The 288,358-nt window shown below is 43.8% G+C and overlaps 2 protein-coding genes, 1 long non-coding RNA gene and 1 other non-coding gene across 12 annotated transcripts; 2 read left to right on the forward strand and 2 right to left on the reverse strand.

Annotated features, from left to right (window-relative positions):
- Positions 1-2,740: 2,740 nt before the first annotated feature.
- Positions 2,741-27,892, forward strand: LOC127487262 (uncharacterized). 2 transcript variants are annotated; one of them, XR_007913936.2, is made up of 3 exons: positions 2,741-3,447; positions 8,123-8,260; positions 26,472-27,892. It is a non-coding gene; the product is annotated as an uncharacterized lncRNA (long non-coding RNA). The 2 variants fall into 2 exon arrangements; XR_007913935.2 differs by lacking the exons at positions 2,741-3,447; positions 8,123-8,260 and adding exons at positions 20,253-24,436; positions 25,882-26,094.
- LOC108175444 (phosphatidylinositol 3,4,5-trisphosphate 3-phosphatase TPTE2) lies at positions 12,361-112,632 on the reverse strand. 6 transcript variants are annotated; one of them, XM_051832285.2, is made up of 30 exons: positions 112,025-112,632; positions 97,666-97,757; positions 93,909-93,965; positions 91,276-91,326; positions 84,982-85,035; positions 82,687-82,740; positions 79,619-79,672; positions 76,160-76,213; positions 75,465-75,518; positions 73,580-73,627; positions 70,336-70,383; positions 68,290-68,340; positions 66,783-66,836; positions 63,512-63,562; positions 62,149-62,304; positions 54,956-55,075; positions 53,513-53,612; positions 53,325-53,388; positions 52,195-52,259; positions 51,405-51,465; positions 49,628-49,709; positions 49,435-49,523; positions 35,925-35,986; positions 33,328-33,408; positions 30,108-30,213; positions 28,111-28,202; positions 26,584-26,676; positions 15,719-15,789; positions 13,520-13,623; positions 12,361-12,500 (listed from the first exon to the last, which is right to left on the reverse strand). In XM_051832285.2, exons 2-29 carry the CDS (start codon positions 97,725-97,727, stop codon positions 13,521-13,523), a joined length of 2,037 nt encoding a protein of 678 aa, XP_051688245.1. In that variant the 5' UTR covers positions 97,728-97,757; positions 112,025-112,632; the 3' UTR covers positions 12,361-12,500; position 13,520. The 6 variants fall into 6 exon arrangements, with proteins under 6 accessions (XP_051688245.1, XP_051688243.1, XP_051688247.1 ...); XM_051832283.2 differs by lacking the exon at positions 112,025-112,632 and adding an exon at positions 99,516-99,579; XM_051832287.2 differs by lacking the exons at positions 84,982-85,035; positions 112,025-112,632 and adding an exon at positions 99,516-99,580.
- Positions 112,633-171,820: 59,188 nt separating this feature from the next.
- CYSLTR2 (cysteinyl leukotriene receptor 2) lies at positions 171,821-208,157 on the forward strand. 3 transcript variants are annotated; one of them, XM_051832246.2, is made up of 5 exons: positions 171,821-171,951; positions 176,727-176,803; positions 191,557-191,623; positions 195,688-195,841; positions 205,021-208,157. In XM_051832246.2, the coding sequence occupies exon 5, from the start codon at positions 205,022-205,024 to the stop codon at positions 206,063-206,065; it is 1,044 nt and encodes a 347-aa protein (XP_051688206.2). In that variant the 5' UTR covers positions 171,821-171,951; positions 176,727-176,803; positions 191,557-191,623; positions 195,688-195,841; position 205,021; the 3' UTR covers positions 206,066-208,157. The 3 variants fall into 3 exon arrangements, with proteins under 3 accessions (XP_051688206.2, XP_051688207.2, XP_051688204.2); XM_051832247.2 differs by lacking the exon at positions 191,557-191,623; XM_051832244.2 differs by lacking the exons at positions 171,821-171,951; positions 191,557-191,623; positions 195,688-195,841 and having other exon boundaries at positions 176,732-176,803; positions 205,021-207,946.
- A 46,725-nt stretch (positions 208,158-254,882) lies between these two features.
- On the reverse strand, positions 254,883-255,014 carry LOC127487267 (small nucleolar RNA SNORA68). The gene has a single exon (XR_007913942.1). It is a non-coding gene; the product is annotated as a small nucleolar RNA SNORA68 (small nucleolar RNA).
- Between the last annotated feature and the right edge of the window lie 33,344 nt (positions 255,015-288,358).

A 288,358-nucleotide genomic window follows, 5' to 3' on the forward strand; every position in this document is an offset into this window, starting at 1 on the left:
AGCCATTTTCTCTTCTTTTTCCTTAACTAAATGTACACTTGAATCAGAGATGTTCTATGGTTTTGACTTAATTTCAATTCCAAGAAATATTCTTTGTGAAACATACCTACCTGCCCTCTGCCACCACTCACTACAGAGCCAGTGGTATAGATGTCCCTAGCTTGTGCAGTCCAAGTACAGCAAGCAGCTACCTGGAGCAGAGATGCCAGTGTCTTGCCTTGTTTGCTGCTTTCAACCCAAGACTGAAATACTATTGGTCTGACCTACAAACAGCAGTGATTTGTCTCTAAAATGCTGTTCTCAAGAGGCCAAAGATTCCTAGATAATTTCCCCAGGACAAAGGTTGTGTGGACACTTTCTTTTTTTATTCCTTATTTTTTTTAAAGATTTATTTATTTATTTGAAAAGCAGAGTTACACAGAAAGGGAGAGGCAGAGAGAGAGAGAGAGAGAGAGAGAGAGAGAGAGAGGTCTTCCATCTGATGGTTCACCCCCCCAATTGGCTACAATAGCCAGAGCTGCACTGATCTGAAGCCAGGAGCCAGGAGCTTCTTCCGGGTGTCCCACGTGGGTGCAGGGGGCCAAGCATGGACTATCTTCTACTGCTTTCCCAGGCCATAGCAGAGAGCTGGATTGGAAGTGCAGCAGCCGGGTCTCAAACTGGCTCCCATAGGGGGTGCTGCTTCTTCAGGTAAGAGCATTAACCCATGCACCACGGAACCAACCTCTTTATTCTTTATTTTTATGGTTTTTAAAGATTTATTTGAAAGGCAGAGATACAGAGAGGCTGAGGCACAGAGAGGTCTTCCATCTGCTGTTCACTCCTCAAATGGCCACAATGACCACAGCAGAGCCGATCCAAACCCAGGAGCCTGGAGCTTCTTCCAGGTCTCTCACATGGGTGCAGGGTCCAAGGAGCTGGTCCATCTTCCTCTGCTTTACCAGGCACATTATCAGGGAGCTGGATTGGAAGTGGAGTAGCCTGGACTAGAATTGGTGCCCATATGGGATTCTAGCTCTTCAGTGGTGGCTTTACCTGCTGTGCCACAGAGCTGGCCCCTCTTTTATTTTTAAAGATTTATTTATTTATTTTAAAGGCATAGTTACAGAGAGAGAGACAGAGAGACAGAGAGACACAGAGAGAGATCTTCCATCCACTGTTTCACTCCCCAAATAACCAGACTGTGGCTGAGGATAGGCCAAATGGAAGCCAAGAACCAGGAGATTCCTCCAGATCCCCCATATTGGTGCAGGGATCCAAGTACTTGGGCTATTCTCTGCTGCTTTCTGAGGCATGTTAGCAGTTAGCAGGGAGCTGGATCAGAAGTGGAGCAGCCAGCACTCAAACTGGCATCCCCATGGGTTGCTGGTGCTGTATGTTTTACTTACTATGCCACAACATCAGCCTCCATACTGTCTCCTTTATTTTATTTTTTATTGATTAATTTTACAGACAGAAAGTAAGATACAGAGAAAGAGATCTTTCATCTGCTGATTCAACCCCTAAAAGACCTCAAAGGCCAGAGCTGGGGCAGGCTGAAGCCAGGAGCTCAGAACTCCATCTGAGTCTCTCACGTGGGAGACAGGGGGGTCAAGTACTTGGACTATCTCCAGCTGCCTTCCTAGGTGCATTAGCAAGGAGCTGGCTCATAAGCAGAGCAGCCAACCCTCAAACTGAGGCTCCACTATGCTGGTGTTGCAGATGCTGCTACAGCAGCCTTGTGGAGCAAAGTCATTCAAAGAGGTCCTTGATGTTGTTATTCTATGATGGGGATGTACAAAAGGTTAAGGGATTCACTAAAGGTCACAGGGACTTTTACACAAGCATCTGGGCTTGTGTTATAACCTATAATAGGAGAACTGGGGCCGTCCTCAGTTATATTTTGAGTCTCATTTTTCCTAGCCTGCAAAAGCCACGGCCCCAGGGCACAGGGCCAGGCCCTCAGCCCTCCAGGTTGCTATTAACTGCAGGTTCTACTGCAAGACCTCTTCCCTGCCTCTTAAGTTTGTCACATGTCACTCTGGGCAAGGCATCTAAAATCCCTGGTTTATTTCTGTGATTCAACCACTGTCCAGAAGCATATGTTCTGAAGCATTGGTTCTGATAAGGGCCACATTATCAGGCCCTGACTCCTTCATAGCATCACTTTGGACTAGGTCTTTTCAGTTGTGCAATAACTCAAGTCTGATATTTAAGTCATCAGTCTGGGCCAACATCATTTAAATTACATTGGCATCAACACAATGCTATATGCAAACAAGGCTGAAAGTTGTATAAGAAAATGACACCAGGTTTTAAGAAAGAAAACAGTTTATAGAATAAAATAAAAACAGGGCTTGCGCTACAGTGTAGTGGGTTAAGCTGCTGCCATATGGACTCAGGTTTGAGTCCTGGCTGCCGCACTTCTGATCTGGCTCCCTGCTAATGTGCCTGAGAAAGCAGGGGATGGCCCAAGTCTTTGGGCTCCTGAACGGATGTGAGAGACCCAGAGGAAGCACCTGGCTCCTGGCTTCAGGCTGGCCCAGCTTCAGCTGTCACAGCCACGGGGGGAGTGAACCAGAGGATGAATGATTTCTCTCTCTCTCCCTCTGCCTCTCTGTAACTCTGCCTTTCAAGTAAAATAAATAAAATACAAAATAAAAAATAAATAAAAAAATAAAAAAAATAATTAAAAACACAAAGGCCTAAGCAAAGCAATCGGAAGCCTGAGTATGAATGTGCATTGAGCAGCCCTCTCAAGTAGACTAGCCAATGTTAACTTTGTCTTAGGGCACTGAAGAAAATTAGTTTATTCCTGGTGTATAATAGCGTACTTGAATATTTTCAGTCATTTAATAAAAATACCAAAGAATTGTAGCTACCACCTATAGAATTCATGGTGAGGGGCCAGCGTTATGGCACAGTGAGTCAAGCCCCTGCCTGTGACACAGGCATCCCATATGGACATGGGTTTGAGTCCCAGATGCTCCAGTTCTGATCCAGCACCCTGATAATGTGCCTGGGAAAGCACTGGAGAATGGCCCAAGTGCTTGGGTCCCTGTAGCCATGTAGGAGACCCAGAAGAGGCTCCTGGCTTCCTAACCATTTGGGGAGTGAACCAGTAGATTGAATATCTCTCTTTCACTCTGCCTTTTAAATAAATAAATAAATCTTTTAAAAAATCAGTAACTAAAGCCGACTTGCAGTTAAAAGTTTTCAACAGAGTACTTTCTGGAATGTCAATGGTGTGTCAAGATTTCCTTTGGGGAGGGAATTTGGGAGTTACTATTAATTGCTGCAATAAGTGCATTTCTTTCTTTTTTTAAAAGATTTATTTATTTATTTGAAAGGCAGAATTACAGAAGCAGAAGCAGAGAGCTGACCTTCCACCTGCTGGTTCACACCGCAGATGGCTGCATGGCTGGAGCTGCAACAACCCGAATCCAGAAGCCAGGAGCTTCCTCCCAGGTGGGTGCAGGGGACCAAGGACTTGGGCCATCTTCCGCTTTCCTGGCGCGCGTGGGCATGGTGGGGCTCGCGTGTGGTGGCGGCCCAGGCGGCGGCAGTGGTGGCTGCAGGGGCCCTGGCCCTGCGGAGGCCTGCTCCCCCCAACTTCCCGGCTGTGGGGGCGCTCCAGCGGCTTGACTGTGCAGGAGGGCCTGAGGGAGGGCCGGCCACGAAGAAAGCGAGTGTTAGCGACCGCCCCAACTGTGGAGGGGAAGCCTAGCGCTGGAGGTGGAGCCAGAGCAGGATGGGGCCAAGAAGGCGCGGCTGCGGGGAGTCCGCTGTGAGGAGGGTGCGGAGCGCTAGGCGGGCCTGGGCGCCGGGCCACTTTAAGTTCCCGGGCGGCGGGGAGGCGGCCAGTCCTCTGCACACGTGCCGCGGGACCCGTGCGCTGGCGCCGGCGTGGCCGGTCGGACTCGGCGGAGGCGCTGGGCTCCTGGCGCTCTTCCCTCAGCGGCCAACTGGCTGGGGAGCGTCGTCCTCTTCTGCCCCCAGGAGGTGCAGCTGGGGTGCCCCGTGGCGCTTCTGAATGGAGATTCTCGCCTGCGGAGTGGGCTGCCAGGCACCGCTTTGCTTCCTCGACCTATTCCTCGCCAGTCCTCATAGGACACGCGCCTCGCTGGGCTCCATAGCGGCCAAACTGGTTTGCATCCCAGTGCTCGGGCGCCCAGCTTTGGCCTGAAGCTGGAATCTTCTCGCAGCACTCCGTGCCCCGTGGTGGGAAACTTCGACCTGATTGGGTTCTCCCATTGGATCAGTTCATTTCCCCATGGACCAGAGATACGCGTGGTCGCCAGCGCCTCTTACTGTCTCTCCAGAAGTCAGACAATGGAGAAGATTGCAAGCGGAGCAAAGGATGTTGAAAGGGTTGTTTTTCTATCAAGGGCTTGAGCCAACTCATTAGCAGTTGTAATACATGCTGCTCAATCTTGATGCCGCCACGCCCTGACTTGTCCAAGTCCTAGCTTCGCAGAATCTGAAGTTTTGCTCCCTTCATCTGGGTTGGTTAGCACCCATTGATGTCCTTTATAATTCTGTGATAATTATTGAAGGGTTGACCGTGTTTACCTGTGGCTTAAGGAAAGGGGTTGGAGTCACAAGGAACGTGTGGGTGGGTCTGATGTGCCTTTCCTTCCAAATTAAGAAGCGTCCAACCCACAAGATGTGAGCACATTGAGATTTATCTGAAGGCCCAGTGGCTGTCTGTGCGCGCACGTGGCAACCCAATTGCTTGCATTCTTTTTTTCTAAAATGAGGGCTGACTGCAGGACAGCACAAAGCACATGCAGCTTCAGTTTGAACAAGAGAAGTAGTGAAGCCATTAGTAGGGTGTGGAATGATGAGCATGGGACACTGTCCGTGTACTGGGAAGCTGCGTGCAGGTGCGCCTGTGTGCCTGGCTGGCTCCTGCCTCTTCCTGGTCTTAGGTTTAATTCTCTAAAGTGAAAAGGAAGTCCGTGTTGCAAGCAGTGTCTTTCTCCTGCAGGAAAGCTCCCCCGCAAGCCAGCTCTTCTAAGAAACCCATGTGTGTGAGAGTCTGCCTCAGCCCCTGGACAGCCCCCAGACAGCCCTCCTCACATCTTTCAGTGGCACAGAGCCTAGACCACCAGGGAGTAGGAAACCAGGACCAAGAGTGGAGGCCACCCTGATTTCCTGCTGATATTCAACACTGGTGAACCTTTAGGACCCTGGAATGTGGGAGGTCCCTTTGTGGTTTTGCTCGTAGTTTGGAGAAAGGTGGTAGGGGGCCTCTGCATAGGGCAGACAGGGGGCTTTTGGAAATCTGGAAGGGTGGTCCAGGAGGAACAGCAGGAAGCTGGCATTTAAAGGGTCAGGGAATCAGCTCAGGTCTTCCTGCTTGGGGAAGGATTGGCCACCTGAAGTGCAGACAGTGCTCTGTGAAGAGGAAACACTGTCAGGGCTGGGGTGGGGGTTGTGTCTTCTGAGTGTCCTGAACTCTCAGGCAAGTCTTCCTGGCTTTTTCTTACTCTTGAGCCTTCATCGGGCTGCAGGTTCAGAGTCTGCGGTGACCCACATGAGGTAGGATAACTACTTCTTTGATGTGTGTGCAACCCCCCGTGGTCTGGTCTGGGTTTGCAGCTTAGTCATTCCACCCAAAACACTTGAGTGTGCACATTTGCACTGCTTCACCTGCCCCTGGGGCCCTCACACCCTCTTCTTGCCCCTGTGTTGCTGAGGTCAAGGAGGTCATTGGCTGAACTAGCGAATCTTTACAATGCCATGACTTTCTGGTTAAAAATTTACCCTGAAAGTTCTGTGATGTGTATGGTTGCTCCAGGTTGGGTTTAGGGCATGGAGGAATGGCTTCAGAACCTATTTTATTTATTTTTTTGCAAGCATTTTTTTTACCTATTTGAAAGAGTGGCAGGGGAAGAGAGAGATGAGAGCGAGAGCAAGAGCAAGAGAGAAAGAGGTCTTCTATTTGTTAGTTCACTCTCCCAAATCTGCATCAAGCAGGGCTGGGCCAGGCCAAAAACCAGGAGCTCGTGCTGGGTCTCCCAGGTGGGTGACAGAGACTTGAGCACTTAGGCTCTCACCTGCTGCCTCCCAGGGTGCCATGAGCAGGAAGCTGGATGGGAAGCAGAGGTGAGACTCAATCCCAGACACCCCAGTATGGAATGTGGAGGTCCCAAGTTGTTGTTTGAACCTCTGTGCCACGATGCCTGCTCCAGAACCTGGTTTTACTTAAATCTTACCTGGCCGCTACACAGAAGTACGAACAATGTGTATTTTAGGGCAGTGTTTGTAGGACTCCGGGAAAATCTGTCAGTATTTTTGGCTTTATTTTATTTGCCACTGTGTGTGTCTTATCCTGAGCTGCTGTAACAAGACACTGTAGACTGGTGGCTTAAACAACAAGCATCTCTTAGCTCTGGAAGCTAGGAAGTGTTAAGATCAAGGCAGCAGCCAGCACCATGGTTCACTTGGCTAATCCTCTGCCTGTGGCGCCAGCACCCTGGGTTCTAGTCCTGGTTGGGGTGCCGGGTACTAGTCCCGGTTGCTCCTCTTCCAGTCAAGCTCTCTGCTGTGGCCCGGGAGGGCAGTGGAGGATGGCCTAAGTGCTTGGGTCCCTGCACCCACATGGGAGACTGGGACGAAGCACCCAGCTCCTGGCTTCGGATCGGTGCAGTGTCGGCCGTAGCAGCCATTAGGGGAGTGAACCAACAGGAGGAAGATCTTTCTCTCTGTCTCTCTCACTGTCTATAACTCTACCTGTCAAATAAAAAAAAATCAAGGCAGCAGCAGACCCTACTCCTGGTGAAGGCCCAGGTCCTGGTTCACAGACAGTGCCTTCTCTGTCTTTATGCAGCAGAGACTGAGCCAACTGTCTGCTTTCTCTGTTTTCTGTAAAGGTGAATCGTGTTGATGTGGGCAATGTATGTATTCATTTTTGACCAGGGCCTTGTCTCACACAGAGGGAGAAAACAAAGCAGAGACTGGTCTCATGTGCAAATGGGAATGGAGTTTATTCATAAGGGAGTAACGTACATCCACGTACGAGTGTGGGCTTCCCCACATTGAGAAATGCCCAGCAGGAGTGGGCCAAAGAATTGCCCATAAACTGCAGTAAAGAACAAGCAGAAATGGTGCCTATCACTGGGAAGTCCTGCCCAAGAGTACGGCCTGCCGAGGTGCACAGGAGAGCAGTACCATGCATTCCAGTGTATTCTGCGGTGGGAAGAGAGGAAAGGAGACAGTACCTCTGAGCAGGGTCCATGGCAGAAAGGGCTCTCTCCCCCTTCCACCTCTTTTTAGAAGAAAAGGGTGGTACCCCAATTAGATAGCAGACGAGGTGGGGTCTTGGCACGCGACCTGGTTGGGTTGGGACAGGGGCATCCTGGAGAGGTGGGTGTATCAAATGGACAATGAAAGAGACAGCATGGTTTTTCAGGGATCAGGAGTTCCAGCTCTTCACACCTAGATAGCCCCTTGCATTTACCCACAGCACCATGGTGAGGGCCCCACCCTCACAACCTCAGCTAGGCAGCCTTCCCTTGCTGTCACCTGGGGACTGGTTCCAGAACCCCTGTGGATACCAAACTCCATGGATGCCCATGTCCCTTGTAGAAAATGGTTTAGCACCCACACATAGCCTCCTGTGGACTCTTGAGTGAGCTCCAGATTACTTACAGTAAACTAATACAATATAAATATTATGTGAATAGTTGTCAACACTCTTAGGGAGTGATGACAAGAAAAAAAGTCAACATGCTCAGTAGCCATGATGTTCCCCCCACCCCCGGATATTTTCTGTGTGTGGTTGGCTGAATCGTGGATGAGAGGCCCCAGATGCAGGGGCCGTTGCACCTGATCGCTGCTCTAAAGCCATCGCCCTGTGCCATCACTCTGTGGGGTGGGCTTCACCACGGGAGTGTGCTGGGGGACAAGGACATTATCCTGTGTTGAACTCGGAGTCTGGACTTGGCAGTTGGGCAGACTCATGTAGGGATTCAAGCGCCGCCTCATGGTTGCTGTGGGACTTTAAACGCTGCAACTATCATCCACCATGTCCCCAGGTGGTGATAGGAGCCACAGCACACACCAGTGATCCTGGGTGTGCAGTAGAGCGTGAGGCGGTGAATAATGGGTAACAGGCCTCCTGTGCTTGCGCTTGCAGCGACCTGCGGAACGAGGCCGCTGACTCTTTCGCCTCCGCCTTTGCCGCGCTGGTGCTCTACTTTGTGGAGCTGGTGAAGTGCAGCCTCCAGGCCATGCAGGAGATGGAGACTTAGGGGAAGATTGTCAACAGCCAGAAGTAAGTGCCGCTCCCAGGAACCAGCTCCGGCTCTGTTGCCTTGGGGTAGCCAGTGTGGCTTTCACTGTGTTGTGCTAAAATGAAATCACACATGCGGAAGCAGATTGATCTGCTGTGAATCTAGATGCTGCCGCCCCAGTCCCAGTTGATGGCTTTCTGAGAGCTTGTCTCAGGGCCGTCCCAGCCCCTAGAATGTCTGAGGCCCATGTTTAACACCCCGGCAGTGGGGATTCACGAGCTCAGTTCCCCTTTGGGCCCCTGCGGTGCCTAAGGCACCATCCTGAACCAGAGACGAGCTGAGCCTTCCCAAGTGCCAGTTTAGAATCTGAGCCGGATATTCCATGCCCTCTCCCAAGTTTCACAGAGGGGTTCAGCCTGAGCACCCCAGATCCCATAGCTTTATCTCCCTCCCTCCCCAAGCCTTCCAGCCTACCTGCAAAGGGTCCGAGCTCTGAACACAGTCAGCAAAACCTTGGAAGTCTAGCAGCTCACTGGTGTTCAGATTGCTGCCCAACTCAAGTAGAGTGGGCCCTCATCACTTGCGAGGGTGCATGTGCCAGATGCAGCAGGACATCTGAATTAGAAAGTAGTTATTATCATTCCTAATCATAATCTTGACATCCGGCTGGCCAAAGTTCTGGTCAAGAACATTGCTGTGGCTAACTCGAAGCCTGCTGGGGAAAAGCAGTAGACAGAATGACAGACTGACAGCTGTCTATCTTCACCCAGCAGGAATGGGATTTGTGACGGTGCCCTGTTTTCTGCACCCTTGACATTCATTACATCCTCTTTGAATCTGTCCGTCATTGCTTGGAAGCCCAAGAGTGAAAGTCTTTTAAACAGTGCAGTACAGCATGCGGGCAGTGTCACAGACAGCCGTCACAGTGTGCAGTGCTAGCAATGTGACTTTTTAAGTGGTGCACAGAATAAGAGAGAGCACATTAACAGCACGCGGGTCCTGCTCTCAGGTTCCATGGCAGTGATTTGCAGATGAGGCAGTCGGCCCTAGGTATCTGTGGGGAAGTGGTTCCAGGACCCCCTCATAACACCAAAATCTGTGGGTGCTCTCGAGCCCTTACATACATGGCAGACTGTTTGCATAGTGCCTACACGTACCCTCTCAGTTGCTCTAAATCAGCTCTGGGTGGCACAATACCTAACACTATGGCAATGCTCCAGTACTTGCCATCTCACGATCTTGCATAGGGAGCAATGATGAGACCAAGAGTCTGTATGGCTGCCGCGGCCAGCGTGCTGCGGCCGGCGCACCACGCTGATCCGATGGCAGGAGCCAGGTAATTCTCTGGTCTCCCATGGGGTGCAGGGCCCAAGCACTTGGGCCATCCTCCACTGCACTCCCTGGCCACAGCAGAGAGCTGGCCTGGAAGAGGGACAACCGGGACAGAATCCGGCGCCCAGACCTGGACTAGAACCCGGTGTGCTGGCGCCACAGGTGGAGGATTAGCCTATGAGCTGCGGCGCCGGCCTCTATTTTTTATTTTTATTATTTTTTTATTTTTTTTTTATTTTTATTTTTTGACAGGCAGAGTGGACATTGAGAGAGAGAGACAGAGAGAAAGGTCTTCCCTTGCCGTTGGTTCACCCTCAAATGGCCGCCGCGGCCAGCGTGCTACGGCCGGCGCACCACGCTGATCCGATGGCAGGAGCCAGGTACTTATCCTGGTCTCCCATGGAGTGCAGGGCCCAAGTACTTGGGCCATCCTCCACTGCACTCCCTGGCCACAGCAGAAAGCTGGCCTGGAAGAGGGGCAAACAGGACAGAATCCAGTACCCCGACCGGGACTAGAACCCGGTGTGCCGGCGCCGCAAGGCGGAGGATTAGCCTAGTGAGCCGCGGTGCCGGCCCCCCACATTTTTTTTAAAGTTCTTACATTATTAGTGCAATTTCAGCATCCATGGCCCTTCCTGAAAGTAATAGTGTATTTCCACCAAGAAAGCTAATGTGGCAGACTGAAGTTGCTCTGATGCCCACTTTCATCACCCTTGTTTAATATAGTGTTGGAAGTTTGAGGCACAATTTGGGAAGAGAAATTGAACTTTGAAATTGCAAAGGAGGAAGTCAAAACAGCCATGTTGACATGGATGACATGTTGTTGTACATGGAAAAGCCTAAACACTCTAGCGAAAAGCATTTGAACTGATAAATAATACAGTCTAAGATTAGAAAACCAACATAAAAAAAGTAAATTTTTGTACATCAGTAATGAACTGGGCAAGAGGAATCAAGAAAAAGTCTCATTCACAATGGCCATCAAAAAATCAAATATTTAGGTATAAATTTACCAAAGAAGTGAAAAATCTCTACCATGAACATTATAAAATGAAAGAAATCATGAACACATACACACACACACACAAGTTCCTTGCTCATGGATAGAAAGAATCTTATTAAGATATCTGTACTACTCAAAGCAGTCTACAGAATGAACACAATTCCTATCAAAATACCAATGACATCATTTAAAGAAAAAATCTTAAAAATTCACTTGGAATTTTACAAAAGTCCCAGAATAGACAAAGCAATTGTGGGAAAAAAATGAAGTTGCAGGCATCACAGTGTCTCACTTCAAAGCATACTACAAAGCTATAGTAATAAAAGCAGCATGCTACTGGCATAAAAACAGGCACATAGATCACTGAAATGTAATAGAGAGACCAGAATTTAATCCCTATGAATACAGCCAGCTGATTTTTGACAAAAGTGCCCAGACCAGAACATAACATTAGAGAAAGGATAGTCTTTTCAATAAATGGTAATGGCAAAATTGGATATAGAATGAAGTTAGGTTCTTGTCTGTTGCCAGATACAAAACTCAACTCAGTTGGATTGAAGACTTAAATTTAAGACCTAAGACTATGAAATTGTTACAAGAAAACAAGGGAAATGCTTCAAGGTAATGGAGTAGTTGACAACTTCTTGAGTAAGACCTGAAATGCAGGCAACAAAAGCAAAAGTAAACAAAATGGGCTTGTATCAAACTCAGAAGCTTCTGCCCAGCAAAGGAAACAACAGAGTTAAGAGACATCCAACAGACTGGGAGGAAATATTTCTAAGCTACTTATCCAACAAGGGCTAGTATCTAAAATAGATCAGCAACTCTAAAAACTCAACAATAAGAAAACAACCAATTCATTGAAGAAATGGGCAGAGGATTTGAATAAACAGTTTTTAAAAAGTACAAATGGCCAACAAATAAATGAAAAAGTGCTCAGCATTACTAGCCATTAGGGAAATGCAAATCAGCACCACAATGAGACATCACCTCAGCTCTTTCATAATGGTTGTTATCCAAAAGAAAGAAAACAACAATGCTGGTGATGTTGACAGAGGGGCATTTTTTACACTGTTGGAGAGAATGTGATTAGTGCAGCCACTGTGGAAAATGTATGAAATTTTCCTTAGAAACTAGAAATAGACTTGCCGTAGGAACCAGCAATCCCACTCCTGGATATATACCTCAAAAACATTAATAACATTTTATCAGAGATACATGTTCCACCATATTTACGGCAGCACTGTTCACAGTAGCCATAATATGCAGTCAATCAAGGTTCCCAGTATTAGGGGACTGGATATAGAAAATGTGATAAACACACGCATATACCCAAATAGAATATTATTCAGCTATAAAAAATGAAATTGTATCATTTGCAGCAAAATGGTTTGAACTGAAAGACATCGTGTTGATCAAAATCAGCTGTATATAGAAAGATATATATCACGTTTGCCCTTATACGTGGGAGCTAAAGTTAAAAAAAGAAAAGGATGGAGGAGGAAGGAAAGGAAAGGGAAATGGAAAGGATTAAAAGAAAAATATACCTGTGTGCATCAGTTCTGTTGCAAATACAGTGTTTTGTTAAAGTTCGTATTAAATGTGACCAAAAGATTGATAAGAATTATGTGCTCCGATAGTATTAATGCTTCTGTGACTTTTTAAATTTGCTTTATATGAGTGACGTTGGACATCTTTTCACTTGGTTATTGATTATAGACCTTGCCTAATTTTCGGTTGCACTATGGTCTTTCTATTTTTTTTGAACTTTTTATTCAATAGAACATTAAACCTTTGACTGTAATATAAATTAAAAATGTCATCTCAAAAACTTTTAATAAAAGTACTTAAAGAAACAGTAGTCAAGAAAACGTGATTCCCTGTGGCCACAGGGCTGTCTTCTTTACAGAATTCTTCAGGCATGGATGAAGCTGGTCTGCGCAGGGCTGATGGATTTTAAAACAATACAGATTATTCAGTATTTCTTTTGTCTTTTGTATGCAAAAAGAAGTTACTGATAATTCTTTATTTGCTGTGTTTACCAAGATTCTGTTACCCTCCTGCTGTGTGTGTGTGTGTGTGTGTAACTGAAGTTTGTCACATAATCTACCTGTGCAGTGCTTTGAACAAGAGAATAGAGTGTCAGTGCTGGGGACTGGTGTGTGAAACATTTCTCTTCCCTGGGTTTAAATTTTAGTCTTTGCTGCTGAGCTGATGTTTGGTAACAGAGAGTTTGCAAATCAAGTAGAGGAAGAAAATAGAAATTAGCTTTCTGAAAAATCTAAATACTTCCCCAAAAATATGTAAGTAAATACATATTAATGAGACAATAAAATCAATCATTTGATATAAGAGTTTGGTATCTCAAAATTATCCAGAATGATAACCTAATGCTCCTTTGCCCTCTGTTCCACATTTATCTCATCATGAGGTGGAAACTTCTCATGAAGTATATTACTTGAAAAGGAAAGAAATATACGTCAGCATTGTGGTGTGGCAGGTTAAGCCATTGCTTGTAACTAGTGTCACCTATTGGAGTGCTGATTAAGTCCCAGCTGCTTCACTTCTGAATGAAGATAGCCTAAGGGAGTGAAGATAGCCCAAGTGCCTGGACCCCTGCCATCCATATAGGAGCCCTGGAAGGAGTACTGGGCTCCTGGCCTTGGCCCTGTGGCCATTTGAGCAGTGAACCAGTGGATGGAAGGTATGCTCTCTCACTCTCTCTTTTGCATACTCACTCTTTCTCTTGCTCTGTGTTTCAAATAAATAAATTTTTAAAAAATCACTATTGGCACTTTAATGTTTCATTTCTCAACTATATATAATTATATACATACACATAAGTTGGTCTATGTGCCTACAAATTGATAGCTTAGGAAAACATGTGTGGCACCAATTAGGAAGCATATGATGTGTGTTATAAGAGGAGGTACACTTAAAAGGGTACCAGCTACAGGATAATTACCTCATGTAGTATTGAAATAAATCTCAACTGCGAAACATGGACCATAGATTTTCCAGGCTTTTCGTTTGTGTGGGTTGTCCAATTCATTTCGTCTTAGATATAGCCTTGGGGGGAAAAGCAAGCACACATTACATTTTATTTTAGGGCTAATAGTCAAGCCCTGCAGTAGGGCCCCTTGGCCTTCATGAAAAGCCTTGCTCACCACATTTGGAACCTCAGCCTTTTTTTGTGTCTTCCTTGGCTTCCTCCACATCTCTCACAGAATACCTTCATCTTCACTAACAAGTACCTCAGTGACAACATACTACCAAATCTTTTAGCATCTCCTTGTATGGAATTAATGACATCCAAGATTGATAAAGCATCTGGTTGCATAGAAGACAAGTCCACCAGAGGCTGGACGTGTAATAATACCGAGTAACAGTGCCAGCATTGTGGTGTAGTGGATTAAGTTGCCACTTGCAATGCTGGCATCCCATATTAGAGTGCTGATTTGAGTCCTGGCTGCTTTGCTTTTGCTTCAACTCCCTGTTGATGGCCTGGGAAGGCAGCAGAAGATGGCCCAATGGCTTGGGCATCTGTTGCCTACATCATGCCTCTCCCTCTCCTTCTCTGTCTCTCTCTCCCTCTCCCTATCCCTCTCCCTCTCACTTTCCCTCTATGTCACCATTTCCCTCTCCATTCTCTCCCACCCTCTCCCTTGCCCCCTCTCCCTCTCTCCCTCTCCCTCTTCTCCCTATCTCCCCTCTCCCTGCTCTCCCTCTCCCTCTCCTTGGCAGAGGCTTTAACACACTGCCACAGAGCTATCTCTCACCTTTCAAAGAAATTAATCTTTAAACAATAATAAAACCCAATAATACAGTGTTTTTTTAAGAATGACATTGGTGTTTCTGATTAAACAACATCCTGATAGCTATAAAAACTGCTTTGCCAAGTAGTATGTACATGTAAAGCTTACAGAAATATTTAGAAACTTACATAAAAATGATCTAATGTTGCTTCTCCAGTATGAACACATTGTTTCAAAGGACAAAACTGTACACTGTAGTAACAGCCATTTTTTAGGAGTAGCACCAGGTTTCTCTATTTGAGGGACTTTGCTCATGTACTGAATCAAAGTTTATTGTTTGTTTATATCAGATATGAATGGATAAAAATTTGCCATGAAATCCAACATTTGCCCTCAAAATGCATTAAATGTGCATGCACACAGGAGTGTGTGTCTGATGTTCCCTCTGCTGTCTTCTTGTAGGGCTTGGGATGCCACTAGAGCCAGTTCAGATTTCCAGCAGAGTAGGGTTGGATGTGATGAATATCAAATAAAGCCACGTGCAATTGCAACCACCTTAACTCTAACCTGAAGAAGTTTCAAAATCTTTTTTCCTTTGGGTTGTAGGGTATGTTGATATCATCTTTTCACTCCCACAGAACAAAACCCCAAAGTAGAGCACTTCTAGATTCAGGAATGAATTTCCATATATGGGTAAAATGTTCTTTGGAGTAATAACCTTCAAATCCATTTAATAAATGCTTTTTAATAAAGTTTTCTGATTGAGTTGTTAGAGAAATGTGTAATTGGGAGACTATTAAATTATTTCTTGTCTCTCTTGATCCCTCTCTCTCTTATGCTCTCCTCCTCTCTTACCCTCTTGTGCTGTCTCCCCAGCCCATCTGGCTTCCCCCACCCAATAATAAACCTTTCCTCTAACTCTGGTGTCTGGTGTGTTTTGTGGCAGCCTTACATCAGTGCCATGACTCAGATCCAGGCTCCCCCATTGATCTTGCTCTCCCTTTGGGAGAGCCTCCAGAAATTGTGCCTTAGATTAGCACAGGTTGATGATTGCTCCTATGTGGATCAGCACTTATTGAGGACCTGCCATATCTTGAATTCAAGGTACTGAGCATAATCATATTGAATTTCACTGGGAGTACATTATTACCACACTCAGCATCTGATTTTAATCCTTTGTAACTTAGAACGTAGTCCTCTGGCATGGCCCATGAGGATCCTACAACAGTTGAGTCTCACATAGTTTTTAAATAATCACATTGAGCAAATGCAATGAAGAATGGTGGCTTAGGATTTTCTGGTTTATTATATATCGAGATTATAACAGTTGGCAAAAGAATTGCCATTATACCTTACACACAGGCATTGAAGGTTAAGCTATTTCTATTGGATTTATATTATATCCATACCTGTTGTTTTGTATGAAAGCTGTATTGAACCAGAAGAAGAATGCACATTTGTCATAATATTTGGGGAGATTCTAAAAAGACATGGTTAAAGAAAAAATGGTTATTTTCACAGTAAAATTGATACCAAGAACTAGTTCCAGAGGATAATCCCTTTGGATTCTTTCCTTTATTCTTCTATATATTGCTCTAACAACTGTACCCATTAAGTAGGCAGCACTCTACCCCTGATAATACACCTAGAGACACAAGGAGGAGACTAATAGAATGCTCTTGCTTTGTCTTTTTGTTTCTATCAGGAATTTCAAGGATGGCATGGGCTTTGGGCATAGCAGTTAATATGCCCCTTGGGACACCCACATCCTATATAAGAGTGCCTGGATTCAAGTCTAGCTCAGCTCCTGATTCTAGCCTCCTGTTAGTGCACAGCCTGGAGGCAGCAGGTGATGGGTCCCTGCAACCCATGTGGGAGATCAGATTTGAATTCCTGGCTCCCAGCTTCACCTTTCTCCAGCCATGGCTCTTGTGGGGAGTTGAGGCATAACCTAGAAGATGGGAAGTCTCTTCTCTCTGCCTTTCTTTTTTTTTACTTATTTGACAGGTAGAGTTAGACAGTGAGAGAGAAAGAGACAGAGGGAAAGGTCTTCCTTCTGTTGCTTCACCCCCCAAATGGCCGCTATGGCCAGCACTGTGCTGATCCAAAGCCAGGAGCCAGGTGCTTCCTTCTGGTCTCCCACGCAGGTGCATGTGCCCAATCACCTGGGCCATCCTCCACTGCCTTTCCTGGCCACAACAGAGAGCTGGACTGGAAGGGGAGGAGCCAGGACTAGAAACTCGTGCCCATATGGGATGCTGGCACCACAGGCGGAGGATTAACCAAGTGAGCCACGGCACTGGCCCCTTTTTTTGTTGTTTAATTTATTTGTTGAGGAATATAAATTTCATAAGCACTATGTTAGAAATATAGTTATTCTTCCCACCATACCCACCCTTCAACCCATACTCCCACACCACCACCACCTCCCTCTCCCCTTGCCAGTCTCATTCTCCATTAAGATTCATGTTCATTTAACTTTGTACACAGACCCACCATATGACCTATACTAAGTAGATTTCAACAATTTGCACACACACACAAACTGAGAACTAATATTATAGTTAACTCATAATGAAACTCATTGAGGCAGAAGTCCTACATGGGGTGTTAGTGTACAGTGACTCCTGTTGTTAATTTAACTACTAACACTCTTATGTATGATATCAGTCACCACCTGAAGCTCTTGACATGAACCGCCTAGGCTTTGGAAACCTTTTAAGTGCACTAATTGTCAGCATTTGGACAAGGGTGTAAGCAAAGTGGAAGTTTTCTCCATCCTTTAGAGAAAAGTATATCCTTCTTTGATGGCCACTTCTTTCTGCTGGAGTCTCACTCACAGAGTTCCTTCATGTAGAACATTTTTTGCCACAGTGTCTTAGTTTTCCATACCTGAAATGCTCTCATGTGCTTTTCAGCCAGACCAGGAACCTTAAGGGCTGAATCTGATGTCAGAGTGTTATTAAAGCATTGTCATTCTGTTAGTCTACTGTGTGGATTGCTTCCCATGTTGGAACACCCTCTCTTTTTTAATTCTATCTATTATTATTACCAGGCACTTGAACTTGATCCTATATATATATATATATATATAGAGAGAGAGAGAGAGAGAGAGAGTTACTTTAACACTTACTATGATCACTTTAACAACTAAGATGGCATTTTTACCATCAAGCTTAATGGGATTTGGAGTCCCTTGACAAGTTTTTAAACTGTACCCTTACAATTAAGTCCACAGGAATGTATGTAGAATTATACAGCTTTACAGTTACAAACTTCCTCTTCCCTCTCTTATTCCCACTCTTATTTTTTACTGAGATCTATTTTCAATTGACTTTATATATATATACATATATAAAAATATATATTGTTAACTGTTAAGAGTTCAAAAAATAGTATGAAGGAAAAAAACAACAACAAAAAACTGTTTCTCGACAGTCAAGATTAGGGGAGCTCAAGTCATCTTCTCTTGAAGTGAATGTTGATTTCACTTGTACAGATTTTGTTTTAGGTGCTCTATTAGTTCTCACAGATCAGAGAGAACATATGATATTTGCCCTTTTGGGACTGGCTTATTTCACTAAGTATGATTTTTTCAAGATTCATCCACTTAGTTGCAATTGACCTGATTTCATTTTTTCTTTATTGCTGTGTAGTATTCCATAGTGTATGTATCAAATTATTTCTTCTTTTTAATTTATTTGACAGATAAAGTTAAACAGAGTGATAGAGAGACATAGAGAAAGGTCTTCCTTCTTTTGGCTCACCCCCAAAATTGCCACTATGGCTGGAGCTACACTGATCAGAAGCCAGGAGTCAGGTGCTTCCTCCTGGACTCCCATGCAGGTGCAGGGACCCAAGCTTTTGGGCCATCCTCCGCTGCCTTCCTGGGCCACAGCAGAGATCTGGACTAGAAGAGGAGCAACTGGGACTAGAACTTGGTGCTCATATGTGATGCCAGTGCTGCAGGTGGAGGATTAACCAAGTGAGCCACAGTGCTGGCCTCCCATTATTTCTTTATCCAGTCTTTGGTTGATGGGTATTTATTGTGATTGCATGCCTTAGCATTGTGAATTAAGCTGCAATAAACATGGAGGTGCAGATAACTTTTGTTTACTGACTTCATTTCCCTTGGGTAATTCCCAAGAGTCAGATGGCTGGGTCATATGTTAGGTCTATATTCAGATTTTTGAGGAATCTCCATACTGTCTTCCAGAGTGGCTTTACCAGTTTACATTCCCACCAACAAGGGAATAGGGTACATTTTCCCCCACATCCTTGACAGCATTTGTAGTTTGTTGATTTTTACAAAAGCCATTTGGGGCTGAGGTTAAAGCTCATGGATTTGATTTTCTATTTCACTAACAGCCTGATCCTTAACAATTTTTCATGTGTATGTTGGCCATTTTAAATTTCCTGTTTTGCAAAATGACTGTTTAAGTCCTTTTCCCATCTCTTAAATGGGTTGTGTGTTTTATTGTTGTGGAGTTTCTTGATCACTTTTTAGTTTCTGGTTATTATTCCTTTATCAGTTGCATAGTCTGCAAATAATTTCTCCCATTCTGTCAGTTGCCTCTTCACTTTGCTGAGTGATTCCTTTGCCATACAGAAACTTTTCAATTTGGTGTAATTATATTTGTTAATTTTGACTTTGACCGCCTGTGCCTCTGGGGTCTTTTCCAAGAAGTCTTTGCCTGTGCTGTTGTGAATGGGTTTGATCTTAGACGTTGAATATCAGCTGTGGCATTTTCTGTGTCTGCAAAATCTGTTGATTTTTGTGTATTGACTTTATATCCTGATACTCTCTATGACTTCCAATAGTCTCTTAGTGTTTTGGATCCTCTATATGTAGAATCATGTCACCTGCAAATAGGGATTCTTTTATTCCTGCTTCCCAATTTGTATCACTTTGATTTCTTTTTCTTGCCTGATTGTTCTGGCTTAACCTTTTAGGGCTATGTTGAATAATATTGGTGACAGTGGGCATCCTTGTCTGGTACCTGATCTCAGTAGGAATGCTTCCAACTTTTCCCTATTCATTTGGACACTGGTCATGGTTTATTCATAAATTGACTCAATTGTGTTGGGAAATGTTTCTTCTGTTTCCAGTTTCTTAAGTGCTGTCAGAAATTGCCTTGATTGTATTGAGGAATGTTACCTCTAAACCAACTTGCTTAGAGTTTTCACCATAAAAGGATATTGTATATCATCAAATGCTTTTTCTGCATCTATTGAGATAACATATGGTTTCTGTTCATCCTTTTGTTGATGTGATGTGTCACATTAATTGATTTGTGAATGTTGAACCATCCCTGCATACCAGGGATGAATCCAACCTAGTCTGGGTGGATGATCTTTCTAATGTGCTGTTAGATTCTATTGGCAAGAATTTTATTGAGGACTTTTGCATCTATGTTCATTAGTGAAATTGATCTGTAATTCTCTGTTGCATCTTTTTCAGGTTTAGGAATTAAGGTGATGCTGGCTTCATAGAAATAATGTGGAAGGATTCCCTCCCTTTCAATTGTTTTGAATACCTTGAGAAGAATTGGAGTTAGTTCTTCTTTAAATGTCTGGTAGAATTTGATATTGAAGCCATCTGGTTCTGGGCTTTTCTCTATTGAGTGGGCCTTTATTACTGATTCAATTTCCATCTTGGTTATGAGTCTGCAGTTATTCTGTGTTTTCATGGCTCAATTTAGGTAGCTTGTACGTGTCCAGGAATGTATCCATTTCTTCCAGGTTTCCCAGTTTGTTGGCATATAGCTCTTTGTAATAATTTCTGATGATTCTTTTTATTTCTGTGGTGTCTTTTGTTGCATTTCCTTTTTGATCTCTAACTTTGTTGATTTGGGTCTACTCTATCCTCTTTTTTTTTTTTTTGGTAAGCTGGGACAATCGTGGGTCAATTTTGTTTATTTTTTCAAAAGTAGTTCTTCCATTTGCTGATGTTTTGTATTGTTTTTTTGAATTCAATTTTGTTGATTTCTTCTCTAATTTTAATTAATTTTTCCTACTAGTTTTGAGTTTGGTTTACTGTAGTTTTCTAGATCCTTGAGATGCATTAATAGCTCATTTATTTGGTGCCTTTCCAATTTCTTGATGTAGGCACCTATTGCTATAAACTTTCCTCTCAACACTGCTTTGGCTGTTTCCCATAGGTTTTGATATGTTGTTTTGTCATCTTCATTTGTTTCCAGAAATTTTTTTATATCTCTGTTGATTATTCTATGACTCATTATTCATTCAGGAGCATGTTGTTCAGTCTCTATGAGTTTGCATATGTTCTAGAGATGCCTGGGTTGCTGAATTCCAGTTTCATTGTATTGTTGTCTGAGAAGATGCATGGTATGATTTCTATTTTTTTGTATCTGCTGAGACTTGCGTTATAGCTTGTATATTGTGAATCCTAGAGAAAGTTCCATGCACTGCTGAGAGGAATGTGTGTTCTGCAACTGTAGGATGAAAAAGTCCGTTGATATCTGTTAGGTACAGTTGGTCTATGGTGTCCAATAAATCTGCTTTTTCCTTGCTGAGTTTCTGTCTGGTTGATCTGTCCAATGCTGAAAGTGGAGTATTGAATTCCTCCAATACTACTGTACTGGAGTCTAAGTCTCTGTTTAGATCTCATAGCATTTCTTTTCCATAGCCAGGTGCCCTGTAATTAGGTGCATATACATGCTTTTATTTTTTATTTTTGACAGGCAGAGTGGACAGTGAGAGAGAGAGACAGAGAGAAAGGTCTTCCTTTGCCGTTGGTTCACCCTCCAATGGCTGCCGCGGCCAGCGCGCTGCAGCCGGCACACCACACTGATCCAAATGCAGGAGCCAGGTGCTTCTCCCGGTCTCCCATGGAGTGCAGGGCCCAAGCACTTGGGCCATCCTCCACTGTACTCCCTGGCCACAGCAGAGAGCTGTCCTGGAGGAGGGGCAACCGGGACAGAATCCGGCACCCCGATCAGGACTGGAACCCGGTGTTCCAGGGCCACTAGGTGGAGGATTAGCCTATGGAGCAGCGGCGCCAGCCCAGGTACATATACATTTATAATAATCACAGCTTCCTGTTGAATTGATCCCTTAATCATTACATAGTGACCTTCTTTGTCTCTTTTAAAAGTTTTTGTGTTAAAGTCTATTTTGTCTGATATTGGGATGTCTTACACCATCAGTTTTTTGGTTTCTTTTAGCATGGAATATCTTTTTCCATCCTTTCAATTTCAGTCTGCATGCATCTTGTTTGGTGAGATGTGTTTCTTATATGCGGTAAATAGATAGGTTTTGTTTTTAAATGGTTCAGCCAGTCAGCGTTTCTTATCTGGAGAGTTGAGACCATTTACATTCAAGGGGACTATTGATAAGTAACAACTTTGCCCTGCCATTTTTCCAAAAATATTCCTATTTTTTACTTTTAATTTCCAATGAACGTTTACTGAGAGATTTTCTTTCTTTACCTTCTTTCGTAGTGATGAGCGTGTTTCTGTGTTTCTGTGTGCAGCACATCTTATGCATCTTTTATAGGGCTGGAAGGGTGGTGACAAATTCTTTCAATTTCTGATTGTTATGAAAGGTCTTTATTTCACCTTCATTCATAAATGAGCACTTTGGAGGGTATAGTCTTCTGAGTTGTCAGTTGTTTTCTCTAATACTTGGAATATATCTCACCATTCTTTCCTAGCCTGTAGGGTTTCGGATGAGAAGTCTGCTGTGAGTTTAATTGGAGAAACTCTGAAAGTAATCTGGTTTTTCTCTCATGCACATTTTAGAATCTTTTATGTTTTACTGTGGTGAGTTTGATTTAAAATATGTTGTCGTGAAGATCTTTTCTGATCATTCTATTAGGTGTTCCTTGTATTTCTTGTACTTGAATGTCCCTTTTTTTCTCCAAATTAGGGAAGTCTTCTGTTATTATTTTACTAATCCTTTCTCTATTTCCACACCTTCATGAACTCCTAGAACCCATATGTTCAGTCATTTGATAGTATTGTATAGATTCCCAATGGTGTTTTTTTTTTAGTTTTTTTTTTTTTTATTTCCTCATCTTGTTTTTGGTTTCACTGTATAATTTCTTGTGCTTTGTCTTCTTCTTCTTCTTCTTTTTTTTGACAGGCAGAGTGGACAGTGAGAGAGAGAGACAGAGAGAAAGGTCTTTCTTTTGCCATTGGTTCACCCTCCAATGGCTGCTGTGGCCGGCACACCGTGCTGATCCAAAGCCAGGAGCCAGGTGCTTCTCCTGGTCTCCCATGCGGGTGCAGTGCCCAAGGACATGGGCCATCCTCCACTGCACTCCCGGGCCATAGCAGAGGGCTGGCCTGGAAGAGGGGCAACTGGGACAGAATCTGGTGCCCGTACCGGGACAAGAACCCGATGTGCCAGTGCCACAAGGCAGAGGATTAGCCTATTGAGCCGTGGCGCCGGCCGTGCTTTGTCTTTTAAGTTCGATATTCATTCTTCTGCTTTACTGAATCTGTTGTTTCAGGCTTTCCACTGCATTTTTATTCATTGTATTGAAGTCTGCATTTCATTTTATTTTTCTTTAAGATCTCAACTTTATGGGAGCAATTTTTTTCATGTCCTGTATGGATTTCAATAGTTCGTGCATTTGCTTCTGATTACTTCTATGTAATCTTATCATCATTTTTAATTCCATTTCTTGCATTTCTTCCATATCATTATCTTCACAATATTGTATTGAAGTGTTGTGTTCTTTTAGGTGTGTCACGTTATCTTCCTTATTCTTGTTTCTTCAATTAGTGCTTTTTTTTTTTTTTTTTTTTTTTTTTTTTGCTGTGATGGCCTTTATCTTTGTACTATGACTCTTTAGATAAGTGGAGTGTCTGCTTTCAGTGACTCTCTAGAGCCTTGTAGTGGGTGTGGTCAGGGAGCTCTTTTAAGTTCTCCAGGTAAAAGGACACATCTACGGTACATACCCAGGTATTGCCTGGTAAATCTCTCCCAATTATTTAATAGGGGAGGTTTATTCTGTTCAGATGAGATCCTCTCCTCAAAGGAGACCAGTGCCTGAGTTCTAGCCCCAGTGGGTATAATATTCATCTGCTCTACCCCTAAGAACACAAAGGATCTATGCAGTCCTCAGTGTAATTTCAGATACCACTGCATTGTACACCAGGTAACCATGGAGCCCTGAGCTTGTGGAGTCTCCTACTATAATTCCTAACCACACTGTAATTCCTCCCACACATCCTCAGTTTTTTTCCATAGTCCTTGCACAGAGGCTTCCCACAGTCACAAGCTCCTAGTCCCCATTAGTTCTCCCCACCAGAGTCAGGAGTCTCTAGTTTGCTGGTTGCTGGAGGTGGACACAAACTGGTGCATCTGTATGTATGTCCAAATTGGTGCCAGATCTATCTGCTTGTTACAGGATGGCATTCTAAAGTGATTGGGAAAAATGTGTCCCTCCTTTTTCTTTTTTCTCCTCTAGTTTGGCAGGTACACTATCACCCATGGGGCTCCAAGCCAGTTTCCTTCTAGGCTCTTCCTGAAACTTTATCACCAGCAGATTGGTTTGCTGTAGTCTGGTATCACCTCACTTTCTAAGACTGGTGCATAGGCTCTCAGCTTCTGGAGTCCTGAGTTGTGGGCATCCACGCCCTCCATGTCAGTCTACCATGTCCCTCTAATTTGTGTTTCCTCTGCCCTTTTTTTCTCTAACTCTTCCGTGAGGCTGAACTCTCTCCACTTTTTGTAAACTTTCTTCTCCTGGACTAGATCAGTAAGCTCCTTCCCTGCTACACCATCTTAGGACTCTTCCCTCTCTGCCTTTAAATATATAACTTTTAAAAATTTTAGGGGAATGGTGTTGTGGTGCAGCAGATTAAACACTGCTTGCAGTGCCACCACACCATGTTGGAGTGTTGCTTCAAGTTCTTGCTGCTCCTCCTCCTATCCAGCTTCCTACTAATGTGCCTAGGAAGGCAGCAGAAGATGGTCCAAGGATCTGCGGTCCTGCCATCCATGTTGTTGACCCAGAGGGAATTCCTGGCTTTTATTTGTATCATGTCCCTGACCTGGCTGTTAAGGCCATTACTGCCTCTCTCTGAGGCTCTGCCACCGGCTGGATGACTGAACATCTCCTGGATGCCCAACCCCTTTCATGTTGAAACTGCAAGGTATGCTGCTCTCTTCTCAATGGATCTGTGAATAATCAAAATGACTTTTGGGGTGGGCATTTAGTTTAATGGTTAAAATAGCTTCATCCCATACTGGAGTTTGATATCCATCTCTAGCTCCTGATTACACCTAGGGTAGACCCTTGAAACCAAAGTCATTCTGTTCCTGTCAAAGAATAGGAGACCTGGACTGACTTCCAGGTTCCAGGCTTCCACTCAGCCTCGTCATAGCCATTGTGGGCACTGGGAGCGTGAACCGCAAATGGGGCCTATCTGTCTTTCATATGTCTCTGCTTCTCAAATAGTTTTTTTTAAAAAACCTACTTCGTGTGTGTGTGTGCTTCCTCTGTTCTCTCCTGATCAACAGCCCTGGACTTTACTTTCAGTTGGTGTTCTCCTAGGGGGTTTCTATCTTGGTAGGACAAATTGGACAAAGTCCAACAAGAGCCACAAGGGCACTTGTCAGTGTGCTACTCAAGAGTTTTTAAAAAATGAATTCCTGTTGTATGCAAAAAAAATGGATGAAACTTGAAAACATCATACTTAATGAAATAAGCCCAGTCCCCAAAATACAAATGCCTTATGTTCTCCCTGATGTGTGATAACTAACAGAGTTCCTAAAGGTAATCTATAATAGTGAAATTGACACTTTGAGATGCAATGACTTTGAACAGCCCTTGTCTTGACTGTTGAGGAACACTTTTATTTTCCATACTAAATGTTGAACATTTAATTTAGTGTAGAGTTAATCAGATGAGTATAAAGTTAATTGAAAACAGATCTTAGTAAAAATTAGGAATGGGACTGAGAGGGAAGAGGAAGAGTGGTAGGAGTGTGGGTGGCCAAGCGCGTGTGGTGGCATAAATCACTGTGTTCCTGAAGTTGGAATTATGAAATGCATGAAGTTTGTATCCTTTAAATAAAAGATTCTGGGAAGAAAACAGGTTTCCTGGGAGAGCCACAGCTGCTGCTCACAGGCAGGCACTTAAGCATCAGGCATCTGCCAGGATAATGAAGCATCCTGTGAAAAGCACAGTGTAAACCTCCATGACCACCTCACCTGCAGACCTGTCAGGGCGGGCTACAGTTTACAGCCACCCTCCAGAGAGCCCTCAAGACCAAATTACTGGCATATTCAACAAATATCCCATTTCTATAAGGAACAGCTGCACTGAATAGTTAGCCCTACTTATTGAAGATGATACAGTGTTGATGATGATAGAAATATCTGACATTTTGAGTGCTTTCATAATCAAAGGCTGGATGTTACCCAAGTGCCCTGGGCCAATGACCTTTACACCATTGCTTCTACTTAGAAACCACTGTTTGAGTGAGAATTTAGAGCAGCTCCATTAGGTAGGAGGCCACCAGCCAGTGTGGTAACTACCCAGGTGACTTGTTTCAACTCAGTGACCACCTAAATACTTACAAATTTTTTCCAACAGGCAGCAATCAGGGGATGAAGGAAGGCACAAGAAATACATTTTAAGTGGCCCAACATACTTACCTGTTGGCAGTTCTGGTTGATGATTTCATAGGAAATTGAACTGAAACTATTGAGGATTATAAATTTGTTATGCAGAATAATATGCAAACACAACAATTTATGGCTGGTCAGTAGAAGTTATGCAGATATGTTCAAGTAAAGAAAATGAAAGGTATTCTTATTTCTTATAAGTTAAATATAGGCTTAATGTATACTATTTGTAATAAGCATCAATTTAGAGGAAAGCGAAGTCCCATTCACTTTATGGCAATGTATTTTAAAGGTATAAAACAAAGAAGTTGTCACTGCTATGTAGTAAAAACATATCTTTTTTTTAACACTTTGGTTTTTGGTTTTTGAATAGTAATATATATATATATATATGTACATATATATATATAAAGTAGAATTTAAAAACACAAATGAGCTTAATACATGTGAATTATATAGAATGTTTTTTTTAAAAGGGAAAAAAATCTGATTACATATGTTTTTCTTTTTTGAAAGTATGTTAATGATATGATGCTTTCTTCTCATTCATGGTTATAGATTGACATCTCTCATCTCTTCTCTTGGGATTTGTAGCAACAAACATCCTAAACCAAAATCAATCAAAAGAACAAACAAGTACAACAGCAGAAGTAATTTCTTGATTACTCACCCGAGAGAGAAATCTGACTTTAACGTCGTCATATAAGATGGGACAGTTCAACAATTCAAAAATGACTCTGTCAGTTTCGATATCATGAAATATCTGTGAATGCACACATGAAATTCAGAGCTAAAAAACTACCTGCTGATGGGATCTCTAAAACTGAAGTGTTTTCACTTATCCAGCCTTTCTGTATTTATCAAGTACTCTTAGCCTCATAGCAAACTCACTATATATATTAATAAATATAAACTGTTGGGGGCTGACACTGTGGCATAGCCAGTAAAGCCACCACCTGTGGTGCCAGCATCCCATATGGGTGCCGGTTGGAGTCCTGGTTCTCCACTTCTGAGCCAGCTCTCTGCAATGGTCTAGGAAAGCAGTGGACGATGGCCCAAGTCTTTGGGTGCATGGTTTCTGGGGAGACCCAGAGGAAACTCTTGGCTCCTGTCTTCGGATTAGCACAGATTGGCATTTACAGTTCCTAGGCTCATGAAAGAAGCTTTCTTATTGTTCCACAAAAGTCCTTATATAGTCTTAGGCATCACTTAAACATTTTACAAACCATTGACTACTAGGGTCCCATTGCTTTGGGTAAAAAGACTCCTCTTTCATCCATATGCTTGCATAGTTTCTCATAGTGCTAATCCACAGAACCGTTGAGTTAGAATCATCTGGAGCATTGCTAAAACTACAGATAGCTGAGACCTATACCAGATTTCCTGAATCATACCTTGGAGGCTCAGATGATGAATTTACATCTTTACAAACTCCTGGGAGATTTTCTGGTACACTACAATTTGAAATTTCAGTGCTGGACAGTAAAAGGTAAAATTACCAAGAGGAAAAAATATGGCTAAAAATAATTATAATCTGAAATGTTTTTTGACAGGCAGAGTGGGCAGTGAGAGGGAAGACAGAGAGAATGATCTTCCATTTTTCCACTGGTTCACCCCACAATGGCCGCTGTGGCCAGTGTGCTGCGGCCAGCACACCGTGCTGATCCAAAGCTAGGAGCCAGGTGCTTCTCCTGGTCTCCCATGCTGATTCAGGGCCCAAGTACTTGGGCCATCCTTCACTGCCCTCCCGGGCTACAGCAGAGAGCTGGAATGGAAAAGGGGCAACCGGGACAGAATCTGGTGCCCCAACCAGGACTAGAACCCGGTGTGCTGGCGCCACAGGCAGAGGATTAGCCTATTGAGCTGCAGCACCTGCCATAATCTGAAATTAAAATCTTGATAGATTGCTGGTTATATGCTCAACATTTTTGGGAACCTGAATGGCAAAGCCACAATTTAAAATGATATATATTTTAGAAAATACCCTGAACAAACCTTTTTTTTTTTTTTTTAAAGCAATTTGGTTATTTTAGCTCTGGTTTACATCCAAACTCTTGGTTTCCATGTTGGGTAGTAACTACAAAGCAACATAACATCTCCTTTGTGGTGAGTGATGGTTTGGGAAGGCCAACATGCTGATTTAAACATGAGCTTTAAAACAAACTTCAGAATTTTTACTTCATATGCTTTCTCTTACCTTACAGTTCTTAGAAGATGAGCATGAAAAGACTGTCTGTTGCATTGTTATGATTTGAATTTTTAGGTCACTTCCATCACCTTTCCCAACACCTTTATAAAATTAAAAAGATAGGCACACTAATGAGGAAACAGTAAAATATTCTAGCTGGTTCAAAGTACCACACACTGACAGGCAGATAGTAAATGATGCAGTGAACCTACAGCTAGATGCAAATGGGTCAGTAACCAATTGCAATCCACTGAGCATATCCAGGTTTCATTTCTTTGTACAAAAGTTGTTTGCATTATCACTTTTCTACAACTTACAAAGTAGTTGAAGAGCTCAAAGACAATGAAAGATGAAGATAATCCTAGAAAGCATGTAGTAACAGATAAGACATCACCCATTTCAAAGCCTCTCATTCTTTCTCCTCTCACTCTCCCCAGCTCCTCTCTCTTGTTGTCACAACCATTTGAAAGACTATTTTTATTCCAAAATCAGGCTGATCCCAGTAGGTCTGGCCTGGTTATCTACATGGGTGCAGGACAATTTTAACGTGCCCAACTGGCCTCTCTGAGTCATTCTAAAAGCTAAGACACATGGAAAGCTGAAACCTAGGGTCATGAAACCTCATATTCCTTTTTTTTAAAAAAATTATCTATTTATTTATTGTAAATGCAGAGTTACAAAGAGAGAGCGAGAGACAGAGAAAGATCTTCCATCTACTGGTCCACTTCTTCAAAATGGCCGCAATATCCATGGGTAGGCCATGCTAAGGCTGCACCCAGATCTCCATCTGAGTCTCCCACTTAGCTGCCAGGGACCCAAGCACTCAGGCCAACCTCTGCTGTCCTCCCAGGTGCTCCCACAGGGAGCTGGATTTGGACAAGCACTTACATGGATTGCTGACATTGTTGGCAATAGCTTAACCTTCTGTGCCACAATGCTGGCCCCTGAGATTGAGGTTTTTAAATCCTCTATTTTATGTTAGTCTGAAAGAAGGAAATCATGCCCATAAAATTCCACATGATTCACATCCACTAACTACTATTATAAATCTGGGCTAGTTCTTCTGTTTTCCAGATCTCTACCTTACACTTGTAAGCAAATCCAAAATAGTATTTTTGAAAGCTTTTATTTAATACATATAAATTTCATAGCTACAACTTTTTTTGTATAGCAGTTCTTCCCCCCACCTGCCCTCTTACCCTTACTCCCATCCCAGCTCCTACTCCCTCTCCCATCTCATTCTTCATTAAGATTCATTTTTAATTCTCTTTATATACAGAAGATCAACTCTATACTAAGTAAAGATTTCAACAGTTTGCACCCACACAGACACATAAGGTATAAAGTACTGTTTGAAGACCAGTCTTCATATTAATTCTCACAGTACAACTCATTAAGTACAGAGGTTCTACATGGGGAGCAAGTGTGCAGTGACTCCTGTGGTTGATTTAACAACTGACACTTTTATTTATGATATCAGTGATCACCCAAGGCTCTTGTCATGAGCTGCCAAGGCTATGGAAGCCTTTTGAGTCCACAAACTCTGAGATTATTTAGACAAGGCCATAATCAAAGTGGAAGTTCTCTCCTCTCTTCAGAGAAAGGTAACTCCTTCTTTGATGGTCCCTTCTTTCCACTAGGATCTATCACAGAGATCTTTCATGTGGGCCATTTTTTGCCACAGTGTCTTGGCTTTCCATGCCTGAAATGCTCTCATGGGATTTTTAGCCAGATCTGAATGCCTAAAGGTATGATTCTGAGGCCAGAGTGCTGTTTAGGCTTTGAGTTTTGAGAAACTATTCTCATTGTTCCTATGAGAGATAGGTGTTAAAACTTCATTAGGCTAAAATGCCCATTGACTTCCCTGAAATTGTTTAATACTCACCAGGATTTCTTTAGATACCCTAGAGTAAAGCTCATCTGTATACAGCCACCAGAAAATCTTCCCAAAGAATGGGAACATTGTCACTTCTGCCCAGTTTTTCAATTATACATAAAACACTTACTATGAATTGAATGAATGATGATTTTGTTTGGCTGGAGGATTTTTCTGGGTGGGAGAGTCCAGTGGTGGAGACGCTTCACCTTTTCAAAGTAGCCTACATATCTATGCTGCAAAGCAACAGAAGCTTCAAGTTAGATGGAGATGAAAAGCTGAAAGTCAGAAATTCCTATTGTGAGGGCAGGTCATAGAGCTTTGTAAGGGCAGCAAGATATTAAGGAAACACTTGCTGGATTCTGTTATAAAACAGGGTATTTTTATGTGTGTGGCATTACAACTGCATTAGGAAGCAATATTGAACTAAGTGCTATGGGAGGAAACCAGAAAGGAGTCAGGTCTGGCTTATAGGTTGATTATAATTATTATTGTACAACATATTGATGTGTGGATAGAAGCAAGGTTGTGACTGAGTTACAGGAAGCTTTGTGATTGGTGAAGAATTATCACTTGACATAAAGGAACCTCTGCCCCGGGGCCTTGCCAACAGAGTTCTCAGATCTGAAGTCTGCAAGTGAGTCCTTCTATTGCTACCCCAGTGAATCAGAAGATATTCAGGTGTAGCATATGGTATGCTAGTTCTGGACTAAAGTCTGGGAGACTGTGCATGACTACAGGAGAAATGGAAAAAAGGAGATGTATGGAGAGAGTCAGTGAAGGAGCTACATTTCACATGCCCTTGAATCCTGCTGCCAGATTCATGGCATGAGGACATAGTGTTGAAAAGCTGGGAAATGCAAAGGGTCTAACTGTGTTAGAGTATGGGATATGTGACAGCACTTAGTGGAGGAGAACATTTGAAAAATCCAATTGTAGAAGATCTTGAGAACCAGATTAGAACATAAATTTGCCAGGGAAACAGGGAGCCACCATGGATTTTGGGCATGGAAATGGTGTGATTAAAGATGGACTTCAGTAAGTTGGTATATTACTTTCAGCCTATGGTATGTGTGTATCTTGTTTTTTTTTTTTTTTTCAGCGTAGGTATGGGAGAAAAGTATTAGTGGGTAAGGCTGAATTCTTTTATCCTAACCAAAAACCTAGGGCAGGCAGTTACCATGTGCTGCTTTCAAAGCCCAGAGTAGCTATTCAGTTGCCATCACTTCAGTCAAAGAAAATCTCTCATTCACAGCTACATTCACATCTCCCTAAGAATTCTCAACCAGCTCTCATTTTGGTTTTAGGGGAACAATACAGAAGAGAAGCTGTCCACAGAATGGACTAAACTGGGCTTCAGAGTTTGAAAGATCCAGACTTCAGTACTTGGTTCCAGTGGTTAATTTCTCTGAACTTCAATTTCATAATCTAAAACAGGATTCATAATCACACCTACTCATGGAGTTATTGAGAATATTAAATGAGGAAATGAATATAAGGTTCTTAGCGTGTCTCAACAAAATCTAGACTGTTGTAAACTCCATCAGATAAATGCTTTGATTTCTGCAATAAACAAATCACAAGGAATAAAAATGAGATGGGAAACAGAAATGGAAAGAGACCTAAGAAAAGTGGTGTTCAAATGAAATGTCTGGGCCCTCTTTTATCCTAACTGAAACAGAGTTTTCTAAGACACTTAGGCAATTATGAAAATTTAAAAATAAGCTAGAAATTTGAAATTGTTAACTAAGATTTTTTAAGGCATGCCATTTTTAGATATGATAAATGGTAGTAAGAGTTTTGGATTCTTCTTGAGACCTTATGTTAGATGTCATACCAAAATACTTGTGAGATAAAAATGATCTGATGTCTGTAATTTGCTTCAGAATAACCCAGGTTTTGGGAAAGACAGCGTGGAGTAGGGTTGAGGAGTTTGAGTAGAGAGGGGAGGGAATGAATGAAACATGATTGGTTGGTTATGGGATAAAGTGATCATTGAAGTTGCATAATGAGTATAAAGGGATTTATTGTATAATTCTTTTTTGTATATGTTTGAAAATTTTCATAATCTTTTTAAAGCAAAAATATTACCAATCTCCACATGACTGTTAGGATTATTAAATGAGATACTTGTAAGTAGAGAATTGTTTGGTAGTTTTTTTTTTTTAATTTATGTATTATTTATTTGAAAGGAAGTGTCACAAGGAGGCAAAGGAAGAGAAAGAGAGGTCTTCCTTCAGCTCCTCCTCTCCAAATGGTTGGAGCTGGGCCATTGGGTGACCAGGAGCCAGGATCCTCTTTCCAGTCTCCCATGGGAGTGCAGGGGCCCAAACACTTGGGCCAAGTTCTGCTGCTTTCCCAGGCCACAGCAGAGAGCCAGATCAGAAGAAGAAATGTAAGGACCCAAACTGGTGCCCATAAGGGATGAGGTCACCACAGGCGGCGGCACCACCTGCTAGGCCACAGCACCAGTCCCAAAATAGAGGTTTTGAAAAGTGTTTATTTTCCTTTTTCTTTCACCTTCAAAATACAGTTTCTCCCTTTCCCTCCCCCTACACTCCCACATGGAAATCATCCAGAAGTAGTTCTTTCTTTCTTTTTTTTTTTTTTTGACAGGCAGAATGGACAGTAAGAGAGAGAGACAGAGAGAAAGGTCTCCCTTTTGCTGTTCGTTCACCCTCCAATGGCCACCGAGGCCGGCATGCTGTGGCCGGCGCACCGCGCTGATCTGATGGCAGGAGCCAGGTGCTTATCCTGGTCTCCCATGGAGTGCAGGGCCCAAGCACTTGGGCCATCCTCCACTGCACTCCCTGGCCACAGCAGAGAGCTGGCCTGGAAGAGGGGCAACCGGGACAGAATCCGGCACGCCGACTGGAACTAGAACCCGGTGTGCCAGCGCTGCAAGGCAGAGGATTAGCCTAGTGAGCTGCGGGGCCGGCCAGAAGTAGTTCTTGTGATGTGCTATGAGGGCTGAATTCCCCTGAGAGGGCTTGTGGAAAAACTCAGTTCTTCCTCAACAGTGAAATCAAAGGCAACTGACTTTTAGATAACCTTTAGGAGTCTGGAATCTTAGGTATTAGACTTGTCTATTACAGGAAAGTAATCAACTCCTGAACTCTGTGAAAAACAACAAATATCAAATGCTTTAGAGAGGACCCACTGCTCCTCAAGCCTGGGCAGCAACTGAGGTGCAGCTTTTGGTCCTGAGGAGGAGTTAAAGCCTGCTGCAGGACACCCAAGGGCCACTGCCTGATATCCAGCAGAGAAGAGTCTAAAGTGAAACCATGTGTCAAGGGCTAATCTTAACCCACTCCTCCCAAAGAAGTGCCCCCTTTAAAATGAAAACTTACTTGAGAGGGAGTTTCCACTCCTTGATATTTGGTGCTGGTGGTTTGATCTGTTCGTCGATGTCCAAAGAATGAAAGACTATCCTATAGAAAAAGGAACAATATAACAATGATTCATCTGCCACCTTCCCTTTCCCATAGTAGATGTTTTTTAAGTTTCTAAGGACAAATTATTTCCTTAAGGGAGCATTCTTTGAGGAGAGGTTGCTCAAAATAACAGTATTAAAAAGGCCACATCAGGCCGGCGCCCCGGCTCACTAGGCTAATCCTCTGCCTTGCGGCGCCGGCATACCGGGTTCTAGTCCTGGTCGGGGCGCCGGATTCTGTCCCGGTTGCCCCTCTTCCAGGCCAGCTCTCTGCTGTGGCCAGGGAGTGCAGTGGAGGATGGCCCAAGTGCTTGGGCCCTGCACTCCATGGGAGACCAGGAGAAGCACCTGGCTCCTGGCTTTGGATCAGTGCGGTGCGCCAGCCTCGGCGGCCATTGGAGGGTGAACCAATGGCAAAAGGAAGACCTTTCTCTCTGTCTCTCTCTCTCTCACTGTCCACTCTGCCTGTCAAAAAATAAATAAATAAATAAAAAGGTCACATCAAAGATATGTCTTCTTTGATTATTCCTACATGCATGGAATTTTAGAACTGGAAAACCCTTGGAAATTTGGTCCAACTCTTCTTCCTACACTTCCAATATACAAATGAGAAGACTGAGACCAAAAGAAAAACAAACAACCTGCTCTGGAGACAATGTGGCCAGTTGGATGCAGCACTAGTCCATGGCCCTCAGTCTAGGGCCCTGGACTATAATATTAATTTTTTAAAAAAATTTGAAACTCTGTGAGATCCCAGCAGAAAGAATGGGCCATCAAAGAAGGATGTACTTTTCTCTGAGGAGAGGAGAGAATTTCCACTTTGATTATAGCCTTGTCTAAATAAGGTCAGAGTTTGCGAACTCAAGAGGCTTCCATAGCCTTAGCAGCTCATGACAAGAGCCTTGGGTGATTACTGACATCATAAATAAGAGTGTCAATTGTTAAAACAACAATGGGAGTCACTGTGCACTTACTCCCCATGTAGGATCTCTGTCCTTAATGTGTTGTACAATGCGAATTAATGGTAACACTAATACTCAAACAGTACTTTATACTTTGTGTTTCTGTGTGGTGCCAACTGTTGAAATTTTTACTTAGTATATACTAAGTTGATCTTATGTATATAAAGATAATTGAAAATGAATCTTTTTTTAGGCTTTTATTTAATAAATATAATTTTCCAAAGTACAGTTTATGGATTACAATGGCCTTCCTCCCCATAACTTCCCTCCCACCTGTACCCCTCCCATCTCCAGCTTCCTCTCCCATCCATTTACATCAAGATGAAAATGAATCTTGATAAAGAATGGTATGGGAGAGGGAGTGGGAGATGGGATGGTTGCAGTTGGGAAGGAGGTTATGGGGGAAAAAGCCTCTATAACCCAAAAGCTGTAGTTTTAAAATTTATATTTATTAAATAAAAGTTTCAAAAATTATTAAAATAAAGGAAAATAGTTTGTCAGATGGAAAAACAAATTGAAACTATAATCCACATTAATAAACCCAGGAGACAGACAAGCACACACATAGACACACACACACACAGACACACACATCAAACATTGATATTTTCTATCTCCATTTTAGTAAGGAAACGTTACACACTAAGTTGCTTTTACAACTCACTGAAAAATAATGATGTTTGACTTAAACAGTGTCCTCGAAAACTTACTTTAAAACGTGTGTATCTTAAGTTATAAAGACAGAAGTGGCTAGATTAGAGGGCTGGCTGTTGTGCATAACCCTCAACTTGTCTTCTCTCTACTGCAGACCAGCAGACCAGAGCTGCTGGAAGTATGTGCGTAAGTGGCAGCTTCCCAACAATATCATGGCAGAAAATTAACGCTGCTTAAGACATGGGAGCAACTCACCTTGTTTTCTCAAGAGTTTCTATGTGTTACAGGTATTATGTCTATTGACTATGCAAAAATAATAACTAACCATTAGAGACTCAGTGGGAAAGCAAGATATTTTATCTATTTTTAGCATATTCAAGGGTAGCCAAGGTCCTCTGGAAAACTCATCTAATTAATCTTGATATTATCCCCATGAGGAAGGAAGAAGTCTCCCTAGTGGCAAGGATGCATCTCTTTTCCTGCAGTGCTCTGCATTTGTATAGTATGGCTTTTCTTACCTCACTAATCCTGCCCCTATTGGGACCCACCTGTATTTAAAAAGTTAATAGTATATACATCATGGCTTTTTAAAAAATTATTCTTATTTTTAAAATATTGCATTACAATTACCTTAACTACTGAGATTTTTGATATTCCCTTAAATTTTGTGCCTCACAAATTTCCCCCTAGTCCTGGTCCAGAGTAAGAAGTAGTCATTTATTAATTTCATAGTGGATATGAAACAAAGGAGCCAAAAAATACTTTCTAATGACAACCTCCCAATTACAGTTTCACTTAACCATAGGACTCAGAGAGTCACTGTAACATCCTAGCAGTGATGTTTCAGAACTAGCAATATCAGGCAGTACAAGACAGAGTGTGGCAACATCCTTCATACCTCTGCAGTACCAAAGAGCTGATTAGCAATGAGGCAAACACAGACCATGGTCCCAGTTCTCCCTAAAAAAGAAAAGAAGTTAAAGAAGCCAGTTCATGGTAGAACTTAGTATGAAAATACACTCAGAAGTATCCAGAGTGTGTTTTGCATTGACTTTTATACACCCTGAATGTGCTTGTTTAACCAAAATATTTAAGTTCAGTAATAGCCAAGATATTTCACTGTTTTGTGGCTGTATCTGGAATCTGATGCTGTAACTAGCCATGATACACATGAGCTCATGTGCACTTTTCTTTTTTCATGGATGATGGGAATCACTCTGGAGGCAATCAGTTCTGCCTAGGACTCCAGGGCTAAAGCCCCGCTTGCTAATTAGGAACTAATTCAACATTCTATGAACTATATGACATAAATGAAAGCACCTGTAAAAGTTAAAACAAGGGTCAGAGTTGTGGCGCAGCAGGTTAAACTTCTCCATTTCAGATCCAGCTCTTTCCTAATGAGTCTGGGGAAGCAGGAGCAGATGACCAAAGTACTTGGGCCCCTGCCACCCATGGCGGAGACCCAGAAAGTGTTCCAGGCTCCTGGCTTCAGCCATCCCCAGCCCCGGTCGTTGTGGTAATTTAGAGAATGAGCCAGTTGATAAACGATTTCTCTGCCTCTCCCTCTCTTTGTGTACCACTTCCTTTCAAATAAACATTCTTTTAGAAAAAGATTAAAATGAGGATCACAACTCAAAATGGCTTCTAGCATTTGCAATACTCATTGTTCCTTCCATAGAGTATTTCATTGTAGTACAAAAGTTTTCAAACATATGAAAGTACACAGAGCAGTATACTGAATCCTCATGTACTTTTCCTGATTCTGTAATTACTGGTATTTTGCTCTACTAGGTTAATTTTCCTCTCCTATTTCCTCCCTTTTCACCTACCCATCTCTTTTCTTCTTTTTTTAAAATAGATTTATTTATTTATTTGAAAGAAAAAGTTACACAGAGAGAGGAGAGGCAGAGAGAGAGAGAGAGGCCTCCCACCCGATGGTTCACTCCCCAGATGGCAGTAACGGCCGGAGCTGTGCCAATCCAAAGCCAGGAGCCAGGAGCTTCTTCTGGGTTTCCCATGTGGGTGCAGGGGCCCAAGAACTTGGGCCATCTTCTACTGCTATCCTGGGCCATAGCAGAGAGCTGAATCAGAAGTGGAGCAGCCAAGTCAGGAACCAGCACCCATGTGGGATGCTGGCACTTCAGGCCAGGCTGTTAACCTGCTGTGCCACAGCTCTGCCCCCAAAAGTTGAATTAAAAAATATGTTGCTTCTTTTATTACTGTAGCTTTTAACTTAGCCAACTAACACTGAACTGAATTATTTTATGTAATTCCAAACTTACTCATTTTACCTGAGATGCACAAAATTTTCTCTCATTTTAAAAATGTTTAATGAACTACTAAACTGCTTTCCCAATCTGTTATTGCAAACACTATTCTAAACCAGGTACTTCCAAAGAGGAGTTTTTCCACCTCTTGCAGGAAGTTTCCTGAAAAGGAGGTTACTGATCAACAGCTTGGCTGGCCCCTGACTCCAGCTTCCTCCTAATGCAGACTTTGGGAAGCAGTGGTGATGGCTCAAGTAATTTGATTACTGCCACCCACATGGAGAGACCAGCACTGTATTCCTGGCTCCTGGCTCCTGCTCCTGGCTCCTACAGGGGCTGATGTTGTGAGCATTTGGGGCATGAACCAGCAGATGCGAGTGCTAGTGCTCTCTTTTTCTCCTCTCACGTAATAATGTTAAAAAAGAGAGATCATGAATAAGCCAATAATTCGGTACTTTGAAAGGATTGATAAAATTGAAAAAAAAAAAAAAAACCTTGTGAAACTAATCAGAGGAAATAGAGACAAGGCATCAAGACAGTAACATCGGGAATAAGAATGGGAGCACACTATAGATATGAGAATGGTAAGATTATACTTTGAACAATTTGATGCCAAGATATTTTAAATTGTAGATAAAATGGACAAGTGCTTGGGAAAATACAATTCACTAAAATAGATATAAGAAATTGGTTTAAACAATCGTATATCTAATAAAATCTGATTTACAACTTGAAAGCTTCCATAGAGAAAACTGTAGGTCAATATGGCTTCACTGGGGAGTTCTAGTTTACATTTAAGGAAAAAATAATAACCAAGTTACATATACTCACTGTAATTTCATCACAAAACACACCAAACACTGGAGTAAGGGAAAGGGTTTTTTTGGGGAAAAACCAGCAGGCTGGAGGGAAGGGGTGAAGAAGGAAAAAGAGAAAATAAAAGAGAGAGAGAGAGAAGAGAGAGCGAGTGAGAGAGCTAGAGAGGAGGAACTGAGAGGGGAGAACAGAGTCAGAAGAGAGAGAAGAGAAGAGGAGAGAGAAGAAAGGATGAGCGCCCTGTGTTCAGGAACAGGTCCTTTTAAAATGTTGCCAGAGTGTGGGCAGGGAAGCAGGAACAGCGAATCCCATTAGGTTGGGGGTGGAGCTTGGCACCAGTGCTTGGGCCATGTGGCTACCTGGCTTTCAGTAATAGCGGTGGGGCCTAGGGCCTAGGATGTAGATCAGGGTGTAGATCGTGCCATAGATAAGACTGTGCCATTTTCCTAACACTCAGAGAATAAAAAACAAAGAAACACAACCTCACTCATTTTGTGAAGCCAACAGTTGAAATTAATATTATGAGAAAGAAAAAGAATAGCCAGTCACATCCATCCCAGAGGCAAAGACAGTCAAAGCCAGAATTTACAAATGGGATTACTTCAAATTGAGAAATTTCTGTTCTGTAAAAGAAGCAGAAAAGTGAAGAGGCAACTGACAGAATCAGAGAAATTACTTGCAAACTATGCAATGGATAAAAAATAACTAGAATATACAAAGAGATCAAGAAACTCCATAACAACAAAACAAACAGCTCAGTTAAGAAATGGGTAAAGGATTTAAACAGATTTTTCAAAACAGGAAATATAAATGGCCAATAGACATGAAAAAATGCTCAGGAACACTAGCCGTCAGGGAAATGCAAATCAAAACCACAATGAAGTTTCACTTTCCCCGTTAGAATGGCTTTCCTACAGAAATCAACAAAGAACAAATGCTGGTGAGGATGTGGAGAAAAAGGTACCCTAATCCACTCTTTATGGGAATGAAAACTGGTAAAACCACTAAGGAAGACAGTTTACAGATACCTTAGAAATCTGAATAGAGTCCTATCATATGACCTAGAGATCCCATGCCTGGGAATTTACCCAAAGGAAATTAAATCAGCAAATAAAAGAGCTATCTGCACCCCCATGTTTACTTCAGCTCAATTCACAATAGCTAAGACATGGAATCAACCTAAATGTCCATCAACTGAAGACTGGATAAAGAAATTATGGGATATGTACTCCAAGGAATACTACACAGTGGGAAAAAATAAAAAGGTGAAATCCAGTTATTTTTTGCAACAAAATGGGTGAATCTAGAAAATATCATGCTTAATGAAATAAGCCAGTCCCAAAGGGACAAATCACATATGTTCCCCCTGATATGTGATAACTAACAGAGCACCTAAAAGGAAACATGTAAAAGTGAAATTGACACTTTGAAAAGCAATCCCAGGAACATCCCTTGTCCTGTCTGTTGAGGACCAGTTTTATTATTATTATTTTGTTTTCTTTCTTAATACCATTAGTTGAACTCTTTACCTAACACAGAATTAATCATACGTGTATAAAGTCAAATGTAAAAATAGATCTTGGTTAAAAATAAGAGTGGAAATAACAGAGGGAGGAGGAAGCCTGTAGCTATAAAATTGCATAATTCTGCATATAATTCTACAGACTTGCTACTAAGTGTACCATTTAAAAACTTCCCATGGGACCCCAATTCCATTAACCTGGTGGTAAAAATGCCACCTTAAGTGTTAAAGTAATCATATTAACTGTTAAAATGATCAAATAGATAGGATTAAGTGTTAAAGGGATCAAAGAAATAAGATCATGTGTCTGGTAATAATAACAGATAGAATCAAAAAGGAGACAATGTCCCAACATGGGAAGCAGTCCACAAAGCAGACTGATAGAATGACAATCACTTTAAAAGCACCGTGGGGGGCGGAGCCAAGATGGCGGAATAGTCAGGGCGCGCACCGATAGTCCGGGAAAATTTAGTTTAATAAAAGGGGAGTTACGGTAGCCTCAGAAAAAAGAACCAGGAAAATATTGCAGACAAAACTCTTCTGGATCCAGTGGGCATGAATCGGAGGACCTACTGGGAGAACAAGGTCGCCCACCGCGCGCGAAAGCCGAACCGCAGGACCGAGCCGCGGGACTGAGCCGCGGAAGCCGAGCCGCGGGACTGAGCTGCGCAAGCTGCAGGGTCTGCGCGCAAGTGCTCGAAGGGGAGTGCAACAGCAGGGAGACTTGGGAAGTCCAGGGCTCCGAGTCCACACATCGGCGCTGGAAGGGGAGCAGACCTGCGTGGAGAGCGTGGGAGCCCACAGTTCGGGACACCAGCGGCAGACTCAACACACCAGCGCTGGAACGCGAGGTGAGCTGAACCTCAATAACCCGAGACACCGGCAGGCAAGCGGAGAGAGGAGACTAGAGGGAACGACCCCCGGGGCGGGGGGGACTTCACCAAGCTAACTGGAAGAGAGAGAGAGGGAAAAAAAAAAAAAGGTGACTGGTATGGACACGGGTTTCTCTCTCTCCGCTCACCTCTCAAGGGCGAGCAAGACAAAGAGCAGGCGCCATCTTGGACATACGTCATAAGCAGAGCGCCCTCAGGTCTGCACCGGCCCTGAGCCTAGCAGTAAAACCTGACTCTGGGTGGGGCGAATTAACAGGAGATTAGGACTTAGTAAATTTATGGTGCTACTGAACTGAGACTGTGAAAAAAGAGACGGTGGGGGAGAGAACTCACGGAATTCACGTGAGCACTCTCCAGAGACGCTACAATTCCGTAACTTTGGCAACCCAGTGGGAGACTGAAGGAGAATTTGAGCCCACTCTAAGGGCCGAACAGATTCCCTGTGTGGTCCTTGGGAAAGAGCTTCTGATCTCTGGCTCCTGTGGGTATATCATTTGCCTGCTAACTACCTCCAACTTTGTTCAGCTGTGCAGAATAACTTCCCTGTTGAATCAAAAAAAAGAGAGAGAGAGAGAGAGAGAGAGGTTTACCACGCCTAACCTGGGAGTGTCACCTTTGGCACACCAAACAGAGCTCTCAGGCCACACCCATCTCAAGCCCTAAGGCTCCATCAAAAACAGATAGTCCACTTAATCTAGAGTCATAGTATAACAAGAAAAAGCACCACAGTGAAGAAACCAAATATCTCCAATATGACAAATAACAAACGCAAAAACCAAGGTAATAAAAACAAGGAAGTCATCATGAAGCCCTCAAATGAAAAAGACACCCCAATTCAAGATTATGAGGATGATGACATAGAAGAAATGCAAGAAGCAGATCTCAAAAAATTGATAAGAACATTAAGAAGTTCTCAAAAACAAATTCTTGAACTACAGAAATCCTTAATGGACAAGATAGAAAATCTCTCTCGTGAAAATGAAATATTAAGGAGGAATCAAAATGAAACGAAACAACTAGTACAACAGGAAACTGGGATAGTGACTGAAGTGAAGAATTCAATAGATCAAATGAAAAACACAATAGAGAGCCTTACAAACAGAATGGGTGAAGCAGAAGAGAGAATATCGGACTTAGAAGACAGAGAACAGGAAAGGATACAGTCAGACCAAAGAAAAGAAGAGGAAATTAGGAATCTAAAACATATTGTCGGGAATCTTCAGGATACTATTAAAAAACCCAACATTCGGGTTCTAGGAGTTCCTGAAGGCATGGAGAGGGAGAAAGGATTAGAAGGCCTTTTTAGTGAGATATTAGCAGAAAATTTCCCAGGTTTGGAGAAGGACAGAGAAATCCTAGTACAGGAAGCTCACAGAACCCCTAATAAACACGACCAAAAGAGACCCTCACCACGGCACGTTGTAATTAAACTCTCCACAGTGAAACATAAAGAAAAGATCCTAAAATGTGCAAGAGAGAAACGTCAGATTACTCTCAGAGGATCTCCAATCAGACTCACAGCTGACTTCTCATCAGAAACTCTACAAGCTAGGAGGGAATGGCAAGATATAGCCCAGGTACTAAGAGAGAACAACTGCCAGCCCAGAATATTATATCCTGCAAAGCTATCATTTGTGAATGAAGGTGAAATAAAGACTTTTCATAACAAACAGAAATTGAAAGAATTTGTTGCCACTCGTCCAGCCCTGCAAAAGATGCTTAAAGATGTGTTACACACAGAAACAAAGAAACACGGTCATCAATATGAAAGAAGGTAAAGGAAGGAAACCAAGGAAGGAAAGCTCACAGCAAAAGATCACAGGGAATTCAAAGCATATATTAGAACTTATCTTTGGCAAATGGCAGGGCAAAGTTACCACTTATCATTAGTCACATTGAACGTGAATGGCCTGAACTGTCCAGTTAAAAGACACCGTTTGGCTGATTGGGTTAAAAAACAAAATCCATCTATTTGCTGCTTACAAGAAACACATCTTTCCAACAAAGATCCATACAGACTGAAAGTGAAAGGCTGGAAAAAGATATACCATGCCAACAGAAATGAAAAAAGAGCAGGCGTAGCCATCTTAATATCAGACACCATAAACTTTACCACAAAAACCATTAAGAGAGACAAAGAGGGACACTACATAATGATTAAGGGATCAATTCAACAGGAAGATATAACAATTATCAATGTATATGCACCTAACTACAGGGCACCGGTTTATCTAAAAGATTTGTTAACGGACTTAAAGGGAGACTTAGACCCCAATACAATAGTACTGGGGGACTTCAATACTCCACTCTCAGAAATAGACAGATCAATAGGACAGAAGATCAACAAGGATACAGTAGATTTAAACGACACTATAGCCCAAATGGATCTAACAGATATATACAGAACTTTCAATCCTACAGCTAAAGATTATACATTCTTCTCAGCAGTACATGGAACCTTCTCTAGGATTGACCACATACTAGGCCATAAAGCAAGTCTCAGCAAATTCAAAAGAATTAGAATCATACCATGCAGCTTCTCAGACCATAAAGGAATGAAGTTGGAAATGAACAACTCAGGAATCCCTAGAGCATACGCAAACACATGGAGATTGAACAACATGCTCCTGAATGAACAATGGGTCATAGAAGAAATCAAAAGAGAAATCAAAAACTTTCTGGAAGTAAATGAGGATAACAGCACAACATACCAAAACTTATGGGACGCAGGAAAAGCAGTGTTAAGAGGAAAGTTTATATCAATAGGTGCCTACATCAAGAAATTGGAAAGGCACCAAATAGATGAGCTTTCTATTCACCTCAAGGATCTAGAAAACCTACAGCAAACCAGACCCAAATCTAGTAGGAGAAGAAAAATAATTAAAATCAGAGAAGAAATCAACAGGATTGAATCAAGAAAAACATTACAAAAAATCAGCCAAACGAGGAGCTGGTTTTTTGAAAAAATAAACAAAATTGACACCCCATTCGCCCAACTAACTAAAAAAAGAAAAGACCCAAATCAATAAAATCAGAGATGAAAAAGGAAATGTAACAACAGACACCACAGAAATAAAAAGAATCATTAGAAATTACTACAAGGACTTGTATGCCAGCAAACAGGGAAACCTATCAGAAATGGATAGATTCCTGGACACATGCAACCTACCTAAATTGAACCAGGAAGACATCGAAAACCTAAACAGACCCATAACTGAGACAGAAATTGAAACAGTAATAAAGGCCCTCCCAACAAAGAAAAGCCCAGGACCAGATGGATTCACTGCTGAATTCTACCAGACATTTAAAGAACTAACTCCAATTCTTCTCAAACTATTCAGAACAATTGAAGAAGAGGGAATCCTCCCAAATTCTTTCTATGAAGCCAGCATCACCTTAATTCCTAAGCCGGGAAAAGATGCAGCACTGAAAGAGAATTACAGACCAATATCCCTGATGAACATAGATGCAAAAATCCTCAATAAAATTCTCGCCAATAGAATGCAACAACACATCAGAAAGATCATCCACCCAGACCAAGTGGGATTTATCCCTGGTATGCAGGGATGGTTTAATGTGCGCAAGACAATCAATGTGATACACCACATTAACAGACTGCAGAAGAAAAACCATATGATTCTCTCAATAGATGCCGAGAAAGCATTTGATAAAATACAACACCCGTTCATGATGAAAACTCTAAGCAAACTGGGTTTGGAAGGAACATTCCTCAATACAATCAAAGCAATCTATGAAAAACCCACAGCCAACATCCTATTGAATGGGGAAAAGTTGGAAGCATTTCCACTGAGATCTGGGACCAGACAGGGATGTCCACTCTCACCACTGCTATTCAATATAGTTCTGGAGGTTCTAGCCAGAGCTATTAGGCAAGAAAAAGAAATTAAAGGGATACAAATTGGGAAGGAAGAACTCAAACTATCCCTCTTTGCAGATGACATGATTCTTTATTTAGGGGACCCAAAGAACTCTACCAAGAGACTATTGGAACTCATAGAAGAGTTTGGCAAAGTAGCAGGGTATAAAATCAATGCACAAAAATCAACAGCCTTTGTATACACAGACAATGCCATGGCTGAGGAAGAAATTCTAAGATCAATCCCATTCACAATAGCTACAAAAACAATCAAATACCTTGGAATAAACTTAACCAAGGACGTTAAAGATCTCTACGATGAAAATTACAAAACCTTAAAGAAAGAAATAGAAGAGGATACCAAGAAATGGAAAAATCTTCCATGCTCATGGATTGGAAGAATCAATATCATCAAAATGTCCATTCTCCCAAAAGCAATTTATAGATTCAATGCAATACCAATCAAGATACCGAAGACCTTCTTCTCAGATCTGGAAAAATTGGTGCTGAAATTTATATGGAGGCACAAGAGACCTCGAATAGCTAAAGCAATCTTGTACAACAAAAACAAAGCCGGAGGCATCACAATACCAGATTTCAGGACATACTACAGGGCAGTTGTAATCAAAACAGCATGGTACTGGTACAGAAACAGATGGATAGACCAATGGAACAGAATTGAAATACCAGAAATCAACCCAAACATCTACAGCCAACTTATATTTGATCAAGGATCTAAAACTAATTCCTTGAGCAAGGACAGTCTATTCAATAAATGGTGCTGGGAAAATTGGATTTCCACGTGCAGAATCATGAAGCAAGACCCCTACCTTACACCTTACACAAAAATCCACTCAACATGGATTAAAGACCTAAATCTACGACCTGACACCATCAAGTTACTAGAGAACATTGGAGAAACCCTTCAAGATATTGGCACAGGCAAAGAGTTTCTGGAAAAGACCCGGGAGGCACAGGCAGTCAAAGCCAAAATTAACTATTGGGATTGCATCAAATTGAGAAGTTTCTGTACTGCAAAAGAAACAGTCAGGAGAGTGAAGAGACAACCGTCAGAATGGGAAAAAATATTTGCAAACTATGCAACAGATAAAGGGTTAATAACCAGAATCTACAAAGAGATCAAGAAACTCCACAAAAACAAAACCAACAACCCAATTAAGAGATGGGCCAAGGACCTCAATAGACATTTTTCAAAAGAGGAAATCCAAATGGCCAACAGGCACATGAAAAAATGTTCAAGGTCATTAGCAATCAGAGAAATGCAAATCAAAACCACAATTAGGTTCCACCTCACCCCGGTTAGAATGGCTCACATTCAGAAATCTACCAACAACAGATGCTGGCGAGGATGTGGGGAAAAAGGGACACTAACCCACTGTTGGTGGGAATGCAAACTGGTCAAGCCACTATGGAAGTCAGTCTGGAGATTCCTCAGAAACCTGAAGATAACCCTACCGTTCGACCCAGTCATCCCACTCCTTGGAATTTACCCAAAGGAATTTAAATTGGCAAACAAAAAAGCGGTCTGCAGCCTAATGTTTATTGCAGCACAATTCACAATAGCTAAGACCTGGAACCAACCTAAATGCCCATCAACGGTAGACTGGATAAAGAAATTATGGGATATGTACTCTTTAGAATACTATACTGCAGTAAGAAACAACGAAATCCAGTCATTTGCAACAAAATGGAGGAATCTGGAACACATCATGCTGAGTGAAATAAGCCAGTCCCAAAGGGACAAATACCATATGTTCTCCCTGATCGGTGACAACTGACTGAACACCAAAAAGGAAACTTGTTGAAGTGAAAGGGACACTATGGGAAACGGTGACTTGATCAGCATAGCCCTGACTGTTAATGAACAACTTAATACATTATCCCTCTTAGTAGTTTTTTTGTCTGTTCTACTTAATATGACTGATTTAATTCTGTAATTAATACACAGTTATTCTTAAGTGTTGAAATTTAACTGAAATGTGATCCCTGTTAAACATAAGAGTAGGAATAAGAGAGGGAAGAGATATATAATTTGGGACATGCTCAAGCTGACTTGCCCCAAATGGTAGAGTTAGAAACATACCAGGGGACTCCAATTTAATCCCATCAAGGTGGCATGTACCAATGCCATCTCACTAGTCCAAGTGATCAATTTCAGTTTGCAATTGATCATAATGAAAGGACTAAGAGTCAAAGGGAGCACATAAGCAAGTCTAGTACCTGCTAACACTAACCGATAGAATAAATAAAGGGGAGAGTGATCCAACATGGGAAGTGAGATACTCAGCAGACTCATAGAATGGCAGATGCCCTAAATAGCACTCTGGCCTCAGAATCAGCCCTAAAGGCATTCAGATCTGGCTGAAAAGCCCATGAGAGTATTTCAGGCATGGAAAGCCAAGACACTCTGGCAAAAGATCTCTGTGAGTGAGATCTCAGTGGAAAGAACAGGTCTTCAAAGAAGGAGGTACCTTTCTCTGAAGGGAGGAGAGAACCTCCACTTTGACTATGACCTTGTCTAAACAAGATAAGAGTCGGAGAACTCAAGGGGCTTCCATAGCCTTGGAAACTCATGACTGGAGCATAGGGAGATTACTGATGCCATAGACAGGAGTGTCAATTGGTAAAGTCAACAACAGGAGTCACTGTGCACTTACTCCTCATGTAGGATCTCTGTCCTTAATGTGCTGTGCATTGAGATTTAATGCTATAACGAGTACTCAAATAATATATTTCACTTTGTGTTTCTATGGGGGTGCAAACTGTTGAAATCTTTACTTAATGCATACTAAACTGATCCTCTGTAAAAAAAAAAAAAAAAAAAAAAAAAAAAAAAAAAAAAGAAAGAAAAGAAAAGAAAAGAAAAGAAACTATCAACTCCCAACTTGACTCTCACTGGGATTAAACATGACAATAGGTCTGATCTGATTGCATCATCATTAAAAAAATCATCTATTATTTTTCACTTTATGTTTCTGTGTGGGAGCAAACTGTTGAAATCCTTACTTAATGTATACTAAGCTGATCTTCTGTATATTAAGATAATCGAAAATGAATCTTGATGTGAATGGAAGGGGAGAGGGAGTGGGAAAGGGGAGGGTTGTGGGTGGGAGGGACGGTATGGGGGGGAAGCCATAGTAATCCATTATTCGTACTTTGGAAACGTATATTCATTAAATAAAAGTTAAAAAAAAAAATAAAAGCACCGTGGACCTCAGAATCAGCCTTTAAGGCAGTCTGGTCTGGCTGAAAAACCTATGATAGCATTTCAGGCATAGAATGCCAAGACATTGTGGGGGAAAAAAGTGTCCTACATGAAGGATCTCCATAAGTGAGACCCCCAGTGGAAAGAAGAGGCAATCAAGGGTCCGGTGCTGTGGCATAAGGGCTAAAGCCAATGCCTGCGGTGCTGGGATCCCATATGGGCAACAATTGGAGTCTCAATTGCTCCACTTCCCATCAGCTCTCTGCTATGGACTGGGAAGGCAATAGAGGATGACCCAAGTACTTGGGCCCATGCACCCGCGTAGATCATTTAGATTGTGAATTTGCTTCTGATATCTTCTAAGTAATCTGACAATTTTCAGAATTCTATCTCTGCCATATGCTCGATCTCTTCATCTTTACCTTCTGTTATTGAGGAGTTGTAGTGCTCCTTTGGGATGCTCACAGTTTATTCCTTATTCCTATTTAGGATTTGTCCTTGCTTTTTGGGATTTGTATGTGTGTGTGTATATATATATACATATATAATATATATATATATATAATTTCTTTTTGGGGGGGAATTCTCTTGTGAGGCTTTTGTCGGTTATGAGCTGCTGCGTGTGTTTCACGTGGAAGCACAGAGCGCCATCTACTGGAACCCTGTTTACTTGTCAATCATGATGGAAACTGTAGGAGCTCCAGTTTACTTAGCCCCGCCTACAGGGGGGTCAGGCTCACTTCTCAATAGTTGATGGAACGGGCTCTAGTTTTCGATATTCAGGGCTTTTACTTACTGTTCGGCTTGCGTGGTGGAGAAAAAATTCTTCTGAAATATTGTGGACCTCATTCCTGGGTGGGGGATGTAGTGGGGTGGCCCCCGCTATTGATGGGTGTGTGCTCCGGAGGCTAAGGCTTACATTTGGATATGTATACATTCAAAATGTCTTCTCTCAACCAGCTACAGGTCCGGGGGGGGGGGGTGGAGTGGCCAAGGGAGATGGTCCACGGAGTGCCCGACCTCTCTGCTTTTCTGTACACCTCCCACCCCTTCCCCCACGAGGAACTTGAAAAGCAGTTTACCAATATCCCCCTCCCACTACTATTCGCTGCTCTGTGGGCTCCCAATTTCCCAACTAACCTGGACCACTGAGGGCTGAGGCCAGCTGCCCGGAACCACACTTCCTCTATACCATCGCTGTTTCCCTTTCTTATTTGGTCTTTCAGCATGGACCTGCCCAATCCATGTTGGTCTCCTGGGCTTTGTGTCTTGAATTTCCTGTAGCTCTATGTCCGCATGTATCTTCTCTCCTTGTTTAACTATCTCTTTTTACCCCAGGTGACTTGGATCACCCTGTGGCTATGCCACCATCTTTAAGTTCCTCCATTTCATTTTTTAAACTTCCAATATATAAGGGGCTGGTGCTGTGGTGCAGCCGGTAAAGCCACTGCGTGCTGGTGTTGACATGTCATACGGGTTCGGGTCCCAGCTGCTCTACTTTGATCTAGCTCTCTGATAATGAGCCTGGGCCCTTGCATCCATGTGGGAAATCCAGAAGAAGCCCTGCCTCCTGGCTTTCGAACTGCCCAGCTCTGGCCATTTCAACTAAATGGAGAGTGAACCAGTGGATAGAAGACCTCTCTTTCTGTCTCTCCCTCTATCTGTAACTCTGCCTCTCAAATAAATAAAACTTTAAAAAATTCTAAATTTTAAAACTTACTCATATTGTTTGATAGTAAGATGAATCTGTTTTATACTTTTATATACCTTTTGAGTTTATTTAGAAAAAAAGAAAAAGTGCTATTACCTTTGCCGCCTTTGCAGTGAATCACTACGACATTTTCCTTGTCTTGAGCCAGCCACATATTTACTTCTTTGGCAAACACCACCATCTCACTGATTTTAAAAGTAAGACTTTTAGCTGAATTAAAATATTCCCCATAGAATAAAGCCCAATGCGTTTAACCCTCTTCTGACAGCCAGTGTGGCATAAAACTTACCTGAGAGTAGGGACGTTATGATCATCAATCATGATTCTTTGGACTCTGTTATGAAAATATTCAGGATCGTAAGCTTTTTCACCTAAAATAAATCATACAGATGTCATACCTTCATACCTAATAACAATAAATGATGAAGTTACAAATAAGTTAAAGTTTTCTTTTGGAAGTTCCTTATCCACTCTCAAAAGGAGCTATCTGAGTGGCTCTAGCTGCTCTAAAACAAACTTAAGGGTCTCCAAAACATAAGAATATTAATGAATTATCCATTTCAGGTTATCTAAATCCAGTTTTGTTCAACAGGCTTTACTTTAGCTTTATAGCAGACTATTCATTATACTATTGTAGGATATTTGGGAACAATGGGGCAAAGGGAATGTAACTGGCCAAAATTCTTTCCCTCTGAAAATATCCATTTAATAAACAAATAGAGGAAAATATCAGGAGAGACAAGAATGGTAACCTAAGGATATAACTTGTTAATTTTATTTAAAGGTATTAGTTTCCTTTTTTTATAATTTTATCCACTCTAACCACAGGAGTAATTCACTACTAACCACAATATACAACAAGTAAAAAGTGAGAAGACCACAGTTCCACAGGAGTATAAACAAAGGCTAAAAATGACAATCTTCCTCACCCCCACCTTGAGCTCTGCTCCCATCACAACTCATTTCTAGTTGTTTTTAGAGAATTCTTCCTTCCTTCCTTCCTTCCTTCCTTCCTTCCTTCCTTCCTTCCTTCCTTTCTTCCTTCCTTCCTTTCTTTCTTCCTTCCTTCCTTCCTTCCTTTCTTCCTTCCTTCTTTCCTTCCTTCCTTTCTTCCTTCCTTTCTTCCTTCCCTCCTTTCTTTCTTTCTTCCTTTCTTCCTTTCTTCCTTCCTTCCCTCCTTTCTTTCTTTCTTCCTTCCTTCCTTTCTTCCTTTCTTTCTTTCTGCCTTTCAAATAAATGAATTTTTCCCTTCCTTCCTTCCTTCCTTCCTTCCTTCCTTCCTTCCTTCCTTCCTTCCTTCCTTTCTTCCTTCCCTCCTTTCTTCCTTCCTTCCTTTCTTCCTTCCCTCCTTTCTTCCTTCCTTCCTTCCTTTCTTCCTTCCTTCCTTTCTTCCTTCCCTCCTTTCTTTCTTCGTTCGTTCCTTCCTTCCTTTCTTCCTTCCCTCCTTTCTTTCTTCCTTCCTTCCTTCCTTCCTTTCTTCCTTCCTTCCTTCCTTCCTTTGTTTCTTTCTTTCTGCCTTTCAAATAAATGAATTTTTCTCTTTCTTCCTTCTCTCCTTCCTTTCTTCCTTCCTTCCTTCCTTTCTTCCTTCCTTCCCTCCTTTCTTCCTTCCTTCCCTCCTTTCTTCCTTCCTTCCTTCCTTTCTTTCTTTCTTTCTGCCTTTCAAATAAATGAATTTTTCCCTTCCTTCCTTCCTTCCTTCCTTCCTTCCTTCCTTCCTTCCTTCCTTCCTTTCTTTCTTTCTTTTCTTTCCTCTATGCAATCTGCCAGAGGAAAATAGAAAGTCTTCTTAACCCTGAAACCACTGGAGTGGACCATCCCTAAAATGGTTCACCTCAACTTCTGCCTCCTAGGTTCTAACAGGCCTGCTTCTGTTGAAGGGCACTCTGTGCTGCTGAGCTCAATCTTCCTATTAAATGAACCTAAGAAAGATCAATAATTTTGAACTCACTCTCCTCACTGCCACCAAATGCTTATGATTTAATCACATGTAGAAATGAAATTTTCGTCCAATATACAGAATTGCTTTCTATCTATAGTAGCAAAATATCAAGTCATGTACATACTGCATAGATTGTAGACTCGGTAGTGGTTTGGATGTTTGGTATCCAGGAACCTCACAACTTCCTAAAAGAGACAGACACATATCTTACTATCCAGCATAACCTAGGAATGACCTAGGAGTTAGTTGCAGGAACACAATGTCTGTTACTTCTGTTTGTCTCTCACTCATGCTTTCTAGGGGATATTCATAGAATATGAAGGTACATGCAGTCCAAGTCATGTCTAAGCCATGGATGGTTTTCAGACAGTTCACCAAATGTGCCTGGCTACTCAAATTATTCTCTACTCTAAATGTGCATTGTTTACTGCCACCAGAGGAGGAAATTAGCTGATTAGCCAGCTTTATTTTATGTATTGTCCAAATAATTAATTTCCAGTTGACATATAGTTCTTATTTAATTCTGATTCTGAATAGATATCTTTTAGATAACATTCTGATTATTATGGAATAACTAAGAATTACATAAAAATGCAAAAGTACATAGTATTATTGTGTGTATACATGAAAGAAAAAGATAAATTCTATCAAATTTTAGATAAGTCATGGCAATATGGAGATATTTGATTCATTTCTTTTAAAAATGAATATATATTTGTGTATATGTAATTTTAAAAATAAATAATAGCTGTTACTTAAAATACAGCGAAAATACATGATATCAATCCATTATGATATTTTACCTTAGAGAGTAAGATTTCAGAGGAATACTAACAAACCTGGGTCAACAGTAAACTGTGACTCCACATCTGTGTACGCAGAGAAATGAGTATTTACTAGATAAATACTCTTACCTTAATTGGATTCCTGTAGAAAGACTGTTTACCAGAAGATGGAAATGACATGGCGATTATGCGATCTGAAAGTCAAAATAGTCATTGTTATGAATGTGATTAAGGATGTGAAATAATACATGAAAATTCATTTTAAGTATATTTAGATACTTTTTTAATAGAAAAGAACTTTCAATGGGTTAGCCTAGTGGTATATTGGGGTAAGCGGCTTCCTGTGAGGCTGACATCGTATATGAGTGTCAGTTTGAATCCCAGCTGCCCCACTGCTGATCCAGCCCCCTACTAATGCATCTGGGAAAGCAGCAGAAGATAGCACAAATACATGATCTTTTGCCATCCATGTGGGAGACCCAGATGTAGCTCCTGGCTCCTGGCCTGGCCCAGCCCCAGCCAATGCAGCCAACTTGGGAGTGAACCAGTGAATGGAAGATATTTCTCTTTCTCTCCCTCTTTCTCCTCCTCTCTCTTTTCCTCTCCCTCTCTCTGTAACTCTACCTTTCAAATACAATAATGGAAACTTTGAAAAAACAATTCAAGATTGAGGTTCACAGAAAAAAGCTAACCCAGACTCAGGATAATCAAGAGAATATACTAAATCATCCAAGGTAATGACCAATAAACTGTCATGGCGAGCTAAGACTCAGTTGATTCTAATAATATGCCAGAGCACCCTGTGAAGCACCAGAGGAAAACTGAGAGGTCTGGGTTCCAGTGATGGTGGGAATTTCCAGGGTTTCAACACTCCTGACTCAAAAGACTTAAGACCTACAAAGCAGTGGCCTCCATCTCTGGGGTTCTAGGAAGAAAAGAGGACTCTCTGGAATCTGTAAGACCCAAGAGAACTATCAGAACTCAATAAATTCTCAAGAAACTCAAATGGCATCAGAAGAAATCATTCAACTTTCTGTACAGCAGTCAAGTATCCCTGATTTGGTATGATATGGTGATCTTCTATTGTGAGAATTAAACTACGGATATGTCATACCACACAACTGGCATATGTGTTTGTGGGGAAAAGAAAAACTGGGAAGAAAATGGCTTAGAAAGGGTAAAAGAAAAAGAAAAATTTAATTGCACACAAGAAAAATAGGACATTAATGTAAGTAAATTGACAGCTAAGCTTCACAAACCAGTTACGTAAGTGAGATCCAGGTCAAATCCATCTCTGTTGTATCTCCTTTTGTTTCCTGAAACCTGAGAGTTCAAAACAGTCATTAACTTATTTGTAAAACACAAATCAACTTAGAGGTAGAGAACATTATGCAGGTATCTACAACCCTTGCCATTATGTCCCCAAACTCATGTTTTGCCCACTCACCAATCTTCTGGTCAGCTTTTCAAGTTGTCTTTTTTGGTAAGCCAGATGGAAAACTCTTACCAAAATTAAGAGGCGTAGAGGTCGAAGCAGAACAGCCAGCCTAACAAACATTTAAAAGATCAATGTTTTGTTTCAGAAACAGGATTTTATCAGGATGGACAAAGTCTGGAGCAGTGGTTCTTAACCAGGGGAACGTATGCCACCTACTCCTGGCCACCCACCTAGGGGAACCTCGCATTGGCTGGAGACATTTTGGATTGTCACAGCTGCTGGTATGGGGTGCTACTCACATCTAGTGGATAAAAGCCAGGATTGCTACCAAATACCATACAATGAATAAAATTGTCCTCTTCCCCATAACAAAGAATTATCTGACTTAAAATGCCCATAATGATAAGTTGAGAAATTCAGCCTAGAAAAATAGTAATAAGTTCTTAGAATTTGTTTATTCAACATTTACAGTTTAAGAAATATTCAAGTTTTCCCCATCAAAACAAACTTACTATTCAACAGTGTTATTCTCCTCAGTAACATAGGTTCACTACCACTGCTAATGAACGTCAGGCAGATAGCAGATTGACACCCTTCCCAAGTGCGCTAGCTGGGAACTGATCTTCTGGACTAGTACTTCTCTAACTTGGGCACACATAAATGCATCATCTGGAAGAGCTTGTTTAAAGATAGACTGCTTGGGTGCCAGAGCCACAGATTTAGTAGGTGTGGAATGGGGATCAAGGTGTTTTTCTCCTAGCATTTCTAGTAAGCCCTCAAGTAATGCTCAGGTTGCTTATAGAGGACCACATTCGCTCATGCTATTTTCTTCTATTAAATTCTATTTAAGCTGTAAAATGTTCATATGTTTCAAATATACAGATTTAGGAATATGGTGGCACTTTCCTCCCACCCCTCCCTCCACAGCTTGTTATTTTCAAACAACTCCAAAGCCTAACACATAACACAGTTAATTGGGTCTGAACTGAAGCCTTATCAAAGCTGGAGTATAGAAGAAAGCCAGCTATTTGACTAATGGATAAGCCTGGTGAGCTCCCGCCTACTATATGTGCATCCCAAATCATATTTGCTTCTTTTCCTCATTGCTCCAGTAAAAAAGAAAAATTCCTAATCCTGAACGGTTCTAACTTTGCCTCAACTTTCCTCATTTCTATGATAACTGTGCTGCAAAACCACCTCTGCATTGCTATCCATATCACTTCTGGGTTTTCTGTTTTGTTTGCTGTTGTTTAAGACTCATGATTAAAGTCATTTGAATTTTGCCTATGCTAAAATCAAAGGTTTGAAGTATGTGGAAATTTATCTAAGATTTCATTTTTAAGTAGCTTATTTAGTACAGAATCAGAATATTCCAAGTTAAAAAGACTATATGGAATAAATGCTACAGAAAATACAAAAAAATTTAAAAACTGAGAGATATATGTTTCATACCTTGGTATGTCTTTCAGAATTCTTAGGTCAAAAAAGAAGTAAATGGTATCAATCACGAGAGTTATTGCAATAATGACAGTATCTAAGGTGTTAAATAGATCAGAAAAATATTGCTTCCTCCTGCAATATAAAAAAATAGTTTGTCCCTCACAAGGGAAGATAGGAATATATTTAAAGTGCATATTATTTGACTCATTCCAATTAAGCAATCTACTTTCAATAATTATTTAAAATGTAAGTTCTAGTTTCAATTTCGATAAAAATGAAATGTGAATGGCAATTTTACATACAGAAAATTTATATTCATTATGAGATTTGTATATATAACTAAAGCTTTAATATGGCAGTTTCAGTGTAGTAACAGATGGAGGAGAACCACAGAATAAGAGGCAAGCATTGATTTCATGTAGGTGACAGAAGAAATGTGGGGTGTTGGGCAATGGAAGGTGAATATTTCACAGCATTAGAGCACCTGGAGCTGTGAGGAGTTATAACAGAGAAGCTTATGAGAGAAAGAAGCATCACTATTTAGACCAGCAAACTCATGGTCTGGCTCTGAACCGACACTGGAATACCTGCAGGCTTGTGTAGCCTCCTTTAGGCAAAGATGAACTCCATCCACCACAACTTCTTTCTCAAAGTGGCTCCTTCAGACATGGTCACTTGTTCTCCAGGGAATGCTTCTTCTGAGTCAAGGAGGCCCCTTTCAGGGACTGAGAAACCTGACTTTGGGCAACTATGCTTAGTTCAATGGCATGAGGATGGGGAGTCAACAGAGAGGAGACATACTGCCTTCTGAGATCCTCTGGATGAAAGGAGGCTGGAGAACTTAGTCCTTGACTCCCCTATTGGTCATGTCCAAGGCTTGCCTCATACCACACACTTTCTCAGAAAGCTGGCAGAGAAAAAGTGACCGCTGCTTCACTGCCCTCTAATGGGAAGAGCATGCTTCATGTCTCCGCTTCACCTCACTAAAATTATTTTTTTAGAGATTATTTACATGAAGGGCAGATATATATATATATATATATATATATATAGAGAGAGAGAGAGAGAGAGAGAGAGAGAATCTGCTGATTCACTCCCCAAATGGCCCAACCTGCTACGGCTCTGACAGGCCAGAGCCAGGAGCTTCATTCAGGTCTCCCTCATGAGTGCAGTGGCCTACGGACTTGGGCCATCTTCCACTGCTGTCCCAGGTGCATTAGCATGGAACTGTATTGGAAGTAGAGCAGCAGGAACTCTAACTGCTTGCCATATGGGATGCTGGTACTGCACTTGGCAGCTTAACCCACTGCACCACAGTACCGACTCCAAAAATTTCATTCTGAGATAAGACACAGAGTTATTTATTATTTATTATATAGTACTTAGTATACTGTTAAATGTCGATTATAATTCAATTATTTTTTAAAAATATTCATTTTTTTGAATGGCAGAATGACAAAGACACAGTGACAGAGAAACAGGGACATTAACAGAGAGACAGAGAGAGAATGTCTCATCTTCTGGTTCACTCCCCAAATGACGGCAATGGCTAGGGGTGGGCCAGGCCAAAGACAGTAGCCAGGAACTCTATCCAAGTCTTTCATGTAAGGGCAGGGTCCAAATACTTGGGCCATCTTCCACTGCTTTCATAGAAGTATAAGCCGAGAGCTGGATAAGAAGTGGAACAGCTGGGACTTGAACTGTTGCTCTGAAATGGGATGCTGGCATTGTAATGTGGCAATCTAGCTCACTCAGTCACAGTGCCAGCAACATGAGTCAACTCTTTTTTTTACATTTATTCATTTATTTTAAAAGCAGGGTTACAGAGAAGCAGAGAGAGAGAGGGAGAGAGAGAGAGAGAGAGAGAGGGAGAGAGGTCTTCTATCCACTGGCTCACTTCCCAGTTGGCCACAATAGCCAGAGCTACGCCAATCTGAAGTCAGAGGTCAGGAGCTTCTTGTTGGTCTCCAACACAGGTCTTCCACTGTTTGCCCAGGCCATAGCAGAGAGCTGGATCGGAAGTGGAGTAGCCAGGACAAGAACCGGTACCCATATGGGATCAGCACTGAAGGAGGCAGATTTACCCACTACACCACAGTGCTGGTCCCATGACTCAACTCTTAATAAAAGTATCAATATTTGTACTCATATATGTATTCTTATTTCTTTTTGAATATTTTGTTATTTTAATTGTACATATTTATATTTACTTTGATAAGTTGATACATGTTTTTAATGTGTGATTATAAAATCAGCTTAGGTAGAATTTTACCTCCTTAAACATCTTTTCCAAATCTTTATTATTATCATTATTATTATTTATTTGACAGATAGAGTTAGACAGTGAGAGACAGAGAGACAGAGAGAAAGGTCTTCCTTCCATTGGTTCACCCCCCAAGTGGCCGCTACTGCTGGAGCTACAATAATCTGAAGCCAGGAGCCATGTATTTCTTCCTGGTCTTCCATGTGGGTGCAGGTGCAGAAGCACTCTCTCTCTCCCTCTTTCTCTCTCTCCCTCTCTCTCCCTCTCTCTCTTGCTCTCTCTCTCTCTTCACTGCCTCTCCTTCTCTCTCTGTTTAACTCTGAATTTCAAATAAATAAATAAATCTTTAAAGAAAGAAATTGATAGGGGGGCCGGTGCCACGGCTCAATAGGCTAATCCTCTACCTTGCGGTGCCGGCACACCGGGTTCTAGTTCCGGTCGGGGCACCGGATTCTGTCCCGGTTGCCCCTCTTCCAGGCCAGCTCTCTGCTGTGGCCAGGGAGTGCAGTGGAGGATGGCCCAAGTGCTTGGGCCCTGCACTCCATGGGAGACCAGGATAAGTACCTGGCTCCTGCCATCGGATCAGCGCGGTGCGCCGGCCGCGGAGGCCATTGGAGGGTGAACCAACAGCAAAAGGAAGACCTTTCTCTCTGCCTCTCTCTCACTGTCCACTCTGCCTGTCAAAACAAGAAAGAAAGAAAGAAAGAAAGAAAGAAAGAAAGAAAGAAAGAAAGAAAGAAGGAAGGAAGGAAGGAAGGAAGGAAGGAAGGAAGGAAGGAAGGAAGGAAGGAAAGAAAGAAAGAAAGAAAGAAAGAAAGAAAGAAAGAAAGAAAGAAAGAAAGAAAGAAAGAAAGAAAGAAAGAAATTGATAGGATATCATTCTTTCTTATGGCTGAATAATTTGCCATTGTGTATATATGTCACATTTTCTTTTTTTATGCATACATTTATGGGCACCTAGGTTGATTTCACATCTTGGTATTGTGAATAATGCAGCAATAAACATGAGATTGCAGGTGTTTTTATGACATGCTGAATTACTTTTCTTTGAATTTGTGAAGTGAGATAACTGGATCATATGGTGTGGTACATATATTATTTTAAATATCTATTTATTCACTTATTTATTTTAAAGACAGAAATAGAGAGAGGGAGAGGGAGAGATCTCCCATCTGCTGATTCACTCACTCCCAAAATGCCTACAACAACTGGGATTGGGCCAGCTCAATGCTAGGAGTCAGGAATTCAATCCAGGTCTCTTCTGTGGATGGCAGGGACTCACGTGCTTGAGTAATCACTTACTTCCTCCCAGGAAGCACATTAGTGGGAAGCTGGTTTGAAGTGTGGAGCTGGGACTTGAACACAGGCACTCTGGTGTGGATGTAGGTGTGTGAAGCAGTGGCTTAACCCACTGTGCCAGGACTTGCCCCCAGGTATATCTGTTTTATTTTCTTGAGGAGCCTCCACACCTGCTGTACTAATTTACATTCCCTTCAACAGGGTATATGAATTGCTTTTTCCCACATCCTGACCAGCCTTTATGGGTTTTTTGTCTTTTTGGTAATAGCCTTTCTAACTGGGATGAGATAATATCTCATAGTTTTAATTTGTATTAACTGATGAGATTGAGAAATTTTTCATAAATTTAGCCATTTGAATTTCTTCTTTTGAGAAATGTCTAAATGTATCATTTTCACATTTTAAAATTAGATTTTTTGAGGCCAGCATTGTGGCATAATGGGTTAAACCACTGCCTACAATGCTGGCATCCCATATGGTCACCAGTTCGCATTTGGGCTGCTCCACTTCCAATCTAGCTCCCTGTTAATGTGAAGTGGAGAATGATCCAACTGCTTTGGCCCCTGAACCCATGTGGGAGACAGATCAAGCTCCTGGCTCCTGGCTTTGGCTTGGTCCAGACTTGGCCATTATGGCCACTTGAGGAATGAACCAGTAAATGGAAGATCTCTCTCTCACACTCTCTCTCTCTCTCTCTGACTCTCACTTTATCTCTCCACAACTCTTTCAAACATATAAATTTTTTTGGAAATGTGAATTTTTCTATAGACATCTTTTAGTTCTTTACATATTCTGTATATGAATCCTCTGTCAGATATATAGTTTACGAATATTTCTCCTATTTTGTAGTTTGTCTATTCACTGTGTTTATTGTTTCTTTGGCCATGCAGATGCCTTTTAGTTCAATGAAATCCCATTTGTCTATTTTTGCTTTTTGTTCATTGTACTTTTGTGGTCTTATCCAAAAACCCATTGCTTATATTGATGCCTTTATGTGTTTCTCCTATGTTTTCTTCTAGATGTTTCACAGTATCAGGCCTTATATTTAGGTTGATCTATATTGAGTTGATATATGTATAGGGTGAGAGGTAGGGAAGGGTGATGTTTTAATCTTCTGTCTATGGATATTCAGCTTTCCCACCATCATTATAGAGGACATTGTCCTTTTTCCATGGTATATTTTTCGTGACTAAGTTGAGAATCTGTTGGTTATGGATGTGTGGATTTATTTCTGGGATCTCTACTCTGTTTCATTGTTCTATGTGTCCTTATGCCAATACCATGATATTTTGGTTACTATCACTTGATAACATGTTTGTGTTGCTTCAAGCTTCGTTCTTTTTGTTCAGGATTACTTTGGCTATTTGGGGTCTTTCGTGCTTTTGTGTGAATTTTAGGATTTTTTTCTAGTTATGTAAAGAATAATTGTATTGAATCTGTAAATTGCATTGAGTAATGTGGACATTTTAACAATCCTAATTCTTCCAATCCACAAACATGGGACCTCATTCCATCTGTATGTGTATGTATTCTTCAATTTCTTTTATCAATGTTTTGTGATTTTCATTGTAGAGGTTTTTCTAATCTTTGTTTAAATTTATTCCATGATGCTTTTTAAAAATTGGATATTGTGAATGAGACTGCTTTTATGATTTCCTTCTCAGCAAGATCCTTACAGGTATGTAACAAGGCTGCCAGTGCCATTGTGGTGCAGCAGGTTAAGCCACCACTTGGGACACCCACATTCCATATTGGAGTGCCTGGTTTGAATCCCAGCTACTCTGCTTCTGATGCAGCTTCCTAATAATGTGTCTGGGAAGGCAGCAGATGATAGCTCAAATACTTAGGCCCCTATCACCCATGTGGGAGACCAAGATGGAGTTCCTGGATTCTGGCTTCAGCCTGGCCTAGACCTGGCCTAGACCTGGCCTAGACATGGCCTAGACATGGCTGTTGGGGTAGTGAACCAGCAGGTGGAAGATCTTTCTCTCTGTCTCTGCTTTTTGCTCTTTCACTCTGCTTTTTAGATAAATAAAACTTTTTAAATGCTATTCATTTTTCTAGGTTGATTTGGTGTACTCCAACATTACTGAATTTATTATTTCTTTTTTTAAAAAGATTTATTTATTTATTTGAAAGTTAGAGTTACACAGAGAGAGAAGGAGGGACAGAGAGAGAGAGAGAGAGGTCTTCCATCTGCTGGTTTACTTCCCAATTGGCCGTGACAGCTAGAGCTATGCCAATCCAAAGCCAAGATCCAGGAGCTTCTTCCAGGTCTCTACATGGGTGCAGGGGCCCAAGGACTTGGGCCATCTACTACTGCTTTCCCAGGCCATAGCAGAGAGCTGGATCAGAAATGAAGCAGCCAGAACTCAAACCAGCACCCATATGGGATGCCAGCATTGCAAGCGGTGGTTTTAACCACTATGCCACAGCGCCAGCCCCATCTGTTTATTATTTCTAACATTCTTTTGGTGGGATATTTAGGTGTTTCTGTACATTGAATTATATCATCTATAAATATGTATAATTTGACTTCCCCTTCCTATATGCCTTTTTTTTTTTTTGACAGGCAGAGTGGACAGTGAGAGAGAGACAGAGAGAAAGGTCTTCCTTTGCCATTGGTTCACCCTCCAATGGCCACCGCGGCTGGCACGCTGCGACCGGTGCACCGCACTGATCCAATGGCAGGAGCCAGGTACGTCTCCCATGGGGTGCAGGGCCCAAGCACTTGGGCCATCCTCCACTGCACTCCCGGGCCACAGCAGAGAGCTGGCCTGGAAGAGGGGCAACCAGGACAGAATCTGGCGCCCCAACCGGGACTAGAACCCGGTGTGCCGGCGCCGCAAGGCGGAGGATTAGCCTAGTGAGCCGCGGCACCGGCTCCCTATATGCCTTTTAGTTTTTTCTCTTGCCTAATAAATCTGGCCAAAGCTTCCAGTGTGGTAGTGAATATAAGTACTGAGAGAGGACATTACATTGTGTCATTCTGGATCTTAGAGGAATGGCTTTCAGCTTTTCCCCATTCAGTGCAATATTGGCTATCAGTTTTTCATCTATAGCCTTTATTACTGAGGTACATTCTTCATATACCTAATTTGTTCAGAGTTTTCATTATGAATTGGTTGGATTTTACTGAGTGTTTTTTCTGTATCTATTAAGATCATCAGGATTTTATCCATTACTTTGATGTGGTATATAATTGATTGACGTTGTTTCCATCATCCTTGCATCCCCAGGATAAATCCCATTTGATCATGATGAATGATCCTTTTGATGTGCTGCTGGATTCAACTTATTCATATTTTGTTGGGAATTTTTGTTATCTATATTCAGCACATGTTCCCCCTGTTAATGTGCATATTGACACATCAGCTGCCCGGTCCTATTTTGCATTCTCTTTAAGCTTTATCTGCCATAGAAGCTTCTAGAATGCACTGTTGGAGAATATATATTATTAACATGCAATCAATGAAAAACTGGGATTAGAATTATTATTTCTGTATGGGCTGTGCCTTCCAGGAGAATGATTCTGATAAAGAGGGACAAATTTGTTTGGACTAACCTACTAATTATTTTGGGATATGTCTTACGATAATATAAAATTATTTTGTGTGCTAAGAAAAAAAGGAATCAAACTTACCCCTCAACATATATTCTGAGTAGAACATCAAAGAGAAAAAAGAATGCAATAGCCAAAGAAGTTGAACGAAATTCCAAAACCATTGTGTTATCATTGAAAAGTACATCTGACACAATGAGAAATATGTCCACAAATATGAGTAGAATTCCAAATATTCTATAATAAACAAAATGTAAATAATGATTATGCAGATAAAGATATTTTTGTTCTACAGTTAGACTATATTTAGTTTAACAATATGTAATTATTTAGGATTAAGCTGTCAGATTAAAAGGAGGACTATGCTGCCTCAGAATCTCAAAAATATTACTCGGTTTTCACCCAACCAAAGCAGTAGCTGGTGAATAAAATTCTCACCAGCCCATTTTACAACATGTTATTTTGTCTTTTTATAGGATGCATATCAGACTAACTCCTCAAGACACAGCAGGAAAACAATATTAGAATTATATGTCTCTGTTTGTAAATTATGCTTGTAATTTGAGAATTTCATAAGGAGTAGCTATGAAGTTCCCATAAAATTTAAACCTTATTAATCTGGAGAATATTTAAGAATTTGGTAATAAAAACTAATTTCTGGGCATACTTAACATTAATGTCTTCAAAGATGAACTTTGACTAGTAAGATTATTTTATCAGTATTTTTTTCAACAAGTACATGATTACATATTCATGGGTACTTCTGACCCAGTAATTCTCACATAAGAAATAATTCAATTCTATCAGTATTTTGATTGTTGAACTTTAAAGTGCCTCCTATGTCTTTTTCTTATAAATTCTAAACACATTCTTTAGAAATTGATTATGTTTTAGTAGTATGTGAAGTTGAATTAATCTTCAATGTACTTTGTGATAATTCCAACTTAAATGAGAATATTAATTTAAAAGGAATTATATTGTATTAATCTGTATGAAGTCTTCCTCTCCTCTTTGTACAGAAGAGGAACTAGTAAAATGGTTCCAAAATTAAAAAGTAATTCTAGTGTGTATGGTATTTAACAAAATGCTCTATGGAATTTTATCTTGTATGCTTCATTATTTTCACTTTTACAGAAAGAAAAACTTACCAGTATATTACTGTTAGATTTAGGCAAATACTAGTTCTTTGCAAGTCCTGATGTCTAGCTTAAGCCAGAATTCCAAGACAAATTAGATTGCATAAAAGCAAAGCACATGGTATATTTAACAACATTTTTTTAAAAAAACACATATAGTTTATGAGTGCTTTAATGCGGCAATAGCATAGTTATTTAACAACTTATTAATGGTAAAATATTTTTGTTTTGTTTACATATAATTTTCCATTAGAATAATGATATTAAATGTCATACATATTTAATTACATTCTTTTTAAAAGTATCACCTGAATGCAAAGGATGATACAATTAAGCGAGCAATGTTCTTTATCCTGCTGCTGCAAAAAAGAAGGAAATACACAATCAATCACAGATTTCCATTAAAATACATTATGATTTTAATTCAGGAAGGCACTTCGAACAATTTTACAAGAAAAATTTTCAGAAGTTGTAAAACAAAGTCCATTTTGCTAATAACTGAAATGTGTTTAGCTTTCTGCAGCATCAGGTTTTGTGTGTGAGTAGAACACCAAGCTTTGGATATTTAGTAACATTGCCCTTAGGTATAAAGCCCTGACTCTAACTAAATGGTAATATTAAATGTGGGGACATCAACTAATGCACATAGTATGGACAAGAAAAGAGTGGTAAGATAGAACTATTTTCTTACATCAACTCTTCCATGAATGAGCTAGGGCATTGTGGGCAGGTCACCAGATTCAGGATAGACCTCAGGATCCACAGCAGTAAGAGATTTCAGGGATGGGCATCAGGAATAAATGGTATTCTTATCCCATAATGTTCATTTGTTGCTACTGGATTTCCAGTGAACAGATAATCATTAATGAGAGCTACAGTTGGAGTTGCAAATGTACTTTGGAGGTAAGGAAGTTAGGCACGTATTTCCAAGGAAAAATGTCCTAAAGACTGAGCACCTTCCATTCATGACAGGAACAAAAGCCTGGTTGATGTAGTCTCTAGTGATGCTTCATTTTACCACATGGCTACAGACAAGGTAACTACTGGGGACCGATTTCCTACCCTGCTGAAACCTCCAATGCAAGACTCAAATTCCATCCCAAGTGGAATCAATCACAACACAGCTCTGACAGCCTGTGCCCAAAACTGGAGAATGGAGACAACAGATACCGAGTAGACCTTAGGACATGGATGAATGTTGTTAGGGTAACCTTAATTATAAGAAAGCTCCAATACTTTTAATATCCCCTTAATCTACCTGCACCCACCTTTTCCACTCAGGCTTAAAAAGCTAAGACTTAGGTAGATGGGCAACTGAATGATTAAAGAAGTAAAATTTACCTTGAGGTAGGCATCCTCTTATTACAAGCCCTTTCTGACTCCTGCAGTGCACTGGATCTCCAGGAAGCAAAGAATTGTTACAACCCTGAAATTGCTTAACAGTGTGGCCACAGAGAACCATGCTTGACAGAAACATGGAGGCACAAAGGAGTAGCTTGGAATGACACTAGCCTCTCTATTCTTTTTCTGCATCTTTTCAAAACTATCCAGAGTAAATATACAATTCAGACTATTTTGTTCTTATCAAAATATGCAATTTAAGTGCAGCTTCAAACAGTGTTGGAGGGAATGCAAATCGGATGCAAAATATGATGAATATTCCTCAAGAAACTAAAAATAGACCTGCCATATGATCTTGCTATCACACCCCTGGGAATATATGCAAGGCAAATGAAATCAGTATATGAAAGAGGTAGCTGGACTCCCATGTTTATAGCAGCTCAATAATTGACAATAGCAAAAACATGGAAGCAACTCAGATATCCATCAAATGGTGACAGATAATGAAACTGTGATGCCATTGTCTTTTAGTAAAATGTTCAGAAAAAGAAAATGTGGGCCGGCACCGTGGTTCACTAGGCAAATCTTCTGCCTTGTGGCGCCGGCACACCGGGTTCTAGTCCCGGTCAGGGCACCGGATTCTGTCCCTGTTGCCCCTCTTCCAGGCCAGCTCTCTGCTGTGGCCCGGGAGTGCAGTGGAGGATGGCCCAAGTGCTTGGGCCCTGCACTCCATGGGAGACCAGGATAAGCACCTGGCTCCTGCCATTGGATCAGCGCGGTGCGCTGGCTGCAGCGCGCCGCCGGCCATTGGAGGGTGAACCAACGGCAAAAGAAAGACCTTTCTCTCTGTCTCTCTCTCTCTCACTGTCCACTCTGCCTGTCAAAAAAAAAAAAAAAAAGAAAGAAAAAAAAAAGAAAAAGAAAATGTGGCATATATGCCTAATGGAGTATCACACAGTCATAACAAAGAATGAAATCCTGACATTTGGAACAAGTGGATAGGACTGGAGATCATTAGATTATGTGAAATAAAGCAGACCAAGAAAAACAAATATCACATATTTTCTGTTGTTTGTGGAAGTTAATATACAGGGAGAGTATAAAAATTGTATGGCTGTCATCATTTGGCATATAGTTATTAAATATTGCTTCTCTCATTCATACCATGTACATGACACTATCTCCTTCTTTCTTCACATTTTGATCATGATCATAAATACCTCACTTTGTCATATTAATCTGTTTTCAAGAAAAAATAGTAGGAGCTGGGCTTTGGCACAGCAGGTTAAAGCCCCTGCCTGTAGCACCAGGATCCCATATGGGGGCCAGTTAAAGGCCTGGCTGCTTGAATTCCGATCTGGCTCACTGCCAATGTGCCTAGGATAGCAGTTGAGGATGCCTGCAACCACCTGGAAAACCCAGAGGAAGCTCCGGGCTCCTAGCTTCAGATCTCCTCAATGCTGGCCGATGTGATCATTTGGGAAGTGAACTAGTGAATGAAAGGCCTCTCTCTCTGTTTCTACCTCTCTCTGTGACTCTGTCTCTGAAAGAAATAAAATAAAACTTTTAAAAGAAGAACAAATAGTATATATGTATGTGTATATAATCTCCACATATGAAGTGAATGTGGCAAAATGTTAACAATTAATAAATTTTCAAGCTGAAAAAATAATAAACTTATAAAATAGAAAGGTACCTACAGATAAAAGGAGACTTTAGAAAACAATGTCGGCCGGCGCCGCGGCTCACTAGGCTAATCCTCCGCCTAGCGGCGCTGGCACACCAGGTTCTAGTCCCGGTCGGGGCCCCGGATTCTGTCCCTGTTGCCCCTCTTCCAGGCCAGCTCTCTGCTGTGGCCAGGGAGTGCAGTGGAGGATGGCCCAGGTGCTTGGGCCCTGCACCCGATGGGAGACCAGGAAAAGCACCTGGCTCCTGGCTCCTGCCACCGGATCAGCGCGGTGCGCCGGCCGCAGCACGCTGGCTGCGGCGGCCATTGGAGGTTGAACCAACGGCAAAGGAAGACCTTTCTCTCTGTCTCTCTCTCTCACTGTCCACTCTGCCTGTCAAAAAAAAAAAAAACTATGTCAAAGACATACTGTATTGTCACTGATGCTGCTAATCAGAACTTCTCAAATCTCCATCTCTCTGTGTATGTCTGTGTGTGAGTGTGTGTGTGTGTCTATTTACATGTGTGTTGGTTTACATATACAAATAAGGATTCATTTATAGAGAGCTCACGTTTCATCGATGCCTTCATCAACAGATATTGCTGTTGACTCACTGAAGGTGGTGCTGGAGGATTAAAAATGTGTATATCAGATACAACATAATTTCCTAGATTTTATCTTAGTTCAAGTATTTATAATTACTCATTAACTTATAAACTGGTTTATCTTTAAAAAAACAATTTAAAAAGTTAAACTGTAGACATGTCAAAAAGTTAACAACTACAGATTTAAGTATAGTTGTTTACAGTTGAACCTAACCACAATTTGTAACAGTATTTATTTCAAAATTCACCCTGAGTTTGCAGGTACCTATTTCTCTTGCTCCATCCAATTTCATGATTCTCAAGTACAGTCACCATCTCAATCTCCATGATCATAACATCTCTACAGCCCCTCAGGTAAGGTCAAGCAGACCTGAAGTGGCAGCTCCTTTTAACGTGATGGTGTGTTTGTGGGTAGGCACCAGCCTCACATGGTGGCACAGCTCTGGAGAGTGAAGGATACATCCAGGATGCATTAGCTTTATTCTTTTCTGCTGAGGGCACCTCAGCTGCTGTCATTGCCACTTCCTTGTTCCATCCCGATGGCTTTCTCTGCAGCCTTGGCCTGCTCTAGTAAAGTGTCATACTTTCTGATACTTTCCTAAAGGTTTTGGCTGCTACAAACTAAGGGTGAAGTAAGCAGTAACAAGAGAAGTAGGTGAAGTAAGAAGCAAGAACAAGAGAAGTAGGTGAAGTAAGAAGCAAGAAGACTCCCTTCTCAAACTATCATTATTGTTTTTATATGAAGATTAAAAACAAAGAGTATTACATACTGAAGAAAAGAACATACATACATACATACATACATGAAAAGTATATTAGGAATGGCATGGAAGGAACTCTGTATTCCCATGGATGCTCCTGACAGTGACTATCCCAAATTCTCTCTCTCTCTCTCTCTCTCTCTCTCTCTCTCTCACACACACACACACACACACCAGTTCACTTTGTGGGGAGCAACTGGGAGCAACTCGGACTAGACTAAGTTACTGGAATTAAGACTTATTCTATGCATCTGCTCTCCCACAATATGGTGCTGGGAGAGGAGTAAACTTCTACACAGCTGCCTCTCGCCAATTTGATTGACTGAGCTGCAGGAGCTGATCCTGCTCCTGATTGGAGGAGAGCAGTGTACTCGGCGTGTGGGTAGCAGAGTTGGGATTGGTGGAAGAGGACTATAAAGGAGGAGAGAGACAACATGCACCAGGAACATCTAGAGGAACATCTATCTGAAGGAACATCTGAGGGAACATCTGAGCAGCCCCCGAGAGAGCTGGCCGGCGGTGTGCCGCTCCCCCGCGGAAGTGGGGAAAGTGGCTAGGGGGAACTGCCCTTCCACGGAGGTGGAAGGGACGGTAGCCAACCCGGGAAGAACCAGCAGCAAACCCGGGGAGGGCCGAGAAGACAAAAGAACAGCTCAGGATCCTGTGTCGTTCCTCCGCGAAGACGGGGAGCGACACACTTATATTTTATTACCTTGTATTGGTGCATTCACTTGGGGATGTTTTCAAGTCTGACTGGACAGTACTAGAGGATTAAAAAGGTACATAGTAAGATGCCATGTGACTTGCATAATTTGCTGTTTTACTTCAAAATGGTTACAATAACTCTTCAACTTATAAACTGGCTGACCCTTAAAAACTTCATATATAATTTTGGAATAGAATATACCATGTTCCTTAAAAATGATAATTTATATCACTGTATTAAGTACTTTAGTCCTGTCAAAAATGTAATGGTTCAGTATTAAAGTGCAGTTTCTTACTACTGAATCTGAAGCAATGTGTAAAAACCTTCTGTGATGGAATTTATTTGAAATTCAACTTTAGGATGCTTATTGCACCTAAAGCCCTGCTTCCTAAGCCCCTCCTTCACTTTCTTTAATTCATCAGGGTGATCTTGCTTCCCTTTAGACAGGGTCTAGTAGCTGGTAGCATGAGTCAGGGTTCCCTCCAATATGCTGTTATTTTTAGCCTCAGGGTACCTGCCTTACTAGGATGAGGGACACATCCAGGCACCATTACCACCTCCCCTTTCTGCTGAAGATTTATCTGCTCCCTCCCCATTTCTCCAAATATGACCTTTTCCTACTTTCAGCCAGTCCAATAAGGTCTCATACAGAGGATTCTGAAGATATCCTGATAGTTTGGCCAGTGATGCCCAGGGTATGAATAACATGGGGAAGAGGAAGCATTCAACTTGTAACATTTTTCTCTCTTATCCAATCCACCCCAAAAGAAAGGTGCCTACATAGGCTCCTTTTAATTTGGGATTTGGTTTGCTCTTATTTTTATAAGTCCTTAAGATTTCACATTAGATTCTTTATTTGATATCCTTCTTTTTTGAAATATAAGCATTTAAGCACTGATGCCAGATGAAAAGATGGTAGACATGCAACCAGCCATAACATGTTTTCAGAGCACTCAAGAGGTGACTTTTCCAGGGCTGTTAGCTTTTTGTTCCTCTTTTTTGCTTAAAGTTCCTTTGCTCCCTCTTCACTACTCTTTGTTCCAAATAATACTGAGTGCCCCAACCCCCTATGCTTGGCCCACTTTACTAAAATCTCATACACAAAACATTTGAGTTTCCTAAGTGTTTTCCTGTAACTAATGGTGATAATACACTAACAGGAAGAAGCATCTTCCATGATCTATTTTTCTTTTATCCAGTACAATCTTTGAAAGATGGAAATTTACCTACAGATGGTCTAGTGTGAAGGTCTCACTCTCCATTGCTGTGGCTTCTCCTGACTGTGAAGTTCCTATATCTCTTTTTTTAAAGATTTATTTATTTATTTGAAAGTCACAGTTACACAGAGAGAGGAGAGGCAGAAAGAGAAAGGTCCTCCATCCAATGGTTCACTCCCCAGATGGCTGCAACGGCCAGAGCTGTGCAAATCAGAAGCCAGGAGCCAGGAGCCTCTTCCTGGTCTCTCACTTGGGTGCAGGGGCCCAAAGACTCAGGCAACCCTCTACTGCTATCCCAGGCCATAGCAGAGAGCTGGACAGGAAGTGGAGCAGCTGGGTCTCGAACTGGCACCCATATGGGATGCCAGTGCTCAGGCCAGGACGTTAACCCACTGCACTGCAGTACCATCCCCAGTTCCTATATCTCAATCTCCACCTATGTGTGTGTATGTGTGAGTCCATAATCAATGGATGTGTGTGTGTGTGTGTGTGTGTGTGAGATAGAGAGAGTGTGTATGTATGTAGAAGTTATATATCTTATCCATCTATTTGTATTTATTTTTTTCTCAGAAACCTTTTATTTAAGAAATACTAACCATATATTTCATAATTACAGCTTCATAGATAAGGTAATTCTTCCCACTGTACCCACCCTCCTACCCAGTCTCCCACCCCTCTTTCTCCTCCCTCTCTTATTTTTTTAACTAAAATGTATTCAATTAGCTTTACACACATATGATTAACTCTATGTTAAGAGTTCAAAAAATAGTTGAAAAAACCCGTTCCTTCTGTAATTATTTGTTAATGTATCTTTATGTATTCATTTATGTCTCACATTTCATTGATAACTTCACCAAAAGGTGCTGGTCCATGTGAAGGAGAGCTAAAGAATTTAAAATACATATAATCAGATGCCACTTAACTTCCTAGGCTTAACTTTTTGGCTCAAATTAGATATAATTTATATACAATTCATAATCCTTCTGCTTATTGCAGGACAAGAGTCAATATACAGAATCAAACTAAATATCTATCAATAAATGAATAAAGTAAATGTGGTATATCGATATATACACAAAAGATGGCTACTTAGCAATTAAAAAGATAAATCTTGTCATTTGCAATGACATTAATGGAACTAGAAATATATTAAATGAAAAAGCTGGTCCATAAAGACAAATACAGTAAAACCTCATTAATACATAGAATCTAAAGACGTCTAGTTCATAGAGGTAAAGAGTAGAATAGTGCTTATCTGAGAACTGAGAAGGTAGGTGGGAATGGGGAAGAGCATTTCAGCAAGTTAAAAGTTACAGTCAGAGGGTGTGGTATTATGGCACAGTGAGGTTAAGCCACTGCTTGTGACACCCACGTGGCATATTGGAGCACAGTTGAGTCCAGCTTCCTGCTAATGTGCATATGAAAGCAACGTAAGATGACTGAAGTGTTTGGGCTCCTGCCAACTATGTAGGAGTGAAAGGGTTCCTGGTTTTTTACCTCAACCTGGCCCAGACCTGGCTTTTGTGGACGTTTGGAGAGTGAACATGGATGGAAGATTTTCTATCTCTCTCTCTCTCTTTCTCTCTCTGTCTCTCTCATGCTCTTTCATATGAATAAATAAATCATTTTTTAAAAAGGTTACAATCAGCAGTAATAAGTATTTTGGTTTTTTTTTTTTTTGACAGGCAAAGTTAGTGAGAGAGAAAGACAGAGAGAAAGGTCTTCCTTCCATTGGTCACCCCCTAAATGGCCGCCACAGCCAGTGCACTGCGCCAATCTGAAGCCAGGAGGCAGATGCTTCCTCCTGGTCTCCCATGCGGATGCAAGGCCCAAGCACTTGGGCCATCCTCCACTGCCTTCCTGGGCCTCAGCAGAGAGCTAGACTGGAAGAGGAGCAACTGGGACAGAACCAGCACCCCAACTAGGGCTAGAACCCAGGAATAAGCTTTAATATTCTATTGCAAGTAGGCTTATTACTGTCAATGATAATACATCATATATTTCAAGATAGTTAGAGGAGAGAACTTTAAATGGTTCAGCATAAGGAAATAATGCGTATATTAATGAATGTTATTGGCTCTGATGTGCTGATTATATGAAATATAATGCATTGAAGCATCGTATTGTACCCTGTGAATCTATACAATTTAAAAATGTGTTAAAGGCCTTCGTTGTGGCATAATATGTTCAGCCATCATCTGCAACACTAGCAACACATACAAGTACTGGTTCTCACTCTCTCTCTGTAATTCTTTTCAACTAACTAAATAAATTTTTTAATTTAAAAATATAAAAATATATAAGCATTTAAAATGCATTTGTATTTCTGAGGGAGGGAAGGAGAAAAAGAGAGAGAGAGAGAGAGAGATCTTTCATTTGCTTGTTTAATCCTCACATGTTTGCAACAGCCAAGGTTGGGACCCGCTAAACCCAGAAGCTCAGAACTTATTCTAGTTCTCTCACATGGGCTGCAGGGACTTAAATACTTGAGCCATCACCTGCTGCCACTCAGGGTGTACATTAGCAGGAAGCTAGAATTGGGAGCAGAGCAAGGACTGAAGCCCAAGCACCTTGATTTGGGATGCAAGCATCTCAATTAGCATCCTAACTGCTCCACCAATTGTCAGTCTCTGTGCATTAAAAAAATACTCTACTTGTCATAGAAGCTCCTGAAAGTGAGACTCGGAAATCTCAGTCTCCCTGTGTCATTGCCTTATGTTTTTTAGTGTGTGAGTATATGTGCATGTGTCTTTGTGTATATAGATAAATACATCTACTCACATTTCATTGGTTACTCTGTCATGGGTTACTTTTGTTGCTTCACTCAGATTTGGGATAAAGGATTAAAATGGTACATGTTTCTTTTTGGGTCTATGAGATTTGATCTAATGTATCTTTAAATATTCATGTGCATATCACCAATTTGGATTGGCATGTCAGTTCTAAAATTAGATTGAGTTTTTATAGAACAGTACTGAATATCCTAGATTTGTGAAATAGTAATACATCCAGACTAAGTAACTAGACCTTTTACATTTTTTAAAATTTATTTTCATTTCATTTGAAAGGCAGAGAGAATGTGAACTTCCATCCACTGGTTCACTTGCCCAAAAGGCCACAATAGCCAGAGCTGGACCAGGCTGAAGCCAGGAGCCTGAAAGTCCATCTGGATTTCTCATGTGGGTTCCAGGGACTCAAGTATTTGAGCCATCACCTGCCACCTCTCAGGATGCAGATTTTCAGGAAGCTGGATTGGAAACAGAGGGTCTTTGACTCTAACTAGGCACTCCAATATGCAATGTGAGCTCCCCACTATGAGATGAGAGTGTCTCAATTGATTACTTAGCTGTGACAAATGCCCACCTCATGTAAGTAGGTCTTCATGCTAAAATATAATCCTCATTTGCCATGAAACCTACTTGAAGTTCAATTTCTGTTTTTAGGTCCCTATACTTTTGCTTCCTCAAAATTCTTGATTCTCCATTCCCTCCATTACATCTTTAATTTCACCTATCATGGTTGTATTTCTTGCCCAACGGATAGGTTTGAGAAGCTGCAGCCCTGAAGCAGGGACTCTATCCAGTGTGAGGATGTGTGTGGGTTTGGAGCATCAGCTTTGTATGGAGGCAGAGCTGTAGAGGAGGAGGGATAGACAAGCTTTCATTAGCTGAGGATTCCTCTGCTTTCTGCTCACTGCTACCTCCACCTTGCTTCAAACAGGATTCGCTCCTTCCTTTCACTCCAGTACAGTCTCTGCCTGGTAACCAAAGGTAATAAACAGTAGGAATAAGAAGTTCCCCTCTGTAAGTTGTTCTTTTTTCTACCTTAATCCAAAAGACAAAAATATTCCACGCTGAAGCTTACCATGAGAGGAGGGTAGAAGCGACCCTATTACAAGGAAACCCCATTACATGGATGTTCCTGACAATGAATAATCAAAATCCCAGATTTCTGTGTGCTCTTTGTGTGAATGCATGGATTTGCATGCATGTATGTATGTCTATAGAAAGAAAGAAACAGAGAAATGCAGACAGACAGACAGACAGACATAAATGTTTATTTATTCATTTATATCTTACATTGCTTTGGTTTTTCTCCCTGAGGATTCTGACTCATACAGGACATTGCTAAAGGATTAAAAAGGTACACAGTGAGATACCATATAACATCTTAGACTTACTTTTTAAGCTTAAAATATTTACAGTTACTTTTTAATTTATCAACTAGTTGTCCCCTGAACAAGTCACCTGTAAATCAGTTATTAGTTCTTCCCTCCATCACCTCTCCTTACTTTCACCCATCAACAGTTGTTTTTCTTCCTGTGAGGTATAATCAAGTATCTGCATGCCTTCCATCCAATGTAATGGTGAGTTTGGATTTTGGCACCAGCCTTAGATGGTTGCAGAGATTCGGAGGGTGAGGACTCCCCCAGGTTCCATTAGTTCTGTTCTTTTATGCTGAGGGCTCTGCTGCTTGCTGTCCACTGCTACCTCCAACTTATTTCAAAAAGTAGTCTCTCTTCTCTTCTCCCACTCTAGTAGCATCTCATACGCAATGAATCTGACAGTTTCTCAAGAGGTTGGCTGCAACTAAGAATGACAAATATGCCAACAAAGAGAAGCACCCCTCTTATGACAGATTCCTCTTTAACCAACTCAACCTAAGAAACACTGGAAAGCTACCAACAAATGTTACAGTGAAAAAATTTCAAGAGTATCAAGAGGTACCCTGTATTGCCAAGGAGGCACCTAAGAGTAATTTCACAAATGTTTATCTCTTTTTTTTGTTCACCTTTTCTATAGTGTGTTTTTGTATATGTGGGTTTCCAGAAGGATGTGTTGATACATATTTATTTTTCTGTGTGTGTGTGTTTTGTGTTTATGTGTGAGCTAAGGGATTTTAAGAGTGTATAGTTGAAAATTAATTAATTAATTAAAAAAGAAAAATTTAAAAGAAAAAAGAGTATGCAGTTGAACCTGAGGTGTAATTCTAAATTTATTTTTATTTGGTCAGAAACCTATTATTACTCTACATAAACTGGTTGATCCTTAAATTTCATGTGTACATCACGGTTTGAACTCAGCCTGTCATTTTTGTGAGAAAGAGGCTTTCTATGACGGTAATCAGTACCTTAGTCCTGAAAATATCTGCTTCAAGATTTATGTAAAGCTCTTTTTTATTACTCTAGTCCCAGTGAGGGTCAGCCTTTTGTGGTAGAATTTATTTCAAATTCCACTTCACTTTGAGGCACTATCATCTCACCAAATTTCTGATTCTCAAATCCCTCCATTGCCTCCCTACTTTCAAATCTGTGTTTTTCTTATCCATGAGATATGGACATGGTAAAGTAACTCTAGGCCTAAGTCAAAATCATAATGCGTTTCAGAATGGGTTTGGGTCACCAGTCCCACGTGGTAGAAGACTTTCCTGCAGGATTCGCTGTTACTAAGAATGACAAATATACAGACTGCAAGAATCATGCCACTCACAACTGTCCTCTCGTCCAGTGTGATCTAAAAAAATAGAAAATTCACTACATTTCTGACAGTGAGAACAGATGATGCCAAAGTTATCATCAGTTGTCAAGGATACTCCCAAGAGTAGACTTACAAATTTCAACCTAATTTTCTTTTTTTGTGGTCTTATTTGTGTGTGTTTTGAAAGAAATACATTTGTGTATAAACATACATAGGGTACTGCTAATAGTTTTTCAGAAAACAATTAAAATTAGCTATAAATTTTGGAAATGAATTCATAGTTTTATAATAGTAGTCATATTCTAAGAACTTTTAAAGATCTCTCTCTGCTTGAATTTCAGCATAAGCCTTGATTTTAATTCCTTTTCATGAAATTTCTAAAGTTCTCTCCTATATCTAGTCATGAATGTGTATACATGGGCTTGGTATTACACACACACACACACACACACACATATATATCTTTTAACATTTATTTATAACTCACATGGTATTGGGTACCTCCTCATGAGTGTCTGATGCCCATTCTTCTGTATTTAGTCTAAAGAATTGAAAAGTAAATAGTGATATACCTACGTTATGAGATCTTATCTTTTTGTGTCAACTAATTACATTCATTCTAAAAACTGATATATATATATATATAATATATACACACACACATATATATATGTCACTGTTTTTGAATTGGATTTTTAAAAATTAGAAATGAAGTTCTTTGTGGTGAAAATGAATGTATTAGGTTTGTGAAGGCTGTAATATATACAGATTTAAGAACCTATTGTCTTAGCACCAACTTGTAAGAGTCTTTTGAAGGGGCATTTATTTCAATCTCAACTCACTTACCATGTCTAGATTCCTCTCTCTTATGTCCCACTTTCCCCTCTTTATTTTCGCCAATCATAGTTATCTTCCTTGAGTATCAAATAGAATCAAGTGACTATGCATTTGGAGTGTAAAAGAGTTCTGCCATACTCCTCACTAGAAAGTTCCCAAATCTCAATTTCCTCCCTTTCTCTATGTGGATATGTGAGTATGAGTGTTTGTGTGTATATGTGTGTGTGTGTGTGTGCACGTGTTTATATACATATATTGCACCTATTTTCTATATATAATTAACATATATTATTTTGCACTTGTGTGTATTTATACATATACCTTATTGTTGTATTTATATCTTACATTTCACTGATAGCTCCTTCCCAGGAAGTTGACGTGAATTCATATACCGTGGTGCTAAAGAATATAAAATTCAAGTAGTTAGATACCAATGTGACTTCCTAGACTTCACTTTCAGTTCAATCTACTCTATAATTTGTATACTAATTGACATCAATTTACATGTAAGTTGGTTATTTGGAAACTTACATATCACTCTTCCAAGGAAATGAACGTTATTTGTGTAAAATGAGTATCATCAAATGACTCAAGATTCTTGTTCAGGTCTGGTGCTGTATTGTAGTGGGTTAAGTTACCACCTGCAGTGCCAGCATCTCATATGTGTGCCAGTTCGAGTCTCAACTGCTCCACTTCCAATCTAGCTCTCCACTAATGTGCCTGGGAAAGCAGCATAAACGGTGGACCAAGTCCATGATGGAAACCCAGATGAAGCTCCAGGTTCCTGGCTTTGGATCTGCCCAGCTCTGGCCCATTGTGGCCATTTGGAGAGTGAACTGTCTTTCCATCCCTCTCTCTCTCTCCACACTCTATCTTTCAAATAAATATAATAAATTGGGGCCAGCACTGTGGTGTTGTGGGCTAAACCTCTGCCTGTGGTGCTGGCATCCCATATGGGCACCAGTTCTTGTCCTTCTTGCTCCACATCTGATCCAGCTCTCTGCTATGGATTGGGAGAGCAGTAGAAGATGGCACAAGTGCTTTGGACCCTACATTCACATGGGACACCTGGAAGAAACTCTTAGCTCCTGGTTTCACATTGGCTCAGTTCAGGCCATTGCATCCATTTGGGGAATGGACCAGCAAATAGAAGACTTTTCTCGCTGTCTCCCCCTCTCTCTGTGTGTAACTCTACCTCTCAAATAAATAAATAAATAAATAATTCAATATTTTTGAAAAATAAATATAATAAGTAAATAAAATAAATCATTTTTAAAAAAGATTCCTGTTCAATTTTTAGTGTTGAAACTAACAGAGCTCTGGAGACTAAGGGACTCTTCCAGGGTTGTTAGCTCTACTTTTGGTCCATCCTGCCCCCCAAAATTTCTCTGCTCCCTGTCCACTGCTGCCTTCTTCTGGCACCAAAAAGGATTCTCTCCTCCTTCTGCCAATCCAGTAAGGTTTTTTTTTCCAGTATGATGGGTTTTTTTTAAGATTAATTTATTTGAAAGTCAGAGATACATACAGAGAGAAGGAGAAGCAGAGAGAGAGAGAAAGAGAGAGAAAGCCTTCCATCCACTGGTTCGCTCCCCAGATTGCTGCAATAGTTGAGCTAGGCCAACCCAAAGCCAGGAGCCAGGAGATTCTTCGGCATCTCTCAATGGATGCAGGGGCCCAAGGACTCGGGCCATCTTCTACTGCTTCCCCATTCCCCAGGTCATCAGCAGAGAGCTGGATTGGAAGTGGAGCAATCAGGACTCAAACTGGTGCCCATATGGGGATACCGGCATTGCAGGAGGTGGCTTTATTTGCTATGCCACAGCGCCAGCCTTGCAGTAGTCTTTTTTTTTTTTTTTTTTGGACAGGAAGAGTGGACAGTGAGAGAGAGAGACAGAGAGAAAGGTCTTCCTTTGCCGTTGGTTCACCCTCCAATGCCCGCCGTGGCCGGCACGCTGCAGCTGGCGCACCACGCGCTGATCCGAAGGCAGGAGCCAGGTACTTATCTGGTCTCCCATGGGGTGCAGGACCCAAGCACTTGGGCCATCCTCCACTGCATTCCCTGGCCACAGCAGAGAGCTGGCCTGGAAGAGGGGCAACCAGGACAGAATCCGGCACCCTGACTGGGACTAGAACACGGTGTGCCGGCAGAGGATTAGCCTAGTGAGCCACGGCACCGGCTTGCTGTATAGTATTCTATAGAGTACATGTCCCATAATTTCTTTATCCAGTCTACTGTTGATGGGCATTTGGGTTGATTCCAGGTCTTGGCTATTGTGAAATGAGCTGCAGTAAACATTAAGGTGCAGACTGCTTTTTTGTTTGCCAATTTAATTTCCTTTGGGTTAATTCCGAGGAGTGGGATGGCTGGGTTGAATGGTAGGGTTATATTCAGGTTTCTGAGGAATCTCCACACTGACTTCCATAGTGGCTTGACCAGTTTGCATTCCCACCAACAGTGGGTTAGTGTCCCTTTTTCCCCACATCCTCGCCAGCATCTGTTGTTGGTAGATTTCTGAATGTGAGCCATTCTAACCGGGGTGAGGTGAAACCTCATTGTGGTTTTGATTTGCATTTCCCTGATTGCTAGTGATCTTGAACATTTTTTCATGTGCCTGTTGGCCATTTGGATTACATCTTTTGAAAAATGTCTCTTGAGGTCCTTGGCCCATCTCTTAAGTGGGTTGTGTGTTTTGATGTTGTAGAGTTTCTTGATTTCTTTGTAGATTCTGGTTATCAACCCTTTATCTGTTGCATCGTTTGCAAATATATTTTCCCATTCTGTTGGTTGCCTCTTCACTCTCCTGACTGTTTCTTTTGAAGTACAGAAACTTCTCAATTTGATGCAATCCCAAATGTTAATTTTGGCTTTGACTGCCTGTGCTTCTGATATGATTCTTTATTTAGGGGACCCAAAGAGAGACTACTAAGAGACTATTGGAACTCGTAGAAAAGTTTGGCAAAGTAGCAGGATATAAAATCAATGCACAAAAATTAACAGCCTTTGTATACACAGGCAATGCCACGGCTGAGGAAGAACTTCTAAGATCAATCCCATTCACAATAGCTACAAAAACAATCAAATACCTTGGAATAAACTTAACCAAGGATGTTAAGGATCTCTACAATGAAAATTACAAAACTTTAAGGAAAGAAATAGAAGAGGATACCAAAAACTGGAAAAATCTTCCATGCTCATGGATTGGAAGAACCAATATCATCAAAATGTCCATTCTCCCAAAAGCAATTTATACATTCAATGCAATACCAATCAAGATACCAAAGACCTTCTTTTCAGATCTGGAAAAAATGATGCTGAAATTCATATGGAGACACAGGAGAACTCGAATAGCTAAAGCAATCTTGTACAACAAAAACAAAGCTGGAGGCATCACAATATCAGATTTCAGGACATACTACAGGGCAGTTGTTATCAAAACAGCATGGTACTGGTACAGAAACAGATAGATAGACCAATGGAACAGAATAGAAACACCAGAAATGAATCCAAACATCAATGGCCAACTTATATTTGATCAAGGATCCAAAACCAATCCCTGGAGTAAGGACAATCTATTCAATAAATGGTGCTGGGAAAATTGGATTTCCACGTGCAGAGTCATGAAGCAAGACCCCTACCTTTTACCTTACACAAAAATTCACTCAACATGGATTAAAGACTTAAATCTATGACCCTACACCATCAAATTATTAGAAAGCATTGGAAAACCCCTGCAAGATATAAGTACTGGCAAAGACTTCTTGGAAAATACATATACATCTTTAAGTGTTTATTTTATAACTCACGTTTCATTGGTGGCTCCATCAGAGGCAACTGGCATCAACTCATTAGAGGGTGGCCTAAAGAAACAACACATAATTCTAAATTATTTTGAGGGTCACATAGTTAAAACTATGGTACTACCCATGAACTGATTGACATTTAAATGCACTTGTACAAATCACTGATCACCAAAGGGGAAACTTGTTGAAATGAAATGGACACTATGAGAAACAGTGACTTGATCAGCTCTTGTCCTAACGGTTGATGTACCAGCCTTATGTGGTGGCAGAGTTTGGAAGATGAGGCACAAATCCAGGTTCCATTAGCCCTGGTCACTTCTGCTGAGGGCACCAGAGTTTCCTGACGACTACTTCCTCCTCTTTCTCCAAATGGAAATCTCTCCTTCTTCAGCCCACTCTAGCAGAGAGCCACAAATGGCAAAACTGAGTTTCCTAAAGGACTGTTTGTCCCAAACTAAATAAAAGTTACAAAGATACTGACTGGAAGAGGCATGCCTTTCATGACTTCTTTTGTTACCAAATTTGACCTAAGAAAAACAAAAAGTTCTCTACAGGTATGGAAATGTTCTCAAGGACCTTCCTCACAGTAAATTTCACAAGACTCAACTGTTTTCTTTCATTGTATTATGTTTCTACATGTGTGGTGTTGATAGAAATATCTATGTGTGTATGAGAGCAATTAAAAATATTCATGGTGGCTGGCGCCATGGTGCAGTAGGTTAATCCTTTGCCTGTGGTGGATCCCATGTGGGGGCTGGTTTGAGTCCCAGCTGCTCCTTTTCCAATCTAGCTCCCTTGCTATGGCCTGGAAAAGCAGTAGAAGTTGGCTCAAGTACTTGAGCACTTGCAACCCCATGGGAGACTGCGAAGAAGCACCTGGTTCCTGGCTTTGTATCAGCGCAGCTTTGTCCATTGCAACCATTTGGGGAGTGAACTAACGGAAGGAAGACCTTTCTCTCTCTTTGTCTCTCCCTGTCACTGTCTGTAACTCTACCACTCATTGCCATCTCACTGGTCCCAGTGATCAATTTCTGTTCACAATTGATCATAATGATAGGACTAAGAGCCAAAGGGATCACATAAACAAGACTAGTGTCTGCAAATACTAACTGATAGAATCAAAAAGGGAGAGAACGATCCAACATGGGAAGTGAGATACACAGCAGACCCATAGAATGGCAGATGTCCTAAACAGCACTCTGGCCTCAGAATCAGCCCTTAGGACATGCGGATCTGGCTGAAAAGCCCATGAGATTATTTCAGGGATGGAAAGCCAAGACACTCTGGGGAAAAAAAAAAAACCTAAATGAAAGATCTCCACGAGTGAGATCCCAGTGGAAAGAACGGGTCATCAAAGAAGGAGGTACCTTTCTCTGAAGGGAGGAGAGAACTTCCACTTTGACTACGACCTTGTCTAAATATGATCAGAGTCAGTGAACTCAGGGGGCTTCCATAGCCTTGACAGCTCATGACAAGAGCCTAGGGTGATTACTGATGCCATAAACAAGAGTGTCAATTTGTTAAGTCAACAACAGGAGTCACTGTGCACTTACTCCTCATCTAGGATCTTTGCCCTTAGTGTGCTGTACATGGAGATTTAATGCTATAACTAGTACTCAAACAGTATTTTCACTCTATGTTTCTGTGTGGGAGCAAACTGTTGAAATCTTTACTTAATGTATACTAAACTGATCTTCTGTATATAAAGAGAATTGAAAATGAATCTTGATGTGAATGGAAGGGGAGAGGGAGTAGGAAAGGGGAGGGTTGCGGGTGGGAGGGAAGTTATAGGGGGGAAGCCATTATAATCCATAAGCTGTACTTTGGAAATTTATATTCATTAAATAAAAGTTAAAAAATATAAAATCTTTAAAAAGTCCATGAAAATGGAATTGAGTGTTAAGCTTATTATAATGCAAACATTTTTAAATACAGGCATAGTTATTTCATAACTTATATTTCCATTCATTTTGGTTTTAAAAAAGATTTAGTTGAAAGGCAGAGTGATGGAGAGAGTGGAAGAGAGTGAGCAAGATATATATATATATATATATATATAGAGAGAGAGAGAGAGAGAGAGAGAGAGAGATAGCTGGCCTTTACTTATTCACTCCCTAAATGGCTTCAATGACTGTGGCTGGACCAGGCCAATGTCAGGAGGCAGAAACTCTATGTCAGTTTCCCTTGCAGGTAACAGGGCCCAACACTGGATCATCAGCCACGTCCTTCCCAGATACATTAACAGGAAGTTGGATTGGAAGGGGTACAGCCAAGACTGGAACAAGCATTGTAATCTGTGATGCCTTAGCTGCAAGTAATATCAACCTGCTGCACTACAATGTGGGCTGCTCCATGAGTTTTTTGATGATTATTCATCCACCCACCTAAACACATACACACATACCACATATGCATATACAGATAAATATATGTAATCTGACATAAATGCAACCCTTATAGATTAGGGATTAAAAGAGTAGTTAAAATTTCATTCTGGATATATTTCTGTTTTAATAGTCCTGAGATATTCATTATTGTCATATGAAGCTTCATTTTTAATTTTCAAAAATACCTACCAAGTTCAAATTAGTGAAATGCACATGTGTATTTAAATATCAGTTCACAAGCAGTAGCTTAATTTTTTTTTTAAAGGCAGGAGTGGACAGTGAGAGAGAGAGAGACAGAGAGAAAGGTCTTCTTTTGCCGTTGGTTCACCCTCCAATGGCTGCCGCAGCCGGCGCGCTGCAACCAGCGCACTGCGCCGATCCGATGGCAGGAGCCAGGTGCTTCTCCTGGTCTCCCTTGGGGTGCAGGGCCCAAGCACTTGGGCCATCTTCCACTGCACTCCCGGGCCACAGCAGAGAGCTGGCCTGGAAGAGGGGCAACCGGGACAGAATCCGGTGCCCCGACCGGGACTAGAACCCAGGGTGCCGGCGCCGCAAGGCGGAGGATTAGCCTAGTGAGCTGCGGCGCCGGCTGCAGTAGCTTAATTTTAAGGATTGTATATACTTACCTGTGTCTTGGGGAATTCATGTATACATACACACATATTGAATTTGTTTTTCACTCACTTGTCCCTGATGGATTCCACATCAGTAATGGATTTTGAGTCTTCTGAGTGTGAGCTAAGGGAATATAAAGATATATATAGTCAGAAATTACACAGGATTTTATCTTACTATTTTTGCTCAAATGACAATAGTTACTTTGAATGTGAACTGGTTAATCTTCAGATGGTCATGTTATATCACTGTTTGAGCTTGGTATGTATTTTTATTAGAAATGAATCTTTATGGGGTGTGGCTGGGACTTTGGGCAGTCACTCTGGGAGGCTCCACATGCTCAGGGATCCCAGGTTCCCTGGTGAGGGACATTGCTGGGGAATCTGAGCTTACACTGAGGACTGAACAGATCCTTGGTGTGTTCCTAGTGGCAGCATGGACAAATATTATACCCACTGGGGCTAGCGTCCAGGCACCAGTCTCATTTGAGAAGAGGTGAGCTGAGGCTATGTCAACAGAGCAGAAAAAATTTCCCCTCAGATTAAAAAAAAAAAGATTTTCCATGCCCAACCTGTGTGTCACTTTAGACACTGCCTTCACCCTGGAGTACTGAACAGAGCTCGCTGACCACAGCCACCATACACCTCTAGGTATTCACTGAAAAAATAGACACTCTGCTAATACAGAGGCATAATCCAAAGATAAAAGCCACCACAGCAAAAAGACAAAGAAACCAATGAGTATCTCCAGAAATGCTGAATAATAAATGCACCAATTCAAGAAACAAGAATAAGGAAAAAGCATGATGCCTTCCAAAAGAATACAACACTTCAATACTAGAATATGAAGGTGAAGAGATTGAAGAAATGCCAGAACTGGAATTCAAAAAATTTATTGTATGATTACTCAGAAGTAATCAGAAGCAAATGCACAAACTAATGAAATCCATACATGAAATGAATGAAAATTTCTCCCATGAAATTGAGATCTTGAAGAGAAATCAAAATGAAATCTTGGAAATGAAGAATTCAATAGAACAAACAAAAAAATGCAGTGGAAAGCCTTAACAAGAGCATATATGAACTAGAAGAAAGAATACCCAACTTAGAAGACAAATTGAAGGAAATTATACAGTCAGACCAAAAAGAACAAGAACAAATTGGAAAACTAAAAAGCACTGTTGGAAATCTACAAGATACTATCAAGTGATCAAGCATATGGGCCCTAGGAGTTCCTGAAGGCATGAAAAGAGAAAGTATTAGAAAGCCTTTTTCATTTAATAATAGAAAACTTCCCATTTTGGAGAAAGAAAGGGACAATGAAGTAAAGGAAGCACATAGAACTCCTAATACACATGACCAGAGAAGATCCTCCCCATGACAACACATTTTAATCAAGCTCTCTACAGAAAACCATAAAGGGAAGATTCTAAAATGTGCATGAGGGAAATGCCAGATTACTTTCAGAGTATTTCAAATTAGACTCACAATAGACTTTTCATCACAAACATTACAGGCTAGGAGAGAATGGTGAAATACATTCCATCTTGAGAAAAAAAAAAAACTGTCAACCCAGAGCACTGTACCTGGAAAAGCTATAATTTCTGAATAAAGGTGAAATAAAGACCTTCCATAACAAACAGAAATTCAAAGAATTTGTCATCACCCATCCAGCCTCGCAAAAGATGCTGAAGGATGTGCACACACAGAAACACAGAAAAATGGTCATCCCTACCAAAGAGAAGATAAAGGCAGAAAACCCCCCAGTAAAAACACAAAGGAATCCAAAGTAAATAAAAATAGGAATATTAAAGGAAAAATTGCAGGCCAAAGTCATTACTTATCAATAGTCACCTTGAATGTAAATGGCCTCAACTCTCAAGTTAAAGGACAGAGACTGAATGGGTTAAAAAACAAAACCCATGTATGTGCTGTCTACAAGAAACACATCTCACCAACAAAGATGCATGCAGACTAAAAGTGAAAGGAGAGAAAAAGATATTTCATGCTCCTTTTGATGATTATTCATGCACACACCTATACACATACACACAACACATATACATACACAGGTAAAAACATGTCATCTGACGTAAATGCAACCCTTATAGGCTAGGGATTAAAAGAATAGTTATTTCACTCTGGATATACTTCTGTTTTAATAGTCCTGAGATATTCATATGAAGCTTCATTTTTAATTTTCAAAAAATGCCTTCCAAGTTCAAGTTAGTGACATGCACATGTGTATTTAAATATCAATCAGTTCATAGTTAGTAGCATAATTTTAAGGATTGCACATAATTACCTGTGTCTTTTGGGGGATCCATATATACATATACACACATTGAATGGGTTTTTCACTCACATGTCATTGATGTATTCCACATAAGTAATGGGTATTGTTTCATTTGGGTTTGACCTAAGTGAATATAAAGATATATAGTCAGAAATCACACAGGATTTTATCTTATTACTTTTGTTCAAATGACTACAATTACTCTGGATGTGAACTGGTTGATCTTCAGGTGGTCATGTTATATCACTGTTTGAACTTGGTAGGTATTTTTTATTAGATATGTAACTTTATGGAGGCTGATGTAGTGGCATAGGTTAAGCTGTAACCTAGGATGTTTGCATCCCATTGGGCACTGCTCTGCTCCCCTGCTGCTCCACTTCTGATCAAGCTCCCTTGATGTGTGCCTGGGAAAGTGGCAGAAGATGACCCAAGTTTTTGGGCCCATGCATCCACATGGGAGACCCGGAAGAATGTCCTGGATTCCTGGCTTTGGTCCAGCCTCATACCAGCTATTGTGCCAATTAGGAAGACTAACAGCAGGTACCAGGAGAGTGCAGGACTTCTGCAATCAGCTGTGTGTGGGCCTGCCACAGGACTGAAGATGGGAGCTATGCTCCCTTGCAGCCCTCTCCTCCCATCAAGCCCTCTCTTCCCCATCTGTGTGAATTCTGCTTTTGGAACTGAGGGTGGGTTCTACAAGTGCCCCACATTCTGTCGGGTGGCCAGCTAAAGCTAATTCCTCCAACCGAAGAGTACATCCTGATGGTGTCAGAAGAAATATTCATCCTGATTCATGTGCTACCACTTCCATTACAGGAATGGCCTAACAGTGGAGACCTCGCCCCTCACTACTGTGTGTTCTGCTCAGGTCTAGAGTATCTTCACTCTGGCATGACCCCTGGAAATTGTAAGTTACTCTGATTCCAACACTGTAGGCATTGATTACAGTCAAAGAAATGATAACATCATGCTACAGTGCCCAAGTGAAACCAAAGCCAACATTGCCTGCCAAATTGACATACCATGTCAAATCTTGAAAAGTAGATTATCATGAAGGCTAATCAATAAGAGAACGTAGAGACATCTTATCTACCAGATATGCAATTCTCAACGTAGGTTCACAAGTAATATGAAAAAATAAGGTGCCATGATGCCTGAAAAGGAACAGAATACCATTCTTGTATCAGATCTCAAATAAAAAGTGATTGATAAAATGACTGAAGAATTCAGAAGAGGGATTATATGGATTATCAAAGAGATACAAGTGAACACAGACAAATAGTTAAATAAAATCAGAAAATAATGCATGATATCAATGAGACATTCAGGAAGGAGTAAGACATCTTGAAGAAGAACCAAACAAATCTTGGAAACAAACTCAACAGATCAAGCGAAAAATAAAGTTGAAAACCTCAACAACAGACTTGATCAAATGGAAGAAAGAACATCTGAATTTGAATAAAAATCATTTGGAATATCACCTCAGCCAGATCAAAGAAAAGAAAAATGTAGAGAAAGAAAATGAAGACAGCCTTGAGACATTTGCGAAACCATCAAACAAATAAATATCCAAATTCTGGGAATTCCAGAGAGAGGAGAGAGGATTAATGGACTAGAAAATCTACTCATTGAGATAATGGCTGAAAACTTTCCAGGTTCCTTTTTTTTTTTAATTTATTTGACAGATAGAGTTAGACAGTGAGAGAGAGAGAGAGAGAGAGAGATCTTCCTTCTGTTAGTTCACCCCTCAAATGGCCACTACAGCCAGAGCTGTGCCAATCTGAAGGCAGGAGCCAGGTGCTTCCTCCTGGTCTCCCATGTGGGTGCAGGGGCCTAAGTGCTTGGGCCATCCTCCACTGCCTTTCCGGGCCACAGCAGAGAGCTGGACCAAAAGAGGAGCAACTGGGACTAGAACCTGGCACCCATACAGGATGCAGGCACCGCAGGAGAAGGATCAACACAGTGAGCCATGTCGCTGGCCCCTCCAGGTTCCTTTTTTAATTTGGAGAAAGATAATGAACATCCAAGAATAGAAGGCCCACAGAACCTCAAATAAAATAACCAGAAATGATCTTCACCATGACATACGACTGTCAAACTCTCAAAAGTACAACACAAGGCTGGCGCCACAGCTCAATATGCTAATCCTCCACCTGCGGCACTGGCACCCCGGGTTCTAGTCCCAGTCAGGAGCGGGATTCTGTCCCGTCCAGTCCTGCTCTCTGCTGTGGCCTGGGAGTGCAATAGAGGATGTCCCAAAATGTTGGGCCCTGCACCTTCTTGGGAGACCAGGAGAAGCACCTTGCTCCTGGCTTCAGATCAGCGTGGTACGCCGGCCGCAACGGCCATTGGGGGGTGAACCAAAGGAAAAGGAAGACCTTTCTCTCTGTCTCTCTCTCTCTCTCACTGTCCACTCTACCTGTCAAAAAAAAAAGTACAACACAAGAAATATTAATATCTGCAAGAGAAAATTATCAAGTGACCTTTGATAGAAACCCCATTAGAATAGTAACCAAGGTTTCAATAGAAACAGTACAGGTAGGAGAAAATAGAATAATATATTCAAAATTCTGAAAAAATGTCTTTCAGAATACTTTAACTAGGTTAGCTATATTTCATAAATGAAGGGAAAGATATTCTAAGACAAACAAATTGAAGAAAGTTATCTATATCAGATCAGCTTTACAAACAATGCTTTAAAAAGTTCTATAGATATAAACAAAGGAATATAACTATCTTTGTGAAAATACACTTTTGCATTAAAATTGCACGTTGTATATTTGTTATGAGTATCTGTTCTGTAGAATAAAATGACTCAAGATTCATGTTCAGTTTTTCTGCAAAGTGACAGCCTCCTACCTATCAGTTTACTTCACCTGTGCCTGCAACAGCCAGAACTAGCCTGTGCCAAAGCTTGGAACCAGGAACTCAATCTGGTCTTCCAGATCCTTGGCAAGGATCCAACTACCTGACTTCCTTCTAGCATGCACATTAGTAGGAAGCTGGCATCAAGGATGGGGCCAGCACTAAAACACGGACACTCTGACATGGGAAGTTGGATCTCAAATGACATAGTACCCACTGTGTCAAATGCCCAACTCTCCAAGACCCCTTTTTTCTCCATTTTATTTGAAGGCAAAAAGAGAGACTGAGAAACAAACAGAAGGATCTTCTCTTGGTTGGTTCACTCTCCAGATGCCTGCAACACACACAAGAGGTGCCAGGCTGAAGCCAGTAACTTGAACTCAGTCTAGGTCTCCACTTGGACAACAAGAAAGAAGCACTTCAGCCATTACTTGCTACCTCCAAGGGTGTGTATTAGCAGGAAGCTGAAGTGAAAGTGAGGAGCCAGGAGGCAAACTAGGCACTCTGTTAAGGGATGTGAGTGTCCCAAGTGGTGACAATCAATCACTGCACTGAAATCTGATCCTTTCCTGTGAAATTTTTGAAGTCTGCATGTGTTAGTGTCTAACATATTTTATTAACAGGCTCCACATAGTTTATTGATGTCAGTTCATTCAGGTGTAAGCTAGGGATTATAAAATATATAGTCAGGGGCCAGCATTGTGGCACAGTGGGTAAAGCCAACACCTCTGACGCTGGCATGCCATATGGATGCTAATTTGTGTCCTAAGTGCTTGCTAATGGCCTGGGAAAAGTGGCAGAAGATGCTGGTTTCCTCCCCAAATGGACAAAATAGCTGGGGCTAGTAAGGCTGAAACCAAGAGCCAGTAACTCCATGTTGGTCTCCCACATGGGTGCCCGGGGCATTAGTAGGAAGCTGGATAGGAAGTGGAGCAGCTGGGACTTGAATTGCCACTCCGATATGGGATGCGACATTACAAGTGGCAGCATATCCTGCTGCCCCAAACACTGTTCCTCTTCATTAAACTTTTTTTTTCCTCAAACTTTTTGAAGTATATTTTTCCATTAATTTATAACTTACATTTCAATGATGGTTTTTCATAGATCTCTGATGTCAATTCATTCAAGGGTGAGTAAAGGATTAAAGAATAGAATGTAGGCATAAATCATGTGATTATGCCTTACTTTTGGTCAGGTGATCACATTATTCTAAAACTTGATGCTTTAATATGCATCTCTATGTTACTCATTTGAAACTGGCTTTTTTACAGAAAGCTTTTATTTAATAAATATACATTTTGTAAGTACAACTTTTGGATTATAGCTGCTCTTCCCCCCATAGCTGCATGAATCTGGCTTTTAAAAATTAGGGATGAGTTTATATGGTGGTAATGATTTCCTTAGGCTGGTCCAGTTTTATGTTCTGAATATCTTAATATTGATGTGTAAAAGGCTTTTGTGGTAGAATTTATTTCAAATTCAACTTCACTTTATGATTATACATCACTCTTACTTCATCAAATGCTGTGCATCCTAAGTACACCTATTACCTCCTTACTTTCATTCCAAATGGCCGTCATTCCTGCCCCTCAGAGAAGGTTAAGTAAATTTATGTGTGAGTGGCTCTATTAGTGTGATGGTGAGTTTGTTTTCAGGCACCAACCTCATTTGGTGGCAGAGACCTGGAGGATGAGGAACACACCCAGGTTCCATTAGCTCCATTCTTCTCTGCTACAGGCTCCTCTTCTTTCTATCCACTGGCACCTCTTCCTGGCTCCAAATAAGACTCTTTCTTTTCATCCGCCAGTACAATAAAGTCTAACCACAGGCGTTTTTGAAAGTTTCCTTACAACTTTGTCTAGGGGTTACTCAATGTGAATATTACCAGGAGGAAGAAGTATTCCTCTTATGACATGCTCGTCTGTTATCCAAATCTGTGCAAAACATGGGAAAAGTATCTACATATGCCATGGTGAGAACATTAAAAGTGTCAATGACTCTCTTGCCATGCTCCACTCAAGAAGTTTGCCTCACTTCTCTCTTCTCCTTCTTCTGGTATATTTGCTTTTGTGAGTGTCCATATATGTATCCTCTATATATGTGTACATATCATTAGCATATATCTATATTTATCTGGCAATGCATATTTGTCCATATATCATAGTTGATTTATTTATGCCATACTATCTCTGGGAGCTAGATCCCAGGCACCAGATGTAAAATCATACTGGCTATTGAAAATTTAAATACAAACACAAAATGTAACTCAAAATTACTTTTTGAGCAAACAGTTAAAAATTATGCTACAACCTATGAACTATTGATATGTAAATGCACTTGTGTATATCATTCACTTGAACTTGTTGACCCTTTTTAATGAAAATGAGACTTTATATGTTGGTAATGAATGCCACAGGTCTGTGAAAATAGAAATGTTTCCATAATGAAGTAACTTATTTGAACCCCAAGGTATATAAGCCTTCTAAAGTCGCATTTATTTCAGATTTTCTGTAGGTTACAGGAAACAACCCTCTTACCCTGTCTAATGTCCTGATTCTCAAGTTCTTTCATCATCTCCTTATTTCACCCATCATTGTCTTCTGTCCATGAGATAGGGTTGAATGGCTGCAGCCTTGAGCAGGGTTTGGGGAGGCAGCCTCACATGGCAGAGCATGGACAGTGAGGCACACATCCAGGTTCCAGTAGATCAGATCATTTCTAGGAGGGCCCCACTGCTGCTTTCTGCTATTTTCTCATCTTCGCTCCAAATAGGATTCTTTTCTTCACTGGACTATTCAAGTGGAGACACTTTACATTTTCTTAGGTTGACTGTCTACTACTAATTAAGAGTGAGAAACCTACTGACTGGAAGAGGTATGCTTTCCATAACCTGTGTATCTTATGTATAATTTGATCTCAGGAAAATAAAAAGTTCTCCACAGATCCACAGTGAGAAGATTTAGAAAGTATCAGGACAACCTGTATTCCTAAGGATATTCCTGAGAGTAAATTCTACTAACCCCAGCCTTATTCCTTCACTGTACTATGCTTCAGCAGGTGATGACAGAAATATCTATGTGTGATTACGTATATATATATATATATATATATATATATATATATATATATTTGTGTATATGTATATCTATTGAAGTTTATTTGAACTTCAGGGGCTGTATCTTGGTGTAGCAGGTTAAAACCCTGGTCTGCAGTGCTGGACATCCCACATAGGTGCTGGGTGAAGTCTTGGCTGCTCCACTTCCAATCCAGCTCTCTGCTGGTGCACCTTAAGAAGGCAGCAGAGAACCCCTGAACTCATGTGGGATACCTGGAGGAAGCTTCTGGCACCTTAGTTCAGACTGGCCCAGTTCCAGTCACTGCAGCCATTTGGAAAGTTGGACCAGTAGAAAAAGACTTCTCTCTCTCTCTGTCTCCACCTCTTTGTAACTCTGTCTTTCAAATGAATGAAAATAAATCTTTAAAAAAATTTGAACTTACCATTCATTAGGGTCTTCCACAGTGACAGAGTCCAGTTTGCCCTGATTTGGGCTAAGAGATTATAAAGCAAAAGAACACAGTCAGAAAGGATGCTGATTTCAAGCTAAGTTTTTAGATGAAATCAGTACAGTTATTCTAGGTACAAATGGATTTTTACTCATACGTTTGAAGGTCCTTCCAAAAGTTTGTGGAAATGAAATGAAAAGGTAAGTTACTTTAGTGCAAAATAATATATTTTTATTTATTAATGATGTTGATTCATTCATGTGTGACCTAGTAGATTATAAACTTACTTTTTGGGCCAGAGAGTTATAGGTACTGAAAAACTAGGTGGTCTTTAGTCACTACTTAAACCCAGTGTTGATGTTATTAAGAACAAGACTTCATATTTCAGGTATAAAACTCTTAGCTGTATGCACTTAGACTTGCTCTAGATATAACTAAAACTACTATTAACTTAGTCCCAGTGAGTGACAGCCCATTGTGGTCGCATTTACTTCAACTTAACTTTAATTTGTAGGGACACATCACTCTCACCTCACCTAAATTCTGGGTACTCAAGTCTCACCTTCACCTCCTTACTTTCACCCATGTTTGTGGTTCTTGTCCATGAGATATGGTCAGGTAGCTGCAGATCTGAGTCAGAGGATCATTCATCCAATAGTGGGTCTGGCATGGGTTATGGGTATGGTGAGGATTTGGGACATTTCTAGGGTTTATCAGTTCTGTGCTAAGGACTCTTCTTCTCCGTGCTCAATTTTACCTTTTCCTTATTGAAATTGGATTTCTCCTCAATGGCTTTATGTTATAGAATGAATATTGTCCCCTAAATTTGATTGTTTGTATCCTAAGCCTTGTAACTCACAACGTGAGCTGATGTGCTAATAGGCTCACTGGAAACTAAGCAGCTAAGACGAGGTTCTATTGGCATAGAGTGAGCTCCTAATCCAATATGACTGGTGTCCTTATAAAAAGAAAAAAATGTGAATTCAGGCACACATAGAAAGCCTGCCATATACAGATGTGAGCAGAGACCTGGGTAAGGAATCTAAGTACCAAAGAATACCATAGATGGCCAGCAACCAGCAATAGCTAGGAGAGAGGCATAGAACAGATTCATTGTTACTGACCTCAAAAGAAGGCAACCCGCACAAATTCATTTTCTAGTTTTAACCCCTAGATCTGTTACATAATAAATTCGTTTAAGACACTCAGTTTGTCATATGGTGTTACAGTAGCTCTAGCAAATGAATAGTCTACTAGAGTTGCAAGCACAAGTGACCTGATAGTTTTCCAAGAATGTTGGCTACTAGTCATCAAGATGGGAGGAAGTCTGTTTCTTCTGACCTGTTCCTCTTTTATAGAACTTGATGTCAAAAAGAAAAAATGTTACATACAAAAGCTGGCACTGCCAATACTTTAGAAAGAGTTTTGAAGGAAATTGACATTTAATATGTGTTTAGACATATATGTATATATCTGTATACAAGTAGTATCTGACCTTTCATTTTTTACTCCACCAAAAGTGGATACTGCTTCATTTAGAGCAGGGCTAAGGATTAAATTGCACATAATCAAACACCACATGAATTCATGAACTTCATTTTTTATTCAAATTAGCTATAATTGACCAACAACTTTAATTTGGTTAAACCTAAAAAATTCACAATTATTTAATTGGAAACAGTTATCTCTTTTTTGTGCAAAGAAAAGAGTTTTATATGGTGGAAACTAAATTCTTAGGCCTATAAAATAAACCTTAATACATTAAGACTTTAAAAATTTTATTAACTGTAATAATTTCATTATTTATGGGTATAGTAATATTAAAACAAATGTATATAGCATACACTGACCAAATCAGGATAATTAGCATTTTCATCTCATTATTCTTCCGTTATATTTGGAGATGTTGAGATTCTCTCTTCCAGTTCTTTGTAAAATATGTAATAGGCTATTGTAAACTATTGTCACCCCACTGTGCTGTGGAACTCTAGGACTTTCTCCTTCTAACTTTCTTTTGATACCCGTTGTGCAGCCACTCTCTGTAACTGCCTCCTAGACCTCTTCAAGTTCTAAGTACCTATACCTCTTGTCCCATCTGATTTCCTGCTTTATCAGCCTCCCTCTCACCATCTCCTTGATTAAACCCATCATGGTTGCCTTTCCTGCTCCATAGATAGGGTTGACTCACTGCAGGCTAGAAGCAAGAGTTCCACCCAGTGTGATGGTGGGTTTTGGGCTGAGTGGATTAGCCTCACGTGGTGGCAGTGCCCTGGAGCATGAGGGATTAATCCTGGGAAGATTAGCTCCTTTCTTTGCACTGAGGCCTCCTGTGCTCCCTGCCTACATCTACCAAGTGTTTGCTTCCAAAATGGGTTCTCTTCTCCCTTGTGTCACTGTGTATCTCACACAGGTATTTTGATAGTTGCCTGGGTTCTGAATTGTGATATCTAAAGTTCAGAATCACACCATGAGTACATATTGTTTGACCTGGTCAACTCTTTTATCTAGGTAGAAAACACAAACAGGTTACATACAGACTCTGACAGGCTGTAAATTAACTGTGTGTTGTGTGTTGTCATAACAACTCCAAAATGGTTTCCCATGCAGATAACAGAAAACAAACTCACCTATTATTGACATTCTGGCTAGGGACCACCAAAATGTCTGTCAATGGATTATCATCCCTGTGAAAAGAAAAAATATCACAAAGATTACTATCAGATGATTTGGGAGAAATGATGTTCTTTCCTGACAGGAGTTTCAGGGAACAAAGAATAAGTCATACATGCGAAAGCCTAGGGACACATGATGGGAACGAAAGCTACAGTTTAGGATCATGGCAGTGAGACCTGTAAGCCTGCCTCCAAATATGCTTGTGTGTGTATGTGAGGGTGTGTGTGTCCATATGTGCTTGTGTATGTGTGTGTGTGTCCTTGTGAATGTAATTATTTACTAGAAATAGGAGAAAGCAAGTGGAAGCACCAATGTGATGATGAAGCATTCTTCCTTATGTTCTATTCTCTGTCTTGTTCTGGTCAATGTCATATAAATTTGGGAAATGAGAGGGATATGACACTGTAGGGATAGGGAAATCCATATGGATATTAAGTTCACATAAGGTTACAAATAAAGTGGTGGGGGAAATGCTGGAACAATTACAGTTTGAATTTCAAAAATTAGTCCCTGGTGGCTATTTGGTTAGCCTGAAACCAGTAACATAGGTCAACATCTACCTAAACTATAAGATTTTATAAACTGAAAACAGAGCATGAGATCAGAATTGTCGCTCCCCCTCTTCGCGGAGGAACGACACAGGACCCTGCGCTGTTCTTTCGTCTGCTCGGCCCTCCCCGGGTTTGCTGCTGGTTCTTCCCGGGTTGGCTACTATCCCTTCCACCTCCGTGGAAGGGCAGTTCCCCCTGGCCACATTCCCCACTTCCGCAGGGGAGCGGCACACCGCCGGCCGGCTTTCTCGGGGGCTGCACGGGTTCCCTTAGATGTTCCCCATAGATGTTCCTGGTACATGCCGTCTCTCTCCTCCTTTATAGTCCTCCTCCGCCAATCCCAACTCGGCTGCCCACACGCCGAGTACGCTGCTCTCCAATCAGGAGCAAGTCCTACAGTTTATTGGTTGAACTGGAGGCAGCTGTGCGGAAGCTGTTTACTTCTCTCCCAGCGCCATATTGTGGGAGAGCAGATGCATAGAATAAGTCTTAATTCCAGTAACTCAGTCTAGTCCAGTTTGCTCCCCACAAGAATGATTATTTTTATTGCACTTTTTTTTCTAGTACACCTTATTTTTTAGAGGAAATTTGTTTGTGGAAAAATTAAAGTACTAAAAGTTCTTATATACGATTTTACTCATTCCATCTCAGACAGTTTCTTCTATTCCTAACACTTTATGTATTCTTATGATTCACTTGCTACAACTAATATTAATCTATTAACTAAAACCCATACTTGTGGTTCATTCATTGTTTTCCACAGTTCAATGGATTTTGCTAAATGCATCATGTCATTGTCCATCATTACAGCCTCATACAGAATAAATCTCCCTGCCCTAAAGAGTCCCTGACTCCTACCGATTCATTTGTTTAATCATCCACCAATGCCTGGCAACCACTGATGATTTTTCCTGTCTCTATACCTTTCTAGACTGTCATATAGTTAGAATCATATAGTAAGTAGCCTTTTCATATTGGCCTCTTTAATTTAGCCACATGCATTCATAGTGTTGACATGCTTTTTGATGGCTACACAGTTCATTTATTTTTAGTGCTGATAAATGTGCCATTCTATGTACATACTGGTTTGTGTATACACTCCTCCTGAAGCCAGGAGCCAGGTGCTTCATCTAGGTCCTTCACATGGATGCAGGGGCCCAAGTACTTGGACCATCTGCTGCTTTCACAGGCACATTAGCAAGAATGCTGGATCAGAAGAGGGGCAGCTGGGACTTGAACTGGCACCCATACGCAATGCTAGTGCTGCAGGTGGTGGACTTAACCCACTGTGCAGCAGCACCAGCCTCAGCACATTTCTCTTATAAATATTTTGCATCTCTAAAAGGTGACCAGAATATGCTGTGGTTCCTGACTTATTTGAACACAAACCTCTTTCTGACAAAAATGTAAGAAACACATTACAGAAACTGTCGCTCCCCCATTCGCGGAGGAACGACACCAGACCCTGCGCTGTTCTTTCGTCTGCTCGGCCCTTCCCAGGTTTGCTGCTGGTCCTTCCCGGGTTGGCTGCAGACCCCTCCACCTCCGTGGAGGGGCGGCTCCCCCTGCCACTTTCCCCCGCTTCCGCGGAGGAGCGGCACACTGCTGGCCGGCTCTCTTGGGGGCTGCACAGGTGTTCCTTCAGATGTTCCCGGTGCATGTTGTCTCTCTCCTCCTTTATAGTCCTCTTCCACCAATCCCAACTCTGCTGCCCACACGCCAAGCACGCTGCTCTCCTCCAGTCAGGAGCAGGATCAGCTCCTGCAGCTTATCAGTCAAATTGGTGAGAGGCAGCTGTGTAGAAGTTTACTCCTCCCCAGCGCCATATTGTGGGAGAGCAGATGCATAGAATAAGTCTTAATTCCAGTAACTTAGTCTAGTCTCAGTTGCTCCCCACAAGAAACAGCATATTAAATGCTATTTATTTGTCCTTTAGCAAACCAGTTTTTGACTCTGAACAATAGATCAAAACTCTAAGACCAGACAGACATGATTATTATGTTGTTCTTTGACTGTTTAGAAAGAAGGACTATAGTCTGGATTTTCCAATCATTTTTGCCAGGGCTGAGGGTCCATGAAAGGAGTCTTTCAAGTTCTAATCTGGTCTTCTGATGTCCTTGAAGCATGGCTGATAGGACTTTAGAAAAAAATGACTTTTATAAAAAGAAAGATATCAATGGGTATCTGCTATCTCTCAACAGGAATACCAAAGGGATGTGTTGGGGATACAGCAATAAATCACCTTAGGGAAAAAGTTCAGACTACCAAAAGTGGCAATATGAGTTTTTGATGCAGGCAGCCCCATTGAATGATTACCAGGTTTTCCTGATAGGTTCTACTAAGGAAGAGAACTGGTTAATATTCAAGTTACCCCTCAGATCCAGCTGACAGACTAGGACAGCCAATCATTTTTCTTGGGGCACCAATCTACCTGGGCATGAAACATCCATACAATAAATGGGACATATTTCCAATATTCAGGAGGCAAAAACTCTCTTAAACAAATGGCTGCAGATAGAGCCACCTAAAGGACAAGTCTCTGGTATACACTTACAGATCTTGCTCAGATTCTTAAATTGTGCTTATACAAGGCAGAGCAATCTGTATAAACATTCATCTGATCCACAGATTTTACACACTTGATCTTAGCCAAAAGGCCGAGAAGCGATGATCCACAGATTTTAATGTTCATACAGTTTTAGCATTTTCATGCTAAGTTGTAAGCCCCCGTGTCACTAATAAAAACACATTCATGACCTTTACTGTGGTAATTAACAACATTTCAGGTGTTAATCAAGACAAGACAACTGAAGCCCTTGTGGTGGCCTCTATGTGGAATGGTTTCCTGAGTTGGACCTAGCTTATCATTTCGGAATACATCATCCTCTGGTAGGGCAACCAAATTTCCCATAGGAAAAGCACAAAGTGATTGGCACATGCATGTTATCACAGCAAAAAAAAAAAAAAAAACCACCTTAAAAACTAGTGTTTTTAAGGACATTTCAGGCATAGATTAACAAGGTCTTTATTCTGTGAGCTTGACAAATTTCATCTCTATACAGTTTATATTTAGCAAGGAAGAATGTGCAGATTGCCTATCACACTAACTAAAGTTGAAAGTTATGTTTAAGATTCAATATATTTGAATAATATCACTTACGTATTAGTATTTTTCTTTCGAGAGAACCAGCGATACTGACGATTCTTTTTGAATCTCTTCATATCACCATGCGGTTAAATTCAATCCAAAATCTAAGAAAAGTAAAAGCACTTGTGAATTTTATATCCCATGTCTTTAGACACCTTTCATATCCTTCAAATTAGGAAGACTCACATAGAGCTTATTAGGAATGGATCAGCATTTCTAAGGTACTGAATCCATAAACATAGGAAATCTACAGTACCATGTAATTTGATCACTCATGTGGAACACGCATTCTGTATTTGTGCTTGGTATTTTAGTTCCAAAAGAAGAAAAAAATTTTTTTGAATATTCAACAACATGTAAGTTTACCTGCAGTACATTTATTTTTGAAACTTGCTGGTTGTTTTTAAAAGATTTTTTTTAATTTCTTAGAAAGGCAGTTATAGAGAGAAACAGAGAGACAGAGAGAGTGAGACCTTCTATCTGCTGGTTCACTCCCCAAATAGCTGCAATGGCTGGAGCTGGGCTGATCTGAAGCCAGGAGCCAACACCTTCTGGATCACCCACATGGATTCAGGAGCCCAAGCATTTGGGCCATCCTTGGCTGCTTTCTCAGGCCATTAGCAGGGATCTGGATCGGAAGTGGAGCAGCTGGGATTCAAAATACACCCAAATGGGATGCTGGCACTGCAGGCATTGTCTTTACCTGCTATGCCAGAGCAGCAGCTTTACCTGATATGCCACAGAACTGGCCCCAGAATACACACTTTTAAGATCACCCAGTTGCTACACAGAATGCAGAAAGTGAAACAAAATCTATTATATCTCAATGTCTGTATAATCATAGTGACTTATGATATTTCCATCCTGAAATATTCTGCAGAATAAATCAAAGATGTGTGAGAAAAAGAGATGTATCCCTCAACATTACACCCAGTGGCTTTGTGTCGTGTAAGAAAATTGGAAGTCACTGGAAAACAAGACATTTCCGATCACATTGCCAGGGAAAAACAACCAGTGACTACACTTAGGCAGCCAGAATTGTGCCATAAGCCCCTAAACTCTTAGCAAGGAGAGAAAAATAAAAAGTAATAGAAAAATAATTTTTTAAAAAAATAAATAGTCCAATTTGGGCATAAATATCAATTTTGAGTTTTGGACCTATGCCACAGGCACCTGTAACTTTCATACTTCTGAGAGGATATCAACTCATCGGTAAAGGAGGTAGAAATCCCCAAGCTCCCAGTCTACAACCTGGTGATACAGAGATGCGGTAGAGTCACATCTTTAGATGTGAACTAGGGTCAGCCAAGGCAAAGTGGGATTTCTAAGAATCTTCTCTTTCTTACTAAGGCTCAGAAGAGGCTAGAAACAACAGATTACAGTAGGTCTCGGTCTTGGGTACTCCTGCAGATTCCCCTAAAAGGGAGCCAACTTTTTTTAGATCTTGATTCAAGTTTATTTTCCTACTATCTTTCAGAATACCTGTTTCCCTTTTTTCATATTTTCTTGTGTGTGTATATATATATTTTTTTCTGGTATTTAATTTTCCCAAATCCAAGTTTGTTAAGTCAAATCTTTACTCAATTGCTTGCCAGCAACAAGGTCACTACTACTTAACCAATATCGACTTAGTCGTTCACTGGTCCCAGATGGTAAGGGAGATTTGGGAGGTCCCCCAGAGGGTAGAGAATGGTGCTCTTCTCATCACTGGGCTCAAGGCTGTCTTCCCATCTATGAGCCCTGAAGACTGAGCCAGTCCCCACTCTCTTCCCTCCCTTTTCTCCAGCTATACACCTCCATTGTTTTCATGAAAATGAGAAGGTAGGGGATAGAATAGGGGGATCTTGCTCAGAGATCCTTACCACCATGTCCTATGCCTTTGGCTGCGAACATGCCAATGAAGGAACAAAAATTCCATGTCATGGCAACCACAGATTCTGGTGGTCCTGAGATCATTGTGAGGAAAGAATGGAATGAACTTGGTCCCAGACTGCAAAGATTTTTTTAAAGACAAATGCTGTTTGTTTTACAGTTGGGTGATAGAGTATACCAACATCAAATACTCCAGAAGAATAATCTCAAAGCAGAGATTATTCAATCTGTTTTTTTTCTCTTGTATATAATGGAGGGGATTCTTATATACATAGATACTTCAAAAACTAGCTTTATCTTCTTCGTGGTTTGGAAGACTCAATACAGTTAAGATGTCAGTGTTGGGCACCAAAAAATATGTTGTGCCCAGATCATTAGATCCCTGAAGAGACCCCCAGAGAGTCGATCACACCGAACTGCAAAAGCAAGGTTTATTCAGGAGTACAAGCCGCGACAGGGACCCCATCCAACCAACCGGCACAGCAGAGGAAGGAGTGAGGCCCCGGTCTTTGTTTGGGAGAGTTTTTAAAGGAAAAAAAGGGCTACATCAGCAGGAAAAAAGAGTTACATACAGTAGGGATACTTCGGGTACAGGGAGTTACTTTGTTTAGCAATCTCTACTGTGCTGTCCTTGGCCTACCAAACTAGCTGTCCCTGGTAAGCTTTGACATCTCCGGAATGTCTGAATGCCTGCTTTTACAAGGACTCGGGTCTGCTATGGGAAACGGAGGCTGCTTTTTTTATTGTTTTAAAATGGAGTCACTTTGGTTCTTTATCAGTTCTTCCTCAAAAGAGTGTACAAATTCAATGTAATCTCAATCAAAAATTCCATTAGGCTTCAAGAAAATTTTGGTAGAATTGGCAAGTGTTTCTAAAATTCATGTGGAAATACAAAGGAATTAGCATAAACCAAACAACTTTGAAAACAGAACAAAGTTGGAGGGCAAACATGAGTTGATATTGAAAACACGTTTCAAAACAAGTTTCATATAAACAAAACAGTATAGGACAGACTGAAGTAAAAATAAATCAATTAAACAATCAAAAGAATAATAAAGAATCAAAAATCAAGGTATATACCTACACAAATAGCCAACAGAGATGGAAAGAGAAGTCAGCCACACAGAGTAGTGTTTTCAAAAAATAGAGGATTATTGATTGGAAAAATAACTTCAGTATATAAGTCTCATCATACCAAAACCCAGAAAAATAAATGTAAATCTAAAAATCAATCAAATTTCAGGAGAATACTCTATGGCCTGTGTTAAGCAAAGTTTTCTAGACACAACCCCAAAAACACTATCCACAAATTAAAAATTGGCAAATTAGGCTTCATCAAATTTTTAAACTTCTCTCCAAAAGACAGTTAAGAGAATGAGAAAGGATTTCACAGCCTGGAAGAAAATCATTCCAAAGCATATATTTTAAAAGAGACATCCAAGGGACTCCAAGATGGTAGAATGGGAATGGAAATTACTGCTCTAGTCAAGGGCAAGATAGTTAAAAAAAAAAAAAAAAAAAAAAAGAGAGAGAGAGAGAGAGAGTGAAATCTCAGGGAACAGTTAAGAAGAAAACTGCAGTGGGAACTCCATATAAGTTAGAAGGATGCTGTAGATCTAAGTAGAGGGTGTGGACATGCAGCATAAATACAGACACAACACAGGACCCCAGCAGCCAAGAGCCTCAGCGACAGCTTTGGAGAGTGAGGTGAGAGCCACAAAGCTTTGAGTAGAGCCTGGCATGAGTCTGGCTTGGAGCCCTGTGAGGGACAGTGTACCTACCATTCTAAATAAAAACAAAGGGGCCTGTTTCTCTCTCCTCCTGGCCACCTTACAATGGCATCCTGTAACTAGCTGAGAGAGGGTAGGTGCCATTTTGACATAGGTAATTGCTGCACCAGCTTGTGTCCATTCAACCAGTAGCCACCTGAGAGGAGACGTCCTGAGTCTGGCTGGGAGAATTGACAAGGGGCTGGGTGCCCATGACTGTGGGAGCCTTGTGTTCAGGGACAGTGAAAAATTGTGGCTGTGTAGGAGGGCACAGGTGTGGCTGGGTCTCTGGGCAGTTGCTGTGGGAAGCTACACACACCCCAGGCTCCCTGATTGCCTTGGGAGGGCCATTGCTGAGAGATCTGTGCTCACATTGAAGATGGCATTGATACTTTGTGTGGTTCTTGTGGCAGCATGGATGAATACTGCCCCACTAGGGATAGCACCCAAGGCATTGCCTTGGAGGAGAGGAGTTCAGTCTGAGACTATACCAGTAGAGCCGATCAAACCCTCACCTATAATAATAAAAAAAGAGGGCTTTTAGCATGTCCAACTTGGTTGTGACCTTGGACATTCCCCTCACCTTGCAACACTGAACAGAGCTCTCTGTTAATACCCTTCATACACCTCTGAAAGAGCAGAGACTTCACTAAGCCATAGAGGCATAGTCCAAAGATAAAACCCATCAAGAGGAAAACAAAACTACAGATATCTCCAAAAATGCTTAAAAATAATTGCAGAAATTCAAGAAACAAACATAGACTACATGACCCTCCCCCAAAGGAACACACACACACACACAATAAAAACACATCAATACCAGAATCTGAAGAGGAAAAGTTTAATGAAATGCCAGTAACTAATTTTAAGAAATTGATTATAGGATTACTTAGAAGTAACCAGAGGCAAATTCAGGAATTACAGTAATCTTTATGTGATATGAATGAAAATTTTCCCATGAAATTAAAGGGGAATCAAAATGAAATTTTATAAATTAAGAATTCAATAGATCAAATAATAAATGTGGAAAACTTTAACCAGACTCGGTGAGGCAGAAGAAATAATATCTGAGTTAGAAGACAAGTCTCTAGGCCGGCGCCGCGGCTCACTAGGCTAATCCTCCGCCTAGCGGCGCCGGCACACCGGGTTCTAGTCCCGGTCGGGGCGCCGGATTCTGTCCCCGTTGCCCCTCTTCCAGGCCAGCCCTCTGCTGTGGCCAGGGAGTGCAGTGGAGGATGGCCCAGGTGCTTGGGCCCTGCACCCCATGGGAGACCAGGAAAAGCACCTGGCTCCTGGCTCCTGCCATCGGATCAGCGCGGTGCGCCGGCCGCAGCGCGCCGGCCGCGGCGGCCATTGGAGGGTGAACCAACGGCAAAGGAAGACCTTTCTCTCTGTCTCTCTCTCTCACTGTCCACTCTGCCTGTCAAAAAAAATAAAAGAAAAAGAAAAAGAAGACAAGTCTCTAGAAATTTTACAGTCAGACCAAAAAAAGAAGAAATCAGAAAAATTAAAACCAGTGTTGGATATTTATGGGATACTATCAAAGGACTCAATGTATGGGTCTTAACAGTTTTAGAAGGTGTGGAAAGAGAGAATGGATTAGAAGACCTTTTTATTGAACAAATTACATACAACTTCCCCAATTTGGAGAATGAAAGGGATGGCCAAGTACAGGAAGCACATAAAACTCTTAATAGATGTGACCAGAAAAGATTTTCACCAGTAAACACTGTAGTCAAACTTTTGAAGTAAAACATAAAGAAAAGATTCTAAAATGTGCATGAGAGAAATGCCAGATTACTTTCATAGGATCTCCAATTAGACTCACAGCTGACTTATCAGAAACCCTACAGTCTAGGAGAGAATGAGACATATACCATGTGGGACATGCCTATTTGGGTACCAGCCAGAAACATCAACCTGCAACTGTCAACCAGAACCAGCTGAACAAGACTGAGAGTCCTCCTTTTTAGCAGGCACACCTGTCCTATCATCTTGCCCTGAGGAACTGCCCATAGCCACATCCACTACTGCTTTATACTCCACTAGCTCTGGTCAGCCACTCAAATGGCCCACAGCCTGCGTGCAGTCATGCCATTCCTGATTACCATTGCTCCTCATTCCTACCCCATCTGAGCAAGCACTCCTGTGGTCTCCCATTTTGAGGGCTGGTTAGTCAAAGACGGGTAAGATCCCCTGGGGGACAACCTAAGATAGGCATAGCCACGTACAGAGACCCCAAGGAAACAGGGTCAACAATGGTATGGCCAAGAATCATGCCGCCCATTGCTCAAAAAATAAACGAATAGGTGGAAATGTGATGGAATGAGGGCCATGCCAAGATGGCCACTAGCAGCAGAGCCTGCCTGGCAACAGGCTGCAGTTGAATGGCTTTGGATACTGCCTGGCAACAGGCTGTGATTGGTTAGGGCATAAACCACCCCTTGATCAGATTGGCTGCCTTGGCTACATAAGCAGCTGCCAACTGAAATAAACGAGTCTGCAGGCTGCTCGCCTCTGGCCTGCTTTGTCCTGACTCCCGGGGTCTGTGTGGTGACTGCATGCCTCTTGCCCCCACTACGCTCCTCCTCTCAGAATGAATCCACAGCAACATATTCTTTCATTAATTTTTCCTGTATTTATAGGATTCTGATCCCACCTTGCTGAATTCTAGTGTCCTCCTTTGAACAATCACCACAAGATGTAGCTATCTACCAGTTCCTTTAGTTGTTTGTAGGGCAGAAGTCAGTGGAGCATCTTGATGCAGTCATCATGGATATGTCTTTTACAGACTCTTTCGTAAAAGATTTATTTTATTTATTTGAAAGACAGAGTTACAGAGAGAGGTAGAGACAAAGAGGTCTTCCATCCACTGATTCACTCCCCAGATGGCCACAATGGCTGGAGCTGCACCAATCTGAAGAAAGGAGCCAGAAGTTTCTTCCAGGTCTCCCACATGGGTGGAGGGGCCCAAGGATCTGGGCCATCTTCTACTGCTTTCCCAGGCCATAGCAGAGAGCTGTATGGGAAGAGGAGCAGCCAGAACTAGAACCAGCGCCCATATGGGATGTCGGTACTTCAGGCCAGGACTTTAACCCAGTGGGCCACAGTGCTGGCCCCTTCTACAGACCTTTGACATGCCCTCCTTTGTGTATACATATGTACATGTATGTAAATACAGACATGCATATTTGAGGCCTTGAAATGGTTAATGGAAAATGGAATTAGAATATAATGTACATTCTTCATGAAATTTTTGAAGTGATCTGTACAAATCTTTTATGTACACACATCAATAGATACACATTTTTACACAAACTTCTGTTCACAGCATGCACACACGCAAACACACACACAGACACACACACAATGTAGACAAAGGCCATGAAAAGAAAGAGAGGTCAGGATATGTAATATTCACTGTGAGGAGTATCCTTAGCAACATAGACTCTATTTGACACTATCTAAACCTTTTCACTATAGGATCTGTAAATAAATTCAAGTATATTTATTAGATCTAATTGAGTAAAAGAGGCATAAATCATGAATGGGATGTTTACTGCTTGGTGTGTTTGTTATTGTTAGTAGCATCCAATTCCTTACAATACTGTCTAAAGTTTTCCATTTATGATCTATACTACAGTGAGCCATAGAAAGAAAGAAATCTATGGGGAGAAAAAAGGAGGAAGTAATGGACAAGCAACAGAGACATTCTTAGCAGAAATGATCAGAGCTAATGGAACCTGGAGGTGTCTCTCATCCTCCAGAACTCCGTCACTATGTGAGGCTGGTCGCCCAAACCCAACCTCCTTTTGGAGGTTTCCCATGACTCAAGCCTGCAGCTGTATGACTGTATGTTATATGAAGGAAAGTGAAATCTGTATGAAGGCAGGAAGGTGATGGAGAGACTTGAGAATTGGAAATCTAGGTGGAGTGGAGTGATGCATGCCTAAAGTAAATTTGAATTCAAAGAAAATGCTGAAAAGTAGAAAAGCCGTTGGGACTGGTGTTGTGGTGCAATGGATGGAGCTGCCAGTTGCAGCACTGGTATCAGACTTACAGTTTGAGCCTCACCTATTCCTATTCCAATACAGCTTCCTCATAATACACCTGCAAAAGAAGTAGATGATAGCCAAATTACTTGAGTTTTTGCCACCCACATGGCAGATCCAGATGAAGTCACTGGCTTCTGGCTTCTGCCTGGAATAGCCCTAGCCATTGCAGGCATTTGGGGAGTGAATGAGTAGCTGGAATATCTCACTGTCTCTCCTCTCTATGACTCTTTCAAATAAACAAAATAATATTTTTTAAAAAAGATTTAAGACCTCAGTCACTCATAGGGACTTAGGTAATAACCAAGAGTTCACATCATCTGGAAGCATTGCTGATTTCACAGGAATTTGCTTCTCCTTAGTGGAAGATAAAGTTTTATTTCCTTTAAAAAAAAAAAGAATTTGTTTCTTCATTTGAAAGGCAGAGGTACAGAGAAGAGGGGCAAGACAGAGAGATTTTCCAGTCACTGGTTCACTACCCAGATGTCCACAACAACTGGGATGGTGCTGGGCTGACCCAGTAAACCAGGACTTCTTCCAGGTCTTCCATGTGGGTACAGGGACCCAAGCACTTGAGCCATCTTCTGCTGCTTTCCCAGATGTATTATCAGAGAGCTGGATTGGAAGTGGAGCAAAAGTCATGAAAGGCATGCCTCTTTCCAGTCAGTATCTTTGTCACTTATAGGTGATAGCCACCAATCCCTCAGGAAACTCAGGTTTCTCATTTGTGGGTCTCTGCTAAAGTGGGCTGAAAAAGGAGAGATTTCTATTTGGAGCAAAGAGGAGGAGGAAGTAGTCAGGGAACCACTATGCCCTCAGCAGAAGTGATCAGGGCTAATGGAACCTGGATTTGTGCCTCACCATCCAGTTCTCTGCCAACATATAAGGCTGGGGACCCCCTCTCAGCATCATTTAGGAGAGAGTCTCTGACTCAGGCCTGTAGCTACTTGACCATATTTCATGGGCAAAAAAAGACAATGATGCATGGAAATAAGGACGTGGTGGAGGGACTTCAGAATATGAAATATAGTTAGGATAAAAGGGATGTTTCCTATAACTTATAGTTAAATTTGACATAAATGTAACCCTAAAATACTTTTACATCTTGGGATTAAATATAGCTTACTTCACTCTGGATAAACTTCCATTTTCATAGACCTGAAATGTTTACAACTGGTATATAAAGCCTTACTATTAATTTTTAAAAAGACCTTCCAAGTTCAAATAAGTGATTTACACAAGTGCATTGACATATCATTCAGAAACTAGAGTAATAATGAAGAGTTTTACATAAATCTTGAGGCACATTTTCTCAGGATTAAGATATTGACTACTGGTGTAGAAAGCCTCATTTTTTAAAATTTATTTGACAGAGCTATAGACAGTGAAAGAGAGAGAGACAAAAAGAAAGGTCTTCCTTCCATTGGTTCACCCCCCAAATGGCTGCTATGGCCAGTGCTGTGCCGATCCGAAGCCAGGAGCCAGGGGCTTTTTCCTGGTCTCCCATGTGGGTGCAGGGTCCCAAGCACTTGGACCATCTTCCACTGCCATCCCAGGCCACAGCAGAGAGCTGGACTTCAAGAGAAGCAACCAGGACTAGAACCCAGCACCCATATGAGATGCCGGCACCACAGGTGGGGAATTAACCAAGTGAACCATGGCACTGACCCAAAAGTCTCATTCTAATTACAATGAAACATTGAGTTCAAACAGTGATACATACATGGAATTTAAAGATCATTCAGTTTATGTCTATAGGCTTTTGACCCAAGAAAAATATAAGATTGAAAAAAATTCTCTCAAAACTAAAATATTGATTACTAACATAGAAAACCTCATTTCTAACAAAAATGGCACAATGAATTCAAACAGTGATATATACATGAATATTTAAAGATCACTCAGTTATGTCTGGAGTACTTTTAGGTTTTTTACCCAAGAAAATTAAGTTCAGAATTACACCTCAAGTTCAACTATATACACTCTTTTTTTAAAAAAAAAAAAAAGGTTTATGTATTTGAAAGTCATAGTTACACCCAGAGAGAAGGAAAGACAGAGACAGAAAGAAATAGAGAAAAAGAGAGGCGAGAGAGAGAGAGAGAGAGAGAGAGAGAGAGAGAGGTCTTCCATCCTCTGGTTCACTCCCCAATTGGCTACAATGGCCAGAGCTACACTGATCTGAAGCCGGGAGCCTCCTTTGGGTCTCCTATGTGGGTGCAGGGGCCCAAGGACTTGAGCTATCTTCTACTGCTTTCCCAGGCCATAGCAGAGAGCTGGATTGGAAGTGGAGTAGCTGGGACTGGAACCAGTGTCCATATGGGATGCCAGCATTTTAAGTGGCAGCTTTACCCACTATGCCACAGCGCTGGCTTCTCAAATATATACTCCTAAAATCCCTTACTTCAAACACACGCACACACACACAAATTAATATATATCCATATATCCTTCTGGAAACACACATTTACAAACATACACTACAGAAAAGGTGAACAAGAAAGAGAGAAACAATTGTGAAATTACTCTTAGGTGCCTCCATGGCAATACAGCATATCTTCTGATACTTTCGAAATCTTTTCACGGTAACATCTGTCGGTATCTTTCCAGTTCTTTTAGAAAGAGTTGGTTATAGAGGAGTGTATTATAAGAGGGATGCTTCTTCCTGTTGGTATATTTGTCATTCTTAGTTGCAGCCCACCTCTTGGGAAACTGTCAGATTTCTTGTGATGAGACTCTATTGGAGTGAGTCAAGAGAGGAGAGGTTACTTTTTGAAGTAAGGAGGAGGTAGCAGTGGATAGGCAGCAGAGACCCCAGCATAAAGGAAGAGACATGTGGGAGTTCCTCACCCTGTGAATCTCTGTGACCATGTGAGGCTGGTGCCAAAATCCAAACTCACCATTACACTGGATGGAACCCCAGTCCCAGGCGTGCAGATACTTGATTATACCTCATAGGCAAGAAAAACAACTGTTGATGGAGGAATGTGAGGAGAGGTGATAGAGGGAATAGGGGGCAGGATATTAGATGCAATTAGAGTTGAGCATCTACAAACCCCACTGGTATTTGAAATAATATAAACCAAAAAGGCTGTTATGTGTTTTATCAGTTTCAGTAATAAGGAGCTGTACTTAAATCATGAATTGCTTTTTAGACATAAATATACATTTTGATCACAGAAAGTGTCATTTCTAGTACTTGAGCCATTATTGTGACACATCAGATTCCAAATAGCTAATAATTGATTTACAGGTGAATTGTTTGGAGGACATCTAGTTTATAAATTGAAAAGTAACTATAAATGTTCTAAGCTTAAAAACTAAGTCAAGGGGACCAACATTGTGGTGTAGCGGGCTAAGCCGCCACCTCCAGTGCCGGCATCCCATATGATAGGGCGCCAGTTCAAGTCCCGGCTGCTCCTCTTCTGATCCAGCTCTCTGCTGTGGCCTGGGAAAGCAGTAGAAGATGGCCTAAGTCCTTGGGCCCCTCCACCAACATGAGAGACTCAGAAAAAGCTCCTGGGTCCTGGGTTCGGATCTGTGAAGCTCCAGCCAGACCTGTGCAGCTCCAGCTGTTGCAGCCAATTGGTGAGTGAACCAGCGGATGGAAGACCTCTCTCTCTCTCTCTCTCCCTCTCCACCTCTCTCCCTCTCTCCCTCTCTCCCTCTCTCCCTCTCTCTCTCCCTCTCCTTTTCCTTCTGTGTGTAACTCTGACTTTCTTACTGTGTACCTTTTTAATCCTTTAGCACGGTCCTATATGAATTGAAACAGTCAGGTAGACAAACCAATATGATATAAATGAATAAATACACATTTCTATCTGTTTCTCTCTATAGACATACATGTGTTCATGAAATATAAGCATGCACACAAACAGCATACAGAAAGACTAGGATTTTGCTTATTCACTGTCAAGAGCATCCATATAATAGTGTTTCCTTAATGTAGCTTTTACCCTCCTCTCATGGTAATCTTCAGTATGGAATATTTTTTGTTTTTTTTTTTTGGGGGGGGGGGTTAAGGTAGAAAAAGGAAGAAAAACTTATTGAGGGGAACTCATTATTTCTACTGTTTATTACTCCTCGTTACTGTGCAGAGACTATACTAGTGTGAAAGGAAGGAGAGAATCCTGTTTGAAGCAACATGGAAGTAGCAATGACAGAAGGCAGAAGAGACCTCATCTAATTAGACTCTTGTCTATCCATTATCCTCTACAACTTGGCCACCATACAAACCTGATTCTCCAAACGCACATGCATCATCACATTGGATAGTGTCCCTGTCTCAAGGCTTCAGCTTCTCAAACCTATCCTTTGGGCAAGAAATACAACCACAATGGGTGAAATTAAAGATGTGATGGAGGGAATTGGGAATCAGGAATTTTGAGAGAACAAAAATATAAGGAATAAAAATTGAAAGTGAACTTGAAATGGATTTCATAGGAAAACGGTGTTATGCTTTGGCATTAAGATCTACTTACATGGGGTGAGCATTTTGCACAAAAGCTAAGAGATCAATTGGGACACTCTCATCTCATAGTGGAGAGCTCACATCACATATTGGAGTGCCTGGTTAGAGTTGGCTCCTCTGCTTCCAACCCTGCTTCCTACTAATGCACATCCTGGAAGGCAGTCAATAATGGCTCAAGTACTTGAGTACCTGCAACCAACATAAGAAACCCAGATGGAGTCTCAACGTCCTGGCTTCAGCCTGGCCTACCTCTGGCTCTTGTGGACATTTGGAAAGTGAACCACTGGATGGAGGTCACTTTCTCTCTCTGCCTTTCAAATAAAATTAAATAAATAAAAATTTAAAAATTCTAGTTATTTAATCTTGCTGTATTAGTATTTTATGAGTCTGGGATATTCAGCATTGATGTATAAACCTCATTTCTAATTTTAAAAAGGACATGCCAATCCAAATTGGTGATATGCACATGAATATGTGAAGATAAACTAAGTCAAAACTCAAAGACACAAAGTGTAAGCTTAAAATTACATAGCATATTGAACATGTACCATTTTAACCCGTTATCTCAAATATGAATGACCCAACAAAAGTAACCCATGGCAGAGTAACCAATAAAATGTGAGTACATGTTTTTGTCCACATACACAAAGACACAGGTACACATACTCACACAAGAAAACTCTAAGACAATGACAGAGAGAGATTGAGATTTCTGAGATTTTCTTTCTGGAGCATCTATGGTAATCAGTGTCTTTTAAAAAATGTACAGAGGCTGCAGAGGCTGACATTTGGTGGAACAGTTATGCTGATTGAGATGTTTACTTCCCATATCAGGGTGCTTGGGTTTCAGCCCTTGCTCTGCTCTCAATTCTAGCTTTCTGCTAATGCACAGCCTCAGTATGGTGGCAGCAGATGATGGCTCAAGTATTGAGTTCTCTGCTACCCATGTGGGAGACCTAGAATGAGTTGTGAGCTTCTGAGTTTACCTGTCCCAGCGTAGGCTGTTGCAAACTTCGAGGATTAAGCCAGCAAATGGGAGACCTCCCTCTCCCTCTCTCTCAAATAAGTACAAATATATTTTTAAATGTTTTTTTTTCTTTTTTTAATTTTTTTTTTTATTTTGACAGGTAGAGTCATAGACAGTGAGAGAGAGAAACAGAGAGAAAGGTCTTCCCTCTGATGGTTCACTCCCCAAATGGCCACCACAGCCGGTGCTGTGCTGATTCGAAGCCAGGAGCCAGGCGCTTCTTCCTGGTCTCCCATGCAGGTGCAGGAGCCCAAGCACTTGGGCCATCCTCCAATGCCCTCCTGGGCCACAGCAGAGAGCTGAACTGGAAGAGGAGCAACCAGGATTAGAACCTTGCGCCCATATGGGATGCCGGTGCCACAGGCAGAGGATCAACAGAGTGAGCCACGGCGCTGGCCTCAATATTTTTGTTTTTTCAAATTATATAAAAATATTTATTTGAAAGGAAGAGTTCCAAGGAGAGAGGGAGTAACAAGTCTCACATGCTGGCCCCTAAAATATTTCTTTTGACATATTTATTTTTTATTTGAAAGGTAGAGTTATGGAGAGGCAGAGAGAGAGAGAGAGAGAGAGAGAGAGAGGTCTTCCCTATGCTGGTTCACTGCCCAGATGGTCTCAATGACAGGAGCTGAGCTGATCCAAACCTAGGAGCTTATTCTAGGACTCCCAAGTGGATTGTTGAGCCCCAAGGATTTGGGCCATCTTTCGCTTTCCCAGACCATACTAGAGAGCCAGATTGGAAGCAGAGCAGCAAGGATTTGAACCAGCACTCATATGGAATGCTGGCATGACAGGTGGCAGATTTACCTGCTATGCCATAGTGCCAGCCCTTCTAGAAATATTTTTAAAGTTGTACAGATTCATGGAGTACAATGTGATGTTTCAATACATGTATATATCACATAATGATCACATCACGGTAAATAACATTCTCTGGGGCTAGCGCTGTGAACCATTGGATGGAAGACCTCTCTATCTCTTTCTGCCTCTCCTCTGTGTAACTTTGACTTTCAAATAAATAAATAAATCTTTAAAAAGAAACATTCATTGACACAAGCATTATTTCTTTGCGGTGAAACAGTCCTCTCTTCTAGCTAGTTTGAAATATATGGTGTATTATTATTATTATTATTATTATTGGCAGGCAGGGTAGACAGTGAGAGAGAGAGAAAAAAAGGTCTACCTTTTCAGTTGGTTCACCCTCCAATGGCCGCTGAAGCCGGTGCACCACACTGATCTGAAGCCAGGAGGCAGGTGCTTCTCCTGGTCTCCCATGCGGGTGCAGGGCCCAAGGACTTGGGCCATCCTCCACTGCACTCCCAGACCACAGCAGAGAGCTGGACATGAAGAGGAGCGACCGGGACAGAATCCGGCGCCTGACCGGGACTAGAACCCGGGGTGCAGGTGCCACAGATGGAGGGTTAGCCTATCGAGCCGAAGCGCTGGCAGTTTTTTTGTTTGTTGTTTGCTTTGTTTTGTTTTTAGAGCCCCACGCAGCCCAAGGCGGGGGCCTGGTTCGCGGCACAGGTGCAGCAGGGACACCGCCAGCGCCACTGGCTCAGGGGCCACCGCCCCCGTCTGCACCGGGCCGCAACACCACCATGAAGCGCCCGGGCACCCGCAGCAGCCGCTCCAGGGCGTTGACGTCCGGGCCCCACCGCAAGCGGCGCCGCAGTTCCGTCAGCTCCAAGGAACCCCAGCAGCGCACAGCACCTGGGTCACCTCGGCGACCGCGGCGGGCTGCGCAATGGCCGCCGCCGTGAGGGCGTCGAGGGCGTCGGGCTGCTGGGCCCCGAGCCGTCGAACCACGCGTGCTGAAGCGCCGCCAGCGGCTCGGGCTGCTCCCGCGAGGTGGAAACGCCGGCGGGAAACGAAACCCCTATTGTAGTTCCATTCTTGATGTTTTCAGGAACCTAAAAACTGATTTCCAAATGGCTATATTAATTTACATTCCCGCAAATAGTGTTTATGGATGCCTTTTTTCCACATCCTTGCCATCACTTGTTACCTTTTGCCTTTTTAATAAGAACCATTTCAGCTAGGGTAATGAAAACTCACTGTTTTCTTGATTTGAATTTCTCAATTATTAGTAGTTAAGCTGAATTTTTTCAATATACTGGTTGGTCATTCATGTCTTCTTTCAAGAAATGTGTATTCAGGTTTTTTGTCTATTTTTAAATTAGATTATTTGCTTTATTTTTTTTTTTAATTGGGAAATCAGTAGGTGACACAGAATCAGAGAAAACCTCCATCTGCTGACCAACTCCCCAAATGCCTTACAATGACCATGGCTGAGCCAGGCTGAGCCAGGAACTCCATTCGGACTTCCCACATCAGCAGCAGGGACTCAATTACTTAAACTATCACCTGCTGCCTCCCAGGGTACGCATCAGCAAGAAGCTGGATTTAGGAACAGGGCTGTGACTTGACACCAGGCACGGTGATATGGCAAGACAGTATCCTAACCAGTGGCTTAAATGCTAGGCATTTTACTCTTGAGTTGTTTGAGTTCTCATATACTTGTATTTTTTTTTTTTTTTGTATTTCAATAACTTTTTTGAAAGGTATATCACTTAGTACCAAAGATAATGGTATTTAGTTAGGTTACCTCTGCCAACTCAAAGTTCACACTAATGTATCAAAATAACTGAAATACTGCTAGTCTTTTGGGAAAACTAAAGTTACCCATAAAACACAGGTTATAAAATTGAAGGATAATATATGCTGCGATTCTTTGATTTTTATTTTCTGTATTGTGTATTTGTCCACAACATCATGTCAAAATTGATTACAGCCACTCTGAATGAACTCAGGCTATGTACTGCTCTGATAATCATCCATAGCACTGTCACACTGTAGACCTCCTTGCATTCACTGACTGAAGGATGTTTCTTGAACACTGCCTCAGTGATCTATTTATGAAGGTGTCTACTTACTGACTTTTCTTAAGATGCAGTAATGGCATTAGTGAAAGCAAATTCTTAGAATTTTATTCTAATCTAAATTAGAAGCAATGGCAATTTTATAAAAATAATAAACAACTTCTGGAGTGTTAAATCTAGTCTGAACTCACTTTAGTGGAGTAAAATAAGTTCTCAGAAGGATAATTTGAGCAACTAATAAAATAAAAAGCAACTTCCTGTTTTTTTTTTTTATTTGACAGATAGAGTTAGTGATGGAGAGAGATAGAGAGAAAGGTCTTCCTTCCATTGGTTCACCCCCCAAATGGCCACTACAGCCGGAGCTATGCCAATCCGAAATCAGGAGCCAGGTGCCCCCCACCCCCTGTTAGTTGGGCCAACGGTGTATCAATTTTCTTCATTTTTTCAAAAAACCAGCTCTTCATTTTGTATTTTTTTAATTCAATTCTGTTTATTTTTTTCTCTAATTTTAATTATTTCTCTTCTCCTACTAGTTTTGGGTCCGGTTTGCTGCAGTTATTCTAGATTCTTGAGAGGCATTTATAGCTCATTTATTTGGTGCCTTTCCAATTTCTTGATATAGGCACCTATTGCTATAAACTTTCCTCTTAACACTGCTTTTGCTGTATCCCATAAGTTTTGATATTTTGTGTTGTTATCTTCATTTACTTCCAGAAAGTTTTTGATTTCTCCTATGACCCACTGTTCATTCAGCAGCATGTTGTTCAGTCTCCATGTGTTTGCATATGCCCTATGGATTCCTGAGTTGCTTATTTCCAGCTTCATTCCATGGTGGTCTGAGAAGATGCGTGATATGATTTTGATTATTTTGAATTTGCTGAGACTTGCTTTATGGCCTAGTATGTGGTCAATCCTAGAGTAGGTTCCATGTACTGCTGAGAAGAATGTGTATTCTTTAAGTGTAGGATGAAAAGTTCCTTAGATATTTGTTAGATCCATTTGGTCTATAGTGGCCATTAAATCTGCTGTTTCCTTGTTGATCTTCTATCCTATTGATCTGTCTATTGATGAAAATGGAGTATTGAAGTCCCCCAATACTATTGTATTGTAGTCTAAGTCTCCCTTTAAGTTCCTTAACATATCTTTTAAATAAACCAGTGCCCTGTAATTAGGTGTATATACATTTAAAATAGTTACATCTTCCTGTTGAATTGATCCCTTAATCATTATATAGTACCCCTCATTGTCTCTCTTAACAGTTTTTGTGTTAAAGTTTATTTTGTCTGATATTAAGATGGCTACACCAGCTCTTTTTTGGTTTCTTTGGCATGGAATACCTTTTTCCAACCCTTCACTTTCAGTCTGCAGCCATCTTTGTTGGAAAGATGTGTTTCTTCTAAGCAGCAAACAGATGGGTTTTGTTTTTTAATCCATTCAGCCAGTCTGTGTCTTTTAACTGGAGAGTTGAGGCCATTTACATTCAATGTGACTATTGATAAGTAGTGACTTTTCCCTGCCATTTTTCTAAAGATATTTCTAATATATGCTTTGAATTTCCTGTGATCTTTTACTAGGAGGTTTTTTTCCTTTACCTTCTTTTGTATTGATGGCTGTGTTTCTGTGTGTAACACTCTTTAAGCATCTTTTGCAGGGCTGGACAAGTGGTGACAAATTCTTTCAATTTCTGTTTGCTAATAAAGGTCCTTATTTCACCTTCATTCACAAATGAGAGCTCTGCAGGATATAATATTCTGGGCTGGAAGTTTTTTCCTCTTAGTACCTGGGCTATATCTCGGCATTCCCTACTAGCCTGTAGGGTTTCTGATGAGAGGTCCTCTGTGAGTCTAATTGAAGATCCTCTGAGAGTAATCTGACGTTTCTCACTTGCACATTTTTAGAATCTTTTCTTTATGTTTCACTGTGGTGAGTTTGATTGTAATGTGTCATGGTGAGGAGCTCTCTTGGTCATGTTTATTGGGGGTTCTATGTGCTTCCTGTACTTAGATGTCTGTCCTTCTCCAAACCCGGGAAGTTTTCTGCTAGTATCTCACTAAAAAGGCCTTCTAATCCTTTTTCTCTCTCCATGCCTTCAGGAACTCCTAGAACCCGAATGTTGGGTTTCTTAGTAGTATGCTGTAGACTCCCAACAATATTTTTTAGATTTATAATTTCTTCTTCTTTTCTTTGGTTTGACTGTCTACTTCCTGTGCTCAGTCTTCTAACTCTGATATTCTCTCTTCTACCTCACTGATTCTGTTTTTAAGGCTCTCAAATGTGTTTTTCATTTGTTCTATTGCATTCTTCATTTCATTTTGATTTCTCTTCAATATCTCAATTTCATATTCTACTAAATTCCTCATTTCATTTTTATTCCTCCTTAAGATTTCATTTTCACATGAGAGATTTTCTGTCCTGTCCAGTAAGGATTTCTGTAGTTCATGCATTTTTTTGAGAACTTCTGAATGTTCTCATCATAAATTTTTTGAATTCTGTATCTTGCATTTCTTCTATCTCATCAGCTTCATAATCTTGTATTGGAGTGTCATGTTCATTTGGGAGCATCTTGATGTCTTCCTTGTTCTTGTTTCTTCAGTTTTTGCATTTGTTGTTTGGCATTATGGAGATATTCTTTGGTGTCTTCTTTTTTTTTTTTTCTGTGGTGGCTTTTCTCATTATACCATGACTCTAGATTAAGTGGACTGTCTACTTTTGGTGAATCTCTAGAGGCTTGTGGTGGGTGTGGCCAGAGAGCTCTGTTCAGTTCTTCAGGATGAAGGGTGTGCCAAAAGTGACACACCCAGGTTTGGCATTGTAAATCTTCTCTCCCACTTTTCTTTTATTATTCAGAAGGGAAGTAATTCCACTCAGCTGAGCTCTTCTCCTTGATGGCAATCAGTGCCTGAGCACTAGCCCCAGTGGTTATAATATTCTTGTGCTTTGTCCCAAGGACCACACAAAGGATCTTTCTCTAGCTGGGTGGCCAAGGCTACCGAGTTTGTGACATATCACACCAAGACTACTCACATCTCTGCCATACCATGAGTTCTAGCACACACCCTCAATTTTCTTTTTCACAGTCCCAGTTCACAAGCTCCACACATTCACTAGGTCTTAGTCTCCTATTATTACTCCCAACCAGAGTCAGGTTCTTCTGCTTGGTTGAGCTCGGGCACAGCCCCGAGCTCGCACAGATGTTATGTATCTCCAAAATGGTGCCTGCTCTATTGTCTCACACGCCTTTGTAAGGTGTGTGGAGAGAGAGAATCGTGTCTGTACCATTCTTTTTTTTTTCTCTCCTTTAGTTAGGCTGGTGTACTTTCCTCCATGGGGTTTCAAGCCTCGTTCCCTCTAGGCTCTTCCTGCCACTTCTGCCAGTGTCTCGGGCCACTGTGGTTTCACCTCACCTCTCTTTTCAGCGCTGGTGCAGAGGAGAAGATTCTCAGCAGATGGGCTCCTGAGCTGTGGGCGCCTGTGTCCTCCACATAGATCTACTGTGTCCCTCTAATTCCAGAAGAGTTCCCTCTGCAGTTTTTTCTCTAACTCTTCCCTGAGACTTCACTATCTCCACTTTTATTAAACTATCTTTTCTTGGACTATCAGTGAACTCCCTCCCTATTCTACCATCTTGGACCCCCCCCAAAAAAGCATTTTTAGGGGCCAGAGCTGTGGTGCAGTGGGTTAAAACCCCTGCCTGCAGTGCCCAGTATCTCATATGGGTGCCAGTTCAAGTCCCAGCTGCTCCACTTCCAATCCAGCTGTCTGCTATGGCCTGGGAAAGCAGTAAAAGATGGCCCAAGTCCCTGCACCCCTGCACCTGCATGGGAGACCTGGAAGAAGCCCCTGGCTCCTGGCTTCAGATCGGCCCAGCTCTGGCTGTTGCTGTCATTTGGGGAGTGAACTAGCATATGGAAGACCTTTCTCCCTCTCTCATTCTACCTCCCCTTATAACTCTGTCTTTCAAATAAATAAATATTTTTTTAAAAGTTTTAAAAAGTAAATAAATTTTAAAAAGCATTTTTACAAAATGTAGCAAAAGAATACCTAGAAAGAAAAAAGGAAGGTTTCTACAGATAAACAATTTAATATATAATGTATATGAACATAAGGATAGTAATTAAATTTGTGGAGATTAGAGATATTGACTTTATAATCATTCATACATCTGAATTACTCAGTTTAAACTCTATGAAGGAATTATATGGGCCTGAAGCTCTTAGATGGTAAAGTAGAACAAAGACACAAATGGCCAAGAGAAAGATGGTGACTATTCACCTCACCTATGCAATGGCCTCACCTATCAATGGCATGGGCCTTAATTCAGATTCCTCACCACACACACACACACACACACATACATAGTACACACATCTCCTTCATGAGTACAACACCCAAGCAGGTCCCAAAGGAGGCTTGAAGTACAGAAGAAAAATATGTTTGTGCAAAGAGCAAATGGATACTAAAGCCATTTGTCTTCACCATTTCTCTTCTCTTAACAGCCACTAAAATTAAGTAGACATTGTTAAGATCTTCCATCTTCCCTAACAGAGTAGGATAGCTATTTTAAAACAGAATGCCAAATGATAAAAGGAAAGAGTGAAACTATAAATATGTCACATTTCAAATAGCTAAGGAGCATCCACAGTCAGATGCTTTTTAAGCCAGGAAGATTTATCTCAGAGGCATCCTAAGTGAGACTGTCCAAAGAGACTATCTTTTCTCAAGAAGATCTCATTGCTCAGAAAAGGCAGAGTTCAAGTTCAATTGCAAACATGTTTTGGTCTGAATTTTCCAAGAATATTGATCCACTGTTTCATATTTCAAATTTATGACATTATAAATGTAATCCTTCCTCACCACATATAGATTAAACAGCAAATTAGAAACGATTTTACCTGATCTTCACTAAGTAACACTCCCCGCTGTCTGCTGATCCTTCTCATGAGATCCCCTCCATCACAATATTCCATGACAATAAACAGCCGATCTTTTTCTGTAAGAAAAGGCGTCATTTGGTGCTGGAGGGGTTCAGATATTTATCAGTCATTTGCTTGCTAAGTTCCAGAAGGTGGAGGATATAACAGAAAAAACACCATATAAAATAGTTCACAACTCTGGCTGTGGAGTCAAGATGGACTGCATTCTACGTCCACTTGACCACTGAACATTTCTTAGCTCTGTAACTCTGGGCAAGTCACTTTCTTTGTGTCTCAGTACCTCATCTGTGAAATGCAAATAATTCAGAAACATCCTACTAGGATGGCTGGAAAGATCAAATGAGTTCATCCATGTCAGATGCATAGAATAACATCTATATATGAGAGTGTAGTGAGAGCTATTATGATTAATACATTACTATAAGGATTAGAAATCTGCTGGAAAAGTAGCAGCTGTGAATCTCTCCTAGTACCCCAAGAATTTAAAGCTCCTTCTTATGTTGGGGTATAAATGTGCATTTATTTTTATTTATTTATTTATTTTTTGACAGGCAGAGTGGACAGTGAGAGAGAGAGACAGAGAGAAAGGTCTTCCTTTGCCGTTGGTTCACCCTCCAATGGCCGCCGCGGCCGGCGTGCTGCGGCCAGCGCACCGCGCTGATCCGATGGCAGGAGCCAGGAGCCAGGTGCTTTTCCTGGTCTCCCATGGGGTGCAGGGCCCAAGCACCTGGGCCATCCTCCACTGCACTCCCTGGCCACAGCAGAGAGCTGGCCTGGAAGAGGGGCAACCAGGACAGAATCCGGCGCCCCGACCGGGACTAGAACCTGGTGTGCTGGAGCCGCTAGGCGGAGGATTAGCCTAGTGAGCTGCGGTGCCGGCCTAAATGTGCATTTATTCAAACATGTTGTTGAGTACAATAGCAACTGCTCTTTCTGGTGGACTTCTCTTAACCTACTCAGTAGGATGCTCTCCTGTAGTGTTGCCCACTCAAGGTCATCACTAGTGGCTTCTGGGCTCTCTGTTTTTCTACACACTTCTGCTCCCACCAATTACACTGATGCTTACTGAGACCCTTGTGTTTTCCCAAAATCTTCTTATGCCACTTAATGTTTGTCATTGTAACTATTATATAGACTGATGTAGTAGGAATAGAAAAAGAAATATAGGATTATTTCTATAGAAGACTACATTGAATGTTTTGGAGGACTCAGGAAAATTGACTAAAGAAAAAAATGCCATTTACCTAAACATTGGATGAGACAATTAAAAAGTTAGAAAAGTTCTAAGAGGATTGTGAACACAGATTATTCAGAAATTCTTATTCTATGCTAAAGAAAGGAAACAAAATTCTTAATAAGAGGCAGAGATCACATAAGAAAGAATATTCAGAACTCTAGGTCCATGAATTCAATGCCTTGGTCTTGCATCAAAAGTTTGATAATATGTTGTGTTTTTATCTGTTAAATTTGTTTGTATGTATGGAGTTCTGGCATAGCAGATTAAGTCATTGCTTGTGACACGAGCATCTCATTGGGGTGCCCTGTTACATCCTGACTATTCTGCTCCAATCCAGCTTCCTGTAATACTCCTGGGATGCAGCAGATAGTGGCTCCTGTACTTGAGATCTCTGCCATCCACCGGGGAGACCAGGGAGATTCAGATGTGGTCCTGGCTCTTGGCTTCAGCTAGGGGCAGCTCTGTGTGTTATGGCCATTTGGGGAATGAACCAGTGGATAGAAGATCTCTCTGCATCTGTCTCTCTGTCTCTCTCTTTTTGTCACTCTGTCTTTCAAACATGTAAAAATAAAAATTTTTTTGCATTTTTGAAAAACTTTTATTTAAGTTATACAAGTTTCATGTATTTCATATATACAGATTTAGGAACATATTCAGTTCTTCTCATTCCCTCCCCTCCCTCTCAATACACATTTTTGCAGAAATTTTGAAGCCCTAACATATATTATATCACTTAATATTTAAAGAATATTTACTCAAATTTGAAATACTAAAGTATTATTCCTCCTTAACTCCATAGGTGAGTACAAAAAAATCTTTTTTTTAACTTTTATTTAATGAATATAAATTTCCAAAGTACAGCTTATGGATTACAATGGCTTCCCCCCCATAACTTCCCTCCCACCCGCAACCCTCCCCTCTCCCGCTCCCTCTTCCCTTCCATTTACATCAAGATTCATTTTCAATTATCTTCATATACAGAAGATCAATTTAGTATATATTAAGTAAAGATTTCAACAGTTTGCACCCACATAGAAACACAAAGTGTAAAATAGTGTTTGAGTACTAGTTATAGCATTAATTCACAATGTACAACACATTAAGGACAGAGATCCTACGGGAGGAGTAAGTGCACAGTGACTCCTGTTGTTGACTTAACAAATTGACACTCTTGTTTATGGCATCAGTAATCACCCTAGGCTCTTGTCATGAGTTTCCAAGGCTATGGAGGCCTTTTGAGTTCACCGACTCTGATCATATTTAGACAAGGCCATGGTCAAAGGGGAAGTTCTCTCCTCCCTTCAGAGAAAGGTACCTTTTTTTTTTTTTGATTGCTCGTTCTTTCCATTGGGATCTCACTCACAGAGATCTTTCATTTAGTGTTTTTTTGTTTTTGTTTTTGTTTGTTTGTTTGTTTTTTGCCAGAGTGTCTTGGCTTTCCATGGCTGAAATACTCTCATGGGCTTTTTAGCCAGAGCCAAATGCCTTAAGGGCTGATTCTGAGGCCAGAGTGTTAACACGTTGCTTTTCAAAAGTGTCCCACTATAATTTTGAAACGTTACAGAAATTTATAGAATTGCAACTTTACAGAAAAGACAGTTAATATATATTTTTTATTTGACAGACAGAGTTAGACAGTGAGAGAGAGACAGAGAGAAATGTCTTCCTTCCTTTGGTTCACACCCTCAATGGCCGCCACGGCCAGTGCTGCACCAATCTGAAGCCAGGAGCCAGGTGCTTCCTCCTGGCCTCCCAAGCGGGTGCAGGTGCCCAAACACATGGGCCATCCTCCACTGCCTTCCTGGGCCACAGCAGAGAGCTGGACTGGAAGAGGAGCACCCGGGACTAGAACCTGGTGCCCATATGGGATGCCAGCGCTGCAGGTGGAGGATTAACCAAATGAGCCATGGCACCGGCCCATTTATATTTATTAACACATATAGTTATTGGGCTATGAGACTAAGAGAACTTAATAAATATAGAAAGGATGGATAAGTGAAAATCAATTTCAGTTTTACAGATCTTATCAGCAGCTAGATTTTTAGTTCTGAATTTTATGTGTTCATCACAGATATTTCATGATATTGAGACAGAGTTTTTATTGATTTGCTCAACTGTCCAATTGTATATGATGATGTAAAAGTGAGATTTCTCCCTCGGGTAAGTGATCAAGAAATTACTTCTGCTGTTGTACTTGTTTGCTCTTTTGATTGATTTTGGTTTAGGATGTCTGTTGCTACAGGTCCCTATAAGAGGGGAGATGAGAGATGTCAACCCTTAACCAGAGATGGGAAGAAAACATCACATCCATAACACATTTTGGAAAAAAGAACAACATATGTAATCTCAGCTTTTTTTTCCTGTTTTTTTTTTTAAAGTTCTATATAACTCACATGTATTAAGCTGATTTGTGTTTTACTAAATTCTACATGGTTTTTATATGTATATGTTAATCTTCAAAAAACTCACAAAAAAACATGGTGTTAAAAAAAGGATGTTTTACTACATGGCAGAGATAACTTTTTTGTTTTATATGTTTAACAACATGGGTGACAGGACCCCAGATCCTTGAAACATCTTCTGCTACCTTCCCAGGCACATTAGTAGGAAGCTGGATAGGTGCAACAAGAACTTGAACCAGCACTCCAATATGAGATGGTGGCACTTCAAGTTGTGGCTTAATGTGCTGCACCACAACAGCATGCCCTAAAAAAAAAAAAAAATTAACTTTTATTTAATGAATATAAATTTCCAAAGTACAGCATATGGATTACAATGGCTTCCCCCCCATAACGTCCCTCCCAACCGCAACCCTCCCCTTTCCCACTCCCTCTCCCATTCCATTCACATCAAGATTCATTTTCGATTCTCTTTATATACAGAAGATCAGTTTAGCATACATTAAGTAAAGATTACAACAGTTTGCTCCCACACAGAAACATAAAGTGAAAAATACTGTTTGAGTACTAGTTATAGCATTAATTCTCAATGTACAGCACACTAAGGACAGAGATCCTACATGAGGAGTAAGTGCACAGTGACTCCTGTTGTTGACTTAACAAATTGACACTCTTGTTTATGACATCAGTAATCACCCTAGGCTCTTGTCATGAGCTGCCAAGGCTATGGAAGCCCCCTGAGTTCACCGACTCTGATCATATTTAGACAAGGCCATGGTCAAAGGGGAAGTTCTTTCCTCCCTTCAGAGAAAGGTACCTCCTTCTTTGATGACCCGTTCTTTCCACTGGGATCTCACTCGTGGAGATCTTTCATTTAGGTGTGGTGTTTTTTTTTTTTTGTTTTGTTTTGTTTTTTTTGTTTTTTTTTTTTTTTGCCAGAGTGTCTTGGCTTTCCATCCCTGAAATACTCTCACGGGCTTTTCAGCCGGATCCGCATGCCTTAAGAGCTGATTCTGAGGCCAGAGTGCTGTTTAGGACATCTGCCCTTCTATGGGTCTGCTGTGTATCTCACTTCCCATGTTGGATCGTTCTCTCCCTTTTTTATTCTATCAGCTAGTATTTGCAGACACTACTCCTGTTTATGTGATCCCTTTGGTTCTTAGTCCTATCATTATGATCAATTGTGAACAGAAATTGATCACTGGGACTAGTGAGATGGCATTGGTACATGCCACCTTGATGGGATTGAATTGGAATCCCCTGGTATGTTTCTAACTCTACCGTTTGAGGTAAGTCAGCTTGAGCATGTCCCAAATTGCACATATTCCCTCTCTTATTCCCACTCTTATATTTAACAGCGATCACTTTTCATTTATTTAAAGTCAGAGAGACAAGAGTTTGCCCATCTGCTAGTTCATGCCTCTACTTCTCAACACAGACATGGCTGGGGAAAGCTGAATCTGGGAGCCAGAAATTCAAATCTGGTCTCCCATGTGGGTTGCAGGGACCCATCACCTGCTGCCTCCAGGCTGTGCACAGACAGGAGGCTGGAATCAGGAGCTGAGCTGAGCTGGGACTTGAATCCAGGTGCTCTTATAGGATGCGGGTGTCCCAAGTGGCATCTTAACTGCTATGCCAAAGCCCACCCCATCCTTGAAATTCCTCATAGAAACAAAAAGACAAAAAAACCCAACATTCTATTAAAGTCTCCTCCTTGTGTCTCTAAGTGTATTATCAGGGGTAGAGTGCTGCCTATTTAATTGGTACAGTTGTTCGAGTATCATATAGAGGAATAAAGGAAAGAATCCACAGGGATTATTCTCTGGAATTAGTTTCTGGTATCAATTATAGCATGAAAATAACCATTTTTTTCTTTAACCATTTCTTTTTAAAATCTCCCCCAAATACTATGACAAATGTGCATTTTTCTTCTGGTTCAATACAGCTTTCATACAAAATAACAGGTATAGATATAATATAAATCCAATAAAAACACCTTAACTTTCAATACCTGTGTGTAAGGTATAATGGCAATTCTTTTGCCAACTGTTATAAGCTCAATTTATAATAAACCGGAAATTCCTAAGTCACCATTCTTCATTGCATTTACTCAATGTGATTATTTTAAAATGACCTGAAACTCAACTGTTGTATGATTCTCAAGGTTCATGCCAGAGGACTGTATTCTAAGTTACAAAGAATTAAAAACATATCTGAACTGTGGTGATAATGTACTCCCTATGAAGTTTAATATGAGTATGCTCAGTACCTTGAATCAAGATATGGAAGGCCATTAATAAGTGCTGATCTACTTAGGACCAATCATCAACCTGTGCGAATCTAAGACACAATTTTTGGAGGCTCTGCTACTTTAAAGTTGATTGATACAGTTATATGTAGAACAGAAGTTGTAAGATTCAGTAAGTGTTAATGCACTTGATCATAGCCAAAAGACCAAGAAGCAATCAGATTCATTAAGCGTTAATGAAGACAGCTAAGAAATAACTTGTCTTCCATTTACACATGCCTCTAACTCAGTCAAGAAATCTTTTATGAAAAAGGATTTATTAACTGGATTTGAAGGTTATTATTCCAAAAAACCTTTACCTGTTTCTGGAACTCATTCCTGAATCTAGAAGTGCTCTACTTTGGAGTTTTGTTCTATGAGGATGAAAAAATGATACCAACATAGCCTACAACCTAAAAGGAAAAAATATTTTGAAAATTATTCAGTTTAGAGTTGAGGTGGTCACAATTGCATGTGGCATGAGTTGATATTTTCACATCCAACCCTACTCTGCTGCAAATCTGTACTGGCTCTAGTGGCATCCCAAGTCCTTTAAGAAGACAGCTGAAGGAACATCTGACATACACTCCTGTGACACAAGCACATTTAATGGATTTTGAGGGCAATTATTGGATTTCATGCAAAATTTTTATCCATTTGTGTCTGGATATAAACAATCAATAATCTTTGATTCATTCCATGAGCAAAGTCCCTCAAATAGAGAGACTTCACACTGCTCCTGAAAAGTGGCTCTCACTAAAGTGTACAGTTTGAAACACTTTGTTCGTACTGGAAAAGAAACGTTAGATAATTTTTGTGTTTCTCAAGATTTCTGTAAGCTTTACATTTGCATACTTCTTGGCAAAGCAGTTTTTATAGTTATCAGGATATTGTTTAGCCAAAAACATCAACTTCATCCTTAAAAACACAGTGTTTTATTATTGGGTTTTATTAAAGATTCATTTATTGGAAAGTTGAGAGTGCTGTGGTACAGTGAGTTAAAGCCCTGCCAGAGAGAGCGAGAGGGAAAGAGAAAGAGAAAGGCGCATATTCCATCCCTAGTAATCTTCCCAAATGGCTGCAATGGCCAGGGCTGGTCCAGACTGAAGGCAGGAAACAGGAACTCCATCCAGGTCATGTAGGCAGCAGATGCTCAAGCCACTGGGCCATTTTCTGCTGCCTTCCCAGACCATCAGCAGGGAGTTGGAGCAAAAGTGGAGCATCCAGGACTCAAACCAGCACTCCAGTATGTGATGCCAGCATTGCAAGCAGCGACTTAATCTGCTGTACCACACTGTGGTCTTATTACACATCTAGCCTCTGGTGGACTTGTCATCATCTATGCAAACAGATGTTTTATCAATCTTGGATGTCATTAATTCCATACAAGGAGATGTTAAAAGACTTGGTAGGGGCTGGCGCTGTGGCATAGTGGGTAAAGCCTCTGCCTGCAGTGCTGCATCCCATAGAGGTGCCAGTTTGAGTCCTGGGTGGTCCACTTCTGATTGAGCCCACTACTATAGACTGGGAAAGCTGAGGAAGATGGCTGGATTGGAAGAGGAGCAGCCAGGACTTGAACCAGGACCCACATGGGATGCTGGTGTTGCAGGCAGCAGCTTCACCTGCTATGCCACAATGGCAGTCCCAGCAGAAATTATCTTCAAAACCTAGTTCCTGTGATGCCGTTTCTTGGAGTGACAAGGGATAGTGTAAATGGCTTCTGTATGGTCAGCTTGTTTCCTGCACAGTGCTGATTCCAGCCCCGGGGGTTTCCTGTTACAGACTGCATGCTTGTACCCCCATTCCCACTCACAGGTTGAAACCTTGATCTCCCTGGATGGTATCAGGAAATAGGACCAGTGGGAGCAAAGAGGTCTTAAGGAATCGGGGTCCTCACAGGAAGATACAGGAGAGTGCTTCTTCCCTGTCTCTCGTGTGCTACTGGAGGACGAGAAGGCAGCTGTCTGTAAACTGGGAAGAGAGCCCTCCCCAGAAACCCGACCATGCTGGTGCTCTGATCTGGGGCTCCCAGCTCCAGAACTGTGAGGAAATAAATATTTGTGAGTGAAGCCACCTAGTCTATAGTATTTTTGCTATAGCAGCCAAATTAATAAAGACACACCCCTACCTCACCCAACTATAGAAGTCCTTCTCTTTCCCCAACTTGGTGAGACCGCTGGAGTGTGCGCTGACAGCGTGGGGTATGACGACAGCCGAGGAGCACTGGGGTTTCATGGCTGCTCCATTTGACCCCTGGAATTCAGAGACCCAGTTCCTCAGCAGGGTGTTGCCAGGACTGAGTATTGCTTGGGGGAGCACCCTTTCCCTCCCCTCTTCACCGGACAGCCTTGTGAGGCTGCTTTGGCCTCTCACTTGCCTCTTTCTTGGCATTGGGCGCCAGTAAGGGTCGTGGTTCCCACTTGTGCCTTCACCTCTTCGTGAGTGCACACGGCAGGGTGTGTGTCCTGTCCAGGATGCTGACAGCATTGTCCCGGCCACCTGGCTGACAGGTCATCAGGGAAAAGACTCCTGTCTGCTGGGGCAGCTTCTCAGAGCTGTCGCAGACATGAGCTGTGGAAAAATCCTTTAACAAACGTTGCTTAGAGGCCAGAGCATTTGAAATTTCATAACTTTGTAAAGTTACAGGGTTTAATGGTAAGGGGCCAAGTGGGGGAAAAAAAAACATCTGCACATTGTCCCATCTTACTTAATTTTCCTGCGGTTGACATGAGCTAAGTGGGGAGCTAGTGAGTGAACAACAAAGCTAAGAGGCTGCCAGCTGCCTCTTCACCACTAAAACAAACTCCACTCTTTCCAGGCCGATTGGACAGGGCCACTTTCCCGTGATGCTCCTGAGCCGCCTCCAGCATGCACAAGACACCATAATGACCATGTGTCTGCTGAGTTTTACTTGGAGACACCATGAAAGCTTCCCTCGTACTGACCCCACCCAAGCTCCACCCCATTAGGTCACTGAACCTGGCTGGTGGGGGGAGGGTGCTTCTTCCTCTTGAGGCTGCCCGCATTCACTTCTGAATGTATATTATCTCTCTTAAAAAAAAGATTTATTTATTTATTTGAAATTCAGAGTTTCTTTCCTCTAGAAGAATCCAAGACTCAAACCTGAGCAGGAAATGCCAGCCTTTAGGTCTGGTTTCTCCACTCTTATTTTTCCTGGGGTGTTCAGTGGCTATAATTGCTTTCATGCAGTCACTGAAAGTCAGATTTTATTTTTATAATCCTTTTTTGGGTGGCAAAATCAATCCACCGTCTTTGGTGAACAAAGATTGCAAACCTGCAGAAGATATAGGAAAACTCGACACCCTGCCCGCCCCATCTCTGCCGTTGCTCTGAGCTGATTACTGAATGGACAGTTGAGGCTGAACCCTAATGTTTACCATACACGTTACCGTCTTGTTTTCTACCTTTCACCAAATTTCTGCCTTTTCTCCGCTGGATGACATTGTGTGTCCTGAGGGTGCCTACAGGGTGTGATTGCTGGTGCGACAGCAGCCTGGTGTGAATCCACTGTCTCCAGCAGCACCCTGGTGCACCTGCCTGTGGGGCGGGCAATCAACCCATCCTTTCATGGATGGTTCTAGTCTCCTCACTGACCTCAGAAAATACTTCTCTTTCACTGGAGACTTTTTTTTCTTTTTTAATCATGGAACATTTTTAATAGGAGGGTAGGAGAAGTGGAAAGAAAAACTCTGTCCTTGGAATAAATAAATGAAGCCTTCTCCCTTAGGAACACTGTTTCCACAGGTGATAGCTTGTGGGGCTGCTTATGCAATGCTGCTGCCCTTTAAATCATTATGTAAACAAACCTTAAATCATTATTTCAAACAAGGTTCATTGGGGTTTAGCTTTTCAGCTTTCCCTAAGGGATTTGTCAGGGTAGCTTAGTGTTTTGATTAATTAACTTAAAGCTAGGATTCTATATAAATTCTAGGATTCCATATAAATGCAAATCTGCCCGCACCCAGAGTCCCTTCCAGGCACAGAAATGGGAAAGAGCTGAGCAGTTGGAATTTCCTGGCTGGCTGTGGCTTCATCTGGATTTCCTCTGGGTGGGGGCACGGCTTGAGGAACCAATGCCACATTCACAGCACAGCATTTGCAAAAAGGAGCCCCTGAGGTGGGGAATCCAGCCTTGCCACCAGGTGGCAGCACAGTACTAATGGATAGGAACACTGGGTAGGGAGGTGCTGTGCGCTGAATTCAGATATTGAAATATTCAGCCGTCGAGGTGACAGTATCTGGCAGGGGCGCCTCTGGGAGGTGATTAGGTCATCAGGGCAGAGCCCTCCTAAACGGGATGAGTGCCCTTGGAAGAGAGACCCCGGAGAGCCCTGGCGGCCCCTCTCTGTGTGAGGACACGAGAAAGCACCACCTATGAACCAGACACCGGGCCCTCAGCAGACACCAACTTCTGCTGGCACGTTGATTCAACTTGTTGGCCTCAGAGCTGCAAGAAACCCACTCTTGGTGTTTGTAGGCCACCCAGTTTATAGGATTTTTGTTACGGCAGCCTGAATGGGCTAAAGCACAAGGGGGGAAATGTCACAAAACTCGGATCTTTGTAGACACAAAGGAGCACCTGTTCATGGAGCTTAAATGTGCAGGGGAGGAGCCAGCGTTGTGGCACAGTGGGTTGCGCCACCTCCTTCAGTACCAGCATATGAGTGCCCCTTCATGTGCCAGCTGCTCCGCTCCCTGCTAATGCACCTGGGAAAGCGGTGGAAGATGGCCCAAGTCCCTGAGTCCCTGCAACCCATGTGAGAGACTCAGAGTTCTAGGCTCCTGGTTTTGGCCTGGCCCAGCCCCAGCCCCAGCCTTAAGGCCATTTGAGGAGTGAACCAATGGATGAAAGATCTCTGTGTCTCCTCCTATCTCTGAAACTCTGCCTTGCAAGTAAATACAATACAGCTTTAAAATAAGAAAAGTACCTTGGATTCTGACCACTCCCATATCGATCACCGATGTCTATTTTCCATGCATGGCGGGGTGTGGGTATGGCAGTGGGATTCAGGGGCTGACAGGAACAGATGCGGCCCTCACCCACCCCACAAGGGTGACAGTCCTGGTTGCACTGACAGGCAGGCTCAGCAGTCACAGATCTCTGGGCTGCCCCTGCAGGCTTGGGCAGATGTGGTAATGAGACCTAACCTCTTGCTCACTTGATGTCCATGGACGTGAAACCCAGCTCACAGAAAGGAGACAGAAAGTCGTTGAGATGTGTTTGCAGACTGTGTAGCATGGTGCACGTAAGGAATGCTTAACAGACATCAGGTAGTATTCTACCTCTGGATTTGACACATGCGTCTCAGGGCCTGCAGAGGGTAGCAGAGCTCTTTGCTCAGATTCCCAAAGCACATTTCCCAGTTGCAGGCACACTGTTCAGGACTGTCAGATTCTTAATGTCCACAAAACAGTTTTAATTTCTTTTAAAATCAGGAGACAAAAAATAGAATATCAATGAATACATAATAATGAATCTAGCTCGTATCATATGAACCTTTATACCATTACAGTTACTGTAATTATTTTTAATTCAAGTACAATTTTAAATATGTTCTTGTGAAGGAAGAGGCCACAAAGGCATAAGTGCCTTGAACAGGGGCCAGGGGCTGAAGCCATAGCTTACAACGCTGGCCTCCGATATCAGAGCAAGGGTTCGAGTCCTGGCCGTGTGGCCTCTCATCTAGCTCCCTGCTAATGCACCTGGGAAGGCAGTAGGTGATGGCCCCAGTTTTAGGTCCCTGCCACCCATGTGGGGGACCCAAATGGAGTTTCTGGCTGCTGGTTTCAGCCTGGCTGTTGCAGCTATTTGGGGAGTGAACTGGATGGAAATGATGGAAATATTTGCCTCTCTCTCTCTCTTTCTCTCTTTTGTTCTCTGCCACTCTCCCTCCAAATAAATAATTAATAAACAGAAACACAAGAGTCAGCCTGGCGGCCTGGGCTCAGGTGTCAGGACAGGTGGTGCCTGAAGGGCCTCTAGGGAATTTGGTGAGCAGTGCTTATGGCCAGGGCATAGGGCGTGGCTGGCAGGGGTCATGTAAGGACATCTCTCTTTTTTTTCCTTTTCTTAAAAATGTATTTATTTGAAAGGCAGACAGGGAGAGAGAGAGAGAGAGGGAGAAGGAGAGAGGGAGAGAGGGAGAGAGGGAGAGAGAGATCTTATATCAGTTGGTTCACTCTCCAAATGGCCATAACAGCCAGAGCTGGGCCAGGCTGACCAGAGCCAGAAACTCCATCCAGGTCTCACATATGGCTTCCAGGGGCCTAAGCACCTGGACCATGTTCCACTGCTTTCCCAGATGCATTAGCAGGGAGCCGGATGGGAAGCAGAGTAGCTGGGGCTCCATCCAGCACGCCAATATGGGATGCTGGCATTGCAAGCAGCAGTTTAACCTGCCGTGCCACAATGCCAGCTCCCGGAAATTTTTCAAAGAGCTGAAGCTTACATCAGAAGTCCTGTTCGGGCTCAGATACCCCAAAGTGCAGGCCTCTTAAGTTGGCTCGGAAGCAAAATTCCTTCTGACCGTCCACTGCGCTCTGGGCTCTTTTCCATGGAAACGGGAGTCATCAGAGAGGCTGCCCCTGCTTGTCTGTCGGGGAGCTGGCCAGAAAGAGGGTCGTGCCCCACCCACAGCTGCGGCAGGAGGTGGTGCTAGAGCTGAGGGGTCAAGAAGAATCCCTTGCTGGGTTTGCCCACTCACTCCGTGGTCATTGGCTCTTACCGTTTTGTCCAATCGCACAGTTCTATGCCGCTGTCCCTTGCTTCATTGTGAGACAGGGAGGAAGAGGGTGCGGCTGAGCCACCCAGGGCTCCTATCCTCTCAGAGCCTACAGGATATGGGCATGGTTCCCCTCACTCACACCAGTTTAGGGGAGCAAGGCTGATCCAGACTGATCCACAGCTCAGAATACACTCATGGTAACACGTTAGCACGCTGAAGACATCCTGACCAGCCACTGCGACAGGAAATGTTGCACCATTGAAAGAACAAAAAGGGACAGGCAGATTTCTGGAAATCTCCAACTACTTCCCAGAGAAACCACGGATAACCCTCCCCCTTATTGGAACATACCCTCCCTTTCATTAAACGACCCATGATTTTTTTTAAAAAAGATTTATTTATTTTATTGAAAGTCGGAGTTACACAGAGAGAGGAGAAGCAGAGAGAGAGAGAGGTCTTTCATCTGCTGGTTCACTCCCCAGATGGCTGCAACAGCCAGAGCTGTGCCGAATCTGAAGCCAAAAGCCAGGAGCTTCTTCTAGATCTCCCACGTGGGTGCTGGGTCCCAAGTACTTAGGCCATCTTCCACTGTTTTCCCAGGCCATAGAAGAGAGCTGGATCGGAAGTGGAACAGCCTGGTCTCTAACCAGCACCCATATGGGATGCTGGCACTGCAGGCGGCGGCTTAACCCACTACACCGCAGCACCAGCCCCAACCCACATAATGGTAAATACGGTTTGGAGATGGGGCCACTTGTCTCCTGCTGAGCCCACATGGGGCTGTGCTGTGTGTACTTTCTCAAGAAAACGCTTGCTGCTTGCTAGTCACAATTTTCCCACTCACTCCCAGATTCTTTCTTGTGGCAAAGCCAAGAAGCTGGCTACCCCGCGGTGGTTGCTGTCCAGTACCAGCTGACCCTAAGCAGAAAACCAGAAAGCTGCCCTCGTGTCTCTGGGTCTTCGTTCAGATGCCTGCTGTGCCACATAAAACTCTAATTAAATGATGTGCTATGCTTTCCTCTTGCTGACTTGCCTTTCATTACAGGGGTGTCAGCCATGACCCTTTGTGATGGGCAGGAAAAGGAACCTCCCCTTTTCCACTTCTCCTTATAGTGCCCTGCACTCTCTAGCGTGATCTGTACATTTCTAATTTCCACCAAAGGGATGTGCAGACACGTATATGCTGCACATATGTATGTGTACACGCAGATACATTCATGTGAGGACATTTTAAAATTTTGCAGAACATGGAATAAGAGGTTGTTTCTTTTGGTGTAAAAATGTAAATTCCTATTCAGTTATTTCATAATAGGCCTTTTCCACAAATGTTTTGAAGACCTCACTGTGTGTGGATTTCAAAACTTCTTTGCACTAAAATAAACTATCTTTTAATTCTATTTTCCAAGAATATTTTGACGTATCCATTCTATGTGTGTATAATATTTTAAAAAGCAACATAAATGATGGGGTTTGATATAGAATAACCCGAAAACTAGCTGGAGGAGTTACCTAATTGGGTCTCCTTGTCCAGCAGACAGTGGGAGAAGTAGGTATTCATTGCAATGCACAGAGCAAGGAGGCAGCCAGGGCTCAGTTCCTGGGCACCAGAAGGGAATCAAGGCAGTGGCTCCTGCAGTTCAAAGTTGGGGGAATGAGGGCTGTGTGTCCAGGCTCCTGGTTGGCTGGCAATGCTCCTGGCCTTCCTCGATTGGCCAGCAATATTGCGTTCTTTATGATGGAAAAATGGACTTCAGCCAATCTGGGAGCTCCATGCAGGTGGTAGCTATTTCCTGCCCTGGGCCTGGCATTCCCTGAAAAGAAGCCCCTTGAGTCCACACTGACCCAGTTACACCACTTACTCAATTCAGGGAGCTAATTTTAGTAGTTGATTGGCGCTCATAAGTGAAGGGCAAGGACACCGTAAGGCAAGGCAGGGAGGCCGGGGCACTGGGTCCTGGTGGCATCCACCACCTGCACTCAGGGCCTTGTGTGGGGGCTCAGCTTCAGGCAGAAGATGTGGTATCCCAGAATGTGGCTCTGCGAGACCAGGAGCCTGCCACCTCCAGCTAGGCCTCATTGGTATTAGTGCTATTTTCAGCTGCTTATTTTAAGAAACTGCAGATGTAGGAGAAATTCTAAGAACAAGAGCAGACATTACCATTTGTAAGAAAAATTCTCTCTCTAAAGTCTGCACCAAGAAAGGGAAGAATGACTCTAAATCCTCAGACACTCTTATAAAAGGAGACGGTACTGACTTCAATCTACATACGGATCCGCACCTTTATTGGGGGTGATATCCCGGGCCTTCTCCCCCTATAGCCTTTCTTCAATACCCTGGTGCTTAAATCTGAAGTCAAAACCACCTCTTTAAAGAGTTACTCATTCTCTGGTATCTCCCATGTAAACACCAGGAATACATGTCAATGGACTCCTGTTTGCTTTTCTCTCATATTTTAGAAACATTTCATTTTTATTATTTCTGAAAGGTGGGGAGGGGAGAGAAGCCAGGAGCCAGAAACATAATCAAGGTCTCTCTCGCTGGAGGCAGAGACATCACTGCTGCCTCTCCTGGTCCAGGGTCTGAAGCAGCAGGAAGCTGGAGTCAGAAACTGAAGCTGAGACTGGAACCAGCTGCTCTGATAGAGGATGCAGGCATCTTAGCCTGTGTCTGGACTGCTAGGCCAAATGCTGACCCCTTTGCTGGTGTTTAACACCATATTATTATTAAATAATTATTTATTAAGGCATAGTTATAGAGAGAGTGGCAGAGGCAGAAAGAGAGAGAGAGAGGTCTTCCACACACTGATTCACCCCTCAAATGGCTGCAATGGCCAGGGCTGGGCCAGGCCAAAGCCAGGAGCCAGGAGATTCATCCGCTCTCCTGTGTGAGTGGGTGGCAGGGGCCCAAGGACTTGGGTCATCTTCTGATGCTCTAGGGACTTGCTCCAAAGTGCACAGCTTCAGAAATTGGCCATAGGACACCCAGACACCCTGAGCTGGATGGCAGAAGCAGCATTTTCAGAAGTTAAGTGGAAGACTTGGGGCTAAGAAGGAATGGGCACCCAAGCATGGGAAGCAGTCCAGCAGAAGGCTTGTGGGGTAACAGCTGCTTAAACCTTGCCTGGTGAACTCAGAGTCAACCCAGGAGGCATTCTGGTCCAGCTGAAAATCCCACAAGAGGGTGTTTCAGGTGTGCAAAGCCAGGACATGGTGCAAGGAGTGGCCCTCCGATCCGTGCCTCCACCAGAGAGAGACAGTCAGTGGAAGAGGGAGGAAATGGGTCCCATGTCACTCAGAGCTTTGTCCCAGGACTGACTGGACCCAGGGTCTCAGGAGCTTCTACAGCTCAGGCATCTCACATCCAGAGTTCCAGATGCTTGTTGATGTCGCAGATAAGAGTGCCATGTGTCTCACTTCACACAGGAGGCACTTCATCAGTTACTAACTTGCCATGTTGGACCCCCATCTTCAAAGAGTTGCATTACTATGGGACTTGACAGCCAACCTTGCTCTCACTCTGTTGTGAGTGGAGTAGCAGGGATTAGCTCTGGGGACACTCACTCAGAAATTGGGTCCACTTTCACAACCAGTGGGCTACTTTTCTAAGGAACTAGATTCAGCAGCCGCAGGAGGGCCTGCATGCTCTTGGTGGGAGAAACCACCACGCTGACTTCCAGACAGCCTCTTGAAGTTCAAACTCTGCAGCAGGTGCAAGGAGTTCTAGAAATAAAGGACAGCAGTGGGTAACAGGAGGATGACTTGCTAAATTCCAGGCTCTTCTTTACTCACCTGAGGTCACTGCCAAGGTAGGCTAAGTCCCCAGAGCAGCTGCTCTCCTGCCATCTGAAGACACTGATAGGTTACCCCACACTCACGCAGAGACCACAGAGCAGGTTTAGTTCAGCAGCCCTGATCTATGAACATCTGGAAAATCCAGGTGTCAAGTGCTTCACTGATGGCAGCTGTTTCATATTGGAAGGAATTAAAAAGGCAGATTATTCTGTAGTGGATCATACTCAGGTGATAGAAGTGCAGGCAGCTCAAAAAACCAAACTTATTGCTTGAACTAGATCCTTAGACTGAGAGAAAGGCCAAAGAATTAATATTTACCCAAGCTCCAAATATGCTTTCCTTGTGTTACACGCACATGCTGCAATTTGGAGAGAAGGAGGCCTAGTGACCACAAAGACCTCTCCCATTAAACATGGCAAGGAGATATTAGCTCTCCTTGAGTGGTACTGAAATCTCTGGAAGTGGCTGCCGTGTACTGCAGGAGACACCAAAAGGAAAATGGCCACATCAGCAAGGAAATGCACTAGCAGAGAGAACATCAAAAAAAAAAAAAAAAAAAAAAAAAAAAAGGCTGCTACTTGCTGGTGGGGAGGGGTTGTTAACATGGCTCTCATATCTCAGCATGAAGAAGCAACTAAAGATCTTTCCATACCATGCCTGAGATAGCATGGGCTCAGCAACAAGGTTGCAGTAAAGATGCTATTTTGTGATGGACTTCAAATCATAAAGTCATGCTCCCAAAGACCTCCCAGTGAAAAATTATTAATGAAATGCATGTTCATACTCATCTCCGGAGAAGAACCCTAATACAAATAGTTCCTCAGGTATTTGGAATGAAGGATCCTCTTCTGACCAATTATAGCCTGAAAGGCAAGGACATTCCTGGATGCTACTTAGCACTCCTACTTCAATGAAATTACACGGACTTTTAAGCTGTGTACATCTGTGAAGCATTGAATCTTTACTGTTGAGTCTTCATGGGTGCATGCAGAGAGCAAGTCTGCCTACTCTTGTGAACCAATTAAAGACCTCCAATACTTCTTCAAAAAGCAAGAAGATAAGGAAAATCTTTGCTTTTGTCATAACAAGGCTATTGTACTTTACGGTAGATGTATGTTATCTATCTTTTCTCCTGATTCACTCAGGAAGCTGCTATTGGCAGGAAAACTCCCTGGTGAGCTCTTCCACCATAAAACAAAAAGATTCTTTTATGCCTCATAAAGTCACTTAAAAAAAAATCTACTGCCTGGGACAGATTAGCTCCAACTACAGGCCAGATTTTAAAGCAAGCACTCAAATCTGTGGACATACTAGCTAAAGTAGTTGTGGACAATGGACTAACCCTAGAGTACACAGTGGTAGAACAAGGTGGAGCATGCATGGTAATTAATGGATTCTTTTACATTTACTTTAGCAATAGCAGGCTCACTGAAAGAAACATGACAAGGCTGCATACCCATACTAAATGGTTCTATTATTCGGGCAAGGAAAGTGTATCAGTGCCCACAGATATTTGGAAAACAATATGGTCTCCCTTTCCTAAGAGAGATCCCACCCGCAATCTGTCTTTTACAATTATGCTCATCCTGGTTGACAAATTTGAGATTCCAGCAGCTTTTCAAAGCAATGGTGACTACAGAGGAACCATGGCCACTGGCAGCAACTGATGGAAATCTCGCAGCTCTTGAGATGTACCCACTGGAGCAGATGGGCAGAGATTTCCACTCCTGGAATAGGCAACACCTATGACCATGATCAGTGTGAAGAAGTTTCAGAAGAGTGACCTTTCTCCTTCAGCCTCCCTTTAAGATTAAGGGATGGAAATCTCTGATGGGGAATGATATGGTGAGAATAGACATGCAGCTAGTTAGGCCTAGGGAAGCCGGAATTCTTGCTAGCCTTGAAATGTGTCTGTGCACCTGTCGGTCTAAAACTTTCCAGGATGAACTTGTGTCTCATCCGGGAACAGGAAGGGGGGAGACACCATGGTGACCATATGGAAATTAAACTCTACATGGAGGCACCATAAGATGCCCTGATGGCTCCTCACACACCCTGGCACCACCTCTTACTTTGTCAAGAGGCTGAGAATTAGGAAGAGCTGTCATTTTGCCCATGGCCATGGTTGGGAAAGCTATTCAGGCTTTTTCTCTCTTGTGTGAGAAATCCTCTGGCCCACTCATGGCAGGGTGGCCCTCACTCGCATATGAGTGCATGTTTTCTCACTCACCATAAAACCTCTGTCCTCACTGTGTGCACCTATGTGCTTGTAATTCTTTTCTCTGTGAGGGGCAAGAACCTGGATTGAAAGTTAACTTAAAGCACAAGGCCCACAGCATTAGAGACCAACTACTGGAGCCATCACCTGCTGCCTCTCGGGGTCTGCATTGGCAGGAAGCTGGAATCGGGAACCAGGCTGAGAACTGAACCCAGGAACTCCTATATGAGACACGGATATCTTCACTGGCATCCTGACTGATAGGCCAAATGCCTGCCTACTCCACCCCACCCCAATTATTTTAAATGCATTGTATGCTTCTGCCTCATAACACAGGAGCCCAGAAAAATTTCACATTTTCTTAGAGTCAGGGTCATTATTGGTAATATCTATTAGTGCTCTGGGCTATACAACCCAGTGGTTCCCAAAGTATCACCCCTGGACCAGCACCAACAGCATCATTCCCTGGGAATTTATTATAAATGCTTATTCCCAGACCCCACCCCAGACCTGAGTCTGAAAACTCTGAGGATGGGGCCCAGCACCCTGTGCTTTAACAAAGGGGGATTCTGGTGCTCCCCCATGTTGGACAAGGGCTGATTGAGAATTGCCCCCACGGGCCAGGGAGGTGGCAGTGCCTTGGCCCAGCCCCAAAGCCTACTTTGCTCCTTTGCCTCCTTTCCATAGGTTTCTTCTCACTTTGGTCATCAGTGACTACTCCTGAGTGCTGTCATCACTACGTCCCAGTCTAATTTGCATCTTCTCATCTATTCGGTACTGAGAAACCAGAAATCAGCTATTACTTTATTATTTACTAATTATTATTATGTCTTGGTATGCATGTTGGAAATCAAGTGACTTACCCATTTTTTTAACCCCTGAACAAGTTTGCTGATGAAGATGTTGACAAGGGTGAAATGACCCAAACAGATGAACAGACGTATGATCAAAAGCCAGCAGCCTGTTTCTGCTGGTGACGGAGCACCATCCCTGCCGTGTGTTCAGGGTGTGCACTGTCTGTCTTAGAGCACAATGGCTATTTTGTCTTTGAGATTACCGCTTGGCACTATGTGCTGAAAAGAATGAATTCTATCTCAAAGCAAACAAAATAAAGACCCCTGCGGAGTGTGCTAGCTCTGGACAACTGGAGAGAAACTGATACTCGCCACCATTCAACCACTCAACCAGCTTTATTTTTGCTGAGACTAAGACTTTTGATCAACCTGAAGGAGTGCATTATAATTCTAGTTGCAAAATAAATCCCCTGTTGAGGTCACTGCTGCTTGTCTTCCAGGGTCATAGCTTTTGTTTTCCAGGGAGTTGCTCAGTCCCGGGGTTGCCTTCCACTGAGCCTCTCAGCTCAGGGAGATTGTCCTTTTATAATGACCCAGCTGTACTCCGTGTGCCAGAGATTGTAGAAGCTCCAACACAAATACTGTCTATTATCAGCTGTCAGGGATCTGTTGTAGATAGGGAATAGAAGAAGGGGCCAGCATTATGGTGCAACTGATCAAGCCACTGTTTGCAACACTGGCATCCCATATCAGAAGGTTGGTTTGAATCCTGGCCATGAAGCAGTGGAAGATGGTTTAAGTACTTGGGCCCCTGCCACTCGCGGGAGGTCCTGATGGAATTCTGGCTTCCCACTTTGGGCCTGTGTTAGGATCTAGTAGGCCACTGGTGCACAGATAGTTAAATCCAAAACTCTGGTAAAATTGGGCACAGATATCTAACCCTGGAGTTTAGTGGAATTTCACCGCCCGGTATTCCACTGGTCTAACACTGACTTTTAGGAGTGCCACAATAAACTGACAAAACCACACACTGTAGAGAAACGGTTTCAATAAACAACAGCCAACAGGCTTTCTACAGGCTCACACCCACCTTACTGCCGCCTTCTCCCATCAAGCAGCTTCAGTGGGACCTCTGCCTGCTGCCTGGCAGGCTGAAGCCTCATTTCAGGACCCCGCACCCCCACTGCTAGCCGGGTGGGCTGAAACTTTACTCCCCCTACTATGCTGTCCTTTCTACGATAAAAGCCTTATCTGCCTTAACAGGCGGGCTCTGCGACTTCTTCAGACTTGAAACCCCTAAACTGCAGAGCCTGGACCAGCACTGGCCACTGTGGCCACCTGAGGAGGAAACCAGCAGATGAACAATCTCCCCGCCCCCACCACTACTCTGCTTGTCGCACAAATAAACAAATCTTTCAAAGGGGAGAGAGAGGAGGGAATGCCTGTCTCTGAAATGGTTTAGATCGACTCAGACACACGAGTGTGGGGCAGGCTGTAGCAGGAGCCACCCTAGCAGAATTTACTGTCCTCAGCCTCAGGAGATTGCACAGTGTGCTGATGGAGAGCCCAGGTTCACTGCAGGTTTTGCAGCCATGCTCACTGATGGCCTGAGGGAGCAGTGGGGAGCAGCTCTGTTTCCAAGTGTCATCTGCTCCTCATTGAACACGTAGGATGTGCAGTGCCCCGCGAATGTATTGAGGGGACAAGGGAGTGTAAGGATGAGCGTAGAAAGGCACCAAACTCACTTTAATGGATTTGATAACTCAGTAGAACTTTGGCCGGAACTGAATGTTGAAGGAAACGTGCATCGGGACAACAGAATGATGGGCTGTTATTAGATAATAGTTCCAGTGTCCAGGGGTCTCCAGGGTCACCCTCAGGTTCAGAGATTCATGAGGAGGACTCAGCGAATTCGACAGAGCTGTTACAGTCATGGTTATGCTTTGTTATTGTGAAAGGACGTAGGTTAATATAGAGAGAAGGGACAATCTAGTCATTTTCCCCCAGCAGGGATACACGGACACTGTTTAATAATTAATCCACACAAAGCATTGCCAACAGGGAAGCTCACTCGGGCTTTGGTGACAGGGATATTTTTTGGGTGTTTTTGCCTAGGTGTTTGTCACCCAGACATGACTTTCTGTCAGTGTGGCTGACCTTACTCCAACCTGTCCAGAGATGAGATTGAACCAGATAGCCCAAGGCTCCCAGTGAACAATGACACTCTTACCAGAAAGGATGGTCCAAGGGCTTCTGCTATTTCCCTGGAGCTGAGCGAGGGCCAAACCAACCAAACTTTATTTCTTTCTTTCATTTATTTAGTGGGGAGGGGGGAGAGAGAAACACACCAGTACTGATTGACTCTCTAAATGGCTGTAACAACCAGAGCTAGGTCAGGATGCAGCCAGGAGCCAGGAACTCCACCCGGCTTCCCACATGGGTGTCAGGAACTCAAGTACTTAAGTTATTACCTGGTGCCTTCCAGGGCACATTAGCAGAGAGCTGGATAGAAAGAGGGGTAACTGGGATTCAAACCGGCACTCATCTACAGGACTAAGTGTCCCAGGCAGCAGCTTAACTTGCTATGCTACCAGGGCCAAATCTTTCTTTGCTATGTGCAGTGTTTGGACAATCCAGACTTACCAAGATACTTCTTTACCATGCAATCCCCCAATCTTCATGTTAAAAACATTCAGACACTCTCCGTAGGTGGGTCTGGAGCACCACTCCCCATATCAGCAGCATCTTTATAAGGGCAGTGTTCACCTGGGTGCTGGTCCCGGAAGCTCTGTGGAGAGTGGATGGCGGCTCACTCACAGGAGGGTTTCGGCTCCTCATAGGGAGAGGGACGGTACAAAACAAACAGCTCTAGACCAGCCTCCCACACGCTCTCTGCAGAACACACAGAAGGACTCGGAGTTCCCAAATGCCCGCTACGTTCCACTTGAAAACAGATAAATGATGGGAAAGTTCGAATTAAACTCTCCTCTCAGGAAAAGACAACAACTGAAGAGGCACTTGTCCTCAAGCCACCTGCAGGTCCAGAGTGGCTTGTGCTGGCTCTGATGTGGGCACACAAGGAGGAGGGCCATGTGAAGAGAATAGGCTGATATGTCCATGAGCCGAGGAACACTAAAGATCACCAACAGTCACAGGAAACCAGCAGAGATGCAGAGAAGGATCCTCCCTTCAGGCTTCTAGAAATAACCTTGCTGACACCTTGATTTCAGATTCTGGTTTCCAGAACTGTCAGAGGCCATATTTCTGTTGTTTAAAGCCACTAAATTGTGGCGCTTTGTTGTGGCAGCCTTAGAAGAATAATGCAGTGATCTGTGGCACCTTCTGAGTTTACGTGGTGCATGGTTTTCTCATCTATGAAATGGGACTGCCCACGGCCAGAGAGGGTTAAGTGAAATAACGTACACATAAGAGTGAGAGACCTTTTCTTATTTGAAATTTCTATTTGCCTTGAAACTTTCAAATGCTTTAGCAAGGTACTTCTTTCAGGGATTCCAGGGTATAGTTTATATTTATCGACCTTATGTCCCCGAACTCAATGGAGGATGAATTTCAGAGAAAGGTTTTATGAAATCTTCAGGATTTCAATACAAAAGAATAAGAAAAGAGAAATGTGAGTTGGAGCAAGTGCCAGCCACTTAAGAGCTGTGTATTGATCTGCTTCCACTGAAGAGAGCCGTTGCTAAGAGTGTTCACTGCCTCCCAGAAAAGATGAGTCCCAAGGGCCAGGAGACTGCGTGGATCTGCGACTCACTGTGCCAGTGCACGATGGTGAACACCGATCACCATTTCCTGTCTCTGCTCCCTGCCATGTTGGTGCTGTGCTTTGAGACAAGATGCCGGAGGGCACCGAGGAGCAGGTGTTAAGTCATCAACAGCAAAAATTATGCCTTCAACCAGGGAGAAGGCTTGCTGCAGGAGGCCAGAGATTGTGTAACAAACCTCTGTGGCAGTGCCTCTCAGCACGTCAACGTGTCGCTGTTTGCCCACAAGTCCAGAAGTCATCTGTGGTGCAGGCACTGTGGCTGTCTGCTGCTCTTACCCCTGTCACTAGGAGGGCTTGTACTAGGGAAGCCCCCAACTCACTCCTTCAACATAATCAAATACCAGACTTGCTGTACAGGGAAAGAGAAACTGAATCCATTAGGTGTCTATTCTGTGCCAGGAACTGTGTTAGCCGCATTTATAAACATTTGCTCACCTACGCTTCATTTAATGGATTTGGAAAGATCCCAGCTTAAACTGGATATGAGGGTATAACCCAAAGATAAATGGGCCAAGGAATTCTGTCCTACAGCCAAGAGTGAGGAGAATTATCTGCCTTGAAAAGATACCTTTTGTTTAAAAAGTTAGTTTTGTTCCAGAAGAATTATTTATTCATTTAACAAGTGTTTACTGAGGGTGTTCTATGTCAGCTTTAATGGGCAAAATGGACAGAAATTCCAAGCCCATGGAGCTGGGAGTCCATCTTGGTGAGAAGACATAATAGATGGGTAGATGCTAGGACGTCTAAGCAAATGTCAAGGGAGATGGAAAAGCAGAGATGAGTAAAGGGGTTTGGAGTAAGGGAGTTAGTGAATTGCAGTTTTTAAGAGATGTACTTATTTATATTTATTTCTTTATTCGAAAGGCAGAGAGAGAGAGAAAGGGACACACACACACATACACACACACACATGCACACACACACTGGTACCTTCGATCTACTGGTTCACTCCCCCAAATGCCTGCAACAGCCAGCACTGGGCCAGGCTGATGCCAGGAACCAGCAACTCCATCTGGGTCTCTCACACAGGTGGTGGGGACCCAAGCACTTGGGCCATCACCTGCTGCTTTTCCAGGCATATTAACAGAAAACTAGATTAGAAGCAGAGTAGCCAGGACTTGAGACAGAGCTCCAACATGAGATGTCAATGTTGCAAGCAGTGGCTGAAGTGGCTGTGCCACAATGGTTGCTCTGGGTTGCAATGTCAAACAGGATAGTCAACGTCGACTCCCCTGGGAAGGTTGAGTTGAAGCAGGGAGGGGAGGAGACATACAGGGAGCTGGAGCAGAGCCTCCCAGGCAGAAGCAAAGACCGTGTAAGGGAGAGTGCTTGGTGCATTCCAGGGACAGGGAGGAGGCCTGTGTGTCCGGTGGGGACAGTGACAGGGGAGGTGAGGTGCAAGAGGACCTCAGCAGCAGCTGTAAGGACTTTGACACAGAAGGCACTGGAGGGTTGACGCTGGAGGAGTAACATCACCAGACTGCCTTTTTGAAAGGTGGTCCTTGGACCCATGTTGCTGCAGACTGAGTGCTATATTCATTTTGGACGGCAGCTGTAACAAAGCACCGCAAACCAGGAGGCTTAAAACAACAGAAATGTGTTCTCTAACAGTTCTGGAGGCTGAAAGTCCAAAATCAAGGTCTTGGAAGAGCCACACTCCCTCCAAAGGCTCCAGCAGGGAGCGTTTTCTTGCCTCTTCCAGCCTTTGTTGGTCATGCTGATCCTGGATATTCCTTGGTTTGCAGCTAAATCCAATCTGTGTCTCCGTCTTCACCTGGCCTCCTTTCCCGTGTCTCCAAATCTCACTGTCTTTAAGATATTAGTCAGTGGATAAGACCCTTCCTGACCCAGGATGGCCTCAAAGACCCTATTTCAAAAAAGAAAAAAAAAAAGAATCAAAAGGATCACATTCACAGGTACCAGGTGTTAGGACTTCAATGTTTCAACTTCCTTTTTTTGGAGGACACATTTTAGCCACAACAAGAGGGGCAGGTATGGAAGCAGTGAGGCCAGCTAAGAAGTGATGCCAGCAGACCGGATGAGAGATTGGTAGCTTGAACCTGAGTTTAGGCAGAAGAGTAATGAGAAGTGGTCTCATTCCAGATATATGTTTGCAATCCGAATCAATGGTACTTTGAAAAAGATTGAGTACATGAGAGAAACAGAGACATCAAGGACAGCTCAAGGTTTTTCATCTGAATACTTGCAAGCTTTTGTGCTGTCATTGATTGGAGTGGGAAAGGCTGCAGGAAGAGCAGGATTGGGAGATGAAGAGTAGGTGTTGGAGCTGGAATATGTTTAAGATTCTTTTTAAGGCTGGCGCCGTGGCTCACTTGGCTAATCCTCCGCCTGCAGCGCCAGCACCCTGGGTTCTAGTCCCGAGTGGGGCGCTGGATTCTAGTCCCGGTTGCTCCTCTTCCAGTCCAGCTCTCTGCTGTGGCCCGGGAAGGCAGTGGAGGATGGCCCAAGTGCTTGGGCCCCTACACACGCATGGGAGACCAGGAAGAAGCACCCAGCTCCTAGCCTCGGATCTGCGCAGCGCCAGCTGTGGCAGCCATTTTGGGGGTGAACAAACGGAAGGAAGACCTTTCTCTCTGTCTTTCTCTCACTGTCTATAACTTTCTCTATGTCTCTCTCTCTCTCACTAACACTGCCTGTCAAAAAAAATTTTTTTAAAAGATTCTTTTTAAAGATTGATTTATTTATTTGAAAGTCAGAGTTACACAGAGAGAGGAAAGGCAAAGAGAGAGAGGTCTTCCATCCAATGGTTCACTCCCCAGTTGGCCGCAACAGCTGGAGCTGTGCCGATCCGAAGCCAGAAACCAGGAGCTTCTTCCAGATCTCCCACAAGGATGCAGGGGCCCAAGGACTTGGGCCATCTTCTACTGCTTCCCAGGCCACAGCAGAGAGCTGGATCAGAAGTGGAGCAGCCAGGACTCGAACTGGCACCCATATAGGATGCTGGTGCTTCAGGCCAGGGCGTTAACCTGCTGTGCCACAGCGCTGGCCCCTAATTTAAGATTTTTTTAAAAATACCCAGGTGGAGATACTAAGTAGGTAACTGAGTATTTGAATATCAGCAATTTGGAGGAGAGGCCCAGGCTTGAGATATATTGTGAGCCATGGGTATACAGACAGTGAACTCCCTGCTTGGCCAGTCTACTGACATTCATTCTATTGGAAGAAATATTTATGTGAACATTACAGCTTGACATCTGGAAGATATTCTGATTTTGAAAAAAGATGGTGAAAGAGCAAAAACATTTATTAGATTTCTTATTATAACCTTAATGTCACGCTCCCTTTTGTGGAAATGAACAGGACAATGAAACTTGGATAACTGAATGATAACTAACATTTATTGAGCTTCTACATGACAGATTTATTTAAGTTTTTTCACTAAATACTTAAAATAACCCTTCTGAGATTCGCATTGTAGATAGCCTCAAGTTACAGAGGATAAAGCTCAGAGACATTCAGCTGCCAAGTTGCAAGTGGAGATTCCATGTTTACCTGATAGTACAGTTGGAGATGTTAACTACAGTGTTATTTAACCTCACAAGCTTCTGTACTTATTTAGAACTGTCCAGTTACCTCCAAGTCCTTCTAGTTTTGTCAGGCCTAAGCATCACAACTCTGTTTGTTATTATTTCTTTCAAGAACTCATTTATTTATTTGAGAGACAAAGAGACACAGAGTGAGCTCCCATTTGGTAGTGCAATCCCCAAATGCCTGCAATGGCAGGGCCGGGCTGGGGCTGAAGCCAGGAGCCAAAAACTCAATCCAGGTTTCCCACATGGGTGGCAGGAACACAATTACTTGAGCCATCACTGCTGCCTCTCAGAGTCTGCATTAGTAGTCAGGAGTTGGAGCTGGAAATCAAACCCAGGCATTCTGATGTGGGATGCAGGCATCTCAACTACTAGGTTAAGTGTGCAACCCTTGCTTGATAGCCTTTTTTTAAGATTTATTTTATTTATTTGAAAGGCAGAATTACAGAGAGAGAGGGAGAGACAAAGAAAGATCTTCCATCTGCTGGTTCACTCCCCAAAGGGTTGCAATGGCCAGAGCTAGACCAGGAGCCTGGAACTCCATCTGGGTCTCCCACATGGGTGGCAGAGGCCCAAGCACTTGGGTTGTCTTCTGTTGCTTTCCCAGGCAGAATAGCGGGGAGCTGGATCGGAAGTGGAGCAGTCAGGACTCGAACAGGCACCTATATGGGATGCTGGTGTCAAAGGTCACAAGTTAACCCTCTGAACCACCATGCCTGCCCCACTAGTCTTAACTTCTGACCCCCTCCAAGTCCCTTTCTGACATTGCATCTGCATTTCCCATGGGTGAATTGAAACTTTTTTCTGTTCAGAAAGTAATGCTTTCTATGCATCATGTGGGGGCCATCGCCTTCCAGCTGCAGCACTTGGCCAGGGCTGCCCAGATCCAGATAGCCAGAGAGGGCTAGCCTGTTCCCTGGCCACATAGCCTGTTCTCAAAGTGCTTCTGCAACCCCACAGCAGGTGTTAGGGAATCAGGTCAGGCTAAAGTCGCTTGGTCTGGGGCCCAGCCCTCCAGCATGTGGATACAAGAAAGATCAATGCAAACATTGCAAGTGTTCATCTGGCATGTGCTGGTTCGGCCACTCTGATACCGCAGTCCTTGGACTTGCTGCACACTGCCTTCTGCCTCCATCAGTTCCAGGGTCTCTTTATGGCAGATTCAGTTGGGTTTTCTCAGTCTAATTTTTTACTTCAACTGAATCACAGTGTATTTTTTTTTAATCTCCTGTTGCTCATAGCTGTTCCTTTCCCATGACGTTAGTCTGAGTTCTCCAGTAAACAGTCAATAGATAGTGCATACTTATGCACACATGCACGCACACAAGAACATGTATAAGGACTTGGTTTATGCAATTGCAGAAATGCAAGCTGTGCAGCTAGCAAGATGGAGATCCAGGGGAATTAAGGCTGATCCCCAAGGTCTGAGGACAGAAGACTAGTGTCCCTGCTGGAAGACAGCCAGGTGGAGACTGGTAAAGACTCCTTCTTAACCATTCCTACTCAGGCCTTCAGTGGAGCAGGGCAAGCTCACCCACACTGAGGAGGGCCATCTGCTTTGCTCAGTCAACTGATTTAAATGCTAGTCTCATCCCAAAACACCCTTGTAGACACATCCAGAAAAAATATGAGCCAATTATGGACCCACTGGTTGGTCCAGTCGAGTTGACACATAAAATGCCCATCACACTCCCCTCCTGGAGAAAGACACCCTGGGTTCCAGTCCCAGCAATCCTATCTTGGGGGGCTTTACCATAAAAGGGTATAACCATCTTGGGTTGTTGTGAAGCTTAAAAAAAGTTATCCTATGTAAAGCCTTTAGCACAAGGCCCACACACCCTAAACACTTAATAAATGTTGGCCATTGTTATCATCATTATAATTTTCATCCCCTTAAACTTTTTATGCCCAAGGCAAATAAAACCAGATTCTGACTGTTTCTGAATTTTTTTTGTTGTTGTTGTTTTAACTTTTATTTAATGAATATAAATTTCCAAAGTACAGCTTATGGATTACAATGGCTCCCCCCCCATAACGTCCCTCCCACCCGCAACCCTCCCCTTTCCCACTCCCTCTCCCCTTCTATTCACATCAAGATTCATTTTCGATTCTCTTTATATACAGAAGATCAGTTTAGCATACATTAAGTAAAGATTTCAACAGTTTTCTCCCACACAGAAACATAAAGTGAAAAATACTGTTTGAGTACTAGTTATAGCATCAAATCTCAATGTACAGCACACTAAGGACAAAGATCCTACATGAGGAGTAAGTGCACAGTGACTCCTGTTGTTGACTTAACAAATTGACACTCTTGTTTATGGCCTCAGTAACCACCCTAGGCTCTTGTCATGAGTTGCCAAGGCTATGGAATCCTTTTGAGTTCACCGACTCTGATCATATTTAGACAAGGCCATGGTCAAAGTGGAAGTTCTCTCCTCCCTTCAGAGAAAGGTACCTCCTTCTTTGATGACCCCTTCTTTCCACTGGGATCTCACTTGCAGAGATCTTTCATTTAGTTGTTTTTTTTTTTTTTTTTTTTTTGCCAGAGTGTCTTGGCTTTCCATGCCTGAAATACTCTCATGGGCTTTTCAGCCGGATCCGCATGCCTTAAGGGCTGATTCTGAGGCCAGAGTGCTGTTTAGGACATCTGCCATTCTATGGGTCTGCTGTGTATCTCACTTCCCATGTTGGATCGTTCTCTCCCTTTTTGATTCTATCAGCTAGTCTTTGCAGACACTATTCTTGTTTATGTGATCCCTTTGGTTCTTAGTCCTATCATTATGATCAATTGTGAACAGAAATTGATCACTGGGACTAGTGAGATGGCATTGGTACATGCCACCTTGATGGGATTGAATTGGAATCCCCTGGTATGTTTCTAACTCTACCGTTTGAGGTAAGTCAGCTTGAGCATGTATCAAATTGCACATCTCTTCCCTCTCTTATTCCCACTCTTATATTTAACAGCGATCACCTTTCAGTTAAGTTTCAGCACTTAAGAATAATTGTGGATTGATTCATTTCACTTTAACAGGTTTCCTTTTTGGTGCTCAGTTAGTTGTCACCTATCAGGGAGAACAAGTGGTATTTGTCCCTATGGGATTGGCTTATTTCACTCAGCATAATGTTTTCCAAATTCCTAACAGGGATCACTTTTCAGTTAAAATTTAAACACCTAAGAATAATTGTGTGTTAACTACAGAGTTCAACCAATGGTACTAGAACAAAAAAAATACTAAAATGGATAAAGTATTACATTGTACATCAACCGTCAGGACAAGAGCTGATCAAGTCACTGTTTCTCATAGTGTCCATTTCACTTCAACAAGTTTCCCCTTTGGTGCTCAGTTAGTTGTCACCGATCAGGGAGAACATATGATATTTGTCCCTTTGGGACTGGCTTATTTCACTCAGCATGATGTTTTCCAAATTCCTCCATCTTGTTGCAAATGACCGGGTTTCGTTGTTTTTGACTGCTGTATAGTATTCGATAGAGTACATGTCCCATAATTTCTTTCTCCAGCCTACTGTTGATGGGCATTTGGGTTGGTTCCAGGTCTTAGCTATTGTGAATTGAGCTGCAATAAACATTAATGTGCAGACAGCTTGTTCGTTTGCCAATTTCATTTCCTTTGGGTAAATTCCAAGGAGTGGGATGGCTGGGTTGAATGGTAGGGTTATATTCAGGTTTCTGAGGAATCTCCACACTGACTTCCATAGTAGCTTGACCAGTTTGAATTCCCACCAACAGTGGGTTAGTGTCCCTTTTTCCCCACATCCTCGCCAGCATCTGTTGTTGGTAGATTTCTGTATGTGAGCCATTCTAACTGGGGTGAGGTGAGACCTCATTGTGGTTTTGATTTGCATTTCCCTGATTGCTAGTGATCTTGAACATTTTTTCATGTGTCTGTTGGCCATTTGGATTTCCTCTTTTGAAAAATGTCTATTGAGGTCCTTGGCCCATCTCTTAAGTGGGTTGTTTGTTTTGATGTTGTGGAGTTTCTTGATCTCTTTGTAGATTCTGGTTATCAACCCTTTATCTGTTGCATAGTTTGCAAATATATTTTCCCATTCTGTTGGTTGCCTCTTCACTCTCCTGACTGTTTCTTTTGAAGTACAGAAACTTCTCAATTTGATGCAATCCCAAATATTAATTTTGGCTTTGACTGCCTGTGCTTCTGGGGTGTTTTCCAAGAAGTCATTGCTGGTACCTATATCTTGCAGGATTTTTCCAATGCTCTCTAATAATTTGATGTTGTCAGGTCATAGATTTAAGTCTTTAATCCATGTTGAGTGAATTTTTGTGTAAGGTGAAAAGTAGGGGTTTTGTTTCATGATTCTGTACATGGAAATCCAATTTCCCCAGCACCATTTATTGAATAGATTGTCCTTACTCCAGGGATTGGTTTTGGATCCTTGATCAAATATGAGTTGGCTGTAGATGTTTGGATTGATTTCTGGTGTTTCTATTCTGTTCCATTGGTCTATCCATCTGTTTCTGTACCAGTACCATGCTGTTTTGATTACAACTGCCCTGTAGTATGTCCTGAAATCTGGTATTGTGATGCCTCCGGCTTTGTTTTTGTTGTACAAGATTGCTTTAGCTATTTGTGGTCTCCTGTATCTCCATATGAATTTCAGCATCATTTTTTCCAGATCTGAGAAGGTCTTCGGTATCTTGATTGGTATTGCTTTTGGGAGAATGGACATTTTAATGATATTGATTCTTCCAATCCATGAGCATGGAAGATTTTTCCATTTTTTGGTATCCTCTTCTATTTCTTTCTTTAAGGTTTTGTAATTTTCATCGTAGAGATCCTTAACATCCTTGGTTAAGTTTATTCCAAGGTATTTGATTGTTTTTGTAGCTATTATGAATGGGATTGATCTTAGACGTTCTTCCTCAGCCATGGCATTGCCTGTGATTTACTCCACTCTTTCCGTTCTGCTGGGAGACGGAAAATGAGACTTTGCTCCGTGGTGTGGATGGGTGTGCTGAGCCTTCAACCATCATGGTGATAGGATTTGGGTAGTGCGGGTGCTTGGGTGTGGGCGGTCCTTAGCTCCTTGCCACTTCCTGGCGACCTGCCTGCCCATGTCAGGAGCACTTTTAACACCATGTTTTCCTACATCTTAAAACTGCAGGCTGCATGCAGGAGTCCTTTCCCAGCTCCTAGTCTACTGGGAGTGTTAGCCATTTGCTTATTTAGCAAGGTTGACTACCTTCCACACACACCCAGCCCCTCTGGAAAGGGCTAGGAACACAGCAGAAAGAACAAGGGGAACCTGTTCAGCCCTCATGGAACCGACAATTGGAGCAGATGCTAAAGAGACAGGTGTAGCACTACCTGGGATGGCTGCAGGTTGGCCTGGGCCTCTGGCCGACAGGAGCCAGTGCTTACGTGAAGAGTGTGGGTGTGGAGGCAGCGGTCAGGGGTTCTCAGAGAAGCAGAATCAACAGGATGTGTATTTATAGCGAGAAAGGGATTTTTTTTTTGAGGAACTGGCTCACGAAATTGTGTGGGCCTGGAGAGTCCAGAGTCTTACAGGAGAGGTCAGCTTGCTGGGGAGTCAGAAAGAACTGCGGCTGGAGCTGAAAGGCCAGCTGCTGTGGGAGAAGACAAGGCCCTGAGAGCAGGTGGAGCCCCAAGGCCGTCTCCCACGGAATCCCCCTGCCCAGCCTTTGGTCGCATTGAGGCCTCTGCACTGCAGACCACCGTCTGCTTCCCTTCAAGTCTGCAGATTTCAGTGTCAATCTCCTGCAGAACCACAGAAACATCCAGAATAACGCTTGACTTCATATCTGGGCACGGTGGCCCAGCCGAGTCGACACATGGAATGAGCCATGGTGAGGGCTGTCTGTGGCTTTTGGATAGCTGCCCTGAGCAGGGGATGTGAAACTGGGGAAAAGAGACCAGGCATGCAAAGAGTAGGGGGGAGAACATTCCAGGCAGGGGACACTGGCCTCAGGCTCAACTTTTCTCTGTCCTTTGCCGTTCAAGGTCAGTGAAAAATAAAGGGGAACATCAGCGGCTTCTTTGGTTGAGACAGTGACAAAGCAGTCATTCTACTTCTGTTCCAAAGTGGGGGATTTTGCCCACTTCCCAAGGCAGGGAAAGGGGAGAAGTGAATGGGAAAAAGGAAAAGGAAACTTTCAAAACTTCCAGAGAAGATGATTAGTCCTTGGGGACTCATCTAGTCATTTCCTTGGAAATCTAAAACTGCAAACAGTTCTTGACAGGGATGCATCTATTTCTGGAACAGCAGGGCCTGCACTCAGAGGCCTGCAGGAGGCCTCAGACTCAGGCTCGTCCTAGCCTCCTGCTGCCGCTGGATGCTGTCTTCCACCATTCCCAGGGCCTCTGGCTTGGACACATCTGATTACGCATTCACCACACTCCAGTCCATTGGATTTTAGAGTTCTAGGGAAATGAAACAAAGCAATACAAACTCCTGCCAGACGTGTGTTCCTTTTCCATGCAGCCAGAGGGTGAGCAGGCTGCAGGACCTGGTAGTCTGTCGTCAGCTGATTCTCTGAGCTTCAGGTAGCTCTTGCTGGCCCCTGCTCACCTGACCTTGTGTTTTATGTATGGACTCAAGCTAAATGAAGTTGACTATTTATTTGCCTTTCTGGCATGTCTACTTAGTAAGAATGAGTGTCTTTTTCCTTGGGTTCCCTAAGGATTTTCCTCTCCCTCTTCCTTTCCTCACTCTCTTTCTATTAGACACAGAACATCTCCATGACACAAATACAAGCTACTATGTATTGCTTTGTGCAGTCCTCTTCAGAAGGAATAGGACTCCACCCTTCCTTCTTCCTGAAGCTAAGAATCGGCTCACCTGTCACATGTAAATTTATTCACCAACTAAATTATAACAGCTTCAGAAACTGGCCCTAAAGCTAGAAGAGCTTGTATGGTTTGAAAATACTTGCATGAATAATTTAAATTCTAGCAAAAATGTTAGGTCTCATATGGATGATAAGGAATGCATTCTAATAAGCCAAAAAAAAGAGGTCATCGGGCCCCTTTGGCCTTTCCTGAAATAACAACAATAATAAACTAACAAATGTAACACTGAATTGTGTGCCAGACTTGGTTCTGATATTGCAGCCTCGCACAGACTCACGAGATAGATACTGTTACCCATATTTTCAGGCAAAGGTTTAAGAAATTTTCCTAAAGGAGTGGCAGAAACCCAGAGAATTGCTCAGAGTATACCCACACAATTTTAAAAGAAGTATCAAAGGCCGGCCAGCGCTGTGGCGTAGCCAGTAAAGCTGCAGCCTGCAATACCACCATCCCATAAGGGTGCCGATTGTATTCTGCTTGCTCCACTTCCTATCCAGCTCCATGGCCTGGAAAAAGCAGCAGAAGATGGCCCAAGTACGTGGGCCCCTGCACCCACATGGAAGACCCTGAAGGAGCTCCTGGCTCCTGGCTCTGGGTTGGCTCAGCGCTGGCTGTCTCGGCCACCTGGGGAGTGAACCAGCAAATGGAGAACCTCTCTCTGTGTATCTCCCTCTCTCTCTGTCTCTCCCTCTCTCTCTCACTGTAGCTCTGCCTTTCAAATAAATAAATAAATAAACCTATTTTTCCCCCTAAGGAAGTATCAAAGTGTTGCGAACATGACCTTCCCAAGGAAGGAGATCAGAAACAGGAAAGAGAGAGTGCCCTGAGTGAGGGTCCAGTGGACAAGTCCCCAAGCAGGAGGCCCTGTTGGAGTAGCTGTTGCAATGGCTGCAGCTCCCTCACTTTCCTTTTCTGCCTCAGGATTCAGGCAGAGCCCTGGATGCTTGTGAACCTGCACCCTCTCATCTGCAGGAAGCAAATCTTGCTGCTCCGCCGTGTCTGGAGCCGAGCATCTGCAACCAGGAGGTGCAAAGAATCACCTGGGATGCAGATGAAGTGCAGGTTCCGGGTGGGGCCCGAGGCTCTGCAGCTCTGACTGTCCAGGACAATGTTGGTTCCTGTCTTGCGCTGAAGAAGACTGCCACGAGGCTAAGGAGAGGGAGCAATGCAGAAGTCTGACTGAAAGCAAGCAGCCTCCTGTTGTTGCAGTCAGGAGTGGGCGCCAAGGGAGGAGTTGTCAAAGTCACTCGTAAGTGAAGGCTTTTTTTTTTTTTTTAACCACACAAAGTGGGGCGGAAAAGAGTGTCTTGCTCTTTGATCAGCTAGTTTAAAGGATTGAGGCGGTGCACTCCCCGCAGGGTAGAAAGGTCGTGGGAGTTGACACTTTGATTGGTCTGTGAAGGTAACGGATTCCAACCAGCCAGGGAGGCGGGAGTAGAAATGATGGGCAGTCAGCGAGCGGCAGGTCTCAGTGCTTGCCGCCGGGGTCAGGGGACCATTCCCAGGCTTCTCTCCAGGAGCACCCAGTTCTTTCTCCATCCTTCATGATGAAGCCAAGTGCTCCAAGGGCAGTGCCCAGGAATAAGCAGGCACTTTTTCCCACTCTCGCAGGGACCTTGCTGCTTGCTCACCTCGACGGGGCCTTACCAAACTGCCTATTAACCCCTCTAACTCCTTACATCTTGGGCTCCCGGATGATGTCAGTGGACAGCGAAGCAAAGACGGAACATGCTGCTTCCTCCCTGGAAGCACGTGGCCCTTCACTGACTCAGCTACATGGAAATTCACTGAGAGTTAGCCCTTCCGATGTGAGCGCACATTCAACCCGGCTCCTGCAGTCTCTGCTTTTAATTACTGGCAACAGCATTTCCATGTGGAAGGCTGGTATGGGCTGCTTGTGTCCCTGGTTGTGATTCATAAGCTGAAGCCATAATCCTCAGGGCCTCAGAACGTGACTGTCTTTGGAGATGGAGCCTTTCGAGAGGCAATTAATTTCAAATGAAAGGGCTGGTGTTGTGGCACAGGGGGTTAAGCCACTGCCTGCCATGCTGGCATCCCTTATGCACACAGGTTCAAGTCCTGGCTGCACCACTTCCAATCTAACTCCCTGCTAATGTGCCCAGGAAAGCAGCAGATGGCTTGAGAGCCTGAACCCCTGCTACCCACATGAGAGACCCAATGCAGTCCTAGGCTCCTGACTTCAGCTTGATCCAGTCCTCTCTATAATGGCCATTTGGGGAGTGAACCAGCAGACAAAAGACCTCTGTCTATCTTTCCCCCTCTCTCTGTAACTCTGCTTGTGTGGGATGCTGGTGCCACAGAGAGAAGCTCAACCCCACAACACTGGCTCTTGGGCTCCATCTCAAAAGTTTCTACCAACGCAACACTACCACTCTAGGGACCACACATCCAGGATATGAACCTTTGGACAACCCACTGAAACCAGATCCAAATTATCACATTCTCTTTTAGGATGTCCTTCTGTGCCTATCTCATCACTGTGTTTTGGAAGCACATAACTTACCCGGTTTCACAGCATCTTAGTTCATTTTCTGTTGCTAAGACAGAATGTCTACAACTAATTTATAAGGGAAGAAGTTTATTTTGCTTCAAGGCTCTGGGGGCTGAGAAGTCTGAGAGTGTGGTGCTTGTATCTGCTCGGCTTCTGGCCAGGGTCTTCTGCTGCTTCAACCCATGACAGAAAGCAGAAGGGCAATCGGACATGTACAGAAGAGAGAGAAGCGAGCTGAACCGTGTAGCTAATCCGTTCTCATAAGAAAGACATTAATCAGTTCACAGGGGCTCTGCTCTGTGACCCCAACACCTCCACCAGGCCCCGCCTTCTAACACACGAGCTTTAGAGGGCACCCTAAAATCACAGCACACAAGGTCACTGCTGCAGAGGAATTTTGCCTCATCCTGAATCATCCTCCCGCAGACCTGACTTGGAGGAAACTTGGACGAGACTTTGGGCTTAGAGATCATGCTGAAATAGGTTAAGACATCGGGACTTCTTGGGATGGAGTGGATGGATTTTGTATATGAAAAATAAATGAATTTTAAGGGACCAAAGGGCAAAACATTATGAACTGAATTATGTTCTCCCCAAATTTTTATGTTGAAGCCGGGTACAGGACCTTTGAAGAGATAACTAAGATAACTCCTCCTGAGGGAGGAGCTCCTATTCAGTGATGGTGTCCTTATAAGAAGAGGTAGAGGTGCCATGTGATGCACACGTGCAGACAGAAAGGGTCATGTGAGAACGCGCCCAACAGGTACCCCTCTACAAGCCAAGGAGGGAGCTTTTGGAGGAACCCAACATGATAACATCTCCATCTTGGCCTTCCAACTTCAGGAACTGTGAGCAAATGGCTTTATTGTTTAATCCTCCCAGCCTTGTAACTGAATGTCAAGTTTTTTCTTCCTCAGAATTGTGCTTAAAAACTCCAGTCCCACCAGCCTCTTTGGGTTTTTTCCTCTCTTAGAGCTCCCCCTCCTTGCCACTCTGGCTGGAGATTTCTGACTCTAATAAATCTTGCTTTTAAATCTCAAAAGAAAAAAAAAGATATTTGCTAAGATGCCCACATCCAATATTGGATACCCAGGTCCCGTACTTCCTGACTCTAGCTTCTTGCTAATGCACACTCTGGGAGGCAACAGTGATGGCCCAAGAAACTGGACTCTTGCCACCCATGTGGGAGACCTAGATTGAGTTCCTGGCTCCTGGTTTTGGCCTCTGACCAGCTCTGGCTGTTGCAGGCATTTGGGAGTGAACCAATGCATGGGGGTGCTCTCTCTCTTGCTCTCTTTCTCTCTCTCCTGTATATATCTCTCTGTCTCTGTCTTTCAAATATATAAAATATTTTTTTTAAAGAGAGAGAATGGGGCAGTGTTGTGGCCCAGGGTGGGTAAGCCACCGCCTGCACTGCCCTCATCCCATGTGAGTTCTGGTTCAAGTCTTAGCTGCTGCACTTCTGATCCAGCTTCCTTCTAGTGCATCTGAAAAAAGAGTGGAAGATAACCCAAGTGCTTGGGCCCTAACACCCATGTAGGAGACCAAGATGGAGTTCCACACTCCCGGATTTTGCCTGGCTGAGCCTTAGCCATTGTGGCCATTTGGGGAGTGAACCAGTAAATGAAAGATCAATCTCTTTCTCTCCCCTCACCCCCACCTTTCAAATGAACAAATAACTAATTCTTTTAAAAAAGAGAGAAAAAATACACCTCGGACTCAAAAATAATTTGGCAAAAGTGGGTGGGAATAAGAGGAAATAAGATTGCTCATGAGTTGAAGCCGGGGGATGGGAACCATTTGCTCTGTGCTGCGTATCTTTATCCATGTTTAAGACTTTATAAAAGAACACAGTGAGCAGCCACTCTAGGATAGCTATGGGCATCCTACGGTGTCATGAAGGAGCAGTGGTCAGCGAGCAGGGATGCTGAGGGCAAGGAAGAGGAGCCAGTGACTTGACCTTTGGATTTGACAGAATACCTGTTGCTGGTGACATGGTTAGGATCATTCAGTGGGTTGCTGAGGACAAAGCCTGTTTGGAGGAGGTTGTATAGAGCATGGAAGACAAGGGTGTAGAAAAAGCTTGGTAGACAACCATCTTGTTCGGAAGGAGAACAGAGAAATATAGGAGACCGGCTAAAGTATAGCATCAAGGAATTTATTTAAATGAGTCATATTAAGACACATGGAAGGCCGGCGCCGTGGCTCAGTAGGCTAATCCTCCACCTTGCGGCACAGGCACACCGGGTTCTACTCCCGATCGGGGTGCCGGATTCTGTCCTGGTTGCCCCTCTTCCAGGCCAGCTCTCTGCTGTGGCCAGGGAGTGCAGTGGAGGATGGCCCAAGTGCTTGGGCCTTGAACCCCATGGGAGACCAGGAGAAGCACCTGGCTCCTGCCTTCGGATAGGCGTGGTGCCCCGGCCGTGGCGGCCATTGGAGGGTGAACCAACGGCAAAAGGAAGACCTTTCTCTCTGCCTCTCTCTCTCTCACTGTCCACTCTGTCAAAAAAAAAAAAAAAAAAAAAAGACACGTGGATGCATTCATTTAAAAAGACTTAATTATTTCTTTGAAAGGCAGAGTTACAGAGAGGCAGAGGCAGAGAAAAGAGAAAGAGAGAGAGAGGTCTTCCATCCACTGGTTCACTCTCCAGATGGCTGTAATGGCAGGAGACGGGACAATCCAAAGCCAGGAGCCTGGATCTTCTTCCAGGTCTCCCACATGAATGTGGAGGCCCGTGCACTTGGGCCGTCTGCCACTGCTTCCCCCAAGCCATAGCAGAGAGCTGGATTGGAAGCAGAGCAGCCAGGACTCAAAACAGCACCCATATGGGAAGCCAGTACCGCAGGTGTCGGCTTTACCAGCTATACCACAGTGCCGGCCCCCACATGGATGCTTGATTGGAATGGTCCAGAAAGGGAGAAATGGAAGCTGCGGGAGCCAGGCCTTGGGTCGGGAGAGATGGCTGATGGATGGAGAGCACCAAGAGAGGGGCTGGCCGTGGGGGAGGAGCAGGGAATTTCCTTCCTTTATATCAAGGCAGAAGGCAAAATATGTGGGTGCAGACACAGGTTTCTGGGGTGGGTGGTGGGAAGATGAGGTCGTTCTCATCTGATCACAAGCATTTTCTTAGCAGCATTTCTCAGCACGAGAAAGCACGAAGGAAAGGTTTTTAGAGGTTTGCTGAGGAAGAAGAAGGAGCCAAAGAATGTCCTTGAAGAAAGGGGACTGGATTTACCAGGCAGATGTAGCACCCAGATAAGAACTGCCATGACTTTAAAGTGCAAAGCAAGCATTAGGATGCTTGGTTGACTTTTCCAATGTTACCCATTGAAGTGCAGCCAGGAAGGAGGCAGATGGTCAGGCTTCACCGCGGCTGGCATCTTGCCAGGTTAATTCCATGGTGGGAGAGACAGACAGGGGTCTGAGGGTGTCTGTGGGAGGCAGCCTTCGAGCAGTGGACCAAGGCTCCCAGCTGGAGAATCAGGGAACTGAGCAGCTCTCCGCAGAGCAGGGTGCATGCATGCAGCTGCCCACTGGGGATCAGGTGCCTTATGCCTGGGCACAGGTCAGGTGAGTGAGTGGGAGGTGAGGAGGCATTGGCCAATAATGAGTGGGCAGTTCGCAGCAGAGACTGTGGTGGGTGTGGTTTGCAGGTGGAGACAGAGTCCAAGTTGTGCCTGAGAGGCCAGCTGGCTGAGAAGTATGGAGTAACCACTGCAGTTAGAGACCAGGAGGTGGGAGCTTGCCTTCCTCCTCCCCTCTCGCCCCCTGGCATCAAGCACAGGACTCCTTAATCATGGCTGATTAAATGTTAGTCCCGGTGCCCGGAACAGAGGGAGCAGGGAGCAGGAGTGCATTTAATAATGTCTGCGAAGGAGATGGAGGAAGAAGTGCGAGGTCAGAGCCATCTCCAAATGGTCTCGTATCCCCCTAGGCTCTGCCGTTTGTGGGAGTTTCCAGACTCTGATGGAGCAATCGGAGCTCCATCTCAGAGTCCACTCAGTTCAACCTGGTGGACATTCGATGAGCACCTCCTGTGTTTAGGGTGGCAGACTAGGCTCCGTGAGTGCCTGGGCAGGCTTCTGATCGAGCTGCACAGAGGACAGAAAGCATATTGACTTCAGGCAGCTCCTGCTGGGTGCTGAGCTGCAATTAGTTTTGCCTCCTTATGGCCGTGAAGCGAATTCCTTGCGAGGTCTGTTGAACTGGAGCCTCAGAAAAGCCTGCTTCAGTGCAATGGGCAACTGAGACCCAGAGGCCACAGTCAAACTTGGGAACCGACAGAGCTGCATTCTTCCTTTGGTTATTATCCTCTGTGCCCCTCCTGTGAAATCTTTCCCAAACCATGCTGTCAGGGGTTTCCCGAAAAGCAAAGCCAATAGCACACATGTGTGCATGCACACACACACACACACACACGCACACATACACACACATATGTGTGCACACATACACAGAGGCTGATTTTTTTTTTTAAGGAATTACTCACTTGGTATTAGAACTGGTAAGTTCAAAACCAGAGGGCAGGTGGAAAGCTGGGGACATCAGCAAGAATTGATGTGGTCTTGAATTCGGATCCCAAGGCACTGGCCTGGGGAACTCAGGCATAGCTTCTAGGCTGAAGTCTGGAGAATTGCTTCTACTGAGGAACCTCTGTCTTTGCGCTTAAGACCTTCAACTGATCATCCTGTAGAGATTCATCCATTTGCTCAACCTAGTGTCTACTGTGTTAAGTTTTTTTAGAGATATATTTATTTATTAGAAAGGCAGAGCTACAGAGAAAGGAAGAGAGTCAGAGAGAGAGAGAGAGAGAGAGAGAGAGAGATCTTCCATCCACTGGTTCACTCCCCAAATGGCTACAATGGCCAGAGCTGAGCTGATCCGAAGCCAGGAGCCAGGAGCTTCCTCCAGGTCTCCTATGCAGGTGCAGGGGCCCAAGCACTTGGGTCAACTTCTACCGCTTTTCCAAGCCAAAGCAGAGAGCTGGATTGGAAGTAGAACAGCCTGGACTAGAAGCAGCACTCATATAGGATGCAGGCGCGGCAGGCCAGGGCTTTAACCCACTGGGCCAGGGTGTCAGCCCCATGTATATAGTCTTAAGAGCATAATGATACTTCCCACCCTATCCTGTCTCCCTCCCTCACTCCCTCCCATCCTCCCTTCTCCTTGCTTTCTTATTTTTCTTTCAATTTTTACTATGACATACTTTCAATTTACTTGATAATCACAAGCTTAACCGTCCACTAAATAAAGAACTCAGCAGGTAGTAAGTAGAAAAACCACTGTTCCTCAGGAATATAGACAAGGGCTGTAACAATAAGCAAAGCTTAAGATGTCAATTTTGCTCATATACATCACTCTTTTTGTACTCTATGTGTTAGTTACCACACATTAAACAAGTCCATGATATTTTTCTTGTGGGGTCTGGTTATTTCACTACACATGGTGGTTTCCAGTTGCACCTACTTTGCTGCTCCACCTTCAGACCTAATTACCTCCTAAAGGCCACACCTCCTAATATCATCATGTTTGAAGTGAGGATTTCTTTTTTCTAAATTCAGCAAGTATTTTTATTTTCATTTTATTGGAGGGGAACACAGGCACACACACACACACACATCCATCCAGAGAAATCTCCCATCCCCTACAATTCCTGTAACAGCTGGGGCTGGGCGAGGTGGAGCCAAAATCCAGGAACTGCATCTGGGTCTCCCACATGGGTAGGTAGCAGGACCCTCCCAGAGTGTGCATTAGCAGGAGGCTGGAGTTGGGCATGGAGCCAGGGTTTGAACCCAGGCACTCTGGTACGATGCCATCATCCCAAGCAGTGTCTCAACTGCTGCATCAAGTGAGAATTTCAAATATGAATTCCCAGGAGACACCTTTGGTGGCAGAGAGGGTGAGTCATGTATACACAGAGCTGGAAACGGTGACATGGGTTAGAACCCCCGTTGGCCTGTTGTTGCAGCCCAGGTGGCCAGCCTGCAGAATGCCCCTGTGTTTTTTCTGTGAGTTCCTCTGCTACCAAGGCCCTCCCTCCACTGAGCCAGCTCCTGCCCCACTGCCTGTGATAAGCCTTTTCTGGTGTGCTTTCCCTTGGGAAGAGCTGACCAGGGCCACCAGGACAACACTGCCTCTTGCGCCCTGGACGGAGGCAGCAGAGGCACGGAAATCCAGTACCTGCTCTGTGGCAACTGCTAAGCTCTGGCCCCAGGCTGCAGCTAATTGAGGAAAGGCTACCTTACTTTTCTAACACCCAGAAGAGCCAGCTGGGCCCTGGAGTTGAGCACTCCATCCTCAGCCTCCAGCAGCGCAAGCCTTCAGGAGTGTTTGCCTCCTGCCTCTCTCTCTGTCTGTGAGGACAGAGCCCGTGTCCAGGGTGTTATCGTGTACCCCTATGAGCATGGGGAGTAGCACACCCCGTCCTAAGGTTCATGGAGCAAACGGATGGAAGGAAGAATGACGGAAGTGAGAAACCTAAGTGTACTTCCTGAACTTGGCAAAATGAATTCATCCCCACCTTCGTCCATACGACAAATATCTATTGACTGCCTACTCTGTGCCAGGCCCACAGTAGACACTGGGAGATACAAAGTCAGCTAAGATGTCCATCTCATTAATTCCTTTTTGCCACTTCAGACAAGGTCAAGTTGGTGCCTTAAAGCAGCCTCTAGGTTTCCTAGCGTTTCTTCCCTCGGGCCCCTAATTACTTACATATGTTCATGATCCCATGGGAAGGATTTGATAACCAGTAGCACAGCCAGCCAGAGTGTGAGAAATTGGGGTTTCCACGTTTGCCATCTATGTCCTTTCCTAAAGCACTCACTGCAGCCCACTAGGACACACCAGACTGGCCTCTTGGGCAGAGCCTTCTCCCCCCACGGCACCTTCCTGCTTCCCTCCAGGGCACAGGGCAGTGCTAATTGTATCCTGGACACCATCAACAGGAGCCTTGGGGCTCCTGCAGTAAGAAGCAAAGTGAATTGGCTAGTCTGGGCAGGTCCTAAGTGGCTTGGTTCCTGGGACCTCCCTAATGATTCACATAAAGTAATGCAATTTCTTGGGCTCTGTGGAATTCTCAAGCCTCCAGCTATTAAAGCCACTGCAAAGCACTCTTTAGATACCAGATGTACGATCCAAGTTTTGGTATTGTCTTCTCAGACCACCGGCTTCTACTCATTCCATTGCGCATGTTCAGTGTAAGAGGCACCTGCTGCCCTCTACGGATGTTAATTAGAGGGAAGCCAGATAAGCCAAGGAATTAGTGGAACCTAATTAATGTGACTGTAATGTTAAAGCTCAGCCATGCTGGAGGAAGCCCATTGTTTCTATTAGAGGGTAGAAATTTCCTACTATGGTGAAATAAATGTATAATGTGAAAAGAAATCTATTGTTTGTACCCAATGCATTTGCTAGTGGTAGGAGGATGTGCAATTACTCAGCATATTAGCAATGTAGTTTCCTCATTGTTTAGATGCTGTTGTCAAAAAGGGCAGTAGCTAATGTGGAGAGTCATTGCAATGGCTGAATGAGATATGTGTGAGATGCCCAGCACAAGCCTAGCACACAGAAGGTGCCCAGTACTGGCTGTTGGGGCTTTTGCATGTGGAGAATGTGTACCTCTCACGAGGGAGAAGCTCATCAGGGTAAGCCATCTCTCAAGTCAACAGGCCTGGAGTAGATTCCAAATATTTATGGGAAGGTTTGCACAGGTGACAGAAGAGAGGGGACAAAGCTGATTGATGTAACAACAGAGATTAGCACAGTAGGAGCTGTTATCACATCTGAGCTGCCGGGGCATGGGGAAGAGAGGGTGTTCCCCATGTCCAGGGATCACCCCTACGAAATCCAGGGCCCTGGCAGGCCAGGTGGACATGAGCTGTGGCCACAGAGGGCACACAACTGCCCTCACAAATGCCACCTGCCGAGCAGACGGGGAGAAATGCACCAGCTCCTTTCCTAGTTTCCTACACCTTCCCACCTCCCATGAGTGCCCTGTCCAGCCAGAAGCTAGGCCAATGTGGGAGTCAGAGCTTAGGGGTGAGTCCTCCATGGCACAGAGAGCAGGGCAAGGGTGAGGGGAGGGGGGAAGGGAGCAGAGAGCAGGAGGTCAAGACCACTCAGTGTTGGGGCCAGCATGGTGGCATAGCAGGTAAAGCCACTGCCTGCTGTGCCAGCATCCCATATGGGCACCAGTTCGAGGCCAGGCTGCTCCACTTCTGATCCAGCTTCCTGCTAATGGCTTGGGAAAGCAGTAGAAGATGGCCCAAGTCCTTGGGCTCCTGTACCCATGTGGGAGACCTGGAGGAAAGCTCCTGGCTCCTGGCTTTGGAATGGCTTAGCCCCATCCATTGTGGCCATCTAGAGAGTGAACCAGTGGATGGAAGACCTCTCTCTCTCTCTCTCTCTCCCTCTGCTTCTCTGTAACTCTGCCTTTCAAGTAATTAATAAAATCTTTAAAAAAAAAAAAAAGACCACCCAGTGGGCTTCAGCGCCTTGATGATGTAGGTACCAAGTGAAGTGGTCTAGTCTGGGGGTGGATCTTCAGCTGAGTGCTTGTTTGCAACGTATCTCCACTCCTTCTCTTTAACCTTCCCCAAGCCTCACTATTTCACAAATATTCCCCAGGTTTTCAGCTCAGGTCTGGGCCATTTGCCTATCTACATATAGGAACTAGGAGAGACCACCAGGGCCGTTGTCTTGGTGACTGCTCTTTTGTGGCATGCTGTGCTGCCCAGGGGAGGCCAGGGGCCACTGCACATTTGCCCTGCTGAGAACTGGACACAAATCCCTTGCGGGCTTTCTCAGGGAGCCTGGGGCATTTAACCCCCAAGCCTGCATGCCGGGGTGCTCTCACGGGAGTGATGTCTCTTTGGGTCACCTGCATTCATGCTCACAACGCTAGCTTTGAACTCAACCTCAATCCAGGGAAGGTAAAGAATATTCGTATTATTATTTTTTAAAAGATCTTATTTATGTATTTTGAGAGTTACAGACAGTGAGAGGGAGAGACAGAGAGAGAGGTCTTCCATCCTCTGGTTCACTCCCCAGGTGGCTGCAATGGCCGGAGCTGCGCCAATCCAAAGCCAGGAGTCAGGAGCTTCTTCTGGGTCTCCCACGTGGGTGCAGGGGTCCAAGAACTTGGGCCATCTTCTACTGCTTTCCCAGGCCATGGCAGAGAGCTGGATTGGAAGAGGAGTAGCCGGGACTAGAACTGGCGTCCATATGGGATACCGGCACTGCAGGTAGAGGATTAACCTACTGCGCCACGGCGCCGGCCCCAGAATATCCGTATTATTAATACTATTAAAGAAAGCATCCGACCAGGGGTAAGTGAGGGTGGGTGTCACATGACCAATGCACAGCACAGCTGGGCTGGAGCGGAGTGGCCATTAAGGCTCCCTCCAGCCTCAGTATCTCCCCAGAGAGCTGACGCTTCCGTGGAAACAAAGCTGTTCCTTTTGAAGGCAGAATTAAACATGAGTGATTGAAAACAAAAGCAAAAGGGTGAATGGCTCCTATGAATCAGTTCATGCTTTTGGATGTTTCATGGCCGCCAACCGACGTTCCCTGAATTTTTGGTCCTCACGATGGGGAAGGTTAGGTAGGTGAGCTCCCTAGAACAGCCACAGGAAATTACTGCCAACTCGGTGGCTGAAATGAAAGCAACAGAAATTCACTCTCTCAAGCTCTGTCCAGAAGTCCAAATTCAAGGCGTCTGCAGGGCTGTGCTCCATACGGAGGTTCTAGAAGGACTGCTTCCCTATTCTAGAAAGACTGCTTTCTTACAGCTCTGGTGATGTGGGTGGTTCTCTATGTGGCTTATTCATGCAGCTGAGAAGGCACTGGGGCCAGGGCTGCTGGGAAATCTAGTTCTAATATGGTTAAATCAATGGGAATTCATACTATGCAAATATTATGAGATTACCATCTTTTTTTCTCTTTAGGAAGAACAGAGCTTGAAAGACTATTTAATTTTACAACCAATCACTATGTATTTGCATTCTGTTACAATCAATCGACTGGTGTTGATATCATTAGAATAAACAAAGTAAAAAGTATTTCAAGTCTATAGTCTCAGAGCTAACTCTTGCATGTCAAGTTTTGTAAGAGAATCACACAACATGTTTTAAGAGTGTTAGAAAGAAAATGGGAAGGGGGTGAGCATTTGGTACACTGAGTAGGATGTTGCTACTGAGGGGCCCAACTGAAGGTAAGATCACCACCTTGTCCTGGCCACAATCATTGCTAGAAAATTATAAGGCAAGCATGCAGTGGTTCTGGGAGCTGCCTTCCTCTTCATCATTGCAGTGGCCCAGAATTTCCTAGGAAGGCCTAAGAGGCATTTGTGGGAATGAGGAAGGATTCATAGGGTTGGCCCTTGGCACCAGGAGGACAGAGAGAGGGCTGGGAAGGAATGGGGCAGAGCCCTGGAACCAGTGGTTTTCAGGGTTGGAGACCTGGGGAGGATATAACAAGAGTCAAGTCTCTCTTTGCTTGGCCCTTGGGCCAGCTGAAGATGCTGGGAGAGTCCTGGTGAGGTGGGATGGGCAGCACTCTGGATTGTTGGCGAGCTCTTCGGTCCCTGCCCGGCCTCCAGGCCCGTGTGACAGTAACTGACGGTGCACTGGCAGGGAGCTTCTCACAGACCGAAGCACCTGCTTCTTCAATGCAGCGTGCAGGGGTTGAACTACCTGCTTACTAAGGTCTGAACCAGTTCCAGAAAACAAGCTACACACAAGGAAAACAAGGAAAGATGCCCTTGTGTACTTTCTTTTTATTTTTTTAAACATCTATTTTATTTATTTGAAAGCAGAGTTATAGAGAGGCAGAGAGAGAGAGAGAGAGAGAGAGAGAGAGAAATTCCATTCACTGCTTCACTTCTCAGAATGGCTGCAACTGGCGGAGCCAGAAGCTTCTTCCAAATCTTCCACATGGGTGCAGGGGCCCAAGGACTTGGGCCATCTTCTGCTGCTTTCCAGGTACATCAGCAGGGAGCTGGATTAGAAGTGGAGCAGCTGGGACCCAGTGCGCCAATATGGGATGCCAGCATGGCCAGCGGTAGCTTAACCTGCTGCGCTGCAATGCTGGCCCCTATTTCTAGTAGTTTTAATGCCACATTTTAATTATAATTTTAAGTTAATAACTTTAATTTCTACAGAAACCTAGGAAATAAGGAATAGTGAATTCTCTGTTATACCCTTAGATTGGCAAATCTGTGACGATGTCATTTTAGGATTTCTAGAAGCATGAACTTCCTCCTAATAAAATTTTTCCATGTGCCACATGCCATATTTGCTAACAGACCTAAATATTTTAGTTCTTTTATAATGTAAAATAAAAGTGGATAATATTTATTTGCATCAATTAGTGTTTCAGTATTTTATCACATTTGGAGATGATCTGGATAGTCAATGAATATTCACCATTTAATTTACTTTCCTTTTTAAGATTTATTTTTATTTGAAAGGCAGATTTACAGACAGAAAGAGAAGGAGAGATAGAGAGAAATATCTTCCAGCTGCTGGTTCACTTCCCAAATTGCTGCAAAGGCCAAGGCAAGGCCAGGTCAAAGCAGGAGTCAGGAGCTTCATCTGGGTCTCCCACATGGGTGCAGGGGCCTAAGCACTTGGGCTATCCTCCGTTGCTTTTCCTAGGCTTATTAGCAAAGAATGGGATCAGAAGTGGAGCAGCTGGGACTCGAACCAGCACCCACCTGGGATGCCAGCATTATAGGCAGAGGCTTTACCTGCTCCTCCACAGCGGCAGCCCCCATTTCATTTAACTTAACAACACTCTAAGAATGGTAAATTGCCAGAGATTTGAGAAGCTATTTTTAAACTGATCTATTATAAAACATAATTATAGTTAAGAAGTTCATTTATAAATTTTTATTCTACTTACATCTATCGAATTCACTTGTTCTCAATAATTACTCTTAGATTACTTATGAAACGTTCATGAAATATTGGACAAAGCTGGCCCTCATATCAACTTACTTCCTTCTTAAACATCTTTACTGCACATGCATGTTAGGCAATCATAACAGAAGCAAGAACCTAAATATATGTTTACTGCTGTGCTTGAAAACGCAATGCAGCCTGCATTTTCACCTTTGTTCTTAGGTTGGACTCATAGTTTTAATATCTTAAACACCTAGTTTATTTTATTTCCTTTCTTTCTTTTTTAAAAGATTTATTTATTTATTTGAAAGGCAGAGTTACAGAGAGGAGAGGCAGAGAGAGAGAGAGAGAGGTCTTCCATCTGCTGGTTCACTCCACAGATGGCTGCGACAGCTGGGGCTGCGCCGATCTTAAGCCAGGAGCCAGGAGCTTTTTCTGGGTCTCCCACATGGGTGCAGGGGTCCACGGACTTGTGCCAACTTCTGCTGCTTCCCCAGGGCATAGCAGAGATTTGGATCAGAAGTGGAGCAGCCGAGACTTGAACCGGAGTTCCTATGGGATGCTGGTACTGGAAGCAGCTGCTTAACCCACTATGCCACAGTGCCGGCCCCTATTTCTTTTCTTTTAAGATTAATTTTTATTTGTTTGAATGGCAGGGTGACATGGAGAAGAGAGAGAGAGAGAGAAAGAGAGACCTTCTATATGCTTGTTCACTCCCCTAAATGGCTGCAATGGCCAGGGTTGGGCCAGGCTGAAGCCAGGAGCCAGGGACTTCATTCAGGTCTCCCAAGTGGGTGGCAGAGTCCCAAGGACTTAGGCCATCTTCAACAGCTTTCCCAGGAACATTAGCAAGGAGCTGGATCAGAAGTGGAACAGCCAGGACTTGAACCATATGGATTGTCAGCTTCATGGGGGATAGCTTATCCTACTGTGCTAGCCAGCCCCAAGCACCTAGGTGCCAGAGAGTGTAAGCTTACATGACTAGCAAACCAAGGAAGAATGAAAGTCATATGTCTACATTACATTGAATACCAACAACTTGAAAGTATGCTTATTTTAATTAAGCCAATAGACTTAAACTAGCTTTTATTTACTAAATTCTCCCTGGTTATGATGCAACCATTCTGAATACATCTCCCTTTTCCTTTTCATGTTCTGATGAAGGACACTAACTAGTGAGATTAGGACCATTTAGAGTGTCCATTTGATTCAACAGATAGTGCTTGCTTGAGAACTGAAACTGGCCTGGGGGTGGCTGGTTGGAGCCGCAGAGTAAGGAGGCCCTCCCAGGTGAGCATGCCCTGAGCCCTGGATTTATGACTGCAGGACAGAAGGAAGCAAGCACTGTGACTCCAGCCAGCCTCTTCTAGCCTGGCCGGGGCCAACAAGCGGCTGGCTCTATCCTTTGCTCCCCTCCTTCTTGACTCTGTTTATCTTTATGTGCCTTTAAGTGTTCCTGGGGCCAGCATTGAGGTGCAACAGGTAAAGCCACCACCTGCAACACTACTAGTGACATCGCCATCCCACATGGGTGCCAGTTCGAGACCCAGCTGCTCCACTTCTGATCCAGCTCCCTGCTAATGGCCTGGGAAAGCAACAGAGGATGGCCCACATGCTTGGGCCCCTGCACCCATGTGGGAGACCCAGATGAAGCTCCTGACTCCTACGTTGGCAGGAGACCTGGAAGAAGCTTTGGCTTCAACCTAGCCCAGCCCTGGCTGCTGTGGCCATTTGGGCATTGAACCAGGGGGTGGAAGGTCTCTTTCTGGGTCTCTCCCTCTCCTTTCCTTCTATAACACACCTTTCAAATAAAGAAATGCATCTTTAAAAATTTTTTTTCCTGGCTGGCGCCGTGGCTCACTAGGCAATCCTCCACAGGCACACCGGGTTCTAGTCCCGGTCGGGGCGCCGGATTCTGTCCTGGTTGCCCCTCTTCCAGGCCAGCTCTCTGCTGTGGCCAGGGAGTGCAGTGGAGGATGGCCCAAGTACTTGGGCCCTGCACTCCATGGGAGACCAGGATAAGTACCTGGCTCCTGCCATCGGATCAGCGCGGTGCGCCGGCCGCAGCGCGCCGGCCGTGGTGGCCATTGGAGGGTGAACCAACGGCAAAGGAAGACCTTTCTCTCTGTCTCTCTCTCTCTCCCTGTCCACTCTGCCTGTCAAAAAAATTAAAAAATAAAAAAAAAATTTTTTCCTGTGAACTTGCAATTTGGGGAGAACGTATTTTGGGGCTAAAGTCATCTGCTTTCCCCCAAGAACACTAGTTTCTTGAAAAAAAGCTGTTCCCTTGCATTAACTCTTAGCTCTGAAGTACTGTTTTTTTTTTTTTCGACAGAGTTAGTGTGTGTGTGTGTGTGTGTGTGAGAGAGAGAGAGAGAGAGAGAGAGAGAGAGAGAGAAAAGGTCTTCCTTCCATTGATTCATGCCCCAAATGGCTGCCACGGCCAGTGTGATACGCTGATCTGAAGCCAGGAGCCAGGTGCTTCCTCCTGGTCTCCCACGCAAGTGCAGGGCCCAAGCACTTGGGCCATCCTCCACTGCCTTCCCGGGCCACAGCAGAGAGCTGGACTGGAAGAGGAGCAACCAGGACAGAATCCTGCGCCCCAACTGGGACTAGAACCCTGGGTGCTGGCGCCGCAGGCGGAGGATTAGCCAAGTAAGCCGCAGCGCCACCTGAAGTACTGGTTTTCAAGTAGCCAGCCCCAAAGGGATTTAAGCGAAGGTTTCATTGCATTCTGGACTGTGAAACAGTCTTCTGGTTTTGCCTACAGCTGCCAATTGCTAACTTCTCTCATCTCCTCCCTCCATATTCTAGCTCTTGTAATTGAATGCAGGACACAGCTCAGAATTTTTCTTTTGTCAAGACATGGACAAATAGAAGCCTACAGACAAAGGAGTGAATCTTACAAGTTTCATTCTAAAATTTCAGCCATGTGCGGGGTACAATAATACCTAACCTAGCAGTTCGTAAAGGTATATCTAGGTCTAAATTGTGTTGCTGGCAGATGGAGCAAGTTAAGATTCACCTGCCAGATGGCTAAAACTTTTAACTAATTGTGAAAAAGACTTTTAAGACTTTTTATTTGCCTGATTTCCAAATTGCTTTTTTTTTTTCCTGATGAGGCATCTCCTCAAAATATGCATATCACAGAGATAACTCTCAGGTCCAACAGGAGATAAGGTAGAAAATTTAATTCGCACTTCAGGCTCAAATGTCATCATCTGCCAAGGTAAAGAAAGAAAGAAAGGTGTGAGTGAAGCTGCAGTGAATACAAGCTGTCCAGGAAGAGCACATTAAGAGAAGGTGAGGTTTGCCATGGGGATTGAAGTCCATGCCTTCTCCCTTCTCTAGTGAATTCATTCTTACCAAGCCTGCTGCAGAGGGAGACAGCCTTACCCACGGAGGTCTTGTTTATAAATGTCGCCTTCAAAAGGGTTTCAAAATAGCCAGCTCAAAATAATCCTTATGCCAGAGAAGCATATTTTGAGAGCTTATTCAACTAGATTAAAGACTTCCCAATCCAGCTTTTCTTTTTTAGCTGCATTACTGAATTCAGGGTGGAGCATGTTAACCAGTAGGACAAGCTTTTCTATATCTGGACTTAGCACGGACAGAACAGAATTTTAAAAAAAATTTTTTTAACAACCACTACACTTCAGCAAGCATTAGTACTCTTATTTTTTGATTGTTTTGGAAAGGCAGAGTTACAGAGAGGCAGAGAGAGAGAGAGAAAGAGAGAGCGAGCCTGGTTCACTCCCCAAATAATTGAAATGGCCACAGCTGGGCAGAACTGAAGCCAGGAGCTTCTTCTGGGTCTCCCACACGGGTGTAGGGGCTAAGGACTTGGGCCATCTTCTACTGCTTTCCCAGGCTATAGCAGAGAGCTGGATTGGAAGTGGAGCAGCTGGGACTTGAACTGGCACCCAAAAGGGATGCCAGCACTTACAGGTGGTGGCTTTACCTGCTATGCCACAGTGCCAGCCCCTAGACCAGAATGTTTTATAAATAAAACCTGTAATCTTCCTTGTAAACAAACAGGTTCATCCTGTTTCCTTAGTTGTTTAGAAGATTGAAGACAGAGCAGTCAGTTTCTTGAGTAATTCCCTTGGGGTGGACCTTTTTAGAAAGAGGTCATTTGCTGTTTTCCTAGCCCCCTCTGATCCACCCCAGGAAGATTCCGTGGCTAGATCTTTAATAATAATAATCTTATTCAGATTGAAAGGCAGAAAAGGAGAGCCTTATTTTAAAGAGAAGCAATCTATAGATTGAGGAAAAGCCAATCTGGAACAAATGTGTACACCCCCTTGGAAAGACAAACACAAGAATGTTAGAAGAGGGAAGTTTGTATATTCACAGACATTCTAGTAACTTAGTCTCTTGGTATAACGAGAGATAACTGAGCAGGTGCAAGTAAGATACAATTCCACACATTTTAAGTGCAAACACAGGGACTGGACAGATACTAGTATAGAGGAAATACGGCCACAACCAGAGACAAAGAAAGAGAAGCAGACCCCGCATCCCAACACAGACCTTGAAAAGTGGCTGCTCACAATTAACTAGTGAAGCAGCTGCCCACTGCTATCTTGTCTAGGGAGAGAAGGAGTCCTCAGTTCTACTTCTGTAAACTCCAGTCATAAATCTGTCCTAACAAATCTGCCCCTGGTGTCTCTTCTACAAACATAACAGGCCCACCAACCATTGGAAATGTGGTTCTAAGTCTTGTAGGCTGCAATTTAAACCCACCATGTAGGCTGCAATTTAAATGATGCTGATGAACCTATAAATATTGTAAAAAAAACTTGGGATTGTTGCTCAGTTCTCGGGAAATTATTCCAGCTGAGCCCACTGGTGTAATAAACTACTTCAATCCTCCACTGTCTCTGGTGCCTGTTTGAACAAAGGGAGTCTTCCCACCTCAGATGTCTATAACATTAGTGTGTGATTTTATGCCAATGTGACATCAAAATGTTATTCTTAGGGCCAAGTGGTTAACACTATGCAGTCTCTGTAAACTGACCAGAACTGGCTGGGCGTCCACCGCTGTTATGGGAAAAGTACTGCCAATTCTATTTCTTGTCCATTCAGAGCCTGAAGATATGGGACGTGACAATTCCTTGCAAAAAGAAGGAAGTCAGCACTTTACGCGTGAGGGCTTCAGGAAGTTTCTGTCGTGGTTTCTGCAGCTGTGTTTATGAACTGGACTGCAACCACAGGTAAGTTAAATTTTATCCCCTAAAGAAACTTTTTATTTAAGGAATACAAGCTTCATGTATTTCATAAGTACAACTTTAGGAACATAGTGATTCTTCCCACCATACCCACCCTCCCACCCACTCTCCCGCCCCACCTCCTCCTCCCTCTCCCATTCCCAGTCCCATTCTCCACTAAAATCCATTTTCGATTAACATTATACATAGAAGACCAACTCTATACTAAGAGTTCAACAATTTTCATGAAAACAAAACAAAATAAAACAAAACAAAACCTGTTCCTCAACAGTGGAGACAAGAAAGGGCTGTTCAAAGTCATTGCATATTGAAGTTAATGTCACGCCCCGCCCCCCCTTTTTTTTTAGAACAAAGTGAAATTTCTAGTCCTCTTTTCGGCAGGAGAGCCCAAATCTTACCAGGTCTTATCTTATGTTACCAGCTTCTACGTTGTTTTTCTCAGGGACCTCCCGTTGGCTTCAGCCATGCACTCATGGGCTTCACGGTATCCCAGCACCATGGGAATAAAGTGGTGACAATCAGGGAATTCCCGATCATGTGCTCCAACGAGAATTCTGACCTCCTCAACCAAGGCATAAAGACGGTTTAAGAAGCCTGCCAGGGTGAACTGAGGGACTCGTTTTATTAGGCGCTTGTCTCACTGCCTTTTTTCATCCTTGGAATAGAAAGTTAACTGGGCAAAAAGGTTAGTAGACTGAGAACAAATAGGACGGAGGAAAAAAGGGGGGGGGGGGAGGTTTTACTGGGTTGAGTTTCTGTTTACCCACATGGGAGACCAGGACTCTGTAGGCTGCCTCAGCCTAATGACCACCTAATGAATTATTTTTTTTAAAGACTTTATTTATTTATTTGAAAGTCAGAGTTACAGAGAAGAGAGGTCTTCCATCCTCTGGTTCACTCCCCAATTGGCTGCAATGGCTGGAGTCGTGCCAATCCAAAGCCAGGAGCCAGGTGCTTTTTCCAGGTCTCCCACATGGGTGGAGGGGTCCAAAGTCTTGGGCCATCTTTTACTGATTTCCCAGGCCATAGCAGAGAGCTGGATGGGAAATGGAGCAGCCAGGATTCGAACTGGTGCCCATGTGGGATGTTGGCACTGGATGCAGCGGCTTTACCCACTATGCCACAGCACCAGCCCTGTAATGAATTATTTTAACAAGCCTCTCCCCAGCCCCTGGCAAGCACCATTCTATTTGTGTCCCTATCAGTTTGACCAGTCTGCGACCTCACAGTACTTGTCATTTGGTGACTGACCGTTTCAATTAGCACAAAGTCTTCAAGGTTTATCCACATCCTAGCATGTGTCAGGATTTCCTTCCTTTTTAAGGTACAATAATATTCCATTGTATGCACTGCATTGCTTCCACACTTTGCCTGTCGTGAACAATACAGCTCTAAATGTGGGTGTACAAACATGCTTTTGTTCCTGCTTTCAATTCTTTTGAGTATATTCTCAGAAGTGGAAAGGCTGAGTAATGATGGCACTTCCATTTTTGTTTTGATGTTTTGGGAAACTGACACACCATTTTCCATAGCAACTGCACCATTTTATGTTCCTACCAGCAGGGCACAAGAGTTCTAGTTCCTTCACATTCTTTTAACATTTGTTATTTTCTATTCTGCTTTGGTTTTTAAAATCAAAACTATCTTAATGGGTGTAAAGTGGTATCTCATTTTTTCTTTGCATTTTATCTTTCTTTGCATTTACTGTTTCTTTGAATTTTATTTTCATGGCATCCCCCTCCACCTCCTTAGATCCTAGATAGAGTAGGTGCATCCTGGGAAAGGGAGAGTTTTGATTGACAAGGAGGAGGTAGAATTACATTTGGGGACCTATCTAACTGCCTGCCTATTCACCCCACATCACTTTGGTCCACTCCCCAAATGCCTGCAACAGCTAGGGCTAGCCCAGGCCAAATCTGGGAGTCCAGAATTCAAATTGTGTCTCCCACGTGAATGGCAGTCACTTGTGCCATCTTCTGCTGCTTCCAAGGATGCAATGGCAGGAAGCTGGACTGGAAGCAGAGTAGCCTGGGCTGAAACTTGTACGCTAACATGGTATGCAGATGTCCCAAACAGTAGCTTAACCACAGTGCCCACCCTGTTAGGAGTATTTTGATGCACAAATGTTTTTAATTGTGATCAAGTTCAATCTGCCTAATTTTTCTTTTCTTTTTTTTTCCTCTGTGCCTTTGGTGCCATAACTAAAAAATCATTATCAAATCTGGTGTCATGAAGGTTTTCCCTTATGTTTTCTCTCAGGAGTTTTATAGTTTAAGCTCTTATCTTTAAGGTTTTTATTCATTTTGGGTGCCTTTCATGTATGGTGTTAGTTGAAGGTTCAATGACTGTGGCTATTCAACTTTCTCAGCACAACTTGTTGAAAAGACTGTCCTAGAGTAGCAGTTCAGATACCCACATCCCATACCAGAGTGGCTGGGTCTGATTCCTGCCTCTGGCTCCTGACTCCAGCTTCCTGCTAAGGCACACTGTGGGAAGTGCTGGTGACAGCTCAAGTGATTGGGTTCCTGCCACCCGTGCGGGAGAACTGGACTGAGTTCCCAGCTCCCAGCTATGGCCTGGCCCAGTCCCAGTCATTGCAGTCATTTGGGGAGTAAACTAGCAGATGGGGGCTGTCTCTCTGTGTCTCTGCCTCCCAAACAAATAAAATCAAACAAGGAAGAAAAGATTGTTCTTTCCCACTGCGCAGTCATGTTACCTTTGTTGAAAATCGTTTGGCCGTGTATGTGAGGGCTTGTTTCTGGGTTCTACATTCTATTTCATTAACCTACATGGCTGTCATTTTACCAAGGCCACGCTATTTTGATTATTGTGGTTTTGAAGTAAGTATTGAAATCAGGAAGTGTGTGAGTCATAACTTGGTTGCTTTCCAGTATTATTTTGACTTCAGAGATCCTTTTAGATTTCATATAAGTTTCAGGATGGATTTTTCATTTCTGTAAAAGATATCATTGGACTTTGATAGAGATTGTCTTGAATATGTAGATCAGTTTGATATTTTTAGAATACTTAATATTCTAATACACTGATATTGATATTTTTAGAATATTAAGTCTTTCAGCCCATAAATATGTGATTTAAAAAAATTATTTGTGTCTTATTCTTTCAGCAATGTTTTATAGTTTTCAGTGTATACGTCTTTTACTTTATTGATTAAGTTAATTCCTAAATATTTCATTCTTTCTGATGCTTTTGTAAGGGGAATTGTTTTCTTAATTTCCTCTTTGGATTGTTCATTATTGTTGTCTAAACAGGCAACTGGTTTGTGGGTGTTGACTTTGTATCTTGCAGCTTCAATCAATCTATTATTAATTCTAGCAGTCTTCTCATGGGACCTTTGAGTTTTACACATCTAGGATCATATTATCTACAAACAAATAGAATTTTACATCTTATATACCATTAGGATGCTTTCCCCACTGCCTAATATTATTGAAGATTTCTATTTAAGAAATGATAAGGGTCTTAACAGGGATGAGGAGGTGAGAAAAAGTTGGATTTGGAATATATTTTGCAGGTAGAACAAAAGTAATTTGTTTGCTTGAATGTGAATTATGGGAGAGAGGCATTAAGGATGACTTCTAGGTCTCTGAAGTAACTGATTAACAGACTGGATCACTGTGGTACCATTTGCTTAGATGAAGTAGATTGGGGGAAATGAAGGGTTGTGAAGGGAAGAGAAAAGTTTTATTTGGCTCATAATAAATTTGGCCATAGTTGTGGATAAGGTAGACAAAAGCAAAAGGAAGTAGACAGCTGGAGAAAGCTCACACTTAGAAAAGCTGGGGGTAGAAGCAGCATCAGCCAGAGCCATCTCAGAGGAGAAAAACAACTGGAAAGGCCAGAGAAACAAGGAGGAGAAAGTTTTAAGGAAGTGGCAATTTTTCAGACAAGAAGGCATGGAGGATGGGAACTGAGACACTGAGCAATGCAGGTCACTGGTGACCTTTGACAAAGCACTTTCAGCAGAGTTGAAAAAGCAAGTGGGTGACCAAATACCCCAGGAACTCTTTTTTTTAGAAAGCTTTTATTTAATGAATACAAATTTCATAGTTACAGGTTTAGGAGTATAGTGGTTCTTCCCCCCATACCTGCCATCCCCCTCCCCACTCCCGCCCCAACTCCTACTCCCTCTCCCATCCCATTCTTCATTAAGATTCATTTTTAATTATCTTTATATACAGAAGATCAACTCTATACTAAGTAAAGATTTCAACTGTTTGCACCCACACAGACACACAAAGTATAAAGTACTGTTTGAGGACTAGTTTTACCATAAATTCTCACAGTACAACTCATTAAGGACAGAGGTCCTACATGGGGAGCAAGTGCACAGTGACTCCTGTTGTTGATTTTACAATTGACAGTCTTATTTATGACATGACCCCAGGGACTCTTAAGTGCGGATGGAAGGCAGTGTTGATATTATTCGTGTCATGTAAATGGAAAACAACTTAGGAGAACTAAAAGCCACTTAAAATCCCCAACTCTAGCCCATCTATCCTCTTGCTGTCTTGTGAAAGATGCAGATACAGACATTAGCAGGGCAGGGCAGGTCCAGAGAGATGGTCTCTAACTGGAAATCTGCCCCCTGGTTCTCCAGAAGGAAGCCAGGGCAACTCCCACACCAGCTTCTGCAGAACGATGACCCTCAGATCAAAAGCTTCCTGGTTTTCTCGCTATTGGCTGACACTGCTCATAAAATGTAATTTGCTGTTTCGCTTTTCTCTTAAATGAGCCAGTTGAATTGGTTGGTGGAGAAAAGCAGGAGAGACAGAGAAGACAGAAGACTAGGCAGCTGGAAGGCAGAAAACGTCAGGTGGGCAATTTCACTTTTGGTTTGTGAATTCCTCATCCAGAATTGTGCCTTGATTATCACTTCATTGTCAGAGGAGTGAGTTTTGAAAAGTAAATTTATTTGTTTTTGTTGTGTATTTTCTAACATATATGTGTTAGTTTAAAAATATTGGGAAAAGTACAAAAAAGTAGAAGGGAGCAAAAAAAAATTACCAAGCCTGAATTAACATTTTGGAGTGTTTTTCTCCACTCTTTTTATGAAAATGTGTGTATAATTTAGTTTGATTTTCATAACTGTGTCTATCCAGTACAGTTTCTTTCCATTTCTTCCCGTATAGCCTATGTTTTTTCCATATTGCTCTAAATTCTTCATAATCATAATGTAAAATTGCTGCATAATATTGCATTGGGTTTTGTCATACTTTACCCAAACATTCCTCTATTTTTGGCCAGATAGCATCATTCCCATTTTTCACAGATTGAGTTATTTTATTGTATAATTTTATTAAATTTTTTATTATGTAATTTTTTCCCATTCAGGGTCTTGTTAAATTTGAGAATTTGTATTTCAAATTCTTGGTCCTCTGAGGGACCAAGAGAGAGAAAGAGTATGTGAGAACATGAACTTGTAATCAGGTCATAACCCCATTGGAACCAAACTCTGTTTCCCAACTCTGGCTGAACATTCAGCCCAAATCACCTGATTTTGAGAAGACAGAAAAATTACCCCAGAACAATTGAAACTGACCTTTGGGGAAATCAGCCAACCACCTGCAATGTTGTTTCAAGTTCCAAAAGCTTCCCAGGGACTCTAATGAGTAGTCAGAATAAAAACAGTTGCCCTTGGTCATTGAAGATATTTTTCTGTCTCTGGCAAATACCTGAAAGCAATATTAAGAGAGAGGAAGAACAATTTCAGGCAAGCTCCCCAAATCTCCCTGTTAGTGATGTACAAATAATGAAAAATGTAGTTTGTGGGAAACATAAGACTTCTAGAAACTTCTATCCTCTGTCTCAACCATATAAACTCTCAAAAAGGTAATCTATTTGAAAGTCTCAGTTTCCTGATGCTTTAGAGAGACGGTTTTGTTTCCAGTCCTCTGGTGGTCAGCAGTTAGAAAAGATGAGACTCCAAAATGTGCTAAATGTATCAGAACTGAGCCCAGTCCCTGTTAGTACCTGCCAAAGCAGCCGGATGCTTTCCTTTAGTAACCTCTTCAAGATCAAACACAAGGTGTGCATTCAATGGCTCACCAGTCACTAACACCACACAGGTACACAGAGATGGGTGGGGTTGGGTTTGGTGGTAGGAGGTGGCTTACCCTGTCTTTTCAGGAATACCACTGACATGGCACTTACCATCTCTGCACACCTACCTAGTTATTTCTTTCTCTCTTTTTTTTTAAGATTTATTTATTTATTTTGAAAGAGTTACAGAGAGAGAGGCATAGACAGAGAGAAGGAGATCTCCCATTAACTGGTTCACTCTGCAAATAGCTGCAACAGCCAGCCCTGGGCCGGGCCGAAGCCAGGAGCCAGGAGCCAGGAGTTTCATCCAGGTCTACCACATGCGTGGAGGGGGACCAAACACTTGGACCATCTTCTGGTACTTTTCCCAGGCCTTTAGCAGGGAGCTGGATTGGAAGTGAGTAACTGGGACATGAACTGGTACCCATATGGGATGTTGGCACTGCAGGTGGCAGCTTTACCTGCCATGCCACAATGCCAGACCCTGCACCCCTTGTTCTTGTAAGGAAAGTGGACAGAGTTTATACCAAGGTTATGTACTAATTTTTCTCATAAGGAATGAGAACAAAACCAGTGCAGGTGAACCAGGTTGCAGCTGCGCTCCTGGCCTCCAGGGAGCTGTACTTTTTTTTTTTTTTTTTAAAGATTTATTTATTTATTTTGAAAGTCAGAGTTCAACACAGAGAGGAGAGGCAGAGAGAGAGGTCTTCCATGCGATGGTTCACTCCCCAATTGGCTGCAATGGCCGGAACTGCGCTGATCCAAAGCCAGGACCCAGGAGCTTCTTTTGGGTCTCCCACATGGGTGCAGGGGCCCAAGGACTTGGGCCATCTTCTACTGCTTTCCCAGGCCATAGCAGGGAGTTAGATCAGAAGTGGAGCAGCCGGGTCTTGAACCAGCACCCATATGGGATGCCGGCGCTTCAGGCCAGGGCGTTAACACGCTGAACCACAACATCAGCCCCATGGGCTGTACTTTTGATCAATGGCATGTGAATAAAATTCCTTCTTTTTTTGACTCAGTGCAGGGGAATTCTGGCTTAGCTCTTTCTGTGATGAACAGAAATATTCATATAGTACTTTACTACTTACACAATAGTCCGTTTGCTCCACAGCAGAACAGTAAGCATTGGAGGATGTAATTCTTACTTTAAAGATGAGGCACCAGAGAACATGGGATCTTTCTTAAAGTGAAACCAGAATGGGCCCCATCTGGTTGATCTCAAGGCACATGGTCCCTTCCTTCAGTGTCAGTAATAGCTATTGTAAGAAATTGGTTAAGCGGATTTTGTCATGTCTGTGTCATGGAATTCTCTTTGGCTAGTTAAGTGATAACATTGATATTTAATAGCTGGCAAAGAAAGGTGAACATGACACAGCGATCAGGAAAAAACAGCATTATAATATGCATCAAGTTTTGTTGAAACATATCTGTTTATATTTGAAGAAAGACAAAAAGGAGCATATGACAAACAGATATGCCTGATTAGTGGTAACATTTGGGTTTTTTTATTTTAATTTTTTGATAGGCAGAGTGGATAGTGAGAGAGACAGAAGAAAGTCTTCCTTTTTCCGTTGGTTCACCCCCCAATGGCTGCTGCGGCCAGCGTGCTGGGACCAGTGCACCCTGCTGATCTGAAGCCCGGAGCCAGGTGCTTCTCCTAGTCTCCCATGCAGGTGCAGAGCCCAAGGATTTGGGCCATCCTCCACTGCACTCCTGGGCCAGAGCAGAGAGCTGGACAGGAAGAGGAGAAACTGGGACAGAATCCGGCGCCCCGACCAGGACTAGAACCCGGTGTGCCAGTGCCACAGGTGGAGGATTAGCCTATTGAGCCACGGCGCAGGCCCTAGTGGTAACATTTGTAATTGAAGTTTATTTCAGTTTAGATCATCTTGTTATTTTTTAGATCAGAAGTGGAGCAGCCAGGACTGGAACCAGCGCCCAAATGGGATGACAACACTGCAGGCGGTGGCTTTACCCGCTATGCCACAGTGCCAGCCCCCACCTTGTTATTTTTTAAATCACAGACACGAACTACTTGTGTAGTAAAAAAAAAAAAAAAAAAAAAAGTAAATTAAAAGAATGGAGTTGTTTGTGTCCTCTGGTTGGCTCTTCAAAAAAAAAAAAAAAAAATGGTCCAAGTCCTTTCACTTGGCCACAAAGAAGCCTCCTATTGACTTCTCTGAGTTTTGTCCATGATCATCAGCAGTCTTACTATGATTGTTAGCCAGCCCCAACAGCACTGAGCACCTGTCAGGCAGCAAAGTAATCACCTCGCATCCATTGTTGTCATGGATACTTACTCCAGGTCTCTCTGCAATTTTGCAACTGTGACCAAAAGGCAGAGCTGAGATTTGAGTGCAGGTCCCTTGTAACTCAAAGGCATAATGCTCTCATTCATTATGTCGTTGGTATGATTTTGCAGGACCACTGTCCATGATTCACCAAAATGTGATCGACACATGACTATGCTTACAGCACCTGACGTTTTGGCCACGCAGACCATTGCCAAGCTGTCATTTTTCTCCCGTGCAGATCCCTGCTGTAACAGTAGCTCTGACATTGCACAGAATTACACATCTTCTTGGCTGTCTCTTATTCCATCTGAAGGTGCCTGAGGCAGTAAAGTTGTGGTGCGGGATGTCACGTTATCATGGTTTTTGTGGCCTGGGCAAGTTCTCCTTTCAGTGGAAGAAGGCCAGCTGCAGCCCCACCCAGCGCTGGGCCCAACAGTCAGTCTTTCAGGAAGCCCCAGCAGCCTTGGGCAGGGTCCAGGCAAGGAAGGGTCTGGGAGCTCCTTTGAGTTTCTCAGGATTCCAAGAAAGTACTAGAAAGAGAAGGAAGCACATGGAAGTCAGAGGGCATCTGAGGATCAGAATGTGGGAGAAATCACTGGAAAGCTGAGTACACATCACTAGGATTCCGGGAATGTTCTAACTAGAAAACTTACAGTATCGTCTGGGTACTGTGGAGTGTCATCTGGTTTGGGAATAAAAATAGGAAACCGAGATCATGAAATTCCGAAGTCATCTTAGGGGTTCTTGAGCTTTCTCTGGAGCCAGGATTTGGTTGGGAGTCAGGTCAGAGAGACCAAGCTAGCTAACATCTGAGCAGTCCCTCCTGTCCCCCATCCTGGTGGGTCCCCAAGGAATCAGAGGAGGGAAGGCAAGGACAGGATAGGATGGTTGCTCATAAAGAATCAATTAGATCTGGTAACTATAAGTGCATGTGGTCCTCGCACAGACCCTGGCCTATTGTGGGAATTCCCTGTGAAGTCACTCTGGCCCTACTGCAAGGGTTTGCTCCAATTCTCCCTCAATGGAAAGCAGTGTTTCAAAGACTCAGGACCTGCAGAGCCCAGTGTGGGATGCGCTGTACTTCCTGTCTGCCAGGTTCTGGGGACTGCTCAGGCGCTGTCTGCCTGGGATCCCACAGGAGACACTCTGTGACCTTGCAGACCTCTGAAAGTGGTGTCTTCAGGAAAGAAACTCTGAGGAGGAAGACAGAAAAGGAGACCATGAAACTGCCCAGGCCACCTCCCTGCAGGGTGAACTGCCAGCCACCCCCCTCCCATTTCCCCCACAATCTGGCTGAGAAGTCCTTCCCTGCCCAGGGCCCTGAAGAGGATGCCTGCAGTGCAGAGAAAGCACATGGGAGAATTCCCTCCTCCAGGAAGAACTTCCCATCATTGCTGAGTTAATGGGTTCTGGTTTACAGCACATCTGCCCGCAAACCTCTCACCAGTGGCCAGGGTGCTTACTGCACAGTTACAGGATGTTAGCAGAAGTGAATCGCATCCAGAAACAGGAGTTCGTTAGCCTGGGGCTTTTTGAGACACTTTACAGGTGACAGGGCAGAGGAAGAAGCCAGCAGCAAACTTTTCCAAGGTGCTGAGTCCATGGAAACAGGGCCCTGTGGGGTTCACTGCCCTCCACCCACCTCCTCTGGAAGCCGGGAGATGAGCTCAGTTCCTCGTTGGCAGATGTTGCAATCTCAGTTGCTTTCATCTGTATTTCTGTTTTGATCTCCAAGGACTTTGTTTACTTTACGTCTTTGAAAATACTCCGAAAGCACAAGGCCATTCATGGCGGGCCAGAAAGGTCCCATTGCATGTCCAGTGTGACATCGGGGCTGTGGCAACCGAGCTCTGAGTTAGCAGCCTGGATTTCAAGACTAGACTCTCGGTGTTACCTCCTGTCTTTGGGGCCACCCGGGTCCTCTGAGGGTCTGAGTGACAAGTGTGTTATAGAGCCATCTGCTCCAGTGGGCTCTGTGTGGCTAATTCTGTGAGATTTTGCTTTTCCATGGCACCTTATCTGGGGTTTACTGGGGTCTGGGCCTTGGCACCAGTGCCATTCGTGCATCGTCTCACTTCTTGATTACAACAACCATATGCAGTAAGGCATGGTATTATCATTACCCCCATTTCGTGGGTGAGGAACTGGGCGCCAAGGAGATAAGGTTGCTTACCCAAGGTCACAGGGCAACTAAATGAAAGTCCCGGGATTCAGATCCTGAGTTTGTGTTCTGCCTGGCAACTTGGAGCAGCCACTGTTGTGCCTTTCACTATTTTTTTAAAAACAGTAAATCATGTCTCAGCCCTTGCATTTATATTTTTGCTGATGCTCTAGGCAGATTTTGCCTCCTTGATACTTGTCTGAAGTCTCGAATTTGGGATTTAATACAACAGTTAACATCATGGAATGCTCAACCCGTGTGAGACACTTCACATTCCTTACTCCTTATAGAGTCGAGGAAATTGAGACCAGAGACAGTAAGACAATAAGACACTTGCCTGAGGTCCTGCAGTTGGTATGTGGCAGGTTTTGCTCTATCACTCTACACCAACCCTCTCCTCTGGGCATTTCTGTGACCCATAAAAAGACTATCCTATTTGAGTTCCACAGTAGTCCTGGGAGTTAAAATCCAAGTTATGTTGTAAAGTTACTAGACAACATGAAGAGCATTGCTATGAACTGAAGGGTAAGAAAGGCCAATGACTGGGCAGCCAGACCTAAGTGAGGAGGAGAAGGAAACATGCAGTGGAACTACGAATTCTCCTGGACTAGCAAATGGCATGGTTCTGTGTCTAACACACATGCTTTAAGAGTGTGCTATGGTAACGAACCCTCATCTGTCTAGTGCTGATGGTTTGCCAAGCACGCTTGAATATGCATTTGGAAGAATAGGTATGCAAAATTAGTAGAAAACTGTCCCTTCTGAACCAATCGGACCAGCTGGGGAGGTCAGCCTCATGTATCTGCCTAACACACACCTATCAATGCCCTTGCAGAGCTAAGATCAGCCTGCAGGATTTTATCCACCAGTGTTGTAGGAATGACAACAACGAAATCAGATAGGACCGTGGGTAAGTGTCAGTTGAGTAGGGCAACACCCAGAAGACAAAGTTGACATGCACGAAGGAAAGAGTTTGGCTTGGCAAGAGTTAGGCAGCTTGCAGGCTTGGGGAGAGAGGTGAGAGATAAAGTGGCAGGGCAGAACTAAAGAGAGCCATGTGGCAGGCACAGGAACACCACGAAGAGCAAACCCAGGAGAGAGAGTTCTCCCCTCTGCTGGTTCACTACCCAAATGGCCACAACAGCTGGAGCCACAAATCAGGAGATTCTTCTGGGTCTCCCATATGGGTGCAGGGATCCAAGCACTTGGGCCATCTTCCACTGCTTTTGTAGGCCTTAGCAGGGAGCTGGATTGGAAGAGGAGCAGCCGGGACTCCAACCAGGGCCCATATAGGATTCTGGCACTGCAGGTGGAGACTTAACCTACTGCACCACAGTGCCGGCCCCTGGAATAAACGTTTTCAAAGATGCCAAGTGATGGCCCTTCCAAGGCCACCAAGTCAGAAAGCAGCAGACCAGGCCCCAGTCCTCTGTGCTTTTTCTGTTGTTTGCCAACACACAGCATGGCTGCACCTGCTGGTGCTGACTCATGACTGAGAATCCAGGTACATAGGGGGCCAAGTGGTGGAAGGCTTGTGTTTCTGATTGAGGCACTTGCTTTTTGTCTGATGGACAATTATTGGTTTGCAGTGAAGTGAGAATGGCCAGCAATGGTGTAGAAGTCAAAAGATGCCCACAGTTTTGGGGCTTCAGCCAAAAAAGTTCAAGGTTAGGACAGCAGGAGTGTACGTGCAGTGTACGTGGATAAATACCAGCAAGCACATCAAAGAGAAACAAAGGATACGACTGTACCAGTTCAGAGTAGTAATGAGAGGTGTAAAGGGCAGAGAATCAAAATATCCCAACAGTGTCACAAGCTGAGTGGAACTGGTTTGACGAGAAGGATGAATTCAGGTGAGGTCTAAGGTAGAAGTGGAATCGTCAAGGAAGACTATCCTGTAGGCAACTGAAAGAGTGGGAACATAGTGCAGGAAATCCCCGTGAGGTCTCCTGGACTCTGATTTCTTTTTCTTTATTTGTAAAATTGTAAAAACAATGCCAACTCAGCCTGTCTAAGAGACTGTGTCATACAGAGCAAGAGAGAACTGACAAGAAAATTATTTGCAAAGATGGAAAGATGAGCTGTTTAAAGGTAGATCTAGAAGGCAGGGACAGAGAGACCATGGCAGACTCCTCTGTGGGTGCATCCTTGGAGGGAGTAAAAAAAGGCAAGCTGAGGACCGTGGTGGGGCTCCATGGGACACCCAAAATAGAGTGAGGGAGAACTGACAGTGTATTCCGATGGGCTGAGCAGTCAGCAAATGAAAAACCACGCGGCCTCAGGGCTGCAGAAGTCAGGGCAGGAGTGAAGGTTTCAAAGTGAGTGAGAGGAATGTGTTTGTCCTAGTGGTTAAGAGCCAAGGTGAAAGGTGCACAGCCCTCAGCAGAGTGCCTGCATTTGATAGCTGGCTCTGACTCCCAACTCCAACTTCCTGCTAATGCAGACCCTGGGAGGCAGCAGTGATGGCTCAAGCTGTTGGGTTCTTGCCACCCACGTGAAGGACCTGAAGTCACATGAGGGAGATGGGCCGAGAGGGAATGAAGGTTGTCTCCAGAGATGTACGCATGCCTCTGTGGCTCAAGCTTTTCCTCCAGCAAACATCCCGTGCATCTGCTGGAGAGCTCAGAGCATCCTCTCCCATTATGGCAGTCACAGCCTCAGCTGCTACTCCTTGCCCTGCCCGTCGGCTTCCACACCACCTCTCTGATCCTGTTGTTGCTAAATCCCTGACACTTTTTCACCCTCATCAACCACTGCTTAAACTGATATTGCTCTTGGCTTCCTTGGTAGTGAGCTCTTTATTCACTTCTCATCTTTTCAGTATTTCTTATCTTCTCATCACCTTTCCAGCCTCCTGTTCTCCATGCCTGTCCCTTAGTTTGGTATTCCCTGAGGTTCTGCCCTTGGCCTTCTTTCCTGTTCAGTTCTCACAGCCCTTAGTGTGCTCATCTGTTCCTCTGACCTCAGCTACCAGTAAGTGCTGAAGGCCTTGACCTCCCCAGGCCTGCCATGCTTCTCCTCGCCAGCCTTAGCCTGCAATGGGACAGCACTTCCTTTTGCCTATTTCACAAATATCTCAGATTCAACATACTCCAAGCAGACGCTTCCTTTGTATCAGTCAGCTTTTTGCTTCTACAACTCAATGCCTAAGACAAGCTACGTATAAAGGAAGGAGGCTGATTTGGGTTCATGGTTCTGGAGGTTCACAGTGCAAGGTCAGGGGTGTCCTTGGTTTATCTGTCTGGTGAGACTGGAAGATGACTATGGTGGAGCTTGTGTGGGAGAGGAATCATAGTGTGAGTGAGGAAGCAGAGAGAGACCAAATTCGCCTTATGTAACCAACCCTCTAGCAAGGACTACCTTCCAAGGCAAGGCCCCAGTGACCCAAGGACTCCCACAGCCACCTCCTAAACACCGTAATTGGATCAAGTTTCTACCCTAATCTATTAACCACTAACATAATCCATTCATCATTAGCATGTGACTTTAGAGACCCAGGCTTCAGCACATGGACTTTTGGGGGAATGCTCAAACTCATATCTAAACCATTGCATGGGTTCTTCCCCACAATGACTTCCTCGTATGTCCCTTTCACTAACTGAAGTGACCACTGTCTCCTGCAACATGCCTGAGAGGGCCCTTGCCTCTCCTTTCCCCCGACCTTCCATACCTAGTCTTTCCACTGCCGGATCCACTCACACTCCTCTGTAGCTCCAACCCCATCCAGCTCTGTTCAGCGCCCCTGCCCTGGACAATCACAGGCACACCCTATCCATCTCTCCGCACACTCTGGCATTCATTCCTGCAATTCTCCTCTTGCCTAATGCCAGTTTGATCTCCCTCAAATACAGAGACTCCCCCCACATTCTGGGGTTCTTATTACCCCAAAGATGAAATCCAGATTCCTCAGTATGGACTTAGGTCTCCCTGGAACCACTCTGTCTGCCTTGTACTCCTTTGCATATTTCTCCTAGGCTCCACTCTGTTCCTTGCACTTCTCTGACCTTGTCTTTTGCTCTGAGCTCTGGGTCTTCATAATTCTGCTCCCTGCCTGGAATCCCTGACCCTCTCTCCTAATCTAACCTCTCATTTCAGAACTTCTCAATATTCTCCCTGGTTCCCCCAGGCCATCTGCAGACCTTCCCACATGTTCTTTCTCCTCCCTCCCTCCCTCCCTCCCTCCCTCCCTCCCTTCCTTCCTTCCTTCCTTCCTCTTTCTCTTTCTTTCTCTCTCTTTCTTTCTTTCATTCTTTATTTCTTTCCTTTTCTTTCTCTCCAGATCAATTTATTTAAAAGGTAAAATGACAGAGAGAGAGGGAAAGGGAGGTGGAGAGAGAGAGATAGTCCATCCACCGATTCACTCCCCAAATGGCCACAAGAGCCAGGACTGGACCAGGCTCAAGCCAGGAGCCAGGAACTCTATCCAGGCCTCCCTCTAGGGTGGGAGGGTCTCAAGTACTTGGCCCATCCTTTGCTACCATCCCAGACACAGTAGCAGGAAGCTGGATCAGAAGCAGAGCAGCTGGGACTGCAATCAGCACTCCGATATGGGATGCCAGAGTGCCCTAGTTGCAAGCAGCAGCTTAACCTGCTGCACCAGAACACAGGACCATTTACATTTCTTTCTGAAAGCCCTCCTCACTGCACAGCTCTGTGTTAACATTCACCACCTTGGAGCTTTGTATGGGCAGAGACTGTGTTTTCTTCACATGTGTACAAGACCTAGTATATGCAGCTGAAGGAGAGGTAGGATGCCAATGTGATTGCAGTACAGCCGCCCCCCACCCCTAACTGACAAATGAACTTGGCCACACAAGCTATTTTATGTCTCTGCACTTGGGTCTTCTCATCTATAGCCTGATCAAATCAGAGTGCCTAGAGCTATTATCAAATAGCTCAGATACAGCATGTCCATTTGTGGTTGCTGCTCCCCGATTCTTCTTTGTGTTTTAATTACCAGTAAAGCTGCAGGAGATGAAGCTTAATTCTCACTTTTCTCTGAGCTCCTTTGCAGTACAGTAAGCTCTGCACAGGCTCACCCCTGTCCTGTGAAGGTGGTAGAAATTATGCTGTCAAATGCTTTTCCAGTTCCCCTTGAAGCTACCTCTCCATATCTTTTTCAGCTTCCTGTCACACACTTAATTGGTCTGGCTGATTTGTATGGTCACATGTAGCAGGCAACTTGTTTTATTCCTTTTGTTTTTTCCTCTGTCTCTCACTCTTTTTCTCGTTACAGTATAGTGAAAGGTTGTGGTGCATTATAGTGTAATTATTTTATATGGGCAGGGAAGAACACTGAAAACATTTGAAAGGTTTCTCAAGACAAAATATTGAGCTAAATAAAGCTTGGAATGTGGGCTGCATTTGCCTGTGCCCTTTTGCAACATGAAGTTCCTAGAAAAAGTCATTGTGCATTTTCTTGGTTTAGCTTCCAGGGAATAAAACACTGGTGGTGTGGAAGTCCCCAGCTCCTATAGCTATCCTCTCCCTACAAGCAGGGCTGCTTGAGGGCCAGGGGCCACACCAGTCCCCTCACCTCCCCCTCAGCCATCCCCTCTGGGTCCCAGAACCAATTCCAACCCCAGGCAGGGGAACAGAAGTAACCATGGGACTCAGTGTTCCCCTGAGTGTTGATCTGGTCCTGAACTTGTGCCCTGATGCGAAAATCAGGCTCCTCTCTTGTATCTGAGATTCATGGAGGGAATGGACCTTAGTCTTGGCATCCTCGGTATGGGTTTGTGCCCAGGGCCTTGTTTCACACCCAGGGGTTTCTAAGGTCTGCCTGCCTGGCCAGGCTCCTCTCAGATTCAAATTCCTGTCCTTGTGGTATGGCCCGATGGTGAGGATCCGCTGGTTGCAGACAGAGCTCCGTGCTGAGTTTGCCTTCCTTACCACGTGCACAAGGAGGCCCTGCTCCTCGGATCATTGCTGGTCTCCCTGCTTTCTCTCATCTTCGTGGACCACCTCTGCTATTTTTTTCCCATGGCCTCTTGTCTTAATCATATCTGCTGGATTCAACCTTTTGACCTTCATGCCAGCATTTGTAGCTGAGTGTCCTGAGGCATGCCACCCCCCTGGTGAGGGAGGAGCCTAGGACTGGGTCCCAACCCTCCCAGGCCATCCTTGTCACTGTAATTCATAAGCCCGGGTGGTCTTGAGATGGAACAAGTAGTTGCCTTTGTGGTCAAGGTGCTTAAGGACTTCATTGCTTTTTGGTCTATTTCCACCTTTTCAGTCACTTCTCCAGCCCCTGAGACAGAAGCATTCCCTGGGAGCCTAATAGAATCCTGGCTCTGCAGTTTTTAGACTGAAGTGGGTTCTGTATGGCCACATGAATGGGCAGGACTGTTTGTTTTCAAATTTAAAAAAGGCCATTGTAATTGAACCTTATTCTGAGAATTCCTCCAGCTTGATTCCTGTGCCTTGTCTCCTTGTTCCCTATGCTTTGGTGCTAATTCTAGTTCTGGGGCTCTGCCTATCCACTGCTTGCAGGCAGCTGTAACATTAATCCAACTCTACGTTTGCTTCATGGACTTGTTTGTGCACCTTGCCTATACCACCTCTGGTATTCCAACTTTCCGATTTTGTGTTTAGTCCTTTCATATTGCATCTTATCATTTTGCTATATTCCTTTTGCTGAGCCAGGCTCCCTGGACTCTTACCCTGAAATGCATCTGCAACCCTGGCCTGTCTCCTGAGCCCTAGAGTGTGTGCTCCCATCCCAGCCAACAGCCTCATCATTCCCCTTACAGTGTTCATTACAAACCAGATTTGCTGTTGAGATAGATCAAATGAAAAGAGCCATTATCCACATAATCAGAGCTAAGGCCCCAAGGGTCGTCTCAGAAACAGGACTGGGCCCTCAGCTCTGCTTTTGGAAAGTGTCATCTTACTGCTTCTCCAGAAATCAACTTACACTCACAAAACACACAGGGGACTACTTTCCTTTGATCTCTCTCTCTCTCTCTCTCTCTTTCTCTCTTAAAGATTTATTTTGAAAGGCAGACTCACTGGGAGGTGGTGGTGGGAAGAGAGAGAGAGAGAGAGAGACCTCTTATCTGCTGGTTCACTTCCCGAAATAGCTGCAATGGACAGGGCTGGTCCAGGTTGAAGCCAGGAGCCAGGAAATTCATTCAGGTCTCCCACATGGATGGCAGGGACCCAAGCATTTGGGCCATCATCTGCTGCCTTCCCCGGGAACATTATCAGCAAGCTAGATGGGAAGTGGAACAACTGGGACCTGAACTGGCACTCTGATATGGGATGCCAGCATTGAAAGTGGCAGCCTAATTTGGTGCACCATGATGGTGACCTGAAGACTAATTTCTAACCAAGATTTAAAGTCTGTAACAGGGATTATAATGAAAGGTTGGCGTTTTCCAGTAGGCAACACACAGTCCCATTTTGCAGACGGAATTGCCTTTGTAGGTGGGTTATCAAAGGGTTCCGTGGAAGAAATAGAATCAGAACAAAGGAGTGGAGTAGTCTTGAGATATTTCCATTATCAAGAATCAGAATAATCTGAGAGTAATCAGTTTCTGTGGAGTATTCCTTTCCAGCAAACCCCAAGAGGAGTTGACTTTTTATAGCTCATGTGGCTGTGTGAGTTGCTATCATCAACTCATTCTGGTGTCTATGGGATGACAGCTATGGAAGTTAGAGCATCCTTCAATTGTTCGCAAAGGTGGGATGGCTGAGCAGCATCTGCCCAGGACTGAATGCTCTGTGGAGCACGCACTCTCTGTCTGCCATGTAAGCCTTACAGCAACTCTCTCAAATCAATGGTCTATGTTCCTGCTGTGGGTTGAATTATGTCCTCCAAAACAGCATGGCCAAACCTGTGAACACGATCTGTTGGAAATAGAGATTTTACAGATGTAATGTTAAGATGAAGTCACAGTAGGTAAAGTAGATTCTAAGCCCAATAAAGACCAGTGTCCTATGAGAGCAGGAGACACAGAGACACACAGAAAATCTGCTGTGAAGACACAGAAGGAAACATGCTATGTGATGACTGAGTCAAGAGAATGAAATGATGTGACTACAATCCAAGGAATGCAGGGGCCTGCACTGTGGTGTAGTGGGTGGGGCCGCTGTCTGCAGTGCCAGCATCCCTTGTAGGCGCTAGTTCGAGTCGCAGCTGCTCCACTTCCGATCCAGCTCTCTGCTGTGGCCTGGAAAAGCAGTGGAGGATGGCCTGGGTCCTTGGGCCCCTGTGCCCATGTAGGAGACCTGGAGGAGGCTCCTGGCTCCTGGCTTCGGATCAGTGCAGTCCAGCCATTGTGGCCATCCGGGGAATGAACCAGCAGATGGAAGACCTCTTTCTCTCTGCCTCTCTTTCTCTGTAACTGTGTCTTTCAAATAAATAAATAAACATTTTTTAAAAAAGCAAGGATTGCTAATGACCACCACAAACTAGCAGAGACAAGAAAGGTTCTTGCTAGAGCCTTTAAAGGAACCATGACCTTGCTGACCACTTAATTTCAGAAATGTGAGAAAATAAGTTTTTGTTGTTTCAAACCATTTGGTTTGTGGCACTTTAAGGTATTCACAGAAAACTATTACAATCTTCATTTTACAAACAGAATACGGGATGCCCAGAAAGACTAACTTACCCAAAAGCAAGCACTTAAGAGCTCCTGACTCTCAACACCTGACACATTGGGTAGGGCCCCCCTTTTTTCTTCTATCAAAGTTACCTCACAGAGGAATTACATAATGTCATCAGCATCTCACAAGTAAGATTGTGTGGAACATTAGTTCCAAGATGTGTAAGCATGTGTGAATGCAGAAATAAGTTTTCAGGATTTAAAAAAAAACAATGATGGAAATTCTGGAGAAATCGGATTTCTCGCTGCAGGAACCCACTGAGCTATAAAAAGCATTGTGAGTCTCCCAGAGCCAGATGCTGGAGTCTGCTGTGCTTCTCAGCTGATTTGATCCTAGAGGCCTTTTCTTTCACAGAGCACCTAATAGGATTTGTGTTCTGTTTAAGATATTTGGGAAACATTGAATTTAAAAAAATAGAAGCTTTTCTTTTTATGTCATCATTTACATGATTTCACATAGAGCTCCAAAGGAGAATTGAAGAACATCCTTGCTGCATCAGAAATATGATTACACACCAGTGCTTTGGGTAAGTTATAGTAACTAATGTTTCACTTTACTTCTTTTATTGCTTAGGTCATTATGTAGATTCACAGGTTCAAGGTCTTCCAGTCAAAAGCTGTAAGGATTCTGCTGTGGTTGAACAAAGTTGGGTTTTATGGGCTTGCTGAGTTCAGGGAGAATGAGTGAATGCATGCCATTGGTATGGTAAATCCTTGTAAGTTTATGTTGTTTCTGTACCCATTTCAAATACAAGTTTAACATTTCTTACCAAAAAGTCAGGCTTAGTTGCCCTTGACGCAGTTTCCAGTGCTACACCCATCTTCCTTCCACTACCAAGTCCTCAGTGAGGTGAGCTGGACAGCTGCAGTATTCACCTTCTTCCTGGTAACCACCATCCTCTGAAACAGTTATATACCACCTACGTGACAAGACTTACTGACCCCTACACCCATATGAGCTGTGCAGATGTGTCACAGTAGCTGTATCACAGGCACATCATGACCTAGAACTTGTGTCTGTTTTAAACCTATGAACTAGAGCTCCCCAGGGGAAACCCTGGACCCAATAGAAGCATTGGCCCATTGGTTCTTTTTTCTCTCTGAGCGCTCTGTGTACATTCAAGACCTGTAAGTAAATATTATTTCTATCTTATGTCTTTTTAAAAAATATTATTTTATTTATTTGAAAGACAGAGTTACAGAGAGAGGTAGAGACAGGGAGAGAGGTCTTCCATCTGCTGATTCACTTCCTAGATGGCCACAATGGCTGGAGCTGAGCCAATCTGAAGCCAGGAACAAGGAGCTTCTTCCTGGTCTCCCACATGGGTGCTGGGACCCAAGCATTTTGGCCATCCTCCACTGCTTTCCCAGGCCATAGCAGAGAGCTGGATCGGAAAAGGAGCAGCCAGGACGAGAACTAGAGCCCATATGGGATGCTGGTGCTTCAAGCCAGGGATTTAACCCACTGCACCACAGTGCCAGCACCAATTGTGTCTTTTTTCTTAAAGAATCATTTATTTATTTGAAAGTCAGAGTTACAATTAGAGAGGAAGACACACACACACACACACACACACACACATATGCACACAGAGACATTTTCCATCCACAGGTTCACTCCCCAAATGGCTGTAACAGCTGGAACTGGGCTGATCTGAAGCCAGTAGCCAAGAGCTTTATCTGGTCTCCCACATAGGAGCAGGGGCCCAAGCACTTGGGCCATCTTCCACTGCTTTTGCAGGTGCATTAGTAGGGAATTGGAAGTGGAGCAGCCGGAATTCAAACTGGTGCCCATATGGGGTGCCAGTGCTGCAGATAGCAGCTTAACCAACTAAACCACAGCATTGGCCCCTTGTGTCTTTCTTATTGAAGAGATGCCATCTTTTTTTTTTTTTAACAGGCAGAGTGGACAGTGAGAGAGAGAGACAGAGAGAAAGGTCTTCCTTTGCTGTTGGTTCACCCTCCAATGGCCGCCGCGGCCGGCGCACTGCGGCCGGCACACCGCGCTGATCCGATGGCAGGAGCCAGGAGCCAGGTGCTTTTCCTGGTCTCCCATGGGGTGCAGGGCCCAAGCACCTGGGCCATCCTCCACTACACTCCCTGGCCACAGCAGAGGGCTGGCCTGGAAGAGGGGCAACCGGGACAGAATCCGGCGCCCCGACCGGGACTAGAACCCGGTGTTCCGGCGCCGCTTGGTGGAGGATTAGCCTAGTGAGCCGTGGCGCTGGCCTTTTTTTTTTTTTTTTGAAAGGCAGAGTGGACAGCGAGAGAGAGACACAGAGAGAAAGGTCTTCCTTTGTCGTTGGTTCACCCTCCAATGGCCGCCGCGGCTGCTTAGCTGCGGCCAGCGCACTGCGCTGATCAGATGGCAGGAGCCAGGTACTTATCCTGGTCTCCCATGGGGTGCAGGGCCCAAGCACTTGGGCCATCCTCCACTGCACTCCCTGGCCACAGCAGAGAGCTGGTCTGGAAGAGGGGCAACCAGGACAGAATCCGGCGCCCTGACTGCAACTAGAACCCGGTGTGCCAGCGCCGCAAGGTGGAGGATTAGCCTAGTGAGCCGCGGCGCCGGCCAAGATGCCATCATTATCTTAAAGACTCTATATTAAAATAATTGAAAAATAGGCTGTCTCAGGAAGAGGATGATAAAGGAATTATTACAGGATTTGTGCCTGTGTTAGGTAATTTGGGAGTAGGATTCAAGGAAGCAGAACTTTACAGAAACAAACACAAATAACCTCTGCAAACAGGGAGTCAGATGATCACACCCAGGCCATGAAAATATCTCCCCCCAAATCCTGCTGTTCTTTTCCTGACATCCAGGAGGCTCCCCATCATGGTCGTGAACTATCGATACTATTTATACAGGTACCGCAAGAAAAGTTTACTCCAGCGTCAACCTCTTTTTGGCTAAAGAAGAAGTTAGGACAATATGATTGTCCATGACGATTCTGCCTAAAGAATTCAAATTTAAGCCTAGGCTTCCAGAGCAGAAGTTATGTAATTTATGACTTTTACTAGGGCCAGGCACAGGGTTAGGATGAGCCTTTCTGGTTGCGTTATCCCAGCTGTGCCAGTCATTGCTTGCACAGCATTCAGCACATGGAGGCAGTTCTCCCCTGGGCACTCTCTGAAGCAGCGTGGGCTGCACTTTTTATTATTATTTTTTAATTTACTTATTTACTTATTTGAAGGGCACACAGAGAGATACAGAGAGAGATCTTCCACTTGCTTATTCATTCCCCAAATGGCCACAACAGCAAAGGCTGGACCAGGAGGAAGTCAGGAGCCAGGGATTCCATCTAGGTCTCCCAGGCTGGTGACAGGGGCCCAAGCTCCTGGGCTGTCTTCCACTGCCTTCCCAAGTGCATTAGCAGGGAGCTGGAGCAACAGCAGCTGAGCCTCAAACCAGTGCTTTGATATGGGTGCTGCATCACATGGCTTCTTTTGGAGGCTTTTTTTTTTTTTTTAAGATTTTATCTATTTATTTGACTGAGTTAGACAGTGAGAGGGTGAGACAGAGAGAAAGGTCTTCCATCAGCTGGTTCACTCCTCAAATGTCCGCAATGGCCAGAGCTGTGCTGATTTGAAGCAAGGAGCCAGGAATTTGTTCCAGGTCTCCCACATGGATGCAGGGGCTCAAGCATTTGGGCCATCTTCCATTGCTTTCCCAGGCCATAGCAGAGAGCTGAAAGAGAGGAGCATCAGCCCAGTGTCCATATTGGATGTCAGTGCCACAGGTGGAGAGTTAACGTACTGTACCACAGCGCTGGCCCCTCTGTCTAGTTTTTAGGGAAACATATTTCACTAGAGGAGTAATAGTTTTGAACATCTGAAATTGTCTAACATTTGTCCTGACTACACCAATTAAGTTAGTGGGGGACAGATACATGTAAGTCCAGTGTCCATGTTGAGACTGTCCTGGTGGGTAGACTGTATTTTTGAATAAATTATTTGGGAGGGAGGGAGGAAGGGAGGGAGGGAGACAGAGAGAGGGAGAGGGAGAGAGAAAGAGAGAGAGAGAGAGAGCGTACACTCTCATCTGCTGGTTCACTCCCTAAGTGCCTACAATGCTGGACCAGAACTGGAACCAGAGCCAGGAATTCAAGGTGACAGACCAGGACTCAAGTACTTGAGCCCTTACCACTGACTCCCAGCATCTGCATTACCAGGAGGCTGAATTCCAGGGCCAGAGGCAGGACTCACACCCAGACACTCAGATATAGGGACCCAGGTGTCCAAACCAGTGTCTTAACCACTAGGCCCAGCACCCACCCTGGGGGAGACTGTTTTGATATTGGGAATTTAAGGATCATTGATCACTACAGGAAGGAGGTTTTCTCGGTACTTGGTGGCAGCTGTCTCGAGAGCCAGGCAGATACCTCCAGTGCAGACAAACATGCAGAGGAAAAGAAGTGCCTCTTGTTTTAAACCAGGAGAAGTCCAATCTTCGCTCCCACTCATAAAGGCTTAGGTTGTGCCCGAAGGGTTGTTGTACCAGTGAAATGTGTGAGTTTATTATGGGAGGAACAAGTTGGGATTTCCCAAATTGGGGCTATAAAATGAAGCGCTGTTTCCCCTACTGTTACAGACAAAACTCTCCAGCTAAGAAAACTCTTCTCGCAGTCTGGGAATGAGCATCAGCAGCTGGAACACACTCACACTCAGAAACCGACAGTGTTCAGAGGAGCCTGAGGCACTGGACGTCCCCCTGTCCCAGGCCGACAAGGATTGTGGTGATGCAGGTAGGGCATGCGAGAAATGAGGTGAGCCCACCTCCATGGGCTCAGCCTCATCGCCAGTGTGTCTCTGTTGTAGGACTATCATGAGGCAGTTTTTGCTAAACTGTACTTTAAAATTTATTATCATTTTTTTTGTTTGAAAGGCATAATAAGAGATAGAGAGAAAGAGAGAGAGAGGAGAGAGAGAGAGGAAGAAAGATCTTACCTTCACTGATTTACTCCCCAATGCCCACAACACCCAGGGCTAGACTATGTCAAAGCCAGGAGTCCAGAACCAAATCTGGGTCTCGCATGTGGATAGCAGGGACCCAAGTACTTGAACCATCACCTGCTGTCTCTCAGGATGTTGGATTGGATTGGAAGCAGAGGAGCTGGGACTTGAACCAGGCATTCTGATATGGCATGTGGGTGTTCCAAGTGCCAGTTTAAGTGCTGAGGCCAATACCCGCCACTAAATTCTACTTTTATTATAAATTTCATTTTAGGCATAACAAAGCATCTTTAATTTATAGTCTACTTTACAGATTTGACAGTGTCAAGGGATCTCCATTTCTGAAGCATTTTGAAGCTATGAACTAATACAAAATCATATTCCATGTATCAGTATATGCATCTGTTCTTTTATCTTTTGTGAGCTGGCAGGTCTGAATGAGGCAATTTATTTAGGCGTCTGAACTTACTGTATCCCTAGAAAGAGCTGGTATTTCAAGGGTCTATTCAAGTCAGTGGTAAGATAACCTGTTTTGGCAATTTTTAGCTTTTCTTCTTTAGTATGAAGCCACAACCAACAAAATGAAATCAGGGGTAGTCCAAGGAGACTCTAGGAGTTCCTTACAAGGCAGGGATAGTTCCCTAACAGGTGCATTCAGTCCTGGGCTTCCTCTGCAGATGAGGGCAGCAGGTGGCTAGGGTGAGGATGTCACAGCAGTGGATCGTGATGTTTGGAGGGAAGTTAGCACAACTGCAAAAGAGATTAGGGGAGTAGCTGAAAAGTCCTGAATTATTTCTATCAATGAGAACATTGGAAAGCCATTAAGTTTAGTGGAGACTCTAGAACTAAGTTAACTAAGTTGACTTACGGCTTCTGTAAGCCTTGCAGCAGCCACTGCTCCTAAGCAAAAGGCTGCTAGACCTAAGGAAAGGCTGAAATAAACAACAGGTCCCTGACATTCCCCAGGCAGTTAAGTGACAGCAGCAGGTGTGCTTGTTCAGACTTCCCAGGGCACAAAAGAAAATGGGCTTGTGAATCTAGAGTCCCGGGAAACATTCTTTGGTACGTAGTTATTACGGTAATCTTTGTGCTTCAGCAATAGCATACTTCTTTTAACTTAAAAATGGGGTGTACAGTGGGGAGCAGCAGGTTAAGCTGTTGCTTGGGACATCAGCGTCCCCTATTGGAGTGCCAGGCTTCAGATCTGGCTCTTCCACTTCTGTTTCAGCTTTCCTCTAATATGTCCTGGGAAGGGGCAGATGATGATCCAAGTGCTCAGGCCCCTGCCACCCACATAGGAGACCCAGGTGGAGTTCCTGGCTCCTGATGCAGCTTTAGATGTTGTGGGTGTTTGGGGAGTAAACCAGTGGATGGAAGATCTCTCTTTCCATCTCTGTCTCTCTGTTCCTCTGCCTTTCAAGCAGATGAAACAAACAAAAAAATATGTAATCCGTCCAAGTTTTTATAGTAGTATAATATACTTCAATATAATTAACTGAGAAAAAAACCTTTATTTTTAATTTATCAACTTTTTGTTGCTAAGTTTGGTTAAAAAAAAGAGCTCTCATAATAATTTTAAATTAATTAAAACTCCAAGGGTTATTTAGAATTGTAATTCCCATTGTCTTTTGTAGGATGAAGAACAATGCTTTTTTAAAAAGATTTATTTATTTTATTTATTTGAAAGGCAGAATTACAGAGGCAGAAAGAGGCAGGGTGGGGAGAGAGGTCTTCCATCCTCTGATTCACTCCCCAAATGGCCACAATGGCTGGAGCTGCACCAATCCAAAGCCAGGAGCCAGGAGCTTCTTCCAGGACTCTCACGTGGGTATAGGGGCCCAAGCACTTGCTTTCCCAGGCCATAGCAGAGAGCTGGATGGGAAGTGGAGCCGGGACTCGAACCGGCACCCACACAGGGTGCCGGCACCGCAGGAAGAGCACCAGCACCAGAACAGCACCAGAACAGCTCTTATGTTAGCTAATGACCACTGTAGGAAATACAAAGATTTAAGTTTAAGCTCAAAAGACGTGGTGATAGCTTGATTATTCTGAATTGGAAAAACAATAGTTAGTTGTTCAAGGAGACAAGTTGTAAGTCACAAGTATCTAGATTCGAAAAATAAATATAGGCAACATCATAAAAAACACAGTAATTAACACAAGTTATTAGGAACTTAATCTTTTTTTATAATGCAATGAATTGTAGAAGAAAATTTAGAAGTATGTCAAAAGCACCAAAAGGTAACAGAATACTTTACTGAGAAACATAAATCTGTACTAATGCAGGCATTAAAAATAACTTAATTGTTTTATATTTAAAAAACACAAATTCTAGTTTTACTTTTTGTACATTATTCATGTAACAACCCTCAGTATTTATTGATATGCCTTTACATTTTTAGGCTTATGTAGACATGTAAATATACCAACAGGTTATAAATTTAAAGAACTTAACTATAGCCCTAAAGTTAAATCAATTAAACGAAATAATAGGTATATCAACAATATTAGCCTTTGAACAAACTATTCCAACATTTCAAAAGTTCCTAAATAAACAGAAAATCATACTTAAGCTATACAAATATTTGTATCACCTTGTATTAATCATCTATATTATCATTTCTAAGAAAGTAATTGACATTACTTTTTTAGCACAAAAGAAATAGGAGAGAAAATCCAAATTATTGAAATATTCTTTTATCTGTTAGCATTTATTTCATACAATTTAAACAATTTTAACATATAAATATATCATTCAAAAACATTTGATATTTTGTAAATCTATTGTCATTTTAAGAAATTAAGTTAAAAACTATATTTAATGACTGTATTTATGTCTGTTTCACATGTAGAAATAATTTTGGCATTAAAGATTATTATTAATTAGTTATTGTCTAAGGTCTTAAAAATAGTTAAGGATAAAAAAGTAACAATTTTAGTTAACACATTAAATCCTTATAATTTCCAGCATTATAAGAATTTCATAAAATTAATCCTTTTATGCATTTATTATTACTGTACACTTTAGTTGAATATAATTTCAAATTTTATAAAAGTTATAAAATAGATATATAATTTATAATTATATGCATAATTTTAAATTTTAAGCAAGTAATGGAAATAATGAAATCTTGCTTAATTCCTACAACCACTCTAGGGAACTCAGTTTAACCGAAAGAAATTTAGATCTGGCTTTATCCAAAGTGAAATGTTGCGCTGACACTAGCTTTCAAATTAAAGTAATTTTTTGAAGAAACCGAAACATGTCAAAATTCTCATCTTCTTTTGACTTGAAGATAGTGCTTTGTCTTCTTTTCTTGTAATTATAATGATAAAGGCTATTATGTAAATGTACTTTCAGTTTCCACAAAAAGAAACACAGTTTAATAACCTGTTTTTTCTTTCTCTCAGATGTTTTGACTATTTATCTGGGCTAGATATTCCTAGACTGTACATATTAAAAGTGAATAAGTCTTTTGATAAGGTAATCGCTAATTTCCTAAAAGAGGAGAAATGAGGGGAAGAATAGAGAATAAAAAAGAAAGAAAAAGGAAGCCGCTTCACTTGCATATGAAATTAACACTGAAACAGGCTAATTACGTTCCCTTTGAAAAGAGAGGAAAGAAAGTTCACATATAAAAAAACAGACTTCGAAAAACATCAAAAAAGAGTGACATCAGAATTGGTTGAAGTCCTTGGCAATTTTATCAACTTATCTAATTAAAGAGTTGGCACTCATTAACCCCCAGAACACAGGAATAAAATAAAGCTTTACACACAAATCTCTCTCAGACACAAGGCAACCTCTCTTGGAGGTTTCTTCACCTTGTGGTCTGAAGTGCCTCTCACGTAAGCCGTCTTGTTCCCGTCATCAAGTTCCCTAAAGTGCCATGGCCCGTCCAGACTGCCTCTGGTGAAACGGAGCCAGTTGTAGAGGTAGTCACGCACCCAGGCCTTACAGAGAGGAGAGCTGAAGGAAGCAGGCACCTGGTCTGGGAGAGGGGCTGAGTGGCCCTACGAGAGGGCAAGGGGTTTGTAAGGATGGCCCCGGTCTGACCTGTGTCTCTGGAATTTAGGCAAAGTTCAGTTGTCTCCTATCAGAGCTGAAAAGTGAAATAAAGTCATTCTCGCAGTCACAAACTTGATGGAGGAAGCCCTGATAAGTTGGTGACAGAAAGTTTATTCAAAGGACAAAATTTGTCCAAAGAGTGATGGTTCTTCTAACTGATCTGTGCCTGGGATGAGTCAGAGGATAGACTAGTGGGGCTCCCACCAGTCTTTCCCCTGTAGACTTTCCCCTGTGGAGACAACACCCAGGACAACAGACAGACCATGGAGCTGAAGTTAGAAGGTTAGAAAACAAGTTTCCCACTTTACCAATTTACAAATCTGATCAGATAACTAAGAAGCCTTGGAGGACTGGGAGGACTTGTTACTAGGAAAACAACAACAACAACACACACACACACACACCCACGCGCGCGCGCGCAAGCGACTAAAGGTGTTTCACAGAACTTAGAGCCCAATCCAGTGGAACTCAGCCCCAGCCGTATTTGCTCAAGGCAGCAAGGACTTCAGATAAATCTTGGTGAAACTCCATTTCCATCAATGCTCCCAGCCCAAGACCACCAGAAACACACTTAGAATTGAGCAGTTTGGCTTGATCTCTAATGGCAACAAGGCTACTGAGATCTTCCTGTTTTCCCTGGGATCACCCCTCTAGATGTGCACTGAAGACACATTGGGAGAGATATCGTATGTGGAGAAGATCTTGTGAAATCTAAGGGTTTTCTGAAATACAAGAACTGTTGAGTAGTTCTTTCTAGATGGAATTCTGTGGTCTTCCCAGGGTATAGTGTCCAAACCACACCTGTTTTTTTAAGATTTATTTTATTTGAAAGTCAGAGTTACACACAGGGAGAAGGAGAGGCAGAGAGAGAGAGAGAGAGAGAGATCCTCCATCCACTGGTTCACTCCCCAAATGGTCACAATGGCTGGAGCTGCACCAACCAATCTGAAGCCAGGAGCCAGGAGCCTTCCCCGGGTCTTCCCATACGGTGCAGGGGCCCAAGGACTTGAGCCATCCTCCACTGCCTTCCCAGGCTACAGCAGAGAGCTGGACAGGAAGTGGAGCAGCCGGGACTAGAACTGGCCCCTATATGGGATGTCAGCTCTGCAGGCAGCAGCTTTACCCACTACACCACAGCTCTGGCCCCGCACTTATTTTTAAATTAAACTTTTCACTTGCAGATAATTGTAGAGTCTCATGCAGCTGTGAGAAACACTAGAGAGAAGGCTATTGTACACTTTCCCCCAATGATAACATCTTGCAAAACTCTAATATTTATCAACCACGTTATTAACACTGGTGCAGTTATGCTACAGAACACCTCCATCACCACAAGGCTGCCTCAGGCTGTCCTTTATCACCACATCCACTTCTCCCTCACCTGCACCTCCTTCTTAATCCCCAGCATCTACTAGTTCTCCATTTCCATAGTTTTGTCATTTCAAGGATGTTATAGCAATGAAATCATACTATATGCAGTCTCCTCAGATTGGTTTTGTTCACATGGCATAATCCCCTGGAGATTTATCCAACTTATGTACACATAGTTGATTCTTTTCATTGCTGCATAGTAATCCATGATATGATGTACCACAGTTCACTTAACCATTGAAGAATAGCTGGCTTATTTCCATTTTTGGCTATTACAAATGAAGCTGCTCCACTCACTCATGTATAGGTTGTTGTGTGAACATAAGTTTTTTTTTTTTTTTTTTTTTTTTTTTTTGACAGGCAGAGTGGACAGTGAGAGAGAGAGACAGAGAGAAAGGTCTTCCTTTTGCCGTTGGTTCACCCTCCAATGGCCGCCGCTGCAGCCGGCGCACCGCGCTGATCCTGGCAGGAGCCAGGAGCCAGGTGCTTTTCCTGGTCTCCCATGGGGTGCAGGGCCCAAGCACCTGGGCCATCCTCCACTGCACTCCCTGGCCATAGCAGAGAGCTGGCCTGGAAGAGGGGCGACCGGGACAGAATCCGGCGCCCCAACCGGGACTAGAACCCGGTGTGCCGGCGCCGCAAGGTGGAGGATTAGCCTATTGAGCCACGGCGCCGGCCTGAACATAAGTTTTTTACTCCCTGGAGTAAATGCCCAGGGGAGCAATGACTGGACTGTATCATAGTGGAATATTCACTTTTTAAAGAAACTGCCAAATGATTTTCCAGAGTGACTGGATCAATCAGTGAGGGATCTCATATTTGGTATTGTCACTCCTTTTATTTTGGTCATTCTAATAGGTATGTGATGATATCCCATTGTAGTTTCAGTTGCATTTTTCCAGTGGATAATGATGTTGAGCAAATTTCATGTGCTTTTTTTGCCATGTGTATATCTTCTGAAACGTCTTTTTCTGATTTTTGAATTGGATTTTTAAAAAAGATTTATTTATTTGGGCTGGCACCGCGGCTCAATAGGCTAATCCTCCACCTAGCGGCGCTGGCACACTGGGTTCTAGTCCCGTCGGGGTGCTGGATTCTGTCCTGGTTGCCCCTCTTCCAGGCCAGCTCTCTGCTGTGGCCAGGGAGTGAAGTGGAGGATGGCCCAAGTGGTTGGTTGGGCCCTGCACCCACATGGGAGACCAGGAGAAGCACCTGGCTCCTGCCTTTGGATCAGCGCCATGCGCTGGCCACAGCGCACTGGTTGTGGCGGCCATTGGAGGGTGAACCAACGGCAAAAGGAAGACCTTTCTCTCTGTCTCTCTCTCTCACTGTCCACTCTGCCTGTCAAAAAAAAAAAAAAAAGATTTATTTATTTGAAAGGCAGAGTTTACAGAGGCGGGAGTGGGGAGAGAGAGAGATCTTCCATCTAGTGGTTCACTTCCCAAACTGCCAGGAATTAGGAGCTTTACTGGGGTCTCCCATCTAGGTGCAGGGGCCCAAGTACTTGGGTCATCTGCTGCTGCTTCCCCAGACACATTAGCAGAGAATTGGATAGGAAATGGATCAGCTGGGTCTAAATCAGTGCCCATATGGGATGCTGGCATTGCAGCCAGCAGCTCAACCTGCTACATCATAATGTCAGCCCCTCTAATTGGACTTTTTTAAAAGCCCTTGATATTAATAGAGCCATTTCTAATTTCCTTCTATTTGAATGACCTATATTTTTTCCATCCTTTTATTTTCAACCTGCCATTATTGCTTTTTGAACTGATTTTTTGTAGACAGTATATAGTTGGGTCATTTAAAAAATATTCCATTCTGCCAATCTGTCTTTTAATTGGTATCTGTAGACTATTTATATTTAGCATAATTATTTATATATTATGGATCAATCTGCAATTTTGTTTTTGTTGTCTGTTTGTATTATCTGTTTTATTTTTCCTGCCTACCTGTTAGTTACCTGACTACTTTTTAGAATTCCATTTTGATTTGTCTGTACTGTTTTTTATTGTATCTATTTGAATAGCTTTTCAACTTTCACTCTAGGCATTGCAACATTACTTGTCAGTCTATTAGCATCAACATTTTGCTAGTTCAAGTGAAGGGTAGAAAACTTACTTCTATTTATGTCTCTTTATCTTCTCTTATTTATAAAATAATTATCTTAAATAATTTCTCTACATCCACTTAGAATCACATCAGATTGTATTATAATTTTTGTTTCAACCATCAAATATAAGACTCAAAAAGAGAAAAAAAAAGCTTATGTATCTACCCATATTTTTACTTACCAAGTTCTTTTTGCTTTTCTGGTGTTCCAACTTTCCTTATTTCATCAATTGTTCTCTGTTTAGAGAATTTTCATTTAGTCATTCATTTTTTGAAAATTTATTTATTATATGAAAGAATTATAGAGAGAGGGAGAGAGAGAGACAAAGAGATCTTCCATCTGCTGATTCACTCCCTCAAATGGTTAAAACAGCTGTGGCTGGGCCAGGCCAAAGACAGGAACCTACATCTTCATCCAGTCTCCCACATGGGTGCAGGGACCCAGGCATTAGCAGGGAGTTGGATCAGAAATGGAGCAGCTGGGTCTCAAACCAGCATTCATATGGAATGCCAGCCATCATTGCTGGCAATGGCTTAACCTACTATGCCACAATGCTGGCCCTTAGTCATTCTTTTTAAGGCAGATCTACTGGCAACAAATTCTTAGTTATCTATCAACTGAGAAATTCTTTACTTGCCCTTCTTACTTGAGGGATGTTTTTGCTGGATATAAAACTCTAGGTTGGCTGTCATGCCATTTCTTTCTGTCCGCCATGGTTTCTGGTGAGGAATCTGCTGTTTAACAGATGAGGCTGCAGCATCACAGGAAGACACTCATGTCAACATGGGCATGAGGCCAGCACTTCCCTACATCTGAGGCTTCAGCATCAGCCAGATGAATGATCGATTATTCTGCATCCTACAAATGAGGACATTTATCATGACATAGGAAGCAATATATAATGACAACTTAACCAATATTTTTAAACTCAAGTTTCAAACAGAATAAACTAAAATTTCTCCCTCTTGCATTAAAATCTAGAAAGATGGACTCACTGAGCAGGGAGAAAAAGGAAACTCACAGCAGGCGGCATCACAGTACAGCGGGTAAAGCCACTGTCTGTGATGCTGGCATCCCATATGAGCACCTATTTGAGTCCTGGCTGCTCTGCTTCTAATCCAGCTCCCTGCTAATGTGCCTGGAAAAGCAACAGAAGATGGCTCAAGCACTTGGGTCCCTGCGACCCATGTGGGAGACCCAGATGTAGTTTTAGGCTCCAGGCTTCAGACTGGCCCAGCCTGGGCAGTTGCAGCCATTTGGGGAGTGAACTAGCAGATGGAAGATCTCTCCTCTCTCGCTCTCGCTCTTGCTCTCATGCTCACTTCTCTGTCTGCAACTCTGCCTTTCAAATAAATTTTAAAAATCTTAAACAAGCTAAAATGCACAAAGTAACTTTTTGTATCTGTTTGTTTTTAATGCAGCATGGAGAGAAAACTCATGCCCATGCCTCTGTCCAGCTCCATATCAGAAATGGAACCAAATAGCACCCTGAGCAGTTACAACAGTAGCAAGGACTGCATGATTGATAACTTCAAGCAAGAATTTTACCCAGTCATATACTTGATAATATTTGTCTTGGGAGCCTTGGGAAATGGCTTTTCCATATATATTTTCCTGCAGCCTTATAAGAAATCCACGTCTGTGAATGTTTTCATGCTAAACCTGGCCATTTCAGATCTCCTATTCACAAGTACACTGCCCTTCAGGGCTGACTATTATCTTAGGGGCTCCCACTGGGTATTTGGAGACCTGGCCTGCAGGATTATGTCCTACTCCTTGTACGTCAACATGTATAGCAGCATTTACTTCCTGACGGTGCTGAGTATCGTGCGTTTCCTAGCCACTGTTCACCCTTTCCGGCTTCTCCACATCACCAGCATCAGGAGTGCCTGGATATTGTGTGGCGTCATTTGGATTCTCATCATGGCTTCCTCAATCGTGCTTCTGGGTACTGGCTCTGAGCACAAGGGCAACGTCACATCCTGCTTTGAGCTGAATCCTGGTAAGATCAACAAACTGCAGACCATGAACCACATAGCCTTGGTGGTGGGCTTCTTGCTGCCGTTGTGCACCCTCAGTGTCTGTTACCTGCTCATTGTTCGAGCCCTATTGAAGGTGGAGCTCCCAGAATCAGGGCTGCGGCTTTCTCACAAGAAGGCACTGATCACCATCATCATAGCCTTGATCCTCTTCCTCCTGTGTTTCCTGCCCTACCACGCACTGAGGACCCTGCACCTGCTCACGTGGGAAGTGGGGAAGTGCCAAGAAACATTGCACAAAGCCGTGGTCATCACACTGGTCTTGGCAGCTGCCAACAGCTGCCTCAATCCTCTGCTCTACTACTTTGCTGGGGAGAACTTTAAGGACCGACTAAGGGCTGTGCTCAGAAAAGGTCATTCCCAGGAGGCAGAGACAAAGTTCAGCTTTCCTGTTTGTGTGTGGCTGAGAAAGGAAGCAAAGGTGTAATGAGTTACTGGGTGATGCCTGCTCATGCACCATTGTGTCCACCTCCATGCACTTGACATCTCCAAATGACCTGGTGTTTACAGCCTTCCCAACAAACATCCAATCCCAACATGAACTTGACCATGACTTTTGTTGATAAGACCTACTTCAAAGTGTCATTAGGTATATTTTCAGTGGTTTGGGTCTGATGAGGGATACAGGAAGGAAAAGTCCTACAAGTCTTGCTCCCTGAAATGTCAGATTGGGAAAAAGTGCCAGGAACAGTAGGTCCTGCTTTTCATCAGATCCTGTACCAGATCTCTGGCCCTTCGAGCCTTCTACATTCGCAACCTGAAGGCATACTCTATATCCAGGGTTCTCCCACTCCCCTTCCCTCCTCAACCCCTTGAGATACAGCCAAATAAGAAGCCCCTGGAGGCCCCAGTGCAGATAAAATGTGCTTCCTAAGAATACAGGGACAGACTTCGACTATGAAAAGAAAGGCTGCCCTAGAACAAAGCAAGCCAAGGCCCCAAACAAGGACAATGAGAGGGAAAGGGTAGAAGGATTGAGGCAAGAGAAAGCTGGTTGATTGTAAGTAGGGGAAGGAGGACTTCCATTTGGCTCTGGAAGGTAAGAATGTTCCCTTTGCCACTCTTTTGTCTGAGGAACAGAAGGGATAGGAGGAGTAGAAGACAGACCAGGGCATTTATCTAGGACCGGAATAGGGAATAGCTGGCCCTGCCAAAGCAAACACAAGCAAGACTCAAAATTCATTAAATCTCTAGCAGGCTAATTTTCCAGTTGATCATTTTGTATGGTCCTTGAATGATGTTAGAAATATCCAAATGGCCCTTGGCAAAAGTGTTTCCCCACCCTGCCGTAGGGCATGGAGGCATTGTGTGTGGAACATGGGAGATGGAGGGTCGAGGATGCACATTGCCATTCTGCTTTCAGATTTGGGTTTGGACTGACTTTGCTGCAGTTCTAACTCTTGCCAGTTAATCATTTGTGATGGGGGTCCAGAAGGCTCTAAGGGTTTGGGTTGGGCACAACAGGAAAGGGTAGGAAGGAGAACAAGTTACAAAGGTTGTTGTACTTCTATAAACATTTTGAGTAGTATGATGATACCTTCCCTTTTGATAGAATGTAGAAAAGCAATAGGTAGTGGGAGGAGATCTTTTTGTGCACTGTCACAAGGATAAGGACACCTCCAACCACCAACACCATGACATTAGATTAAATCAAGAGGGAGGACAACATGGCATAGGAGAAAGGGGAAGAGAATTCCCAGATGTTAGTGTGTAGCAGGGTCACACAGGTTGGAGCAGGAATCCAAAAGGACTGTAGGAGGATGTCTCCAAGGAAAATAAGAAAATACTTGATTTGCACACCTTCAGAGTGATTTATATTTCTTTTGGAGAGTTCGTGATGAACTAGTGATCAACACAGAAAAGTAAGCAACTGAAAATTTAATGCAGTTATCAGATACAAAAGAAAAAGAAATTGCTGTATAACAGGGAACATTTAACCATACACACTAAATGGATGAGCTGTGAATAATATTTACAGAGAATAATGTCAACAGGGAAACACTATAATATTTTTCAGAAAATGAGGGGAGGAGATTGTGTTGAGGGAGAGGTGTAAGAAACCTAAGTTCCCATCTTCCATCATCAATAACGCATAACTAAAGCTGGGATGATGCAGAGTTACACGGGCAAGTATGTAGCAATAGGAGGAAAACACCAGAAGAAGTAGCAAAAAGAGTGGACAGAGATTGCCTCTGGAGAGGAAGCAGGGATGGGAAGATAGGATGCAGACTCTCTTTTCCCTTTTAGAGATGTTTAGCTGTCAACCTTGTATTGCTGAAGTTAAATAAAAATTCAGTTAAAGCTAAAATCAGCTAAAATTCAAATTAGTAGACCAGGATAAGTACCTGGCTTCTGCCATCGGATCAGCGCGGTGCGCCAGCCGCAGCGCACTGGCTGCGCCGGCCATTGGAGGGTGAACCAACGGCAAAAGGAAGACCTTTCTCTCTGTCTCTCAATCTCACTGTCCACTCTGCCTGTCAAAAAATAAAAAATAAATAAATAAGTAAAAAAAAAAAAAACACACACAAAGGTGCTGGTGCTGTGGCATAATCGGTTAAGTCACTGCCCATAGGCTCAGCTGCTCCACTTCTGATCCAACTTCATGCTAATGACCTGGGAAAGCAGTGGAAGATGGCCCAAATCCTTGGGCCCCTGCACCTACATGGAAGACATGGAAGAAGCTCCTGGCTCCTGGCTTCGGCCTGGCCCAGCTCCAGCTATTGCAGCCATTTAGGGAGTGAACCAGCAGATGGAAGATTTCTCTTTCTCTCTGCCTCTGCCTCTGCCTCTCCTTCTCCCTCTATGTAACTCTGCCTTTCAAATAAATAAATAAATCATTTTTTTAAAAAAGGAAGAAAATAAAGGCTTCTGGAAATGAACATGGAAGACTGACAGGAGAAAGGAAAGTAGACAGGACTACAGTGGGTTTGGGCCCTCAAGGAGAAGGGAGGGAGTCCTCCCTGGGGTGTTGGGAGTCACTCCCTGCAGTCAGAGGTGGTTTGCTATGTCACTTAGGATGTTTTTAGTTTCAAATAACAGAAAACCCAACTCCAAGTGGCTGGCACAATAAAGGTATTTCACAATCCTGTGTGGCTGAGATATATGAAGGGAAGTGGAACTTCAGGCTCAACCCAGGCAGGCCTCTCAGGCTTTGCCACATGGCTGAATCCTCTTAGGGGAACAAGCTGAGAGCAAGCAGCCTAGGGCCAGGTCTTGCCTTACTTGTTTCTAGAAGAAACAGGTGTCTCCTACCCAAATCATTTAGCGAAAGTCCATGGTTCCCTTTTGATTGAGCCTACTGAGATAACACACCACTCCAAAATTAAACCAAAGAAGAAGGGGTTACCATGCTCCAACAAGGATAATAAGTCCACACTTGGAGAAGGGCTTGGGATTAACCTGACTGGAGCATCACCTGGGAGAGGGTGAGATGAGGTTTGCTGAGGCCACACATTAAGCATGGCAAGGGAGGTGGGGAGGGAGCTGCCAAGCAGCCAGGAAAAGCTGTAGGCATGGTCTGCAGCAGGTGCAGCGGCTCAGAGAGATGCAGGAACAATGGGTTTGAGGAAGAAGGGTGATAAGTGATTTAGGAGTTTCTATTGTGATGTCATAGGGATTTCCAACTGACAGAATCCTCAACGACCTTCCAAGGGGGAAGTGGCCCAGGCAAAGCTTTGTTTTGGAAAAATACCCAAAACCAGATGGAGGTGTTGCTGTAGAACACTCAAACCTGGGTCTGCTCACTGAGCTGCAGAAAGCCAATCACTGACATGGGGTGGCGGAAGAAACAAAGTGCAGAGCAAGGAGCCCACAGCTGTTGCTAATTCCTGGGATCCCTGAGTAGTTAGAGGGGAGGGTTCTTATGGACTGAAATTGATGCCCATCAGCTCATGTCCACGTTCCTGGTTGATCAGTGAAGCTCATGACCATCCTTAGATTGGTCAGTGGTGCTATACTCTGTAGGCAGTTTATGATGGCCAGGTGGGCTTCAGCTGGTCTCAGGGGGCTACAGGGTTACATGTAAGTTATCTTGATATGTCCCTGTCTGGACCTGGAATTGCCCCCAGACAACCTCTTCCCCATCCAGACAACACTGACCATCAAGCTTTTATCTATTGGAGAAGCAAATGACTTCTTGAGTCCAGTGATTTCAACTTTGTAGGGCCATCTGGATCACTCCCTCTATTCAGTGAATTCCTTCTGACAAAGTATAGGCAAGGACACCCTGGGCTCAGGGAGACAGGTGAGAGTCTGGGTCCTGCCTTTACGTTATAGGGCTTCTCTCTCCCTGGGGATGAGCAGTCATGGAGAGAGAGTACTGTGAGTTATTAATGTTGTTAAGTCCATGGGGTGTGTGTGTGTGAGAGAGAGAAAGAGAGAGAGAGAGAGAGAGGAAGGAAGGAAGGAAGGAAGGAAGGAAGGAAGGAAGGAAGGAAGGAAGGAGAGAGAGAGAAAGAAAGAAAGAAAGAAAGAAAGAAAGAAAGAAAGAAAGAAAGAAAGAAAGAAAGAAAGAAAGAAAGAAAGAAAGAAAGAAAAGAAAAGAAAAGAAAGAAATTAATTTATTTTCCCTTTTTGCAGCCCGGGGAAAGCCTCTTGTCCTGAGGGAAGGAAAGGAATGGAAGTCTTTATTTACAGAAGTGAAAGCCAAAACTGTCCCAGGGTTTCAGACACTGCTTTTCTTGTTTGAGAGAGGAGAGATTTCCTCAAGCAAACACAAAAATTGTTCAACCAGGAGGAAGGATTTTTTGCTGGGTAAACTTTGGTGGAATTGTGATACTCTAGCTATACTTTTTCAAAGGAGACCTCAGATGAAAATATCATTATCTTTTGTAACTGTGTTCAATCTTTTGTTTTACATTTAATAATTGCAATTAATTCTCAAGTGGAGACACTGTTAGATGGGCAGAAATAGGTTAGGAGAGGAAAATGGCAAGGAAGAAGGCTTTCTATAGAGAATTCAGTTTTCTCTTAGAAAAGTTTTAAAATAGAAACCCAGCTAGGGAACAGGATGGGGGTAGGGAGTAATCCAAAGGATATGGCCAATGGAAGAGCTTTACTCCAAAGACATTCTATCCACAAGTAGACGGAGGCCGCTGCTTAAGGCTGATAAAAGCCTTTAGGAAAAATAGAGTGAGAGAGGAATAGCTAGAATGTTAACATGTATTTTAAAGCTCTAATAATGAAAGGGTGGCACTGGCTTGAGGATACACAGAGAAATGAGAGAAACACAGCTTGAAAACAGAGGCTAATTTGTGCAGGGAGTTGGAAAAGGCTCAGAAGGGTTAGGTGCACAACGTGCTGAGAAGACAGAGTTCTAAAACCAAGGACCTCCGGCTCCCACCCCTGTATGCCAAGTGCGTGGTAGACACAGCATGCCTGCTGCACACAAAGAGAACCTGCAGCCTGGGCCAGTGGGCCAGTGGTTGATGGCCAAAGGATCTCATGCAGGACCTCAGGACCTTTGCATAACCTTCAAGTTATGATAAACCAAAATGTTGTACAGTTCTCAAATTAGGGAACTCTTATGATGACTAGGACTGAATTTCTCACTAGCCTGGAGGGATGGATGCTTAAAGCTAGGTATCAATTAACATTCTTAAAATTGCATTTCATTCATGAAGCCATATTGAAGAGAAGTTCACACTTTTTTTTCAGATATATTTTGTTTATTTGAAAGTCAGAATTACAGAGAGAAAGGAAGAGACAAGAGAATGAGAGAGATCTTCTATCCACTGGTTCACTCCCCAAATGGCCGCAACAGCCAGGGCTGGGCCAGGCCAAAGCCAGGAGCCAGGAACTCCATCTAGGTCTCCCATATAGGTGTTAGTGGCCCAACTTCTGCTGCTGTATTGGAAGCAGAGTAGCCAGCACTCAAACCGGCACTCTGATATGGGCTGCCAGCATCCCAAACAGCACTTGGCCCTCGTGTGCCACAAAATCTACTCCTCAGCTTTATGTTTTTGCAATCCAATCATGATATTACCTTTGGATGATTGCAGCACAATTTAATTATCCATATTTCTGCTAATGGAGACTTAGGTTCTTGCCGGTATTTTGTCTTCAGGAACAGAGCTGCTGTGAGTACTCCCATGTATGTCTCTCAGGGCGCACATAAAATCTCCTCCAGATACACGCTGAGGAATGTGCTCATGACAACGTCGCCAGTCATAGCTAACTGCTTCCTACACTGGCGACCGAGTCACAGCCCTGCAGGCAGGGAGTGTGAACTCCTTGGAAGCATTTGAGGTTTCAAGTGACTTTCTTTATGGCTTTCATATAAATAAACCCTTCCTAAAGGCAATTGCAAAGGTTGTACTCTTGGCAAAAAGAAAAATGACAACAAAGAGTCTGAAATGTAAGAAGGAACAGCGAACAAAGATTTGGATGAATCTGTGTATAAATCCCGAGTTCCAAGCTGTTGGCTAGGCTAATGCTCTTCTCTTTGTTGTTGCTGGTAAGAGCCTGGCTATCCAATTGCCATTCCTCTAATAGCAGTAGCTAGCACTTATTCCTGCTACACATTCTTCCAGCAAATGTGTGTGCATTTTGAAAGAAATTGAAAATACCATTAACTGTGTTTTATGGGTGAAGGAACTGAAGTTTTAGAGAGGTGAGATAATTTGCCAAAACATGCTTGCAAACAATGTACTCAGTATTGAAAGCCAGCTGGTACAGCTTTGGAACTCACGCTCCCACCAGCCACACTTGACACTCTCATCATAACTATGACACCACACTGTGGTGTGATACTGCCTCACAGATGAGCTGCTTTTCTTTCTGGTTGGCTTTAACATCTCTTCTTTGTCTTTTGGGTTCTAAAATGTTAATGTGATGTGTTGAGGTGGAGTTTCTTTTTCTTTAGCTTGATTTGGATTCAGCTGTGTCTAATCCATCATTTTGCACTTAATTATTTCACTTTTCATAATGCATTTTTTTAGAGTGGCAGGTTGTAGTTCATGGTTTTTTGCTCTTGTTTATCTCTACTATCTCATTTTCTGTTGTTGAAATATACTTGCTTTAGAGCCGGCGCCGTGGCTCAATAGGCTAATCCTCCACCTTGCGGCGCCGGCACACCGGGTTCTAGTCCCGGTTGGGGCGCCGGATTCTGTCCCGGTTGCCCCTCTTCCAGGCCAGCTCTCTGCTATGGCCAGGGAGTGCAGTGGAGGATGGCCCAGGTGCTTGGGCCCTGCACCCCATGGGAGACCAGGAAAAGCACCTGGCTCCTGGCTCCTGCCAGGATCAGCGCGGTGCGCCGGCTGCAGCGGCGGCCATTGGAGGGTGAACCAGCGGCAAAGGAAGACCTTTCTCTCTCTGTCTCTCTCTCTCACTGTCCACTCTGCCTGTCAAAAAAAAAAAAATAAAAAATAAAAAAAAAAAAATAAAATAAAATAAAATAAAAAAAATAAAAAAAAAAAAAAAAAAGAAATATACTTGCTTTATTCTGTGTATCCAACAACTTCATCACGAAGTCTTTGCCAGTCTGGTTCTGTTGTCTATCCCCTCTGCTGCCTCTCACCCATGCAGACTTGGCATGTTGTGTGATTTTGACTATGGGCCCCTGTTTACTGAAGCAGTCAGCGGGGATTTTTAAAGCTTACCTGACTTTAGCCCACAGAGGTTTTATGTTTATTTCTGCCAGCTCTTTGATGTATTACAATTCTGGACCACATTAAATTAAATTCACCACTAGATATTTTAATACCACATAAGAAGTACAAATTCTGATGATTACTTCCCCAATAAGCAGCTTGTCATTCTAAATTTCCAGGACAAATACTTTCTGTCTTTACCTAATGGGAGGATCTAGAAAAAAGTGAACTGCTGCTCTCTTCTGTATGATAGATGTGTTTGTAATATTCCTTTGTACTGAGAATAGGACCTACAGGGTTCTAGCTTTATGCAAAGAGTACAGTAGATTTTATTCAAAAATGGTAACTATAAATTCCTTCTCTACCCATAACTGTATGATGTTCATCACATCAAGAAGTAGAAACTAATTTGCCCCCTCTTGAATATGGGCTAATGGCTTGTTTGGCTAATCGGATACAGCAGAAGTGACATTCTGGGATTTCTATGGTTAGGTCCTAACAAGTCTTGAGGCTTCTGCTTGCCTCTTTACATCCAGCTCTTGAGCTGTTCCCTCTCAGAACTTAAGCACCATTGGTGCAAGGACACGAGCTACCTGGAGAGTTGTATATAGGTACTTTGATTGACAGCGGCAGCTGAGCTCCCAGTCAATAGCCAGCATCAACTGCTAGCTGTGGGAGTGAACCTTCTGGCAGACAAACCAGCTTGTAGAAGAGTCCAGCCCCAGCTGCCCCCTGCTGCAACTCCACAACACTCACCAGCACAGCCCAGTAAACCCACAGAGTGAACAATGCATTGTTGATTTAGTTCATGAAGACTTGGGGTCTTCAGTTAGAACTTCTATCCCACATGGAATCCAGAGTTAATCTCCAGTTTCCCTCATCCTTTGGGGTCATCAAAATAGCAACACAAGGGTACTGCAGTTCAGTAAACACTTTCTTTTTTTTTTTTTTTTTTTTTTTTGACAGGCAGAGTGGACAGTGAGAGAGAGAGACAGAGAGAAAGGTCTTCCTTTTGCCATTCGTTCACCCTCCAATGGCCGCCGTGGCCGGTGCACTGTGGCCAGCACACGGCGCTGATCCAATGGCAGGAGCCAGGTGCTTCTCCTGGTCTCCCATGGGGTGCAGGGCCCAACCAACCACTTGGGCCATCCTCCACTGCACTCCCTGGCCATAGCAGAGAGCTGGCCTGGAAGAGGGGCAACCAGGACAGAATCTGGTGCCCCAACCAGGACTAGAACCCGGTGTGCCGGGGCCACAAGGCAGAGGATTAGCCTAGTTAGCCACGGCGCCGGCCAGTAAATGCTTTCACAGTGACTGTGATTGCTGGCCCTTCCTTACATCACAGGAGTTATACTTTTAGTTAGTGGTTTTTTTTGTTTGTTTTGTTTTGTAATCTCTCTGCACTTTTAACCTTTATTCTGCACTGTGTAATGTGCTTTAAAATTAAGGTCATATACTTTTTTTTTAAAGATTTATTTTATTTATATGAAAGACAGTTACAGAGAGAGGGTGAGACAGAGAGCGAGGTCTTCCATCTACTGGTTCACTCCCCAGATGGACACAATAGCAGGAGCTGTGCCGATCTGAAGCCAGGAGCCAGGAGCTTCCTCCTTGTCTCCCACATGGGTGCAGGGGCCCAAGGACTTGGGCCATCTTCCGCTGCTCTCCCAGGCCATAGCAGAGAGCTGGATCGGAAGAGGAGCAGCCGGGACTAGAACCGGTGCCCATATGGGATGCCGGCACTTTAGGCCAGGGCTTTAACCCACTGCGCCACAGCGCCGGCCCCAAGGTCATATACTTTTTATAAAAAAGATTTATTTATTTATTTGAAAGGCAGAGCTACAGAGAGGGAGAGAGAGAGAGAGAGAGAGAGAGAGAGAGAGAGAGCGCTCCATTCCTGGTTCACTCCTCAGATGGCCACATAAGAAGCCAGGAGCCAGGAGCTTCCTCTGGTCTCCCACACAGGTGCAGGGGTCCAAGGACTTGGGCCATCTTCTACTGTTTTCCCAGGCCATAGCAGAGAGCTAGATCAGAAGTGGAGTAGCCGGGACTAGAACTGGAGCCCATATGGGATGCCAGCACTGCAGGCAGCGGCTTTACCCGCTGCATCACAGATCCCAAGGTCATATAGCTTTTATCAAGCCAGAATTTGAGGGAGTAACCTCCTCCATAGAAATTAACACCTTTAGCAGTTTGGCATAATGGCACAGTGGGTTAAGCTACCACTTGTGCCACCAACATTCCATCTTGAAGCACTGATGAGAGTCATGGCTGCTCAGCTTCCAACCCAGCATCCTGCTAACTCCACTTGGGAAGACAGCAGAAGATGGCCATAAGGGAGCCCAGGATAGAAGTCCTGGCTCCTGGATTTGGTCTGGCTCAGATCTGTCAATGGCAGTCATTTGGGGAATGAGCCAGAAAATGAAAGATCTCTCTCTCTCTCTCTCTCTCTCTCTCTCTCTGTATGTGTATGTGTGTGTGTCTCCCTCTCTTTCTCTGCCACCTTTCAAATAATTAACTCAATAATTCTTTAAAAAGAAATGAAAGCCTTTAGTTTCTTTTCAGGAAAGGAAATAAGGTTCTGCAATATTTGGAATTTTGTTATGAATTTGATATGAATGTGTAGCATGCTTTCCTAGTGATAATACCTATCTCATTCACTCTTCTATCCTGTCCAGTCCAGTTTCTGTTTCTAACACTGCACACAGACTGGCTTTGCCAAAGTTCCTAATGACCACTATGACATCAGATCAAATGGTTCCTTCCATAGCCTCAACTTAGACCATCTCTGCTGTGTTAACAGAGTTGACCACTATTTAACACTTCTTAGGCCTTGATTCCCCTCCTATGTCTCTAGATACTTCACCAAACAGGCTTTGATTTAGCGCTCTCGCTCTCTCTCTCTCTCTCTCTCTCTCTGTGTGTGTGTGTGTGTGTGTTTAGTCTGTTCATCAAGGAGGAGCTTAGGCTGGATTGAAGTCCATGTCTTTGATACCCCATTCCCTGCTTACCTTTGGATTCTCCCAATTTCGGCAGCTCAGTTTTGCCTGATTTCACTTATTCAAAAGTAGCTAGGGATCCTAGTGATGGGAACATGTTTTATTTACTTATTTATTTATTTTACCATTTCTCCATGTTGGCCCGTTTTCTCTGCAAACTTGAGTATCTTGTACCAAGTGATCTATGGTGTCAACAGAGGCACCCTCCTCCTTCACCAACCTCAACAACCTGATCAGTTTCCCCAGTCACCCACAACAAGCTACAACCACTTCTGTCTGCTTTTGGTTACTGTTCTAGTTGTTGTGGTTGGCTACAAGGCAGAAAAAAATTAAAAAGAATTTCATTTTCTCTCATGACAGACTTTTAAGGGAAGGCATCATAATTTCATTGGAAATGAACTTCCAAAATATGAGAACTATCATTCCATTTATCTCAAATCATTTTACTGGGTACTCACCAACTATGTGTCAGACACCATGCTGGCCATCTGAGGATATGAAGATGAGTAAGACATGGGTCTGGCAGAGTGCTCAAAATAGATTTATAATGCAGCAGAATGTGACTCAAGATATGACTCAAAGTGTTACAAATGAGGTATAGATGAGGCATCCATGGAGCACGGAGAAGGGAGACTTCTAGTTCAAGTGATGACTTTGTGGACAACAGGCTTAAAGAAAGGATAGACTTCAGCAGGCAAAGACTGAGGACAGGGTGGGTGTTTAGTGGTTAAGATGCCTGTCAGGATCTCCCCCTTCGGGAACTGGCCGGGTTGCCGCGAAGGAAGAGTCCAGGAACTGAGGAAGGTCAAGCTAAACACACTTTATTGATACTCTAGGCGACTAGGAGGATAGATTGCTCAAGCCTACTCCTGCGGGCACTAGGCACTATGGACCGGGAGAGAGAGGCTGAGCAACCTCTGGTTTACAGCGTCTGAGGGTCCCCTTATATACAGTTTCTTGAGGCTAGCCCCGCCCACATTCCGACCCCCCAGGGTCCCGTCGTCATGGCAATGACAGTTTGTGGTTAGGCCATCTAGTTAGGCCATCCACTTTCAAATCTTACCAGCTAGGGTGGCTACTACTTTACTTTTCCTTCAAGCTGCTCATGTGCGCAGTTACTTTCTTTCAAAGGGCGCTACAGTTACTTTGTTTCAAACCGCGCTTGTTTCAAACCGCCCTACCATTACTTTCTCCATGAATGGTTCCCTAACAATGCCAGACTGGGAGCCCATGACCCACACTGGAGTACCTGGGCTTGATGCCTGACTGTGGCTCCTGACTCCAGCTTCCTGTTGATGCAGACCCTGGGAAGCAGCATTGATAACTCAGGTGACTGGGTCCTTGCCACCCACATGGGAAACCTAGATTGAGTTCTTTGCTCCTGGCTTTAGATAGGACTGGCTGTTGTGGGTATTTGAGGAATGAGTCAGCAGATAAAGGCTCTCTACCTCTCTGCCTCTCAAACAAATACTATAAGAGAGAGAGAGAGAGGCAGAGACAGAGAAGGGCATTTCAGATAGAGCACATGGACAAAGATCTACATGAAACCTAGGGCTTTAGGAGACTGCAAGCGTGGTGTTAGGGTCATATAGATGTTAGGAGGGAGAAGAGGGCACAGCACAGAAGCTGAAAGAGCAGGTTGGGTGGGCTGCCGGAGGAGGTGAGCACCATGCTAAGAGCTATGTTGCCATGCACCGAGGACCCAGGGAAGACCTCTGAGTAGAGCCATCTATGAGGAACATCGCTCTGGAAGGAACACAGGCTGGAATTCCAATAGAAATCTAGAACCATGCCCTCAAGCTAAATAAAATTCCTCTTGATTATCTTCAATTGCATATGACTCATTGTCTCTTCTCTGCTAGATGAGATAAGCACAAATTAATTTAAGAACTTTTGTCTGCTTTTTAAAAATCTGTGACTCTCTGCCCTGGTCCCCAGGGTGTCTCACTCTGGTCCCATTGGTCTCATGCTTTTCTTTTTAACTGAATCAACTCGAGCTTAAACCAAACCAAACCAAACAAAATCATGCTTAAACATTTTTAATGAACATATCTGTAGCCTGGTCTACATTTGTAGTTGTTGTTTGAAGTGTGATGGATAATTCTGGGCCAGAGAATGTCCAGGTGTCTGGTTACTCATTATTTCTGGGTATGTCTGTGTGGGTGTTTCTGGAAGAGATGAGCATTTGAATCTGTGGATTGAATGAGACAAATGGTTTTCCCCAGAGTGGATGGGCGTCATCCAACCCACTGGGAACTCAAATAGAACAAACAAAGAAGAAGGGGGAATTTTTCTCTACCTGACTGCTGGAGCTGGGACGCTGATCTCCTGCCCTTATCCTGGGACTTACTCCATCTGTGTTTCTGGTTCTCTGGACTTCAGACCTGCACAGAACTATACCCAGCTTTCCTGGGTCTCCTGTCTGAGCAGCAGGTGTAGGATTTCTCAGTCTCTATAATTGTTTGAGCTGATTCCTCATAATAGATCTCCTGTACGTAGACAGAGAAAGTGTGACAGGTTCAGGAATATTCTACGTATTCTATTTCTCTGGAGAATATAGACTAATACCAAAAGCTTCACTGGCAAGTCCATAGTATATATTTTTTATTTACTTCAAGATGTATTTATTTATTTTGAAAGAGTTACAGAGAGAGAGGGAGAGACAGAAAAAGAGATTTTTCATCTTCTGGTTCAATGACAAGCGCTGAGTCAGGCCAAAGCCAGGAGCCAGGAGCTTCATTCAGGTCTCCTACATAGGTGGCAGGGGACCAGACACTTCGGCCATCTTCCGCTGCTTTTTCCAGGCCGCTAACAGGGAGCTGGATCAGAAGTGGAGCAGCCAGGACTCGCAAATCAGCACCCATATGGGATGCTGGTGCCACAGGCGGCAGCCTAAACTGCTGCACCACAGTGCTGGTCCCTGGTTTAGCTTCTGACACTCTCAGGCGTTCGACTTAGACAAAAGACTTCACTCTTTACTGTAGCTTTCTCATCTGTAACATGGGAATATTACTATTTGCCCCATGTTACAAAGACAGTCACAGAACAAAATTAATTGGAAACCCTACAGAAATGCTGCCTATCATATATACTACTTGCTATTTTGTATGAATAAGGTTTTCATTATTCAAATTACATGTTAAGTGCCTCTGAGGAGCTTACCATACAAATGAAAGCATCAATAAATCTTAACGCAAACAACTGTTTTGTGTTGCGATTCATTCTCTAATCTGTCTGTCCTTTGTGCTTGAATTTTGTGAGGCTGAGTGTTCTGAAAATAGAGCACTCTCGTGACACCACTGAAACGACTATACCGATGACGCGGAGTAGAGAGCAGCACTGGGCAGAAGGGAGAGGGGGCATCCTGGACGGCTCCAGGTGGCCCCTCGAGTCTCCTGGAGCAAATGACTGATTCTCTGAAGAAGAAGGGATGTCATGGAAGCCAAACTCATCATGACTCAAAGCAACCCTGGGTCTCTTTAACCTCCTCTCAAATGCAGCTATCTATAAACAGCTCCATATATAAATAGATTTATGCAACTTTCAGAAACACGGGCATGAAGCTGTATGCTCCTGAGAGAAAGTTGAGACTATCCAAGCGGTGTGCTGGAAAACTGAAGCAACTCAAACTTGGCTGAACTGCGTCCTGGCCACCTGCTCCTTAGAGATGGCAAAAATCCATCATCTTAAATTGAAAGTTGAGAGTTTTATTTTGTGTTGGTTGTGGGGGGGGGGGGGAATGGCTTCACGCCATGTGGTGGAGCCCCTAAACTAAAGGCAACATGAGCCCCCACCAGCTCCACCCAGAAATGCAAATCACCTACCTGAGAAAACCTGTTGCACCATAGCAAACTCACCCTAACTGAGGAAATACTGCAGTTACAAGTATGCTTCCTGGACTGTATTGCAATGGACAGCTATACTGTAACCACCCTGGCTGCTGCTCCCTTGCCAGTCTGTGGCAATGGTCATCCTAATCAAGAAGGGGCTGCTGCTACAGGTGTGCCTCACAGTCTATGTTGCAGGAGTCACCCTCTACCTGTCCCATTTGCCCCCTGCTTCTTTGCAGTGTGTTCAACGATGCCAGCTCTGCTTACTCTATCTGCCTTGGTGAATTCTCTCACCATCTGCAACTCAGGCCTCAATCGGTTGCTTCCCGTGACATGGGTTAGTTTGTTTTTTATTTCACAACAGTGCTGCAAGAAAGAGAAAGCCACAAGAACTGAGAACGAGGCTACGGCTCCATGAAATACATGAGGCTAAGCATTCTGGGAAGTGGTTTAGTGTGATGGGGGAACTTGGCCTTGTAATCTGGGGGACATGAGTCTTAACTCTGGCTCTATGTTTCTCCAGCAAGAAGGCCATCTCTCTCAGAAAGAGTAAAATCTTCCTTACAGTGTTGTGAAGATTAAATGAGGTAACTTGTAAAAGCAACTAGCAGAGGTTGGCTCTGTGGTGTAGAAGGTTAAGCCACCACCTGCAGTGCCGGCATCCTATATGGGCACCTGTTCCAGTCCTGGTTGCTCCCACTTCTGATCCAGATCTTTGCTAATGTGCCTGGGAGAGAAGATGGCCCAGGCCCTTAGACCACTGCAATGTGGGAGACCTGGAGGAAGCTCATGGTGCCTCACTTCAGCCTGGCCCAGAAGATTCTTTCTCTCTCTCTCCCTCTCTCCCTCTCTCTCTCCCTCTGTATTTCTGCCTTTCAAATAACTAAATAAATCTAAAACTCTAGCAAAGTTCAGAGTAGGCACTCAATAAATTCTATTTATTTTCATAGGGCATGGGAACCACAGGATCCGAAAATTTGAAATATTATAAGAACGGAAAATAGCTTGAGAAAGAAAACCAAAAAACATCCCAGCTCAGTTCTACAGTGGCATGCCTGTGTGGCAGTGAGGTCATTTGTAGCCAAAGGGAAACATCTGGAGCATGGGTGGATTTCACAACGGACGGTTTGGTGGTCTTTCTGAGATGCTCTGTTCTAAGTACGCCCGTTCTCCATCTATAAACACTGCCTTTTCCTGGAATGTTAATTTTATAAACTTCCAATGGAAGTTCCCAGAAGAGCAGCCTCTGGTGTGTTTGGATGGAACTGCAGAGAAAGTGGCTTCAATTTATTCATCTTATGCATTTGATTGCACATTTACTCCTGTAACATCTATCAAGCCAGGCAGTCTTGTCGTCCAGTTGGAGCACGGGGTCATGTTCAAAGAAACGCAGCCTGGAAACCGAAGAGTGATGAATAACAGAATCTTTATTATATCACAGAAGTGCCCAAGAGGAATTCTTCTCTAAGACACAGCAAAAACTTTTTCCTGTCTTCTCTCTGTTATGATCTCTCACATCTGGTGACTGCCCCAAGATCTCTCTCCATTTCCTGACTGACACTGTTACCAGATCTTACCTCTGTCCCATTTTTTGCTGTTCTTACCTTGAGGGAATGTATAATGTAGTAATCTTATGCATGCACTTACCAAGTCATTAGCATTTCTTTGAACATTAAACAATCAACAATTCTCTCAAGTGACTTACATCGTGAATAAATCAAAATACATAAATTAATAAAGCAAATTTTCCTAAATACTTAATTATTGCAATCCTAACCCAACACTTTTCAGTTGCATTCGCAACTATGCCAGAGTCTTACAGATGTGTTAGTAGTTAAAGAGAAAATGCTTAAAACATAACAGGCTGACTTCCCTTAGTGTTTTAGGTTTTGGATTTTTGGGGATTTAGGAATATGGGCATGGATTTTGCTGGCTGAGCGTCCTTAATCTGAAAATCTGAAATCCAAAATCTGAAGCCTATTGATATACTGTTAGTGCTGAAAAAGTTTCAGATTTCAGAGTATTTTGAGTTTGTGAGTTTCCAATTAGGCTTTTGCAATCTATATCACTATTATAAAAAGCAGCACATTTTCATTACACAGGTAATAAGATTGTTAACGTTATTTTTTAAAAACCTCCTTATTTCAAAATGCCACATTCCTATAATGCTTTTCTAACTACCTGATGCATACATCCTTTATCATTGAGAAAAACTTCGCATGAGGACTACGTACACCTTTCTACCTTTCTCAGTAAATCCATAACTTACCCCAAGAAGCACCCCTATGGTAAATGAACAGAGGTTTAAACAAGTTTAAGCATCTTGGATTCTAACCGCTGCTCTCCAACCTGTCCCCAGCCCTCTTGCAAACAAAACTGTCTGTCCTACAAGTCAGAGAGAACCCTGCTCCCCAAGTTGATGAGAAGTGGGCCAGGCCTGCTAGACATCCAGTGATGCAACAAGAAACACAACCCAGAAGTGACTCACTGGCGAGTGGATTCGCTTCCTCGGACGGCTTCACCACAATACAATACCACATAGATACAGAGCTGGACACAGAGCTCCTGTCCACTAGCCCACTGCCCAGTGCTTGCAACAAGGGTACTGGGCTTGGGCTGGAACCATGAGCCGGCTTCTGTGGTTTAAGGTCTTGGTCTTTAAAAACATGTGCAGGAGACAGCATTATGGCACAGTGGGTTAAACTGCTGCCTGTGAGGCCACCATCCACATGAATGCTGGTTCAAGTCCCGGCTGCTCCACTTCTGATCCAGCTCCCTACTAATGCACCTCGGAAAAGCAGTGGAGGCCGACCCAAAGTGCTTGGACCCACGTGGGGGACCCAGATGTGGTTCCTGGCTCCTGGCTCTGGCCAGGCACTGCCCTGGCTGTTGTGGCCATTTGGGGAGTGAACCAGCAGATGAAAGATATATCTCTCTCTCTCTGTAACTCTACCTTTCCAATAAATAAATGAATATTTTTTTAAAAATGTGTTACGGTTCTCACAGTCAAATGAGTTAGTTACCTGGAAAAAACAAAACAGGCTTTGTAGCCAAGCTCTGTAGTCAATCTTGTGCACACCATTTATAAAGCATTTTATATATCATGCTTTGTTTGACAAATAATATTTGAGTTTATTTTGTTTTATAAGGTATTATTTTGCCTTTTTAAAGTTTTATTTATTTGAGAGAGAGAGAGAGAGAGAAACTTCCATCTGCTGCCCAACTGTCCACAACAGCTCCCAGCTGGGGTTGAGGCAGAAGCTGGGAACTCAGTCTGGGTCTCCCACTTGGGGGGCAAGAATCCAATCACCTGAGCCATCATTGCTGCCTCCCAGGATCTGAATTAGCTGGAGCTGGAGCTGGAGCTGGGTATTGAACCCTAGGACTCTAATGTGGGATGTGGGTAGCCTAACTGGTGTCTCAAGCTTTAGACCAAAGAGCCATTCCCCCAACAGACATGTGTTTTCTCACAGCTTTGGTGGCCAAGGTGCTGTCGGGGCCAGTTTCTGGTGAGCACCCTCTCCTGGCTGTCTCACTGTGCCCTCACAGGGTCCTTCTGCTGTGGATACCCCTGGAGAGAGAAGAGGGAGAGTGTAGAGAGTTCTCCAGTGTCTCTTCCCTTCCTAATAATGATACCTGTCCTATCCAATTAGGGCCTGGGCTTTGTGATTTCATTTAGCCTTCATTCTTCCTGAATGGCTCTATCTCCAAACACAGTTACAATGGGAGTTAGGTTGGAACATGAATAGGGCAGGGTGGGGGCCCCACATTCAGTCCACAACAGCAATACCACACTGAAGGCAGAGTCCCCAGGGGCAAGGTGGGCTTACTCAACCCCAGGGCTCTGGGCTCTTTCTGATGGCAGACTGCTCACCCCTCATGGGCCACATGGACTCAGAACTTGGGGTCCACCTCTGCAAAGAATAGGGGAGGTGTTAGGAACTTTTGTCTCTTATATTCCTGATCTTGTGGACAAACTTAGTGCTACTTGCTGATTGGCTCATAAGTAAACTGAAGTGAACACAAATGCAAGAGAGTCCAAATCATTTTTTCCCTTCTCCAAAACTAGATTATCTCTTAGGATCAGCTTTAAAGAAAAAAAAAAACTTACTCATTTATTTTGCGAGGCAGATTAACAGGAAGAGACAGAGAGAGAAAGATCTTCCATCTACTGATTCACACCCCTAATGGAACAAGCCAGGAGCCAGGGACTCCTTCTGGGTCTCCCACTAGGGTGGCTGGGGCCCAAGCACTTGAGCCATCCTCTGCTGTCCTCCCAGGCACATTGGCAGGAAGCTCCATCAGAAGTGGAGCAGTTGGGGCTGGAACCAGCATTCTGATATGGGTGCTGGCATTGCAAGTGCTGGCTTAGCCCCCTGCACCACAATGCCGGCTCCTAGGCTAGCACTTTGAAGTTGCAGTGTGGGTTCAAATTCCAACTGCTTACTCACCAGGGCTCATAAAGCCCCAAGTGATCGAGGCAGTGCCTTTACTCCATTCAGCAACACTAACTTACTGCTTCTGCTTAAAACCAGCCGGCACACCGTACCTCACAGGCTTAGCAGGAGCCATGTCCTCTGCCAGGAATGCTCTCCCTCAGACATTCACCTGGACATTTCCTTAATGCATTTAATACTTCAAAGGCCACTCCTTCCAGAAAGTTCTCTGACCTCGTCAACCTCTCCCCAGACATTGCTTTATTTTTCTTTATAATATTTACTACCATCTGATGATAGCATGTATGTTCATTTGTTTATAGTTTGTCTTCTCCAACGCAACACAACACAAACTCCACAAGGACAGGTTCACCAGTTGCGTGACTTTCTCATGCCATCGTATGCGCGGTATGGATGTGGAAAACCAGAGGCACTCATGGCCAGCTACAATGATCTTAAATGCTCACAACAAAATGGGAGGTGGCAGCAAAGCAGACTTCAAGAGAGGGACTCGCCAACGACAAAGCACAAAGCAAAACTTTGTCCCATCCACAAAACTTTGTCCCATCCACAGCTGCCCAAGAGACATATGCTTCCGGGAAGAAGGCACAAGACAGCACACAAAGCAAGGGAACCCGAAAGAGCCCCAACATCTGTGCAGCAAGGAGGATCCTAGCCACTGCCGCTGACAAGTCCTGCTCACTGCTCGTTGCCCAGGGCCTAAGGCACTTCACAGGCACTCAGTCTACTGAAGATGCACTTCGAGGGCACGCTGTAGGTGCAGGTGTTGGGTGACACCAAGCCAAGGGAAATGCTGGAAAGCGGGTGAACAGTAGCAGGGTTAAGTGAGGAAGTTACTTAAAAGAGACTCCAGTGATGAAAGTCACACCCACTCCACCCTTTCCCCTCCATGGCTGGCTACGGAGAGCAGGGCAAAGGGCTCAGTTCCCTTGCGCCTTCTTTTTCTCACCTGAAAATTTCTACATCTGGGTGTAATGTCACTTACATTACAGAAAGCCATGCCTGTGATGCCAACATCCCATATGGGTGTCAGTTTGTGCTACACCTGCTCCACTTCAGATCTACCTAGCTCCCTGCTAATCTTGGGAACAGCAGTGGAAGATGGCCCAAGTGACACCCACATGGGAGACCTGGATGATGCTCCTGGCTTCTGGCTTCAGCTTGGCTCAGTCCTGGATGGTGAAGCCACTTGGGGAATGAATCAGCAGATGGAAAATATCTCTCTCTCTCTCTCTCTCTCTCTCTCTCTCTCTCCCTCCCTCCCTCCCTCCATCTCTGTAGCAATGCCTTTCAAATAAATAAATAAATAAGCAAGCAAGCAGGGTTGGGGTGGGTTGGTGTTTGGCTTAGTGGTTAAGGTGATTGCATCCCATATCAGGGTGCCTGGGTTCGAGTCCCAGCCCCACTCTAGACACCAGCTCTTGTTAACACCCTGGGAGGCAATAGGTGATGGCTCAGATAGTTGGGTCCTAGCCACCCTAGCGGGAGATCTGGATTGGGTTCCCAGTTTCAGCTCCCCAGGCTGTTGCAGGCATTTGGGGAGTGAACCAGCAGATGGAAGGGCATTCTCTATCTGTCTCTGCCTCTCAAATAATTTTTTTAAGATTTAAGAAAAAAAATGTCCGAGCACCCAGCATCCCCCAGTCTTCCAGGGATGGCCAGAGCCCGGCAGTATAGGAGGGGCAGGAAGAGGACTCTGACGACCCAGGTAAGAGACCCTCAGCAGAGACCCAGGGACATGGTCTGCCCAGTGCTGCTGCTGTAGCATCCACTGTGCCAGCCAGAGCTATCCTCAGCAGAACGTGGCTGGGGGAGCCTCCATGCCCTCTGGGTACCTGGAGTTGCCTGTGCGGACCAGGACAGGGGGCAGGGCTCTGCAGGAGGCTGCAGTTTGCTTGTCAGCACAGGATTTATCCGGCTTGGATACCTGCTGGGGAGGAGATGGGAACACAGCAGATGAATCCACACAGGAAGGAAAGGATACAATTTGGAAGTCATTGAAAGGCAGTCTTTATGTTAATTTGAAACAAAGCGTTTGGTTAGCAGACAGCTGTCTGGGGATTTTGTGTTGAGGATGGATATCGACTTAACTGAAGGTCCCTGACCTCAGGTTCCTTCCCACTGTGCTGGGTCTGATTCATCTCCCCAGTTACCCCATCTGCCAGCAGGCTCTCGCATCCTCATATCAGAGTCTTTCCCCAGGGGGGCCCGGGGAGGGGGGGTCTCCTAGCTTGTGCTGTGTCACAGGCCTGGACTTGCCACCCAGGGATTTGAGATGAAGCCCACCTTCCTCGAATAGTAAGGCATCGTTTGCCTTTTCAATCCCCGTGTTTCATGTGTGTATGGTGATTGGCCAGAGGCTACACGATGGGTGCTAGCACAACAGGCTGAATGCAGAAACGAATCCAGCTCTCTTCTCTTAAGCCAGACATTAAAGAGGTTTGCAAAGTGCTGTCACTCTTCTAAGCAAGTATTTTTTGAGAACAGAATTATTTTTCCTAGAAATGTGTTTTTATGTCAACACGTGGTAGGCTTTTTTAAAACTAGTCACATATGTTTTTTTATGAGAAATTTAACTGAAAAATCGATTTCCATTTTCAGTGCAGAAAGCTGATGGTTGCAACATCTGGGAACAAAAGGCCCCTGAAGATTTTTAACAACTGCAAATTGATCCCGTTCTCGCCTTTTCTGCAGGTTCTCTTTAGTCTGCAGAACACACCTGGGAGGCGGCCGGTGATTGGCCGCTTACAGAAGGTGCGGAGAGAGGCTGGGCTAGGACTTGCTCACTCTCTCTGTGATACCCGGTTCTCTGCACTGCCTCTTAGCAACCTGTGGCGAAAGGAAGAGAAAGAGAAGCGTGAATATAAATTTTTGCAAGGGCAACCTTCCTTCTCCAATGCCTTCTGAAAAATGTTCTGTGTTACTTGGTCTCAAGGGAAGGAAACGGGTTTAGTTCAAAAAGAACTGTCCCTCCGCCCGGGGTTAAGCTATAGGGCTGCAGCTCCCGGCACAGCTGGGACTGTATTGGGCCTGGTCCCTGGGAAAGATCAAAGCGCACTACGTCTGTACAGCGCCCTCTGCTGGTCATTCTTAGCTCCAGGCGCTGCTTGGTCTCTCCTGGCAGCTGCGATGGGCTCTCCTTTCTGGGCAGCGCCTGGGGCACCGTCAGCAGCTTTACCAGGGCATGGGGATTCCTCTGCTGTATCCAGGCATCTGTATGAACAAACAATCTGGCCTTCAACAGTCAGCTTGCTCTGGGGGCCTCTCCAGGTTTGCGGCTCCTTTTTGCCTGCATTATTCCCCTTATCCTAAACTCAGAGCACACACAAAGAACCACATCCATGCCCCATCTCTTGTCTTTTGAGGAGGAAGCCTGGCATAATTAGCTTTGGGTCCCTACAAGCCTAGATTTGAAGCCAGGCCCTCTGCCTTCTACTGGGCAAGATACTGAACATCTCCGAGTTGAATCTTCTCAGATTTCAAATAGAAAGACTAATGTTTGCCTCGTGGGGCTATCTGGGGGCCAGAAGCAAGGTGTCTGGAAGCAATTGGCGCAAAAGGGGTGAACAGAGCTGGTTTCTGGTTCCCCACTTCTCCTCTAGGCTGCCAGAGGAGCTGCCCATGGCAAGTGGAGTCAGTGCCCCTGAGAGTGACCTGCAGCTGCCGGGACCTCACCACCTGTTTCCTCCTGGCCTTCGGCTTCCTGCTCCCACTAGGGACCAGGCGCTTGTGCATCTGGCAGGATGAAGAGGAAACAAGAAACGGTGCCCCCTCTCAATGGGCTTGTGGTTTAGTGCAGCGGTCCCTAGCCTTTTTCAGAACATGCCATAAGTCCCTTCAAAGACTTTTTTGAAAATGCCATTTTCAAGAGCAGTTTCAGGTTCACAGCGAAGTTGAGCAGAGAGTACCAATGTTGTGCCTGAGTGAGTGCAAAGAGAGGAGCACTACTCATTGATAAAATTTGCCAGTCCTTTATTGCTGACGGTGAAGAGCAGGCTCATGCCCCTAAAAACTCTCTGCCTCAAAGCTCAAAGCAACCGAGTTTACAAAGGCAAAAACCACAGGAAGGGGAGGGGAAATACATGGTTGCTAGGGCTGGGGGAAATACTTGGTTATTGGAGTCAAACTGACCAAAGGCCTGTGCAAGACCAAGATCAATTATAACCTTGACAACAGACAAACTACAATCTTATTAATCCAGGTGCAGCCTCTCTGTTTTAAGCTTGAGCGATCATGCTAGGGAGTGTCTATGTTCTGCCAAGTGGAATGCAGCGTACTGTTATTGTCTAAGTTTTAGACCACAGTTAGTTTCAGACCAGAGTCTCATGGTAGGGGTCCCCGAGTGTTGGGTGCTCTAAAACGGAGTCCCTACTGTGGAGGCGTCACTTCACCAGGAGTTCCCAGGACGCCCTGCCCCTACACACACACAGCTGCCCAGGTGGTGCATTTGGTACAACTCCACAGCTTACCATCAGAGTCCCTGGCATAGATTAAGCTTCATTCTTGGTGTTACACAATCTGTGGGGTTGGACAAATGGATCATGACATGTGCCCACCAGTAAAAGACTTTACAAAATGCAAAGCTGGGTTTCACTCCTTTCCCCTATGGGTGAGCAGGCAGCATGGTGGGTTGAACCCATGTTCAGCCTGATGCAGTCATGGGCCCGTGATACACCCCAAGGGACCCAAGGCAGGGAGGCCTGTTCTGGTTGGCTCTTATGGTGCATGGTGCCTCCCAGCTCCTAGACAGGTGCATGCCCAGTACAGGAAGAGGGCACTGTCATAGCACCCCCCACCCCCAAAGATGTCCATGTCCTAACCTGGCAACTTGCATGGCAAAAGGGACTTTGCAGATGTGATGATGTTAAAGAGAGGAACCTGGATTATCTGGGGTCCTCAGTCTCATCACAGGGGCCCTGATACGTGACATGGGGGAGCAGGAGAGTCAGAGAAAGAGCTGTGATGACAGAAGCAGGGGTCAGGGCCATAAAGAGATCTGAAGTTGTCAGGCTGCTGGCTTTGCATGTGGAGCAGGGGGACACGAGCCAGGAACGCAGCCCGCTTCTGGAACTGGGAAAAGCCAGGAAGCAGATTCTCCGCCAGACCTCTGCCGACACCTTGAGGTTAGCCCAGGGAGTGCAACTGTCCTAAGTGTGTGTTGTTTGAAGCCACCAAGTTCGGGGTAACGCGTCACAGCAACCACAGGAAACTAACACAGTCTCAGAGAAGCATTTGCCTCTGGGGCTTAGAGCAATGCCAGTGGGGAGAAGTGTGCGAACAGACCCAGTGGTGAGAGGCCAGAGTCTGCAGGGAGCCACGGAGGATGCTGGCCACACTGGGTCAAGGTCATTGACATCCCTGGGGCAGTTGCTTAGCTGCAGGGTGACTCATGGCTGGCTGGCCAGTTCGATGAGCTGTGCTGGCCTCCAGGGAGGAAGCCGGTGTCAGTGATCTGAGTTCAGGCAGTCTTCCAGGTGAACAGTGGTGCTGTGAAGCCCAAGGAGCAGCTGCAAGGATTACAGTTCTTAGAGAGGTGATAGAGGGGAGCCGGGTGAAGACCTGGGAGGGGACAGGGCTTCACTGGCCATTACCAAAGGTGCTGCATGGAAGCAGCATGGGTACGAGCAGAAGCCATGGCGGGCATTCACTGGGCGTTCACTAGAACCTGTGGCCACGTGAAGCAGAGCCCACCTTCTCCCACTGATTCTGCACAACAGCTCCAAGAGGTGAACACTACCATAGGTTGAGTGTTCCTGTTCAGAAAACCCAGAGTCCAAAATGCTCCAAAACAAAACGGTGTCAATGGTACCCGTGGGAAATTCCATGCCTGATCTCAGGTGGTGGGTTGCAGCCAAAACGCAAGCCTTCTAGAAATGTATGAAGGTGGGGCCAGCACTGTGGCATAGTAGGCTAAGCCTCCGCCTGTGGCGCCAGCAGCCTGTATGGGCACCGGTTCATGTCTCAGCTGCTCCTCTTCTGATCTAGCTCTCTGCTATGGCCTGGGGTAGCAGTAGAAGGCGGCTCAAGCCCTTGGGTCCCTACACCTGTATGGGAGACCTGGAAGAAGCTCCTGGCTCCTGGCTTCAGATCGGCACAGCTCCAGTTATTTGCGGCCGTTTGGGGAGTGAACCAGTGGATGGAAGACCTCTCTTTCTCTCTCTTTCTTTCTCTGTATGTAACCCTACCTCTCAAAAAAATCTTTTAAAAAAAAAATGAAATGTATAAAGTTAACCTCAGGCAATGTGAGTAAGGTGTATATGAAACATAGATGAATCTTGTGTTTAGACTTGCATCCCACCCCCAATATACCTCATTTTGTATTATGGCAATTTTCCAAAATCTTTATTTAAAACACTTCTGTTCCCAAGCATTTCAAATAAGAAGTATTCAACCTGTATTATCCTGACTTTCCTGGTAGAGCTCAGGTGCTCCAGCCACGCTCACAGCTGTTCCTGCCAGTGGTGTGTGGGAAGCAGCCTCAGCAGAGGCCAGCCTGGACTACTGGTGGTTGTGGCCAGTGGATTCCTGTGTGGCATGCTGTCCTGTCTGATCACCAGGAGGAGCCGAGGCTGCAGGCTCCCTAGAGGGTCCCAAGGAAATCAGAAAAGACCGCTGGTCTGAAACCTGAAGCTGGGATCAGCAGGCACCTGCTGGAAGCCCACAGCAGGGGGCGCTGTGTGAGCATCCGGGGCCTCCCCTTCCCATCTTCCACCTTTGAATCCAGCTCTGAGACAAGCTTGGTAGCTCCTGGTCTCTGGCCCTGGAAAAAGAGCCAGAATCCAGCTTTTCATTGTCATTTATGCCATTTGTTTCATAAACTTGGACTTTTGCAGGTCAGTAATCTTCAATGTGAAGCACCTGCGTCATTGGAATCATTGGGAGTTCTTTATCACATTATCACATTTGAAGTGATTACACTCCTTCATCCAATTCAGTTTAATTAATTTTCATATTTCAAGAGCTCGATGGCTGCTAACTATATCCACTTGGCCAACAGCTCCATAAAACAATCTGGGTTGCTCCCTCTTGCATTTATTTGCATCCTAAAAGGCTAGATTTACTTCTCTAGAGTAAAACTGCTGTGTATGCCAAGAAACAAACTCTCTGGAGGGAAGCAAATCCGCTGCTAAAACACAGCCCAGGAGCCCGTGGTGAGCAGATGAGCACTAAGAACACTGTTAGAGCTGATGGAAGTGGGGAGAGGGTGCAGGCTTCCTGGCAGGGAGACACACCTTGCGCTTTGGCCCCTGGAGGTGGTGTGGCTGCCAGACCCTGGGGGGCAGAAGCAGTTGCAAACAGTCCTGCTCACAAGCAGCCTCAGAGGCGCTTGGCACTCTGAAGCCCAGCCTAGCTTATTTGTCTAAGGAAGCTTGCACAAGGCTTGTCCATATCTGGGTTCCTGTTGCCTTGGGCGCGGAGGGGCTGTGTCTAGGAGTACTTTCATGCTGACGGGCTACTTCAGATCGGATCTCCCATTTGAGGATGCGCTACCTTCAGGGAAACAGAGACCTTAAAACTCCGTGTGGGCAGTTGAGGGCCTGGCCTGAGCCACCGTGTTTTATTTTCATATGTTCGCATAGATAGCAGTATTTATTCCCAGACCGGCCCAAGGGTAGTGCTGGAAAATGCTTCAAAACAAAAGGATAAACCTATTGCTGGCTTCATGTGGTGCATAATTAGATAAGTATCATATATTATTATACACATTTATAAAATCGGTGTGTCTATTTTCATGCATACCCACTATCAGAGATGCAGTATTGCAGTGCAGTTGCTTTACAGCTCCAGCAAGGTCTCCCTCAAAACTCCTGCACTGGAGCTGGCACTGTGGCTCAGTGAGTTAAGCTGTCGTCTGCAGTGCCAGAATTCCACATGGGCACTGGTTAGAGTCCTGGCTGTTCCACTTCTGATCCAGCTCCCTACTAATGGGCCTGGGAAAACAGCAGAGGATGACCCAAGTGCTTGGGAGACTCCTGGTTCCTGGCTTCTGCCTGGCCCAGTTCCAGCCATTGTAGCCATTTGTGAAGTGAGCCAGAGGATGGAAAATCTCTCTCTCTGTCTCTCCTCTCTCTATTTGTAACTCTGCCTCTCAAATAAATATTCTTTTTAAAAAATCTATAATCAATTCTCTGATCAATAAAGTGATAATGGCAACCTAAGGCTACTTTTGTACTCACCCTGGACTTTCCAATGTCCACCACAACCAAATATTGATATATACTTTCTCAGGTTACAAAACATTTTCACTTGCGTTATTTTTTGCTCGATTCTCACAACAGTGTGGTTTAAAAGTAAGAAGTTTAAGGCTAAGAGGGTGAGTGACGTACCCAAGATTTGGGAACTACAAATCGCTGGAGCTGCGGTCAGCCACCACGAATGCATGCCTTTCCCTGTGATCACACCTTACGGAACTCAGAAACACTGAGACGCTGTGATGGTTCTGAACAGAATGGCTGGGCACTTGTGTGCACTTCCATGTCTTCACTGTGCTCCCTCTTAGAGAAAAGGAGCTTCGCTCTCTCCTCCTAGGTGAAGACTCCGAAGTTCAGCACCGTGAGCCAGCAAGCCCAGGGTCACACAGCTCACAGCAAATGAAGCCAAGTTTGAACCTGGCTCTGTCTGACCACGAAGTCCGTGTTCTTTCCATGCGGTTAGGTTACTTACCTACCAGTCATGTCCACTGTAGTGAAAATTCACGCCAATGCTGCTACCTTTTGTACAGGTACTCGTGTTTTATTACATCTCTAATTGTAGAATGAAAGGACTTCTCTCTGTTCTTCAAAAACGCTCCAAGCATAGATGGGACAGAGAATCTAAGCAGCAGTAGGAAGCCCCCCAATTGTCTCTGAAAGGGGCACGAGAGAGCTGGCTGGTGCCAAGGCTACCGGCACCACAACTGCAACTCTGCAGGAGACAGCTGGGCTCCTCTGGCGGGCTTGGTGTTGATAACACACGGGGGGAGGGGGACTGCCCTTTAGGAGCTACGCGGCCTTGACGACTTCCTTCTCCTTTTGGGGACTTGGCTTTCTTCTTTGGAAAGCAGGGATTAAGTTAGTTACCACACAGAAAGGCGTTCCTCCGTGTTCTCCTGCAGAGTCCTCTGCCTATGCGATTGCTGAAATGGGCTGGACGAGTCCCACGCTGTCATCTCATCACATCCTGTTCTACACGAGGCTCTGTCCGCCTGCCTCTGCTCTGTGACCACTGGCTGCCACCTTCTCCACCTGCAGGGAGACGGATCCCCTTTGCTGAACCCTGGCACTTCCGGTCTGACTGACGCCCTGGAAGTGCAGCTCATCTGCATGGGTGTCAATCACTGCAGGTGCCATTTTCTGTGGTCTCATTAGAGTCTGTGTGACTGTGGGATGAGATTAGAGAAAGAATGAGACATGAGACAGCGCTGGTCTCCGGATAATGTCTATCGCTCAGGCACGTAAGTGAGCCAGCGTCACCTCCCGAGCTCTGGCTACATGCAGGAGACTGTGCTAGGTGAGATGGCGAATAGAGTTGGCCCTGCACCCCACAGGGCCTGGTCCCAGGGCCCCCTCAGATCCCAGAATCTGACCATGCTCCAGTCCCTTATATGAAACCACATAGTGTTTGCATAGAACAACACACATCCTTCTGTACACTTTAAAACACCTTGATTACCCATAATTTCTAATGCAACGTAAATGATATGTAAATAGTTGTGATACGGGGCTAATATTGTGGCACTGTGGGCTGCGATGCTGGCATCACCTATGAACTCTGGTTCTGATCCAGCTGAGAAAGCAGCAGAACATGGTCTGAGTGCTTGCGCCCTGTACCGACACAGGAGACCCAAATGAAGCTCCTAGCTGCTGGCTTGGGCCTGGCCCAGCCCTTGTCATTGTGGCCATTTGAAGAGTGAACCAGCAGATGGAATACCTCTCTTTCTCTCTCTCTCTCTCTCTCTCTCTCTCTCTCTCTCTCTCTTTCTCTTTCTTTCTCTCTCTGCAAATTTGCCTTTCAAATAACTAAAATAAATCTTTAAAAAACAGTTGTTATACTATATTTTTAGGGAATAATCTCAAGAGAAAAAGTCCACACATAGTCAGTCCCAATGAAAATTTTCCCCAAATATTTTCCATGTGCAGTTGGTTAAATCTGTGGTTGTGTAACTCACAGATACAGGGGGTGCACACACACACACACACACACACACAGAGACATACATAAAATGATCAGAAATGGAGAAACTAAACCCAGTTTAGTTTCTAATGCAGCAAATATGAGATACATCAGCTTATGTGCAGGTTCAGAGAAGGCTCCTCAGGGTTTAGGATTAAGCAAGGGGCAGTCAAGAGCCCACAGGAGTCACGGAAGCAGAACTGGGGATGCCTCCTGGGTGGAAGAAGCAGCCACAGAAAGGCACAGAGGTGGGGATTTGTCCAATGTGTTTAAGGCACTGACAGTGTGTCTGCCTATCTGGTTTCGTTATTACAGGAAAATCATATTTTTTAGGAGGCTATTTTGGGAGTCAGATTTGTCAAGTTGGGAAGCTGATGTCTAAGCTGAGGAATTTGGGCAAATCCCTGAGAGAGTGAAGTCACTGCCAGCTTTCTGGCACACGAGTGGCACCGTGAGGGCGCCGTCTGAGCAAACACCGGCAGCTGTGTCCAGGCGGGCAGCCATAAGGAGCAAAGAAGCCGCCTGGGGCAGAGGGAACGGCTAGAGGACTGTCGTGAAGGACTGATACCTACTCGTAAGAACTCAAACTAAGATGACCATAGAGGGAGGGCAAGAGAAATCCAGGACCTGCAAAACACAAATTGAAAAGCAAGCAGGAAGCAGACTTGAAAGAGAGACAGGAGAAGCAACAGCAATCCAAGTCAGAGAGAGAAAATCCAGAATGTTTGCAGGATGCGTGCTAAGCTTTGTTTGCCTAAGCAAGTTAAATCTGAGGCCTGACAAGGCAACCAGCAAGTGCAAGGTGCAAATGACTGGTGCAGTGCTGGAGACTGTGGACAGGTTGGGCGTCAGGCTGAATTCCCAAATGCTCACATGAGATTTAAGGCAGAGGGGATGGCTCAGGAGATACTTCAAACCCTCAGAGAGATTAGGGAAAACTGAAAAAGCAGGGCTGAGAAGTCAGGAAGGACAGGATGAAGAGATCCGACCAGGGTTTACTATTTTATTTATTTTATATATTTCTATTTATTTATTTAGCAAGGGAGAGAGAGAGAATGAACTTCCCATCTGTTATTCACCCCCCAGATACCCTCTAACAGCCGGGTGGACCACGTGGAAGCTGGGAACCAGGAACTCGATCCAGGTCTCCCGTGTGGTTGGCAGGAACCCAGCTACTTGGGCCATCACCTGCTGCCACCAGGGGATGCATTTGCAGGAAGCTGGGACTGGGAGCAGAGCAGGACTTGAACCCAGGCACTCTGATAAGGGACCCAGGAGCCCCAAGCAGGGTTTTAACTGAATGCTCACCCCCAAGGCTTTAATCTTATGGCAGGGCTCTGCAGGAAGCAGGATGAGAGGGACGGGGAGAGGGATGTGTAAGTCAGAGAAAGACAGGCTGAGCAACTATTTTGGCTTTCTGGCTGGCTTCCCTGTTGTCACGGTGATCTCAAGACTGATCCAGGCTGATGTTGACACAGAGATGTCTAAGCAGGTGAAAGGGGACAAGACCCATGTATGCAGAAGGCTGAATTTCAAAAGTCTTGGCTTCAGAAGCTCTGACCCATGGAAACAGAAAGAATTTGGGACTTTAAACAAGATCAGAGTTCAGGCTGGGAGCAGAGTCAGGCGACAGCCAGGGATCATGAGATGTTGGACAATTGTTTCTTTATACCCTAAGTCGAATGACTGATAGAGATGCCTCCAGGACCACTGAAGAGGCAGCCTGGGGAGGGATGGGGGCTCCCAGCTCCTCACTTTCAGTCAACCTGAGCAAGTCTATGTTTTTTTGTTTTTTTTCACTTACTGGCTCTTATAGTAGGATTGAATTTGCAGAAAGGGCTCCATGACTGAAATAAAACTTGAAAATCAATGGTGGGGGATTTGATCTACCGGAAATAAAAGCAGAGGCGGGGCCAGCGCTGTGGAGCAGCGGGTTAACATCCTGATCTGAGGTGCCGGCATCCCATATGGGCAGCAGTTCGGGACCCAACTGCTCCACTTCTGATCCAGCTCTCTGCTGTGGCCTGGGAAAGCAGTAGAAGATGGTCCAGGTCCTCGGGCCCCTGCACCCAAGTGGGAGACTCAGAAGAAGCTTCTGGCTCCTGGCTTTGGATCGGCACAGCTCCTGCCATTGTGACCATCTGGCGAGTGAACCAGCAGATAGAAGACCTCTCTCTCTCTCCTCTCTCCCCTCTTTCTCTCTCTCTGTCTCTCCTCTCTCTGTGTAACTCCAACTTTCAAATAAATAAATAAATCTTAAGAAAAAAAAAAGCAGAGGTGTTACTATCAGAAGTGGCAAAAGAACTAGGGATGACCTGCAAGTCCACCAGAAAAGAAGAATTGAATCGACTGGCACATAGCCACTGTGTGAGCTACAATCCCCAGCAAGGTCCATGCTATAAACTAACCATACATGAGGGGGTGCTTGTGTATGTTGATGAGGGCCACAGCAAGCCTGTGAGACACAGAGCTGTAAAACGAGCAAGAATCAGAAACCTATGCCTTTCTGTGGGTGTTGATAGGAGAGATAAGGAAAGCTCCACATAGGACTTGGGCATCACCAGGCACTGGAACTGAAAAGCACAGTAACCCTCTCTTATTCAGATTTCCCACTCCATGGTTTCAGTTACTCACAGGCAACTCCAGTCCAAAACACTTCCATGGAAAATTCTAGAAGCAAACCATCCAAACGTTTTAGATTTTGCCCCATTCTGGGTGGTGTGATGAAATGTTGCGCCATCCTGGGCCGTGAATCCTCCCTTTGTCCAGCATGTGTTCTCTGCCTGTGTTGGGCTGCTGTCTGTTGTCGGATCCAGCATCACAATACTGCAGCACTTGTGTTCAAGAAACCTTCATTTTACTTAACAATGGCCCCAGAGCTCAAGAGTAGTGGGGCTGACAATTCAGGTATGCTAAAGGGAAGCTGTACAGTGCTTCCTTTAGGTGAAAGGGGGGACGTTCTCACTTAATGAGGAAAGAAAAAGTCATATGCTAAGGTTGCTATGATCTGTGGTACCAGCAAGACTTAGTACTTGGTACTATCCCAGGTTTCAGATGTCCACTCAGGTTTTGGAACGCACATTTGACAGGTAAGGCATCACTACTGGACCACATCGTTTAGAGACTTCTGTATTATATAAGTGGTTACCATGAGCCTGTCTTTTCTTTTGTAACTTTTATTTGAAAATAGCTATAGATTCAGCAGAAGTTGCAGAAATACTGCTGTGTTCCCTTCACCCATATTCTTTGAAGGTAACATCTTACACAATGATTGCAGGGATACCAAAGCTGGGAAATGGAGTTCAACACAATCTATAGGTATTATTTAGATTTTACTGGTGTGATACTCATACGCACTTGTGGCTGTGTATATATAGTTACATGCAAATTTATAGCTTGTATAGCTTTATGTAACCATCACTGTAATCAAGATACACAATGATTCCATCACCATGCAGATCTCTCACACTGTTACTTTGCTGTCACATGCATCCCCTGTTCCCTAGCAACCAGTAATCTGTTCTCCATTTCTAGAATTTTCAAGAAGGTTATATCAATGGAATTATACAGTATGTAACCTACTGAAGTTGGCTTCCCCTCCCCCCCCCCGCATTCAGGCTAATTTCCTTGAACTGCATTCAAGTTGCTGCATGAATCAATAGTTCATTTCTCACTGAGTGGTTTGGTGTTCTTGCTAAGGAGGTATCTCTGTTTGTTTCATCATTTACCCATTAAGTGCACAGAGGTTGTTTCCAATTTGGGGCTATTACAAATAAAGTTGCTGTGAACCTTGGTGTAAACATCTTTGTGTGGTATAACTTCTCATTTCTCTGGGACAAATGCCCAGGAGTGCAATTGCTAGGTTATACGGTAAGTATATGCTTGCTGTTTGTTTTTGTAAAGAAACTGCCAAACTGTTTTTCCAGAGTGATTGGAGCATTTTACCTCCCTACCAACAATGTATGGGTGGTCCAATTCCTTGGCATCCTTGCCAACAACCAATATTGTCACTATTTTTTGTTTTAGCTGCTTTAATAGATGCATTATGGTATTTAATTTGCATTTCCCTAATGGCTAAAGATGTTGAACAAAATTTCAAGGTTTATTTATATTTTTTCCATCTGTAGATGCCCTTTAGTGGAATTTTTTTGCCCATTTGGATTTTTTGTGCTTTTAAAATTTTCTTTATGTATTTTAGATGCAAATACTTTGTTAAAAATGTGGATTGCAAGTATTTCTTTTCAGTCCAAATCTTGTCTTTTTATTTTTAAAATAGTCTTTGTCATAGTAAAAGTATTTCATTTTGATAAAGTCCAATTCATCAATATTTTTCCTTTATGAATGATGCTTTAGCTATCACATCTAAAGACTTTTCACCCATCTATAGGTTCTGAAGATTTCTCCCTGTTTTCTTTCAAACATTTTGTAGTTTTATGATTTCTATTCAAATCCATGATCCATTTTGAGTTAATTTTAATTTAAAATCTCAGGTTTAGGTCAGTTCCTTTTTCTTTCTTATGGATGTCCAACCGCTTCAGCACCAGTTGTTACAAAGACCAGCTCTCCTCCAATGAGTTACTTTTGTACTATTTTCAAAAGGCAGTTGATTGTGCATCAAAAGACTCTATCATAACAGTAAAAAGGCAACTCACAGAATAGGAGAAAGTATTTGCAAACCATTGATCTTACAAAAGACTAATATCCATAATATATAGAAAACTCCTGAAATTCAATAACAACCAGAAAGCAAAATGATCAAAAATGAGGAAAGCATTTGAATAGATATTTCTTCAAAGAAGATATACAAGTGGCCAATAGGTACATGGAAAAAGCTCAACATCATCACAAAATGCAAATACCATAATGAGATACCACCTCACACCAATCAAGATGATTACCACCAAAAAATCCCCAAACAAACAGATAAAAAGTGTTGGTAGGGATGTGGAGAAATCATAACCCATGATAGGGATGTAAAATGGGATAGCCACAGTGAAAAAAAGCATTGGTTTTCCTCAAAAAGTTAAAATACAATTGCCATAGGCCGGCGCCGCGGCTCACTGGGCTAATCCTCCACCTAGCGGCACCGGCACACCAGGTTCTAGTCCCGGTTGGGGCGCCGGATTCTGTCCCGGTTGTCCCTCTTCCAGGCCAGCTCTCTGCTGTGGCCCGGGAGTGCAGTGGAGGATGGCCCAAGTGCTTGGGCCCTGCACCCCATGGGAGACCAGGAAAAGCACCTGGCTCCTGGCTCCTGCCACTGGATCAGCGCAGTGCGCCGGCCGCAGTGCGCTGGCCGCGGCGGCCATTGGAGGGTGAACCAATGGCAAAGGAAGACCTTTCTCTCTGTCTCTCTCTCTCACTGTCCACTCTGCCTGTCAAAAAAAAAAAATACAATTGCCATATGATCCTGCAATCCCACTTCTTGATATATACCCAACTGACTGAAAGCAGTGTCTAAACACGGAAGCAACTCCAGTGTCTGTCAATGGATGAACAGATAAGTAACATATAGAATATCTATCCAGTGGAACATTATTCAGCCTTCAAAAGGAAGGACATGCTACAACATGGATGGACCTCAAGGACATTTTGCTAGATGTCATAGATCAATCACAGAAAGACAAAAACTGCATAATAAGGACTTAGAGGAATCAAAATAATAGTGACAGAAAGTAGAAGCATAATTTCTAGGGATTAGATGAAGGATGTTACTATTTAATGACTATTGAGTTTCAGTTTTTGAAAATGAAGAGTTGGGGAGATGGATGGTGGTGAGAGCTACATGAGATTGTGAATGAACTTCATTCCACTAAACTGCACTTAAGAATGGTTAAGACTACAGATTTTGTTCAGTATATTTGATTTAGCACAAAAACTCAGTTGAGCATTTTAATTAATTAATTAACTAATTAATAATAAGAGAGGCACAGAGAAAAATGCCTACAACAGCTGTGGGACAAAAGCAGGAGCTGGGAACACCATGAAGTCTCCCATGTGAGTGACAGGAATCCACCTACTTGAGCCATCACAGCCTTGTCTTCCATGGTCCCTCTCAGCAGGAGGCAAGAACCAGAAGCCAGGGCCTTGAACCTAACACAGACACTCAGACAGGAGATGCAGCTATCCCACCTGCTGTCTTCACGGCTAGGCTAACTACCTGCCCCTGAGTAGTTTTGTACAAGTCTATTTCTCAATTCTTTATTCAGTTCCACTGATCTATATTTTTTACCCATTTGCCAATATCACACTGTCTTGATTACTGCAGTATGTCTAAAAATTGAGTAGAGGTGGCGTGGGCATTTGGTGCAATGATTAAGACGCCAGTCAGGACACCTACATCCCACATTGAGTGCCTGGGGTCAAGTCCTGGCTCTGGCCCCTGATTCCAGCTTCCTGCTAATGCAAATCCTTGGGGCCAACAGGTGATGCCTTAAGTAGTTGGGTCCCTGCTACCCATGTGGTAGTCTTGTATTGGGTTCCCAGCTCCCAGGCATTTGGGAAGTGAGCCAGCAAATGGGAGGTCTCTCTGTCTGTATCTCTCTGTCTCTCTGCCTCTTAAATAAAATAAATAAAAAATTTAAAATCTGTTTTAAAAATTTTGCATAGAGTGATTCTTTTCACTTTATTATTTTTCAAAATTATTTTAGCCATTTTAAGTCCTTTACTTTTCCCAAATGAATTTTAGAATAAACTTGTTGATTGCAATTTTAAAAATCTTGCTGGGATTTTGAGAGGAGTTGCATTCGACCCATAAATCAGATGACTTAGTAAGAATTGACATCTTAGGGCTGGCGCTGTGACTTAGTGGATAAAACCACCACCTGTAGTGCCAGCATCCCATATGGGCACTGCTTCTAGTCCTGTCTGCTCCTTTTCTGATCCAGTTCTCTGCCATGACCTGGGAAATCAGTAGAAGATGGCCCAAGTCCTTGGGCTCCTGCACCCACATGGGAGACCCAGAAGAAGCTCCTGGCTCCTGGCTTCAAATCGGCGCAGTTCCGAAGACTGACCTCTCTCTCTTTGCTTCTGCTGCTCTGTAACTCTGTCTTTCAAATAAATAATCCTTAAAAAAATTGAAATATTTATTATGCTGAGTCTTCTGATTCATGAGCATGTGACTCCCAATTTATTTAGATATTCTTTAATTTCTTTCATCAGCATTTTGTAGATTCCAGCATACATGGGTACTTCAAAAAGCCCATGGAAAATGAAATTAAAAAATAAGCTTGTTTTGGTGCAAAAACTTTTCTAAATCCATGCATAGTTTTTTCATAATATGTGTTTCCTATTAACTTTTTGAAGATTCCTCATACAAATCCTGTACATATTTTATTTTCCTTTGAAAAAAATTCAGCAATTTTTAAATCATTGAGATAGAAAGAGGTTTCAAAATGGAACCATATATGAAAAGAAAATGCCACATAGTTATCTTTCCTTCACCCCTTCACCCCAGGGAAGTAAAAAGAGAAAGTTAGGGCTTCCAAGAGTGAAGCCTGACAGCGTCATGCTCTAGGCAGCAAGAGACTTTCCAGGAGCAGGAAGCCCCGTGTGGGTGGAGGGTCCCTGAGAGGGGTGTAAGGTAACCCAGATGGCCTTTGCCAACTTCATAGTGCTGCCAAGAAGCACCCAGGGCCCCAGCCAGCTCAGAAGGAGGCACAAGATCCACAAACCCTTTTATTAAGAAGGCTGTGGGTGAGTTTTCCATCTAACTACAGGAAGATAATCAACTCTCATTTGAAATTACTCAAGAAGTAGAGATTCAGTTCTAAAAAGTGTGCTCATGGCAGCCTGCTCAGATATCACATCCTGTGTGCTAATGCACTCTTCTTAATCAGCTCAGAGTGTCTCTGCTTAGGCCAAACAGATGTGGTGTGAGCAAAGACAGAGAATTCAATTACTTCTATTTTCCCAATCAAAAAGTCAGCAGGATGTGTCTTCTAGTTAAGTCTATCACGGTCATTTCCACACAGGTCATTTTGCCTCTTACACCTGTTGCAAATATAAAAGAAAAACTGAACTCAACTATTAAGAATGTTTGTCTTAAGTTCTCATATTTTGCATGATATAACAGAGAGACCTATATCAGAATTCAGAAAAACCAACATGAAAATGCAATAGCCATGAAGAATGAGACAAATCAAATTATATTATACCTGAAAGAAATAGTGTTTTGTTTTTAAGGAAAATAAGATCTTTCTCTGGAGGGATATAATTTTTGGCTCTTTTGCCACAAACAAATGACTGAGAAACAATAGCATTTTATTATTGCACAAAGCAATTCCTGAAGAGAAGGAAATGATGAGTGTGTCATGTTAGGCTTTTGCTCAGGCTTATGGAATACATTGAAAACCACCAAGGCAAACATCTATCCAAACTGTATTAAAAAACCTATAGACAGGTGGAGCTGACTCCAAGGCCAAAAAGTGTAAAATAATGCACAGCAAAATGTTGATCCATGAGCCTAAATTACAAACTTAATCAGAAATTAATTTAATACAAATTAGTTGCTCTGGCCACTTGAGACTACTTGAAAAGATCCAGAATTAGCACTAGAAGAAGGAACATATACAACAGCCTGCTGTGTCTCCAGCTGGGTATATGGAGTGAGACCCTAGAGAAAGACCCAGTGGGATTTCATTGAGGAGGAGGAGTGAGCCAGAACTAGTGTGTCCAGTGACTTTCCTGCTTCCATATGGGCTTCCTCATATCTTCAGGAAGTGGCTAGGAAGGAATCTATTTCCCAAATAGATGCTGCGAATATCTCAGTAATTTGAAGAAAAATGGTACCTAAATAAATGGTGCTTTCGTCATGGTTGGAGGGATGACAGGGGGTCAGAAAAGAGAGCCGTTACTGACCAGCGAGAGCAAACTCTAAACAGAGCTGAACTTGGCCAAGCTTCTTCCCAGTGCTGTATGCTTGCCCACTCATTAATCCTAAGAACAACCCCAAGAAGTCATTGCTATGATGGTGTCACTTTACAGGTGAAAAAAAAATGAGGCAGAAAGATCTTGAGTAAGTGATTCAATATCATCCAAATTAGCCAATGGCAGAACTGGAATCCATGTTCTTAAGCTCTTAACTAACTTAAAGAGGCTTAAAAGGAAGTTGTGTGTCAGGTGGAGAATAGGAATTTGGTGCTCCTACCTTCCACAACAAGGTGCCATAGCAATTCTCCCTGTTAGGGATTTGGAAAGTGGCCCCTGCCATTGCCTAGGAGTCTGGGAGACTGCCCTTGCCAGATCTTGTCACAAGGACCTAAGTAATGGATGAGATCTCTGGGACAGAACTTCTCTGTGTGGAAAGAAAGACCCCGAGAGGGGAAATGTGATGAGAAGACATAAGAAAATGCTGAAGCAGCAGCAGACTGGGACTCAGGAAGCTCTGCAACAACCTTTTCAACCAGAACTACATGGTTACACTTGAGAAATCCAACAACAAAGTCTAAAGTGTCTCCAAGAGCCCCAACAAAGGGACCCAGTTAGACTACCAGTAAGCAGAAGAGACAAAAGTGATCAGGCAATGGCCCAATCATTGTGGGAAGCCAAGCCCAGGTACCATAAATCCACTGCATAAGCATACTTTACTTTCTTTGTGGCTCATGCATCATTTGGTAAAATGGCTTTGCCCATGAAACATGTGGAGAATAGAGTTGTGCTGGAGACCATTAAAGGGGTGGTCCCTTAGGGATACAAAGGGAAAGGTGGTCTTCCCAATGTGCCTCACTTCAGAAAAGAGCCCCATTGCCTTCCTACCATCTCTGGAAGGTACCACCAGCACCCAGGGAGCCTTCTCTTCCATCTATTCCATTACTGTGGTTTCCTTGTTCTCTGGGGTTATGTTTAACAGGAAAATAAGATTCTTCCTACCAAATTTTGGCTTGAGGTTGCACCAGATTGAAAGATGTGGCACCATGATATTCTGACCATGCAACACTGATCAGTGCACCAGCACAAGCATGGCCAAGGCTGTAGCTTGCAAGGAGCATCTTTGCCAGGCTTCCCACTGGGGGCCAGGAAGATGCCTTCCACCCCAACCTCCCTCTCAGAACCTCTCCTGTGTAAAGCAGTTCTCCTTTCAGAACTGGGGAGCCAGCATCCTGGTGTCCAAACAAGACAAAAGTCAGCACCCAAATGCTGCAACTCCTTGACCCCTCCCTGCAACTACACAGTCACAAGACAGCTTTCCCAGGACCCAGTGCCCACCTGGGACCTCTGGTCACCTGCACCTGTTGCTTTATTCTGCCTAAAGTGTCCTTCTCTGCCCTACTCCTTCCTTGGACTGTCTAATCCACATTCATCCCATAGACATTCCCTTGGCAACCTCCAGAAAGTCAACCTTCACCACTCCAAGGTTGCAACGAAAACCGCTGTCTAAATAGCCCCTTGGCATCTTGTGCTCATTCCTCTATAGAATTTGTTGAGCTGTATGAAGATTTCTTTTTTACTTTTCTTCCTCCTCCCATCAGATTATAAGTTCCATGAAGGAAAGGACTGTGACTGGATCATGACTTAACCTTGGGCCTCAACAAATGTTTGCGGGATGAACTGGTGCTGGGATGGAGCAGGTGAACAGAAGCAATGAACATTGCCCAGGAGAGGAGTGGTCAAGAGCACAGCTATTGATATCAGACAGCTGTGTTACAATTCCAGCCCTTTGCGCCCAAGTGATATTAGACCAACCTAAGCCTTAAATCTCTCATTCAGGAACTAAAAGCCACCTCAATGATGTCAACTGATAATATTCATTGGTTTTGTTATCAGTCTAGGACCTACCTGAGGATTGCAGTGAGAATTAGATGAGCTATTCTAAGCACTTACAATAGAATTTAGCACATTCTAAAGGTTGGGCAATATTACTAATGCCTCTTCCTCTTGGCTAGTGCCAGTCCTAGGGCACATCTGGAAGAGAAAAATCATTAATATGTTGAGAAAATCCCAATATTTCTATTTGATGAAAATGAAATGAACTTGTTTGTCAAAGGCAGCCTGTGGCCAGTTGTCTCTCACAGGGACGAGTGAGTATCGCACTGTCATCTGCAATGACGCACAGCGGCACGGGCTCGGTTCCCAGGGTGCTTTCCAGCTGTTTCTCAAGACCCTGTGTTACTCATCACAAAACTTGCCATTAGGTGGCAGCTGAGCCAGGGCCCCTCCAGGAAGAGGGCGACCTGACCCTTGAAGGCGGAGCAGCCGCCGGAGGCCACTCACAGCTGAGAACAAGTAGCTGACTCACACCGCCACCGGAGCCTTAGCCTGGGAAATGACAGGGGCTTACTTGAACTGCGTGCAAAACAGAGCATTCCTGTGCGGGGGGAGTACTGCAGACCCAGCAGACCCGGCAAACCCGGGGGCCCTCCTCCCAGGGAGAAAGGAATTAGGCTGGTTGACAAATGAAGACAAGAAGGCTTATAAACTATCCTAGGCACTTGTAATAAATTTGATCCCAAGATAATTAAGTGACATTGCCAGAAGCCTCATCTACTCGTGTATCTTCGCTGCTTAAAAGCCTTCAAGGACCCCTGTTGAATTTTTTTCAAACAATGTGTGTGGGGGTTAAGATTGGTGTCAGATTCCCCACTGGAGCATAATAACAAAAATTCAATATACCTCCTCTTTTCCTAATACCAACTGCAGAAAAATCAAGCTTGGTGGAATCTATTCTAATGGTGACAGAGAGGATAGAGGGAAAAGGCATTGATAGGGCACAGGTTTTTAAAGAGTGTTTAGAAACATGGGCATAATTATAACAATAACAATAGCATAGTTATCATTTATGATCATTAATACTTCTTAGGCACTAAATATGCACAGGGCTATGCTGCCTTCCTTGTTTTGCCTCATTTAGTCCTTATAACCATCCCACAAGACAGGAATTATTAATACTCCCACTTGACAAATAGGGAAACTGAGGCTTAGAAAGATGAAATAATTTGCTGCAAGGCACACAGCTGGAATCCAGAGACAGGAATCAAGACTCTGCTGTCTGTCCCTGCAGCTGCCAGGAGGAGATCCAGGGTGCATGGCAGGGCTCCCGAATGCTCTGGAGGGTTCTTTCCCACCTCCTTTCCACCCAACTGCACCCAGACCTCTCTGTGAACTAAACCGGCAGTGTCTGGGGTGGGGTTGCATGTACAGGAGCTGGGTTGCCAGCTGAGGATACACAGAAGGTAGGAAGGAATGAAAGACACACAGCTCATCAGACAGGTGCTTGTTGCCAGGCCTCCCTGGCTGCGTACCCATCAAGACATTTGCGGTCCCAACAAGGAACTTCCAAATTTGGAAACTCCCAGCCCAAACAGTCTTCAACCCAAAGTTGCTGAAATACAAGTGCCACCTGCCTGGAGGTGGTGGGCACTCTCCCTTCTCCACCTTCCTTCTTTCAAGGGCACGACCCCACGTTCACCATGCTCTCTCACACTCTCAGACGTGGCACGGGTCCTTGTGGCCAATGGTTGTCATGGCAAATTTACCCTCCACACACAGCTCAGACGCTGTCCCTGCTTCAGGACCCTGCTGGCCAGTGTGGGAGTTCCAGAGCTTTCTTCACTCCCAGGGGATTCTGGAGTGCTCCCCAAATGGAGGGATTATCGAATACTCTGCTCTCAGGCTGGTGGAACATCTTAGACCCTAACATGTTTCCCCTTGGAAAGCAGGAGCAGGCACTGTGCACGGCCAGTTCTCGGCTCCAGGTCATAGCCCTTTAGAGCTGGGACTTGAGCATCTAGGTTTGTAGTCAGGACAAAGCCTGGGAAACACGCTCTGGCACTGAGGTGGTTAAAGAAGTCTGGAGGAGCTGGCACTGTGGTGCAACGGGTTAACGCTCTGGCCTGAAGTGCCAGCATCCCATATGGGCACTGGTTCTAGTCCCGGCTACTCCTCTTCCGATCCAGCTCTCTGCTTTGGCCTGGGAAAGCAATGGAAGATGGCCCAAGTACTTGGGCCCCTGCACCGGAGTGGGAGATCTGGAAGAAGCTCCTGGCTCCTGGCTTCGGATCAGTACAGCTCCGGCCCTTGCGGCCAATTGGGGAGTGAACCGTCAGATGGAAGATCTCTCTCTCTCTCTCTCTCTCGCTCTCGCTCTCGCTCTCCCCCTGCCTCTCCTCTCTGTGTAACTCTGACTTTTGAATAAATAAATAAATCTTTAAAAAAAAAAAAAAGAAGTCTGGAAACACCACCCATGAGCCTTCCTCAAGCACCTATGGGTGCTTGAAGTGAGGAGCCTGGGGGTTGCGAGGATGCAGGGGAGCAGTCCTGCCCACCTCCGCGGTGGCTCCCCGGGTTTTCCCTGGAAGGTCTCTGCCCACGGGCTGCGCAGGTTAATCATAGTGAACCTCTGGTTCCTTTGTATTCCTTTAGCTGTCTGACTGCAGGGCTTGAGCTGGGATCCACTCTCCTAAATCCCTCACAGATACAGATGCACACAGCTTTCAACCATACAGAGTGATGTGACTGTTTAGTGTCAGCTCAATGCTACAGTGTCATTTTAGTTTTTTTTCTTTGGGCACAAAACCACATCACTATCTTTTTTTCTTTTATAAGACTTATTTTATGTATTTGAAAGGTAGCATGGCAGAGAAGGAGAGGGAGAAAGAGGGGGGAGAAAGAGGGGAGAGAAAGAGAGGGAGAAGGAGAAGGAGAGGGAAGGGGGAGGGAGAGAGAGAGAAATTTTTCATCTGCTGATTTACTCCCTAAATAGCTGCAACAGCTGGGGCTGGGTGAGGCTGAAGACTGAAGTCAGGAGCCTGGAACTCTATTTGGGTCTCCTACACAGTGGCAGGGACCCAAGCACTTGGACCATCCTTTTCAGCTGCATAAGCAGGAAGCTGGATTGGAAGTGGAGCAGCAGGGACTTGAACCGGTGCTGGGATGTAGGATTGCAGCATCACGAGCAGCGGCCTAACCACTGGACCACAGTGCCCAGCCCTACCACCAGTGTGTTGTCTCGAAAGAAATACTTCAGAAACCAGGCTCCCCTGAGGTGCTACCCTGAGTTTAGAGAAAATTCCCATAAAATTTCATGCATCCCATAAAAGCATAATAAAATGCATATTCCTGGGCCTTGACTTGCCAAAAATTTCCAACCCATATTGTTAATATTTTCTGCATCTAGTAAAGCAGAGAGTAAGATAATAAACATCTGTTCTTCACCACCCAGCTTTGTCACATGTGAACATTTTGTAATATTGCTCCCAGGTTATTTTCTAAAGAAGTAAAGTACCATTTTGTTCCTAAACTGGAGAATTAAGCCCTGCACAACTGCAGGCTCCTGCGGAGAATTTGACAACCACATCCCCCTCTGTCTCCACTGTTTTGAATTTTGATGTTTATCATCGTCAATGCTTTTAAACATTAACTATATATGACGATCCACTAACATATAATATTGTTTTGAAGTATTTTAGTCGTATAGAAATGACATCTGACTACACTGATGCTTCTGTAAATTGCTTGTCTTCATTCAATAACATTTGTGAGATTTAAAAATACGCATAGAATGAGTTCATTTCAATGTCCAGAATGTAGGACCAGACCCTTACATTATCTGTGGTGGCTGATGGGTGTTTAATTGATCTCCATTTCTTCTCTGTAGAAACAATACCACAGACACGTCTACTTGTGGGTTTTGTTTTGTTTTGTTTTGTTTTGTTTTGTTTTGTTTTGTTTTTTGACACGCAGAGTGGACAGTGAGAGAGAGAGACAGAGAGAAAGGTCTTCCTTTTGCTGTTGGTTCACCCTCCAATGGCCGCTGTGGCTGGCGCGCTGCGGCCGATACACCGCGTCGATCCGATGGCAGGAGCCAGGTACTTATCCTGGTCTCCCATGGGGTGCAGGGCCCAAGCACTTGGGCCATCCTCCACTGCACTCCCTGGCCACAGCAGAGAGCTGGCCTGGAAGGGGGGGCAACCGGGACAGAATCTGGCGCCCCGACCGGGACTAGAACCTGGTGTGCCGGCGCCGCTAGGCGGAGGATTAGCCTAGTGAGCCGCGGCGCCAGCTAACTTGTGGGCTTTTGAAAAATGCTTTAGGGCCAGCGCGGTGGCGCAGCAGGTTAAGAGGCCACTTATAACACTGGTATCCCATACTGGAGTGTCAGTTCAAGTCTCAGCTGCTCTGCTTCCAGTCCAGTTCCCTGTTAATGTACCTGATAAGGTATCAGAAAATGGCCCAAGTACTTGGGTCCTTGCCACCTGCCACCCACATAGGAGACCCAGATGGAGTTCTGAGCTTCTGACTTGGGCCTGGCCCAGCCCTGGCTTGTTGCAGAGATGGAAGATCTCTCTCTAGCTCTCTCTCTCTCTCTCTCTCTCTCTCTGCCTCTGCCTCTCTCTATATCTATGACCCTACCTTTCAAATAAATAACTCTTTTTATATATAAAAAAAAGTCTTAAGAGATACTCAGTGGTTTGTAGAATTAGATAATTAGGCATTACCAAATTGTTCTCTAAAGTGGTTGGGTCAGTTTATATGGTCAATAACAATGGCAAAATTTTTACTTTCTGTGTCCTTGTGGCTTCTTCATGAGAAACATTTTAAATTGCCATAGTAGTAGAATGAGCACATGTGCATACTTCTTACAGACTCAACAGTTGTTAACATTCTATTACATTTACTTTCTCTTCCTCAAATTTCCTTGGCCTTTATTTTTCCATATTTCAACATGTATGCATATATTAAAATTTATATTACAATCTATGTGTCATCAGCCAGGACATTCTCCTACATGAGGTAACGCAATCACAACAATGAGAAATTGTACATTAATATGATTCTACTACTTATTTTACAGTCCAGATCCAAATTTCCCCATTGATCTAACAATGCCTTTTATAGTTTTCCTCCCCAGTTCAGAATCCAACCAGGGACTGAATAGTGCATTTAATTATCAAGTATCTTTAGTCTACTTTAATCTAGAAAATTCTTTCTTAAAAAATCTTTCATAACATTGACAATTTTCATCCTTGCCAAATCATGATAATGTCAGACATTTTAATCTCTGCCAGATGAATCAAGGTGAAATAACATCTCATTGTAGCTTTAATTTGCTTTTCCCTGATTAATAGTGAAGTTGAGAAATTTTTCATATGTGTATTGGCATTTTAAATTTCCTCTTTTTAAATTTGCCCTCAATATCCTTTGCCTGTTTTACTATTACATTATTTACTAATTTTTATGGATTTATGAGGGTTCTATATGTATTTTGGATACTAAACAATTGTCAGTTAATGACAATTTTAGCTATGATGTTTGACTCTGTTGTTGAGTGGAGGCTTTTAATTTAAGTATTCAAGTATTTTTCATTTTTCTCTTGATGACTTATGATATTTGCAAGAAATCTGTCTCCACTCCAAGGTCATAAGATATTATCACATGGATAAAGACCAGTTTAGATCTTTAATCCATTTGAAATTTATTTTTGTGCTATTAAGTGTTGGTGATCTAATTTCAACTTTTCCCTTGTGGAATGTCAGATGATTGTCTTTTTCCCAGTGATTTTTAGGGTTATCTCAGTCACATATTGAGTTTCCATGTATTAGCATTTTGCTCATTGCACTCAAGAGTGGAATTGATGGGTTACAGTTAATAGACATCTATGAGTCTACCAAATACTGCTTGCTGACACGTTTGTGTTGACTTTCACTGCCAGCACTGTGACAAAGTTCCATTTCTTCAAGCCCTCACCAACTCTTTTTTGGGGGAAAATTCCATTTTTTTAGATCTAACCCTAATCCAATATCACATTATGTTGGATTAGACACACCTTTGGGATAAGTGTTGTTATCTGGTAAGGGAGGTCTCCTCCCTGCGGCTTCCAAGAACACAGCCAGTCCTCCTGGGCCCAGCTGAGAATATTTGCAGCTCCAGGAGCTACAGGCTATCATTATAGGATCACAAGTGAAGCCAGCTTTAAGAGGAAGCAACTTTATGGATGGCAGAGCGGAAGCTTGGAATGAAACTCAGTAACATGACTGAGTTGCTGCTTCAAGCCTCACTTGGAACTAATCCTATATCTTGACTTCCCAGGAGCCCACACATTTGCTTTATTGTTTAGGTCAGCTTTAGATGGGGTTTATGCTATTGGTAATACAGAGTCTAACTATAGTACCTAAAAAATGGATTCTTGAGTGCCTGGTCTTCTTCAGGACATGTTGTTCTAAAATAAAGCAGATTCCAAGGTCCTTTACTAGATTCAATGTTGGTTCCCTAAATGGTGTGTCCACATGGAACTTGTGAATGTGGCATATGTTATTAAGTAATTAAGATGAGATATAGTGAATTAACCAAATGAGCCCTAAATCCAACAATGAGTGTCTTCTTAAGACACAGAATAGTGTAAGACATGGATGAGAGGAGAGAAAGACAAGGGGCCAGTGTTGTGGCATTGCAAGTTAAGCCACTGCCTGCAACAGTGGCATCCAAAATGGGTGCTGATGGAGTCCCCACTGCTACACTTCTGATCCAGCTCCCTGGTAATGTGCCTGAGAAAGCAGCAGAACATGGCCCAAGTGCTTGGACCCTTCTACCCATGTGGGAGACCCTGATGAAGCTCCTGGCTTCTGGCTTCTGCCTGGTTTCTCCAATATTTGCCCTCATTTTTTTTCAAATTTAATTATTTATTTGAAAGGCAGTGTTACAGAGAGGGACAAAGGGAGAAACAGAGACAGAGAGAGACCTTCCATCCACTCCCCAAATGGCTGCAATGGCCAGAGCTGGGCCGATCCAAAGCCAGAAACCAGGAGCTTCTTCAGGGTCTCTCATGTGGGTGCGGGGATCCAAGCACTTAGCACTTGGGCCATCTTCCACTGATTTCACAGTCCTTAGCAGAGAGCTGGATCAGAGGAGGAGCAGCTGGGACTAGAATCAGTGTCCATAGGGGATGCTGGTGCTGCAGGCAGAGGCTTAGCCCACTATGTCACAGCGCTAGCCCCCATAATCAGGTTTTGAAATATTTTCTAGGTCCTTTTCACTCCTTTCTATCAAAATTCAAGCCAAAACAGAGTAATACAATCTGTTAGCAGCAGGCGACTTTTGTCATCTGTCTCCAAAAGATGAGCTGGATCTATTCAATCCTTCTCACAAGAACTTGTACTTGGGAAATCAAGAGCATTAAATGGTTAGGAACACGAGACAGCATTCAAGACTTGAGTAACAATCAGGGCATCTCCCAACGAAAGAGTTAGAGACAGCCACAGTCATCATACAGCCACTGGTGGCACATCTAGAGTCACACTCACAGAACATTCTCACAGAACACTTAGTGATTGCTGGTCCCTGAAGTCCTGCAATGTAGTCGTAGCCCTGAAAGCCATGCTTTCTGGCATCTTTTGGTTCCAGTCGCTATAGATCTCTACCAGTGGTTGTCAAATTGGCTGTATATTACAATTGCTGATTCCAAGTTGCATCCCAGACTGATGAAATTGGAATTATGGACTGAGACCTAATTCAGAAAACTCCGGTGCAATTTTTCCAGTTCTCTAAAGAGCAAAGTGGTTAAATAGATGGCTAATTTCATGTGCTGTTTGAAGAGCTCTTTGCATGACAACGAGAATTATCTTATTTTTGTTCATCTCTCCTGCCCCATTCTTGTTGTGCTTCTATAAATCAGATGAGTCATCCTCAGCTATAACTGGGCTGGAGCTCCTTTAAAATAACTCAGCAAAAACTGTGCATTTTTCCTTCCGGTCTGTCATCTTACTGGTTTCAGCCTGCTCATTTTCCACCATGTTTTTGTTCCTCTGCCTGTATGTAAACTCCGCCTGCAGTAGCAGCTGGCAGATGCCTGTAGTTTATAAAAGAGTTCAAGGGACATAAGAACTACATCTGGGAATGGCTGCTTTTAATGGCAAACTGATCTGTGCTCTGGAATTTTCTTTATTAAACGGGCACGGAGGAACAGACTTCCATGCCCACGGGGTGACTTCCTTGAACATCTGCTGAAAGCATCATTGATCACTTTCCGTTCTTAGCAACATCCACCCACCAGCGCCTGAGCACAGCTTTTAGAAATGAGGTTAAATGATCTGGGTTCAGAGGAAAAAGTCTCTTACAATCAACAGTGACAAGGAGGACCTGTTTCTGGCCAGACAACACCGCTGTGATTTGCTCAGTTCCACTCTGTAAAGGAAAAAGAAAGCAAAGGATGCATCAAGGGTTCTCCAGGCAGACCTGTAGGCTGAGGTTCATTTATGGAGCTCCAAGTTCCAGTTTGCAATGGGTATGATGAAATTTTGGCTTCCTTAGTGAGTCCAATGCATGGAGATTTGAACTGGGATGCCGGCCACAGGAGAGACTGTGAGCATTCTGGGCCAGGTGTTCTACAGGAGAAAGAGAAGCATTCACTATTGTCAGCTGACTCTGTCCTCTTTCCATCATTGCTTTTACACCTGCTCTTCTGCTCCGCCCAGGAAACTCATCCTCATCCTTCAAGACACAGCCCAGGTGGCTGTTCTGCGCGGTAGTCTGACTTCCCACGCTGGGAGCTCAGAGCCCCAGACCTAACGCTGCGACTGTGCTTCTCCTTCTCTTGAGTTCTCTTAGCCACAGCCTAAGCAATAGTTTGATTATGGTTTGTCCCCTCAGAAACTCACTCTGAGATCTAGTTGCCATTGTGGCGGTGATGGGAGGTGGGGCCATTAAGAGTGATTTGTTCGTTAAGAGGGATTAATTCCTCCGTCATGGGACTGGAGGGATTACTGCAAGAGCATGTTATTAGAAAGCAAGGTGCTCCCTGCATATTGTCTCTTTCGCACATGTCTGCCTTTCCTATCATCATGAGTAGAAGCTTCACAGGGTCCTTGCCAGATACAGGTACCCAGTCTTGAACTTCCAGCCTCCAGAACTATGAGCTAAAGAAATGTATTTATTTTATAAACTACTCAGCTCAGATATTCTGCTAAATTCACAGCAACAGAAAAGGGATGGAGGGGAGGTGACCAGCGTTGTGGCACAGCCTGTTAAGATGCTGAGTGACATCTCATATGGGGCACCAATTTGAGTCCCAGCTGTGCTCCATTTTCTTTCTTTCTTTCTCTCTTTCTTTCTCTCTTTCTTCCTTCCTTCCTTCCTTCCTTCCTTCCTTCCTTCCTTCCTTCCTTCCTTCCTTCCTTCCTTCCTTTCTATTTTTGTTTTTATTTTTCTGGGGGGGGCGGGGGGCGGGGTGAGGCGCGGGCTCGACCCGGGGACCCAGGGGACCCAGGAGGACCCCCCTACCCTGCCCGCATGTGTGCGGCCTCCACATTCACTCCTAGGGGCACCCGCAGCCCCCCGGAGGTGACGACGCCCCCGCTGCTGTGCGCACGGCGCTTGGAGCCACGGCCATAGTGCGCGGCGGCTCTGAGGTTTGGGTGCGCATCTTTCTTTCTCTCTCTCTCTCTCTTTCTCTCTTTCTCTCTCTTTCTTTCAGATTTATTTATTTATTTGAAAGGCAGAGTTACAGAAAAGCAAAGGCAGAGAGAGAGAGAGAGACTTCTTCCACCTGCTGTTCGCTCCCCAGATGGCCACAATAGCTGGAGCTGCACTGATCTGAAACCAGGAGCCAGGAGATTCTTCCTGGTCTCCCACATGGATGCAGGGGCCCAAGGACTTGGGCCATCTTCTACTGCTTTCCCAGGCCACAGCAGAAAGCTGCATTGGAAGTGGAGCTGTCAGGACTCAAACCAGTGCCCATATGGGATGCTGGCACTGCAGGAGGTGGCTTTACGTGCTATGCCACGGCGACGGCCCCTGTGGCTGCTCCGATTTTGATCCAGCTCCCTGTTAATGCACCTGGGAAAGCAGCAGAGGGTGGTGCAAGTCTTGTGGCCCTTCCACTCTTGTGGGAGATTTGGGTGGAGTTCCAGGATCCTGGCTTCCCCCTGGCCCAGCCCAGACCATTGTAGCCATTTAGCAACTGAACCAGCAGATAGAAGATCTCTCTGAATCTCTCCCTCGCTCTCTGTAACTTTACTTCAAATGAATAAATAAAACTTATAGAAAAGAAGAAAATTGATGAAGAGCCTATCCTTCTCTAGACTAAGACACCTTGAAGGTGGAACTGTCTCTGTAATGTGTCTCTCTCTACTCATTGCCTAAGAAGTGCCTGTTGGCACACAACTGATGTTCAATGGACAGATGGTGAATGATGCAGGTTGTGTCAGTGACACCAGGAGGGTAGATTGGAATGAACATGACTTAAGGATCTTGTATATATATAAGGTTCTTGTCCAGTGCTTACACACACTATCTCATTAAATCTTAATGACCTTATCAGGTAAATATAAACCTGAGTATTGAAGCTCTGAAATAAGGGTCTTCCCCAGCTAAAAAGAGATGGGTCCCTTTGACTCTGAATCGCTTTCTCTTTCCATTCTGTGACAGCCTGAGTTACCATAAAACTTCCTTTAAAATGGGCCCACGTAGGAGCCAGCATCATGGCACAGTAGGTTAAGCCACCACTTGTGATGCCAACATACCAAATCAGAGCACCAGTTCAAATCTCAGCCACTCTGCCTGGAAGACCAGGATGCAGCTCCTGGCCCAGACTTGGCCATTGTGGCCATTTGGGGAATGAGCCAGCAGATGGATGAGGTATCTGTGTGTGTCTCTCTCCTCCCTGCCTTCTCTGTGTCATCCTGCCTTTCAAATAGATAAATATTATGGGAAAAAAATAGGTGCCAGATATTCCTTTTCCTTAAATAGAACAAGCCTACAAGGACAAGTCCCTTCATTTAACAATTTCTCCTCTGAAGATGTTATTTTTAGTATCATATGCAAATCTTTGAAGAGTGTAGGTAGTCTCAAGTGCATAGGGAAGTGATTCTTTTAGGGAAAAAATGAGCTGACGCAAGCTTTATTCAGTACTATCATGAGATGACAAGCATAACACGCTTTCCTGAGATGGGAGTTTGCTTCCCAGTGGAATCCTTTCCGGGAGCCAGTGTAGATATGCAGCCCGGGGTGTGTTGCCACACACATCCCATAGCAGTAACCACAGAATGATTGGCACCCTGCAAAGACTGTAACACAATGGTTCTGTTTACAGAAAAACTTACAGTTTACTGGAGGAGGAGGGGAAGGGGAACGGGATACAAAGTAGTCATAGTAAGCCTGGTCGTCAGCCCTACATCTGCACTTAGCAAGTGCCAGAGACTGCAAGATAGTGCGAGCCTCAACGCCTTGATTCTCTGCAAGAATTCTGGACACCAACACTGCTCTTGTCCTCATCTTGCAGGTGAAGAAGAGAGTTTAAGTGACTCAGGGGGTTAAGTGTCTTCTCTTGGATCCACTGTTTGTAAGTAGATCTCTTGCAGTCCTGGCTGAGTCCAAAACCTAAGCTTGCCACTAACCCCTGAAGACTGCAAGAATGGTGGAGGTGCCACCTGCCATGGGCGCCGTTAGGGATGCTTCGTCAGCATCCAATCTAAATGTGTACACCTTGGTGCCCACAAATCCCTCTTCCTGGCATTAATCCAAGAGAAATACTCCCACTTGTGCACAGGAGACTTATTTCCAGGACTGTTCGTGATGGCGGAAAACTGCAAATGATGTGTCAGTTGTTTATGTCCTTCGGAAGCAGAAGTCGCTTGAAGCAATTCTGCATATCGGCGCTGTGCGATAGGGTGTGGCCATCAAGCTCTCGGAGGTGCTCGGTGGCTGTGGTGGTAGCAGGTGGGGTGGAACAATACAGTAAAATACTGAAACCCACATCATGAAGGACAGAGAGAAGGAAGCTGTGCAACAGGAGATCTTGACCTCATATGAGTCCTGGTATTTCTATCATCCTCCTTGGGGTGCCACTCCTCTATCCAACATCATGGATGACAGGGAATAAAAAAGAGCATCTATGTGTTGCTATTGTAAATGGAATTATTTATGATTTATTTTCAGGTTATTTCTTGCATATAGAAATGCAACTGGGTTTCTTGGTGATAATACTCAACAAACTAGGAAAGAGGAAAATTACCACAATATATAAAAGCTAAATATGAAAAGTCCACAGCTAACTTCATAGTCAATTGGAAAAGATTGAACTCTTTCATTTAAGATCAGAAACAAAGCAAAGATTCCCACTCTCACCTTTATTAGTCAACATAATTCTGGATGTTTTAGCCACACCAATTAGAAAAATCTTTTTAAAAAAGGCATATGAACTGGATAGGAAGAAGTAAAATATCTCTGTTCACAAATGATATGGTCTTAAAACCCTTTTTTCCACCAAAAAAGAAAATCCTATTATAGCTAATAAATTAGTCAGTGAAGTGGCAGGATACAAACTCAAAACACATTGGAACTGAACCATTTGGAATGATGAACTCATGATACGTAGTCTGGGCAGAAGCACCAAAACCTGCTCTGAATTCAGTGCTGCCATGCCTCATGGGAAAACGAGATTGTTCTAGTGCCAACAGGCGCAGCTTGGTCAAATCTGTCTGTGGAGTGGCATACTTCCCTTGAATGGGACAGGCCTGACACTGCAAAGATGACCAGAGACCTGGACAGCTCTGGAGTAGGGCATGGCCAAACCCTTTGGCAGAGACTGGGAGAGAGTCTTCAACATGACCCCATAGAGCTGTCTGAAACAATCACAGCAAGCAAATGGTTGTAACCTCCCTCAGTGTCTGTTTACCTAGGAAAACCTTCATTTCTCCTGTGTTTTTGAACAGCTTTACCAAATATTACTAATTTTATTTGGCTCATTTTCTCTTTCCATACGTCTAGCTGCCAGATTTCTGCTACTGAATAGGAGGTCCCCTGTACTTGATGAGTCACTTTACTCTGACTGCTTTCAGGATTCTCTCTTTTTTACTTTTGATAATTTGATTATGACATTTGTCTAGATTTCTCTGGGGTTACCCTAGTTGGAGTTCCCTGATCTTCTTGAATTTGTCCATTTCTTTCATCATATTTGGGAAATCAAGGGGCCATTGTTTCTAAAAGTATGTTTCTGCACCTTTTCTGGTTTTTTCTCTTTCTGGAACTCCTATAAAGCAAATTTTAATCTACTTGATGGAGTCCCAAAAGTTCCTTAAGCTCTTAAATGTTCTTTTTTTCATTTTTGCTCCTCTGGCTTAATAATTTCAAAAGCCTTGTCTTTGATTTTGATGATTGTTCCTCCTGCTTTGTCAGGTCTACTGCTGAGACCACTGGTGAATTTTTCAGTTCAGTTATTGCATTCTTCAGTTCCAGAATTTCTATTTTGCTCTTTTTAGTTTCTCTTTTTTGGTATTTTCATTGTGTCCATGTATTAATTTCTTGATTTCATTTGGTTGTCCATTTTATTCTTTTTATTCATTAAGGGTCCTTGTAATAGCAATTTTGAATTCTTTGGAAATTTACATATTTCTGTTTCTTTTGGTTTCCATGTCTAGAAATTTAACATTTTCTTTTAAATGTGTTATGATTCCTTGGTTTGTTTTTTGTTTTGTTTTGTTTTGTTTTGTTTGTTTTGTTTTGCACATCTTGTCCATTTGGTGCTGGGATTTTGGCATTTAAAGAATTACACAACTCCCCCAGAATTTCATAACACAGGACTTTCTCCAGCCTGCCCAGCTAGAAATTGTGGAAACCTCTGTGGCTTTTCCTGGGTATGTGTCTTTTCTGGGCTTACCTATTTGAAGAAGTTTGCCACTTTCCACTCAGGAGCTCCCCCTGGGTGTTTGTCTGGGATAAGACGGCCTCACTGGTGCTGTAGTAAATAATAGTACTGGAGCTCCACCCAGTGTCTCTGTATGGTACTGCAGGTTTGGTGCATGGTTGATTTAATCATCTTTGTTCCCAGAACCACAACCTGTTTAAATGTGGCTTCGTGATCACGTGAGATGCACGAGATTTTTAATTGGCTTCTGGATTTCTCTAAGGGGCCTTTGGTCCATTTATCGTTAAATCTATATCTCCCTGAGGGGAGAAGGACCTATGATTTCCTTCCTTGCCATCATGGTGCTATCACTCCTCTGATTTCTACAATCAATAACACAATATTTTGCATTTTGCAAATACTCCAATTTTTCTTTTAATTCATTTTAAACTGTATATTTTTAATTGACACATGAAATTGTACATTTATGGGGTACTATGTGATGCTTTGATACATGTATACATTGTATAATGTTCAAATCAGAGTAAACATATATCTCCTCAAACATTTATCATTTCTTTATGGCATAAATATTCCAAATCCTTTATACTCACTTTTTAAAAACAAGAATATATGTTACACTATCATTATCTATAGTAACAGTACTGTGCAATAGAACATGAGAATTTCTTACTCTTATCTAACCATAACTTGGTACCTCTTTTTTTTTTTTTTTTTTTTTTTTTTTTTTTTTTTTTTTTGACAGGCAGAGTGGACAGTGAGAGAGAGAGACAGAGAGAAAGGTCTTCCTTTGCCGTTGGTTCACCCTCCAATGGCCGCCACTGCAGCCGGCGCGCTGCGGCCGGCGCACCGCGCTGATCCGATGGCAGGAGCCAGGAGCCAGGTGCTTTTCCTGGTCTCCCATGGGGTGCAGGGCCCAAGCACCTGGGCCATCCTCCACTGCACTCCCTGGCCACAGCAGAGGGCTGGCCTGGAAGAGGGGCAACCGGGACAGAATCCGGCGCCCCGACCGGGACTAGAACCCGGTGTGCCGGCGCCGCTAGGCGGAGGATTAGCCTAGTGAGCCGCGGCGCCGGCCTTTGGTACCTCTTAATTGGCCTTTCCTCATCTCTCTATCCTCATTCCACTGCTCTTGCTAATGGAGAGCATTATTTTACTCTTAATTTTAAAAAAAAAGAAATACACAAATACCCCTTTCTCATGGGTCTAGTCTTCCATCACCTTTGCTGTCAATAGTACTGAATTTGATCTCTTTAAACCGCTCATTTTCAGGACAATAAGGTGCATTCTGCTCTGTTTCCCTCTCATTCTCCACATCTGAAATCATTTTGTTTCTATTGAGGGCAACTTGATCCTCTCCTCCTACTCTTCACCCCCACACCAGAAGATCAGCCTGTTAGGACTGAGGGACAGGAAATTCTTATGTGCCCAACTTCACTGCACACAAAGGCCTGTAGAGGTGGTGGGAGGTCATGCTTGGAGCAGAGGCACAGTCTGCACTGTGTCAGTTCCCCCACAAGGCACTATGTAGTGCTGTCCAGTTGAGCTCCTGAGTCCTAGCTAAGAGTTCACCCAAGAGTCAGTCAACAGATCAAACAGATGGGAGAGGGTGGGAGCTGTGGTGACTGCAAACCTCCCTCCTCCCACAGAGCCCTCTTCTGCTTTCAGCTAAGGTCAGCAGGCCAGATCCATGCAGTCTGAAAGCTCATGCCTGGTTGACCATAATTAGTCTGACCTTTCTGGACCACAATTCTAGTCCACAGTAGGAAATGTTTTGTTCTTATGTGGTGTAATGATTAAGTTTATGTGTCAAGTTGTTTGGGCTATGGGATGCCAAGACAGCTGGTAAACTATGACTTTTGGGTGTGTCTGGGAGGGTGTTTCCAGAAGTGATTGGCTCCAGTGTGTGTAGGCACCATCCAAACTGCTAGAGGCTGGAACAGAGCAAAAAGGAAGAGTAGAAGTGAATTCCCTCTCTCTGCGTGAGCTGAGTCCTCTGACTTCTCCTGCCCTAGGATGTCAGCACTCCTGGTTTCAAGATGTTGGGCTCAGATCAGGACCAGCACTACTGCACTCCCACCTCTGAACAGATTCTCGGGCGTCTGGACTTGGACTGAATCGCACTACTGGATTTTCTGGTTCTCCAGCTGGCAGTCAGCAGATGGTAGGGTTTCTCAGTCCTACAAACATGTACGCGGATTCCTATGGTTGATCTCTCCTTTTGTGTGTCTGTCTGGCTTATTGATTCTGCTTCTCTGGAGAACCCTAAGAGAGATGTAGCTGGGTACCAGGGGAGAGACCCCGGGGCAGATGACAGGGAGAATGCTGCTTCGTCTTTGGCAAATACTACAGGGGATCATAGCACCAACAGGATGTCACATCCTCTGGGAAACCCAGCCCCAGATGGAAGGAGTAGGAAGACAAACACGCTAAGGAGCAAGAACTGTCAACCTTATGAATAGTGACACAGGAAGTGTTGAGCCTTGATGGGAGGCATTTGTGAAGCCAAAATTGCAAAATTCATTCAACTCAGAATTGTAAGCCTGCTGGCTGCCTGTGGTGCTTCTAGTCCCTGTCTGAGCCTGGCCCCTCAATTGGGTGCATATTAGTCCTGCAGATTTCCAAGACTTGGATCACTCAGCCCATAGAGGGGAAGGTGTATTGAGGAAAGAGACAAGTGACACAGATTAAAAAAAAAAAAAGATTTATTTATCTATTTGAAAGTCAGAGAGCAAGAGGAAGAAAGACAATCTTTGATCCTTTGGTCCACTGCCCAGATGGCCACAATGGCCAGGGGCTGGGCCAGGCCAAAGCCAGGAACCAGGAGCTTCTTCCAGGTCTCCCATGTGGGTGGCAGGGGCCCAAGTTGTTGAGCCATCTTCTCCTGCTTTCCCAGGCCATTAGCAGGGAGCTGGGTTAGAAATGGAGCAGCCAGGACTTGAACCAGCACCCACATGGGGTGCTAGTGGCCCAGGCAGCAGCCCAACCTGCTGGGACACAATGCTAGTCCCAACACAGACCTTTTAAGGAGCTTCTGCCTGTTGCCTGGAACAACCTGGATGTTCAATGATTGGCGCTTTATATCCCCTGCCTGCAAGAAAGGGCTCCTATGGAATAGCAAATGAGAGAAGCTGGATACACAAAAGAGCAGTAACTGAGCCCAGTCTGCTGTGCTCAGCCAGGGGTGGGGAAGGACATCATACCAGACCACCCTTTCTGGATATGCACCACACTTCCAGGAGCTGTAATGAAAGGACCGTCCTTCTCCTACTGTGTCATAGGCTAGACTGTAAGATCTACCACCTGCTACTAAGTCCCCAGAAAGCATCTATTGCTTTCTATATATTTACCACCATGTGCAGTCCCAACACAGAGTCTGAAACATCACAGATTCTCAGACAATACTGTTCAGAGGGGAGAACACATGAAGTGGGAAACTGCAAGGTAGAAACTCAAGTGGACATGAACCATTTCTCACGATGTCTACCCTGCATGCCTTAGGTTCTGGACCCTTCTGAGGATATGATTTTGGACAATTTATAACTTCTCAGAACCAATTTTTTGTGTCTTGCTTTTTGCTTTTGCTTACTTTTGTTATCATTTGTAAGCAGAGTTGATACTTGTAAGCCTCCTATAGGGATTTAATAAGATTATATAACTTTTGAAGAGATTTGTGAACTATGAAGTACTATAAAACGTGAACCTTCACTGGTTTTGTGTTGTTGATGATGATGATGAAGACAATGACAATGGTGATGGCTTCTTCTAGAAGAAAATGGTGTAGAATAATGAAGAGAAGTTCAACTATGGAACCGAATGCCTGCGTGGAAGTACAGAGAGGTACCCAGCAGCCGATGCTACATGGCTGGGTTTTGCGTATGTATGTGCATCTGTTGGATTTGAAGCCCAAATCAAAGAAGCTCAGCTAAGGCAGGGAGTTCCTTTTGCTTCACTTTGCTCCCCATGCACCTTACCTAGTACATTACTCAGAGACAGCAGGACCATTTGTTGGGGAGGGTGGGGGATGAATGAGTGACTTGATGAAGGCTGACACAGGTGCAGGGCCAGAGAGAAATGAGAATATTAGCTGGGCAGAGATTGCTCCCTGAAAGTAATTTGTTCAGGCAGAATCGAAACTGATCTTGTCATTTCCTGATTTTAAAACTCTGTTGGCTCTTCATTGCCCAAAAAAATGAAGTCCAAGCATATTAACAGAGCACAGAAGGTTCTTCAGTGGCTGAATCTAACCTGGCTTTCTCATTTCATCTCCCGTGCCATCTTGCCAGCCCCTCATTCCTCCCACAGCTGTCTTTCCTCACCCTGTGTTCCAGCGAAGCTGGACTCCGAGAGTCTGCTGGATTTTAAGGTCGGGTGTTTTCCCAGGCTATTTCCTGCCCTTGGCAAACTCTTATGTGTTCTTTGGGCTATAGCAGCAGTACTTCCTGTCCTGGAAATGGCTCCCTGATGTCATTTATTCATTTATAGAGCAAGCATTTCCTTAGTTCCTGCTGTGAATCAGACACTGTTCTAAGTGCTAGACACAGATAAGACCATATCATTGCCCTCATGGGGTGTTTGTTCTAATGGAAGGTAAGGATTAAAAGCAAAAGAAAGTCAGTGTTCAATATATTAGTAAGTAATTACTGTTTGAGCTGGGGCTGGTGGTGAGAGTGTCATTTTATTTATATAAAATATGATGTATTGGTCAGAATGGGCCTGGTTGTGTTGCAATAACAGACAGCCCCTGACATCTTATTGGCTTATGACAACAAACATTTGCTTCTAGCTCATGCTGCAAGACCACTGAAGGTCAGCTGGGGTTAGCTCCCTAGCTGCAGTCTGAAGATAGCCCGGAGAAACTGGAGTGAGGTGTGCACCTGCTCTTGAATGTTCTACCTGAAAATGGCACAAGTCACATCTGCCCACATTCCACCGGCCAGTGAGTCAGCTGGCCACTCCTGACTCAATCAGGCCACAGGAGAGCAGTTCTGCCATCTGCCCAAGAGGACAGAGAACAGACATCTGCTATCGCCATGCGTGGTCATGGTTGTCCTCTCTGAGAAGGGGACATTCGAGCAGAAACCTCAAGAAAGGAGGGAGCCAGCTGGTAGGTAGGGGGAGAGCCTTGCCCTTCTGGCGGCTCAGACCAGACAGCTTGGAATCCTCTTTAACTTACTCTGGTCTTCTTCTCACAGCCCATATGCAACCCACCAACAGAGCTGGCAGCTGCAGCTTCAAAATGCAAACACACGAGACTGCCACCTGCTGCCCCCGCCTCTGGCCCAAGCCTTCTCGTCCTCCCTCTGGGCATTGCAGGGGCCTCCAACTTCTCTTGCTGCTTCTGCCCAGGTCCACTACAGTCTGTTCTCACAGCAACCAGGGAAATGTTCACTTCTGGCTAAGAGCACAGTAATTCTCGGCTCAGGCACTCTTGTGACTTCTCAAAGTCCTCACAGGGTTTCACAGAGTCAGTGCCCCCCCGCCCCACAATTCCCACCCTAAAATCTTCAGCCTCCTCCCCTAGTCTTCCTCTCAATCCCTTTGCTCCAGCCACACTGGCCCCTTTGTGGTTCATTCATTCATTCTGGTGAATATATTTTTGAGGATCAACTCTATGCCAAGCACCGATCTCAGGACTAAAAATGTAAGGGCAGTGATAGAGTCAAAAATATGTGGCTACCCTGTACTGTGAATAATCTGTTCCCCGTCTGTCTCTCTGTTTTCATGTTGTTTGCCTGTGCATCTGTGCTTGACACAGCAAGCAAGCAATCCATGTTTGAGTAGAGGATGGATGGGCAGATGGACACACACATTAGACAGGTGGATAGACAGACACAGGGGGTCCCCATCTCCGTTGGAACAGTGGCAAGTACTGTGGGAGTCTCTGTGATGCTATGCAACTGCCTCACAGCTCCAAGAAAAGCCTCACTGCAGAGGCCAGATCTGAATTCAATCAGCATTTTCAGGGATACTATAAATATGAACAAAAGACGTTCTTGCATGAAAAAATAGATTCCAGATCGGAAACAATTTGGTTTTGCTAGATGAGTCAATCGTAGGAAAGAAACAGGCTCAGGGGGTAAACCACAGGCCATTTACATACCCCATGATTTGACTTGAACTTCGGGGAGAGGAAAGAAGATGGGATGATGAGGTCACAAATGAAAGTACCCTGTTACCCGCAATGCTGGAGGAGAATAAGTTGGAGTCCTTCGAGGCTCTGTTTAAACTAATCCATTTTCCATCTAAAGTTTGTGGTTTAAATCCTCGGATGTGAGTATATAATCTTTCCACTGCCACCCACGTCTATTACAGAGAGCTCAACTAGTTGGAGCGTGCCTCAGAAGCAAGTTTATCCAAAGTGCAGGTTGTATCTTTGGTTGCTAAGGCTAATATTTCATGTAAATCTAGAAAAGCAATTCATCTGAAAGATATCAAAAAGGATTTTCAGTACATTCATCCACAAAGACAATTCCTCTCTGCTGTCTGATTGGAAGCAAGGTAGCCGTATGGTTTTGCTGCATTTCATGGAGATGAGGTTGTGCAGTTTGTTCTCCTGTCATTTTCGGCCACGAGACTCGGAATTTTGCCTTTCTGGTGATGGATGCACGGGAGACTAACAGAGCAGTTAGCGGGAATGGAGAGGAACCAGCACATGAATAAGGAAGTCCTGAGCTCCCCAGGCATGTGGACGGAGAAGTCACAGCCAACACTTGGTGACAAGGGTGGGCAGAGAGCTGCAAGCAGACAGCCGAGTCTGTTTTAGGTCTTGAGTGACCATGAAAATGAGGAAATTTGCATTTTTCCAAGATGGAAAGGGTGGGCCTTCTATATTATCAAACAACATCCACAGACAATTTGTACTTCTCAGGACACATGTGGATAATTTGTCGATTACATAATGTTATCCATAATCTCTAGTTAGCTCTCACAACCCAATCTAGAGAGAGACATCTCCCACCTGCTGGTTCGCTCCTCAGCTCCTGTTTACAAGAGATCACATTGTCTACTTTAAAACACAATCAATCAGTGGCATTTCTACGGGACTGACTACTTAAGGGATTCCAGTGTATGCCATTTGAATGAATGAATGAATGAATGCATAGCATCACCATAGAGAGGAGCAGTGAGGATGAATGGCTGCTGGAATGTCTAGATTTGTACTCTGGAGAGGATGAATAATAAGTAGTTCATGCACTGGAGATATCCATTTTGCTTTTGAAGTGTCAACAATAAGCAAAGCCCTGGAAATGATTCTTACTTGCTACATAAAGAGAAGGAAGAGGGAAGAAATATTTTGGGCTTCTAAGTTTGTGAAAGGGCAACAAGGACAAATGTTTTAATACAACGGTTAAGATACCTTCTTAGATCACCCACTTCCCACCTCGGGGAACCTGGGTCCAGGTTCTGGCTCTGCTCTTGATTCCAGCTTCCTGCACATGTGTTGGCTCCTGCAGCTGGGTCCCTGCCACTAAGGTGGGAGACCCCGATGGTGGGCCTGTCCCAGCCCTGGCCATTGTCAGCATTTAGGGAAAGAATCAGAGGATGGGCTCTCTCTCTCTCTCTCTCTCTCTCTCTCTCTGTGTATTTTCCTCTCAAAACAAATAAATAAGTACATAAACAAATAGAATGACAATGTAGGCAGTTGGCTCTATCAGCTAATCTCCATTGAGGTGACAATGTAAATTAAGTGATGATTTCAGTTTCAGAGACTGACCTGAGTCCTAGAATAAAGTCCTAGAAGAATTGAAAACAAATTTAAAGAGATAAAAATCCACATACACGCACAACATGCAACTGAACAGCCTAGAGGGTATAGGCTCTTTTCTGTGGAGTTTCAACAAGACATTTATCTTCCTGAGAATTTTGTCCTGGGGCAACCTGTACAACTTGCTATTATCTGTATGACAATCAGTCATCTGCAAACAGATGGAAAGTCTCCCACTAGTAGACACACACCCCATTAAGCAACCTGCCTTTGTCCCATTACTCTACGTGTTGCAAAGAGCGAAATCTCTCGTATTACACATGGGCTCCATGTGAATGCTGCCTTTGGCTTTGGCTAACTCTGACTGTGGAGAGGGAAACCCAAGAGCTACAAAATAATGAGAATTAAAGATACCACAGAGCAGACACCAGAGCAAACATGACACAAACACAGCACAACAAACAAGCGGAAGACACAAGCTCTGGAAAACCTCAAGTCACCTAGAAATGATTTTCCCTCTCCCAGGTCTCTCCTGTGACCCCTGCAGGTGTCTGTCAACAGCTGTGGGTGGAGCAGGCTCTAGATAAGGGCACCCGTCCATCATTGAGGCACTTCTGGACTAGGTCAGTGAGGCCAGAGCACTCCACATTGGGCTGGGCTAGGAGTCCAGAGCCCATGTCATGGTTTCTGATACTGGTGGAATGTATCTTCTTTTTTAAAGATTTATTTACTTATTTGAAAGTCAGCATTACACAGAGAGAGGAGAGGCAGAGAAAGAGAGAGAGAGAGGTCTTCCATCCCATGGTTCACTCCCCAACTGTCTGCAAAGGCCGGAGCTGTGCCGATCTGAAGCCAGGAGCCAGGAGCTTCTTCCAGATCTCCCACTCCGGTGCAGGGGCCCAAGTACTTGGGCCATCTTCCATTGCTTTCCCAGGCCAAAGCAGAGAGATGGATCGGAAGAGGAGTAGCCGGGACTAGAACCAGTGCCCATATGGGATGCTGGCACTTCAGGCCAGGGCATTAACTCACTGCACCACAGCGCCGGCCCCGAATGTATTTTCTTTTCATTTTAATTCTTTTATCTCTACATTGAAGGTGAAAATGGCTGGCCTGCCTCATTGTCATGGTGGTTGAACTGTGAAAATGTACATAGACATGGTATTGAGATAGGAGGTCAATGCAGACATTGAATTTTTTTGTTTTAAAAAATGATTTATTTATTTATTTATTTATTTATTTGAAAGGCAGAGTTATAGAGAGAGGGGGAGAAACAGAGAGGCCTTCCACTCGCTGGTTCACTCCCCAAATGGCCACAACAGCTAGGGCTGAGCCATGCCAGAGGCCAGTAGCCTGGAACTCCATCTGGATTTCCCATGTGGTGTAGGGACCCAAGTACTTGGGCTATCTTCTGCTGCCTTCCTAGGTGCATTAGCAGGGAGTTGGATCTGAAATGGAGCAGCTGAGACTTGAACAGCACTCATATGGGACACCAGGGTCATATGTAATGTCTTAACCAACTGTGCCACAATGCAAGCCCCAGGCAATTAGTTTTTTAAAAAACTTATTTCTTTGAAAGACAGAGTAACAGAGAGAGGGAAGGGGGGAGAGAGAGAGAGAGAGAGAGAGAGAGAGAGAGAATCTTCCTTTTGCTAATTCACTCCCAAAATAGCTGCAACATCCAGGGCTGGGCCAGGTTGAATCCATGAGCTTAGAACTCCACTCAGGTTTCCCACATGGAAGACAGAGGCCCACGTACTTGGGCCAGCCTCTGGTGCCTTCCCAGGCACATTAGCAAGGAGTTGAATCAGCAGCAGAGCAGCCGGGATTTGAATCAGTGCTTTGATATGGGATGCTGACATTGCAAGCAGACAATGATTCTTGAGTTGAAAAGGAAAGAGATAGGGAATTCAGTAAGACAGTAAGACAGAACCTCCTAGGTGGCTGTCCAGAGTTGCTGGATTTATTAGTACACCCGGAGATGACCAGGCTCCACAGGGATGGACTCCCACTAAGCAAATTTACAAGACATCGGTATTTGAATCAGGACTCGGTTTATTAGAGGACAGCAGGGGATGTCTCTGTACAGGGATGAGAATGCTTGGATCCACTATTTGCAGAATCCTCTTCCTTTCTTGTGGTAGCCAAAAGGCTGTTTTAGTGCTCTAGAGGGCTGGTTAGGGACACACAGTAAAAAGCAACTCTAGTGGAATTAAGTAGAAAATGAGTTTATTAAAATTATCTTGTGGGAGGTGGAGTGGGCATTTATTCCAGCAATTAAGACACACATGTCCCATAGCAGAGTGCCTGGGTTCGACTCCTTGCTCCTGCTCTTGATTCTAGCCTCCCATGGAAGCAGACCCTCTGAGGCAGCAGTGATGGCTCAAGTCATTGGTTCCTGCCACTCACTTGAAAGACCTGATTTGTGTCTTCAGCTCCCAGCTTTAGCTTCAACCCAGACTCTCCCTCTCCCCCTCTCCCCCCTCCCCCCTCCCCCTCCCCCCTCCCCCTCCCCCCCTTTCCCCCTCTCCCCCTCTCCCCCTCTCCCTGTCTCCCTCTCTCCCTATCTCTGTCTACCTCTCTTTATTCCTGCCTCTTAGAAACAATTAAACATTATGTTTGGAGGGGGCCACTGCTGTAGCGCAGTAGATTAATCCACCACCTGTGGTGGCTCTGGCATCCCATATGGGCACTGGTTCTAGTCCTAGCTGCTCCTCTTCTGATCCAGCTTTCTGCTGTGGCCTGGGAAAGCAGAAGATGGCCCAAGCGCTTGGGCTCCTGCACCCACGTGGGAGACCTAGAAGAAGTTCCTGTCTTGGGATCGGCACAGCTCTGGCTGTTGCAGCCATCTGGAGAGTGAAACAGTGGATAGAAGACCTTTCTCTCTCTCCCTCTCACTGTCTGTAACTGTGTCTCTGAAATAAATAAATAAAATCTTGAAAAAATATATTGGGCAATATGTGGAACCATGAATGGCTATAGAATCAAGTTCAAGTACTTAACCAAGAGCAAGGCTCCAGGTCATTCTGTTGCAGCCACTGTACATCAGACACTGCAGTTTGCACTTGGACATGTAGGTCAGTAGGGACAATGAATGGTCACCACACCACACCGCCCATGGCTGTCCAACTCTATCAGATACTCTTTCACACTCTAAACACTCACAAAACCATATGCTTTTTCACTCCCTTCTCTTAAAAACCATTCCCGAATCTCATCAGACACTGCACTCATCTTCAGACCCTATATGTCTGAATGAGAACTTCTCCTGTTCTTCAAAGAATATTTATCTTGATATTCTATAATTCCTATACTATTCTGTAGATTAAATAGTACACTACTGCCAGCTCATTCTAAACAAAATAATTGGAGAAAAATAGAGGAAAGATGAAAAACTAGTTAAACACAAACGACACCATAAAGAAGAAATAGATGCCACAGTTCCTTTCTCTCTCTTTTTCTTTCTCTCTTTCTCTGTGTGTATGCACACACACACACACACACACACACATGCACACATGCACATAACTGGTCCCAGGGTATCATAGGTGTTTCTGTCTTTCCTCCTCCATTGTTCATTCCACTTTCTCTTTGCCATGGGATTGTACAAATCTGCATTTTGGAAGGACCTGGTTCCTTGGTGGTCCTGCACATGTAGCATTAGCAAACTCTTTAACTTTTCCCTTAAGACATGACACTTCAAGAGGTCTTATATTTATGGGGTTCTAGCAAAACTGATTTTTGCCCCCTTGTGTAGCAACAACTAATTTCCTCTTTATTTTCAGAATCAATCATCTCCGCTTATATATTAACCCTCCCTTTTTGCTTGCTCACTCAGTAATATGAGAATCCTGAAATGACCATGTGGCAATTTTGGTTTTCAGTTCAAAGGGACCATTGTTGTGTAATTCTGTGTGAACATTCTGGCTTTGAGAATTGAGACTTATAACCCAGGAGAGCCCCAGAATTTCTGGGACATGAAACAAAAAATTTGCTAAGTGGTCATTGGGTATAGCAGTGAGATTCATGAACACACATATTATCCCTTATTTATTCCTTCCCATGAGAAAAATAGCATCACTGCTTCAGAGCACAGATATTTCACCCTGTAGGAAAACACAGAAGATCCCTCAACTTAAAACGGTTTGGCTGAAAAGTTTCTGACTTCACAAAGTTGAGAAAGCAAAATGCATTTAGTAGAATGCTCACTTGGAATTTTGCTCTTTCTGCAGGCCGTTGCTATGCAGTGAGGTACTCTGTCCTGATGCCGGGCAGTGACAGCAGCTGCAGCTCCCAGCCAGTCAGTCTTGAAATCATCAGAGAAAACATCTGCAGTCCTACTGTGTGCTGTGTTGGCTAAGCCAGGATATTCGCTACTTTAGGTGCATTGAATGCAGTTTCAGTTTAGAACGTATTCAGCTCACAGTGAGTTGGGGTGGGAGGGGAGAATCATTTACCACAGTGAGTTGCAAGGAATCTGCATAGGTTTTGATAGATCTTTGATAGATCATTCAAATTTTATCCAAATCTATCTATTTCTAAGCAATGAGGTACATGAGGAAACAAGTTTTAAAACTCATGGGACTCAGCCCCTTATGTCTTTCACTGTAAAATGATTTCTTTGCTCAGAATCAAGGTGTTTTGAACACAATAATGAAGGAAAAGGCATTGAATGAGGCTACAGATGGGTTGAGAACAGACCCATGGCAGATAAATAAAATAAACCCAAATCCAAATCTCTTAGGATGTTGAAGTTTCCTGGAGGCTTTGGCTGGCTGATGTTGCAGGCAAGTTAGCAATGGTTGTAAATGGAAAACCTTGGTGAAGGGACAGTCATATCACTGAGTCCGTGAAATGGACTGCCATTCTAATCACTGTCTTTAAAAGCCATTGAACAAAAATTAGGACAGGTACAAAAAGCAGCTGATGCTATTCATAAGTTGGGTCAGTTTCCCATTCCTGATTTCATGGCTACAGTAAAAAGATAATACATGACTAGCTCTGGAGAGCTCAAACTGAGCCATTACCTGTATCCTTTCTCTAATAGGACCTCCTACTTGTGAGCCAAGAGGTATTTTCCAAGGGTAACTAGCACCTTTACTTGCCTCAAAGCCGTAGAAGTCTGCTCTGTGAAAATCCCACAAACACTTTGAGCATGGCTGCCCTGTCACTAGAACCTAGACCAGTGCCACTCAGAGTTGTTCACATTTCAGCTCGCCATGGGTAGACACAGAGTGTGCAAACATGACGTATGTTTTCTGTAAAATCCAGACTTTGCCTTGAAGTATTGTTTTTTCTTGGTGGTAGCAACTACAAGTACAGCAACCAGTCTTAGGTTCACTCCCCAATTGCCTGTAATGGCCGGAACTGCACCGATCCGAAGCCAGGAGCTAGGAGCTTCTTCTGGGCCTCCCATGTGGGTGCAGGGGCCCAAGGACCTGGGCCATCTTCTACTGCTTTCCCAGGCCACAGCAGAGAGCTGGATCAGAAGTGGAGCAGCCAGGACTAGAACCGATGCCCATATGGGATGCCAGTGCTTCAGGCCAGGGCATTAACCTGCTGTGGCACTGGTCTTTGGCTTTTAAGGTTGCTTCAATGTGCCTCTGATTACTGGACCCTCAAAAAAAAAAAAAAAACTCTCAGGTATCTGCTCTAGTTAATTCAGTGGGTTTATCTCCAGCGCGTGTATCCTCAGTTATAGCAGTGCAGAGAGGATTCTAGCAACTCGTTGCTCCTTGGAATCCACCTCAACCATGTGGTTGGACATCATGTTTTTTCTAGGAGATGATGAGATAATCAAGGTCCCTGCAGACTCACTTGTGGCACAAAGCCAGGAAACTGGTGGAACCCCAAGGTCACTGAAGACATACTGCTCTTCCACTAGGTGAGAGGAACTACTTCTGGCATTCTCTGTTTCAAGGGATAGAGATCAACGGCTGCATACCAGATGTTTTGGGACATGTATACTTGCTTCAGTAATAAACCATATATGGAGGAGTAATTGCAATTGGAATCACTTTGTGATCCAACTTACAATAAATTGCTGTCATTATGCAAAACCTATCCTTTCTCAATAATGGCCAAGGTGTCAATTAAATGGGCATGTAAAAATATGTCTTAGAAGTGTTATGGACAGAATGGTGTCTATGCAAAATCCTTAAGCTGAGGCCCCAATCCACAATGTGATTGTACTTGGAGATGGAGGCTTTATCAGGCAACTAATGTTCAATGCCATCAAAGGGACTGGAGGCCCCATGAGACGAGGAAGATTCTTCTAGTCTCTGCCTCTGTGTGCGTACACACACATCCTGAGGAAGGCCATGCTGGCGCACAGGGCGCACGAGCCAGGAGAAGAGGCTTCAGAATGAAAGTACCTGGATCCTGGACATCACAACCCCCAGAACTGTGGGAAAGAAATGTCTGTCGTTTAAACCCCCTGGTAGGTGATGTTGTGCCATGGCAGCCCAAGCAAGCTAACACATTATAAAGTGAAACATGGCTTTTTTTAAAGTTTATTTTAAAAATTTATTTGTAATGGGTCAGTGGGAGTGTGAGAGAGAGCGAGAGAGAGAGAGAGAGAGAGAGAAACCTTTCATCTTTCCATCTACTGGTTTATTCCTCAAAGGCACACAAATGCTGGGGATGGGCCAGGCTGAAGCCAGGAACTCTATCTGGGTCTCCCACATGAATGGCAGGGACCCAAGTTATTGAAAGCCATCACCCGATGCCTCCCAGGGGTGCAATAGCAGGAAGATGGACTGTCTGCAAGGCTGGAGTTGCTGTGGGATGCAAGCATCTCATATAGCCGCTTACCCTGCTGTACCATATCAGCCCCAAAGCATTGCTTTTGATTTAATGTTTTGGTAGGGAAGGGACAACCAGGGCCTTCTAACTGACTCTTCTCACTAGAAAAGTCCTTATTTTGTGGAGCAAGACCCAAGGGAAGGATTCTGGAGATTGCTGAGTAAATCTAAAGACAATACACTAAAGAAACCAAGGACATAAGTATGAGGTGGATTGTGTCTCACTGAGCCGACTATGGGATAGAACAGGTACCATCTCCATTGATAACATGACAACCCACATGAGCCATCGCTTTTGTGGATAAGAGTGGCAACTTGGAGCCAGGGCATCAGTGGTGCCCAGAGACACTGTGTGATGTCCTTAACAGCCCAGGTATTTCTTTTTCTCCTACTCAGTCACCACAGAACCCTTTGGAGAAGCCTCAGGGTGATATACAATAAAGTACACCTGTGATGGTTGTCTGTGGCCCCAGCCTGCCTCTGCCAAGGAGGTTCTAATTTGTAAATTGACTCACCCTGGGAATTGTGTGGGAGAAAGTGCCTCTTTCATGGTGTCTCAAGTGTGGCTTCTGTCCTTAATTTATAGTATTTTGGGGGTTATGCCAATTAAGTAATATCTTTATGGTGTACTTATCTATATTGGTTTTCAGGATCCAAGATCAATTCAATCAATGATTCTCAAAGTAGACCTGCAATATCAATATAACCTGGGAAGTTATTAGAAATGTTCATTCCTGGAGCCCATCCATACCCACTGTTCATATTTATCTACTGCATTTTAATAAGCTTTCCTAGTGATTCTGATGTGCACAAAAGTGTGAGAGCTACTGAATGAGTCTCTTGTGAAGACTGCTACTTATTTGTCCTTATGTACACACTGTCCTTGAGGCCTGGAATGGTGGCCAGGTCTGCTTTGCTTCTTATGGCTACATAGTGGCCTCTACCACTCCAGTTTCCTGGTACCTATGTTGAAAACAGATTTAATTTCAATGGCAGTGTTTCACACTAGAATCACTGCCCTACAATTTATAGTCCTTATAGAACTTTTCAAATATGCTGACATTGGCCTCATCCATCAGTACGTTTCTCCCAACCTTGGAGAAGTGGTTGTTTTTTGAGAGTGTGTCTGAGCACCATCAATCCCTTCCGATGTGCTTATTTCCCAAGCCTTTGGCTTCCATACTATTTATGATTACAAAGCATTTCTAACTTCTCAACTTCAAGATATAAAGGCCAATTAAACTGAAGTTGTCAAAGCAATAAGCAAACATCTAAAAACACTTTCAGTTGCTTTAACTCATACATTGACTTCAGAGTCTCTGCCAAGTGGCAGGTCTTAGTCCATTTCTACTGCTGCCCCCAAACCTCTTAAACTCGGCAATTTATAAAGAGCAAATGGTTATTCTGCCAGTTCTAGAGATTAACAAGTCCAAGACCAATGTGGCAGCAGACTTGTGGTCTGATTCACTATCTGCTTCCAATGCGGTGTCTTGTGGTTGTGTCCTCACACAGCAGAAGAATTGGAAGGCCAGGAAACTTTCAAAGGATTCTTTCATGAGAGCCTTAATGCATTCTTGAAGGTAGAGCCTTTATGACTGCATCACTTCCCCAAAGACCCATCACCTTGGGGTTTGAATTTCCCATCAGAAGTTAATGTTGAAATTTAATCCCCACTGGGAGGTATTAAGAGGTGGAACCAGGTGGGACCCCTTTTTTTCATAATTTGGAGAATAACTTTTTAAAGCTTTTTTAAATACAGTATTAACATGGAGAGAACAGATTTCATAGATATATTCTAATCCCTCCTCCTTCCTTTCTTTCCTTTTTTTTTCTTTTAATTTTTTTTTTGCGATCACATACTTTCAATTTACAATCACAGGCTCAAAGCTCCTCTAAACAAAGAATTCTACAAGAAAAGGTGGATAGCCCACTGTTCCACAGGGGTAAAACAAGGGTCACAGATAACAATCAAATCACAAGATGTCAGTTTAGCTCGATGTACATTAAGTGTTTGTTTTTGTGCTCTGTATAACAGCTACAATCAATCAGAGAAAACATACAAGATTTATCTTTTTGGGTCTGGCTTATTTCACTAAGTATGATGGTCTCCATTTCATTGCAAAAGACAGAGTTTCACTCTTTTTTATGGCTGAGTAGTATTCCATTGTGTATTCTATCACATTTTCTTTATTTTTTTTAACTTATATTTAATAAATATGCATTTCCAAAGTACAACTTTTTTTGACAGGCAGAGTGGACAGTGAGAGAGAGAGAGACAGAGAGAAAGGTCTTCCTTTACCGTTGGTTCACCCTCCAATGGCCGCCACAGCCGGCGCACCGTGCTGATCCAAAGCCAGGAGCCAGGTGCTTCTCCTGGTCTCCCATGCGGGTGCAGGGCCCAAGGACTTGGGCCATCCTCCACTGCACTCCCAGGCCACAGCAGAGAGCTGGCCTGAAAGAGAGGCAACTGGGACAGAATCCAGTGCCCTGACTGGGACTAGAACCCGGGGTGCTGGCGACGCAGGCGGAGGATTAGCCTATTGAGCTGTGGTGCCAGCCTCCAAAGTACAACTTTTGATTATAACCTCCCTCCCACCCGCAAAACATCCCATCTCCTACTCCCTCCCCCATCCCATTCACATCACAATTCATTTTCAATTATCTTTATATACAGAAGATCAATTTAGCATATACTAAGTAAAGATTTCAACAGTTTGCACCCACACAGAAATACAAAGTATAAAGTACTGTTTGAGTATTAGTTATACATTAATTCATATAGTACAACACATTAAGGACAGAGATACTACGTGGGGAGTAAGTGCACAGTGACTCCTGTTGTTGATTTAACAATTGACACTCTTATATGACGTCAGTAATCACCCAAGGCTCTTGTCATGAGCTGCCAAGGCTATGGAAGCTTCTTGAGTTGACCAACTCCAATCTTATTTAGACAAGGCCATAATCAAAGTGGAAGTTCTCTCCTCCCTTCAGAGAAAGGCACCTCCTTCTTTGATGGCCCGTTCTTTCCACTGGGATCTCACCCACAGAGATCTTTCATTTAGGTTATTATTATTATTATTATTATTTGCTACAGTGTCTTGGCTTCCCATGCCTGAAATACTCTCATGGGCTTTTTAGCCAGTTCTGAATGCCTTAAGGGCTGATTCTGAGGTCAGAGTGCTGTTTAGGACATCTGCCATTCTGAGTCTGCTGTGTATCCTGCTTCCCATGTTGGATTGCTGTCTCCTTTTTAATTCTATCGGTTATTATTAGCATACACTAATCTTGTTTATGTGATCCCTTTGACACTTAATCCTATCATTATGATCAATTATGAACTGAAACTGAGCACTTGGACTAGTGAGATGGCATTGGTACATGCCATCTTGATGGGATTGAATTGGAAGACAGGGTTTCATTCTTTTTTATGGCTGAGTAGTATTCCATTGTGTATTGTATCACATTTTCTTTATCGAGCCATCAATTGATGAACATCTGAGTTGATTCCATATCTTAGCTATTGTGAATTGAGTTGCTATAAACATGGGAGTACAAATGGCTCTTTCATATGCTGATTTCATTTCCTTTGGATAAATTCCCAGGAGTGAGATGGCTAGATTATATGAGAGATTTCTTCTCAGTTTTATGAGGAATCTCCATACTGTATTCCACAATGGTTGTATTAGTTTACCTTCCCACCAACAGTGTATTAGAGTACCTTTTCTCCACATCCTCACCAATAATTGTTATTTTTGGATTTTTGGATGATAGCCATTCTAACTGGGGTGAGGTGAAACCTCATTGTGGTTCTCATTTGCATTTCCACCTTTAAAAGGTGACTGAATCTTGAGGGCTCTGCCCTCATGGATGGACTACTCAATGATGGATTACAGACTCATAGACTCGTAGGAAGGCTTTGTTATAAAAATTATAAAAGTGAGCTCTCCCTGGCTTGCTTGGTCTGTCTCCAGCTTAGCATGCCCCAGCAGGAAGGTTCCCATCAGATGCCAAGATTCCATGCTCTTGAACCTGCAGAGCTGTGAGTAAAATAAACCCTTTTTCTTTATAAATTATCCAGTTATAGCATATAACTGGATATAAATTATTCAGTTGTAGCAATAGAAATAGGGTTTAAATTCAAACACAAGAATATTGAAGTGACACATTCCTTCTAACCATAGAATAGTATATATGGATGTATACCAGAAGTATATATCATTTAAAGTTATGTTCTGGAGTGTTCATTAGGGGAAACAGATAATCCACAGGTTGGGATGCCTGCATCCCACATCAGAGTGTTCAAGTCCCAGCTCTGCTCCCAATTCTAGCTTCCTGCTAACATGCACCCTGGAAGGCAGTAAGTAATGGTTCAAGTTCTTGGGTCCCTGCCATCCATGTGGGAGACCTGGAGTGAGTCCTTGGCTCCCAGCTTTTTCTTGACCTTGCCTTCCCTGTTGCAGGCATCTGGGGAGTGAAACGGTAGATGGGAGATCTCTCTCTCCCTCTCTCGTAAATAAATTTCAAAAATAATTTTCACTTAAAGTTACATTCTTTACTCCTTGTTCTAGTACCTCCTCATCTATCTCCACAAGCATTCACAATATTTGCTGACATAAACTGACAAAATTCTGCAACTATTTAGCTATGAAAGTCGTTTCTTTCTGGGTTTGACTTTGTAATTGGATCTCTGGTCATGCTGGGTTCTGACCTTGGTTTGAAGTTGAGATAATGAGGAGGAAAGAAGATGATATTTGAGAATTGGCTGACCCTTTCCAGGTAATTACCGTAGACAAGGTCATTTTTAAGTTTTCAAGCAGGCTAGGAATAGATTCCTAAGAGGGAAAAGAGGGGCTGCCTCAGCTGGCAGGAGAGCCTGGGGGAAGGTTTGGGGCCGAGTGTCCTCTAAGTCTGGGGCTGCACACAGTGAGAGCGTCTCACGCGCCCTCACCCCAGTGTTCAGGGCTCCAGTCTTTCCCAAAGCCTCCTGAATTTTCATACAAGAGACTTGGCATCTCTGTGACCGCAACTGATGCTATAATTGAAAAGTCCTTCAGTGTCAAATGTGAGGATTTTTGTTTGCTTGTTGATTTGATTCATTTTTTTCCTTTTTTTTTTTTTTTTGACTGAATTGTTGATTCAAGGGATGGCCTGCAGAGCAGGAACTGGAGCTCATTGTTTTCTCTTTCAGACTCTCCAGACCACGGGCAGCAGGCCTCCCACTCCTGGAGCTGATTTTTTTTTTATCATTCAGAATTCCTGAGAGCAAGCAACATAAAATGACTCCAGCTAATCAAAGCAGAGAAAGAATTGATGCAAAGGTTACTTGGTAACTCTTCAGCTTATCATGAAGACTGGAGACTAAGGCTCTGGGGTCTCCCCCACATGGTGTATCAAGGGCTCCTCTGAGTTCATCCTGCAGAGCCGGTGCACACCCCTGCTGGCTCTTGCACTTATGTGCAGCCCTCTCCACTGGGTGTTGCCACCATCCCCGTGCCACTGCTGCCCAAGGCCCTGGCTTTTTCTGCAAACATTATTGCTGCTCTGTTGGGGGTTCCCGTGACTCTGAGCTGTGTGTATATTTTCAACTTCATAGTATAAGACAGATTTGTCAAATAGGTGAATTTCCCCAGTTTACTCCAGAAGGGGGCTTCAGCCGCTGAGCAGATAAAATGAGTGCAAATGCCCATCACAGTGAGTAGCACAGAATCAGAGCAAGGACGTTTAGCTGGAGAACATCAAAGCCAGTGATAACAGAAGTCTCTCTCTCTCTCTACCATCATCTACCATCTCTCTCTATCCCTTTCCAGCACAGTGCTTGGTGAACACTACCAAGTGCCAGCTCGTTGGACTCCCAATGTCTGACTCCTTCATTATTACTTATTTGAGAGACAGACAGGTAGACAGAGAGCTCCCATTTATTGGTTCACTGCCCAAATGCCCACAGTGGCAGCAGCTGGATAAGGGCCAAAGCTAGGTCCTGGAAACTCAATCCAGGTCTTCCATGTAGGTGGCAGGGACCTGATATCTTGAGCCATCACTGCTATCTCCCAGGGTCTGCTTAGGAGGGAGTCAGGAGGCAGAGCGAGGAATCAAAGCCAGGCACTCTCATATGGGATGCAGGGATTTTTTTTTTTTTTTTTGACAGGCAGTGTTAGTGAGAGAGAGAGAGAGACCTTCCTTCCATTGGTTCACCCCCCAAAAGGCGCTGCGCCAATCCGAAGCCAGGAGCCAGGTGCTTCCTCCTGGTCTCCCATGAGGGTGCAGGGCCCAAGGACCTGGGCCATCCTCCACTGCCTTCCCGGGCCATAGCAGAGAGCTGGACATGAAGAGGAGCCAACCAGGACAGAATCCGATGCCCTGATCGGGACTAGAACCTGGTGTGCCGGCGCCACAGGCAGAGGATTAGCCTAGTGAGCCACGGGATCTTAACTGCAGGGATCTTAACTGTGAGGCTAAATGCCCACTCCTAGACTCCCACTTTACAGGACTTGTGCTGGTCATCAACTTGAATGAAGCATCACTCAAAACTGAGCAGTGATTCTCAGCCGGGGATAATTTTCACCTGAAGTCAGGGGATATTTGGCAACACCTGGAGACATTTTGACTGTCACAAATAGCAAGTGATGGGTGCTACTGGCACCTAGGAAGTAGAGGCCATGCATGCTGCTAAACATCTTATAATGCAAAGGACAGCAGCCCCCTGCAATGGAGAATCATCAGCCCCAAATGAAAATGGTGGCATGGTTCCAAAACCCGGGACTGACATCAAGTCCCTTACTTCTTATTTTGGGCTGACATCAAGTCCCTTACTTCTTATTTTGGGCTTCAGAATACAGTCTCTTCTTTTAGTTGGCTCCTACAGATTCCTGGCCTTCCCTATCAAGTGCTGACCCTCACTTTGTCAGCCTCACAGGGTCCCAGCACCAACACTGTCTTCCCTACAGTGATGTGGATGACATTCTACTGGGGGACTCCCTCTTCCCTCCTTGAGTAGGGCACCAGCACAGGCTAGTCCAGCAGAGGAGGGTGTTATGCTTCTATCTTGAACATACAAGAGGATTTTCTAGCTCAGCAGTTCTCAATGGGGTGCTCTTTCATCCCAGAGCGGAAAGTCCAGAGACAATGTCCAGGGACATCTTTGGTTGTCATAACTGAGGGTGCAGGAGGTACATACCCCAGTGGGTAGAGGCCAAGGTTGCTTATGAACATAGTACAAGGCATGGGACAGCCCCACAATAAAGAATTACCCACCCCCCAATGTCAACGGGTTCAAGCTGGGAAGCCCTGGTCCAGCTTTCCAAGATGAGCCTTGGGAGAGGAGATTATGCATGTTGAAGGCCAACCGTAACCACAGAACCAGGGACCTGAGGGTCAATGAGGCATGCACCAGAGAGGGAGAGCAGCCTTGGGCCTGGGAAGTATCCTCATTTGGTGCAGAGCCCTATAACCTCAGGGGGACAAAAGGGAAGAGAAGTCAGCAGTGTGAAAATGGTGAGAATCCAAGAGGGGAGGGGAGAGCTAACGTCAATCCTTGTGTAGCCCATTATCTTCTGCCAGTGAGAACAAGGACTGGCACTGAAACATGGAGAGCACAGGCTCAGATGGAACCCACGCTCCTTGGCAGGACAGAAGCCTGGGTTGGCAGCTCCTACATCTTGGTGATGGGAACTGGGCTGAAATGGAGTTTGTGTTGTGGATCCCATATCCCTGTTCAAGTTGATCACACTGGCAAGCACCTGCCAGGGGATTCCATAGGTGATGGGAGTCCACAGGTGAATGGGGAAGCAGCAGAAGGGTTGCATAAGCACCTCTCAAATACAGCAGAAAGCATCACCTGAAGGCACAAATAGCAGTGGGAACACCAGGAGGGCAGGAAGAATGAGGAAGAGCTGGGGAGGGGGTCCACAGTAGACAACGCACATACATGTACCAGCACAGGCACACATGCATGTGTGTGCACACACACTTACATGCATACACACAAAACCTCCTATACTCTTTGCCGTGCCTACATGCCAAACACTCAGGTTGAAGGATCAGTGACCAGCTTCATGTCCTGAAATCTTCATTCTCCTGCTATGAGAGTGAAATAATTCATTAGCTCACAGCCAGAAAGCTGATATGAGCCAAGGAATGGCTGATTTTCCTTCTGCCTCAGTGAGTGTGAATTTTACTGTGAAAAGGTCAACTTAGATCCACAAAGTCCACATCAGCAAGGGGTCTTTCTCAAAGCACATGCTACTCCACTCTTGCTGCCGTGTTTGGGTGCAGCAGCTGGCGGTCGTGCAACCCCAGAGGCACCATTCAAGTTGTGCAATACAATGGGAAGAGCACTACTTGTGGCAGGATGCAGGCTGGGGGACCAGCCTCAGCACAGGGGCATGCAACTGGCTGATTTAGATACATCCTTTACTTCTTCATGTCTCAATGTCCTCATCTGGGACGTGAGGGTCCCATCTACCTCTTGTAATGGAAATTCCAAGTGCATTCTGAAATGTATATGCAATAAGAATATGAGTGTTTTCAGAAGATCCATCCATCAGCCCGGCTCCAGTGTTCACTAAAGGCCACACAAATATCCTGAGCGCCCCCCTCCTTCCCCCTTATTTATGCCACCCAGAGATTCCCAGATCTCACCCCCTCTGGATTCAGATGGAATCACGACAACATGAATGGCAGACCACAGACCCCTGTCCTCTGCTGTCCTCCACTGTCCCCCACCGTCCCACACCCCATAGCCTTCCCACTTATTGGGATTCTTCAGTGAGTTCTTCATGTTTTACACGGGTGACTCCTTCTCCCATTGCTGCTCCTGGAGAATAGGACTCAGGGCCCCAGGGTCTCTCACAGCCTCTCCACAGGCACTGCAACTCTCATGGAGGCTCAAAAAAGCAAACAAAAAAACAAAGCTTCAAGGCCCTGGTGCCCATCTCTCCCCAGTTCTGTGTTGTGCTTTCCAACTAAACCCCAAGGAAGAACGGCTTAGGCCCCAAGTCTCACAAAGTTCCTTTAGTTTTTGCTTGCATGCCCTTGTTTTCGTCAAACATGATCCCTGGAGTGGGCTAGGCTGGGACCTTGACACTGGCTCTCCTTTTGTGGTCCCATCTCTCCATCTCTCTCCCTGCATCCTTATCCTTGCCCCAAGCTCTCCTTTCCCTCCTCACCCAACAGGAATCTTCATCCCTATCATTTACAGCTGGCTAGGGGCCCAGAGTCACACCCTGAGTCACAGGTCCAGTTTCCATGTGGATTTGGCCAAGACCACCCTGCTACATTTGATTTAGCAAATGTATACATCAAGGAGCTGGGGAGTCCGGAATTTGGGAGCCATCTTAGCCAGCAATGACTTTGAGTTCAGGCAGGTGAGTGTTTCAATCCATCTCATTACAGTGGTTTGTCCTCATGACTCACACTTAGCAAGTGTCTATTGAGCGCCGCATCAGCGTGTTTTCATCCAGCAGCGAGTGGACTTTAGTCATTGTCCCAATGCTACGTAAATAGATGTGTTCTCACTACACCAGAAAGTAGCCTCTCCTGCTGTCAGCGGTCCTCAGAATCTCATCACAAAGATGACACATTCATTACCACCCCCTCCCAACCCTCTCCCTCCAAGTTCTGTTCAGGAGCCTGCCTCCAGAAGCCCCAGTCCAGCCTGATGGGAAGTGGTGTCTCCTAACTGTCCTTGAGAGTGACTTCCAGGCCTGAGTCTGCTGAGCAGCACTGGGATCCACTCTGGGGCCCTGGTGGTCTCTTGGAGATGCAGTGGCACTTCTGTTAGTGAAGAATTTTCTGACAGTGCACTTGGTGATCAGGAACACCGCCACCAGGGTTAGACATAAAGGTGGGCAGGTGGGGACACACCCCTTAAAATCTGTAAAGTTCTGATAAGCTCCCAATACCCCTGACAGCCTCATTCAGTGATACTTTCTGTACTTCTAAACCTTATTTTATTAGAGAGAGAGAGAGAGAGAGAGAGAGAGAGAGATCTCATTCACCAAATGACTGCAAGAGCTAGGGCTGGGCTAGGACAAAGCCAGGAGCTGGGAACTCAATCAGTAGAGGCCTGTACAATTGTGGTCTGGACACAATGGCCTCATCTCTCTGCAGTAACTTGGGCAGTCTTCAGGCCTGAGTGTTGAAGGATGGACCTAAATTCGCCACACAAACAGAAGATGGTCTCTTAATCAGCAGAGACACTGTGTATAGCATCCATAAAAATCACTCACCCAACAGCAACACCACAAGCTTCAACAGAAAACAAATCTTGGATGATACCATTTAATTCAGTCTCAGACCAGAATTATTCTGGCCCGTCACTCATAAATGCAGCTACAGCTCTTAAAATGGCCAACCGTGTCAGCATTGTCTTGGATCTAGGAGGCATGAGGCATGAAAACCATGCTAAAACTGAGAGTCGCTCTCAGCATGGGATGTGCACACTAGAGGAGATACATTGAAACCCAGGCCAGCTCAGGGAATGTTGGCTCAGTTTTCCACCCCCAATTTTCACTCATTCACTATGTACAATGGTGGGAAAGAATCTCCGCAGGTGTTTTTTTTTTTTTTTTTTTTTTTTTTGCAGGCAGAGTCAGACAGTGAGAGAGAGACAGAGAGAAAGGTCTTCCTTCCGTTGGTTCACCCCACAATGGCCACTACCGCCGGCACTGCTCCGATCCAAAGCCAGGAGCCAGGTACTTCCTCCTGGTCTCCCATACGGGTGCAGGGCCCAAGCACGTGGGCCATCCTCCACTGCACTCCCGGGCCACAGCAAAGAGCTGGACTGGAAGAGGAGTAACTGGGACAGAATCTGGTGCCCCTACCAGGACTAGAACCCGGTGTGCTGGCACCGCAGGCGAAGGATTAGCCTAGTGAGCCGTGGAGCTGGCCCCTCTGCAGGTTTTAACATAGTTATTTCTCTCCCTCCTCTCTGCCCTCATCACTTCTAGAGCACATACTTGGTTTTGCTCAAGTAGAATTCAGGTGTGATGCAACTGCCCTGTTTAAAACCCTTTTATCAGAATTGGCCAACAAGTTGCTAAGATTTTCCTTGTAGGGACGGGAACATTAACAATGTAGTCCTATATTCATGTTTTATTGCAAAAACTACAGAGGCATTCAGTGGAGTTTTGTTTAAGAGCCCTATACAATAAGTAACTGGTTTGGGATGGCAAAGCAGTGTTCGCATCATCATCTCCAAAGAGTTGCCAATGACACTGAAGCTGAATCCCTCTTGAAACGCAACTTGAAGATCATTATGTGATGATGATGACGGTGAGTACAATTCTTGACTGCTAATTGATTGTGTATTAGTCACTGTGCATTTATTGATCCACACTCCTTCCCCACTGTAACACTCTTATTCTCCTTGTTTGATAGATGTGGAAACAGGTACAAAGTTTAAGAAAAGTTGCTCAATGTCGTTTAGCAAGTCAATGGCAGAGCAGGGGTCCAGCTGAAAGCACTCTGACTTCAAAGACAGTGCACTGAACTACACATTATATTGTATTTTATTGTCTTAAATGCTAATAGATTTCAACGTAGTTATTGCACTTCGGGGAATCAATCTGCAGCAAAAAAAAAAAAAAAATCCTAATCACAGGCAGTGTTGCATGCCAAAACACTGACCTCACAAGATTATGTTTGGAAGCAACCCAAATGTCCAAGCACTGGGGGAAAGTTAAGAACATTTATATTCAAGGAGTTGAGAAGTTCATACACTTAGAAATGGTAATTGTGACTTCCAGGTAAAGAAGATGGGCACTGGGGCCAGTGTTGTGGTTAAGTTACCACCTGGAATGCCAGCATCCCATATGAGCACAGGTTCAAGTCCCAGCTGCTCAACTTCCGATCCAGCTCCCTATTAACGTGCCTAGGAAGGCAGAAAAAAATGGGACAGTTATTTGGGCCCTGTCCCCAACACGAGAGACCCAGGTGGAGTTCCAAGCTCCTGTTTTCAACACAGCCCAACCCTGGCTGTTACAGTCATTTTTGGGAGTGAAACAGTAGATGAAAGATCTCTTTGTCTCTCCACCTCTGTAACTCTGCCTTTCAAATAAATCAATCTTAAAAAAGAAGAAGGTGGATATTTACATTTACTATTACCCCTTTCCTAAATGATAGTGAGGGGATCTTTTTACTTAAAAGCTTAAAGCCACAAGGACTAGGATAAAAGAAAAGCAAACAACAGCAGTTTAATTTCAAAGCTTGAAAGTATAGTTTAGCAAGTAGTATATGAGGAGATTTCAAAGAGTTCCTTGAAATATGGAATTAAAAGGTAATGTTTTAACTTTTATTTTAAAGTTATGATAAAATAAAATCATAGATTAAAAAATAATAAAAGATAATGAGGATTTTTCATGATTTTTGGAAGCCCTTTCATGTGACTTAAGAAATCTGAGAAGGTCAATTTCAAAATTGACAGTAGGGAAAGGCATGAGTCAATCAAATTTATATCATAGGATTCTTCAAAGACTCAGATAGTGGAGAGAAGGGAAAAGAACTAAATGGATGTGAAGAGGCTAAAAGTCTAAAAACTTTACAAAGGCAGAAATGTTTATGTTTTATTCACTCTTGCCTCCCCAGCGCTTAAAATGGTGAGTGCCTGACACACAGTAGGTACTCAGTAAACCGTGAGTGGATGGGAAAAGCCGGCACAAGTGAAGCAAGATTTAAGAGGACATTTTCGTAGGAAGCTGAGATTCCTGTCCCACACCCCAGTCCCAGCCCAAGAATGTTTGCGGGCAAGGGTTTGACCTCCAGGCAGGAAATTGGAAGAGCATTCTCTGGGGAATCTGCCAGAACAAGGGAAAAGAAGGAAAACACTGACACTGGGCTCTCAATGAAAATTTCCAGACAGTTCACCCTGGAGAGAGGATGACAACGAGGGTCACCTCGGCCCTGGACTCAGACCTGATATGTGGGACTTTCAATGCTAAAACTGGGACAACCCCAGGCAAACCAGGTACTAAAACACCCCCACCACAACCAATCAGCCCCACCCATATGCTTAGAATTCCCAGTCACTCAACTCTGATCAAACTGACTCAGATATGTTCTAGATTACCAAACATCTGAGCAAACTTAGTAGCTTGAAATGCAGAGACCAAAACAAATATCCAGTATAAAGCAACGTGGAGAAAACCAAGATGTGAAGAGAAGGAAAAAAAATGAACTCACTGGTATCCTCAGAGAGATAAGAGAATATTCTAATTATAAAAAGGAACAGAGAATTTGAGATTAAAGATAAGAAAATTAGAAAATCAATTTAGGAGACACAATAGTAGGAGTTCTAGTAAAAGAGAATAAAGATCAGAAGAGAGAAATTATTAACAAAATAATCCGAGAACATTTCCCAAAACTGAGAAGTTGAATTTTCAGGTTGAAAGAGTCCATTCACTGACTAGTATATTAGGTGAAATTAGATCCACACACAGCTAAACAAGCAATGTGAAACTGTAGATCACTAGGTACATAAAGAAGCTCCTACAAGGGAAAAAATTGGTCTCAACCACACACACACACACATACACACACACACAGATGAAATAAGAATGGCTACAGTCTTTTAAATAATAAGTATATTTATTCAGAAAGTTATGTAACAATGGAGCAATGTCTTCAAAAATTTGAAGAGAAATTATTTTAAACATAGTAGTTATACCTAGCCAAATCATTAATCAAGCATAGAATGAAAACATTTTCAGGTATGCACGAACTTACCCACTTTCCATGTATCCCTTTCTCAGTAAGCTACTAAAGGATGCCCTCCACTAAAACCAAGAACATAAATCAGAAAAAGGACGACTACCTGCAACACAGAAAAGAGAACATCAACACAGGGGAAGGTGAAGTGAATCCCTAGAATGATTTTGAAGAGAAGTCTTAGTTTAAGAGCTGTGAACCAGACACGGAAGGCAAGCATCACATACTGGAGCATATCACAGGTTCTGGAAGAGTTCTGCAAGATGAAATTGATAGTTTACCCAACAGTCTTATTGCCTTGAAAGGTTTCAACAATTGCTAGAGTATTTGGGATTGAAATTCTCTGTAAAACAAGCAAACAGAACATGATAGGGAACATAGGAAGTTCTCCAGAAAAGGATTATGTTTGTATTTATAACATGGGTTGGCTGCAAATAGCATTTACATAGAAAATGTCAAATAAAGATGCAATAGGAATCAAAACAACATTATAAATGATCAACATTGAAAGAGGGTAAAAATAGAATAGATGCATCTTGGTACAGCGAATAGACAAGGGCAAAGAACTACATTCCCATCTTCCATGTTCAGAAGTCAATAGAGGGCCGGCCCCACGGCTCACTAGGCTAATCCTCCACCTTACGGCGCTGGCACACCAGGTTCTAGTCCCGGTCGGGGTGCCAGATTCTGTTCCAGTTGCTCCTCTTCCAGTTCAGCTCTCTGCTGTGGCTTGGGAGTGCAGTGGCGGATGGCCCAGGTCCTTGGGCCCTGCACCCGCATGGGAAACCAGGAGAAGCACCTGGCTCCTGGCTTCAGATCAGCGCAGCGCACCGGCCTTGGCGGCCATTTTGGGGGTGAACCAACGGTGAAAGGAAGACCTTTCTCTCTGTCTCTCTCTCTCACTGTCTGA

The sequence above is a fragment of the Oryctolagus cuniculus genome, chromosome 9 (genome assembly GCF_964237555.1).
Source record: "Oryctolagus cuniculus chromosome 9, mOryCun1.1, whole genome shotgun sequence".
NCBI lineage: Eukaryota > Metazoa > Chordata > Mammalia > Lagomorpha > Leporidae > Oryctolagus > Oryctolagus cuniculus.

Excerpts from the sequence above, each read along its gene's own strand:
- LOC108175444 (XM_051832285.2), bottom strand. The coding sequence starts at position 97,727 with ATGAAGAGATTCAAAAAGAATCGTCAGTATCGCTGGTTCTCTCGAAAG. Across the intron at positions 79,673-82,686 it reads GTGGAATCCATCAGGGACAA|GCCACCCTCTAATGAGTTGA; the intron begins GTGAGTGAAAAA and ends TTGTTTCTTTAG. Across the intron at positions 75,519-76,159 it reads GAAGGAGCTATCAGTGAAAT|ACTAAATACAGAAGAATGGG; the intron begins GTAAGATATAAA and ends TCAATTCTTTAG.
- CYSLTR2 (XM_051832246.2), top strand. The coding sequence starts at position 205,022 with ATGGAGAGAAAACTCATGCCCATGCCTCTGTCCAGCTCCATATCAGAA.